Source organism: Lissotriton vulgaris, chromosome 2_1, assembly GCF_964263255.1.
Source record: "Lissotriton vulgaris chromosome 2_1, aLisVul1.2, whole genome shotgun sequence".
In the NCBI taxonomy this organism is placed as follows: domain Eukaryota; kingdom Metazoa; phylum Chordata; class Amphibia; order Caudata; family Salamandridae; genus Lissotriton; species Lissotriton vulgaris.
This window is the reverse complement of record NC_141687.1, coordinates 179,198,763-179,487,120: the sequence shown is the minus strand read 5'-3', so window position 1 is coordinate 179,487,120 and position 288,358 is coordinate 179,198,763. Positions and strand designations below refer to the sequence as shown.

The 288,358-nt window shown below is 46.9% G+C and overlaps 2 protein-coding genes across 4 annotated transcripts; one reads left to right on the top strand and one right to left on the bottom strand.

Moving 5' to 3' along the window:
* Positions 1–56,447: 56,447 nt before the first annotated feature.
* On the bottom strand, positions 56,448–58,794 carry DNAJC30 (DnaJ heat shock protein family (Hsp40) member C30). Its single transcript, XM_086954691.1, has one exon. The coding sequence runs from the start codon at positions 58,207–58,209 to the stop codon at positions 56,929–56,931; it is 1,281 nt and encodes a 426-aa protein (XP_086810817.1). The 5' UTR covers positions 58,210–58,794; the 3' UTR covers positions 56,448–56,928.
* BUD23 (BUD23 rRNA methyltransferase and ribosome maturation factor) lies at positions 58,493–184,266 on the top strand. 3 transcript variants are annotated; one of them, XM_086954692.1, is made up of 12 exons: positions 58,493–58,977; positions 59,296–59,333; positions 142,351–142,446; positions 144,486–144,568; positions 145,209–145,305; positions 148,134–148,230; positions 148,315–148,365; positions 149,510–149,595; positions 163,244–163,289; positions 163,395–163,456; positions 165,073–165,162; positions 183,704–184,266. In XM_086954692.1, the coding sequence occupies exons 1-12, from the start codon at positions 58,939–58,941 to the stop codon at positions 183,756–183,758; spliced, it is 840 nt and encodes a 279-aa protein (XP_086810818.1). In that variant the 5' UTR covers positions 58,493–58,938; the 3' UTR covers positions 183,759–184,266. The 3 variants fall into 3 exon arrangements, with proteins under 3 accessions (XP_086810818.1, XP_086810819.1, XP_086810820.1); XM_086954693.1 differs by having other exon boundaries at positions 58,887–58,977; positions 59,296–59,351; positions 142,304–142,446; XM_086954694.1 differs by having other exon boundaries at positions 58,889–58,977; positions 59,296–59,351; positions 142,273–142,446.
* The last annotated feature ends 104,092 nt before the right edge of the window (positions 184,267–288,358 follow it).

Sequence of the window (288,358 nt, the reverse complement as noted above, 5' to 3'; positions counted from 1 at the left end):
GGACAACTGATCTACCAGTCTGCAGTGGGATCCTGGGGGGACCTCCAGGGTGGCACAAAGAGTGCTGCAAACCCTGGGGTACCTCTCTAACTTACATGCCCTGGGAACTAGGGTACCGTATATTAGGAGTTTACAGGTAAGTTATATATTTCCAATTGTGGTACAGTCAGTTCAACATACACTTTAGGCTCTGGGCACTCTGACCGAAGTCTGATTAGCAGATCTCAGTGCACTTTGAGTAGACAAACCAGCAGCATCAGTGGAAAACCTGGGGGTGACCATACAAAAAGAGACATCTCCTTACAATAACTCACACCATAATACATCCTCAAAAGAGATTAATGAAAATATGTAAACCTCTGATTGACTACTTCCTCAAATTGGAAAACAAATGCATTCAGGGTACAGATTACAGGTTTCCGATAGGGACTTCTAAGAGCAGATCCCTTACCATAGACTATTCCCCATGTGTCACATTGGATTGGGAACATTTTGAACATTACCTTTCTGTGTCAATAGGTGGCGTTGATGGGCTCTGCATTGGTGCTGATTTGGCTCGTTGTTGTCCATATCGGAAGTAACATTGTGATGCCTCTATAGGTGCCACCGGGGCAAGCTGACATCAGATCCTTTCTTTTTGTGCCGACAGCACAGATCTGGAGCACAACCTCGATCATTTTTTTAATGCTTTTTTCCAGCTTTTTGTCAATTCTCTTTTTGAATTTTGCTCCCAGTGTTCCAGGCAGGGGTAGATTGCACTCTGATTTTTAGCTAATGTGTAGCAGACTTATTTCAGTTTCCTGAAGGCTAGTGGACCCATTCCACCAGTATTCAAAACAAACAGGAGCTTAGAGGGTAAAGCTAGTCAATAGGTCGCCCTCCACTCAAAATGCAACTAGTACAAAAAGACCTAGACTTTATAGGCACTTGTAAATGTATCTTTGTTTGGGGTATACCATTTGTTGCAATATCTTTGCAAACCTTACTCCCCTTCCACTAATTAATGGGGTAGTTAGTATATCCTAAGATTGTGCCTCCTTTGAACAATCGCCAGGTTCCCAATAAATAAAAATCAGTTGTGGGACAACACATACACTTTAGTGTCAAATTGTGATGTGCAAAAACGAAAACTAGTGTGTGAGAGCAAGATGGCACCTCACGGGCGCACCACCAACGGGAACCTGGCAGGTACTCACCAGGATAGCCCTGTTCTCATCATTGGCACCATCGAGCTCGAAAAAGAAAAGTGTCCAGAAACTCAAAGAGAAGAGTTTGTGAAAAGATGCAGTGAAAACAGACAAAGAAGTGACCAATAAAGTGTCAAACAACATGTAAAAACACACACACCAACACAGATATGCAATTTTTATTCTGTCTCTTGTGTCGGGTATGGGGTTAAAAATAGAAAGAGAAAGTAGTTGCGGTTATCAGCTGTCCAACCAATACTACTTTACTTGCCATTCCACCAGTGCCAAGGCGGCTACTACTGCATTGGCACATGGGGTACCTGTCCTGGAAATCTGCCAAGAAGCTACTTGGGAATCCCTTCACAAACCTTTACAAAGCAATACTGCTTGTACAGTCCAGTCTGCCAAAATGGGCATTTTGCCCGTGTGATCCTCCAGGATTTTTTGGTTTGAGCCAGTTTGTAGACCCCTCCGGGGAGTTATTTCTTGGGTATCTATTCTGTGTTGAGGAATCTATAGTTGGAAGTCTCTACTAGAAGAGCAAGTTGCTTACATTTTATAAGTGTCTTTTCTGGTAGAGACTCTATCCACAGATTTCTCACCGAACCTCCCATCCTTCCCGCTCTGTGAACTGTGCTCTTCATCTTTAGACCCCATCACATACTGCAGACTGGTCAAAACATTTTTTTTTTTTAGATAGCGCTGCTTTTTTGGCACCGAAATATTCATGAAAGAAATTGATGACAGTGCGCTGGGGTGGCAGTTGTATGGGCTCCTCGAAGTCATTTCCGGTGCAGAGGACACAACACAGAACCGTTCAATGACACCTACCGCTGCTCAGAGGTACTGCTCAAGAATTTCCGCATCCAGTCTGACGCTTGGGGAATATTCTAAGGTAGGAATCTGCAGTTAGAAAGTCTGCACCACAAAAGGTGTTACCTAAGGTAAGTTACTTGTTCATTACTGATGCTTACTTGAGCATCTACCAAAAGTAGGCATAGAGAGGGAATGTCTAATCACTCTTGAAACTACATCTTCAGTGCTTCGCTGCTCTAGTTCCCTGATATCAGGTACATACTATACATTGACAAGACAATACTGACACATTGCTCTCCAAGGCATATGCAGTGTCCTCGCCACTCTATTATTAGATTGTAATAGGTGGAATTGGGGTGGGAATCAGTTTGGGTGTTAGAGGGAGTTAGAATGTTATGAAGTTTCAACATAGAGCAGGTAGCTCTTTTCTCTGCTTACATAAATAGTAAGGAGTGCTGGTCTCGCGGGACTGATACAAGATTTAGCCAATTAATATATACTCAATAGGTGTACAGCTGTATGCTTTTGAAAATGATACAATACAAAGATTTTGAAGCAAATATCCACAAAAGAAATCTCAGGGCACATCACCAAAAATATTGATATCTTTACTCAACGCATCTCCAAAATGAATACAATTAAGCCAAAGGCAGGCCGTATATTGATACAAGGCTTTGTTTCCACTGTCAGCAAAGATATGTATAACACAGACCATAGAAATCGTTTGTGGCTTCTGAGCAACAATTATATAATTTGGGATTTATTTGATGTTGCCTCCGATTTCATTCTCATCTTCTCGGTGAATGCAGAAAATAAAGTTTCCGGTTTCCCTCAATTGCATCAAATATGATAATAATCAAAATCCTGTTAGTAGCTGAGATGTAAATTTGAGAGTTTAAATGTCTCCTGAATTATAGATATAGAAATACGTTTTTCTAAAATCCGAAAACAAATCAATTTTCTGATAGTGAGGACAGGCCTCCTAGGGCTTTTCTCTTCTTCTGCAGGGGAAAGGACCATTTTTTTCTTATTCTTAACTTTTCTCCAAGCAGAGCAGGCAGTAAGGTAGTCATCAGAGCAAAGACCACAGCAGAGCCTTTTTCTTCCTTCCACATTGCAGGACATGCCAGCAGCCGGGTGCTCCTAACCCTCTCCATCTGGGAAGAATTCTCTCACAAAATATTTCTGTAGGAAAAATATGCAGCAATGCTTTTTCCTTCCTTCCACATTACGAGAAGGTTCTCGTTCACCCTCTATGCAGGCTGAGGTGAAGGAAGAAGAGGTAGAAATTTGCTCCCAAAATGTTCCTGCAGGAAAATGTTGCATTTACCTTTTGTTGCTGTAAATTTCATCCACTGAAACTTTTTCAAAGATGATAAACCTCGCAACTGCAACAAGTTGCAAAATTTACCAATTCAGCAAATGAAATTAGAAATCTGTACAAGCTTAGTGTAATTTCACCAGTTGTTTTTCTTTTTTTTGCTGCACACACGAACATGATTTCCTAGAACAGTCTGAATGAGAAGTGGTATCAAACTGAGGGGGAGGGAGTGTATGGTAAACTGTTTTTAGGAAGATCTTATGCAGATCTGTCAAAAAAGATCTCTCACACTTTCTCTAAAACAATAAAGGTTAAAGTAAAGTTATAGTTAGGTGAACATGTCAATTAAAACATACTGTTTTAAATTAACAAAATCACTGAAATACACAAGTTATAGTTATCTCAAGTAACTATGATGCACGTCATTAATTATGTAATTTCTGATGTTGCAGCTGTGCCATCAATGATGTCTTAGATCATGTCATGAGTGATGTAATATATGGGTTAATTAGCATGGCGTAGCGAGGGTTAAAAAAACCTTTTAAAAACTTATGTTTGGTGGTGCCCCTTCCTCTTCTAGAGGCGCCACAAGCATGCAAATTTCCTATTTTAAAATGCCGGATGGAATTATGGGGTGTTTCTTCCTGGCCCCTGCTGCTCATTTATTACTCTTTTTTTAATTTATTTTGGGTTTTCTGGTGCACAATACTTTTTTTGTGTTGCGGGGGGGGTGTGGGGGATTTGGTAGTGGGTGGGGAGGGATTAGGGGTCCTGAATCCCACCTACTTCCCTGACAGCACCCATCACGGGTGCCAGCAATTCTTTCTAAAAAGAATATATATGTGGTGGGTGCACGTCCCTGAGCCTTTAGAACCCCAAAGATCCCATCCCCAGGGGCCTTTCTTTTTCATTTAGGGGTGCGTGGTCTCCTCACCGTGCCACAATGGGCACCCGGCACATTAAGTGACTGCCCTGATGGCCATTCTTTTTACCCACAACACACTATGTAGGGGCAACAGGGGTAGATCTAGGGTTCCACCAGCCCTCCCGGATGTCCACATCGAACCATCCTGGGTGCTTAGGGAGATGGCACTGCTCCCGTTCAATGTAAGCAGCTGTTTTTGCTTGCTACCACTGGAACAATCTGTGCTTCCCTGACCGCAAGAGTGGGTAGGCAAACACATGGTTGTGCAAACCCGTCGGGAGCATTTTTAAAGCTCCCGCCGGGTGTGGGCAGAGAAGACTTCCCGGGTCTTTTCTCTCCGCTACAAACCAATATAGATGTAGCACAACTACCACCCCCACCCCCAGCCCCTCCCCCCAAACAGAAAATGGAATGCCCAGCAAAAGGGAGGGAGACCTGATTATCATAGTCATGTAAGCCCCTACACCCGATTTTATACACTGTTCCAATAAACTACAGCTCCCCGACTTTTAATGTGGGGAAGATCCCCTCAGAAGTATCCTCGTCACACTCGAGTGGGAATACTACTACAAGCATCCCAAAGCAAGCATCAACATTGTTAGTGATACCATATGTCCTTTGTGGCTCAATGAGCACCAGGCATGCTTAGCAATGACCATCTGACAAACAATTACTAACACACCTATCTGGCTCAGAAGGTGATCCAAAATTAGCCTCTCCTTAGTTCAATCAAGCATAACAATAAAGTAAGAAACCTAGGGTAGTTCTGCTTAAACACTGCAAGTAACCTAGAGTTAGCTTCCAGTCGCTTACTATTCTTTCCATCTCCAATGCAGACCTCCTATGGCCCAGTGACCAGCAAGCTTGATGCACTGAATCTTTTGTGCCATGCCTGACCCATTTGTTGCAGCTGCTATCTGCTTTATCTTGCCAATGCCCATTTCCACCTTTACCTCCTTGTCTGCCTATTCCTTTTTAAGTCTGGCTTGACAGCACAGTTGTCGTCCGATCTCGTGTGATCAACATAAAAGAGCTTTCGGGAGTACTAAAGAGAGATGGGCTTAATTTTCGCCAACATGTAGGTTTCCTTGAGTACAAAACTTGAATTGCGACAAGTGAGTTTTTCATTACATTTATTTCAAATTCTTCCATTTTAATTGTGTGCGCGTGTTCCTCCTAACCTGGATCCCTTCTAATGGAGGGGTTTAGTGTTGATTGGGATGGTAAAATTTCGAAGCACTGATGTTTCCCTAGAGACGTCCCAGAATAAGAAGGGAATCCAATTGAGGGAAGTGGCTTTAACGAGTTAACCACAGTTAAGTTAATATACTCCTAGAGCATGGAACGAAAATAAGTTCTATACTTGTGTGGGTATTATAGTGCGTCATTGAAGAAACACTGGGAAAACATTTTTCACACTTGTTGAGAGGAAGATGCGATTGGCATGACTGTACTAAGGCTTTGTTCAGGGGCCTGGGTGGATATGTCAACTGCTGATTTTCTTAAATTACCATGTTTGTGTGAATTATACTTGTGTCTTACAGATTGATGAACCTTGAATTGAACAAGGCGGGCACACACGGCAGTCTCCGTGAGTCCTGTTTTTGGTACAATCCTTCGGTAGGGGGCACGCCTTAGCATGCGTGCAACCACTGAAGTGACGGTATATATGGTCCTGACGAATGCTGAGCATTCATAGCACGCAAAAGCAGAAACATGTTGACCACTTGATTATTTAACCTTAGATAGGAATCATTGGTTCAAACTAACTCAACCTCTGACTTTCCTACCTTCACTTGTTTTTACTGTGAAGTTGGCTGTCTCTCTATTAAAATACTTTTAGGGAACAGTTAAATCTCGTTTAATTGCACTTTTACCTTCACTTTGGTTTTTCTGCAGGGCACATATTTCTTGGCCCTTTTTTCTGACGGAACCCAATGATGAAACGGGTCACCACTGTTTGGTGACTGATGGTTCTTTTTAGTCACCGGGTGGCTGTGTCTATATATAGATATAGCATATATACACATCACATTGGGTGCACATATACACACTTTGTTCTAGCTCATCCTTTACTATTGGGATTCACGATTTTCTTTACCTCTAGTAAGTACTCTTGACTTGCCTCACGGGTTGCACCACTTGACTAGAGGGGTTGTGCCTCACTTGTTGTTGCTCTTCCGTTGTCGAATCCGGTTTCCTTGAGTACAACATTTGAATAGGCAGACATTGTGTGCTTTAATAAACACTTTAAAAAGTGCTTGTATTTCACTTTTTGCCGTGTTGGAAATCCTATTCATAATACAGCAAGACTGAGTTGGTTATGGTGGCAAGCCAACGATCAAGACTACATGCCTGATCTGTTTATTATGAACAGTTAGGAAAAGGGCAGTAGGCATGACATATTTATTATGGAAAGCATAAATTAAAGTTAATAGGCATTTACGGGTCGATTGTTTCTAGTGTGTATTAAAAGATGCATTGAGGTTTTTATTTACATGCAATCACAGATTACAGCTGTAGGCAAAGGCGTCGGTGGTGGTTACCCTCCCTGACGAACCTTGGAGATAGAATATTCCTTGTTAGGCCTTCTCAGCAGAGATAGTATTTTGCTTTGATGACTGCAATTTTGTACACATTTGTAATCTTATCACTTTATACCTGATGTCTGCCTTGAGGGAAGTTTACGTTAAATACAACAGGCCTGAGTTGGTTACAATGGCAAGCCAATGATTAAGACTATAGGCCTTATTGAGTCAATGGGAAAATTATGTGCAATGCCACATATCTGATCGACTTTTTATGTCATGACAAGCTAACTGGGATACACCTGTGATCTGGGAGTGGTACAGAAACCTGAGAACCATGAGCAGCATTGCCAGAACCCTACATTTCAAGTGTTGCTCTCTACTGAAGAAGAGCAATCATCCTGAAGCACATTTCTAGAGATATACAGTACAGGCTGCACCAACAATGGTGAAAACTAAAGACTTTCAACTGAAGTGAGTGTTATCAAGCACTGCATTTAACACAATGTGTTTGGGCAAACTGGGTCTTGCATGCCAGGCAGTGTACTCTCTACTCCCCTTGCTTTCATTTTTTTAAGCAAATAGGCCTTTACCAGTGAATTCTGATCATACTATTACAGGCTGTAGCCAGGTATTTTGTTATATGAACTCTCAGATTACCAAAGTAGGCACGGGGATTTAGATTGGAACGCTGCTGCCAAAACCCTAGGTTCAGAAGATGTATACGGTCATAATCCTTGCTACAGCTTTTGAGAGGGATTGCATATTGTTTTTCCAACAGTAATTTTGCACAGATTTGTAAAAAAAAAAAATGTAACTGCATAGATGGCTGTCTGCTTATGCGCACTTCAGTAGACCAGTGTTCCAAGCCACTGCTATAGGTCTAATTAGTCCATAAGGAAAAGTTATGTCAGATTCAATAGGTTTGATGCCATGTTGAGCCAGCACAGTCATGGGTTGTTTATTTTTCTATCCTCTCATCTTCTTGGTGCTCGCTTGTCCCCCACCATGCCACCACTTAGGCTGAGACATTCCCTAGCCCTTACTGTATCCTATGGCACAACCTGTTTGACTATTATTATGTTTTTTTCTGTGCCCCGTACCTTCACACCCTTCCACCACCACTGCTTCACATCCCTTATTTGAAAAGCCTGAAGTCACTGCTTCTCCATACAAAACGCCACTTCTAGGTTAGAAGGAGGATCTATTAGTGCTCCACTCCAGTAAACTGGACTACCTTGCCTTTAAACTCTGTGTGTACCGACGAGCAAACTCCAATAGTTAGTTGCACATCTGTGGCAAGATTAACAATCCACACCACCAAAGGACTACTTGAACGATCCCTTTCCATATGCACCTTAGACTTTCTCATTTCATGGCACAATTTAGGAAAGCCTATATAAACTGAAAAGTACTCGTGTTTGTATGCTATCTCAAATTTAATTTGAGATAGCATACAAACACGAGTACTTTTCAGATAATATATGGTCAGATGGAGTTTTGCCACAGGTAGTGCGGGTAGGGTCTAATGACGTCAATCACTAGTTTATATTCATTTCTAGTAACATCAGAGGGTGGCTCCTCTTTCCCACCCAGCACACAGTTCACCAAACCAGGAGACAAACAGTCCATTCGAAAAACATTTATTAAATAGGTGTGCACTACACAACCCACTTTTTGAATCTAACAATTCAGGAAAGGCCTCAAACCCGCACCGTCACAATCTTGCTACTGTGTAATCCTCCCTTTTCTTACTTTCCTTGCATCCCCCACTCTGATACAGTTTTTCTTCTTTAGTTTGTACACATTTATTGTCAATGATTCTCATCGTAAATATACTTGTATAACGATCTTGCCCCACATGCAGGCTCAGAATCCTTTTGGTATATATAGCACTGTGCTGCCCAGTGAGAATAGTTTCTGCTACATAAAACCTTCCCCTTTACATTAATATTTACTTCCTCATTTTCTGTCTCTGTGTTTTTCTGCACTTTCCTTTTTTCATTCTCTTCCCCGTCCTGTGAAGTCTTATGGTGATTAGAAACTACACCCCCTGAAGAAGGGCACAAGTAAAGGCAGGTTTTGGCTATTTTCTATGGAGACTACTAACATTTTTCACTGCTCCCTACAAGCAGAATTGTATTTTGAAACCCTGCTGTACCATTTCAGCCGATTGGTTCCTTCCCAATCCATAGCTAAATACATGACCACAAGAGAAGTTCAGCAGGGACCTCAAGTCCAAGATGCCACAGGGGTTGAGAGTTGAGGAGGTCTGGACCAAAATCAGTGGTGCACTACTGTGTGAAAATGAATGGAATTATTGAGAATGTGCAAGTGTGAGACAGTACTCACAAAGGGTCAAACACATCTGGTAAGGTTGTACTACAAGGTATGGGTGTCACAACACAAGATCGAGACAGCATACCAAGTTTTGAGACACACACTAAAGGAGTGAGGCACTAAGAGACCAGCACCAAATAAACAAGATTATGCTCCAAAACTTAAGATGATTTCCAATAGCGAGGTTGGAGATAGCCGCAGGGATCTCTGCTTGATTGGCATGTTACCATTGTGGCCAAAGGGGGCATTGCCTGCAAATGGAGTTCCATTGCCTTACCAACTTTCTTTAAATGATGCACTGGGATGGACTTGTTCACGAACATGGAGGAACTGATCTACGCTGAAAGGTGTTGCCAATAGAAACATACCAAGATATGGGGCATATGGTCAGAATACTATGGGCTGAGCTCTATGGGTCAGCTAAACTAATTTGAACATCTGTAACGGAGACATGTACTGGTGATCTTCGTAAATAAAGTTCTAAGTTCTGATTTGTTTGCATACTTGGAAAAAACAATACATTTATTTGTCATATAAAGATGATTTACACTAAATGAGTGACCTGCTTGAAAAAGTGAAACTCACATTCTAAGTAACAGTGTGCTCCAAGGTGTGAGGCTTGAATCTAATGAGTCAGTAGGAATCACACCCCTGCTGGGTTTGCAACAAATGAGTGAATATGTGCTGCATCAAGTGAGTTATAAAAACCAACTATGTGTGACAGGTCTGCTGGGTTCAAATATAACACTTGGGTTACACTTGAAAGGGAACAAGTTGACAACACAATTCATGTGGATCCACTCTGGTTGCCGAAGGGCTCTGCTTTTGTACTACCAGATTTCTGTGTGGGAGGATACTAGGATCACCATAGAACATTCCCCACAACCACCCTCCGCTCCCAAGTTTAGTGTGGCTGAAGACTTTTGCCATCTTGAAAATGGCCAAAGTTGGTAGGATTCGTCCAGTGAACAACTGGTTTAGACGTTCCCAGGTGTCATTCTCCCCTACCAGCCAGTACCAGACAGAAATGTGACACCTCCAGAAATCCACTTCAGAACACTATCTGGACCTATCGAAGGCCTTCGACACCGTCTGCCACCACACCCTACGCACACGCCTCTACAACGCAGGTATCCGCGACAAAGCCCTGGACTGGATCACCTCCTTCCTCACTGACAGAACCCAAAGAGTCAGTCTCCCTCCATTCCGATCCAAAGTCACTGAGATCACCTGCGACGTACCCCAAGGTTCATCCCTCATCCCGGCCCTTTTCAACATGTACATGACACCACTCGCCGACATCGTCCGATCACACGACCTCAACATGGTCTCAAACAGCGCCGACACCCAGCTGATCCGCTCCCTCATCAAAGACCCCGCCACCACCAAAACCAACTTCCACAAAGGAATGAAGGCTGTTGCCGAATGGATGAAGAACAGTTGCCTGAAACTGAACTCTGACAAGACAGAGGTCCTCATCCTCGGCTCCACCCCCTCAACTTGGGACAACACCTGGTGGCCAACCTCGCTGGGAGCTGCGCTGACACCCACTGACCATGCACGTAACCTGGGGTCCATCCTGGATTCAGCACTGTCAATGAACCAGCAAGTCAACGCCGTCTCCTCCTCCTGCCTCAACACCCTCTGCATGCTTCGCAAGATCTACAGGTGAATCCCCACCGGAACCAGAAAGACCGTCACCCAGGCCGTCGCCACCAGCAGGCTGGACTACGGCAAAGCCCTCTATGCAGGAATCACAGTCAAACTCCAGAAAAGAGAATCATCTTCAATCTCCTCACCCATGTCCACAAAGCACTCCACATCGCCGGAGCAGCATACCTCAAAAACCGATTCACCTTCTTAACCCCCCACCCCCACTGCCAGCTTCGCTCCGCGGACCTCGCCCTCGCCACCATTCCACACATCCACCGAATGACCACCGGCGGCAGATCCTTCTCTCACCTCACGGCCAAGACATGGAACACCCTCCCCATCCACCTGCGCCAGACCCAGGACTTGCTGACCTTCAGAAGACTTCTCAAGACCTGGCTGTTCGAGCAGTAGCACCTGCAGACCCTCATGGGTGAGTAGTTCCCTCTACAATGATTGATTGATTAGAAGGGGAATGGACCTGCTGTCTGCAACCTGAGAGGAGCACCGAAGGACTGGACCAGCTCCCACTTGTACACAGGACAAGCAAGTGGACTCCAGGGGTCAGTTGGCTCACCTCTGGTGTGGCTACAGGGAAGCAATAGGCTGCCAGAGGCCGTTTCCTGAAAATAAAAGCAATCCAGATCAACAATAGTGTATCTGGGAAAATTATCTGTGACAGTGAGTACACGGTGTGCATGTTCAAAACAAAATCAACATATTAAAAGACAAGCATTTGCAATGCAATAGGTCTCGCATTTGCGAGAGTTTGAGCTATAGACATTGTGAATGACAACGCCTTTTATTTTTGTGTTTTGAAAACTTGCAAACGGTGTGTAATTACGCACTTCGTACTTATAGAAGCACAGCTGGCAGTAAAAGAGGCGTAGTTACTGCCAGCCTTGCTTCTCATAAGCAAGAATTATAAACACCACTTGCACGTTTTCAAAACACAAATAAAAAGCATTGTCATTTACAATGCCAATAGCTCAAACTCTCACAAATGCGAGATCTATTGCATTGCAAATGCTTGTCAATCCTGGCTTTAATTTAATGGTCAGTAAAAACAAATTGGCTAAATGAGTACGGTATTTTCCTCTTTGAAATATAAGTTTCAAATAACAAATAGAAATCACTTAAAAAGTATTTGGGAGCTGACCAAATTATTATTAAATTAAGTATTTGGGAGATGTCTAAAGTATTATTAAATAATTGTTAAACCAGAGCGATAATTGCCATGTAAAAAAATGTATAGCCTGGGTTTTACACACATTTATTCAACTATCAGTTCTTGGCCCTCCCAAAACAGCAACATGTGAACAAATTACCAGTATGTTTTTTCTGAGAATGGCAAATTTAACCCCCAGCATGGTTTCATTCACACATTCAGGGATGTGGTACTGCGGCGTCCACATACATCTCTCTCTAAATGTAAACATACTCCTTACACTGCATTGTGAATGGACCCCACCATGCTGAAGCTCCTCCTGCCCAACCATTGAGAGTCAAGACTTTTACAGCTCATTCAGGTCTGGATGAGTGAAAGTTGGACATCCTATCTCGCTGATCGAGGTGCCCCACCTAGCAGCTCCAAATTTTCGTGTCCTACGAGTTGCAAAATGTGGGGCATTTGGTGCCATGTATCAGGAATAAAGACTGAATAGTGGGACGACTCTGCAGAGAACGAGATGGCTGGCCACCCTTGCAGCAAGGCAGGTTGAGAATGTGCGTGGTACAGAGATGTGTGTGTAATCTCTGATCTCAGATTGGAATAATCATAATATATCTTGAGTGGGTTAGCATCCCTGCTGAAGACACTGTAGGTCACAGGTTTGCATTTGCAATTGTGGAAATTGTTCGGTGGGGTAAAATATTTTATTGTGGAGATAGTTATGTAATATGCAGGTCCCAATTGCCAGTTCAAGTGAAGTGCCCAGCTGCATACAGCACAAACTCGTACAATTAATTATTTCCAGGTTTAGCACTTGGTTTTTCGTTCTTCTATGGTTAATATGAGTTCCATTGAGTTTGGTAGTATTGGTGCATACGGGTGCAGGAACAGGTATCGTTTAGCATATGGCTTTAGTTGCCTATTGCAACCACTAACGTGCTCAATATAGGGTCATAGTATTTCGCGGCGGTTTACTCTGTGGTGTTGGCTCTACATTATGGATTTGGTAATATGAAAAAGTATTTCATTACTGCAAAAATAACCAGCTTAGATCTGTCAGCAGTAGAAGTTGCTCCTTATGTCTGGGCGTGGTTTCACACTTGAGACTCGTGCTCTCCAGAGGTGCACTCACCAACCTCTTCCCACTGAAAGTGGCTCTCCCTAGGTAACTCCCCTCCGAGATCTTAAAGTACAAGGCAGGCAAGTTAGCATTGCTCATCATTTATTTTTCAACTTAGGCAATCTGTACAGGAGCACGAGCTGATTTGATGGGGTTGGTCCCTAACGCACTTTTGGCATAAGAATAGTTGCCAGGTCCTTCTTAATCGAGATGGCTTTCTTTTTTGCCAGCACTGCCAGAAACATCATATTGCACTCGATGGAAAGACAACACTGTAAACGCATCAAAGCAAAGTGATACCACGCAGCCACAAACACGCACGTGCCTGCTCGAAACCCACATATACCTCACACATAGACTTTGCCAGTTAAGCTCTAAAATTTTGTAGCATTGGAGAAGAACATTTCTACATTTTTTAGAAGCCAAATGTAAGCAAAATGAGGGTCGAATCAGCCTCGAGTAGATAATTTGCGATGGGGCCACACTTCGTCATAAGAAAGGCATTATTTCGCAGTTCATGCACACTGCGGGTGCATAACTGCTGTTAAACAAGGAGCGGCTGAGCCGACGGGGGGAGGGAAAGTGAAAGCACGCGATGCGCGCACTTTGCCGCCGGTTTCTCTGCCGAAAGGAGTTGGCACGCGCGGACAGGAGATGTGCACGCGCGCGGAGTGCACATCTCCTATCCACGCATGCCAACTCCTGTGTCCCTTCGGAAGAGAAAGCAGCAACTATAGGTCTCGCCAAGGCGAGCAGCGCATGCGCTGCTTTTTGCCAGCCTGAGAATAGTAGGTAAGCCCTAACAAACCTAGCCAGGTATTATGCTTCATCCTTAGGCTTCCTCCTTCATCAAAAATTATTATAATGGTGGGTGGATTTATGCTTTGTGTGTCTTCTTACGAAGGGGCAATCCGTGAAAGTATAGGATAGTACTAATATACTACAACGGTGATGGTTAAACTATCTTAAGGAGGATAATAGAGCTATTACTCCAGCATCGTTGTGGTCCTTTCTTCCTGGAAATACCCAGCTGAACAGTAGCAACTGGACCTGGATTGTACCCCGCTATTGGTCTCCGCTTGACACCCTGTGAGTCTCTACGGTGTTGGGGGCATTAGATGTGTACTCTTGTAGTAGGCTGGGACTTAAAAAACTAAGAGGCATATTTACAAGGAGTTAACGCCCCCAGGACGTCACTTTTTCCAATATTCTAGTGGCGTTAACTTCTTCACCTTATTTACAAGACAGCATTATCCCACTTAATGTAGCTTAACGCCACCTTGTAAATAATGCACCTATTCACGCAGCACTTAGCGTGAAAGGGGGGTACAATGGGTGTTGCAGTAGGTGTTCCACCGCAAAACATTGCTTTTTGACGCTGCCCCATATTTACAAGGTATGGGTCAGCGCCAAAAATACAGCCAAGGAATACCTAGTCTTACGCATGCGATAGGAGAAATATTTTCTCTCTCCTCATCTGTTGCTCTTTCGACGTTTGCTGCAATCTGCAGCACACATAGAGCAAATCCCCTGTGCAGGAAGGTGTCCCTTTCTGCACATAAACAATTGCCCCTGCAGCGCATACACCCTAGTAAAATCGTGCTAGGGTGCTTGCGCTGGCGCTAGGCAGCTTTTTTAGCATCAGCGCTAGGGGTAATGCAAAGGTGCGCAGCATTCTTGTGAATATGTTGCATCCCTGTATTTTGAAACTGTCAGAGCGCAGCGTTATCAATTATGGTGCAATACAGCGCTCTGCCAGTTTCTTGTAAATATGGCTCTAAGTCGGAAGGTAAAGTCTTTGCCCAGAACGAAACTGGAAGGTGTACTCATTAGAAATAAAAAGCCTCACTGTTGTCGATGAGGAAAGGGGTGGCTCATGAAGATCCCTGCCATTGTCTGTGTCAGGAGGGTAGCTTTATCTAAGATGAAGACCTTGCTGCTGTTTGTGTACTATTTGCTGGCCCTACCAAGAAGAACCCCGAGGATGATCTTTAACCAGCTCTGTGCGATATTATTAGATCTGGTGTGGGCCTCAGGGAGACATAGGGTGGCACTACTTTTATCCCTCCAACATCACGTGAGGATTTTACATACACAAAATCCTGATTGGCCTTCGACAAGACCCACTCATAGTCCTTTCTGACACTTGGAAGGATTAAGTTCCCAACAATAGGGAGGCCATCATTGCTCTGCTTAGTCAACCAAGGGCATATACATTGCACCTCAATGATATCAGCTGATCTCGGAGGATGTTGGCAATTAAATTCAAAAATAATCTTTGTCCTTCCAATCTCACTTCACTTCACGTCTATTTTTATCAGTTTGCCTACCTCTAAACCTCCATGAACCTACAGTCACTAAACTATCTAAATTCTCTCTACCTCACCTCAAGTCTAGCTAAACAGTAGAGTTTACCACTGGCGGTCCTCGTCATGCCAGGCCGGCATTAAGTAACAAGCAACAAGCTCAAGAAAGTCCATACAACCGACATGCAGGTGCAGCCCATGAAACTGGCCCGGGCCTGAGCTCTACTTGGCAAGGGGGACGCCAGCACTATAGTTTTCTTGTCTGCTGCAAAAGCACCATCATGAAAGATGAGAGGACTATAGACCGCTAATGTCCCCGGACGCAGACTCCAAGCAGGCTCTCTCGGACTCCACCTGGTTAGGCGACCTAATAGCAGGCCCTGTTGTGTGAGAAGAGCTCAATGTTTGCACACCGGTCCGGAGGTGCAAATATATCTCTTGATAAGCAATGTCCTCCCATTCCCAGGTTGACTAATTAACGTTTGATTTGTTTCAAGAAAAAAGTAGAAGAATTGCATAATTACTGGGTGTTTTTAACACTGCGCCCAAGTAGTTTCTTGTAACTTGTGATACACTGTCAGTGCTGGCTTTACAGCCAATGGTTCATGGGCTTGTCGTTTTGCGTTTAGTACTGCAAGTTTGGACACTGAAAAAAACCTGAAATCACTAAGTGATGTTGGCTAAAAAAACAACAGTATCTAAGGCAGAGGTCTTCAAACTTTTTGATGCCGAGACCCCCTTGTAAAACCTTTTTAGGCGTAAGGACCCCCTTCCGACAAACGTTTCTACAAACTGGTACTCCTCATCATCAACTTTTGACAACCATAAATGCGCCTGTTAGACCTCATCACATCCCTCCATCATTCATCCACCCACACTTTCACACATCCATCCATCCTTTCATCCTTCCATCCATACATCCATCCTTCATCCATCCACCCTTTCATCCTTCCATCCATACATCCATCATTCATCCATCCACCCTTTCATCCATCCATTTACACTTCATTCATCCACCCATCTTTTTACACATCCATCCATCCATCATTCATCCATCCACCCGTTCATCCATCCTTCATCCGTCCACCCTTTCATTCTTCCATCCAAACATCTATCCTTCACCAATCTATCCTTCATCCATCCACCCTTTCATCCTTCCATCCATACATCCATCATTCATTCATTCATCCACCCTTTCATTCATCCACCCTTTCATTCATCCACCCACCCATCATTCATCCACCCACCTTTTCTGTGCCTCTCTCATGGGGGGGGTCAGAATATCTCTGCGTCGTCTTCCTTCTTCTTTCCCGCTCATGGGAGGGCATCTCTGTGCCTCCCTGCTGGGGGCAGGAGACGTGTCATGGGACCACAGCTCCAGGTGCGCAACATCCATTGAACACAAAGGGCTACACTACAGCCACTCCTCCCCCCCACCCCCTAGCTCGTGTATGTGAGCCCGGCTGTTACAGCTTCAGGGACACACACAGTCACACCCAAGTAGTTGACAGGTCTTTAAAATACCTTTTTCTTGTTAATGAGGCGTTGATGTTTTTCACACCTGGTGTGAATTAGGCCTCCGCCGTGAGCACCCTCAGCCCAATGCAAGGAACTGCACTCTGCAGCATTTGCGACCCCCTTCCCAGGACTCCACGACCCCCTTGGGGGTCGCGACCCACAGATTGAAGACCGCTGATCTAAGGTGTAACGCCAACATCTCAGATGAGTTTTAAAATTGTACAAAGATGTCAAGTCCATTTCAGAGACGAATTCATTGCTTCATATGCAAAATCACAAGTGCACTTGGTTCACAAACTTTTTGACACAGCCCTCTTTCATTCATAATGCACCGAAACAAGCACTTACATTGCCAGTCAGTTGCTTTTTTGTTTTTTTTTACAGTCATGGTTGACACAAAGCTTCACTAATTCGCAACATGTACAGGAAACAGCAGTGCAAGCCCCCCCCCCCCCCACGCCCCCATGAAAATCGGTACAAGACAGGTGGGCAACAGAGAACAGAGCACGGAACAGGTACAGTGGTACAAGCTTCTATCTCTCACACAACAGGCACATCTTGGGCAGCAGCATTAGAGGCTTCCCACAGTGACGAGTCAGCTCAAAATTGGAAGGTAACTAAACAAACGTCCTTGCCTAACTGAGAGCAGAAGTAGCACAAGCTTCCATGACTTGCAGAACAACCACACATCAGTGGCATCTAAGCTGTACATACCAATTTCTGTAGCAAGGGCTTAATTGGGCGAGACAACACTCGTGTTTGGTGAAGGTCAATCTTGAGGTGCGTCAAGAGAGCTCTCTAAAGGACTCATAATACTTGATACAGGTCAAACCCCGTGGCTGTTTCAGTACAGAAGGTTTCTTTAGTGGACCAGCAGTACATTTTACAGCTCAAAATATATACATAACATTAGAGCTCTGTGAATCTCTTTTGACCTCATAGAAGAAAAAAATGGAGGGGCACTGCAAGAGCTCTACGGATAGCTTAAAACAGGGATAGTAATGCACACAGGTATACTGTGAGGCATGTGTGCATGTTTTATTACTTGGTGGCCGGCGCTTACTAAAAGTAAGAATAGAGCTGCTTCTCAGGAAGACACTTGGACAGCAGACGATGGCAGGTCAGGATAGAGGCACGCTTGAAGACATGTTAGTATACCGCAGTCTTAGGGCCTCCGTGCATGTCAAACCAGATGAATATATAAGTACTGGCATACTCAGTCAGAGGATTCCCCAAATGAAGAGAACACCTCTGATAAACCGGTATCTGTGTCTTCAAAACAACACCAAGCAATCAAGATGAATTGAGGGTGTGAGGTCAAAGAGCCAGGTCTTGAGGTCCTTCCTGAATTGAAGCAGTGAAGGTGAATGCCTGAGATGTAGAGGAAGAGAGTTCCTGGTCTTCGCAGCGAGGTAGGAGAAGGATCTTCCTCCAGCCGAGGTCTTGCGGATCCGATGGATAGTGCCCAGGGCCAGTTGGGCGCAGCAAATATTTCTGGTAGGTGTGTAGGAGAGGCAGTGGTTGAGGTATGCAGTTCCGGTGCTGTGGAAGGGATTTATAGGCGTGAATGAGGAGCTTGAAGGGGATTCTTTTGTTGATGGAGAGCCAGTGAAGGTCTAATCACACACCATAATTCTGTCAATCATACAGATACAAGAACCAGCGATGGCTGTATTTCTTAAACTGCTAAATAACATTAACGCACTTACTAAGATTAGGAGATGTGCGTACGATATCAAACACTGTATATCACACTCCCAGCTATAAAGTTCTGACAAAAGACAATTCAGTCCAAAAAATATCACTCAATCCTTATCGATAAAAGAATTCAAGACTGTCTCAACATAGCCTATGCAGCCCCTTCCCAAAGGCCATGAAGCCCACACCTACATAATGTGTTATGATTCATTGCATCAAGCCATGGAGGAGATAGAAGGCTCCGTATGCACAGAACGGCCCTCCAATGTGATGCTCGACTGCACTATAAAAGATTAAACCCATTCTCGTGGTTGCCTTAGGATGTGACAGACTCATGGGCACATCTATTTTGAAACGGTTTTCTAATACGAAGAGTAAGAACTAGTACTTCTGAGTTTTTAACCATGTCGAAGTGGGGACGCTAATACATTTCATGTGCCCACCTACATACATTTTTTGCCCTACGACATTTCAAGTTGATAAACATTGACTCTATAGATAACACTAGATGTAACTGGGAGGGAGTCATGATACTGTAGTTGAACACCTTTATTTTCTGTAATATGCCTACTGCACGCTACTGGAAACATCAACATCTTCAAGAGTGGTGGTACCGGTAGACAGCACTAGGAAGAAGCATACAACATGTGAGTGAGGGCTCAAGCAACTTTGGATAGGGGCCAGTTTGGCTTTCTGTTCTGACTTCGCTTATTGGCCAGGCTTGAGCTGTATCTTTTGGACTTAATGTTTCACATTTGCGCTGCCGAATTCTTCTCACAAATGTACTGATTAAAACAACAATGCAGTGTGCCATAATGAGTCGCTGTCCACCAGACAGATGCCTTGCTGATAAAGCATGCCCTGTGCCAGACTGTGGAGTTAATTCAACGGAGCGTTGCATGACTATTTTATCGTTAAAATGGAGCAAATAAAAGTGCGGGTGATTCAGAAACCGCTAGAGCTCGAGTTGATTATTTAGTCTTAGAGTTCACACACAAGGCGCTATGTTTACTTCTGCAGCCGTTTCTACTCCTGGACTGCACACTGCAATATAGAGCAGATCTGAGAAACGTGTCTACAACAGGGCAATGGCTCCCTCTTGTGGTGAACTTTAAAACTTCAGGCGGCCTCAGAGGAGAACATGTCCGAGTTCACCGAAAAACAGCGTGACGTGAGGCTCCCTCAAAAGGGTAACCACAATATTACACGACGCAGAGCTTCTTTAAAATGGGAAATTCGTTATTGGAATGTGCACGGTGCCCTAAGCAAGTCATCTTCGTTATAGGAACTGAATTAGCGTTGGGTGCAGGAAACTCAGCACACCACTGAATTATTTCAAGGCGCAAGAATCGAGTCGCCTGGACGACAGGTACAAAAGACTACGTCAGTATGGGATGATTAGAGTAGCTGTTGGGTGGAAAAGTAACTGGCCCTGTTTCTGCTGATATTACAAACGTTCTATATTTACTGGCATTCTTAGCAGCGGGAGAGAAGGCTTATAGATCAGGCATAGCAGCAGGACATCAGAAAGCTGAAGGTAAAGCGGTTGGGGAGCACCTGCTGGTTTAATAATGATTGAAGGGTATCAGGTACATGAAACCTCTTAAGCACAGGTATTCTACTTTAGGGGATGTAGTGATGCTAAAGCTATTGATATTATGGGAAGGCAACAACAGGTTATCCTTGAAAATACTGCCAGCAAAACTGCCAATGTTGTGTTTATTTATTTATTTTGAAAGTTTTATATAGCGCGAACAAGACCCTTGTGGGTATCAGATCGCTTTACAAGGTAAGTGTCTTAGATACATAGGTACAAGATAAATAACATAAAGTTCAATGCTAGTCAATGATAGTGTAAACACCCTATCGTAGATACATAAGTATATGGTGCAAAACAAAACGTTCCATGAAGAACTTTTCTCTAGGCTCCAGATATTGCAAAATTCCGCCGAAAGAATGGCTCTGAATAAGCCCAGACGTACCCCGTCCCGTCCCCTGCTGCAGTCCCTGCACTGGCTGCCCATTAGGAAGAGAGCAATCTTAAAACTTCTTATCTTGGTGTTCACATATTGCATCACAAATGCCATAGGTGTCACATTTGCGAAAGTTATAACTATTGGCATTGTAAATGACAAAGCTATTAATTTCGCTATTTTCAAAACCAACACATAAATAAAAAATGTGTCATTTACTATACCAATAGCTCAAACTTTCCTAAAGCGAGACCTATTGCATTGCAAATGCTTGTTCTATATTCTGGCTGTAAGGGCACGTTTTACATTTTTGTCTTGTCAGCTCTGGTTTCTTCTCAAACGGTAGCAGATGTTAGAGTGCTAGATATTTATGCCATGCATTTTTACTTTTGTTGGGTTCATTTTACAATATCAAGATATACCAAAAATGCCTCTACTTCATGAAGATCCCCGTCTTTGCTCCACAACCTAAGTTCTGTTTGGTCAGATGTCTCAGTGCGTACACCTATCAGGTTAGAGGACATCGGATTCACAACTGCCGATAGCTTTGCTCAAACCATTTAAGCCTGTGTCTTCTACTATTCTTAGTCAGTGGGTAAAAAATATAATAGTCATGTCCAAGGTAGACACATTGTTTCAGTCACCAAGGGGTGCACTTCTAAGGATTTTGGGCCAGGGCAAGGTTGGAGGGCATTCTGAGATCTGCAGATTGGTCAAGGGTATCTACATTAAAAACATCCTATTGCAAACAAGCAGCTTTGGCAATTGTGCAAAAGATATGAACCTAAATAACAGAGCCTTCTGTCTTGGAATAAATTTGCAGATTCTGAAAGATAATATTGGAGAGTCCTGATTTTATAAAATACAAAGGAGGTGAAGAGTATCCCACCTCTGATACTGGTTAGCTGATAAAAGTATTTCTGTTTGGTTATTTCTAGTGGCAATCTTGACTAGCCAAGCAACCGGTTCAAGCATCTAATCATGGTCTTGCTTGACAAAGGGAAGATAATTACCGAAGGAAAGGAGAAGTGCTTTGGCAGCCTCTTGGTTTTTGTTGAAGTTTATGATTTTTTTCATTTCTTTCATAGAGCTCATCTCCATAACCTGGCACTGACCTTAACTTTCACATATACATTATTCTAACTCTATTCCTTTCTTTAGCCTTAACCCTTTACTTCTAAACCATTAGTTCTAACGTGGCTGGAACTAAATACGGCTCACAGCTCTCAGCACATTGACCACGCCCAAGCTGTCAGCAACAGCAGCACGGGACACAGACGCCTCCGAGAATCTCACTGTTTCGCAATATCTATTTTATGTGGTTGCGCCCCAATATCGGGGTGAATTTCTGCAAATGTAGGCCCAGGATTCAAGCACTTTGCACCTTGGCGCTTAGGCACTCCGGACTCCACGGGCTGCACTCTGAGGTCCGGCGCCTGCCGTTGGCTAGAAGGTCTAACAGACCGAATTGCCCAGTAACCCACCCCCTGTTAAAAGGTGGCAGGTGCGCGGGGCCCGCTCGAGCATTCTGCTGGGGATCCTCTGGACTGCAGGTGACTGGGTGCCCCTGGATGGCAGGTGTTTGCAATCAGGTATGAGGTGCTGGGGTGTATGGCCACTTCGTGGATGCTGGCTTGTTTTGTTTTTATCTTCACCTTTTGAAATCTTAAACTGTTAACTCTTTGTTTCTGCTGCTAACTATGTTCGTGTCTCTGCCTTGCTTTCGGATTTCTGACTTGATTCCATATTTTGTAGGGACTGATCGGCTAATTCATGAACTACATTACTAGTACACTTTCTACAACTAAATTCTTCATTCCTACTGACCAGCAATTAACAGGAGAACAAAACCCCACAAAAAATCTACAAGCCTGTTCAAGATGACAAAATGTAAGTAAAGTATGAATATGAAACCTGCTTAGCAACCCTCATAGCCTCTTGCGTCTAAACCTCACACAAATCAATGTGTTTATAGACAGGCTGGATAACTCAGAACTCTTTTCCCCAATTCAACAGTGGCAGACACAATGACAGCCACGCCACTTTGTTCAACACACTCTCATGCTCAACTACCGATCAATCAAGATTAATATCCGGATCAGGCATAGACTTGGAAGCAGATACCTCAGCGTTAACACCTTTTACCCAGAAAACTATAACAGATTGTTTTAACAACTCCCTCTCAAATGCGGCAGTTGTCGCTCCAGAGGCTTTAGCAGCTACAGCGACTGCAGACTATCCTGATTTATAATGTATTAAATATGGGATTAATTAATGCGATATCCAATTTGTCAAATCTCCGTCATGGAACTATAATAGCTGAAATTAACCCAATGTTACAAGTCACCAATATTCAAGACAATATTTTAGCTGATCTCAGTGGATTGGATTTCATATATAGATGAGAATTTGGAAACCAATGATCCAAAGGTGATTTCTCAAGAACTGACCAGTTCGCATGATAACTTATCATTGCTCTCGAAACTTGACAGTCCCAATGATTTAACTCAAACGTGGCCAGTTGTTCCTCTGGAACCAGGGTCTCCCAGACAGTTCGAACAGAAATCATCATCTAAATTTGACTTGGAACTTACCCCAGTCCCCCTCTTACCCAGTACTTGCTGCGATGGGCACTATTAGCTCCACATTATCTCAAATGTCTGATATTCTTTCCACCCAATCCCAACCTATCGTGGAGCAAGTACCCACCCTACAAAATATTAGCCAGGTTGTGCAGTTTTTGGGCAACAAATCTAAACCTTTATCGAAAATTGAGAACTCATTCTCTAAACAGGAAGCTAATCATTCTTCTATATCGACAACATTATCAATTCTTTACAACTGCTACAGTTAAAAATCACTTCAGAATTGTACAAGATTCAAGTACGGAAAATAGTACGCAAACCACTACTTCTAGCTGTACTATTGTAGCCTCTCAAAATGTTAAAAGGGTACACTTTCCGGCTAAGGCTAAAACAACCCTGACTGATAATTCTTGTACCAAAAGTTCACCCACTACAAATAATGGAAATGGTACCAATACTATAATCTTTACCTGAATGCAATACAAGTACAGGGGATGGTAATAATGGATTTCAACAGTATATAAATACAAAGCGGTGGAAGCAACTGAAAAAGCTCAATAAAAATGTTAGAGCTACAAATACTAATTGCAACAAAATCAGCTTAATTCATGTATCCAATCTCTCGAATACCTCCCCTAAGCTTTACCCGATTTTAAAGTAAGTGAATAATACTGTACCAACTAATTCTGGGCGGGCGCAATGTGTAATCTAAAAACCCAACATAGGGTGGCATCCCTTATGATCCACTGCTACATAATCAAACTCCTCGGGCCCAGGTTTCTCACAGCTAAGAATTGGGAAGAGGGCTCCCACCAAAGGGTTCATCTACCGGTCTTGCCCTTGCAAACTCTGGTAAAAATCCTCATGGTTCTCTGGCAGTGCCCTTTATAAAGAATTAAATGGTACATTCATAACAGATCGGCCTGCTAAATGCACATTTCAGTTCACAAAAGCTTCCAGAAACATTGGATTATACCTTTCTTCACTACTCCAACTTTTATTGTTGCTCTCATTTCAAATATTGCCTCGTGATGAGTAATCGCAACTTGTAGGTGACAACACCGAGTGAGAAATATTAAGAATACAAACATAAGCAGAATATCATTATTGGTTTTTAGGTTTTCATGAATAGCAATTTGAAATGGAACACAGCTCTTTCCTCCAAACTAAAAAATCTGCAGCATCAAGAGTTTGAAACAAATAGTCTATTTCTTTTGTTAACTGATGTTTCTCTGTTGGATTGGACTACTGAATGGGAAACTCTGCTAAATCATAAACTAAGACTTATCTCAGTTCGTTCAATGGCACGGCAAGCTGCATGGCTGTAAAGCATCTCAAGAAAAGAGCAGGGTGTACAACAGCAATCCAGGAGGGACAGATCCAAATCAGACTTTAGGACTACCATTGACTATGTAATTTTTTCCATCTAGATTTAGAGTGTTTAAATTTATGGTAGGAAGCTGTCTCAAACATATGGCATGGATCCAGACCTATACTGGATCTCCATGACATACTGCTTTATCTAGATGACGACTTAAATGCAAGGCTTCCTCTGCAAGTCAACATAACCATGCAAGATGGAGTGTGCCCTCTGCCAAGGCATGCGCAAAATGTTATCCTGATATGAGCACATGCACTTCTCCTGTATCCCCACCGCCAAGAGTTTAACAATCGGGCAACTAAAAACCAGCCTGCTAGAAGCATTCTATTAAGAGGACCACCCGAGCACACCATGAAACCTATGCATGGCTCCTCCTATTTCCAAATGACCATGTTTCTACCTCGGAAGCATGGGTCTTAAAAGGGTAACCACTTTTAAGTCACTAGTGGTCATTGCTTCAAAAAATGTGTCTACACCACATTATGAACAAATAAATACTATTCTAATGAAGCTTTGTCAAGCAAGGGTCCTTGCGTAAGCAGAGCAAGAAGCACAGTTAACATGTTCATCTCCCTTCTAACAAAAGAAAACAAGCATCAACAAGGTTTCCATAATCGCTACCTGCGGTCTACTAACTGCTGGGGTTCTAATGTATACACCGTCCCGAACAGTACACCGCGTGAACCTCACTGAAAGGAAGAGAGTGGGTGCATGCTAAAAGTGGTAGAGGTTTTGAGAGAAATGAGGATCCTAAATATTGCCTATTAATGATGGGTGTTGACCACTGGAGCAAAATCAGTTCGCAGTAGCCTCCAAACCCAGCACATTAAACACAAAATCGTACTGAGGAAACAATGAACAGCTCTATCTTTAGATTACTGCAACATGAACTTACGTCAAATGGCCTTTAAAGGACTATAGGCTTCGTTGCGATGCTTTAATGTAACAAAATAGTTTTCTCCTGCAGTCCTTTGAACACCTCTCACCCAAGTCCAATTGCTGAAACAAAACTACATTCTTCTGCAATATACCATATTTCTCCATGGCTTTTATCATGACGATGCTGTTTGCAGCAGGCTCGTGGGCTGTAATCTAGTGCATCAGAATATGTCAGTCAGTCAGTCAGAATACTTTATTTCGATAAATTAATATCATAAAAAGACAATAGTACTATACAAAGCATACGTAAAATACATTACATTAGTTATATATAGTAAAAGCAGAATATTAAACCTGTTAAAAATCTTTGAATAAAATTCATTGGATAAAATCATGATAAAAAGGATAAAAAGCGTCAATCAATTATAGTTTCCCAGAATACTATTATTCATAGTGCAAGCATTATACAGAATTACGTCCAAATTAATTTAAGAGCAAACAGTAATTTTCCTATTCCTAGTCCTAACAGCACCCACTAAAAAACTAGCAACATGGAAAATGATCCTGGGGGTCTGTAGTAATTGCAATTACAAAAGAGCTGGCTTAACCTGCAAAAACCCAGCCTCCTTTAAAATTGGGACCAAGAATTTCACCCTTAATTCCGTGTAGTGACCACAGAACATCAAAAGGTGCATTGTGTTCTGGGTGGAAAAGTTGTCACATGAACACAGCGTTGCATTTTCAGGGTTACTCCAGTTGGGAAAATAACGAAGGTTCAAATGAATCATGTTAAAAGGGAATTGCGTTAAAAGAAACCTGTGGTATGGGCGGTTCACTACATTAAGATAAATTTCAGGTCCTGGTTGGCTGGATCTAATGAGGTTAGTTCTCACGGTGTTTTTTTTTAGTTCCAGTTCTTCTCTCTCCAGGCTTAGCATTTGTCCCATTGCACCCTTAATTAGTGCAATGTCCTTTGATGTTATTGACTCTGGTGAGGAAAAAAGCTCCGATCTCCCTAGTTTAAGAAAACTGTTTTTAATATAGGTCAGCCACTGAATCTTGTTGATGTTATCTAAATGGAGACAATCTTTCAGGATAATATGATTCAGTGGGATTTCCTGATTTAGCCAGGTCTTCATCCAACATATTAGAGGAGCCATTCTTATCATGTCTGAAATAAAGCCTACCCAAAGTTCAGAATGAATAGTATAGGAGGGAGTAGACTGTGGCACTGAGAGGACAGATCTCAAAAAAAAATTTCAGTAATCTGTTGACAATCCGGGGCACTATAGCCCCATATTGAGCTACCGTATGTGGCCACTGCTAGGCATTTCGCTTTATAGATCTTCGTTAATGCTACTATAGGCCTAGCCCCCATTTTTTTAGTAAAACCCTGGAGTGCAGAGGTGGTTCTTGCGAGGGAAATGTTTCTGTTTTTTAACTGCGGTCCCCAGTTCCCTCTCTCATCAAAAGTAATCCCCAGGTAAGGGAATGTGGGCACTCTAAAAAGTTCTTCTTCGCCGCAAAAAAAAGTTTTAGAATGCTTCTTCCTAGAGCACCTCCCCATAATCATAATCTGAGACTTCTTTGCGTTTATTTTAAGGTCCAGGAAACCCATAAAATTCCCGAAGACGTCCAGGAGCCGTTGTAGTCCAACCCCGGTCCGTGAAAGGACAGCGTCGTCCGCGTAGAGGAGAACTGGAATGCCAAGTTCCCCTATACACGGAATGTCAAGGGTGGCCTCCTTTAGTACAGGTTCTAGGGCATTAATGTATATCGTAAAAAAAGGGGAGCCAGGATACACCCTTGCCTGACCCCCCTTTCCATATTAAAATGGCTAGAACAGAGCCCCTCCGTGGTGACCCTGACGGAAGCTAGTCAGCCAGAATGTAGATCCGCCAGAAGGTTAACTAAGGCCCTATCGAGTCCCATGTTGAGTAAAATTTTCCACAGCTTTGACCGGTTTACAAGGTCAAAAGCCGATGAGAGGTCCATGAACCCCAGGTACATGGACCCCTCCTTGGCCTTGGTATATTTGTCCAGTAACAATTGTAAATTAAGACATTGGTCCAAAGTACTCCTTTTCGGTCTATACCCATATTGCACATTTGACAGGACCCCTCTATCATTCACCCATTCATTTAATTTAAACAAGATAACCCGTCCCAGAATCTTGACAGAGGAGTCAATTAGGGAAATTGGTCTGTAACAGGAGGAGTCCTGCCTGTCTCCCTTCTTGAAAACTGGAATGATGATAGATTTTTTCCAGGAGGCCGGTATGTTATTTTGGTTTAAAACATTAACAACATTACACAAAATCTTCGCCCAGAATTTTGGCGCACATGTGAAGACATCTGCGGGGACCCCGTCAGGACCAGAAGCCTTGTTTTTTAGGGTCAGTTCAATCGCTCTTTCCACTTCTAAGACCTCAAAAGTTACAATAGAGCTCTCGGGTCTTAGAGGGATATCGTCCATTTGTGTTTCATTGCTTGGGTCAGAGTATATTTTACCAAAGTGTTTTATCCAGCCCTCATCTGGGATGTTAGCCTCAAGGGGGGAATTCTCTTCGCCCGAGAATAACGGTTGATTTACGATTTTCCAAAACTGCCCACTATTTTTTAGGATATCTGGTGCAAGTAATTGTGCCCAGGCCTCATCTTTCAGCTCTTTCTTCCTATCTAGGATAGCTTTCTTGTAGGCAGATCTTAGGCTGGCTATTTGAGCTCGATCTTTAGGGGTGGCCTTCAAGGCCTTAAGTAGATCACCATGTGCCCTAGAGCATCTTTTGTTAAACAATCTCTTGCCATGATGTATCTTCTGTCTTGAACTGACAAGTAAACTTTGGTTGATTTGTCTACAGATGTTATCAAAAGCAATAACCACATGTGTGTTTAGAGCCTGTTTCTCTAGGCATACGGCCACCTCGTCCTCAACTTTATCCAGTACTTCTTGCAAAAAAGATTCAGGGACTATATTTGCCCATTTTAGCCTGCGTCCTTGGTCTTTAACCATCAAATTTAGGCCACCCTTATGTGTCACCGTTTTCATGGTTAATAAGTCCGCAGACATTATTTCTATTAACACCGGATTGTGGTCACTGAAGACCGAAACCTCAGTTTTATACATTAAAACTTTACACAACAAAAAAGGACATAAAGATATAATCAATGATAGTACCATCATGTATTCCTTTAAATGTGGGGGACCTACCTCCACCTTCCCCACAACCCGACTCGTAAAGGTTCCATCTAGCCAGGAAGTTTTCAAGGGCCTCCCCCCGTTTAGAGTGTTCGAAGTGCGTGGGTGAAGAATATGGGGGACCTTCTTCTTCTAGACTGACACACGATAGGTTGCAGGGATGAATGTTAAAGTCCCCAAGGAATCAACCACCACGGCCATTCAGCCATTGATTGATCTTATCTACGACCTCTCAAACTCCCATACTAGATTACTAGTGTTACGTGATTTTAACCTCTGGCCTTCTGGCCCTCAAGATCTGGCATATAGAGAACTTTGCCAAGCATGTAGCAACATACAACTTGCACAGTTGGTCTCAGCACCTACCCACGTTAAAGGGCATACTCTAGACCTTGTATTTGCCGACAAAGATCTAGTCGTAGTGGGAGAGGTCATGGAGCAATGCTGGACTGATCATGCACTAGTTCCACTGTCTATCTCTCTGCCTGGTTCACTAAGGATAGGCGACCCAGGTGCCACTAAGATTAGTAGGCAATGGTCTCATCTTCTGAAACTTCCAACTAGACCCATCCTGCTGCCCAGCCCATTTACGGTGAAGGACGGGGTGGATGAAAGCTATCAGGTCCTTTGCCAGCAGATTGTGACATCGCTGGACCAATTGGCTCCTTTAAGGAAAGTGAGGGACAGACCCAGAAGAACTAATGCCTGGTTCACTGAGGAACTTGGACAGCACAAACTTTGCTGTAAACAGGCGGAACGACTTTGGAGGAGAGACTATAGGGAGGCAGATAAGGTAGCATATAAAGCAACCTTGCAGGAATATAAGATTCAGCTGAAGAAGGCTAAGGCTCAATTTTTGGCAGACACGTTGGCCAAGGCCCCTAACAAATCGCAGGCATTGTTTAAAGTGGTCAACAACCTAGCCAATCCATCTTGTACTGCTCCGGCTATCCCCGTCTCCCAGAAATTGTGTGACGCTGTGGCCTCTGCGTTTGAGGAGAAGATTAAGAAAATCCTGAGTGGACTTCAGATCTCTGGTCAGCCTACATCTTTTCTGCCCGTCCTCGCAGAACCTCCGCCCGCGGAGACCCAGCTGTCCTGTTTCCCTAGTCCTTCCCTGGAGGAATTCTGCCTTCTGGCGAACAGTGTGTCTTCAGGATCACCACTTGATCCTATACCCCACAAGATCTGGAAGGCATTTCAAACTGAGCTGTTTCCACCGCTCCACGCCATTTGCTGCCAGTCACTGAGCACAGCAGTAGTTCCAGATAGCTGGAAGAGGGAAATTGTTACTCCATTGCTGAAGAAGGCCTCCTTGGACCCTTCAAGCCCGGCCAATTACAGGCCTATTTTGCTTCTGCCTTTTATAATAAAGGTTGTGGAGAAGTGGGTCACGAAAACACTAACCAGCTTTCTGGAAAAGAACTCCTGCCTGGATACTTCACAGTTCGGCTTTAGGCCAGCTCACAGCACGGAGGTTGCTTTGGTCACCGTGTTGGACGATCTACGAGCGCGGGTCGACACGGGCAGGTCAGCATTTTTAGTGTTGCTTGACATGTCGGCCGCGTTCGACACAGTGGACCATGCAGTACTACTGGACCGTCTCCGGAGCACAGGAGTAACTGGCCTGGCCTTGAGATGGATAACATCTTATCTCAGTGACAGACAGCAGGCAGTGGCATTACCACCTTTTCGCTCTGCCATGCAGCAAGTGAGTCAGGGTGTCCCCCAGGGGTCGGCGATCAGCCCGATCCTGTTTAATCTGTACTTGCGACCTCTGGTTGCCCTGATAAAGTCATTCGGCATATCTGTCATCAATTATGCCGATGACACTCAATTGATTTTTTTCATTTGAGGGTACCAGGGCAATATCGAGAGACACCTTCCACTGCTGCATGGCGGCCACAGCAGAGTGGCTGCGAGCCAACTCGCTTCAATTTAATGGATCCAAAACGGAGGTTCTCCATTGCTCCTTAGACCGTACCCCTCGTCCGCTTCCGGACGATTTTTGGCCTACATCTATTCCAGGTACAGTAGAGGCTGCTGAGTCGGCCTGCAATTTGGGAGTTTTGTTTGAATCCAATCTGCAGCTTGAGGCCTCTGTGAACAGAACCGTAGCGGGCTGTATGGGCGTACTTCGTGCCCTACGCAAGATCCTACCGCTTCTCCCCAAGGAGGCAAGGGCAGAGGTAGTGCGCAGTTCTATTCTTAGTCGATTAGATTACTGCAACGCACTACTTCTGGGAGCACCAAAAACCTTGATTCTAAAGCTTCAGAGGATCCAAAATATAGCGGCGAAATTGGCCCTATCCCGTCCTCGATCTGCCTCTTCCTCTGGCGCATTAGCAGACCTTCATTGGTTACCCATCCAAGAGAGAATCTCCTTCAAGGCGCTCTGTCTCGTCTTTAAGGCCTTGCACGGACAGGGGCCGATACCGCTCCAAAACCTTTTTTCCTGGTATCGCGCTGCCAGACCCCTAAGATCCTCCTCCGCGTTTCTGGTGACGGTCCCCAGGATCAACAGAGTGAGGATGGGTGGGCGTGCTTTTAGCTTTACGGCCGCCACTCTCTGGAACACCCTTCCGTTGACACTGAGGGGTAGACAAGATTTTATCCCTTTTAAAAAGGATCTTAAGACCTTTTTGTTCCCTAGAGCAATGTAATTGGTAGCATGCCCGAAGGACAGACGCAGTCTCAGCGCCAGGATACCCTTTGGGTGGCAGCCGCGCTTAACAAGCAATTAAAATAAATAAATAAATATTATTTCAAAAGTATTCATATTTACGCTATAGACTGTTAAAAATTTCTCCAGTAAATCCAGATTATAACTGGTGCACTCATGGGCGCTTGAGTTATAATAGTTAATGAATAAACTTTTAGGCTTATCAGGAGTGGATAGTTCCACAATTAAACAATTCTCGCAACCTGAATTACATTGAGTTGGTGTACCCTTTAGGTCAAGTTTAAATAAACTTAGTAAGCCTCCCATGGCTGTACCTGCAAAGCTGCTAATTGCTGGGAAGCAAAAGTGTCTGTAACCATCTAAAGAGAAACTGTTTACCTGGTCCCATGTCTCTTGAAGTGCTATAATGTCACAAGTTTAAAAAAAATTAATCCAACAATCATTCCCTGCTTTCGCCTTAATTCCAGCAATATTCCAAGTCACAATTCTAAAAGTAGGATGTGGTGGCTGTACGTTAGTCCTTGATTCATTTGACTGTCAATCATTTTCCTCCAATGATGATAGGGGGGTATAACGATTGGACAACGGAAGGGCTTGATCAAATTGGTTATATGGCCTAGCTAACCTGTAACAATATGGTTCCAGTCAATTTGATGATTGACATGTATTTTGCGGAGGAGAAACAAAGCCACGCCTTGGTAGGGAAACGGGGAACTTGGTCTGATCAAAATGTGGAGGCGGTGTATTATTGATATGATTATAGAAAAAACCAAGGGGGCGTGCACATACGATGTTGTCCGCAACAGGTAAGGAAGCTGCTCGAAGTAAAACTGTGGCAACATGCTGTGGGTGCTTAAAATTAACAATAATACAGTCCCCCCTGTTGTTCTTCCTAGAATTTCCTATCCAACTAACTCTTCGGGTAGAGATTATGTCATTAGAAAAGGCAAGTGGAAAACCACAATTCCTACTCAACCACCTCAGGTACATTAGTTAATACAACTGTATAAGGAACACACTCTGGGGGGAGGTTAACTGATGCTCTTCTCTTAGCCACGCTCCTCCATTCATTATTCCCCCCAACTATGGTGGGTTGGTTACTAGAAATCGTAGGGGGGAGGTTGAATTGCGGGTGCTACGAGTGCCAACCTTGGGGGTCTTATGTGTTTTAGTCAAGGTTAGATGAGAGTTAAAAAGACCACCCAATCTAGATACTTCTGGTGTTACCTGATCTAATTTTGCCACAAGAGGTTTGATCATGAGTTCTAGCTTAGATTCAATAATGCTGGCCAAGAGGTCAATATGGTCAGGGTGCAGATTAGTCATCTCTACCTTATTTAAGGTCTCATTTACGCCCCCTGAGCTGATCGGTAAAGTCCCAGCCTTTTTTGATTTCCTAATCCCCCCCCGCTTTACTGGTGCCTTCCTGCAAGCCCTTACTACTCTTCGTACAGGCGAGGATGACGGTGAATGTATCGGGACGGTTGTAATGAGATATCCGGGGATTTATTCTGCACTTCCTGCCTCTGTTCTGGGAGTGTTTCGTTATCACTAATTAAATCCAGGCCTTCATTACAGCTACGATATAATACAGGGATAACTAGTGGGACATGCAAACTTGTCGGTGAAGCCGGTGGACTTACCCAGTTTAATGAGAGACGCCTTTCTTTATTGATTTTACTAACTACCTTGACCAAATAATTGTCCATTGTACTCGTCACAAGGGGAGCTTTAGCTGATCTAAGTTTAGACATTTTTATATACCTAGAAGACAGTTACAAACACAAAGTTTTTAGAGGCACCGTTACTATTGCAGCAAGCGAGCTTTACCAAAGGTGGCTACAACTACAATTACACCTGTAAGGGTCCACAGTACGTAACAGGATAAGTCTCACGATTTTGGGGTGTCCAGGGGCAATAAGAGCCAAAGTCCGTGGCCCAGCCCAGCCTCGGTCTGCCACGGACCGCCACAGACGGCCCGCCCTTGTCCCGGGCTTCTACCGGCGCGTCCCGCGGGACGAGGGACAGACGGTGCCTTTATGCGCCTCCTGGCGCTACACTGAGGCGTCACTGCTGCTGGTCACGGGGTGGGAGGGACCCGGCGGAGCCAAGCCCGGCCGGTGGAGTAGGGTGAACAAAGCCCGGCCCTCTGCTGTTGGTGCTGCAGAACGGCGGAGCCAAGCCCGGCCCACGGTGTCAGGTACAGCACTGGAAGCACTTCCCCATCAGATATGAACGTAGGGGTCAAGCATAGGATCTTACATTCTTAGTTGAATAGAAATCTGTTGTCCTGGGGTTTACAAAGTATTTTATCTTTCATACAAAGAAGCTTTAGGTCTGATCCACAATCACAATTGAGGAGGAAGACTGGCTTCATTTGTACAGAAAAGGAGCAAACTTGAACCGATCATTGGCAAACCAATCCAGAAAGTGTACATCGTACTAAGAAATAATCCATGCCCAATGAAGATGCAAATTGGGTCATGCCTAACGCTAACCAAAAGAAGACTTCATATGCCAGCTGGGGATGCCAACTACCATCTGTGTGTCGCAGGCTAGATTCTGCAGAGCACAGGGGCTACTGAGAGCTCTCCAAATGTTAAAACTTTACTGCACTGTTTCACAGATCCTTGGTCAGTCAGAAAAACTAAAATGAGTTCAGGCCTATCGCCTACTTACACAAATAGAGTTTGTGCCTCTATGGACCCTTGAATGGATTTGAATTATGAGAAGTGGATAGAGCCGACGTAAACCGAATCCTGCATACAAAGTATTGTAAACAGAACATCAGGGCAGGATTGATTCCAGGGCCCTGCACATTCACCAGGAAAAAAAATAAATGGCATAGTAATGTTGTTCGAGTAAGTATCTCTGGGGCAATAGCTGGAACTTCAAACTAAACAAATGCAGAGGTTGATCTGTCCACTCTAGAAGTGAAGCATAGTTCCTCGAAAAGCTTGGGGGTTAGAGCAAGAGTGTTGCATCATTCCATGTCCTAGTAAGCCCATATGCTCAAGGGACAAATGTTAGTGCTTGGTCACGTAGAGTGACGAGCGCTATAAACCATCCCAGTAGATGTCAATCGCAGAGTTTTCCTGATGCTATCGCTATTCCTGGGACCTCAAACACGGCAGAGGCAGTCTTTAAGTTAGGAGAGGATACTGCCCTGCTGATATTATTTAAAACGCTCATTGTGAGGCAGAATACAGCAATATAATTTCCACAATGACATGTAGTGATAGGCTTTCTTTTAAGAAAAATAATTCAACTTTTGTAATCACAAGTTAATGAGGGAATCATGGAACCAGGACTTGCATTTGTATTTTTTTTTATGCACATATTCATCAGACATCTCTGCTACACTAGTGCAGTAATAAAAGCAACCAGTGGAAAAGCCTAAGAGATTACATTTCAGAACATGGTTTTACCTTCCCTATGAAGCGCAGACGCTTTTACAACACCGAAATAGCAGTGGCAGAAGTGCGAGGAACCGTTTACAGGTAGTATGTCTATTAGAGAACCCAAAAGATTCATGGGAAATAAAGTGAGATCTCAAAAGGGACTATTTCAGTTACAGAAATATACAATAGTATCTTTTGAGAAGAAAAAAAACATACATTCCAATACAGAATATGCTGAGATTCTGATGTCAGAGACCCAATCCTGTACTACACGCGTGCCAAGTAAGTATCCATCGTCTTTCGAACTTTTAAATACCAAAGGGTGGCAGAATTAAATACGACGCACCTACCGTCCAATGCCGCACAGTTGAAGGCATGAAAAGAAACTGTCTAACGAGCTACTACTACAATGCGTGAAATCTACAAGAAATAATCACATTTTTGAGAAATAGACCCAAAACTTCGTTTGACATACCGGGTGCCTAGAAAGAAAATATTATATCCGAACACAACAGCAATAATTCCAACATACTGCACCTAGTAAAACAAGCATTGACAATGCCAAATAGTTCACGCATTTGGGCCCTAACGGCTTTGCCAATTTTTCTAGCCATGCTGTACACCATCCACAAGGATGTGAAGCATGGCTAAAACACCCTAAAAGCTGAAACGGTAAATAAAAATTTACAAAAATTAGTAGTACTGTTTTCTCAAAGGATGTGGTTGGGGAAGCATTATTACAGGTGTGGCGGGAGGGAAATATCATGGAGGGCGTGGAAGGTAGGAAGCAACTTTTAGGGTTTAAAAGGCAAGAAGCAACACATAGTGAGGGATGGAAGCAGCACAGAATGGGGTTGGGAGAAGAAACAGGAGAGATAGCAACGTGAAATAGGCTGTGGAGAACCAAACAGGTGATAAAAGCAGTGTGGGTGGAGAAGTACACGAAGGCAAGTGCTACAGTGAATGGTCGGGGAGAACCACATACGCAACAAATAGCAACGCAAAGGGAGAGAAGTAGATAAAGGGAGACAACTGGAATACACATGTCCTTTAACGTGTTGCCGAACCAAAAAGTAAAATGTAGTGCTTGAAAAGCAAGCAGTGGAAAGAGGTTTGTAAAACATCCATGTCCCAGGGAATGGACAAAAGTCCACACAAGCTAACAAAAAAATCAAGTTACTGAGAGAGACAGTAATATAATTAGGGCTCCAGGTTTTATGGTATTTATTTTTTTGCATTTCCGTCTGTATTTATCCATATTTATTTTTTGGCCATTTTATCTGTATTTATCCATATTTATTTCAGGTTTTGCGTTTAAATGTAGTTGAAAAACTGTACACACTTGTAAATACTAGCATTATACCATATATGTATGTTGACATATGCAGTTTTAATTTCCCATGCTGTCCATATTCTCAGCTGCTGGCCTATAATTCATCAAAGACAGCATGGAGAGTCACTTAAAAGGAGCAACATTTCTGTGTTTATCCACTTTTAAAAAAAAATGCAGGGGCGTGGCTAAGATGGCGACCTAGGAAGACATTCTCCTCTGAGGCTCCCCCATGCAGATCCCCTCGCCTGCTTTCTCAGGCGCAGAACTCCCCATTGCTGCCCGACAGAGCCCGGGATCCCAGCTGTGACATCGAGCCTGCCTCTGGGAGCAATTCTGAGCCTCCGGGAAAGCCTGTGCAGGTCAGCAGCCGGCGGCCGGGAAATGGCGCTCTGAGGACCCTGGTGACTCATGGGCTGTGCTCTAGACCGTAGGGGCAAGTTCCGAACACCGGCGGCCCAGCGTACCGGTGAACACCCCTGGGGCACCGGAGTGCGGCCCTCGTCTGGGGCCTGAGTCGTGCGGGGGCTCCGGAGATCGGCTGGTCCCCCTGGGGGCGGGGGGGGACAGTGACGCGCACGGAGGCATCAAAATCGAGGTCCGCGGCGGGGCGGCCTAGTCCAACGAGGGCGCGGGCCGTTCCCCCAGCGGCCTATCACACCCCCAAGAGCCGGCGGGAACATCAGAGCACCCCCAACAGGAAGAGCTCGGAGGGAGACTGAGCGGCACAGGCGCAGGGCCTCCGGTCGAGCCCAGAGTCGTGTGAGAGCTCCGGGGGCCTGCTGAAATCCCCCGCAGTTCACGAGAGTCGGGACTGCGGCAGCGCAAAAATGGAGGCCTGGCACGGGCCGCCCCCTTGCACCCCAACACGCATTCGGGTGGCTGCAAGCCCCAGCTGAGGAGGACCCTGGAGGAGCTCTGAAAGACAAGCCCAGAGACGGTGACCAGAGCGGAGGACAGGGACCGGGCACCAAAACGCATGGACAGGCCCTGGTGCTGCAACGTCTATAAGTACCCTCGGAAGGGGGAACAGCTTCGGCCCTGCTACCTTCACCCCCCCACAGATGCAAGATGCCCCCCTCCATCTAGGGAGCTGCAAAGTTGCTCAGTTGCTGTCCAGGGCACTAATTAAGGGACACCATCCGAGCCCCGACCTCCCCCAACATAAGAGGGCCTAGACCACATTCACAGAGACCTCAATGAACATCACAGGCAGGGTGGAGTGGCCCAAGGAGGGAGACACTGTGCAGCGTTGCGCCATCGGTCGGCACCGCGATCACCGGGGACTGGGTGCCTCTCCAACCTGAAACGCCCTCGCGTTAAGGTGCTTCTAGGGTCCTGCTGTGAGGACACAAATCCGGGGGTATTCTTCCCCACTCTTCCCTCCGGCCAAGTGACTGCTCAGGAGCTTGCAGGCGGCAGCTCCAGCTTGACGCCCCACCACACCCGGTCCTGACGCAGGGGCCGACACAGGCGATCCCCAATTTCCGGGAGAGGATTCACTCAAGAAGACGGCAACTAGACATGGCCAGTGCGGGGAGAAGAGTTGGGCGCACGCTCACTGACATGCTCACTAAAGGTCCACCACCAAGTGAGAGAAAGGGGACACCTCACCATCTGCCTCAAAGCAACTCACTGTCCAGGAAGACGACGGGGTACCCATAACTAAATCCTTCCTAGAATCCTTATTCAACTCTCTGCGCGAGGACTTCCAATCCTTGAAGCACGATGTGGCCAGGGAGTTTCGCGAGGTACGCAGAGAAGTGGATGGTCTGGGGGAAAGGGTGGCGGCTGTTGAAGAATCAGACCAGACGGGGCGCGGAGAAGTGGAACAACTTCAGCAAGAACTTCTCCGCCTACGAGATCAACAGGTAGACCTGCAAGCACACACAGAGGATCTTGAAAATAGGTCCAGTCACAACAACATTCGGGTCCGGGCGTACCATCCACCGCAGAAGTATCAAGGCTACTTGCAGGAAATGTTCCGGGACATATTGGGGGAAATCGGCGGACTTGGACATTCGCATAGACAGAGAGCACAGAGTGGGTCTGGCACGACGCGCGCCTGGACCCCCGCCCCCCCCCCCCCCCCGTCCGCCGGACATACTGGCCTTCCGCCCAGATTTCCCCTTGAAGAAAAGAATGAAGCGGGCGGCACGTCAGAAACAGCCTCTCAACTACCAAGGGCGCCCAGTGGCTTTATTTCAGGACCACTCAGCCATCACGCTTCAAAAACGGAAGGCATTTAAAGTCGTCACGACATTCCTGCGGGAGAAAGGGGTCCCCTGCTCCTGGGGTCACCCCTTCCGTCTGATTTTCAAGTGGAACGGGACTCTGCACCAACTGAGATCATTACAGGACACCTGCTCCCTGCTGGGCATCGAGCAAGAGGAGGGCTCTACTCCGCCGGGTCCCCCACAGCAGCTATCGCGGAGTGGGTGGCAAAGAGTCAGCCGCAGATGCCCACCCAAATCGGATTTGAAACAAGATCCTGTCACTATTGCCCAGGAACAGGCCCTGGCCATCCAGGAGGTTTCGAAGGACACCACCTCCTCCGACTAATCTCTTCAAGTGTTGGGGGTTCATTAGCAATATAGCGAAGCTACCTTGGGGGGAGGGTGGGGGTTCAGGCGGGGGGGCCCAGCAGGTCGCCACTGATACACGTTCCTCTTCCGAACTTCACCACGGGCATGAGTAACTTGGCCTGGGACTATGACACCAAGCAGGGGGAAGCTAGTTGGGGTTAGGGAGGGGGACGGGGGGGGGGTGGGGGAGGGAGGGTTTGGGTACTTAACTTCTGTTGGGAGTTAGGGGACAAGTTTGGGGGGGTTAGGGAGGGGAGGGGAGGGGTGGGGGTGGGGGTGGGTGGGCGAATGGCAGGGTCAGGGTGCACGAGTTGGGTGCGCTGCAGGGGTGGGTGGGAACCAGTGTGCCAAAAGGGGCTGAGTCCCATGGGCAAGGCACAGCGCGACAGGAGGTACTTAGGCAGCTCACAGAGTATCCCCCTCTACAGTGACATCTGCAGCCAAGCTGAAAATCCTTACATTGAACACGAAAGGGCTCAATAACCCTATTAAGCGGCGTGCTGTCCTGTCATACTTAGAAAACTCAGGAGTCGCGATATGCTTACTCCAAGAGACCCACTTACTCGCCAAGGACTGGCACAGGATGAGGTCCTGCGCATTCCCCCACCGGTTTTTCTCCTCCGCACACGAAGAGAAGGCAAGGGTTACGATTGATTGCCAAACACTTTCAAGGTGGGAGACAAGGTTGGGGAGATTAAAGGCAGGCTGCTGGCTCACAATATCACAGTAGGGGGCATGACCATGACGGTGGGATCCCTCTATGCTCTGAACACGGGTCAGGAACCTTTTATTAAGAATGCCCTGTCAGAGGCCTTACCCTCACCTGATCCTCTCATACTTCTAGGGGGAGACTTCAACCTGGTGATGAATAACGAGAAAGACAGATCGGGTCACCGCTCTGGCAGTACAGGCGCCTTCTCGGAAACAAGGAAAGTATGGCTAGCGCAGAGAGGGCTACGGGACATGTGGTGCATTAAACACCCCGATACCTCGCACTACACTTTTTATACACATACGCCCGATTAGACCACTTCATAGGCTCCACTGCGTTGGAGACCCGGGTAGAGGAGGTGGATATTACCCCAGCAGCCATCTCGGATCACGACACCGTGCAAATAACACTCAGGGTCCTACACACAAAGAGACCACCCAGTCGGTGGAGGCTGGGGGAAACCCTCCTGCAGCGTAAAGAGGTGGTTCACCAACTCCGCAAATGCAACACAGACTATCTAGAGCTCAATGACCGGCCAAATACGCAGACGGCAGCTGTGTGGGGGGCGCTGAAGGCTGTGGTGAGGGGCGAATTGATCGTTATGTCGGCGGCGGAGGTTAAAGATCGCAAGACCAAACGAGAATCCTTATCGATTAAGGTGGGGGAATTGGAACGAGTGCACAGCCGCACGGGTGCCCCTAGAGTTTGGAAACAGTTAAAAGCCGCCATGGCTCAACTGGCAAGTTTGGACACGGACCAGGCCGAGTACGCCGCTCTCAGATTACGTCACACATACTATGTGGGGGGCAACAAAACGGGATGTCTCCTTGCGAGCGTGCTTCAGGCCAAAGTCCAGCGCTCCAAACTATCAACCGTACGCAATGAAGACGGGGAGGAAATCCACGACGAGGCACCAATAGCGGGTGCATTTAGGGACTTCTATGCTTCTCTTAACAGGGCCGATCCCACGCCAGGAGAGGGAGCAGACACTTAGCTGCGCTGCGCAGCGCAGCCGTCACAGCCCTGAGCTCTGCGACTGCATGGTCCTTAGATGCCCCATCAGAATAGAGGAGGTGATTAGCACCATCTCCCGCCTCAAGCCCCTGAAATCACCGGGTCCGGATGGTTTCTCCTCCGGCTTCTACAAACTATTCTGCCCGATACTCGCTCCGGTTCTCACTAAACTTTTCATCCCTTTCCAGGGTCCTGGCTCCATTCCAGCCGATATGCTGGAGGCGGACATCATAGTGCTGCCCAAGCCGGGCAAGGATCCCTCCCAGTGCTCCGCTTACCGCCCGATCTCCCTACTTAATCTAGACCTCAAACTTTTCACTGGAATATTAGCCACCAGACTTGGCCCTTGTCTCCCGGGGAATATAAAGCCAGATCAGTCGGGCTTTATCCCCGGCAGACAATGTAGCGATAATACCAAGCGTGTCTTACACTTAATTGACAAAGCCCACTTCCAACAATCAGACTTCGCTCTCCTGGACATCGATTCTGAAAAAGCGCTTGACCGTGTGGACTGGGGCTTTCTAGAAAAGGTTTTATTACACTTCGGGGTTGGGGGGGGAACGCTTTAGGGCGTGGGTTGCAAGCTGCTACCATCACCCACAGGCGCGGATACGTATCATTGGACTAAGCTCACGTCCCTTCGAAATCCAACGGGGCAGCAGACAGGGGTGTCCTCTGTCACCCCTCCTATTCGCGCTGTACATCGAGCCGCTAGCACAGAGGGTGCGCGACAATCCGAACATCCAAGGCATCATCTTTGGCGGAGAGCCCCATCCAATCGGCCTCTCTGCCGATGACATTTTGGCGGCGCTCAACAAGCCTAGTCGCCCGGTGCCCGCCTTTCTAGAGGAGGTGGAAACCTTCGGTGAGGTGTTGGGCCTCAAAATGAACAAGGGGAAGTCAATGACACTACCGTTGGGTAAAAATGCCCTCAAGCACCATGGTTCACTCCCATATGGAGGGGCCTTAATAGTTCAACAACAGCTTCCCTACTTGGGTATCAACGTCACCCCCTCTACAGAACAAAGGGTGGCCCTAAATTACACCAAAGTCGTTCAGCAGCTCCACAGCGGTCTTAGACTATGGCGGCAACAACCTCTGTCACTGCTAGGGAGGATTGCGGCGGCGAAATGGTCAGCACTCCCCAAGATATTATATGTCTTCCAAACTATTCCCATATTACCCTCGACGGGAACTGTCAAGGCGTTGCAGGAGGCGATTCAGCATTTTATCTGGGCAGGGAAGTGACCGCGTATGTGTAGACAGCTAGCTTTTTGCGGGATGGACGAGGGCGGCCTGGGGATCCCCAACATGTATCAATACGTTCAGGCGACGCAGCTTTGTTACCTGGTGGAATGGTACAGACCCGAATCAGAGAAGAGATGGCTATTCCAAGACAGGGCCATGGCCCAGACCTCCTTATGGAAAATACCGTTCCTCCGCCGTTCTCAGACCACGTTACCTACAGAAATCACCCATAACATGCACGTTACTCTGAGTGTGGGACTCGGTAGCTACGAGGCGGGATCTCACATTGTTCTCGTCTCCATTAACCCCTCTAATGGACAATCCAGACTTCCCGCCGGGCACTGACCCCCATATGTTTTTGCATTGGCGAGGCTCCACATGTAGATCAGTGGGCCATCTCTTTGACCTAGAAGGCCTTTTACCATTTTCTTCCCTGTCACAATTTTACGGCATCCGTTCGCCTCGGTTCTACCAATATTTCCAACTCCGGCACTGGCTTACGCAGCCGGAGATCCATTCCTTTGTTGGGAGGAAGAGGAGGGGCTTCGAGAAGTGGCTTGTTACAAAGGATTCGGATCGTGGTTTGATTACAGACATTTATAAGATGCTTTTTCCTCCCGCCGAGGAACACCGCTCAGCCGGTCAGAGGCGCTGGGAAGTGGAAGTGGGGAGAACTTTCACGAACCGGGAGTGGCAGTCAATTTACTACATGGCCCACCACACAACTAGGAACACAATGGGTAGGGAGACAGCTGTGAAAATCGCCACATATTGGTACTTGACCCCAGCCAGACTACACAGAAGCAACCCATCTAGGGACTCGACCTGCTGGAGGGGATGTGGCGAGCTGGGCACTGTAAAACACCTCCTATGGGACTGTCCCGAGGTTAAAGCCTACTGGACGTCGGTCCTCAACAACATAGATACATCCCTGGACACGGAAATCCCGCGGTTCCTGGCCTATACCATTCTGGGGCTCCCGAACACAATTACTTTCCCGCTGAAATCCATTAGGGGGCGGCAAATGGGCCTGGGGATCCAGGCAGCCTCCCAACATATTCTGTCCCTTTGGAGGTCCAACATGCGGCCCACGCACACAGACTGGTTGCATAAACTTTGGTTTACACTGGGGATGGAACATATCCAAGCCACACTCACACAGACCACAGCTACATGTCATACCACCTGGCAACCACTGTTTGCACTCCTATCACAAGAATTCAACAAAATCACCTGCCCAAGATACCTCCGCCTCTTACGCCTGACCGAGCCGGATCATGCCACCACGGAGTCCGAGCCGGAGGCTCAGTGAGTACCCAATAATTTTTCTCCTTCCAGCTCAATCTAATCAGCACACTGGTGCGGTAGGGGCGTGGGGGGGCTGTAGGATGGTAGGGGGGGGGGTTTGTTGGTTCCACTTTTTTTTTTTAGCTTGGACTCCTGGAAGTTCCTTATCTAGGCCCTTGCGTTATTACGGCACGCTCCCAGAACATCGGTGGTGCTTGATAGCCCTCGCGGGGCAAATGCATTTTATGCAAAGGGGTTACTTCAACCTGCTGCTTGCACAGACACTATTTGGCAATGTACTGTCTTTGTCTCGTGTTCTTTCGTTGAAATCAATAAAGCAAATTTAAACCAAAAAATAAATAAATGCAGACAGAACACACATTGTTTTCTGTCTGTATTTATGTGTAAAAAATCCGTGAAAACATGGAGCCTTAAATATAATCTACGCTAAGCAATGGCCAGCTCTAAATCCACTGTAAGTCGACATAGGTATTTTCACCGACATGCAACTTGGGCTGTCTGGTAGGCGTCACGTAAAACAAAAGCCACGTATAACAAAAAAGGCCATTTATTTTAGGACACATGGTAGCCAGGAGGAGGTGCTTTCTAATGTATAACTTGCAAACTTCACAATCAGCAGCTATTGCTTTGAATCCTAGCTCCTTTGGGTGAGCAAATTGTGTGATCCAGCAGACATCATGAAATATGCCAGCACTTTGATTACCCAAACTGATAAACATCAGAATACCTAGCAGTGACTCGTGGAGAGAGTGTTTAACACCACACATCGGCTGCAGCAATTTTGATACCTGGCTCATGTGCTTGGTTTTGCAAACTAGCCGGGCTGATGAGAGGTGTTACCTCGAAACCGGTCCGGTCCTTGGATGCTTGATTCCGTTCTGGGAAGGACATGGCTTTTGTAGTTCGGACTGGACTGTTCCCATGGGGCAACAGGGTCAGAGCTGATTTGCATATCGCCATTGTCTAACCCAGGGTGGTGTGGAGTGCAAAAAAACGATGGATTTGGGCCCAGATCTTTTGACTGGGGGAGTGTGTGACATTGATCCACATTCGGTCCATCACTTGTTGTTTTTGCAGTTGCCGCCCTAAGTGCGCTGGGGATGCCCAGACGTGGGTCCCAGGCACTCCACACCACTTGGAGTCAAGCTAGCCGGGCTGATGAGAGGTGTTACCTCGAAACCGGTCCGGTCCTCGGATGCTTGATTCCGTTCTGGGAAGGACATGGCTTTTGTAGTTCGGACTGGACTGTTCCCATGGGGCAACAGGGTCAGAGCTGATTTGCATATCGCCATTGTCTAACCCAGGGTGGTGTGGAGTGCAAAAAAACGATGGATTTGGGCCCAGATCTTTTGACTGGGGGAGTGTGTGACATTGATCCACATTCGGTCCATCACTTGTTGTTTTTGCAGTTGGTTTTGCAAGCCATCACTATAGTAAACAAAACAAAAATGTTAAGACTGAGATAGGAGAGGGAATATTATTTTATCAATTATTAATTTATTCATCCATTTGATTGAGTTTAATGATTTCCGTCCCCAGTCAGCAAGCTTGCGCTCCAACATAAATGTCCTTCAATATTACGCTGTTGTATACTTCCACTTTATTTGTAAATGGATGTTTATAACAGAATATTTCATGCCTCTCTCCTGCTTAAATGATTAGCTTAAAACATGCACACCCTGTGGAAAAAATGTAAATAATCGAAGTTTTGCCAAACAAGGTATTTATGTGTCAGAGGATGCCCTTGCCAGCAAGGTGGTCGCCACAGTTCACAACACCACACGTGTTAAAAAACAACTGCCCGTTTCCCAGCAGCAGAGCAGAAATACTTGCCATTCTTGCTGCAGACCTATTATATGTGCTGAGCCGGTCCTGCATGGGGAGAAGTGACCAGGTTCCGCCACGTCAGGACAGCCGGATACTATGAAAAACACCAGTAACCTGATGGATTTAGATGCTGTGCAAAAATAAACAAGAGCAAGATGGAGCACAGGGATGAGGGGGTAAGCAACAAGCAGGGCAATAAACAAACTGAGAAAGATGGGAACGAGGGGAAAAAGGAAATAGGTATCAACTATAGAAGAAAGCGAGATACACACGTGGAGACCTCAGAAAAATACATGGACTCTGGTACAGAGCTTAATCAAAAATTAAAGGAAAACCGAGATCCTGGACTTTTGATCGCAAATTATTACTTGACTCTGACTATATAAATACATTGGCTTTATGGGTGAAAGAATTTTTTGATATTAATAGAGGTACAGCATCAATGCAGATTGTCTGGGATACGCTCAAATCAGGGATAAGGGGAGAGACTCTTTCATATACAATTAAAAAACAGAAAATTATGCGTGAAAAGAATGAGAAGCTGTTTCAGAAAGTATTATTTTGGGAGAAAGAATTAATCACAGCAATAATACATCAACGACCAACCGGGGATATAGAATCAAGGTTGGCAATTAGTAAATCTATCTGTTATGAATTTTTTGCAGAAAAGTCAGCAAAACTGATGGCAACTTATAGAACTCAGATATATGAGATAGGGGAAAATACAGGGAAAATCTTGGCAAATAGAATCAGACAAAAAGAAGTATATAATACCATTCAGGATGAAACAGGGCAAGTTTATTACAAACAAGAGGAAATTTTGGAAGTTTTTCGTAAGTTTTATTGTAAACTATATACACAAGAGGACGATAACTACTCATCTGATATGTGTCTGAATTTTGCCATGGGAAATTTTCTGCCATCCCTCTCTCATGACCAAAAATCAGTGTTAGATGCCGCGATTACATGGGAAGAAATTGAATGCGCCATAAAGTCATTAGCAATGGGCAAAGCAACCGGTCCGGATCTTATTCCGCTTGAGTTTTATAGGTCCTTTAGCAAACATATAAAGAATGATATGCTGCTTGTATTCTTGGAGGCACAGAAAGGTTTACCCCCAGACTCGTGGGCTGAATCAATAATTATGACGTTCTTAAAAAAGGACAAGGATCCACTTAACCCAGCCTCCTACAGGCCAATATCTTTGATTAATACTGACAGTAAAGTTTATTCAAAAATACTCGCCACAAGACTGTCAAGAATTATACCAACAATTGTTTCTCGTTGGCAGCATGGCTTTATTCCCAATAGAGACACGGCGGACCATGTACGCAGAATTATAGCAATGATGGACTGGTCAGAAGCCTCTAACATACCAATAGGAATCACTCTCCTAGATGCTGAAAAAGCATTTGATAGAGTAGCATGGCCCTATCTATGGGACGTGTTATCTATGAAAGGCTTTGGGCCAGGAACAATAAATGCATTTAAGACATTATATAAAAATCCAGTTTCAGTAATAAAAATAGGTCATAGTAAATCTGCATTATTTCCCATCCAAAGAGGAACACGCCAAGGATGCCCGTCTTCTCCTCTTCTTTTTGCTATATATATAGATATTTTTCTTAACCAGTTAAATAGGGATGAAAGTATAGTTCCAGTACAGCTAGGAGGTACAATATATAGAGCCCTTGCATATGCTGATGATTTAGTAGTGGTTACTAAAGATACTGAAAGAACGTTTTCGAGGATTGAAGAACTAGCGGGCATATTCGGATCTTTTTCCGGGTATAAATTAAATTTATCTAAAACACAAATTTTGTTTACAGGATCAAACCCACCTCCTATTACAAATATAGTTACAGAAGCAGTTTACTTAGGCATTAGATTAACTATACCTATTTCTAAGATACCTAGTATCAATTACATTCCGATTCTTAAAAAGGCTAAATCAACTTTGGAAAGAATAAACCATTTACATTTATCTCTTCATGGTAGAAACAATGTTTTAAAGATGCTTATATTGCCGAAATTTATTTACTTATTTAGAACAATCCCCTTGGAATTTCCTTTAAGTTTTTTTCAAGAAATCGAAAGAACCGCAATAAGATTCTTGTGGGGCTATAAAGGCATTAGAAGAGCATATAAGAAGCTGATTATACCGAAAGATAGGGGGGGATGGGCCGCACCTCAGTTTCTATTTTATTATTTAGCTGCCGCACTTCAATACATGTTTCCCTTAATTGCGGGCAATAAAATACCTATTATTTGGGCACAATATCCAAATATCTATGAAATGGTAGTAGGTACTGATGCGAACTATCATCTGCTAAAATTCATTGAGCCAAGCTATTATAAAAAAACAAAATTTAAGATATTGCTGGCAGCATATAAAGCTTGGCGAATTATTAAAAAAGTGGTGGGAATTAGAAAAATTACTAGATATACGCCACTAAATTCAAGTCACTGTTTTCCCACTATATTTAGAGACCAGGTGATGAAAAAATGGAACGATAAGGGGATCACCGCTCTTTCTGATCTATATAATAATTCTGAAACTTTATTTTCTTTCAGTGAACTACAAAGTAACTTTAAAATTCCTTCTTGTGATTTTTTCAAATTTTTACAGATTCATAGTTTTTTAAATTCACCTTCCAATATAGAAAGACAAGATTTAACTCCAATCTTACTTATAGATACTCTAAATAATAAAAGAAGAATTGGGTCCTATTATAATACTTTAATGACTTACCTTGAGGATGACCTTAATAAATTGAGGGACAAATGGGAAGACAAGTTAGGTACAAAGGATGTATTCTTGGAAGAATCAATCAAAATGGCCACCTCAATTTTATTTTCAGGGCGTAATCGCACTCAACATTACATGATCTTGTGTGATTTATATTACACGCCGGCAAAAGTTTTGAAATGGGGGAGCATTACTGGAATTAAATGCAATCGCTGTAATTTAAGAGGGGCCGATACTCTACATATGTTTTTCTCGTGTGTAAAACTTAATGGATTAATTTGTGATGTTCAGAAATTTATAGAACACATTCTTTGTAAAAATATTGTCTTGTCACCTGAACTTATATTATTTGGTGTCTCTAAAGAGTCAAAAGATTTGGAACAAACGAACTTATTATTTATTATGATGGCTGAATTCCGTGCATGCATATCTCAGGACTGGATTAGTATAGATTCACCATCTTTCTATACATGGAAGGGACGTCTCCTTGTTAGATATAAACTTGAATCAGCAATATATGCTACCAAGGGGAAAAAAAAGAAACAACTTGGGTTAAAAATATGGGCACCAATTCAGAAATGGATCGATGAAGTAATGATATAATGAACTTTCTATACTGGTTACTCATGTATTATCTGTTTTTTTGATATTCTGAATGGTGTTGCTTTTTCCTCTTTTGAATTTTCTGTATTACATATATCTTGGTATGATCTCAGGAAGGAATTATGTTATAGTCTGTTTAAGCTTGAAACTCAAATATCAATAAAAATATATATAAAAAAAAAAAAATTAAAGGAAAAATAAAAAGGCTATGGGTGGAGCAGCAGGGCGAAATAGTATCTGAATCGCAGAAGGGCACAGAATTTGGTTGAATCAATCTGTGCTTTGTCTACGCTGAACAGCAATGAATGGAAGTGACGTTGGGGCACCACTAGCCAATTTAGAAGGTTTTATAAAAAGAGACCACAAATTGAGAGTTGATCGTTGTGTATACCCTATCTGGAGTGCATGAGCAAATCTCTGCGGAGAAAACGCCACACGCGATGTTAAGATTTCACCTTTTATTGTTCAGCAAGCAGCTGCAGGTTAATTCATGGCTTTTCCAGCGCAGTTTGGCAAACTTGTCATACGCGTTTCTGGAAGAATCCCTTCATCACTGACTCGGCATCTGGTGAAATGCTTCTGCACACATTAACTCGCACGGTTCCATTAAATAGTCACGCCCATCCAGGCTTTATTCTCATTGCATGCTGGTTAATACAGTCCTGGTATTACACCATAGTGGTATCGCAGCATTTTCCTCCAATATTAAAATCCATCGGGTCGCTGGTAAGTTCATGGTTATCATGCCGCTTTTCTTACGCTTTACGAAACAGGCAACATCACTCCTCTGCTGCAGTTGAAGTTCAAAGCGCGAGGACCTGCTGGCCGCAGTGGGGCGTTTTCGTGACCCGAGCGAGGCCACTTAATAATCCAAATGTAACTGCTCTCCAGAGGAGTGATGTTGGTCTGTTAGCCATTAATGCGTTGCGTACGATGCTCAGGGAGTCTTAAGGGATTTACATAAACAAAGACATTGTTGCAAGTGCTGGGAACTACAAAAGAAAGGGCAATATGAAATCAGCACTGACAAAGCCTATTGGTCGTAGAGAAGTGTGGCTAAATGGTTAGAGCCGCAGACCCTGATGCAGGAGTCTGGCCGGGACCAGGGTTCAATTCCCGCCTCGGCGGGTCTCGGGCTCAATTTCCTCGGACCTGATAATTCTCGCCTCTGTGCCTGTTCTGATCATGAGCCCCACTCTGCACCTCTGGGCAATAGCTTGCTTAATCTCTACAACGGCCCCAACAACGCTGAGGATGCCTTACTTCACCTTGGGGGTGCCCAGGAGTGGGCTCCTCACAGGGAAAGGCCAGGAAGGGTTCCTCGGCGGTATTCGTACAAGCGATGAGATGCCTACGGGTAGCCGTGCGCTATATAAGTGTGTAATTATCCTTTTATTTATTATTATTGGTCTGGCGTTGCTGCCAGCCTTCTGGCTTTGTCAATACTTGTTTTGTCATGGGTTTTGCAACATATTGTTGGTGCAGCTGAGGAAAAAACTAAATAAAACCATGCTTTTAAGTTCAAAAAGCACATATTGCCATAGTGGTCCCTAGCGCTATTATTCGGTGTGCCAATGAGCTACTTGTGAAAGAGCAGTGACTTCACTCATAGTAAAGTTAGCTTAATGGCTGAAGCGGGCTGACCCGTTGACCAATACTGCAGGAAAATGTGAATGGCAAAACTACATACCAATGTATGAAAAGGGCTAGTTTAAAGCACCTATAGGCAATTAGATTACAGAAATAGTTTTGGGAAAAAATCTAAAGGCTTTGAAGAACGCCTCACTTAAAAGTATATATATTACCACAGATTTTACCTGTGGATTCGTGTTCAGTGAGAAATGGGTGACTAAGGACAGTCTCTCTCTTTTAAGCAATACAAAAGATGAAAACCAGAAGAAATGTAAGCACGTTTTGGACTTTTGTTTTGTGAAGCATCAAGCCTGCAACGAAGTTTGCTTTTTTCTGTGAGAAGGCCTATTACTACCTGCGCATGGGCACTAGCCTGGCAGTTACACTCATTCCTAGATTTTATGTGCCCAAGTTACCAAGTCACAGAGAGCATTATGCACTCTTAGCCCACTAAAGCAAAACTTGAGTTTTTCTTTTCTTAATGGGCTGCATTTTATTCGTTTATGGCGGGTGTTAACCCATTTGGGACGAATATACATTTATAAGTCAGTACCAAAAACTCTGTATCAGTTGTCTTAGTTGTAGCATTCTGATGCCAATAAACTACTGATATTTCGACCATACTACTGATAAGACTGTAATAAAACAACTTCAAGCTGTCAAAGCCACACAACAGAAAGTTCAATACACAAGAGAAAGTACAATGCACAGTATCAGAACAAAATCTAGTGGCACAAGGTTTTACTTTCTACACAGAAAAGGAGTTTGGCGATGTGATGACGGGAGAAGTGAGATCAAACACATAGCTCTTGCTCACTTTATTAACAGCCAGCAAGTTATAAATTCGTGATGAACCAATCACTGGCAATGTGCAACAGAGAATTCGAAGTGTAAGTAAATCTGCACAAGATAACAGGAATTAATTTAATCTAGAATGTGTGGTGCACACCGCTATAATGCTGTAGTTGTTGTGATAATGCTATTGCTGGGTTGCAGCCACCAAGATAGCTCAGAGTGGAAAGCTTTCTGCTGCGACCTATAGTTCATCAGTTAAAATCCCTAAAAGACCAACCAGCTCATTAAATGAGGAGGGTACTGGCCTGGCATACTCAATATACTCCCAGCAGAAGGAAATAGAGAGTAACGGATACACAACGGTGTGCACAAGCTTCAAACTACATTACCTTCTAGTATGTCCAACTAAGTTGTTCGTGGAGTTTTGTTGAACAAAATGGTTAGTAACTAGTTCATACTCTGACCATGCTACTAGGTGACCAATAGAACTATTATACTGGTCCGTTACCAGAGACCATACTCACGCTTTCTTCTCATTCGTGCTGCCAGTATGACTCATGGAACAATTACTTACTATTCATAATAACGCACTTTGTAAAAGTTTTTGGCATACCTGCCTAATTAATACAACTATCAATTGGAAAAACAGGGACCTACATATTCTTCTGTAATAAACAAGAGCTTGAATACCCATTGAAGTTGACTCAGAAATACTGTACATAGAACGTCTTCGTAATACAAGTGTGGATTCGACCACAGGTGAACTTTCATTGTGTCTGGAGATTAGGGATACCCTGAGAGGTTATTAATCCACTACTCATACCAAATTGTTTCTTCTTGGATAACTTGAGAATGAACGCCTAACCTGTTCACCTTCCCCCCCCCCCTCCCCCCCCCCCCCCCCCCACAGACGTCCTCTGAGATGCTCGGAAAACAAAGCAACCCTTTTGTTGCATCCATTTTTTAGCAGCTTTTGTCAGTGTTCGCTCTACAATCTATTCTCCGAACAGTTTTTATTAACCCAGATCTTCAGGCAAATACAATGGGACGTGTGTGCCAGAAAATAGAAGCCACACAGGCTGAGAGGCCTAATAAGAATAAAGTCAGCAGTACTGCCTTGAGACATGTACCTTTTAACAATAGGTGAGAAAAGGAAACCTTTCACTAAACAAGACATGATCGTTTTCTGTAACGTGTTGCCAATAAGAGAAGACAACGTACTCCTCGAGACACCACCCACATGGTCTTTACCTTTGATCACAATCTTATTCTACAGAAGATATGACACTTTGCATACATTAACGCAACTCAGCATAACACAAGGGGGCATTTGTTCAGGAGTGCCAAAGCGCTACTTGCTTTTCAGGAAAACTAATTACTATAAAAGTAAGTTCCATTTAGATTAGATGCAGCCTAATAACATCCAAAAATATGGCAAAGATCCGATCTTCTTGGACCTACGCTGAACACCACTGGAGAATGAGAAGTCAGTTCCTACATTAAAAGAAGAAACCACTTCAAGCGTCTTTATACAAGTAATAACCAAAAGGAGCGCCGGCTGAGAAATGAATTATCTAGGTGAACAGTGCTTATAAAGGTAAGTTACCAGTTTTTTTTAAAGGCAGAGGAAGCAAACAACTAAGGGAAGCAACTCATTCACAAAAACACTAACGAAACTGGTATTTGGCCATAAGCAAGAAGAGCGTGTGGCCAGTAGGCCACCTGCATAGAAAGCGGCTGTGGTTGCTGTTCCTGTACAAGCAGCACTTACTAAGTGAACCATGGAGTGATCTCTATTTCCATCAGACATCACACACGCAGCTGCACATTGTACCTTGTAAACTACACCTAAATCAGAATATCTCACAATGCCTATTAAATGGACCAATATATGGTGAAATTGCTCACCTCAATAGTTCTTACGCTGTCACAACCGATGAAATATCACTTGACAGCTAACACGAAAACCGTGAGATCATAATTAGTCCATAAAAACAACACACGTGCTGATCCACAGCAAAAGATCGGCTGTTAAATGTCATAAGACGTTGCAGACAGCACCTACGACAAGGGAGGGGGGTCAGGGCTGGCAAATACAACCATATACACCCAGTCAAATACCCACACTAAACAGGTATAGCGGACTAGAGATGGTCGACTGACTCTATAATCCAGGTGACGCCAAATTGTGGTGACCTTAAATGTACCGATGGAAGGCGCCGCCTCAAATGGGCCAAGGTGAACTCGGACCAACTTTACGACAAGATTCACAAATCCTGTGCTACAGAGTTATCACTGTGCGTGTCCTCTGTATCTCTCCCCCCAGACATCCTCCTTGCATTCGATGGTATTGTATTAAAAGTAGGCGACATGCTAACCGTACCATCATCGGGCCCTGCTTGTAGGGATCCCAAATGGTTTGATCACTCCTGCTCAAAGGCAGGTCGTGACCTAAAGGCGGCTCTGAAACTAAAACCTAGGGACCCCATACTAATCAGGGCATCACGACTGCCTTATAAAAAGGCCTTGGCAAAGCGCAAGGGAGAAGTGAGGGATAACATCTGGCAAGATCTGTTAGACCCCATTACTCTCAGTAATAGTGAAAAATTCTGGGGTATTATTAACAAGCCTCTATTTGATACGGTAGGTGATACCTCAGTTGGTACGAATATCACTGAAGAGGAGTGGGTATCCCATTTCAGCCTTATTTTTGACAATAATAATTCACAGTCAGAATTACTAATAGTGAAGTCGAAAAAGGCATTATGGGGCTATCAAGCAATAAAGCACCAGGCCCCGATGGCATGCCCCCTGACGTATTTAAATCAATGGTATCTCTCTGGGCGCCAGTCCTTCCTGCTGTGCTTAACGCAGCTGCAGAACATGGCTGTCCCAGATCTTGGGGGACATCGACGATTGTACCAGTATTCAAGAAAGGGGACCGAAACAGCACTTCCTGTTATAGACCGATATCCCTAATTGACTCTGTGGTCTAGGTAGTGGGTGGAGTGATTTTGAATAAATTAACAGCCTGGGTGGAAGAACATGGGGTAATCTCCAAAATTCAATATGGCTTTCGGACGGGTCACTCCACAATAGCGCAGTGCCTCAACCTATACATGGTTCTAGGTAAATACACCCTAGCGCGACAGGGCACCATTCACATGGCGTTCATGGACCTCTCTTCAGCTTTCGACTGCGTCAACCGGGGAAAGCTCTGGGAGGCCATGGGCGCAATGGGGGTGGAGCCTAATCTGGTTAACCTCCTGGTGGACCTGCATCAGGATACTAGGGCCAACGTGAGGTATTCACAGGACCTTATGGTGTCCAGGGATTTTAAATTCCTCAGGGGTGTTAGACAGGGCTGTATTTTGGCCCCCTTTCTTTTTAATGTATACATTAATGACCTGGAGGAGTTTTTATTAAATACTGGTGCTGATTACCCCTATGTTGGTCGTAAGGGTCTGTCTGTCCTATTATATGCGGACGACGCCGTTTTGCTGGCCAGGACCGCAAGAGGTCTTCAAACCCTACTAGATGCTTTTCACAGCTTTATGAAAGCCCACGACTTATCTATTAACAACACCAAATCTTTTGTAATGCAGGTAGGGCAGCGTAATAAGAAGCAGTTTTCATTTCGGGTTAACTATGAGAAGGTCCCCATAACAAGAACCTTCTCATATCTGGGCGTCCTGTTCGACGACCAGTTAAAATGGGACCAATCACTTCAGAGAAAAAAGGGGGGAGTTAACCCGGGCTAACGCTGCTATTTTTTATTTTGCAAGGAAAATGGGCAAACGTCCTATTGCTGCACTGTTAAAGATCTATCAGGCAAAGAGTGTAGCAATAGGAAGCTATGGTAGCGAACTCTGGGGGTATGTGGCAGCTAACGACATTGTGGTGGCAGAGAATAATTTCTTGAAACAACTGATGGGGGTCCAGAGGGGGACTTTCAACCTGATAGTGCATGAAGAAACTGGCACTCCGTTTATAAGTGATACTTTAGCACTACGCCCACTAATTTGCTGGTTAAAATGCTGTCTAAATAAAGACTTTATTTTAAACCACCTACTCCTGAGAGAGGCTTTATCCCTGGATAATATGGTTAAAATACCATGGCTGAAATATTTGAAAGATTGTTTCTTTGGTATGGGGCGTCCAGAAATCTTTTTAAATCCTGACTCTATTAGGATCGCTGATGTAGAGTTTGTGAGGAAAAATTTTTCCCTCTCACAACGCATGCATCGCGAAGAGGTAGAACTAAACAAACCTAGTGTTCGGAAACATGCTATCTCGAAGACCACATCTTCCATGGAGCCTTATTTATCTTGGCCGATGTCGGGTTTCGATCGGCACCTGCTAACTAGGTTCCGACTGGACTATTTCCATCACATGTTAACCGTTCCAAAGAGTTCTCACCGAGGCCAAGTGCTACCCCCCTGCGGCTGCGACAATGAGTCTCCACAGGATTAGGTGCACTTTATTTATCTGCCCCTTTTACGATTTACCTCGGAGGTTTTACCTAAAGCCCCTTCTAAAAAAACGGAACTTCACTCAGGTTAGACCAGCACTGTATTACCTGCAATTGTTAAACCCCAAAAGTACCTTATTTGTAATCGGCTTTCTAAAATCTGCCCAAAAACTTAGAAATAGTATGGAGGGTTAATCACTTAGTACTGTTATTACTGTCATTATTAGTATATTCGCTTAATTGTGATTGCTGATTTTTAACATGTGTTTTTATACGTGGTTTGAACCTTTATTATATGTATAACAAGTTTTATTCCGTTATTTATTAACTATCTTGTGCTTTTATGGTTGTTTCTGCTGATACATACGACCAGACGTTTTACGGCATGAGAGCACTTTCAACAACCAAACATCCAACTAACAGGCTCACGCATACATTGCTCAAATTAATTCATATTTACTAATTCTTTTTTGTTCCGGAGTACTGTGCTACTCGCAGAAAAGTGCTTTGACACCTTGAATGGGCTATTAAGCGCAATATAATTACAATACAATGTATTCTGTTGGGATTTTGGTACTTTTTTGAGAGTGTATTGTTTGGGGGGCGACACCTTGAGTTACAGCAAAACAAAAAGATGAACAGTATGCTGAACATTGTCAAACATTCAACCCCCAATCACAGATCCGAGTTATGGTTCACACTGAATACTTTTAATGCATCTTGACTCTACTCTTATGATCCTACTCATTTCCTTTGTTTTTGTTATGCCTATACACTTTTGTTGTAATGCGCTCTACTCTACTCATATTGTTCGACCTGTGCTTTGTATCTTATCGTTTTGTTTATTCTTTTTTTTGGATCTGTTATACCTATACACATTTATTGTAAAGAGCTCTGATACCCCTAAGGGTCTTGTTCGCGCTATATAAAACTTTCAAATAAATAAATGACAAAGTAAAATGAAGGAACCTGGGATAAAGACTTTTGTCAACTCAGTCTTAACCTCCACCACCTTTGCCCAACCTGACACTTCCCCCATCGGAACCCTAGAAAGCACTCTACCCAACCCCTCTATCAATGCCTAATACAGAACTATGGACACTACTGCATTGCACCTCGTTCCAGTGTCGTAGATGTCCGAAGTCAGTGAGGCTACTAAGTCTGATGTTTGAGGTTGGGGTGATTTTACCTTACCCTGACATCAGTGCCATACACTCAACTGTCATACAGAGCTACAATGTATAACCCTAAATATATACAAACCGAATCACAAACTACTTTTTCTAAAAATCAGTCAACTTTCCTCCCACAAAATAAAACCTGTCAGAATGGTTCACCTTCGAAGGAAGTAACGCTTGAAGGGGAACAACGCCCGTGCCTGTGTATTTTAGCATTTTCGGGAAACACAGTAATCTATTAAAATCGTAATCCACATAATACATACGGCACGTAAATGTTTAGGCGGATAGCAAACCTAAAGATCCACAGCACGATCCATGAAGTAGCTTTTAATACATATGTACCAGGTAGCCTTTTGATGCAGAAGACCTTAACATATTTCACAAATATATAACGCAGTCAGCTCTTTGCAGTCCGTGCCACCTATTAGAAATCATCACAGTACGGACATAAAAGTTGAATGATAACAGTCTAGGTGGGACAATAGTATAAAGTGCCTGATGTGCATCCTTAAGTTAGAGGCGAGTTCGGGTGACAGGTAGGACAGACTAGGTTCCTCCACCACTCAGGCGTGAGAAAACGAGACCAAGTCTGTATTTAAACAGCATTTACAACAATGGAAGCCCAGAGTCTCTTTGCGTTGTGGGGGCGCCAAACTGACGATGGCCAGTTAGCAAACACCAGTGATATAACAGAGCAGTTGGTAAGGCACAATCGACATAGGATATTAAAAAAAAAGTGTCAGGCGGGCAGCTCGGCCATAGTTAATCTCCAAAGTCCCAGTATTTCATGTTTTCATTTCGCTGAGAAGAAAATAAAGGTCGCTGAACAGATGAGCATCAATACCGCAAGCTCCGAGATTCTTTTCACATGCCACCGCTCACCGACGCCCTTTTTTTGCCGTTGTAGCTCCTCGCGTTTCATTTTCATGTGCCGCTCCCGTTCAAGCTGCTCGCCATAGTGGGCTCGATAAAACTCGTCGAAGTCGAAGATTGGCTTGGTGGGAGTGAGGCGGGACGAGGACGTGCTCTCTGTCCTCTTGGGCGTTAGAGATCCATCCACCTTCCCCTTTGGTTTCTCCGCCGCACGCACATCCTCTTTGCTTAGGATTCCTCGGTCGTACTTCTTGCGCAGGGTGACGCTGCCCAGTATAAGATAGGCCTCGCTAATCTCGGCGAAGCGCTGCGCTGCCGCCTCGTCGCCATTGTTGCGGTCCGGGTGGTAGCGGAACGACTGGCGGTAGTAGGCTGTCTTGATCTGGGACTGAGTGGCTGAGCCGGTGACACCAAGGATATCGTAGTAGGCGGTCGGGCTGCGGAAGAGCGGTGGCTTCGGGGAGCCATTGTTCCTTCCAGCTCCGTTAGTCGTTGAGTAGACCCTGGTGAAAGAGTTCTGGTGGCCGACAACCGTGAGCCGCCCGCTGGTGCTTGCTGAAAGCCCGTAACTCATGAAGGGCGCAATGGTACACTCCCTGAAAGCAACTGTGAGGAACCCGTGGTGTGTTGGGTGGACAGCAGCGCCCACAACCGTCTCTGTGGAGTCGCTTTTCACGCTGTTCATTCTGGCTGTGCTGAAGCTTGGAAGTGAGGATGACAAAGGCCAGTGATCGGTTGAGGCCGCACGACTAAGAAGTTGCAAATAGAGTACTCTCAGAGCATCTTGTTTACCAATGACTCCCTCCTGCCCTTTCCAATGTTTTGGGCCACTTCCCCCTACTTTAAGGCTCAGTGCCACTTGCTGGTGCTTACGGGCCGCTCCCTCAATCCATTCTTCCATACATCCTGTTGCCTGCCCTAATGACTTCACATCCCGACTAGATGAAGAGTAATCTTTTTCCAGGTTGGCGACCCTAGACTGCAGCTCTTGAAATTCTGTTAGCAACCCCAATAAAAGATTCTCCTCCTGCCCTACCTCTTTGGCCACTGACAGGTCTTTGCATAAGACTCCGCCCCAGTTCCCGGGCGGCACCTTCTTCAACCCTAAAACTCCCCTGTGGTGTTCCCGGGGCCCCTTCACGCAGACAACTTGATTCCAAGGCGCCGGGACCCACAACAACCTCCGGCCGACCTCCGCCATTATTCTCCAGCGGCCGGCATGCAGCACCGGCCACACCCACCAATCACAGAGCGAGTAACAAACCGGAAACACACGAGCTCCAGCTGTAGCCAATCATGATGAAGTAGGAAACAAATCTCACGCCGCGCTAGCCAACCATAATGGAAAACGCTAGACAGTATTCTGAAAAATCACTCTAAGTGAAAGAAACGTCAACAGCACAGCTGATACGAAGACTTTTTAAACAACGCTTCCGCCATAGAGAAGGACTGGAAGATGACGTCACCCAGTGTGACAGAGTTCTTTCTCTTTCTGCTCTTTTTCATGTTGCTATGCGATATAGCACAAAGGTGGCCCGAGGGCATTACATTACATAGACGTCAGAACATATTACACAATTTTACGGGGGATGATTCATATTTTGTCCAGAATGGCCGGATACTGTGCCAAGTTTGGAGCCTGTTTCCCTAGTGCCAAGTTCAGAAGTTCCAACCATAGGACACATCTCCGCATCGTTTTGGGGCGACCGCATTTTAAAAAATAGACACAGGGACGTACCACGTATCAGTGGGGTTGTGGCCATAACCGTGATCTCTGGACCACTGAACCCCACTTCCTGTATGGAGGAAGCCTTAACAGAAAGCGCTCCTTAGTCTTTCCTTTATGTCTAAGTGGGGGTCGCGATTTGATGACACAGAACACGTGGGAGTGTAACAGGAGGCTGGAGCTGGACTGCAAGACAGCAACACCATGGCAAAAAGACCAGAGCAAAGGGGGCCACCCGAGTTTGTGAGTAGAAAAGGGAGCCGGGAGAGAACGAGGGTGGCGTGTGGGGATGGAGGAGAGTAGAGTCTGGGGGTAGAGGAGACGGGAAGGATTCTTCGACACATGACCTGAGGTTGATAAGTGGGGAGAGTTCTGCTGCGAGAAGTTATTGGATCGGATATTTGGTTGAGGGGCGAAGATACATATAACTACAGGATATTAAAGTAGCCTCTTGGCCAGCCTGTTATATTATTAGAAAAACAACACTTTTCAGATGAAATTTACTTATATTTTATTTGGAATTGGTGTCTGAATCTTACTCGTTGTTTTCTTCTTTCCTAGTTTTACAACGAGACAGAAGCTCGTAAATACACCCAAAAGTAAGTGACTGGATGGAGGTGCTGCATTGGTTAAGACTGGGGATGATGGAGTCTGTGGGGTCGGAGTGACAAGCTGTGACTGAGCGCCCGAAGGTGGAGTTGTTCTTTGGCTTCCAGGAGAAAAGGGTGACCGTGTTTCGACTGGAGAGTATACAATGAAAGTTGTGTCATTTGGAGTGATCAGGGGAAATTTGGTGTAGTGTTAAGAAGTGGTGACGGTTGGGTAGAGACGTGAACTCCTAGAAGTGGTAATACAAAGCGAGTAAAGCTTTAAGAGGGAAGTCTCTAATTGGCAATACGGGGAGGTGCTGTGAGAAGAGACTGCATGGTACGATGAAACAGATTTGCCTCGGAAAGTGTCTTTTTGGAGGGTGGTGCTATTGTGAGTCGGATCTCAACTGAATGTGACATGTTTAGACAGATCTTGGCTATATCCTTACAATTCTCTACCACAGTTTAATAGTTTTGTTTGTCCAATTATTAGTATGGGGTTAAATGTTTCAATATGCAAAGTGCTTTTGGCTAAAAAGAAAGAGTTGGCTGGGGGTCCCAGAAGACAAGGACCTGGATGCCGTAATGCTCTGTTTGTGAAGTGGAAGCAGATAGAGTGGCGATTGATTGGGGGCGCAAGGCGAGGCACAGAACAGCCTGATGCAGTACTGACTGGTTAAGGGATCAAACATTGAACTCTAAATTTGTAACTTGATATCCATAAAAGATAACTGTTTTAATACTCCTTCCATCAAATGTTGGCACACAATTAAGCCCACGCCTGACCTCTATTAGTGTACACTTCAAATAAGCTTGTTATGTTAAATGTATTTCTTTAGCACACAATCAGGGAGGACTATAGCACTGATAGCTCCTGGTGCTACACTTTTTAGGTCTCGCCTAGCGTATTGCGTAGCAATCGCTCTGCGAGAGATATAGAGAGCTGCTCCACGAAAGTTTACCAAGGGGCTTTTCAATGCGGATTATCGACAGTGCATGTGCGCGCGCTCGCCATTTGCTTTCCCGCCGCCCCCCCATCACTTGAAAGGAAGCCGCACGCACACCACCATTTGTGCCTCGCATCACTTCAACCCCCCCCTCCCCACCCCCCACAATCAGACTTCAAAGTAATGCCTCCCCGCCCCAGCAAGGCAGAGAGCTTGTTTGGTCCATTTCACGGCCGAAGCAACTAAACGCTGACATCTTCTTCTTCTTTCCTGTTTATTCTCTGTGCGTGCCCGTCTAGTTTTCTATTTGTATTCCGGTGTTTGTAGAACTTGGTTTAGAATGCAAAGCACATCTAAATCACAACTGTCTTGGTTTGTTTACTCATTCTGTTTATGAACTCACTTTACCATCATCCTACCCCGCTACGTCTTTTTTTGCAGCTGTCTGCTTTTTCTTGCAGATTTACACCTCAAAAGCTCCTTTTTTTTTTTTTTCCTTGCTCTGTTTTTTTTCTCTTGCAGTTTTAGTCCCGAACTCCTACCACGCTCCGTATTTCCTGGCTCTGTTTTTTTTTCTTGCACTTTTATTCCCCGATCTCCCACCATCACTCCTACCCCACACATGGACCTCCCTGTGACTCTTCCGCCCCCATCTCTGTCCGCTCAGCGGGTCACCCAAAACCATTCCAACTCCTCTTCCCCGATCTCCCACCATCACTTATACCCAGCTCTGTGTTTTCTTGCAATTTTATGTAGCACAAACTCGACCGGGAGGCATTGGAGCACTTTACACGAGGACCACTTACATTACACAAGGACTTATTCTGCAGCTCTGGCCGTTATGCCTTATCTAACCTCTCCTTTTTCGCTTTACCCTCCTTCGCAACCTTTGCTCTTCTCTCGCCTCTATTACTCTCCAACCTTTTAATAAAGCTTACAGCAGAGAGTATTCAACGCCCAGTATGTAAAATTTGAGAGTAAAACGATTTTAACTCTTTTCTTCTCTACGTCTTTTTCCTAACCTCTTCTCTGTGGCCTCTCCGCGCTATCTCTCTTCTCCCTCAGCCTCACCACCCTCACTCTTTCCACCCTCACTCTTCTCCCCCTTTTCCATCTCAGTTGTAGCCACTTTGCTCTCTCTTTCGCCATCTTTCATATATTCCCTTTCTTTCCGTGTTCCTGTCAATCTCCTCGTCTTTCCACCCAATACCATTTAAATCCCTCTTACCCGATCTCCCACCATCACTCCTACCCCGCTCTATCTTTTCTTGCTCTGCTCCGTCTTGTTTCCGGTCCAGGGAAGGCATGGCTTGGCAGTTCGGGCTGGACTGTTCCCATGAGGCACAGGGTCAGACTGATTTGCATATGGCCATGTCTGAACTGGGGTGGTGTGGAGTGCAAAAAACGACGGATTTAGGCCCAGATCTCTGTACTGGGGTGAATGTATGACATTGTTCTGCATTCTGTCCATCACCTGTGGTTTTTAGGTCGAGGACCGAGAAGGCTGCGCTTGCGCAGTCTCCGGGAGGAGAGTTAATGTTCTTTAGTACGATGTTTGACCCCGCCTCCCTGCCCCGTCTCTCCTCCATTGGTTGGCTTCCTAAACGGAGGCCAGCCATTGGAGGAGAGATGTGTCACTCAGATTTAGCCCCATCTTTTTCGGATTTGGGGGCGTAAGTTTTGCTGTTCTTTAGCTCGTGATGTCGTCCGTCACTCAGGACAGCAAAACACGCCCGAATCCCAAAAATTTCGGAAGCTTGAGGCCGCCAATTTGCTGCTGGTAAGGTTGAGGTAGGCTGCTCTCGCTTTCCTCGTTCACGCCGTCTTTCATACACCGCCTTGGGTCGTCTTTAAATTAAGAGCCGGTTTAAACAAGTTCCTTAAACAATCTGAATCAGTTTGCATTTATTTGCTTTCTTGGTGTTTGTGTCATACTTCTCACGCTGTCCTCTACTATGTGGCATGTTTTCCTCTCAACCCCGTTTCGGGGATCCGGACAGTCTAAGATGGTCGGCAGCGTAGCGGTTTTGTCCTCTTTTCCTTTCTATACCCCTGGTTCTCAGGCGCGCGGTGCTCACGTCTACCTGTGCTGAGTCGCCGGGCAAAAATCAGGAAGCGGCAGTGGCGGGCGGAAGCAATAGCCTCACATATGTCCCCCCCCACCCAAGAAGCGGCGGGGCGTCCTCTGCCCCCGGGGGGAGGCGTGGGATCAAGTCCGGCCATGGCCTCTCCACCGCCGGGAGGAGGTGGAGGGAAGATCCGAACACGGAGATATCACATCAGCGCCAAGCCGTACAGCAAGAGTCAGCAGCAGGTACTGGCACCATGAGCGGGTGCATGGGGGTACTGGTGCCGGCTGGCTAGTCCTGCGCAGTTGTTCAAGATCCTCATTTCCAGGGATGAGCCCCTCGGAGATTGCCCCTATTGAGGCGGCCAGGGGCTCCTGCGTTCCGTGCAGCAGCTGCACATGTGCGCTTCCTCGTCGTGGCGCTGACAGCAGCGCGGCTCCCGCTCTCCACAGCTGGATCTCCCAGCCCTCCGCTTTATTGAAGGGGAAGTGCTCGCAGCACCCAGCCTATCCCTCTCCGGAGTGGGAAGTTCAATTCTGCGCTTGCCGCTCTCAGTGTAGACCGAACTGTGCACGTGTCTAAAATGTTCTCATTGGCGGGCTTTAAATCGTCTGTTTTAAGATGCTGATTAATCACGAAGGCGGTAAACTGACATTTAAGTTCCCGTTTATTGACAAACGCGACGACCAATTCCTGCGAAAGCTAGCTTTATATTACACCCCCGGCTCCGCCACACTGTGAATTCTGGGTATGTTGATCAGTTTCCTCCCGGACTATTAAGATTAGGTTTCCACATGAATGGGCTACCTGCTCATCTACAATATTAACTACTGTGTGGCAAACCCCGTGTGCGCCATGTGTCCTGGCATCTCCATGTGTGCTATGTTGCGCCCTGTGCCTCCCACCATCCCCCATGTGTGCCCCGATACCGTGTGCACCCAGTGCCTCCCGCAACCCTATACAACCCGTGTGCGTCCAGTGCCTCCCGCCAACCCCTGTGTGCGCCATGTAGCCTGCCGTCCCCCGTGTGCGCCCCGGCCTGCCGTCCACCATGTGCGCCGTGCCTACCGCCAACCCTGTGTGAACTTTCACATCCCTGCATGCCATGCGTCCCGCCACCTCCCTGCGCCCTGTATCGTGATCACCCTTTGAAAACTGTAATATAAACGTGTTGTGTTCCCTAGCTCAGTGTGTTAATGTGCCAACGGCCAGGAAATGGGTATTCGTGACTCACTGGTCACAAGTTGTAATACAATAGTTTAGTGAGACCATTTGCATAAGGCGATGATTTGTGTGACGGCGGGTAAGTTGGGTGTGAGGTGCGCTCTTCGGTATGTCTGGCTGCAGGTGTCTTTTCCCGCCCTTCCCTGCTTCACTCTTCTTCTTTCTTGTCTCTTCCCCCCTCCCTTTCTTTCTCCCTGCCGGGCTCTAACTATATGTCTCACTCCGACTGTATTCCCGTTCCCGCCCTTTCTCTCCTTCCCTCTTCCTCTCTGAATTTCTGCTGTCTCTCCTTCTCCCTCTGCCCTTCTATCTCTTTCTCGGTGCCGGGCCCTAACTATGAAAAAATGGCCGCGGTACAAGATCAGGGTTCGACAGGATCTGGCCACCAATGACCCACTCACCGGTAAGGAGGACCGCACCAGGGTCCAGGCTCACGCGCACCACTGACATACTGCGGCAACGCTCCTCCTTTCAGCATTTACAATGTTATCATTTCAAACGTGCCCAGCCCCATCGTTGCAGTTACAATAGACAACTCTTTAAAGGAAAGTTGTAAGACGCGTGAAATCTTCTCATGAAACAACGGTTTATTTCTTGCCGGGTTATGATATTTTGAATTATCCAATTATTGAAGCGAATGAATATGTATTTAATGGGAAAAATCTTTTGTTCAGAATCTTTGGGTATATATCGGGGAGCCCTCTTTCGCTCTCGAGCTTTTTTCTCTCTCTCTTTGCGCCTTATTTCTCTGCCCCCCACACTCTCTCTCCCCCTAGTTTCTTCTCCCCCCCCCCTAGTTTCCTCTCTCCCGCATTTCTCTCATTCCCTCCCTCTTTCTCCCCCGCTCCCCTCCTCTTTCTCTCGCACGCTCTCTTAATTTCCCTCTCTCTGCCACCTCTTCCTTCCTCTCTCCTTTCTATGTCCCCTTCGCTCCCCTCCCCTGTTTCCATCTGTGTCAGAGGCTGGGGAGCAGGTCCTTTGGAGAGCTCTCTAGAGGGGTGTTTCCTACGGGAGTAGGTGAGAGGTTTCTCTAGTGAAGCGGCCAAGTTCCAACAGAGAGGTGGCGCTGTGCAGCGGCATCCCCCAGCCACAGTGTGTGTTTGTGTGTGTGGGGGAGGGGGCGTCCTTTGTGCTCGGTCCCGCGTCATCCCGAGGGACCTGCAAGGATCAAGGGACAGAAAACGTCTTGAGAGAATAGCACGCCCCCTCAGCCTTGGGTATGTCTATAGAATGGTCACCGGGCCTGGTTCTTCTTAACACCTCCCCGCCTTACTACCATTATGTATGTGAGACACGCGTGTGGCCATGTGAGTGTGACCCTGTGTTTCACTCAGTATATGTTTGTGTCGGGTGTTGCAATGGGTATGTGTGTGCCACTAAGGAGGCATGTGTGTGAATGAGTCTGTATGTGGCTGGGGTATGTGTGCGCCAATGTATCGGGATGTGTTTGTATGAGTGTAAATGTGGGTACGTGTGTTGGTGTATGTGTATATGTGTAAGTATTGATGCAGGTGTGCATGCGTGAATAAGTATGAGTGTGTGTTTCTGTGACTATGCGTGAGTGTATGGGTTTCTGTGTGTTAGTATGTATTAATATGTGTAGGAAGGTACCTCCTCACTATGGTTGCCCCCAACTTTTTGCCCTGTGTTTTAGCTGGTTTCTGACATAGTCGACCTGGGACCCTGCCAATCAGGACCCCAGGCCTACTGCTCTCTCTGTAAAATGGATTCCATGTACCTTAGGTACATTACCAATTGGTACTGGGCCACCTTATCAGACCCTGTAACTCAGGGCATAGGTGTACCCAGGGCCTACCAGGGGCTGAAGCATGTATTCTGCCACCCCTGGCTGGCCTCCTAAATCTGACACAACTGGCTGCATGACAGCTGGGGCAAAGTCGTGTAATCACCCTTTGCTGTAGATATAGTATACCTATATCTAACCCTAAAAATGGACACACAGATTCCTATCAGTCACTCCTATGGCAGGCCTTAACAATCCTGAAGGCAGAGTGCGTGGAATCGTGTGAAATGGTGCTCTGGCATGAGCTGAGCCCGTTTGCAGCTTGCGGAACCAAGTCCTAATAGCTGTTCCATGATAACGCATACCATATACTCTTAAGTGCATTATAATCCTCGCGGTTAAATGCTATCTCTGGTATTGCTTTATCAAAACATGTCGAGTAAGGTGTCATACGAATTGGAATACTAACCCCTCGCCAATTCTGGCGACGGGGTTAGCATTCCACCCTTCTAGAGGGACACGACATGTATGTAACTGTGAACCCCGGTTAAAGTTAAACGAAGCCTCAGCTCCACAAAATGGATGCTGCCACCACAGACACGAGTCTTACCTCCTGCTGCTGGGAGTCCTTCCAGCGAGGAGAGCTTGGACAAAGGGTTTCCTGTCCGGGGCGGTGCTAGCACCATCCCAGACAGGGTTTTGTGTATCCTGGGTAGGCAGGGCTTTACAGGAAGGTGACTGCTGAGTGGCACCCCGGTGCTCACTACGCATAGGCCGGTCAGAACCAGTTCCAGGGGCACACCAGCCCCTGGCCTGGGGAAAGTCCGGCATGGGAGAGGGGTGTAACCACCCCCCTCCTAGTCCCACCCATAGGCAGGACCTAGTCCCCGGGTCAGCCCCTTTTCTTAGTATAAAGATAGGAGCGGGCCCCCTGTTCAAATTAGATCATCTATGGAATCAAGACACGACTTTCTGCGAAAGGACTTCAAGATTTCTTCTTCAAGATTCTCCCTTGTGACTAAGGAGTAGTCACCCTGCATCCGCAGGCACCATCTTAAGAACACTGCGGTCTGCTGCAAGTCCTTCCTCAGGAATCCGACGACACAGCTCGACGAGACCCGGCTTCCCTGGCACCTCTGACCTCTACTCACCTCTACAGCCAAGCTGAGAACCGTGAGTGTGACGAGACCTCGAGGGACCGACGATCGCCAAGACTGCACGACTTCTTCACAACAAGCCCGCCGAGTGTCCCTCCGGTGAGTGCTTTGGGGTCCGAGAAGCCCCGACCCTGAGCAGCTCCAGCACCGAAGTTCAGCCTCCCAGCATCTCCACGATCTGAGTGGGGCCCTTCTGCTTTTTGCTGCTCACCGCGTTGTTTGGCTACTAGCCCGCTGGCTTGTGGCCTTCTGAACGACGCCCGACGACATCACTGCTGCTGGTCTGGTTGCTCCAGACTGGCCCTTGCTTCCTTCTTCAAGAGAAGCACCCCGGACCCTCCTGGTCCACTCCAGACGCCATTTTGAGTCCACCGCGTGGGCTTGAATTTGCCAAGGCTTTGTTGCACAAGCGTCAGGCATCCACAAGCGTCAGGCATCCACAAGCGTCAGGCATCCACAAGCGTCGGGCATGCACAAGCGTCGGGCATGCACAAGCGTCGGGCATGCACAAGCGTCGGGCATGCACAAGCGTCGGGCATGCACACGCGTCGGGCACCCACAAGCATCAGACACCCACAAGCATCAGACACCCACGAGCATCAGACACCCACGAGCATCAGACACCCACGAGCATCAGACACCCACGAGCATCAGACACCCACGAGCATCAGACACCCACGAGCGTCGGGCATCCACGAGCGTCCGGCATCAGCCATCCACGAGCGTCAGGCATCAGCCATCCACGAGCGTCAGGCATCAGCCATCCACGAGCGTCAGGCATCAGCCATCCACGAGCGTCAGGCATCAGCCATCCACGAGCGTCAGGCATCAGCCATCCACGAGCGTCAGGCATCAGCCATCCACGAGCGTCAGGCATCAGCCATCCACGAGCGTCAGGCATCAGCCATCCACGAGCGTCAGGCATCAGCCATCCACGAGCGTCAGGCATCAGCCATCCACGAGCGTCAGGCATCAGCCATCCACAAGCGTCAGGCATCAGCCATCCACAAGCGTCAGGCATCAGCCATCCACAAGCGTCAGGCATCAGCCATCCACAAGCGTCAGGCATCAGCCATCCACAAGCGTCAGGCATCCACAAGCATCCACACAAGCGTCAGGCATCCACGAGCATCAGGCATCCACGAGCATCAGGCATCCACGAGCATCAGGCATCCACGAGCATCAGGCATCCACGAGCATCAGGCATCCACGAGCATCAGGCATCCACGAGCATCAGACACCCACAAGCGTCAGGCACCCACAAGCATCCACACAAGCGTCAGACATCCACAAGTGACAGGCATCCTCAGGCATCCACAAGTGTCGGGCACCCACAAGCGTCAGGCATCCACAAGTGTCGGGCACCCACAAGTGTCGGGCACCCACGAGCGTCAGGCATCCACGAGCGTCAGGCGTCCACGAGCGTCAGGCGTCCAGGAGCGTCAGGCGTCCAGGAGCGTCAGGCGTCCAGGAGCGTCAGGCGTCCAGGAGCGTCAGGCGTCCAGGAGCGTCAGGCGTCCAGGAGCATCAGGCGTCCAGGAGCATCAGGCGTCCAGGAGCATCAGGCGTCCAGGAGCATCAGACGTCCACAAGCGTCAGGCGTCCACAAGCGTCAGGTGTCCACAAGCTTCAAGCATTCACAAACATCAGACATGCACAAGCTTCAAGCATTCACAAACATCAGACATGCACAAGCTTCAAGCATTCACAAACATCAGACATGCGCAAGCTTCAAGCATTCACAAACATCAGGCATCCACAAGCGTCAGGCATCAGACAACCAGGAGCATCAGACAACCAGGAGCATCAGACAACCAGGAGCATCAGACAACCATAAGCATCAGACAACCAGGAGCATCAGACATCCAGGAGCATCAGACATCCAGGAGCATCAGACATCCAGGAGCATCAGACATCCAGGAGCATCAGGCGTCCAGGAGCATCAGGCGTCCACAAGCTTCAAGCATTCTCAAACATCAGACATCCACAAGCGTCAGACATCCACAAGCATCAGGCATCAGACAACCAGGAGCATCAGACAACCAGGAGCATCAGACAACCAGGAGCATCAGACAACCAGGAGCATCAGACAACCAGGAGCATCAGGCGTCCACAAGCGTCAGGCGTCCACAAGCGTCAGGCGCGCAGAAGCGTCAGGCGCGCAGAAGCGTCAGGCGCGCAGAAGCGTCAGGCGTGCACAAGCGTCAGGCGTGCACAAGCGTCAGGCGTGCACAAGCGTCAGGCGTGCACAAGCGTCAGGCGTGCACAAGCGTCATGCGTGCACAAGCGTCAGGCATCAGACGTCCAGGAGCATCAGACGTCCAGGAGCATCAGGCGTCCAGGAGCATCAGGCGTCCAGGAGCATCAGGCGTCCAGGAGCGTCAGGCGTCCAGGAGCGTCAGGCGTCCAGGAGCGTCAAGCATTCACAAACATCGGACATCCACAAGCGTCAGGCATCAGACAACCAGGAGCATCAGGCGTCCAGGAGCATCAGGCGTCCAGGAGCATCAGGCGTCCAGGAGCGTCAGGCGTCCAGGAGCGTCAGGCGTCCAGGAGCGTCAGGCGTCCAGGAGCGTCAGGCGTCCAGGAGCGTCAGGCGTCCAGGAGCGTCAGGCGTCCAGGAGCGTCAGACAACCAGGAGCGTCAGGCATCCAGGAGCATCAGACAACCAGGAGCATCAGACATCCAGGAGCATCAGACATCCAGGAGCATCAGACATCCAGGAGCATCAGACATCCAGGAGCATCAGGCGTCCAGGAGCATCAGGCGTCCACAAGCTTCAAGCATTCTCAAACATCAGACATCCACAAGCGTCAGACATCCACAAGCATCAGGCATCAGACAACCAGGAGCATCAGACAACCAGGAGCATCAGACAACCAGGAGCATCAGACAACCAGGAGCATCAGACAACCAGGAGCATCAGGCGTCCACAAGCGTCAGGCGTCCACAAGCGTCAGGCGCGCAGAAGCGTCAGGCGCGCAGAAGCGTCAGGCGCGCAGAAGCGTCAGGCGTGCACAAGCGTCAGGCGTGCACAAGCGTCAGGCGTGCACAAGCGTCAGGCGTGCACAAGCGTCAGGCGTGCACAAGCGTCATGCGTGCACAAGCGTCAGGCATCAGACGTCCAGGAGCATCAGACGTCCAGGAGCATCAGGCGTCCAGGAGCATCAGGCGTCCAGGAGCATCAGGCGTCCAGGAGCGTCAGGCGTCCAGGAGCGTCAGGCGTCCAGGAGCGTCAAGCATTCACAAACATCGGACATCCACAAGCGTCAGGCATCAGACAACCAGGAGCATCAGGCGTCCAGGAGCATCAGGCGTCCAGGAGCATCAGGCGTCCAGGAGCGTCAGGCGTCCAGGAGCGTCAGGCGTCCAGGAGCGTCAGGCGTCCAGGAGCGTCAGGCGTCCAGGAGCGTCAGGCGTCCAGGAGCGTCAGGCGTCCAGGAGCGTCAGACAACCAGGAGCGTCAGGCATCCAGGAGCATCAGGCGTCCACAAGCTTCAAGCATTCTCAAACATCAGACATGCACAAGCGTCAGACATCAGACAACCAGGAGCATCAGACAACCAGGAGCATCAGACAACCAGGAGCATCAGACAACCAGGAGCATCAGACAACCAGGAGCATCAGACAACCAGGAGCATCAGACAACCAGGAGCGTCAGACAACCAGGAGCGTCAGGCGTCCACGAGCGTCAGGCGTCCACGAGCGTCAGGCGTCCACGAGCGTCAGGCGTCCACGAGCGTCAGGCGTCCACGAGCGTCAGGCGTCCACGAGCGTCAGGCGTCCACAAGCGTCAGGCGTCCACAAGCGTCCGACATGCACAAGCATCAGGCATCAGACAACCAGGAGCATCCGACAACCAGGAGCATCCGACAACCAGGAGCATCCGACAACCAGGAGCATCCGACAACCAGGAGCATCCGACAACCAGGAGCATCCGACAACCAGGAGCATCAGACAACCAGGAGCATCAGGCGTCCACAAGCGTCAAGCGTCGGGCGTCCACAAGCGTCGGGCGTGCACAAGCGTCGGGCGTGCACAAGCGTCGGGCGTGCACAAGCGTCGGGCGTGCACAAGCGTCGGGCGTGCACAAGCGCCGGGCATCCACAAGCGCCGGGCATCCACAAGCATCAGACATAACAGCTCTTCTGCCAGGCCTTCCTTCCCTGTCCATTCTCGTCTCTGAGCCCACAGCAGAAGGCGTGCAGTGTGTTTTATTTATTTTATTGTCCATTTCAAACTGACTTTGTTGGTCAAAAAAGGATAAATGTCTAACTCGCCCCGACTGGAATCAGACCCCAGATACTTCTTGTTGCACGCAGAACTATGTGGTGTAGTTAACTTGCTTAGGTGCCTTCACTTCATGGCTGGATAGAAAAAAAACTGTAAGGAGGCAGTCAAAACAATGAGCACACTGGTAGTCCGGCTTCTCAGCACTCACTGTGCCTGCCCGCTCAGAAAGCACAAAACTGTCTGATAAGACGCTTTGCCTATGTGCAGGAACTAAGATCTGAACTCAGGTTTTGTGCCTTTGAAGCCAGAGGCCACATGTCCGCCTCGTTTTGTTTGGTTACAGTGATAAACATCTGCAAATTCATTTATGTTAGTAGCATTCAGAGGTAACTGTTGCTTGAAAGCTAGAATTTAAAAAATAAACTTGATTCTACCCTCTTCTATACTTGGAATGCAAATGTATTTTTTAATTAAAAAAATAAATAAGCTCCAACCATTGAGCTCACACAGAGTTTTCTCTACAAGCCTACATGAACTGTAAGAATTACTAATAAGAGCCTAATGTTTTCTACAGTAAATACTTAAAATTACTAAATTTACATAGACGGAAATAGTATGTAAACTTTGAGTGACAGATGTAGAATATTGGAAACTGAGCACAAGGGTTAGAAACCTATTTCACACCACAGAATGTTTTCGCATAGAAGAGCGTTTTCTCGTCCACTGTTTTCTAGTTCCCTCCATTCAGTAGCATTCAATCAATCAAGATTTATAAAGCGCTGCTAATCACCTAATAGGGTATCCAGGCACTTGCAGGTCCCGGAGGGTTACTCGACCAGCCATGTCTCGACACCCATTCAGAATATCGGAAGTGAGGTGGTGGTCTGGAGGTGTATGGGGAAGCTGTTCTAGGTCTTTGCTGAGAGGTGGGAGAAGGAGCGTCCTCCACTTCTGCTTCGGTAGATACAGGGAGTATGGAAAAGTGAAAGGGAGGTGGAGCGCAGTCTTCTCGATGGTTGGTGGAAGTTCAGGCGGTGGTTAATGTATGCTGGTTCTTGGTTGTGTAGAGTCTTGTGTGTGGGGGTCAGCGGCTTGAATTGGCATTAATTCTGTTTAGGTGAGTCGGTGAAGTTGCCTGATGTAGGGTGTGATGTGGGTTTGTTGGGGAAAGCTGAGGTTGTCCGTCTGCAGCTTTCTGTACGGTCTTAAGTCTCTGTCGGATGTGTCTAGTGATTCCTACGTAGAGGGCTTTGCTGTGGTCCAGTCAGCCGGTGATGAGGGCCTTTGTCATGTGTGTAGGGGTAACCACTTCAAAATCTTAAGCAGCACGCGCAGAGCGAGGAGCAGGCGGAGGAGATGGTGTTGAACTGTGATTTCATGGTGAGCTTGTTCTCCATGATGATTTAGAGTGATGATTTAGAGGTTTCTGGTGTAGTAGAAGGGAGTGAGTGTGGGTCCTAGGTGTGGTTGCCTCTTTCAGTAGTCATTCCATGTGTTGCTGCTGTTGCCAAAGATCAGTACTTCCATCTTGCCGATGTTCAGCTGCAGGCAGTTAGTTGTTCTTCATCCATTTGACATGCATCTGTGGAAGTTGGTTCTGGTGGTGATTGGGGCATCCGTGAGTTAGTTGGGTATTGTTTGTGTAGTAAATTATGTTGAGACTGAAGGACTTGGCCAACAGAGTCAGTGCGTTGAAGAGCGTGGGGCTGAGGGATGTCACCACATGTGATCTCCTTGGGTTCAGAGGTGAAAGGTGGGAGGTGGGTTCTTCCGGACAGGAAGGATGGGATCCATGTGAGTGCATCTCCCCTGGATGCCGATGTAGTGGAGTCTTTTGATCAGCTTGTGGTAGGATATAGTGTCAAAGGCTGCAGAGAGGTCGAGGAGGATCAAAGCTGCTGTTTCTCCTCGGTCGAGGAGGGCTTGTATGTTATCAGTGCTACGATCAGGGTGGTTTGGGTGCTGTGATTGCTGGGGAAGCCGGAATGGGAGGCTTGAGTAGCTGGTTCTGCTCCAGGTGTGTCATGCGTTGATTGATAATGATCTTTTCCAGTATCTTTGCTGGGAATAGAGCAGGAAGATTGGCGGTAGGGTTTTAGTTTGCTGGGGTCAGCAGAGGGTTTTTTGAGTAGTGGTCTGACATTGGCATGTTTCAATGCATCGTGAAATAATAAAGTGGTGATGGAGGTGTTGAGTAGGGGTGTGAGTTCCTGGCCTACCCTTTGGTGTCCGAGGGTGAAGGTATGATGCAGGCATGGGTCTGTGGAAACTCCAGAGAGGATTAATTTCATAGTAGAGGTGGTGTCTTGGGTGGAGATGATGTTTCAGTTGGTCATTGTGTGGTTCGTGTCTACTATGTTGTTGACATATCTGTTGAGGAAGTCCTTAGGTGTGGGTTGGGGTTAGAAGTTTCTGTATATGGTTGCAATCTTGTGGAAGAAGTCGGCGAGGTTGTCGCACAGCTCCTGTGAGGGTATTATGTTGTTTTGACTGGTGTTGGTAGAGGATGAGGGAGGTCTTGAAGGCTGCCCTGTCAGAGGTGTCCTTGCTGGCGTGCCATCTCCTCTCCAACTGTTTGCTGTCCCGTTTTTTAGGTCGAGCAGACCTACTCTCAATGCGTGAGCATTGAGAGTGTCTGCTTCAGACCTTATGTGGCCCGTATTTAGGAATGTAGACACGACTCAGACGCGCGCTTTTGCAGTCTCAGTTTTGACCGCGGGAGCGCGCGTCTGAGCCGCGCTTGCGCAGATCAACTCACAGCCCCTGCTCACACACAGACACAGCCAGCCCCCACCCCTCTGCATGCACGCACACACACAGAAGCGCGCGCACACACACACGCTGCCGCCCCCCACCCTCCCTCCCCCCTGCATACACACAGACACGCAAGCACGGAGCCCCACTCACCGGGACTTCTACTCCGCAGGACTCCGGGCTGCTCACTCCGACGTCAACGGGCACAGGGACACCGGCACTCCGCTCCTTGGCTTCCCGGGCGGACGCCGGCTGCACGCAGGGCTCTCCTCTCTCTGCACCGGAGCCATGCGTGCGCCAGCCACTGCAGCCTGGCTCCTGGGAAGCTCCGGTCGCGTGTCCGGCCCTGCCCCCGTCCCAACAAAGGTTGCCTGGCTTCCTGTTGAAGCCCGGCTGCGGCGGTGAGTTTGCTTGTTCATGAAAGGCAGCTTTTTCTCCAGCTGTAATACCATTTGTTTCTTTGTAGATTATGTAATTTCACTCTGTGCCAGTTATTAGATTAAGTGTTTAGGTAAGGTCAAGACCAGTGGAATTATTATTTAACCACAAAATACTGTTATAAATTTTCTTACGGCACATCTCTGTGTTCCTCTTTGCTTTCCACAGCTACAAAGCTCAATTAGCAAGTGTTAGCTGGAAACAGATGACAGGCGCCACTGGGGCACAAGGCAGACAGCGCCATCCTCCTTGATGGTACCATTGTCAGCTGGAGACAAAGCTGCCTTTCGTGAAAAAGTACGTCGTGCCACAGAATTCACTTTAGACGATTCAATCTAAATTGAAAAATGCACGCGCTCTATATATTTTGAAAAAATTTCCCGGTAATGTTTGTTTAAGTGGTTTTGTTCTTAAACAAACATTACCGGGTTGTTGTTTCAAAATATATAGAGCGCGTGCATTTTTTTCAAATTATATTGCATCGTCTAAAGTGAATTCTGTGGCACGACGTACTTTTTCACGCAAGTCAGCCTTGTCTCCAGCTGACACATGGTTTCGTTCTTAGTCAAACATTACCGGCTTGTTTCAAAATATAGAGAGCTCGTGCATTTTAGATTGCATCTTATAAAGTGAATTCTGTGGCATGACTTACTTTTTCACGAAAGGCAGCTTTGTTGGTCTCCAGCTGACACATGGTTTCGTTGTTAAACAAACATTACCGTCTTTTTATTGATAAATAAATTGAGCGCATGGATTTGGCAAATGAGAATAGTGTGATATTTTCCCAAAGTCATCCTCCACAAGGAATACCATTTGTATCTTTGTAGATTATCAGGTAATATCCCTCTGTGCCAGTTGTTATCAGATTAAGTATTTAGGTAAGGTCAAAGCAGGTGTGATTGTTTTTTTTTTTTGGGTCAACAAAATACTATTCTACATTTTATTAATGCACATTTCTGTGTCGGTCTTTGCTTTCCACAGCTACAACGCTCAATTAGCAAGTGTTCGCAGGAAACCAACAACAGGCGCCTCTGGGGCACAAGGCAGACAGAGCCATCCTCCTTCAGTACCCCCTCCCTTCTCCCATGGCAGCGCGTGAATTCTGCTTCTCCAGCTCCTTCCTCTCTGCTCTAAACAGACAACAGGCGCCGCTCGGTCTGGCTCACCAACTCTAACACTAAATCAACCACTCTCAATAAATAAATAACTAACTATTCCGATCTCTCTCAATAACTAACTAGCTCTCACGCTCAGTTGGGATAAATAAATAACTCTCCCACTCACTATCACTAAATAACTCTGCCACTCTCTATCACATACTGACTCACCCACTCTCTCACTAACTAAATAACTCACTAACTCTCGCTAATAAACTCTTACTAACAAACTCTCTCACTAACAATAACAAAATATGTCTCTAAAACACTGTCTCAATAACTAACTCTCACACTCTATCACACTAGCGAACTCTAATGCTCTCTCACTAACTGAATCAGTCGCTCATTCTCACTAACAAACTATCAAAAACCACTACCACCACCACCACGTCCACTACCACCACCACGTCCACTACCACCACCACGTCCACTACCACCACCACGTCCACTACCACGTCCACCACAACTACGACGTCCACCATATCCACCACCACTATGTCCACCACATCCTCCACCAAAACACCCACCACACCCTCCACTACCACCAGCACGTCCACTACCACCAGCACGTCCACTACCACCACCACGTCCACCACCACTACGACGTCCACCACCGTATCCACCACCACATCCACCACCACATCCACCACCACCATGTCCACCATGTCCACAACCACCACCTCCACCGCCTCCAACATGTCCACAACCACCACCACCACCACATCCACCACCACCACCACGAGGCCACTACCATGGCCACCAACACCACGTCCACATCCACCTCCACCAACACCACATCCACTACCACGTCCACCACCAACACCACATCCACTACCATCACCACCACGTTCACTATCACGTCCACCAACACCACATCCACTACCACGTCCACTACCAACACCACATCCACTACCAACACCACATCCACTACCATCACCACCACGTTCACTATCCCGTCCACCACCATGTCCACCACCACCACCACCGCATCCAAGTCCACCACCGCATCCAAATCCACCACCGCGTCCAAATCCACCACCGCGTCCACCTTAATTATTAAAAAAATAAAAGCCATTGTTATTTGTAATATCAATACATCTAAGTCACGTAAATACAACACATGTTGCGTTACAAATGCTATATGTGTCACATTTGTTAAAGTTAAGTATTGGCATTGTAAATGACAAAGCGAATAATTTAGCTATTTTCAAAACCAAAACATAAATAATAAATGTGTCATTTACAATACCAATAGCTCAAACTTTCCTAATGCGAGACCTATTGCATTGCAAATGCTTGTCTGTTCTGAGTTGTTGGGTGTAGAGATTACCTTTTTGGAGGATTTTCTCTGGATGTTGCTCTTGATTGGGGCGATGCTGGTTGCACAATTGGTGGTCCCTGGCATTGACGTTTTTCACTCCTGTTCTAGGTTGGTGGCGGTAGCAGGGTCGGAGGTGTTGAGGGCGTTTGCCCAGCTGGTCTCTGAGATTTTGTTCCACCTCTGGTGGAGGATGTTGGTCATCTTGGTGGTGGTGGTGGTGCTGGGGCTGGAGATGCTAAGTGGATGATTGAGTGATCGGGCCATGTGAGTTCTATGACCTGACTGTATTTGACATGGTTGCTGGAGGTAAAAATTAGGTCCACCATGTGTCCTGCAATGTGTGTAGGGTTGTGGATGATCTGGGTCAGTCCGAGGCTACTTATACTGTTGAGGAGGTGTTAGGTGTTTGTTTTTGTAGTCGATGTGAAAATTTAGGTCGCCGAGGAAGATGTAGTCCTTGGAGTCTAAGACCCTAGGTGGCAATGCAGTCTGCAATGTTGTTGCAGAAGCTGGATTGTGGCCCAAAGGGTGGGTATGCGAGGGTGCCTCTGATGGTGGAGCTGTGGTGTTGTCGGTGGTACGCTATATAGTCTCTTTATGGATGATGGCTGTTCCTCCTCCCGGCTTGTTGGTGCAGTCCTGGTGAGTGATTTTACATCCGCCAGGGATTGCTGTAGCAGTGTCTGGGGTGGATGTGGGGTTGAGTAAGGCCTCAGTGAAGAAGAGTGTCAGGTGTGAGGGTGGCGATGAGGTCCCATAATTCAGTGGAATGCTTGCATAGTGAGCGTTTGTTGAGAAGAGCGCATGCGAGTTGATGTCTTTCTTTAGGTGTTGTGTTTGGGGTGGTGCTGGTCAGTGGGCTGGTGTGTGTGAAGTGGCAGTGGGTGCAGGTGAAACATCCTATTGTGGAGCATGGGTCGGTGCAGTGGCAGTATTTGTTGCGTTGTCTGTGGTTGTGGGTGTAGAGCTTATCGATGGTGTATCTTTAGGGGACGGGAGGGTCAGGTGTCGTGGCTGTGGGCTCAGTCCAGGCACCGATGGGCTTGCCTTTGGCACGTCCACTGTGCGGTCATTGTGTGGCCTTCATTAAGTAGGTCCTGGGGTGGGCGGGGCTTCTGTTAGCAGAAAGAACGGTGAGTGGGGAGACTTGGTCGGGAAAACCTGTGCAACTGCAGTGTCACTGGATCAGTCTGGAATTAGCAGGACCCGGAGGCCACAGGCAAGTGACAAGCTAGGTGTCCAGGTGCCTATTCCTTTAGAAACATGTGTCTGAATTGTGGGACTTAAGGAGCCATATTGCCAAACAAATTCTTGGATCTGAATAAAGAAATTACAATGATTCGGGTCCGTTTCTCCCATACAGATCAGGCTTGGCATAAGTTTGACCCTGACCAATTCAGCCAGTCTCCAATGGACTCCCAGCCCAACAGATCCGAAGACCTAGCGCTTCTTACCTGTGACTACGATAACTGGATTAGCTCTACAGTTCATGCTTTAGCTCGGTGGTTCCCAAACTGTGCGCCGTAACGAGGTGACAGGTGCGCCGCGGGCACGATGAGGGAAATTGCATGCTAGCCAGTAATGGGCAGTGAGGGAGTGGGTATCATAGGCTCAACTAGAGCCAAATTTCGGGGGCGGGGGGTGCTGAATCTTTAAGCAACAGGCAGAGTGGAGCTGCAGGGGCTCTTTGAAGGGGTAAAACAGCAGCAATGCCTCATTAACATGGAAATGGTCTTTTAAAGACCTGTGAAGTGCTCGGGTGCGGCTTTGTGTCCCCGGGAAGCTGTCTCAGCTCGGGCTGACACACATACGAGAGGGGCCGGTGGGGGAAGGGGGCTGAAGCCCTTGGAGTACAATGGGTGTTGCGTGCCTGGTGGGTATGTGTTGTGATAGCCCACTAGCTCGTTTTGGGACGGTGGGGTCACTGGGTCACACTGTGACTGACTGAGTGTGGTGCCGCTGTCGTCAAATTACTTTCTGTGCCAGCAGCGTCATCAAAGTCAGCAGAGCCTCTGTGATAATCTGCTGACTGCATAAATATGACTGCTATTTGTGACATAAGACTAATAAACCATTAACCCAGAGAGGTTCACCCCGGTTTGCGCGCAGCTTATCAGTGTTCGAATGGAGTTCACTTTTTAAATATTACAGTTTTGTTCACAATGCGCTGTACTTGTTTGTGTTAAGTGTTATTTACTCGGTCCTATAACTATTTCCCTAGTCTTCATTGCTTGATATTGTGCGCGAGAAAGTGTCACTCATAGTCACTTAAATGTCACTCATAATTAAACTGAAATTATGAACATGTCACACATAGAAATCTGAAACCTTGGCAGCTATGGTCGAGCGTTGTGTTGGGCAGGCAAACTGATGTACACATTCAACATTGTTCTGCGACATGGTGATAGTGGCAGCACATTATAAAGCACGGGGGCTGGGGTTACCACGGACACCAGAGGCCTTTTCGTACAAATGGAGGGGTTTAACCAGTGTTTTAAGTGGGATCCAGAGGGGGGCTGTGGGTGTGGGGGGAGTCTCTTAAAGGGGCGTGGTAAAAAAATGGTGGGAGCTACAGCCAACTGCCGATTAGATCAAGGGAGCCACAGGGCAAAAAAGTTTGGGAACCACTGCTTTAGCTCCTGCCAAGACAAGCAACCATGGTAGAACTAAACCCTCTGCCCCATGGTTCTCAGCTAGACTGGGAAATCAAAAACGTGTCTGCAGTAAACAAGATATACTACGGAGGAAAAACTATAGTCAGACAGAAAAAATTATAAGATATGTATTGCAGTGTATAAATCCATGCTAAGGGAGGAAAACCCAGTACTTTACTCAGAAATAGAATCATCTGGAATCATCTGAAAACGCCATGAAAACTGGTTTTAACAGTAAAAAAGCTCTCAAATGTCGCATCCAACGACATACAGGAAAGTAGCATATCATTTTGTAATTATTTGGCCATATTCTTCCAAAATAAAGTGGAACTTATTTTAAACAAGTTCGTTGCATCGTCCACTCTCTTAGTGAAGGAAGACAGGTTGACCCCCCCAGCCCCAATTCTGTGCTAGCCACCATTATAGAGTTCACCCCCTTCAACAACTAACAGGTGATAAAACTGATCAATGCTACTAAATCCAGTTCACCCTGTCATCTATGTCCCATGGCTATCATGCATCTGGTCTCTTAGGACATTGCTAGCAACCTCGCCTTAATTCTCAACAAAGTGATTACCACTGGACAATTCCCTATGTTCTGGAAAGTCAATACTGCCTTTATTAAAGAAGCCCAGCTTGGATCCCAAGAACCCTAACAGTTATCACCCTATTTCTAGGTTCCCTTTTTCCTATGAAAAGTATTGAAAAGGCCTTGAATAACCTACAGGCCAGTTCCATTCAACAACACTCACTCCTAGACCTCACTCCGTTTGGTTTCAGCAACTGTCATAGCACCGAAACCGTGCTGATAATGGATACTAAGGAGATCCGATGCATTCTGGATATTGGAGGGCATGCCGGTCTTATACTCTTAGACTTTATCTGCGACATTTGATAGGTCAATCATGCACTCTTTGAATTTAAAAGTATTTATTGAGCGCACGATTACCTGGCGGTTTCTTGGCGCTAGGGGATGCAACCCTGGGGAGCAGGCAAAAAGGGTGCTAGGGCGAAAAAGCCTGTGAGAAAAGAAAAGTTTTGAGCGCCCTTCGGAACTCAGGGTATATCACTGCTGACCTGATGGTAAGAGGAAGGGAGTTCCAAAAGGTAGGAGCGAGGACAGAGAACTTTGTGCCCCCCGATTTGGTCTTCTTGAACCGGGGTACTGAAAGAAGAGATTGGGAGGAGGAACGCAGTTCTCTGCTGGGGGTGTAGGCTAGGATTTTAGAATTAATAAAAGCTGGAGCCTTCCCAGCACGGGCCTGGAAGGTCATGCATCCCATCTTAAAAAGGGCGCGTTCTCTAATGGGAAGCCAGGGAAGGGCTCTGAGTAGAGGGGTGACGTGATGTGACTTGGGAAGACCATAAATCAAACGAGCTGCTTGGTTTTGAACTAGTTGGAGACGCCGAAGGGCAAAGGCAGGAACACCATTGTACAGACTGTTGCCATAGTCCAGGTGTGAAAGGACCATGGCCATGAGAATAAGTTTCAGAGCTGCAAAGGAAAAAAATCGGGAAATCTTTCAGGTAGTGCGCAGAGTAAAGAAACAGGAAGAAACAACAGTGCTAATCTGGGAGTGTAGAGTGAGATGTTGATTGAGTGTTATCCCTAGTGTTTGAACTGAAGGGGACGGTGATGGGGAGGGGCCCAGGGAAGGGGGCCAGAAGAAGGGAGTCCAGGGGTTGGAGCTGCCACCGGTAAGAACCAACTCGGTTTTTATCAGGGTTGAGTTTAAGGTGGTTACAGTTCATCCAATCCCTGATAAAAACCATGACTGATTGAAAATTGTGAATGGAGTGTGAGGAATCGGAGAGATTGAAGATAAGTTGGAGGTCGTCGGCGTAGTTGAATACCGTGACCTCCATCTTCTGTAAAGCAAAAATGAGGGGAAAGATGTATAAATTGAACAAAAGAGGGGAAAGGGAGGAGCCTTGAGGGACGCCACACTGCACCTTGCGTGAGGGGGCAGAGAAATCGGCCAGATGGACGGCCTGTGTGCGATCCCTCAGAAAGGAGGTAATCCAGGCCAAAGCGGGCCCCCTGATGCCCGCCGCCTCGACACTGGTGAGAAGAATGGTATAGTCCACCGTGTCGAAGGCGGCGGACATATCAGGAAGGATGAGGGCCTGGGGCTGGTTGACATCCATCCCCTCTCTGAGCGTGTCCAGGACCGAGATGACAACTTTTTCGGTAGAGTGTAGCGGGCGAAAACCCGCCTGGCACGGTGCTAGGCAGCCACTGTCCTCAATAAAAGAGCTGAGGACTTTGGTGACGTGGCGCTCTAGGACTTTGCCCAGAAATGGGAGGAGGAAAATAGGGCGGTAGTTGGTAAGGGAGGATGGATCGGCACCAGGCTTCTTGAGGATGGGGATGTTGATGACCGATTTATGAGAAGCAGGGACAACACCCTGCTTAGGGGAGTCGTTGAGGAACGTGAGGGCGGTAGGGGGCACGCCAAGAAAATCTCTTAAGATGTGAGCTGGACAGATGTCAGAGGGGGATCCTGACTTCACTTGAGAGAGCAAAGAGAGGAAAGTTTCCCTCGTCAAGGGGACCATCTGATCTAATTGAGAGACATTGGGCAGTGGATGGGGATCAGAGAAAGCTGAGGAAGGCGGGGGTATATTAGCCTTAATAACCGTAATTTTCTCAATAAAAAAATCACTGAGAGAATCGGAAGGATTGGTAGGGGGAGGGTTTGAGGGTAACTCTATCTGAGGAGGCCAACTCGTGGACTCTGGCAAAGATTTCCCTCGGTTGGTTTTCGGCCGAGAGAATTTTGCCAGAAAAATAGCTGGTCTTGGCATTAAGGATGGCTTTTTATATTCGTTAAGGATGGAGGTGTACTGAGATTTTAGCATCAAGCTCGCCTCTAGGGGCGTTTGGGACCTTTTGGACCTTTGTGACAAGGGCCTCGAAATTGTGGAACACCCTTCCGCTGCATTTTAAGTGAATGGCTGACCTCCATGTCTTTTCGTAATGCACTGAAGACATGGCTTTTCATTAATTAATTTATCTGTCCTATCTCTGTAACACAGTAATTGAATGGTTGGTGGTATTGCACTCTGAATAATCAAATTGGGTAATCACTTTTTTCGATATGTGTGCTGCACTAGATTGGTGCCTGCCTACACCTAAACACTGTATATAGCCAAGGATCATCAGATCACAAGGACTCTAGTGCGCATCAACTCAAGTACAAGTATTTCAAATTTTCATATGCCTTGTGTTTTAATTCAACCATATATTTTGACTTGTTTCATTTTAAATTCAAATGAACATGATGCAATTCATTACAATATATACATATAAACAACGTGCAGTTAATGCCATTGACAATACATTTTTTTACTCAAAATTTTTAAACACAACACAGTTTTAGTCCACAACCCAATGCATTTCGGGGTTTTAAACCCCTTCGTCAGGGGCCTATAAAAGAAAAGAAGAAAAGGAAAAAGAAGCCTAATTAGTTTCGATGCTAAAGTCAGTGTTGCTGGTTGTTCAACTGTTAGGGATTTAATTCTTACCGAACTGACTGGTTGGTCTATGGGTCATTGGTGGTTAAAAATTTCTTTTGTTGGTTCTGAAAAACATTTTTAATTCTACCATGAAATTTCTAAGCTAAACAGCTTGTAGGAGACAATGTATGATAATATAGGTCACCGTGTTACCTTTATGTCTGGATAACAAGGACTACCGCCTGCGGAAAGTTATATAAGAAATTGGGGATTAGGACACTGTCCATTTGTTACTGTCAACAACAAACCAACAATGCTTGGCATGGGTTGAAACAATGCTCACCTGTTGACCATGAGCGTTAGCGTTGTGACGCTGAAAAGAAAAAATAATACCAAGTTGAATATCGAGGTTATCAGAGCCCTCTATCTTTTAACGTGTATTTAGGTAATTACAGTATGCGAGTTAACCCCAGAGTCGAAAATTACCTGCGAGCCTTGTGTTGTTTTCAACAGGATCTCGCTAAAAAGTCCGCGTTTTTTTTTCAATTCTATGTAGAAAGGTGAAGAAAACCAATGACCATTTTAGTATTTGATGATAGTAACGCAACTATCTTCGTAAAACAATCTTCTTAAAAAATAAGCTTACCGGGAACCTGGAACGAGATCGCAATGTACCGGCGTCAGTCTCCGCGTTGCTTGTAAACAAGCTTTAGTGCGTTATTTATGTCGGTGTACCGAACCCGATGCCACCACAAAGGGCGGACTGCAGAAACCAAAAATAGAAGTCGGACTATGTCTCCTAATTGCGAGACACCCTGTTGCAAGACCTAAAGGACGGACTTAGATTGGCATGTATGAACCTAATACGGGAAAAATATCGACTAAATTAGAATTTATGCACATTGTCGCCATCTTGAAAAGCGGCGCATTGTACGATGTTAGACTATTATATTAGTGTGACTGCAAGCCATCCTATAAGCTCAAATTGCGATAGAGTCAATGTTTTGTGTTTTCCACATAACTAAAATAATAAGAAAAGGAAACGAAGTAAATAGGTGCATGAAAGATATCGAAAGTGAACAGTGTACATTTCTTAATTTCATGGCAAAATTTAAAGAGTGTAGACTAAATATAATGAATACAATGCTGTACATGAATTCACAACAACAGAAATTTTACAATCAGTTCATTCTGTGGGAACATAAGTATTTATGATTGGTTATCCTTTGTGTATGTGAATGTGCGAATATGCAACATTAAATTCTCCAGTGTCTGATATCGTTAGACGAACAAAAAACCATGGGTGATCAAATACTGACTATACCTTATATTCAGAGGAAGCATACCATATCAAGTTTGTCATTGAGCCCATCTGGAACTATTGTCTGTAATCAAGGACATTTTATAGAGTACACTATATGTTCTGCATTGCAGTTTGCTGAATGCCTAAGCCCTATTTGTTCACCTGTTTTCGGGTAAAGTAAAATTAATTCCAAGGTCGGAATTACTGCAAAAGAAGACAAAAGCTTCAAAGCAGAGAATGGTATTTGTATCTAAATACTCAACATCAACAAGAGAAATCAAAAAGACGATCCTTAAAAGATGGGATATCCTACAAATGGAAAGCGATTTTAACCATCTTTATGAGCAAAAACCACTTTTCGCATATTCAAGATAAAGAAATATCAAAGAACTACTGAATAGGCCAGATGACATGATTCTAGAAACACCGAGCCCAAAAGGAACAACTAAATGCTATAACTGCAAGAACTGCAATAATGTAATTACTGGTAACAAAATATCGCACCCGAAAACAGGTGAACAAATAGGGCTTAGGCATTCAGCAAACTGCAATGCAGAACATATAGTGTACTCTATAAAATGTCCTTGTGGACTGTTATACGTCGGCAAAACTGACAGGAAAATGAAAACACGCTTGGCCGAACATAAAAGTAGAATTCGCAACAAAAACATAACTTCACCACTAGCCAGGCATTGGATTGAAAAAAACCACACTATAGCACAAGTCCGCTTTCAAATTATAGAGCAAATCCCACAGCGCCTAGGGTTGGACAATGCCAAAATCCTACTTAGACGAGAAATTTACTGGATTCGTAGATTACAGACAATAGTTCCAGATGGGCTCAATGACAAACTTGATATGGTATGCTTCCTCTGAATATAAGGTATAGTCAGTATTTGATCACCCATGGTTTTTTGTTCGTCTAACGATATCAGACACTGGAGAATTTAATGTTGCATATTCGCACATTCACATACACAAAGGATAACCAATCATAAATACTTATGTTCCCACAGAATGAACTGATTGTAAAATTTCTGTTGTTGTGAATTCATGTACAGCATTGTATTCATTATATTTAGTCTACACTCTTTAAATTTTGCCATGAAATTAAGAAATGTACACTGTTCACTTTCGATATCTTTCATGCACCTATTTACTTCGTTTCCTTTTCTTATTATTTAGTTATGTGGAAAACACAAAACATTGACTCTATCGCAATTTGAGCTTATAGGATGGCTTGCAGTCACACTAATATAATAGTCTAACATTGTACAATGCGCCGCTTTTCAAGATGGCGACAATGTGCATAAATTCTAATTTAGTCGATATTTTTCCCGTATTAGGTTCATACATGCCAATCTAAGTCCGTCCTTTAGGTCTTGCAACAGGGTGTCTCGCAATTAGGAGACATAGTCCGACTTCTATTTTTGGTTTCTGCAGTCCGCCCTTTGTGGTGGCATCGGGTTCGGTACACCGACATAAATAACGCACTAAAGCTTGTTTACAAGCAACGCGGAGACTGACGCCGGTACATTGCGATCTCGTTCCAGGTTCCCGGTAAGCTTATTTTTGAAGAAGATTGTTTTACGAAGATAGTTGCGTTACTATCATCAAATACTAAAACGGTCATTGGTTTTCTTCACCTTTCTACATAGAATTGAAAAAAAACGCGGACTTTTTAGCGAGATCCTGTTGAAAACAACACAAGGCTCGCAGGTAATTTTCGACTCTGGGGTTAACTCGCATACTGTAATTACCTAAATACACGTTAAAAGATAGAGGGCTCTGATGACCTCGATATTCAACTTGGTATTATTTTTTCTTGATAGATTTTTTCAGCGTCACAACGCTAACGCTCATGGTCAACAGGTGAGCATTGTTTCAACCCATGCCAAGCATTGTTGGTTTGTTGTTGACAGTAACAAATGGACAGTGTCCTAATCCCCAATTTCTTATATAACTTTCCGCAGGCGGTAGTCCTTGTTATCCAGACATAAAGGTAACACGGTGACCTATATTATCATACATTGTCTCCTACAAGCTGTTTAGCTTAGAAATTTCATGGTAGAATTAAAAATGTTTTTCAGAACCAACAAAAGAAATTTTTAACCACCAATGACCCATAGACCAACCAGTCAGTTCGGTAAGAATTAAATCCCTAACAGTTGAACAACCAGCAACACTGACTTTAGCATCGAAACTAATTAGGCTTCTTTTTCCTTTTCTTCTTTTCTTTTATAGGCCCCTGACGAAGGGGTTTAAAACCCCGAAATGCATTGGGTTGTGGACTAAAACTGTGTTGTGTTTAAAAATTTTGAGTAAAAAAATGTATTGTCAATGGCATTAACTGCACGTTGTTTATATGTATATATTGTAATGAATTGCATCATGTTCATTTGAATTTAAAATGAAACAAGTCAAAATATATGGTTGAATTAAAACACAAGGCATATGAAAATTTGAAATACTTGTACTTGAGTTGATGCGCACTAGAGTCCTTGTGATCTGATGATCCTTGGCTATATACTATCTCTGTAACACAGCATCGCCTAGACACCTCTGGGCATTTGTTTGCGCTTTATAACAGTATGTAACAACATTGTGCAAAAGACACATTTGGGGTAGATTCCAGGAAACACTTTATAGAGAGGGACACATTGTCCGACAGACACTCGCATAAAGATGCTGATAAGGCTCCTAATTTTATCTGCTCTGGATCCATACCCCTTTCTCCTCCTCTCTTGGTCTGATTATGCTCTCAACTAACACGTTTTCACTCTGGCTCCTTCAGTCCCACACTTACTGCTGCCACTCTTCTTTGATGGTGCATTGTTCACCCATGTGATGTGACTGGTAAGACAGAGTTTATAACCTGGCTAATCTCCTTGTAATTTAGTTTACTGTGGATATAGAAGACCTCTGATGCTAACACTGTGTGTTTGAGTGTTGGCATGCAGCCCTGCCAATGATTTGGTTGAGGGTTATGCGATGAGCAGTGCTGCTTTCTTTAATATGCACAGTCTCTTGTTGCAGGGATTCTGCTCAGGAACAGAACAATGCAGAACTATCATAGACCATCCATATGTGGGGACTGAGTCATTATACTATAAGCCTGAGTCCGACTAGCTATAGTGCCTCACTTGCTCTTCTAACCTTACCAGAGAAACAAGTGAATTGGCACCCCAGAACACACCACTCTGGACCCTCTCAGGGATTGAAGTAATAGGAAACACCCTTTTGCTTTCTCACTCGTACCCATCCACAATTAAATAAACAAAAGCGACACAAAGGAAGTTTGGAATATTTATTCAACCTTTCGTGTCCTAAAACACAGTATTTGTGCCGCAGTTGGAAAACAAATGCTTAAAAGAAATACTGTTCGCATAGTCAAACTATATATCGTAAAAAAGCCTGTTCCTGTTAATTAGACAGAATATCTCAAACCCCTCTCCCTTCTACTGAAGCAAAAGTATTCTATATAAAATATTTCTAGGATTAGTGGCAGACCCCCTGACTTAGCATTCATATATACATATATGTTCAACATCTCAGCTGACGTAGCAGTCTTGTCTCAGAACCTTTGCTCAAAGTGTGTACTTAAACTCCTGTGCTCAGTTATGACTAGACATGCGTGATCATAACCAGCAGCTATTATGTCTAGCTGCTAGTGCCTGACCAGAGAGAATAATAAGGGGCATTGTTTGTGACCTTGTCTGTGGTGTTCAGACTAAAACCCAGGAAAAGAACAGAACTCAAAAACATATGCATGGTCTGTGTGAAAGTACAGTGTGGCATAAACGCAAGCATGTTTATATAGTAACATGTGCAAAAGAAAGTGTGGCCTACAACGTGCACAATTCGGCTAACATAGGGAAAACTACAATGGGCCATGCAAGAAACACACAACACACAACACTCTCTGCAATTGGCTTGACCTCTGAAAGATACTTTGAGAGTGCCGGTGTGATACCGGTAGCTTCCATGATACTTGTTGGAGACCCCTGTGCTAGGATAAGTAATTTGAATCTATTACCATAACCAAATGCAGAGTTTATAGCCATAAATATCAATTTCAAAGAAACCTCCTTTACAAATGCACATTTATGTGAATGAAAGCATCGCGTCACCGTTCATAAACCGGCTCCAAACCTATACTGGGATTCTGCTAGTATTTAATTAAGTTCTACTTATTTTAACAGTAGAATCAATTAGGAATATTGAGTGATAACAGGTTAGATCTTCCTTATTTCCCTTTTAAAAATATTGGGTTCATTAAGACTTAGACCATAAAGAATTTATTTAAGTGGAATGTGCAGCATTAAGAACATTAGTAATCAAATGAGCCCTTAACCCAAAGTTATGCTTAAAAAGATCCATGATCACCCAGGCAGGGCCCGGTGCCTTTCCACTTGGGCTTTCATTATTAGCTTTTGAAACACCAGAAAGTCTAAAATATAACAATATCTAAGTGAGAAATAACCGAGCTACTGTGCTAGCAGCAATTAGGTCAGCTCAGCACTTCTTGCTAATTTGTGCTGAATGCATTTTGAGATGCGTTTTTCTAAGCTCCTCTCCATAAATTAACATTTCGGTTTAGTGGTTGACCCTCTAAGGGCTAAATGAAAATTTCGATTGGCGTTGCTATAAGATTTATCTAATTTCGTTTTTATTACGTGGCTGCCACAGTAAACAAACTATACTGGAAATGGTCTTACATGTTGGTTTTAGGCAGCCAATACAGTTATTGAATCCAGAATATTTTTTAGGTCATCTGTTGTTAATTGCCACAATTAGTCAAAACCTGATTGTTACATATGTTGTTCAATAATATACCATTTATGTATAACTAGCTTACGCGTTGCTGCGATCTCAGAAGAAAGGAAATTTAAGGAAACTTGTTATAACATTCAATTTACATTGTGTCATTTTTATTGCAACTTATTCAGTTTAATATAGAAAACATTTTAAAGTGTTGTTTTAATTCTGTTTATTTATTCGAGTGCTTGTGGATACGCAGTATTTTTAGGCCGAGGACTCAGTCGCACTGCGTAAGCAGTGGGCCGAGCTCCGAAGCTTTAATGTTTCTAAGAGGGGCTTGGAACTCGCCCCTCTCCTCCAAGAGGAGAGAAAGTAAACCACGCACCTGAATCGGAAAATGTCGGCGCTTTGCTGAAGCCATTTCAGCCCAACCGCCGCCGGAAGAACTGCCTGCGTTCTCCTCTCTACACTGCTGGGCGTGCGGTGAGGAGCCACGCCATTTCTGCCGTCTCGCCGTCATCCCCCACTCACCCCCCTCGGAGGGAAGCTGCTAAAGCGGGGCTGTTTAACTGAGTCATCTCGGGCGGCCAGGGCGCTAATTATCTGCTCCTCTCGTCGCCTCCTCACCCCCCCCCCCCCACCCCTCTCCTCTCACCCTCTCAGCTGCTACTGGCCTTCGGCCAGGCAGCTATCAAACTGACGTCAATAAGAAGCACCGTTAACACTGTGGCCAGACTGATCAAAGGACAACTTCAAACACTTGCCTTTATTCCTTCGCCCACAGAGCTTTGCATGCCGGGAGATCTGAGCTCTCACTTGCGTTGCGGGTATTTGAACTACAAGTCCCAGACTGCAACCTGCTTTTGAGAAAATACTAGGACTTCTTATTGGCTCGCACTCGAGACGACAGTGCCTGGCAACTGTGCCGAGAGAACCCACAACCACTGTCTAAACGACAGCGAGTCACTTATAACGACAGAAGAAAAATGCTGGAGTACAGTCTCCGGGCATAAGAGACAGTCCTGGCCGCTCAAGTCCCTAAGAAGACGCAGTGGGTTGTCGTACCTGTTGCATACGTAGGAGCGCAGCATCCATTGGGTTCACCCCAGCCGTAAATGTGTAAATTACCGGTTCCGTGACGGAGACAATGCAACAAAAACATCTTGCTGCCTTAGTGTTAGGTGACTCCCAATAACTCGACACTTAAGGGAACAGTCACTGGCGGTGGGTTTCACGACATTGGTAAAAGGCCTAATTTACAAATCTCCTAATTTTCATTTGTCGAAAAAACATGTGTGACGCCTGGTTCTTTGTAAAGTGATCTAATGCCCTTGGGCCTGGCTCGTGCTATAAAACAAATGTTAAAAAAGAAACGTTCATGTAACGGGAATTGCCCACAGTAATGCGTTTAAAGCCAGTGTTTATGTTATTGCTGTTAGGGTACTCGGGAGGGACTTTTACGACGGGGCAAAATATTTTTCATAAACAAAAAAAAAAAACTGGCGAACGCCATCATTGTGATTCCTAGCGCTCTTTACGTACGGGGGCTTTATTCTGTTAGTGCGCTAGGGTATATGGCCCTCCGTTTTCCAGGTTGGCCACCATCTCCTTTCTAACTCATCCATCAAATATGGCGATCCCGCCGTCACTTTCTTTGTTTACTTTCACTCAAGTGCATGTACCACATGCGTTGCTTTTAACCATATGGCAGACAGCAGACGGCAGCGCCCCCCCAGCGCCCCCCCAGTAACCCACCGAGCTAATGAAGGTTAGTGGAGTGACGCTGCCCCTCTTTATCACATTGTAAAGTTGTATCTGGTCTCATTGAAGCCGGGGCTTCTACAGTACAGTGTGAAAATTAACCTACTGACGTCACCAAAGACAAAGGATGGTAGGTGAGAAGTCGGGATCACCGCAGGTGGGGGGTTTCTACTCCAACCCACAGGGTCAGCGGACAGAAGGGAACAAAGGACATTGGCACTGCACCAGGCTAAACATGGTGCAGATACAACAAAGAGGGAAAGCGTGACGGATTGAGATTCTTAAGTTATTAACCTGATCAGGCTACTAGCTTAGTCAGTAAGATTGAGGGGGTGCGAGCTTCAGGTTTTGGCACAGGCATATTATATTCTAGGACAAGCAGGGCACATGAGAGGGGCTTAAGGGGTAGTGAAAAGAGAGAATACAGCTTGATAGGGGTACTGAGTAAGGGAAAACACAAAATGTTGTAAACTAGCCAAAATTGTTTAAGACTCTCGAAACAGAGGGATAGTGTGTGTGTGTTTTTTGCCTGCGTGCATGTGAAATCCGAGAGACGCATCACCACACCTGACCGAAAGCACCTATACCCCACTATTTACTTGCAAATACATTTATTAGGGGGGTGAAACACTCCAAACAACCCCCTGAAGCTACGCCCCTGAACCTGATTACATAAGACTGACTTGAGTACTCCATTGTTTTCTTTTATCTCTGTTACTATTAGGGTTAGGGGCCAACCATATGTAAGTCAATATTGGATTATATTTATATATATATATATATATATATATATATATACACATATACACACACACACACACACCCCGACCTCTGATTGGATCTTATTAGTTAGGTTGGCAGCCAGCTGGGGGCTCCTATGGCACTCCCAGGTAGGGAGACTGCCCTAGAGAGCAAACGTGATTTAAATGCTTTAATTAAGCTGGACCATGGACATGCCTGTTGAATAATCAGTCAAATGAAGTAAAAATTATGTTCCTTTATTAACAGCACGGCAAACCTCTTCCTGCATCGGAGTCCAGCATAAACTCTTCTCCAGATGCAAAACCTAACCGTTTCACCAGCATGTGGAATGTAGAACTCCATCAAAGAAAAACATGTCGCATGCAACCATTACTACATTTCTTAACCCCTTGCATGCTGATGACGGCCCCCATCCGTCATGCACTACGGCGCTCGTGTGCTGACGGCTGGGGGCCGTCATAAACCTGCCCACTCGCGATTTTGCCGCACAGGCGCAGAATCGCGGCAGCATGCAAAGGGTTAAAGAAATAAGAATGTAACAATGTCCCTGGCAGGTTCCATTGCAAAGAACTCAGGCTCTGTGTGGGTTTAAATGCAATAGGTCATGCATTTGCGAGCGATTAAGCTATTGGCATTGTAAATGACAATGCCATTTATTTATGATTTAAAAAAAAAATGTCATGAGCAATGCCAATAGCTCTACCTTTAATAATGCCAAGATCTTTGCACTGTAAATGCTTGTTTGTTTTTTCATCTGGTGCGTAGATGAAAAAATCAGGTTTTCCGACGCGTGAGCTGGCCACATTCAGTTGTCCATGTGAGAAGCACGGATTCTCTAAATCTAGTCCACACACTTGCAGCGATTGTCCTTGTGCTTTGTTGATGGTCATTGCAAAAGCGAGTCACGACGTAAACGTTCAGTATTGGAAAGATTGAGGGCCCTGGGGGGCCGATATTTAAGAGCAATGTGAGCCTTACAGGGGGTAAGGACAAATCCTGGGCACTCTGGTAGGCACCGCAGTGCGTGGTTATGTTCAATAAAGTTCTAGATTCAATGTTGAACAAAAAGTTTTGAGATTTATTTCAACAAATCTTTTTCATAGTGATAATTTGTTTTCACAGTTCAATATTTCCGTCATCATATTATGGTCATATGATCAATAATGTAAGGTATCAGCGTTTCTGTAGAATTGTACATTCAGTCTTCCGGGTTTACGGACACCGTCACGGAGTTTCTTTGGACTACACCGGTTAGAATGTATCTCACCTTAAGATAATCGATTCCCCCTGAAGAAGTGCACCTTTGCACGAAATGCATCGGGGATTATTTTGAATGTACAATTCTACAGAAACGCTGATACCTTACATTATTGATCATATGACCATAATATGATGACGGAAATATTGAACTGTGAAAACAAATTATCACTATGAAAAAGATTTGTTGAAATAAATCTCAAAACTTTTTGTTCAACATTGAATCTAGAACTTTATTGAACATAACCACGCACTGCGGTGCCTACCAGAGTGCCCAGGATTTGTCCTTACCCCCTGTAAGGCTCACATTGCTCTCATATTAAACGCACCTTTTGGACCTAGAAGGTGACTTCCTGCGCACCTATTTAACAGAATACCTACTGTAGGAAGGTGGATATCTGACTATGGTTACCCCCAAACTTTTTGCCTGGTGTTTAGCTGGTTTTTGACTTAGTTGGCCTGGGATCCTGCTATTCAGGGCCCCAGGCTGATTGCTCTCTCCTTAAAATGGACTCCATGTACCTTAGGTGCATAACACAATTGGAATTGGTTCACCTTATAGGCCCCTGTAACAGTGTACCATAGGTACCCAGGGCATAGGTGTAGCCAAGGCCTGCCAGGGGCTGCAGCATGTATTGTGCCACCCCTGGCCTGGCCTCCATATTTGACACAACTGGCTGATCACTCAGCTGGGGTAAGTTGGTGTAATCACCTCTTACTTAGGTACAGTATGTCTGTGCCTAACCCTAAACTGGACACATATGTTCCTATCAGCCACTCCTATGGAAGGCCTCATCAATGCTGGAGGCAGAGTGCTTGGAAATATGTGAGATGGTGCTCTAGCATGAGCTGAGCCTGTCTGCAGCTGTCGGGAACCACTCCCTAAGCTGTTCCGGGATATTGCCATACCATATACTCTTAAGTGCATTATAATCCTCGCGGTTAAATGCTATCTTTGGTTTGGCTTTATCAAAACATGTCGAGTAAGGTGTCATACGAATTGGAATACTATCCCCTCGCCAGTTCTGGCGACGGGGATAGCATTCCACCCTTCTAGAGGGACACGACATGTGTGTAGCCTTAACCCTGGTTAAAGTTAAACAGAGCCTCAGCATCACAAAATGGATGCTGCCACCACAGACACATGTCTGACCTCCTGCTGCTGGGAGTCCTTCCAGCGAGGAGGGCCTGGACAAAGGGTTTCCTGCCTGGGGAGGTGCGAGCACCACCCCAGACAGGGTTTTGTGTATTGGGTAGGACAGGGCTGAATAGATTCAGACATGCCCGGGGCACACAAGGTGTCCCCGTGCATAGGCCAGTCCAAACCGGTTCTGGGGCCTTCCAGCCCCAGTCCTGGCGCGGAGCTGGACAAAGGAAAGGGGGTGTAACCACCCCCCTTCCTGGTTCCTCCCAGAGGAGGGACCTAGTAGGTGATCCACCCCCTAGATTGGAATAAGAGGGGGAGCAGTGCCATTGCACAGCAGATCATCCCGAAATCAACTTAAACTAAGAAGAAGACTGGACTTCGACATTCTGCTGCACAGAAGACTGAAGAAGAATCTCCCTTGTGGCCAAGGAGTGACCACCCTGTGAACACAGGTACCAACCAGCAACTCGACGTCTGCTTTGCCGCCGCCTCCCGCCGGAGCCCGAGCCCAGAGCCCGACAAGAACCAGATTCCCAGACCTCTCAGAGCCCGATCCACAGTCCCTGCAAAGAAGGGACCCGTGGAGGCACCGAGTGACGTGGGACCGGACCTCTTGGAAGACACTCGTAAAGCTGACTGCGCAGCTTCTGAGGCATCCTCGACGTTGTGCTTTGGGGACTGAGAACCCCCACCACCGAGCAGCCCTTGCACCGAAGATCAGCCCCCCAGCATCTCCACGATCTGCGTGGGGCCCTTTTGCACTGTGCCACTCGACGCGCCATCCCGGCCACTAGCCACGCGGCCAGCGGCCATCTTGGCGACGAACCCGAAGATTTAAACAGCAGGTCTGGTTGCTCCAGACCTACCCAAGCTCCTGTGAAAAGGAGCACCCGCTCTGACCTTGCTGGTCCGAGTGAACAGCATCTTTCGACTTCTGCGTGGCTTGCATTTGCCAAGGCCTGTTTGCTCCGATCAGGTCGCCGACACCGCCAACAGCGAGAAGCCTACGTGGGACAGCTCGTGACCGACTCCTGGACGTCCTCGACCCCGGGTATCCACGTGGCTGCAGAAAGAAGCTACCCGACAACGCCTGTTTGCACCCGACATCACCTGGTTCCACTCTGGTTCCACGGCAGTCACTGGCTAGTGACTTTGAACACTGTCCCCTCTGCTTTCAGGTCTTCACATTTACAGATCCACCCTTGGATCCACCGGAACTCTTCTCATCGAGCCGCCTGCAGCATCTCCTGCTCCAAGCACCATCGACCAGCGTGACGAAACCCGACACATCTTCGACCCTGTGCACCCGCTTCCTGTGGGTGAGGTAACTCAGCTCCGCCGGTGCTCCTGCACTGGTACACATCCCAAGGGCCTGTGTTTTAAGTTTCAGCTCCGTAGGTCACTCGGAAGGTTCCTAACTTTCTAACTTTGTGCTTTTTACGCACCATAGACTTTGTATTGAGAAGTGCGTGCACTTTGAACACTGCACCCGAGTCCCGTGGGCCTTTCCCGACTTAGTTATTTCCAGTCTCGAATAGCTCCAGCGATTCCCAAGGCCCTAGGCCTCTTCACTTTCCTCCTGGTATCTCTTATACCACTTATTTAGTATATGGTTTAGGTGGCCCCTAGGGCTCATCCATATTGTGCAACTTTTGTGTATTTTAAACTGTCTTGTGATTTTACGCTTGTGCTTCTGTGCTCATAAAGAGTCCAGGGGATTTTATAGTTAATAAATCAATATATATTTTCAATATATATCTGTGTGGTGTCCCTTTCATTTGGTATTCAAGGGGGTTGTGTATGGTATAACAGCTGGCTTCACATGCCTTTCAGAGTTTAGCCTAAGACTGCTTTGTCCACGTTACCACTAGGATAACTGGTCTACAAGGTTGAATTACAACCATCATCATAAGGGTTGCTTGGCATGGTACAAAGTGATCACTAGAACTAGTGAGCATTATATACCAGGCCAACTTCTCACATTGGTGAGCAGCGGATTGGGATCTGAGCTTGCTGTTGTTTTACCATTACAATCTTTGAGATTATCATTTGAAAGATCATACAGGTACCTGCTAGGTACATATAAAACAAGACTAGTATACTTAAGTTCTACTGAACTTAGTTGTTGTAGAGCAAAGGGAGTAGCACACCCTAGCTACAACTACTAGATAGGTTTAGTAGGAAAACACCAGTGTAGGTAGATTGCAACACATCCACCCACACTAGAGCAATGTCTGGAACAGAGGGGTCCAGTGGACTTACTCCTGTTGAGAGTGACCCTCCAAGGGCACCATCCCAGTTTGCTATTTTTCCCTTTAAGGAATTAAGACAGCTTTGTGTCTTAAGGGGTCTGAAGACAGGGCCTACCCCTACTACAGACCACCTAAGAGAGCTCTTGGATCAGTCTGAGGCTCTAAAGACCTCTAAAGCAAACCCCACAGGGAATGCTGAAGGAGGCCATCCTTCAGAGGATGACACTGTAGACACCCCTACCCCTATCATCCTAGTAGATGAGGAAGCCTCCACCACTGGAGCTCCTCAGGTAGATGAAGAGGAAGAAGAAGAAGAGGAGGAGGAGGTGGAAAGCAGTGAGTCAGATGATGACAGAGATAGTCAGGTGCTGGTCAGTAGACTGAACCAGGCTAACTTAAGTCAACTTGGGAATGAATCAGGTAACAACCCATTCAGACCCCCAGGTGGACTTAACCAGGGCCATAGGAGGAGAAGGCATCACTCAGGTGAATCCAACACCTCCCATGTCTCTAGAGGCTCTCATGGTCACTCCAGAAAGGAGATGACTAGCCCTCAGAGAAGGGAACATGAGGCCAAGATGAGAGAGGCTGAGCTTAGGATCCAGAGGCAAGAACTAGAGGTTGCCCTGGCCAAGGAGAAACTTGCTAGAGCAAGACAGCCTAGAGAGAGTGGATTAGGATCCACTGGTGGCAGCACTATCCAGAAGGATAAAGACAGGTCTTTTGATACAAGAAACCTGAGTAAGATTGTGCCCCCCTACAAAGCTGGGGATGATATCCACAAATGGATGACTGCACTTGAGAGAGCCTGCATGGTACAGCAGATTCCTCAGGAGCAGTGGGCAGCAATCTTGTGGCTCTCCTTTGAAGGTAGAGGCAGAGACAGACTCCTCACAGTTAGTGATGAGGATTCTAGAAACTACATGGTCCTGAAGAGTGCTCTGATTGATGGGTTAGGCTTAACCACTGAACAGTACAGGTTAATGTTCAGAGATACCCAGAAGACACAGACTCAGGACTGGTCTGAATTTGTTGAGTGTGCCACTAAGGCTCTGGAGGGCTGGTTGCTGGGAAGTAAGGTTACTGACTATACAGGATTGTATAATTTAATTATGAGAGAGCAAATCTTAAGTAATTGTCAAAATCAGCTTCTACATCAGCACCTGGTTGACTCTGATCTGACCTCCCCACAAGAATTGGGTAGGAGGGCAGACAAATGGGTCAGAACCAGGATCAGGCCTAAGAACCAGGGTGGTGACCAAAAGAAAGAGACTACCAAGCCTCAAGAGAAGGGTGGGGATAAAAGTAAGGAAAAGACTTCCCCAGGGCCCCAAAACTCCAAGAATGGGGGTGGGTCCCAAGACACTTCTGCATCCCAGAAAAAGCCTTATTGTCATACCTGTAAACAGGTGGGGCATTACAAAACAGATAGCTGTTGTCCCAAGAATGGCAATAAGGAGAATATACCTCCAGGTAAGGCTCCAACACCTCCTGTCACTGTTAGCAGTGGTCCCCCAGGTGGTGGGAGCACCCCCAAGAATTTGGGTGGGTTTACTTTTGGAGGACAGGTGGACTCTGGCCTATCCAGGTCCCCTAACTCAGATACTCTTGTCTATGAGACTGGCATGGGGTTTGCCAATTTCGCAGCTTGCCCAAACACTTTGAGCAAGTATAGACAGGAGCCCCTCATCAATGGTTTGAAAGTTGAGGCCTTCAGAGACACAGGGGCTAGCATCACCATGGTGGCTGAATGTCTAGTCCCCTCAAGGCAACTTTTACCTGATGCCAGATATCAGGTGACAAACATTGATGGCATAGAAACCAATCATCCCATGGCAGTAGTCAATCTTAGCTGGGGAGGTGTCACTGGCCCAAAGAGAGTGGCAGTGTCAGCAAACTTGCCTGTAGATTGCCTACTGGGTAATGATTTGGAAATCTCAGCCTGGGCTGAGGTTGAACAGCAAACCCATTCTAGAATGGTACATCTCCATGGAAAGGTTAGTGGGGCTGTAATGGCTACAGCCCCAATTCAAGATGTCCTTCCTGAAAAGGTTGGGAGGGCTGAGCAAACCTCAGCCCCATCTTTAGATAACTTCCCTCCTGGAAAGAGTAGCAGGGCTGTACTAGTAACAGCCCATACCCAAACTGAGTCTCCTCCTGAAAAGGTTGGTGGGTCTGTGATGGCCACAGCCCAAACTCAAACCGATACCTGGGTAGTGAAGCCTGAAATGATGGATCACTCCACCCAAACAGAGAGCATTGAGGAGGAAGAGAAATCTCCCTCCCACCAGACTTTAGGAAAGGATCAGCCTCCTCAGGGAACTGATCTTACCCCTGATGAAGGAACTGTCCCAGAGGTTGTTAGGCCTGGCCTGACAGAGCCTCTGATGGCAGTGGACCCTTCTCAGGAGGGACCCAGTCTGGAGCAGGTAACCTGCCCCTCTCTACCTTGCCTTACTCAGCCCAGGGCTGCAGAGGACAAGAAGGACAGTGAGACCCAAAGGGCCCCCTGTCAAATAAAGCACCCCCATCAGCAGATTAGGGGCACCGAAACTAGTAGCCCTAGTGAGGTGCAAGCTTTAAAAACTCCTGAGGGATCCCCCTTAAATGTAGTTAGGGACCTCCCCCAGATGGATATTGTTGGGCACAGCCAAACCTGGGACCCTAAGGGCCCAAACCTGACCTGTCCCTCCAGTAAGCCAAACAGAGGGACCCAGCCTCCAGCTTTAGGTAGCCAGAGGTTGACCCTGAGAGCACAGTGCAACTCAGTCAGAGAAAGAAAGGCACACATGGTGGAGAGTGATTGGAGGAAGCTGAGCCCTACAGAGGAAGCTCACTTCAGTACTCCATCTCAACACCAGCCTTTGACTTTGCAAAGACACACCACAGGTAGAGATTCCCTATGGTGGAGACCCTCCGATACCCTTAGGGTGAGGGATTGCTTAGTGGACCATGAGACAGGGGGTTACCAAGCCAGAGCTGGTACTTCCTTATATGGCCACTTAGGCAATATAGGCTTACCTGGTCAAGGATAGCCTTATCTCCTTTCGTTTGGGGGGGGGTTATGTAGGAAGGTGGATATCTGACTATGGTTACCCCCAAACTTTTTGCCTGGTGTTTAGCTGGTTTTTGACTTAGTTGGCCTGGGATCCTGCTATTCAGGGCCCCAGGCTGATTGCTCTCTCCTTAAAATGGACTCCATGTACCTTAGGTGCATAACACAATTGGAATTGGTTCACCTTATAGGCCCCTGTAACAGTGTACCATAGGTACCCAGGGCATAGGTGTAGCCAAGGCCTGCCAGGGGCTGCAGCATGTATTGTGCCACCCCTGGCCTGGCCTCCATATTTGACACAACTGGCTGATCACTCAGCTGGGGTAAGTTGGTGTAATCACCTCTTACTTAGGTACAGTATGTCTGTGCCTAACCCTAAACTGGACACATATGTTCCTATCAGCCACTCCTATGGAAGGCCTCATCAATGCTGGAGGCAGAGTGCTTGGAAATATGTGAGATGGTGCTCTAGCATGAGCTGAGCCTGTCTGCAGCTGTCGGGAACCACTCCCTAAGCTGTTCCGGGATATTGCCATACCATATACTCTTAAGTGCATTATAATCCTCGCGGTTAAATGCTATCTTTGGTTTGGCTTTATCAAAACATGTCGAGTAAGGTGTCATACGAATTGGAATACTATCCCCTCGCCAGTTCTGGCGACGGGGATAGCATTCCACCCTTCTAGAGGGACACGACATGTGTGTAGCCTTAACCCTGGTTAAAGTTAAACAGAGCCTCAGCATCACAAAATGGATGCTGCCACCACAGACACATGTCTGACCTCCTGCTGCTGGGAGTCCTTCCAGCGAGGAGGGCCTGGACAAAGGGTTTCCTGCCTGGGGAGGTGCGAGCACCACCCCAGACAGGGTTTTGTGTATTGGGTAGGACAGGGCTGAATAGATTCAGACATGCCCGGGGCACACAAGGTGTCCCCGTGCATAGGCCAGTCCAAACCGGTTCTGGGGCCTTCCAGCCCCAGTCCTGGCGCGGAGCTGGACAAAGGAAAGGGGGTGTAACCACCCCCCTTCCTGGTTCCTCCCAGAGGAGGGACCTAGTAGGTGATCCACCCCCTAGATTGGAATAAGAGGGGGAGCAGTGCCATTGCACAGCAGATCATCCCGAAATCAACTTAAACTAAGAAGAAGACTGGACTTCGACATTCTGCTGCACAGAAGACTGAAGAAGAATCTCCCTTGTGGCCAAGGAGTGACCACCCTGTGAACACAGGTACCAACCAGCAACTCGACGTCTGCTTTGCCGCCGCCTCCCGCCGGAGCCCGAGCCCAGAGCCCGACAAGAACCAGATTCCCAGACCTCTCAGAGCCCGATCCACAGTCCCTGCAAAGAAGGGACCCGTGGAGGCACCGAGTGACGTGGGACCGGACCTCTTGGAAGACACTCGTAAAGCTGACTGCGCAGCTTCTGAGGCATCCTCGACGTTGTGCTTTGGGGACTGAGAACCCCCACCACCGAGCAGCCCTTGCACCGAAGATCAGCCCCCCAGCATCTCCACGATCTGCGTGGGGCCCTTTTGCACTGTGCCACTCGACGCGCCATCCCGGCCACTAGCCACGCGGCCAGCGGCCATCTTGGCGACGAACCCGAAGATTTAAACAGCAGGTCTGGTTGCTCCAGACCTACCCAAGCTCCTGTGAAAAGGAGCACCCGCTCTGACCTTGCTGGTCCGAGTGAACAGCATCTTTCGACTTCTGCGTGGCTTGCATTTGCCAAGGCCTGTTTGCTCCGATCAGGTCGCCGACACCGCCAACAGCGAGAAGCCTACGTGGGACAGCTCGTGACCGACTCCTGGACGTCCTCGACCCCGGGTATCCACGTGGCTGCAGAAAGAAGCTACCCGACAACGCCTGTTTGCACCCGACATCACCTGGTTCCACTCTGGTTCCACGGCAGTCACTGGCTAGTGACTTTGAACACTGTCCCCTCTGCTTTCAGGTCTTCACATTTACAGATCCACCCTTGGATCCACCGGAACTCTTCTCATCGAGCCGCCTGCAGCATCTCCTGCTCCAAGCACCATCGACCAGCGTGACGAAACCCGACACATCTTCGACCCTGTGCACCCGCTTCCTGTGGGTGAGGTAACTCAGCTCCGCCGGTGCTCCTGCACTGGTACACATCCCAAGGGCCTGTGTTTTAAGTTTCAGCTCCGTAGGTCACTCGGAAGGTTCCTAACTTTCTAACTTTGTGCTTTTTACGCACCATAGACTTTGTATTGAGAAGTGCGTGCACTTTGAACACTGCACCCGAGTCCCGTGGGCCTTTCCCGACTTAGTTATTTCCAGTCTCGAATAGCTCCAGCGATTCCCAAGGCCCTAGGCCTCTTCACTTTCCTCCTGGTATCTCTTATACCACTTATTTAGTATATGGTTTAGGTGGCCCCTAGGGCTCATCCATATTGTGCAACTTTTGTGTATTTTAAACTGTCTTGTGATTTTACGCTTGTGCTTCTGTGCTCATAAAGAGTCCAGGGGATTTTATAGTTAATAAATCAATATATATTTTCAATATATATCTGTGTGGTGTCCCTTTCATTTGGTATTCAAGGGGGTTGTGTATGGTATAACAGCTGGCTTCACATGCCTTTCAGAGTTTAGCCTAAGACTGCTTTGTCCACGTTACCACTAGGATAACTGGTCTACAAGGTTGAATTACAACCATCATCATAAGGGTTGCTTGGCATGGTACAAAGTGATCACTAGAACTAGTGAGCATTATATACCAGGCCAACTTCTCACACCTACCTTACCTGGTTTAATCTTATTCACCTTGGAGTGCAGCGGCTTTTCTACATTGTGGGCCGATATTTAACACATTTTATTTTGCCAGAAACCTTCGCAGGAGTGTACTTAACAACTTACCAAAGTTTCATGGCGATCGGATGAATTGTGTAGTAATGCATACAGGACAAACAGACATAATTTCGTTTTTATATATATATAGATACCTTCTGATTATGAACAAACCACTTTCAACAACTAAACTTAATAGCTGATGTGTTACTTCATGACCAGAGGAACCATTAGGAATGCTTAATTCTCAGGTTGGAGACTGGGCTCGTAATCCCAGACCCACAGCATATAGTAGATACTTTGGCAGTCCATTACAAGAAGGTATAAACGCCCATGGCCACAGCCACAGTAGAAGAAAATCTAGCCTTCCTAAAAGACATACAGATGAAATCACTGACCCAAGATGCAGCTCAAGCTCTGGAAGCAGATCTGACTCCGGAAGAGCTCACGCTAGCAGTAGGCACATTACATACGGGAAAAGCCCTAGGACCCAATTGTATATCTGTAGAATTCTACAAGAAAGCAGCAACTCAGCTCATACTGCATCTGCTTAATATGTACAAAGATAGTTTGGAGAAGGGGCAGTTGCCCATGGATCAGCGCCTAGCGACAATAGTTGTAATACATAAGCCGGGCAAGTCACTGCAGGAATGCATGTCTTACAGACTGATTTCCTTGATAAATGCGGAAGCCAAAATACTCGCTAAAGCTCTGGCCATACGGCTACAGCCATACCTCATAACACTAATCCACCCGGACTAATCCGGATTTATGCTGAACCGCAACACGGCGCTTAATCTATGGAGATTACATAAGATCACAGCGCACATGGCACCTGGGATTCGGCCCAAGGTTCTGCACGTAGGTGCAGCTGCTGTACACAAAACCCCTGGCGCAGGTTGTGGTAAATTGGTGCATTTTGGCGGACTTCCCTCTGGGCAGAGGGACGAGGTAGGGTTGTGCCCTGTCACCGCTCCTCTTTGCATTGGTACTGGAACCTCTGGTGGCATGGATACGACCGGATCCGGTCATCCGTGGTTTGAAATGGGCTATGGGATGGGAAGATCGCATTTCGCTGTATGCGGATGATGTACTATTGTACCTGGTGTCCCTGGCACGTTCTATTAATTGCCTATTGGATATATGCGCGGCATATGGGCGGGTCTCCGGCTATACCATAAATTGGGCAAAATCGCTCCTCTATGCACTCATGGTCTCCTGCCAAGACTCCAGCGAGACTCAGAAATACAGATTGCAGCCAGTGGCTTCAAATATCTAGGGATATATCGAACACACCAGAACACGCAGTTTGTTGCAGAGAATTATGATCATTCGTGGTCTGATGCCATATACAGACTCTAATATATTTACCTACAGGATTTATCCATATAGGCAACCATCCAGTGCTTTTATAGGAGAGACTAAAAATCTATAAGTCTTGAAAAAGATGGCATACGAATAAATAAAAGCCATCGAAAAGCGTTGACGCTCACTGTGGCACAATCCAACCACCCAACTCACCCCAAGAACAAAAAAGAAAAAAAGTCCATTCTTGGATCGAGTTTAAACAAGGGTTATGATGTGCATTTCCCAATGACAAATTGTGGATGTCTTTGTGTGTCTCTCTCCTCTTGTTTTTCTTTTTACATATAGAAAAGGTTTTTTTAATTTGTTGAATTACAGTACAAGTATTTGTTTATGTATATGAACTGTGAATGAGTTTTTGTAATCAATGCAAAGGGTCTTTTTTTATGAAAGAATAATGTTTTTAATATGTTTTTATTGTGTGTTTGAATAAAATGTGCATATTTTATATATAAAATTGTTTTTGTTTATGCTTTTGCTTAGTGAAGCGTTGTGTCCAAGACCAATATTTGGGCAAACGTAGTCAGTTACTCACCCAAGGGAAATTGTTCACTCTACTGTTTACAAGTACCCCATTCCCCTGGGTCAAAAGGGGTCTCTCTCCTTTTTCTATATATATCGAACACACCAGAACGCGCAGTTTGTTGTAGAAAACCTCATGCAGCCCCTGGCGCAATTCCGCCGTGATGTCACATACTGGCGATCATAGCCGCTCACGCTGCTAGGAAGGGCAGCCCTCTTTAAGATGATGGCACTCCCCAGATTCCTATACGTACTGCAGAATATGCCATTCCTGGTTTCCCCCAACTATTTTGCAGCAATAAACGCTGAAGTGCCTGATCTCTTATGGGGCGGGAGGTCTGCCCTTATAGCGTGCATAAACTAGTGAGGGGCTGGTATGATGGTGGCACCGCCCTCCCCAATATAAAAATATATTGCTGGGCGTCGCAACTGACGGTAATAAATCAATAGCCTCACACACCTCAAGAAGAAACAGCGTTCCGCATGTACAGGCACCTTCTAGAAGCCGAGGGGATAATGGGGGCACTATACAATAAATCTAGGAAGACTGCTCTCACAGGTCCAACTGGACACACCGTTTGATTCTGGTTTGAGGCACAACGAACGATGGTCTGGGAGGGGGTCGTAAAGCAGGCCACACCACTATGGGAAACCGGCAATTAGGCAATTTGCAAAATACCAAGGGATTTAGACAGTGGGATCTGATTGGTATCTCAAAGGTGGGAGATCTCTGGAAAAAAGGTGAGGTTGTCCCCTTTGCCCAGTTACAGAGCACTTCTGGACTGGCGCAGACGGAATCTTGCAGAACATGCAAATTAGGCACGCTCTCAGGGGAGTAATTATACCTGGCACACAACTTCCAGAAGTCTCGCCGCTAGAGGACAGACTTCTGACAGACCATTTGAGTAAAAACGCCATTTACCAAACATACTGAAAAATAATAATCAGCTGGACCCCACGGCAGCCTTTAAGGAGCGATGGGAGACTGAATTGGGAGAACTGGACGAAACAGATTGGCAGGAGGCAATCGTGTCCCCAAAAGAGGTAACAATACCTTCCAAACTAAAATTGATACAACTGAAAATTCTTCATCGCACTTACTATACGTGCACACATTTGCATAAATTGGGCAATACGGACACACCACTATGCCTGAGACTGTGTGGCGCATCAGGGACATTCTTCCACATGCTCTGGCACTGCCCGGAAATTACACCTTATTGGATGGCAGTTATGCGCACAATTTCGCGGGTTACGGGAGCTACGGTTCCGCCGGTACCAATGAGATGTATACTTAACATTTGGGAGCCTAAGGACCTAAATCATGGAGCTCAAGACTGGGCGACACTGGGTATCGTACCGGCAATGCGGTATATAACTCATTATCAGATGTCAGCGATTAGTGGACCAAGGCTTGGGTATTGTGCTGCGTAATGTAACCCTGTACAGATATATGCTTAATACACAAGAGGAAACGTTGTGGACCAATGTAGAAGTTGAACAATTCATGTATAATATCTTGACACACCATGCATACACCATTGAATTTTACTGTAATATACCGTTTGTAGTTAATTGAAAAATGCAGATAAACATGTTTTTAAAAAATAATAAAATTAATTCTTAATTAACAAATGTTGTTAGGAGTAGTTATGTAGTGGGGGAAGGTGAAATTCCAGTAGAATGCATACTGTTAAAACATATTTTGGTACATTTCATGATGGCTTTCGAATCTATCAGGCAGGCAGGCATGAGGCATATGGAAAAGTATTGTCTAATCCACTTACAAAGCAACTCATTTGGATTGACAATGGCATGTTCGCCTGGAATTCTCTATAGCAAGTTATCCCTGCTGTTAGCAGATAGGGCAGTTGCCAAGTTATCCCAACGACAGCCTATTGGGTGTTTTCAGGGTCCACTGTTCCTTCTGTAGTGTGTCACTTTCAACTTCTGCGCATTGTAGTAAATACTGTTTTTTTACCATTCAGATCATGGGCACTCACAAACCTTTTCAGAGGGACAAAAAAGTTTGGTCTCTGGTTTTGACCGAGGGCCACACAGACCAGCAGGGGGTGGTTGGGCGGGGGGTGGTTGTAATTGAAGCAAAGCATGTACATCTACTTAGCTGAATTGAACAATCCCGACCATCCACGTGACCAAATTGTGTGATCCTGGACTATTGTTTTATTTTATTTTCTCTCCTTTTCCTTAATTTCCACATATATATGGACCTTGAAATACATGACTTCAGAATGCACAAAAACGTTTCTTGTGTTTCATTTAATAAACTATGACGTTGTTCATGTTTGTTAGTTTACTGTTGCCATAGTTTCCACAGTGGTGGGGAAGCACAAATGTTTTTAAATTCATATTCGCAAACTATCACCTTTTAAAAATAAAATACTTCTCAATGCACTGATAGAATGTGATCTTCTTAGGTGAAAGATTCTGCATGTTAATAAAATACACTTTTGAAATTTTGAAGAGACTATCTTGTTTTTACATGCTTGCTGCAAGATGTCTTTATAAATGAAGATGTTCCTAAAGTTAAGCAGTACAGGACTCCTTAATTGGGTAGAGGAGTTGGCCTAACGACTAGGGCGGTCAACCTCAATTCTGGGGATCCGTGTGCGAGTCTCGGCAAGGATGCGCAACATCCAGTGATTCTGGGCAAATCACGTAATCTACCCGGCCTAACAAAAATGAATGTGTCCTCGTGTAACGCAACTGGTGCTCGTGTAAAGGGCTATATAAAAATCAGTAAAAAATAAATAATTAATGCTTCTCTTTAATTGAAGTTAACATTTAAATAAATTCTTTCCCGTTTATTTAATTTTTTTTTAATGTTGGTGGTCTGTCGAGTATACAGCAGCCCAGTGTATGATGTTGACCAGATGGCCGCACGTAAGGGTCAGGAGGGCCTTGTGGCCCCCAGGCCGTACTTTGAGTACCACTGTTTTAGATAGAGGTAGGGGTATTGGAGCTTTCCATAACATTGCTATGGCTCTCTGTGCCTCTGCTATAGCTTCACGTCCCACATCAGGTGTATGAAGCCTGCTTGTGACTCATGGTATCTAGGCCAGTTGCTCTGTGCTCCTGGTTATGTTTTGTTAACCTTGCTGGGGGCCTAAACCCTATGCAGAACATTTAATTGAATGTATTTGAATCAGGCATTGCATGACACTATGAGGGCAGGCTATTCTTTATTTTTCAATTTCCTACACATCTCTGTCTTTGTCCCAAAGGAAATTTTGAGATGTTTGTGTGTTCCAGAAGTGCCTTATTGAACCAGCTGACCAGCCTCATGCAATCCCCCATGGCGTGTTGTGTTTGCACCAAAACATGTCTTTATGGATTGCTGTCTGTTTTCCCCCAATTTTCATAAAGAGCCTCTAGCAACCTTCTTCATTTACAATTTTCTCTTGGGGCTTATGAACCCTCCCTGAATTAATTTGGCTTGTCTTGTATCCCACTCTCTCTGATTGTAGCATTGTGTTCATTATAAAGAATCCCCTCTCTGCTTGTGTGTGCAAAGCAAGGTATCACTAGGCCGTAGATTGTGACATGTGTTGTTTCTAACCCTTCTTGAAGAAGCCAAGTGCCACCTGTACGAAGCAGGATACCCCTCATGGGCCAGGAATATAAAGGTGAAAACATTTGGTTCAACAGCCCTTCTTGAATTTGCAGTGGCCTCATACCAGTTTCCTGCAGATGATGCCCAGAAAATCAGCGGGCCACACGTAACTGATTAGCTATATATTACAGTTCAAAGTCAGAGGTGCCTAACCCACCCCTTTCAGCCTGGAGCTTTAGCTTTGATAGTGTTACAGGATTCTCCTATGGTAGGGGAAGCCATCCAGCCTTGAATGCTGCTGCGTAGGATAGCCTTGACATTAACTGATCTGTATCTGTAATATAGAACTCAAATGGTTTTTTAGCTCCTGCAGGGCTCCCCTAATCTCCTGCTCAGTAATAGGTCCTATTTTTTCCATATTTAAAGGTGTGTTCTAGTGGTAAGGCCAGTTCTCTCATGAAGACTGTGTCTCCGTGGAATTGCCCAGTGGGCCTTAAAACATTCTACAGTAGTATTTGTCGAAAGCGGTGTTAATGTCAACTTTCAAGGTTGTTGCATAGTGCTTTCTGTTCTAGGTGTACTAGAGAGGCTTCTATGGCTTAGACTTTTTTTCGAGTCTCAACTGTTGTGTGCATGAAGTGACGCCTAGTGGCTGCTTTGAAAGTCTCCTAATCCATCATTATCAATAAAATATCTCTCAATTACTATTGTGACTTTAACAGCTGGGTCCTTAAGTGTGGCACTTTGCATCAGCCATGTGGGTATAGGAGGAGGCACTCTAGATAAGTGAATGCCCATTATCATTGAGCTGTGGTCCTTAGGAACTTAGATTAAGCATGTGGTCTGTTCTTGCTTGCATGTCATAAGATGGAGAGTTATAAAAGTACTCCCTGACACCTGGAGTTCTGCCACACTGGGCATCTGTTAGTGTCCAGTGATTCACCCACTGCACCAGCGCTTTCCCAGCACAAGCCCAGAGGTAGAATCTCCATCATATTCAACAATAACATTAGCTGTACAACCTACACAGACACCCCCATTAGCTACAATGAACACCTCGCATTCAAGATATGAATCATAGCTACCTTCTCCCTGTGGACGGAACCATCGTATACAACCAACCAGGATCCTCCATAAATGTTACCAGTGACATCTTGGACTTCATCACACTTCTCATCATCACCAAAACTTTCATCTTCCTCAGAGACCTTAACTTTCCCCTGGAAGAACACACTGAACTAAACACTATGGCCCTTCTAGAAAACCTTGTAACCATGGCCTTACCCAGCATATTACCGAACCCACCCACTCACCGGATACCTATTGGATCCAATTTTCTCCTCCTTCAGCAACATCACAGTCGACAAGCCAGCAACTGTGACCTGGAGAGACCAATCTCTTGTCAGTTTCAGTATATACACCGCGTACCACCACTGACTTACCAGAACCACCGGCCGCAGCTAGAAAAGCTTCCCAGAAGAGGAGTGGGCTTCTGCTGTTTCCCTGCACTGGCCCAAGTACTCCGGCAAGTTGCCAAAAGCCATCAAGAACCTAAATAGCCACATCACTGTGTGCGCCGGCACCATGGCTCACCTCAAGAACAACCCAATGGCAGAGCCCAGCCACAGGCCAGCTGGTACACAGATGAACTGAGACTGATGAAATGCACTGCAAGGAACTGGAGTGCAAATACAGAACAAGTAAAAAAAAAACACAAAGACCTCTTCAAATCAGCCCTAAGACGGTACCATCAGCAGATATGAAACACCAAGCTCGAAGCTCTTGCAGGTTGCATTGACACTGGCACTAAAAGCAGCAAATACTACTTCACCAGCTTCAAAGCCTCCTGCTGCCTCTTGCAACATCACCCCCTCACAAGACCTTTGTAACAAGCTCTCGTGATTCTTCTGTATCAAAATCAACTCCATATATGTCAACTTTAACCCTCAATCAGACCATGACCTCATAACTCGACTTCACATCACTGCCGAAGAATCAACCTTGACCTTGTGGCTCATCGTCACAACTGCAGAAATTGCTGATACCATGAATATCATCCACTCTGGGCTTCACTTGACTCTTGCCCCCTCCACTTATTCACCGAAGGACTCAGATCAGCAAAGCACGAACTCCTGATGTTTCCATTGAATCCGTCACATTTCTGGACTCCTGGAAACATGTAACCCTCATACTCCTGCTCAAGAAACTATCTGCTGAGACAGTCACGTTTTCAAGCATTGGAACCATCTTCCTCCTACAATAACCGGTAAAGCTCTTAGAGAAACTAATCAACCAACAGCTCACAGACTACCTCAGCATCCTCGATCTCCTTGATGCCACGCAGTCTGGATTCAGGCCCATCCACAGTATAGAAACCACACTCCTCACTCCCCAGACGGCATCCGCTTGATACTTGGAGGAGACATTGCTTCCCTCATTCTCCTGGACCTCATTGCAGCATTTGACACGGTCTCACACCCCATCTTCATCAGGGGTCTGCATGAGATTGGCATCCAAGAACCCGCTGCTGCTGGATCAGCTCCTTTTTAAGGGACAGAGCCAAAACTCCCAGTCTTGGCACCTTACTTCTCAGAAGCCCGCAAACTCATCTGTGGAGCGCCTCCAGTTTCATCGCTCAGCCCCACCCTCTTCAATGCATACATGATCATTCTGGCAAACTTCATCTACTCATACAGCATCTGCATCCTCTCCATCAAACACTCAGCTCTAATTTTCCCCTGCATATAAAGCCCCAAACACAACCCCCTCCAAGTCGCTACTGGTTGAAACCCAACTGTCCGAAGCTCAGCACCAACAAGACAGAAGTAGTGATCTTCTGCAAGAACACCTTACCATGGGACTCCAAATGGTAGCCGGTCACACTCTGACCCACACCCAGAACCTGGATCACCAAGCAACTCACTGGAAGACTACATACCATTGAGAACTCCGCAGCAGGCTCATCCTCCACATCCCACACAGAATTCACATCACCCTCAACTCCGTGAGCTCCACCGGTTCCCGACACACAAACGTGCTCATTTGAATCGCCTCACCCACCTATTCTAGACAGCACAAAACATAGGCATAACCTACCTGAGCAGTTGCATCTCCTTCACCAACCACCCAGGCACCACTGCAGGACTCCTACTCACACACATCCCATGGATAAACTGAATCCGATCAGGAGCAAAAAGCTTTATCCTATTTCAACCCTAAAGTGTGGAACTGCCTCCCACTTCAGCTCAAAGCCTCATTCTCTCTTCTTGAATTCTACAAGAAGCTGAAGAGCCGGCTTTACAATTAACCATATCCTAGGCAAGACCAGGCACACACACCTGCTCAGTGCAAAGATACGCGTGGAAGAGGTGTGGTGCAGCGGCCAGGGCACCTGATTCCGGACCCTGGGGTTCATGGTTCGATCCCCGGTGCCGGCGGTAGGTTAGCTCAGCACCATGTGACTCTGAGCAATAGCTCGCTTAATCTTCCCGAGGACCCCCAGCAACGGGATACCTCTCCGGAGGTAGCTGTGCGCTTTACAAATGCTGGTATTTCATTTCATTTAATTTTTCTTGCAGTTGATGGTGCGTTTTGCAAATAACACATAACATAACATTGTGGATGGTAGGAGTACTACGGATTGGTGAATGTGACCGGTCTCTATTGACATCTAATGCACAATTATAATCCCTCCCCAACACCCAAGCAAGATGAGTCAAATCGGCCAACTTCAGCAACAGTGTAGTTAAACAAGCATTTGCAATGCAATAGGTCTCGCATTGGCAAAAGTTTGAGCTATTGACATTGTAAATGACAAACCTTTTATCTATGTGTTGGTTTTGAAACAGATGAATGGTATTGTTATTTACAATGCGAATAGCTTAAACTCTCACATTGTAAATGACAGTGCCTTTTATTTATGTTTTTAAAAAAGAAACCTAAATAAAATGCAATGTCATTTATAATACCAACAGCCTAATGGTTTGTGCCACAGTGGGTCAGTGACCGACTGTCCTCTTTCACAGACCTATCCTGTGGTACTGTTCACTGGATGCCAAGGGTTTGTGCCACAGTGGGTTAGTGCATACTGTCCTGATTGTTGCTGTGTGTTTTTCTTTTTTTTCTTCCCGTCTCTTCTGTGTCTGTATGCCCCAGTCTGCCTCTACCGCCGATTCAGAATAATATTGTTTGTCTGCCTTTCTATCTTCCTGCCTTGTTATAGGTAGCAAGCGCTATATAAATGGAATTTACAAGTACCCTTCCCCAGTCATCCTTTGCTTGCATTGCTCCTGAACTAAAGCCAGAAGAATGAATTTTGGAGCACCAGGCAAAATGATATTTTGCTCTTTGGTGGTTTCCGTCTCCCTAACGAAATGGCCACTGTGATGTGATTATTTTACCATGGCCCCTTCATGCGGCCTTTTGTGGTGACACAATTAAGCAGCTGACAGCAATGGGCCTCATGTAGCCACTGTTTGCCATGTGATAAACTCATTAGTTATTTGGAAAAGGATATTATTTATGGCGGTCAGGAGTGGAATTTGATTGTCGTCCATCAGGAGGTCGTAAAAGGGCTCTACGGCAAACGTGTACACAGTGTGAACAGTTAAACTGTGGAACACGATTTGTGCAAAGAGAAAACGTGCAAACTGTCGGTGATTGTGACTCGCAGTCTCACGAGTTCACAGAGTAAAACAAGTGCACACACACACAGTCGCAAACGTACACAAAATACACCACACCACACGAATGGAGCGCAAAGGAATGTAAAAAGCAGCACACATATGGAGACAAGTACACAACTACAGGCAGACAGTCACAGAGTAATAAGGACAAACCAATATGGACAGGCTGATAGCTATAGAGGAACATTTTTAATTAAACATCACACAGACAAGTATAGGAAAACATCTAGACATGCACACAAAAATACTTCAGCATGTATTTAATAAAAAAGGGAAGATAGAAACACGCAGTCTTGTTTGAGGACAGACGTTCACAGAGACATACATGCGCACAGACAAACATGCACACCTATCTGCAGACTGCCTCGTGGATGAGGAGATATGCAAATGAAACATAATGGTAATGCAGAGAACACAAGACATACCGACACGTACACACAGATGCAAAGAGCCACACATGCAGGTTTGCAGATAAACAATGGGGGGAGGAGTCAGCATGCAGACACAGAGGCAGGGGGCTGCTTTAAACAAAACCTAGACAAAGAGAGCTGGAGAAATGCTTACTCAAACACGCACGACAAGCACAAAACAGTCAAGTTTGTAGGTCCTGCACTGCTCTGTGGTTTTTGGTCACGCTGATGATACCTTGTGGGGCTACAGGCAGAAACGCCGCGAAAACAGCCAACATATCAGCAGGCATATTAGTTGTAAGAAAAAGTTGGGGTGAAGGAGAGGGACTGCAGAGACATGCAGTGAATAAGAGTGCATGTCAAAAATTAAAACATGAAGGAGGAAGGTGGTAAAGACATCGAAGCATGGTGGGGGTGTTGAGTTAAATCACTGGGGTGGGAGGAGGGTGCTAAGCGCAGCTTATTCAGAAACTTCCACAGAGAAAATAAACACAAACAGAGGCTGATTAGCGAGGTCTCGAATGCAACAGAGCCTGTGCACATAAAAGTGGCAAATAATCCATTTGACAATTAAGACTGAAGTCGCTGTGGACATTTTGCCTGGCTCGATTATGTCTGCGGTTTCCTGAAGCGACACTGTACGCAAGCACAGTTTAGTGCATGTTGATACTTTTGTTCATTATATGCTAAACAATTGAAGTTAAACAAATGACATAAAAGAAAACTTAACAAGAATGGAGTAGTATGTGCTTGCAAAGAGAAGAAGCACATTGTGGCGGATATGTTCAACAGTTAAATAATTAGGATAAAAAAAAGATTTACAGGGTGTTGGAGCAGCAGTGACCTGTGGGAGATGGTGGGGGACGGCATGGGGAGTTGGGTGATTTACACGAAACGTAAAGCGCTGAACCTGCCATGTTGATAAAAGGCACGAGGCGGCACACTCGCAAACAGAAGTGCTCATTGTAAATAAAACATTACAGTAACAGAAGCAAAATTGGGGGCTGTAAGAGCACGTGATATAAGGTGATTTAAGCCAAACATGTAGCGTGTCGTATGCACCTACAAACAGAAGTACTTGTAAATAATAAGTTACAGAAGCAAAATTGGGGAAAAACCATGAAAACAAACCAAAACAAGTATTGTGTATTTTTTAAAAATTGCTATTCTATAGAGATCTATGTTGCTGGTGACATCGCCGAAAGAAGCTTTTAGGGGCGAGGGAGTGGATCCCTTTGAAGCACGGCCTTGCTGCTGTGAAGAAGTGTGAACAGCAAGGATGTAATTAGGAGGGGGGAAGAGAAGTGAGGCTGTGCACGCTGGGGAAGCAACAGATGGCTTTGATGTGGATGCGCGAGGCAGGCGGATGGAAAGCGCGTGCAGCAGGGGGCGGAGCGGATCGAAGTGAATGTGTTGGTGGCAATGATGCGAGGCAGGCGGATGGAAGCGCGTGCACGGACACATGCACTCGTCGAAATCCGTCGCCTGGTTTAGCTTTCCTGATCCAACCCTATAATTCTCTACATATTCATTCCTTGCGGAATGGAATAGTCGAGACCTAAAAAGGCAATTTGACAAATTAGGATGCCTAAATGCTTCCAAGTATTAATGAGGTTTTTTTTATTTTGCTCTTCAGTAAGGCATACCTTTCCTTTAGGTCATGTGCTACGGAGTCCGCAGCAAATGGGACTCCAGTCTTACTGCCCCAATATAGCATGAGTGATAAGTATGGACTATTTTTGCCAGCCATCTTCATTATATTTACGTTTTTGGTGTGGAGGAAGGAGGGAGCAACTCTGTCCCTGAGCAGACTTCTTCACTGCCCCTCAACGGTTTTCATGACCGCCCGCCTGCCCCAGCAGTTTGATCTGCCCCTAGAGTGGGTATGAGGAGTCATGAGTTGTCTGGGTGTTGTCTACATTATAGGGATGCTTGTTGTTAGAAAATCTCCACCCCTCCATTTTATTTCAATTTTTGTTGCCCTTTCTCGCCAACTAAACCTATGCTGCACTGTTTGACCCTGTCTAGACTTAAAGCCTGCAGTGTGCAAGTTATATAGTCATCTGCCTCCAGAAGACTGTGGTGTACTACATATGTTCCATTTGATATGTCGTCCCTCAGAGCCAATTCGTTATTGTCAGTGGGTGGGGCCATCATACCCATTGGGCGGTTTCAGGGCCTGTGATCACTCAGCCACTACTGCTAGCAGAGGGTGTATGTTTCCCCCCAGTGCAGTCTGGACGGGTCAACGATTATTTGGTGAGTGCTCAGTATGGCTGGCTGCTTCCCCTAGAGGCTTCTCAAAAGAGCAAGTCAGCCGTGGTAAACAGTGGGTTTGGGCTCTGTTTCGGCTGATGAACTCCAGCCGGTCCCATTTAGATTAAATTTCTGCCATTAGAGAGAGGCAGGCGCAGGGTGGATTGCTCACTGATTCCACACTAATTGCATCAGTCTGTCCAGCCCCCACCTTATCATTATAGGGACGGCCTCCACTCCCTCTGAATTTGCGTTGTAGTGATTCCTTCTCACCCTCTGAGGCGGAAGCCGGAGGTTCTCTCGCCCTATTCTTTAAACTGCATTGCTAGCAGATATACGCTCGTAGGAAAAAAGCATTTTAAACTTGTTGAATTTGATTTGTGCATTTACTCGCGCTTGATTTTAATAAGCGGTAGAATCACTAATCGTCTCCTCCTACCTCCCTCCACCACCTGGGCCACTCTCAGCTGAGTGTTGACGCTGAGAGTTGGTCCCGGGGAGGCGAGGGTGTAATAGCGGCCATATTGAAGGTAGGCCCGCCCTGACGCGCTCTAGCTGCCTACTTAAGGGGGCTTGGTTGCTCGCGCGCTGAAATTCCTTCTCACCCTCTGAGGCGGAAGCCGGAGGTTCTCTCGCCCTATTCTTTAAACTGCATTGCTAGCAGTTATACGCTCGTAGGAAAAAAGCATTTTAAACTTGTTGAATTTGATTTGTGCATTTACTCGCGCTTCATTTTAATAAGTGGTAGAATCACTAATCGTCTCCTCCTACCTCCCTCCACCACCTGGGCCACTCTCAGCTGAGTGTTGACGCTGAGAGTTGGTCCCGGGGAGGCGAGGGTGTAATAGCGGCCATATTGAAGGTAGGCCCGCCCTGACGCGCTCTAGCTGTCTACTTAAGGGGAAGGGCTTCTCCGCGTAGCGGACGCGTTTGCGGACGCCCGCCGGAGTCACGCCAGAGTCCAGCCCGTCTGCGCCCGTCCGCGCTGAGGACGCGCTGGACAGCTGGACGTCTGGCCAAGCTGCCTCCAATCTCCCTTGTCTAAGGTATACCTCTAAGAGGCTACTCGCTCTTATACCCCCGAGTCGCCTATGCTCGCACACCTACTCCCCTGAGGACCTCCTTCGCCCACTTACCTGTAGTTGCAGGACTCTCAATATGGACAGTCACATCCTTTCCCATCCTAGACCTCGACCCAAAACGTTTAAGAACAATTTAGCCAATTTTCCCGAGACTGAAAGGGGTATCCTTCTGAATGCCCGCTCTCTCATCAAAAATAATATTACATTCAGAGAATTTGTTTCCCTTAGAAAGCCCTCTATGGTTTTCATCACTGAAACTTGGGCCAAAGATTTCTCTGGTCCGGATCTCATTGATGCAGTACCCGAAGGCTATTATTTGTCCCGCTTTGATAGACCGGGTCGTGTGGGTGGAGGACTCGCCATCCTTTGCAAGGACCATCTCCACTGCCACACGGTCGCTATCACGGACCAGAAAGACAGTTTTCAGGCCCTCTCTTTTTCTATAAAAGGAGGCCACCGAACCCCCCTAAATGGAATTCTGGTTTACCGTCCCCCGCTCAAATTTTGTACAACAGTTGTTCCAGGTCCTTGAACCCTTTTTTGGCCGAAAAGATTTCACCGTATTAGGCGATTTTAACTTTCATCTAGAGAAACTCGATAACAAAGATACCATCTCGTTCTTGGACACCATGTCAGCATGTGGTTTTGAGCAGATGGTCAAGGGCTCTACTCACCAAGCGGGTCACACACTTGATGGCATCTTCACTAATGACACAAGGCTTTCGGTTGAGGAATCCATCCCTCTGTCTTGGTCTGACCACATGGCAGTTCCATTTCTTCTTAAATATCCTACCTTTCCTTTGCCTCCTAACATTCCGAGCAAACAGGAACTCCGTAGAAACTACAAGGCCATTTCGAATAGCTCCCTCTCCAAGTGGGCACCTAAATGGTGCCCCCCTCTGGAGGAAAGTGCCTCCTTAGCTGCTACGCAGTTTGACCAAACTATGTCAGAAGCTTTAGACGAGTTTGCTCCCCTACAATATTGCCGTTGTACCAGAAAAAAGCCTTCTGCTCCTTGGTTCTCTGAACACCTGAGACTTCTCAGACAGGAGGTCAGGAGACAGGAACGGCGCTGGCATACAGGTTGGAACCTCAAGGATAAGGATGCCCATAGGATCTTGCTCAGAAAATACAAGGTCGAAGTCATTAGAACCAAACAAGAATATTTCACCACCCTCCCCACCTCCTTATCCTCCTCTAAGGAGCTTTTTAAGGTGGTAGACTCATTCATAACCCTTCAATCCCCTGACCCCGTAATAGCGTCCCAAGAGCTCTGCAACAATATCACCTCTTTCTTTCAGACCAAAATATCCGATATACATTCAGCTCTGGAACGTCAAAAATCACTCATGAACGGGCCCCCCTCCCCAGGGCCTAATGACGTTGTCCCGACAGCATCATCCTTCAGGAGTACCTTAGACTCTTTTCCCCCTCTTGTGACTCTCTTGACTACCTACCTAACAAAACCAAGTCTGGCTCTCCTCTTGATGAATGTCCCCTAAGGATCCTCAAATAATGCAGAGCAACCTTTCTGCCGCCTCTGGTCGACATTATGAACAGAGCCATGAGAGACGGGGTCTTTCCCACGCAATGGAAAAGAGCGGTGGTAAGACCCCTCCTGAAGAAAGCTACCCTGGACCCATCAGTTCTAAAAAACTTCCGACCAATCTCCCTTCTCCCTGCCCCAGCAAAGATGCTAGAGGCGCACCTTAATTTCCATCTTACCGCCTTTATCGAAAGTTCGGACTGTCCCGATCTCTCCCAACATGGTTTCAGGAGGGATCACAGCACTGAGTCTGCCCTCACCATAGTGTTGGATAACATACGCACACGGGTGGATGAGGCCCAGACCACCCTCCTGATCCTTCTAGATCTGACTGCGGCTTTCGATACCCTTTCCCCCTCAATGCTAACAACTCGTCTGAGGGAGATTGGGGTACAGGGTGCAGCCCTGGATCTCCTCACGTCCTTTCTCTTCCATCGAGAACAAAGAGTGAAGCTGGGGGACTATATATCTCCATCCCTTCCTGTGCAATGTGGGGTCCCTCAGGGGTCGGCTTTAAGTCCGACCCTCTTTAATATCTACGTGACCCCACTTGCCAGGCTGATCAGATCTTACGGGATGGAGATAATTTCCTATGCTGACGACACCCAGATCCTGGTCTCTCTCTCCCATGCTAGCGCCCCTACTGCCTCCAATTTTAGATCTTGCATGGAGGCAGTCGGCAAATGGATGATAACAAACTCGCTTAAATTAAATGGAGAGAAGACAGAGGTGATGGTGTTCGGAGGGAAAGAGGAAATTTGGTCGCCTAGCTGGTGGCCAGAGTCATTGGGAGACTGCCCCACCCCCACCATCTCTGCTAAGAATCTGGGGGTCATGATTGACCCCGCCCTGGATATGAGCAAGCAGATTAGTCGTACCATCTCCACCTGCTGGGGCATTATTCACATCCTGAGAAGAATTAGGAATTACCTTTCCCTCCAGGCCAGGAAACAACTAGCAGTTGCTTTAATAGGCTCTAGGATTGACTACTGTAATGCCTTGTACGCGGGCCTAAAAAAGGGCCTACTGCAACGCCTACAGGTAGTCCAAAATGCCGCTGCCAGGTTTGTCCTGGACCTCCCTAAGCGCTCCTCAGCCACAGCAGCTAGAAAGCTGCTACACTGGCTCCCCATAGAGGCCCGGATCCATTTTAAGATATTGTGCCTTACATACAAGGCTCTGGCCAGAAACAGCCCTTCTGGTCTAGGCTCCATCCTGTCCTGCTATCTCCCTACCAGAAACCTTCGATCTTCCGGGAGACTTCTGTTAACGACCCCTCGTTTCAGGAGAGCGAAATGGGGTGGTAAGGCCTTCTCCACCTTGGCCCCTACTTGGTGGAATGCTCTTCCTCTGGAAATAAGATCTCTGCCCACCCTTCAGGCTTTTAAAAAGGCTCTGAAAACTCACCTTTTTATGCAAGCGTACATGTAGCATAGCATCATTCTTCTTTTTTGACATCTTTCTGTTAGGCGCCTTGATACCTGCGGGTCATTGTCTGCGCATTATAAATTTTATTCAATCATTCATTCATTCATTCATTCATTCATTCATTCATTCATTCATTCATTCATTCGTTGCATTAAGATTGTGTCCTGGAGCAAGCCAGTACCAGCCTGACCGGGTCCCAGCCATGCTCACAGTCTACTCCCATGCTCAAATCTAATTAGTAGGCAGACGGTGGGTGGATAGAAACGGATTACTTGGGCAATGGCAGGATGGTCTCAGAAAGTGCTGGTTATGCTGCATCTTGATCTGCCTGGGCCTCTAAACACACAAATACATTAAGCCACTAATCACCTGGTCAAGATGAAGTTCAAATCTGTTTATTTATTGAAAGTTTTATAGAGCGCGAACCAGACCCTTGCGGATATCAGAGCGCTTTACAAGCAGTGAAAAATTAAACACAATACAAAGTACCAATGTATATCAGACAGTGAGAATTATACAACATAATACAGGATACAAAATATATATGTACATAGTGTGCATAAATATAACAAACGAGAGAGGTAGATCAACACTGGATCCTATGTTGTGCAAAGTAGAAGACAGAGAAAGGTGCGGGCCGAGAGAGTCTAAGCGTCATGTACATTGTTTGTTTGAATCAATATATGTCATGTCCTTCAGTGAAGTTCATGTGAATTTTTCCATGAGAATCGCCTTTACTTCCTTTTTGAACAGTGGTAAGTGTGGTTTCTGGGGGTAGTTCGTTCCAAATCCTGGGAGCCATCCCTGAGAAGGAGCATTTGTAAGTTTTCGCCTTATTAAATCTGTGTGGTTTCAGTAATAGGCTTTCTGCACTTCTTGTGGATCTCTTGCCTCCAGAGATAGATAGTTTTCGAGAGAGATAACTGGGTGCTTTATGGTGAATGGCTTTGTGGGTCATGCATGCTATTTTTAGGTGAATTCTGGCTTCCCATGGTAGCCAGTTCAAAGCTTTTAGGTCAGGGGAGATGTGGGACCTTTTTTTCGAGCCCGTGATGAGCCTGGCTGCTGCTTTGATGGTGGCTCTTAGTGGTGCTGTTGTAGCTTTGGGGAGACCACAAAGAGAGACACTTCCGTATTCGATCCTGGGGATAACTAGAGCTTGAACTGCCGTCTTGAGGTAATTTTTTTCGTAGGAAGGGTTTAAGTTTCCTTAAAATATTAATTTGGAAATGTGCTCCTTTTGTTGCGTTGGCAATGTGTTTTTGTATGTTGAGATTGCCATCAAGGGTTATACCCAGATATTTAGCTGAGTCGATGATTGTAGGTTGCACGTTGAATGCAGTGAGGTGTTTGATCCAATCCTGAAGGAGGGGAATTTTGGAGGGTGGAGCTATAAGTAGGAATTCAGTTTTGAGTGCGTTGAGCTTGAGATGGTTTTCAGCTAGCCATGTTTGGGTGTTCAACAGCGTTTGGTTAAGTAGTTTGACATCGAGGGGAGGAGCTACGCGGGCATCCAAGATGGTCGCGTGAGCAGAGAGCTCCCGAGACCCGCGCCGCCCTTCTTTATCTATCCTACAATTATCCTGATCATTTCGACGGGCTTTTGAAGTGCTACTCTCACTGATGCTGACGATCCTTTTTTGGTCGAAATCGGACCTCGGGGACCATTTTTCTGTCGTCTTCAACTTTCTGGCCTGCCCACGGACGCAACCGGGGTCTCGGCTGCCTACTATGGCCGAGCTGTAATGCAACAACAACGGCTGCCTGGCATCTGGCCCACCGGTGGTGTACCACTTTCACTTTCAGTTTCCGGCCTCATTGTCTCTGTCTCCTCCTACTCTGTCTTCGCCTGCTGCCCTCACGGTGCACACTTTCCATCCTTGGGCTGGCAAGGAGGCCTGCGGTGTTCCCTCTTCGACCTACACTTCGGAGTTTCTGGATCTTTCTCCGTCCCACTGCCCCTTTTGGGTTCTCGGCCGCCACTGATTACAACATGGCGACAAAACCTGAGGCCGAAAAACGCAGGAAGACTGTAACCCGGGGGGGGGGTCGATCCAGTCCAATATGATCGAACGCTACACCCAGCCGAGAGGCTCCCCCGGTGTCACCAGCGTGGGCGCTGAAGGTCCTCAAACAGACATGTCGTCTTCATCTGAAGTATCGCTCCAAGACCTATTGGCTGCCATTTCTGGACTTAAGGCCGATATGAGTCAGCAATACGAAGCCATCGTGTCCAAGATAGACACGGTGGCTGTGGATGTTACTCTTATTCGGGCAGATCTAGCCAAAACGAACGAGAGGGTGAAGGCACTAGACCTGAAGGCGTCGAGCCTGGTGACGGACATGGCGGGGGCGCAATCTGAGATTGGGAATCTGCGTTCCTCGCATGATCTGCTGCTTAAACGTATGGAGGACTACGACAACAGGGCCAGGCGGAACAACATACGCCTAGTTGGAGTGCCGGAAAGTGATGGTGCTGCCTCGATCGATTTATTGGTCGAAGAACTTATCGTTGCTAAACTTGCTCCGGTTGGACTCAGTAAGTTCTTTGCCGTAGAGCGCGCCTATCGTTTTCCAGGAGGACAAGTGAAACCAGGAGGCCAGCCGAGGCCTATCATTGCAAGGCTATTTCACTATCGAGATAGAGACGCTATCCTGCAGGCCGCCCGTAAACACGGCCCGTTGAAATATGACAATAACTCTATCTCCATCTATCCTGATTTCACTCCCCAAGTGCAACGACAACGATCTGGGTTTCTCGGAGTGAAGCGTCGCCTGAGAGACCGGGGACTGAAGTACGCCATGTTGTTTCCAGCCCGACTGCGGATTGAGTTTAGAGAACGTGCCTACTTTTTTGATCAGCCGGAGCGTGCTGCCGACTGGTTGGACTCGTTGCCGACAGATGACTCTGAGAGCGGTGGCCCTGGTGGTAGGGAAGGTGGTGCAACGGCCCAGGAGTAATATGGGCCACCGGAGGTCCGGATTGAGACTACGTACTGTACAGAGTAAATTAACTGTGTGCTCTATGTTTATGCCCGTGGCGGTGCGGGAACGGGTGTTTCTCCCTTCCTCCTCGGGGGGTTATTTGTGTAGATCAGATGGGGCGACAGGCACACTGCAGTTGGGGGTGGCTTTTTAGTCAGCAGGAGTGCAGGGAGGGAGGTGTTGTAACGGGTTTCTGTTTGGGGGCTGGTTCCTGGGGACTTGGTTGTGTTTCGTTTTGTTTGTTATGTTTTATTTTTCATGGTATTTCACTGATTGCAATTATTCCGAACTTGGGGTTGTGGAGGGGGGTTAGGGTGGATTGCCTTTGCCGCAATGGGGGGGGGTGAAATGCGGGTTCTTTCTTGGAACGTCAACGGGTTGGGTGACAGGATCAAACGGGGCATTGTGTTACAATTTTTGAGGCGCCATGCCCCTGATGTTGTGTTCCTTCAGGAGACCCACTTAATCGGAAATGCTTGTAAGGCCCTTGACCGCCGGGGTTACCGCCTGGTCGCACATGCTGGTTTCACCTCTGGGTCCCGGGGTGTGGGTATCATGGTGAAGTCCTCCCTAGCTCTTGCTATTGACGAGGTTATCCTTGACGACCGCGGGCGGTATGCTGCTGTCTCCGGGAGGTCGGAGGGTAAACAGATTGTGCTGGTTGTTGCTTATATTCCCCCGGGGCTGCAGGCTACCACCTATGCTGATCTCGGCAGGACTCTTCTTGGCCTTCCTGATGGATTGTTAATCTTGGGCGGGGACTTCAACTCTGTTATGTCTGGTGAATGTGATCGGCTTCCCCCTAGAGTCCTGCTTCCGTCCCAGATGTGGCTCAATGAGATGGCTGATACTTTTGGCCTGGTGGATGTTTGGCGCTCGCTACACCCTACACTCCTGCAGTATACTTTTCACTCGGGTGCGCATGGCAGCCTCTCCCGTATTGATTATTTCTTTGTTAGCTTCCACTCTGTCCACTGTCCGGGAGGTACGACATCTTCCCCGGGGTATCTCGGACCATTCCCCCTTGATGATAAAAATTTCTGTGGGTGGTCTACTTGGTAACAGGATCCCCCCCGGTCCCTTCCTGGCATTTCCGAAGCCCCCGGCTCCGCTCAGATTTGGTGAAGGCAATTGATTGTTACTTTGATGAGAATGTGGGCTCGGTCACCTCCCCTACTGTTCTTTGGGAGGCCTTCAAGACGGTTATCAGGGGTTCCGCTCTATCACTCATTGCTGCTGAGCGTAGGGTAAAGAGGGAGGCTGTTCTGGCTCTTGAAACCGAGATCACTGCGCTTGAAAGTGAGTTGGGTGGGGATGACACGCCTGCATTGTTGCACACTTTGGAACTAAAACAAGCTGACTACAAAGCTTGTGTCACTGATGCTGCTAAGTTGATGCGAGCGAATCAACTAGGCCGACTGTATGATGTGGGTGACAAAGCTAGCAAGCTCCTGGCATGGCTGGATAAGGCTGAATGAGCGAGTCGTGTTGTGCCTGTCATTGTTCGCGAATCCGATGAGAGTGTCTCCGACCCTGGTGAAATTGTTGATTGCTTTGTGGACCACTTCCGGACGGTTTATACGCCTGTTAGTGATCGAGATGAGGCTGATTCTAGGCTGCTACTGCGAGATATAGCCCTGCCTACCGTTTCGGATGAAGATGGTCTTGTCCTGGAGGCCCCTTTTACCGTTGATGAGATTGCCCTTGCTATCCGATCTTTACGCTCGGGAAAGGCGATGGGCCCAAATGGGTTGCCCATTGAACTTTACAAACTTTGTCCGGACAAGATGGCCGCCCATCTGCGCAACATGTTTCTCGAGGCGGTTGAGGCTGGAAGCCTCCCCCTCGAGCAGCGCCTAGCTACCATAGTGGTCATTTATAAGGATGGCAAGCCTCGTGACCGCTGCACCTCCTACCGCCCCATCTCCCTGCTAAACGCGGAACCCAAAATCCTGGCCAAGGTTCTGGCCAATCGGTTGCTGAAGGTGATTTGCGACTTGATCCATCCGGATCAATCCGGTTTCATCCCGCATAGGAACACGGCCCTTAACCTGCGTAGGCTCCACAGTGTTCTCGCGAGGGCTCCAATTCTCGCCGAGCCGGCAGTGGTCGCCTCCTTAGACGCCACTATGGCTTTCGACACTATCGAATGGCCCTATCTCTGGGCGGCTCTCGCTAAGTTTGGCTTTGGTCCTAACTTCATCGCATGGGTCAGGCTCCTTTACGAATGACCATTGGCTCAGGTTGTGGTAAATGGTAGATGCTCTGACCCCTTCCCCTTAGGCCGTGGCACTCGTCAGGGCTGTTCGCTCTCCCCGCTTCTATTCGCATTGGCGCTTGAGCCCCTTGCTGCGTGGCTTCGGTGGGAACCCTCTATCAAGGGGATCCGATGGTCTCCAGATCTTGAGGATCGTGTCTCCTTGTACGCGGATGACATCCTTCTTTATCTTACTTCCCCTCAAAAGTCGCTTAACGTCCTCTTCGACGTTCTTACGTCCTTTGGTAAGAACTCGGGATTAGTCATCAACTGGACCAAGTCCTGTGTTTACGTTATAGCCGGGGCGCTGCCACCTCTGCCTCGCAGGTTTCCCATATTGGTAGCGACTGACGGCTTCAAGTATTTGGGGATCTATGTCTCTATGGTCTCTTTGGTCCGCTATGAGCGGAACTTGTATGCTCCGCTCCGCAGACTCAAGCAGGACGTGCGACGGTGGCGTGAATTGCCCCTATCCCCATTGGGCTGAGCAGCACTCTTTAAAATGATGTCGCTCCCCCGGTTTCTTTACGCCCTGCAGAATTTTTTCGATCCTGTCCCTGCTCGCTACTTCCGTGAGGTTGAGAGTTTACAGCGACAACTGATTTGGGATGGTCGGGCCCGTATTGCCTTGTCCAAGCTAACCCTCTCATGGTATGATGGTGGTATTGCGTTGCCGGATATTAGACGCTATTACTGGGCCTCACACCTGAGCGCTATCAACCATGCGACGTACGCTTCGGAACCTGCTCCCGCCTTTGCTTTGGATAGACTATTATTGCCCGGTGGCAACTTTAATAGGGCTCTGTACTCAAAGTTGCCCTTTCGACTCCTTACAGGCCCGACGAAGTGTGCAGTGCAGGCATGGAGAGAGGCTACTGTGGCCACGGGCTGGGGTGGTCGGCTGACGCGTATGACGCCATTGTATGACTCGGATCGTTTGGGTAATTTGTGGAAGACGAAGGGATTTGAGAAGTGGGACATGATTGGGATCAGTAAGGTGGAGGATCTGTGGGCACGGGGCGCTGTGAAATCCTTTGAGGTATTGAAATTGGAATACCGGCTCGATGATAGGGAGCACTTCCGATATATGCAGGTTCGACATGCCCTGTCCTCCGTCTTTCCCTTTGGTACCGATATCCCGCAGTCCTCCCCTTTGGAGGATCGTGTTTTAGACGGCCATGTCCCCGATAGCACTATTTCCCTAATATACAAAAAGCTTGTCAACAACAGGGCTGACCAACTTAAACTTCGTGCTTCCTGGACGGCTGATGGACTAGAACTCGATGACGAGGACTGGCAGTCAGCTGTATCCTTCCCTAGGGAGGTGGCTATCCCGGCTCGGCTTCGTTTTGTCCAGCTGAAGATCCTCCACCGTGTGTATCTGACCGGAATGCGTCTGGTACGAATGGGTTTGGTTTCGGATGGACGGTGCAGGCGTGGATGTGGTATGGATGGTACCTTCCTTCATGTTCTGTGGGAATGCCCGATGATTGCAGCCTTTTGGTCTAGAGTGCATGATGTTATGGGTCGTGTCACCGGGATCCCCCTCCTTCCCGAAGCACGACGTTGCCTGCTCAATGTGTGGGAACCGTCGGATTGCAATGCTGCCCAGACGCTTTGGGTTACTCTGGGCAACATGGTCGCAAAGAGAGATATAGCGCAGCTCTGGGGCTCCCCTAGATTACCATTGCTCAGTGCCTGGAAAGAGAACATGGACTGGTTCATGTTCCGAGAAAAAACTGTGTATGAGGCGCGGGGGCGTCCCAAGAAATGGTCCAGGGTCTGGGCTCAGTGGAATTCGTACCGCGGAGACATTTGCTCCCCTCCACTAGATTATGAGGTTCCTCTCCCCTCTTCTCCATGATTGACGTTCCTTTTCCAATTTCCTGTATAGCCTCTGCTTTCTCCCTCGTGCTCGCCCCCCCTCGCCATATGTGCTCCCTTATTTATTAGCTTTCTTTCCCCCCTTTCCCCCCCTTCAGCGACCCTTGCCATTATGATACCATGTGTTTGTGTGTTGTTGTTCTTTTCGACAAAATCATAAAATGAAACCTTTCCTATCCTATTTGATATGGTGCTATGTTCCATCCGACAATGTAGTCTCGAGAGATTGCTTTAACAACGATCTGTCTCCAAATTTACTTTTCAACCATCCGTTTATGTCATAGCGGCCGGCCCTGCGGGGTTGTAGGCAGACGCTGTGTACTGTGCATTCATAAATAAAGGTTTAAAAAAAAAAAAAAAGTAGTTTGACATCTTCCGGAGTATGAATCTTCAAATAGAGTTGTGTATCATCTGCGTACATGTGAAATTGGACGTTGGATGCTTGCTGCAAGATAGTAAGAGGTTCCATTAATAGATTGAATAGTGTAAGTGATAGTGCGGACCCTTGAGGGACTCCAAGAGTTACTGGTACAGGTTTGGAGAAGGAGTTATTGACCTTGAATTTTTGGGTCCGGTTTTAAAGAAAAGAGGTAAACCAATTGAGCACTGAACCTGATAGACCCATTCTGAGGTTCAGCAGTTCTATCAAGTTCTCATGTTTGACCGTATCGAAGGCAGAGGAGAGATCTAACAGGATGAGTAGGCATGATCCATTCTGGTTGAGTATTTGTAACGCATCGTCGATGTGAGTCATGGCTGTTTCGGTGCTATGCCCTGCTCTAAAGCCAGATTGGTGATTGTCCAGGAGGTCGAAGAGATCAATGTGTTTAGTCAATTGTTGGAGAACGCATTTTTCCATGAGTTTGGCTAGGATAGGGCTGTTCGAAATAGGGCGATAGTTGTTAAGGTCCATCGGGTCAGCTGTGGGTTTTGTAGAATGGGTATGACTGACCAATTTTGAGGATGTCAGGGATGCTGTCTTGATGCAGGGAGCTATTGATGATCCTGGTCCAAAGCGGCAGAATCAGAGGGGTTAGGTCTTTAACTGCGTTAGCAGGGAGAGGATCGATGGAATGATTGGCCGGCTTGAGGGTGCTAAGGATCTTGCCTACCGCTTCTTCAGTGTATGAGTCAAAGGAGGACCAGATAGCCTCATTTTTTAGTTGAAGTTTTACCGATGTTTGTTGTGGCGGAGTTGGGAGAGAGGGAGTTGTGAGAGAGGGAGGGATTGTTGTAAGAGGCGAAGTCTGAAGGACTGTGAGGTCATTGAGAAGATCCCTCTTGATGTTTTCTGTTTTTATGTTAAAGAAAGCAGAGAATGTTTTCTTCCTCCTACTATAGATTTTTATTTATTTTTTATTGTTTATAGTCCTTTCACCAGAAGCGCCTGCAACTCTCAGGAGATGGCGCAATCGATCTGTCCATACTAGTCACTACATTCGCCCAGAGTCCTGACTCCATGCAGGATCTTCACCTCTGTTGGTGCCTGGGTATAATCATTGGAATTTATAGGCGGTTCCCAAGGAACTGCACCAAATTGAGGAGTCAGACCATATAGCCAGTGGACGGCACATTTCTGAGCTCTGTTCTAGCCGCCATACCCTTACAGCCGCCATAGCCCAATCTTCAACTTTTGGAGGTGTGGGGTCCCTCCACTTCTTACTGATTTCTCTTCTAGCAGTTCATATCTGATATAAAAGCAGCCCACTCTGCGGTCGCCTCAGAAGGTTGCTTGTTATCTCATCAACTCAAAAAAGAACGAGAGATGCATTTAAACGAATCACCACAGCAAGAATATCTTTCAAAGAAAGTTCTATTCCTCCCCAGTAGACATTTAACCTGGGACATTGAAAAAAAAAATATGTACGTTCTTTTCTTCCACACGACCACACCTATTACACTTGGGAGGCGGATGGGGGGGGGGCAAACAAGGGGCACCTTGTTTGGAGAGGAGCCTTCCAGGAGACGGACCTCAAAACGGTTTGGGATAGCTCCCTGAGGCTCTTGTATTCCACCGTCAAACCAGCCAACTTGAAGAGGAATCATTTTTTCACCATTAACCAACTCTACTGTACACCATTCAAAATCGCAAAGTTATAGATTTCCTATGGGGAAGAGTTACAGGGGCATGCCTATTACTTCGCGGGACTACAATGGCAAATTGAATCGGGTTATGATAGCTAAACAGACACAACCTTACTTTGTAATCTGTAATTACGCCCTGCTTATGCCTTTAAAGCAAAACATAATCTATTAAAGTGGAGCTACCTTTGGTGTTAAAATTAGAAATTTAGCTCCCCCACATTGCAAAAACTCAGAGAGGCTTGGGAGGGGGATGTTGACTCGCTAGATGAGGAGGACTGGATGGAGGTTCCGGCCTTCCCGCGGGGGCAGCCATAGTGGTACGCCTACATCTTATCCCATTCAAATATCTCCACCGGGTCTACTTCACAAGGGTCCGGCTGTGGAGGGCGGGTATGGTGGCTTACCCTGTATGCCTTGGATGTGAACAAGAGGAAGGGACCCTAATACATACAGCCTGGCATTACCACTGTTCTGGAGATGGGTGATGTCCTGCTTTTCAGAGGTGCTGGGCTGGGATCTGCCCCGGTCATCAAAGTTAGTGTTGCTACATGTCATGGAGGGGATTGGGGGCAAAATATATAAACGCCATCTTATGTTATTGGGGTTCACATTGGCAAAAAGAGATATCGCCAAGGCGCCAGCGCCACCCTTGGTGACTGTGTGGAAGAGGGGCCTGGACTTTTGTATGGCCTTAGAGCTCCCTATCTTCACCGCAAGAGGGCGCCCATAGAAACACTTTAAGATATGGAAGCGGTGGGGGGGTTATTGGGGGCTGTTGCTGGAGCCGGTTGCTGAGGGGGGTTCCCCTTCATATAGATTGATGCTGCCCTGTTGGTGCCAAGGGTATAGGACTTGTGTATATATGAGGGAGTGGGTGCCGGTGGTGTGGGGCAGTGTCGACTTCCAATTGGGGCTAGGAGGTTGTAAGTGCAACTAGGGTGGGGGGTACGTTGGGAGGGTTTTTTTTCTTCTTCTTTAAAAAAGGTAATTTTCATCTGTACCACTTTTCTACATCCTTGATCCATTTTTTTTTTCTTCCTAAAAAGTCAGTCATGATGTTGTATATTGATTGTGCAGAGGCCTCTGGGTTACAGAGCCCTGCTATATACGTATCATTTGATAAAAAAAGCTTGTTTTAAAAAAAAAAAAGTAGGAATTTAGCAATTTCTGCTCCGTCAGTTCACAGTTGCACTTCATAACTTCCACTTGGCAGCAGTTTGTCGGAGAGAAGCACCTTGTGTGCTACAGACCGCCCCATTTGCTTGCTCTTATGTAATAACATCCACACTACACCAGCATTGAGTTGGCGAACATATAATAATTCCCCTAAACTACTTTTAAAATCACCAGCTAAATGATGGTAGGACTCCTCCAAATCTATTTGGTACAGCAAGAGGGAGAGAGTTCATAATTCTAGGAAAGCTTTTAAAATTCACAACATTTGGAGGTAAACATTTACCAATATAACATTTATAATAAAAATAATCCATTCCTCTTAAGTCTCATTTCATTGACTAGCATGCGTAGATTTGAAAGGTGTTCCTGGAACGGGAAGGGATATAGAGCCATTTAAACATATGGTGGTTGTTGACCAAATCTTTTGTAATAATACGATATTAATTTGCCAAATATAATTTAACCATTGATATTGTTTATATTTGTACGAACACCAGCTATGTCCCTGGAAACAATTCAGATGTTACTTTTGATATTAGTCATGGATTAGAAATTGAAGTTTGTGACGGGCCATGCATCACTAGTTGATTGTCTTGTCTCCTATTATTTGCCTAATTATATTTGTCATTTACAGCCAGTAAATCCAATTCCTTGAGAGATTCAAGAGGCATAACTCTATTCAACAATAAACAGGATGCGTCTGGGTGTAGTGTAGCTCCAGTGTCATATGTAGTGTGTGCAAAGTTTGGTTTCAGAGATGGGAGTTTTAAAAATAGCCCAGTGGAACTGAACTGAACAATGCATTTAGAATTGACTCCTTTTTAGGTCGAGCACACCTACCCTCAATGCGTGAGCATTGAAGGTGTCTGCTTCAGACCTATTGTGGCCCGTATTTAGGAATGTGGACAGCTACCAGACGCGCGCTTTGACGAGGTCAGATTTCACCTCGGGAGCGAGCGTCTGGTAGCTGCGCATGCGCGGTGCAAAGCCCTTGCTCACACACAGGCACAGGCAGCCCCCACCCCTCTGCATGCACGCACGCACACACACACAGGCGCTCGCATGCACACGCAGGCATACGGCACACATACAGGCACACATACAGGCACACTATCCCCTACCTCGCATTCTCTCTCAATCACACACAGTCACGCATGCGCACACACATTCCCTCGCGCACACACGCACACATGCCCGCACACACTCCCACCCCCCCCCCCCAGGCATACACACAGGCACGCACGCACTTCACATCAGCCCTGGGCCCCACTCACCAACTGCGCTCTTCCGGCGGGGCTCCTCACGGCGCGTCTCCTCATCTAAATCGGGGCTCCCTCAGGTCAGAGGAGCCCCGCAACAGGCGCCACACTCCTCCTTCTCCCCGGCCCCCTCCTGGGGACCCGGGCTACACCGGACGGCAGGGCGCTCCATGCGCCAGCAGCTCGCGGACCTCGGGAGGCGGGACTTACGGTCGGCCGCGAGCGGATTGGCCGGCCGGCCAAGAGCTTCCGGGTCGCCGCGGGCAGCGCGGCGGCACTCGCGATGCAATGCAAACATGATTGAAAATAAAAGATGTAATGGCTGTATTGCAAAATGTTTATTAAATTCAAAGTATGGGGCAGGGAAATGATTTTAAGACCCAGGCGTGGATTGTGTAACAGAGGAAATAATGATGCAGTGCAATGGCAATGAAAAAAGAGAATAGTGAAAATCATAAGACCATGTTACAAAAGTGCACACATGAGCCAACTCATGATTGGCGGTTAAGCGTTCACAGCTAAATCTGTAACTCAACAGAAAGGACAATGCGCACTGAAACAATGCTTAAGATGAAGCATTGTCAGTCCTCAAAACTTACGAACACAATTTCTTTTCTAGGATGTCTATTTACGATGGCAAGATTCTTTGAGTGCTTTTTTGTCCTGGGCTGTAAGTGCTGCATCTGCTTTCATTCAGTTTCAGGGGAGTGAGAGGTTGCCATCCGATGCCGCGGAATGGAACACTAGCTAGGTTTCTCATGGTACCCATCCAACTACATTCCTGGTAATGAACACAATCTTTGAATGTGACAGACCGTGACAAAGCGAGCACAAAATATCCATTCTTGGATTCTGGTGACCAGTGGTCTAAGTATCACCTAGCTTGTGTTTCCAGACATGGGGTAGGTTAGTTCACGAACCTACCTACACGAGGATCTGCACTATATCATCCCTCGCAAACTGTTAAACTATACCTGTGATGGACACCTTTGCTTCCCTGTTATCCTCTTGTTATACAGAGTCTGCAGCAGACTTTTAACTCGGAAACCCAACCACTCAACTCAATGGCTGGTTTGAGGAGCATGACTTAGCTGTTTCTCACATTACTGTGAGGCTGCACTCATCTTTTAAACCCCTTGAAGGTCAGTCAAGTCGCGATGGAAACTTCAGTGCTTGGATCTCACTACCAGAGTCCTACTAGCCTTCCACCAAGAACGTAAATAAACATCTCTTACATATGTAAAAAAAAAAAAGTAATATGAGAAAAATAAAAAGTGATGAATGGAATGCTTTATTTAACCACAGTCACAAGTAATATATACCAGGACACATTCCAGCCCATATATTGTTTTCCCTCTGCTCACTGTGCTACTACAGGGACCAAACGTATACAAAACAGTCCAGGCTGCGCCCAAAAAGATATAGTCCAGCCCCAACTGTTAGTCCAGACCCAATGTATGGAGTAACGGTTTGAGACTGGTTTCAGCATTGATGGCCTAACTAATGAAGTGGAGCTCCAGGCCTATCGCATTGCAAGCTATGAGACTATATGGGGTATATCTTGCTTATATGTGGACTCTGAGAAACCTTATAATGAGGGAAAGTTTAGCTTAAGCTCACAAAGACAGGGTTTTTTGGAATACATTAGGGCAATGAAATCACAAATTAAAATAAAAGGTACAACTGCCAAATTGATACATTATAAAGTAACCATTCTTTTTAAACAAAATTATCAGAAGGGAAAAATAATTTAAGGGCCTAATGCAGTTTCACACATACTCTAACAGAAGGAGAAATGTAGGTCCTCCCCGATCCTCAGCACAGGAGTGGCTCTTTAAGCCAACCTTGGCCTTACTCAGAAAAGATGATTGACAAAAGGGATTAGGCAAAGGGCTATTAAGAATTTGGGTGGTTGGTAGGTACTAATGGTATACCAAGAGGGACAGAGAAATACCCTACCACCATTGATATCAATTAAACACACAAAATTAACCTGCGTTGTCATATAAGCTCTTACCATTATTCACACTGCAAATAACGCTGTAAGAAAAAGCAAACCTTGCATGGCAGCCTTCATTAGGTTTGCCATAAGTTCCCCCTAGTGCCCGAGAGGAAGCAACAGGGACAAAACTTGTAATGCAAGCAGCTGTTTAGCCTCCTTCTGCTTTAATTAACAATGCCTGATTGGTCTGTAGTGGGGTTTAATTGGGCATGTCTGGATTAATTAAGCTGATTAAAAGCATGAATGGCTCTCCTCTAACATACTTGTAGAAGAGTTAACTATGTCAAGGTGCACCGCAGCAAGAGACACCGGGCCAGATGTATGGCCATTCCATTTTGCGAGTTGCAATTTGCTATGATTTGCGATTCACAAAATGGAATGTACAACAGTGTCTCAGTCACTGTTTCCAATTCCTAATGAGGTCGCAAATTACCTCCCTCGTCAATATTCATGAGGCAGGTCGCAATTTGGGAATGGTCAGCACTCGCAAGGATGGTGGCCTGCTGCGGGTCAGCAGACCACCATGTCTGTGACTGCCTTTCAAAAAAGCAGCTTTTTTTTGGTTTTTTTTTAAATGCAGCTCGTTTTCCTTAAAGGAAAATGGGATGCATTTAAAAAAGAAAAATGAAACTTTGTGTTTCATTTTTAGGTCGAGCAGACCTACCCTCAATGCGTGAGCATTGAAGGTGTCTGCTTCAGACCTATTGTGGCCCGTATTTAGGAATGTGGACAGCTACCAGATGCGTGCTTTGACGAGGTCAGATTTCACCTCGGGAGCGAGCGTCTGGTAGCTGCGCATGCGCGGTGCAAAGCCCTTGCTCACACACAGACACAGGCAGCCCCCACCCCTCTGCATGCATGCACGCACGCACGCACCCACACACAGGCGCGCGCATGCACACGCAGGCATACGGCACACATACAGGCACACATACAGGCACACTATCCCCTACCTCGCATTCTCTCTCAATCACACACAGTCACGCATGCGCACACACATTCCCCCCCTCCCCCCCCCTCGTCCCCCCCCTCCCCCAGGTATACACACAGGCACGCACGCACTTCACATCAGCCCTGGGCCCCACTCACCAACTGCGCTCTTCCGGCGGGGCTCCTCACGGCGCGTCTCCTCGTCTAAATCGGGGCTCCCTCAGGTCAGAGGAGCCCCGCAACAGGCGCCACGCTCCTCCTTCTCCCCGGCCCCCTCCTGGGGACCCGGGCTACACCGGACGGCAGGGCGCTCCATGCGCCGGCAGCTCGCGGACCTCGGGAGGCGGGACTTCGGTCGGCCGCGAGCGGATTGGCCGGCCGGCCAAGAGCTTCCGGGTCGCCGCGGGCAGCGCGGCGGCACTCTCGCGGCAGGACAAAGCAGGCAGGACAATGGTAGTGGGGCAAGCACTCCGCAGCCAGCCTCACTAGAACAAGGGAGCGGATGAGGAGAACACCTAATCTGAATCTGGCCAACACTGTAACACACACGGAGACCGGAAGCCTGACCCACGAGAACCTAATAACACGCAGGGATTGCAAATATCCACTCAAGCGCAACTCCATGGGGGAACGTTTTGTTACAAGGAAATGTTGAGCCAAGAACGCCGGAGAGTAATGATTATGTATAATACGTGCAAAAAGTGCAAAATATGACGTGAACAATAAGCAGTATATACGTGTATCGACTGTCTTGAAAAAAACTAAATCTGGTTGGAAAAAAAAAAGTGAATCGGTTACTTACACATCTGCCATTAACTAGATTTCCAAGGTAAGGAGCAAAATTTTGGTTTCTACTATAGGTGCTGTTAATACTGTAGCCTTTTCTGCTGTAATCTTTGGGAATTCTAGTTGTGCTATGGTTTGCCTCTAGACATGTTGATCCCTCGCAGACTGTGCTGACTCTGCCCCTCCTGATTATGAAACTCACCAGCGCAGTCACCACGCAGTCTCATCTCTCTGTCTTACGATGTCTGCCCTGCCACCATTTACTTCTGACCCTCACCCCTCCTCACCCTCACACACCCTCACACCCTCACCCTCACACCCCCCTCACCCTCCTGCACCCTCACCCTCCTGCACCCTCCCGCACCCTCACCCTCTCGCACCCTCACCCTCCCGCACCCCGTCACACCCCCGCACCCCGTCACACCCCCGCACCCCGTCACACCCCTGCACCCCGTCACACCCCCACACACCGTCACACCCCCACACACCGTCACACCCCCTTACCGTCACACCCCGTCACACCCCCTCACCCCGTCACACCCCCTCACCCCGTCACACCCCGCACCCAGTCACACCCCTGCACCCCGTCACACCCCCGCACCCACCCCTCACCCACACCTGCCATTATAAATTACAATAACTTTTATTTAAGTATTAATTATTGGAAAAAAATTAAAAGCCATTATTATTTGTAATAATAAACTACACGTAAGTCACGTAAATACAACACATATTGCATTACAAATGCTATAGGTGTCACATTTGCGAAAGTTATAACTATTGGCATTGTAAATGACAAAGCTATTAATTTCGCTATTTTCAAAAACAAAACCTAAATAAAAAAATTGTCATTTACAATACCAATAGCTCAAACTTTCCTAATGCGAGACCTATTGCATTGCAAATGCTTGTTTACACTGTTACCAAAGTTCCCAGTTTACCAGGATTCCTAAAAGTGAATACTACTCCATTCTTCTTGTGTTGTCTTAGCCAAGTAACCAATTCAGGTAACATATCTCTTGCGATATTAATATCTTCAAGATGAACTCTACAACCCTTAAATGAGTTCTAAGCGACCCGTCTGTCTTATTTAAAAGCTGAGGAAAATGTTCCTTCATATCAGAGTTAATGGTAGTTACATCTTTTAATATAATCAAATATGGCATTGCCAGTGGTGGTAGGTACACACTATCACAAGAATCTTTTGTGTATCTGGCTTAATCAGAACATTTTCAATTTAAAATCTTGTATAATATTTTGTGCCTTCATTAAACTGTTCCAAAGATGCAGTAACTTTGTGCTTCCCCATTCCCAAACTAAGAAACTGATTAGACATTTAAGTGGGTGGCCAAGAGACTGGCCTCAGCTCAATCTTCCTGGCCTTGCAGGAAAGATAATTGCTTTTAGTAAGGTGCGACTCTCGAGGCGGTGCCCCAGATGCCAGGGGCTGTTAAGTATTGTAACCCGCTTGATGTGGATCCAGTGGGAGGGGGGAGGGGTGGGAGAATGTAACATTTCCCAACAAAAAAAGCAGTGAACCTCTGGGTGAACGGGCGAGACAACCAAGTTTCGGGATGGACGGTGCCTGTAAGAAGCAAGGTACTTACTGGTTTGCATTAGGTAGGCCTCTGAGGCTGGTATTGATTTTGTTCAAAATGGTATTCCGTTACAACATCTACACTATTTGAAGTGGACGGTCAGATAGCTTTTTTTTTTAACGTTGGTATTGGATTGCCCCAATATGAATCTCCTACTTGGCAACACGGCCCACGCCTCCATTGGAATTGCAAGTCCCCAATTCACAAGCAACCCACCCTTGTTTCTAATACTGCAATTGGAATAGTGTTAAAATGTCATCCTACTTCATTCACTGGCCCATCAAAACAACCTGAGGAATAGACTGCCTTTTTGATCCGTTTTGGGATAGCACTGTAGATTCTTCGTGGCCTGAAAATGGTGTGCCGTTTCATCAGTTTGAGGTGGTATGCATACAGGCGCAATTTTCTTTGGCTTTTTCTCTTCTAAAAGGCATAGAATAAAGGTTGCATGTCTTGTCATAACATAATTTTAATGTTTTAATTTAAATATTTGTATAAAATAGGTTGAGCTTATTGTTTCTGCACAGTCATTGTGAAATACCCATAATAGAGCACAAGTGTTAAATAAAAGTACTATTTTCTTACTAGTTACCATCATGTTGCTACTCTTCGAATCCTGCACTATCAGTTTATGGCTCATTATTTTCAGACGTATAGTTCAGTTTATTTAATTTACCTGACTGTCTTGTCAGGGCTGGAAATGAGGTGTCCTATATAGGTTATCTAGTAGCCATTGCCATTTAAAATTCACGAGCAGCTGCAATCATTGTGTTCACCCTTGTGACTGTCATGGCTGCCTGTTCTTGATTTCTTTGTGATTTTTAAGGTATTTATGAGTTGTAGACTTAATGCAATTATTTCATTGGAATCAATGTGTAAATGATGTGCACTACTCTAATGTCATCGGGAAAGTGTATGATCTCACTTTCACATATTGTATAATTTTCATGAAATGACAAGTTCCAATTGCTATAACTTTAGGCATGGAGATGTTAATGCAAGTATGACTTCACCTCTGAGGGAGGCAAAAACAAACATGACTTCCCATATACAGAGGCCAACGGGGAAGTCTTAATACCTGGATATGTTGACATTTTATTTCACAGGTGTGCCCTCCTGTAGTTTGCGGATAATATTGCATGTGTGCAGAAATATAGCCTTACAGCTCTAGTGGACAAAACCCAGAAGCACCCATACGTTTAGTCCCCAGTGAGGCTCATTTGTGTCGTATTGCTTGATGGCTATTCAAGCTACTTTGCAGTGACTGCTTGTATAGCTTAAGGTTACAGTGACTATAAGCACCGTAAACCATTACTACTCACCGAAGCTGACTATCTTAAAGGTGCCTGAGACCCTTCAATTAATAAAGATGACTAAAGGTAATTTAGTGAAGGAACTTGGAGACTACTAATGTTTTATATTTGATTTAGGGCTGAAAAGGAGAGATTACGAGGTAAATGAAGTGCTGCAATAATGGCGCTAAATTTTCATTTTTGTGCCGCAAAATGTGCAAATTTATGCCAAAATATATCTAGGGGGGGGTGGGGGGGGGGGTTCTGTATAATGTACATTTGTAATGTAATGGATTATTTATAGAGCGCACAGTGACCAAAAGTGGTATTCTGGAGCTAAAACCACTATGTAAGGTGCAGCAGATGAATAAGCTGAGAATCGGGCCGCTAATGGGGAAATAACTAGGTCTTCAGTACCTTCCTGAATTTTTGTAAGTCAGATTGAGATCGTAAGGAAGCAGGAAGTTTATTCCATAACCGGCCCGGGTTGACCATAAAGGTGAGTCCTCCTTGTCTGACTTTTTTGTATCTGAGCTCTTGGACATAGTTACCAGTAGTAGAACAAAGGTTTCTGCTGGGGGTGTATTTTTTTAGTTTGTTTTGGAGAGGTTTTGGCACTTTGTTTTGTAGTGCCTTGTGAACAATACAGAGAGATTTAAAGATTATGCTCGGCTTGATAGGTAGCCACTGAAGGTCCTTCAAGGCATCTGTGGCAGATGAATGTCGAGGTCTGTTCAATGTCAGTTTAGCGGTGATGGTCTGAATACGTTCTAACTTTTTTAGCAGGTAATTAGGGGCTCATGGCAATAGGACGTTGCAGTAGTACAACCTACTTAATATTACCCCTCTGGAGATCAGTGATCTGGCCGGTAGATCAAGCAGAGGGTATAGCTTCCTAATAGCCCGGAGCAAAACAAGTCCCGGTAAGTCTGTTCACTTGATTTTCCAAGGATAATCCTTGGTTGGTGATCACAACCACATTCCGCACCGCCACAGGATTGCCCTTAGGTTTTTCCATGGGTAACAGCCAGAGGTTCGGTGATAAGGACACCTGGATTTTTTTGGAGGAGCAGCAAAGGAGTTTGGTTTTATTTCCATTCATTTTCAATGAATTTAAATTCATTCAGTCAAAGATGTCAATTATGCATGCCTGGAAGTTTGCAATGATATCTTCCTGGTTATTATTCCGTGACAAAATCAATTGGTTGTCATCTGCATATCTAATTAATTTAATGTTGTAGGTTTTTAGGTTTTGACTGGCAGGCGAAAACCTAATGAGTATAGTAGGGGAGACAGGAACGGCCCCCGTCTTCCATTTGCTAGCTCCATAAATGGAGGCTAGCCATTGGAAGACGGGCCTGTCCGTCAATGCTGGACCAGATTCGGGGGCGTTCCCGAGAATTTTTGGCTTTTGGCTACGTCACGCTACGTCAGCCGAAAGCCAAAAGTTCTCGGGAACGCCCCCGAACCTGGGTCTGCATTGAGCCGACACCCGCCTTCCTGCCGAAGGAAGCAGCCGTCCGTCTACAGCTAGGGCCGCGCTGGCATTGGCCCAGCCGGCCGAGCCTCGGCCATGTCATCGGGAGGAGGAGGAGTGGAGAGCAGGAAGCAGCCTGCGTTGTCTGTCCCGAGGCTCCCGAGCGAAGGAGGAGCCCCGGGGAAAGAGCAAGTCCCGCCTCGGCCCCGGAACGAAGTCCAGGTGAGTGCTTTGTTTGTTTACCCTCCGTGCTGGAGCTAGGGGAGGCTCCCTCCTGCTACCCGTGTGTCCGTTCCCGCCCTCGGAGCCCCCCCTCCCGCTCTCCGTGAGCGACCCTGCCTAGCTGCCCCCCCACGCCAGCGTACGCCACCTCCCGGACTGAATGAGCAGGATGCCCATGTCTACACTCGCTACCCTGCGAAACCCGCTACCCTGCACGACTGCTCGTCGCCCCAGGGAGCGAAGGACCGAGTCCGCTGACCGTGGGAACAACGCCTGCTCAAGCAGCGAAGATCGCGCCCACCGGTTCATCTGCTGCTGCCTTAAATCCTGCTGACCTGAGATGTGGTGAATAAATGCACACGGAGGTGTGGGGCGGCGACCCAGGACACACTCGGCTGAAACTCCGGTGCCCAGAATCACAACCAATCTTGAGATATTGTGCTGTAGGCAGACGCCGAGTAAACCCAAAGGCGTGGCCCTGAGACACTGCAGGGCAGGGCGGACAGTGAGCGCCAATCGAGGTCCGGTGCGACGGTGGAAGAGCTTGGAATACTTCGCGGCACAATCCAGAACGAATTGGTAAAACAATCAAAGGTAGCATCATTTATCCATGTCCAGACTACAAAGTTTGAATTCTCTTTTATAATATGTGCAGTTTTTGCTAGCATTCAATCAATTCAACCCTGTAAGGGATGGAGTGATAAGAGGTGAAATAGCCATTGGTAAACTCTGGCGAGTTATGGAACAATATGGTCTAAATTTAAACTTTTTGAGAAAACTCACACCAGTTGCTTCCTTGCTAAATTATGTATTCAAGTAGTGTGTGTGTGAAGTCTGTCTGAAGCACGGTCACAATATCGTAGAGGTGGGACAGAGATTATTGATCGTTTCTCATCAGCTGCTTCGTTAACGCCACGGCAGCAAAGGTATTCCACTGACACACAAAAAAGTAACGCAATTCCCATGACCAGCATTTTACAATTACTGCTATCGTCCCCCAGTGGCTCATTTGCCGGGGAAAAATAGACTAGGTGGCTTCCTAATTCGTAACCTGTGGTCCGGCGACCAGCTTTCACGAAGTCTGCTACTGTTTAGAAAAATACATATTACATTAATAATGAGCATACACATAAAATCCTACATGTATTTTTTTTAAATGCTAGGAAAATGTAGAATTTGAATGTGGAGGCTAAATATTAAGTTGGTTCCTTAAGCTTAAACGAAAAGAAAGTTCATTAGTAATAAGAAAGACAAAATGATATGCTAGAGTCTGGCATGCTGCTTTGTCTTTTAAACCAGATTTGGAAAATCTGCGACCTAAACAGTACAATATTAATGTAGAGGTTGTGTGTTTTGTTTGAGAGCTAAATAAATGTTTAATAATTAGTGTATTTGTTTGACGTATATTTATTTCTTCAGCTGTTTATTTTTGGAGCTCGAGGTCATAGAATTTGCTTAGCCCGTGGTAGCTGGTTTCTAATAGAGAAATAATAAGGTTCCACAGAAGCCACATTTTTAAGAACCACTCTAATTGATGCTAGAGGTGGAGAAGCCAACAAATTAACAGGGAGAGCAGAGCCATAGCTGTGTCAAGGGTCTGGCTTAGCCCGTGCACCAGCCAAGCCGTGAAAAAGTTTGGCATGTAAATCGTGCAACATACAACACATAAAAATATGATATCTCTTCAAAATTCAAAAAGGTGTAATCATTCATGGAATTGCCCTAGATAATGCCATTGGTAACTAAACAGGCAAATCAGTTGTCATATGCCACCTAAATGTGACCTATATTCTTATACAAGGAGTCACATTGTGGTCTATTAAATTGAACTCAAAGATGTTTTTTGTACAACACATACTCTGAACTCTGTATTTCAAGATGATCTCATGCAATAATTAAGTGTAAGCTGGCACAGTGAAATAAACTATTTTGCGTATGATCACACAATTTCATCAACTGGGGATGCAACTATTGATCCCAGGTTTTCTGAATTCACATTATGCAATTCAGCCAATTGCGTATCTCCTTCTCCTGTTTACATCACAGGTTAATGCTGTGTCTTTAATTCTTGAAGTATGAGGTTAAGGCACGAGTGGCAGGCAGAAGCCAAACAAAAGCTGAACTCCAAGAGGACCATGCAGTAAGCAAGGCCTCTGGCTTGAGCCTTCAGTGGAATTGAGGCTCACCCCTTCCAGGACTTTGACGTTTCGTGTCCACCATCTTTACCTTCACCTCTGCATTCCTCCCATGCTGTGCTTATAGGGAAGGTGCTGAACTCAGTGCTTCGCATTATGTGGCTATCTCAGCTGCTGGCATAGCCACGGTCCCCCATAAAGGCTTTTTAACAAGCTAAAACTTCTGGAGAGCGATGTGGACCACTCCAGTGTCGCACTGTATTTGAGAATGTGAAAACGTCTGTCTTTGGCTACTACATCCTGCCTTGGCTTTCTAGCAGGGTATGTGTATAAATGCCCAGTATTGACATTTGAAAGTATACTTCAGGGGTGCGTGTATGCATGTGCAGCAGGGTATGTGTGTGCTTTGAAATCTGGGTATCTTTGTCTTCAAGGTGAGTGTGTGTGTGTGTGTCAGCCTACTGGGAGTATGTACCTGTCTAAAGGGGATCTGTGTGTCTGTACATGCGAACGTCTGTGCATGATAGAGTTTCTGCATTAGTGTGTCTGCACTGTGTTGTGCTTCTGTAGGGAGGGCTGTGTGGTACTGTGCAGGGGTGGGTGCATCTGTGTAGTGTGGTTGTCTCTGTGTAATTGGGTTGTCTGTATTTCCAGTGGTTAAGCAATAGGCGAAGACAAAATGTACCATTGGTAAAGAATTAGGAAGACAGCATGGAGAATTTCCAGGTTTGAGCTAATAAGACAGAATCAACAATATTTTGGTGTATAGACTGAGTAACAACTGGTGAAAGAGGTAATGAATGTCAGTGCTGGAAGCGAAATTAGTGCACACCCATAAGGCCTAGTACCACATTCAAAATAAAACCCGTTTTTTTATGGACTCTGCTTGTGCCTCTGTGTGCCCCTGTTGCCTGTTTGTGCCTCTATGTGCCCCTGTTGCCTGCTTGTGCCTCCTTGTGCCCCTGTTGCCTGCTTGTGCCTCCGTGTGCCCCTGTTGCCTGCTTGTGCTGTGTGGGTGTGTGTGGAGGGCTCTGTGTGGCTGTGTGTGTGGGAAGCTTTGTGTGGCTGTGTGTGTGGGGGGCTTTGTGTGGCTGTGTTTGTGGGGGGCTCTGTGTGGCTGTGTGTGTGGGGGGCTCTGTGTGGGTGTGTGTGTGGGGGGGGGCTCTGTGTGTGTCATTTGCGGGAGATAAAGCTAGTGGCATTGTAAATGACAATGCCATTTATTTATGTTAAAAAAAAAAGAATAAAAATAATGTCAAGAGCAATGCCAATAGCTCTAACTTTACAATGCAATGGTTTTGCCTTTGTTAAATGCTTGTTATGAGTGAGATCAGGGGTTTAATGTAAACATTACGTAGGATAGGGCTAAGGGAAGAGGCCTGGGGGACACCGTGTGTTGTCTTTCTGAATTTGGAACTCACAACTTAGGTTAGTGGGATAAATATAGCCGGCTAGCAGAAAATTTAGACTAGTACCTATTTTCTCCTGCATGCTCCATAATCTTCTGTTATTGAATTACATTTCCTTACCTACAGAATCGGGTAAGGTGATACATGAATGGTTGAATTTAATGTTGTGAGTTGAATTTGCTGGTGATGCTTTAGGAAGTGGGTTGTGATGTCTCTTGACATCCAAATGCTGCCACCTGATGTTTAGGCGAATGATTGCCTGAATTGTTCTGTAGGTATGTGTGAGAATTCATGATTGCACTCTGTGATGCATTTAGGTCCATGTATTGATGAAGCTGATGGATATAGTTTAACTGTAATGTTATGCTAACCGTTCATGATTCTTTGTTTTGTAGCTCCCGTATGATTGAAATCCAGTCCCAGATGTCAGAAAGAGCAGTAGAGCTGCTATGCTTGCCAGAGGACCAAGCCTGTTACCTGTTGGATGTGGGGTGCGTTCTGTCACACTGCCTATTTTGGTGAAGTTGCATTATCATCTGTCCCACACAATTGTCCACACCTATTACAAGAATGGGCTTTTGTTAAATAGTTTTCCTCATTTCCAGCCCTGACAAGACAGTCAGGTGAGAACATTCTGTCATATATCCTGGTTGAATTACAAGAATGGGCTTTTGTTAAATAGTTTAGGTAGATGCATGTTGTAGTTTAATAATCCCCTTGTGTGGTGCTGGATGTGCACCCCTGCCCTGAGTGCCTCAACTGTAATGATGTCTGGATCCTTGATGCTGATTGTCTGTTGTCATGGGCTGGGTGTATATGTGCCTGTGATTGGTACAATGCATGGCCGATTCTGGGTTTCAGTTTGGGAGACCCATTGCTAAAGGAGAAACATGAGGTAGTAGAGGAATGCCCCCAGACGGATTTGTGGATTGCTGCATTCCTGTAAGCCGGGTGAGACACCCTGGAGGAAAGGAGAGCCAGGCCCTTCAGTACACTTCAAAGGGTGCCCTTTCATTCAGAGAGAGGTCACTGAGAAGGGAAGCTTGGGCGTATCTCAGGAAGGAGGCTGATAAGATAATCCTAAATAGTATGTCAGATGCCCTGGAGTAACCATTTGATACATATATCACTGTGGCTGACATTCAGGTGGGAATCGCTAGTCTCTACCATGGTCTGTGTTGTAGGGCCCCCAGATTTGAAGTCACTTCTGCTGTTTTAGACGGCTTTCTCGAGGAAGGGCAAAGGAGAGGGTACTTCAAAAGAAGCAGACCCCTAACATAAACTTCAAAGACTTGGACTCAAATCACATTTTGTTTCTGGAAATGAACTATAATGAAGGGAGCTTGAGGCCCCCAAGAATGTCCACTGTCTAGCAGCAAATCAGGCTGTCCGAGACAGAGAAGCTTTGCAAGACTTCTGCCTGTGACTAGGAGTGGGGGCCAGGGCCTGTCAGTCTCCCTGAGGGAGTATTACCCAGGGACTCCAAGTCCTCCTGAGCCTGGAGTACCACAGCCTGCTTGCTTGCCAAGACCAGTATGCCCTGTTAGGAAGAGGAGAGTGTAAGAGGGAGCGAGGTCCAATGGGGGATCCTGACAATTGGATGCTGTATCCAGGAGTGAGGTGAAAGCTGCTGCTCCCATTGGGTCATTGTCTGTGTGCAGGTTTGAAGTTGGCGACCCAGTATGTCCGGAGGGCTGCAGTAAAGAGTGCTGCTGTGCTGTGCCGATCGGGCCATAGCCCATTTACTGAGTGAGTTTGTGACCTCATATGCCAGGTGGGGCTAATGAAACCCGTCAAGGAGAGTGGTCTGGTCGAGACTGTGGTTGTGAGGAGGAGGTTGTTGTATTAACCCAAGCAGATCCAAGCCCAAACTGAGGACCTTCACCAGGAACATTTTAAACCCCCCCCAACCATTGGGGAGGGTCCTATAAAACGTACCAGCATCAAGGAGCCCCCAGACCCTGCCTCTGCTCAACTGCAAACCTGAGAAACTATAGGACACCTGACATTGCCCCTCCAGAGCCTCATGTCCGCATGCTGCCTATATCCTTGAAATGCTCGACCCGCGCTACTAGTGAGAGTCAAGTGATGAAGGGGTACTTTGCCCAGTGGCTTAGGATCGATAGTCGCTCTGGCCCCAGGACATCAGGAGTAATAGGCCTCAACCCTTACAGTTAGACCCAGTAGCTCCTGCTTGCCATGTGGCCCTCTGAATAGGGTTCTGACAATGCTAAAGCTATTGCTCCACAAGAAGTCATGGTCTTTGGAGGAGTTTATTGTGTGGGTGTCTTGCAAGGTGGCACTAATTGCAGAAGTTGCGGTTTGCACCACCTTGTCATATAATGATGTAGAAGCTCAGACAAAGGAACATGTGATTCATAGGTAGGACTAGGGGAATGGGGAGATGTCCACTTAATTTATGGAGTAGTTGCAGAGCTTAATTTTGTGATTGGGGCAGAGGGCCATCTAGACTGTTGTCTAAACCAAGGTGAAAGCAATGTAAATGACTGGAGACTCTTTCTTTTTCAAGGTGTGGTTCGGGACTGAGTGGTGATTACATCTCGGAACAGGGATATCATTGGGTAGGCATAGACATCAGTCCTGCCATGTTAGGTAAGTGCATCCCATGGGCCCACGGAGGGAGGAAGTACTTTGTATGTGCTGTAACCCTGTACAAGGAAATATGACTTTGGAATAATCTCTGCCTTTGACTTAATTCAAGGTATCACACCTAGGCCTATTTTACCTTGGAACTGTGATCTGAATTTTGCATGCTACGTGTGAGTAAAATACTGACAGACTGGGAGATCCTAGGAATTGTTTTTAGTCACTTGTGTGCTAACCTTTATTTTCATTCATGACGGGTTTTCATTTATCTACCAGAGCTTTGTTCATTTTTTTTATTGTGATTAGATACAGTGTGTGTTACATTACACCTACTACTGCTTGTATGTATGTGGCTGCTTGTTGGTGGGTTTGGAGTTATCCGTGGCAGGTGGTGCTACCCTATTAGGGGCATGGTGCTTTACCCGTGGCACAACTCATTTACACTATTTTAGGTCTAAATGATAGTGTGGGCAATAGAAGTTTGGGTTATTAGGGCCTCCTCTGTAGATTTTATTCACTGAGACACATGTATCCCGTTGTTAGTGAATGACCGATGCTGTGGTGTGAGGTGTACACCTCAATTTTTAGATACTGCTGGATTTCATTCCTCAGTCAGTGACCTGTCTGATTTGTCTGCCTTGTATAGATGTTGCTGTGGATCGAGAGGTGGAAGGAGATGTCTTACTTGGAGACATGGGGCAAGGTATTCCCTTCCGGCCAGGCACGTTCGACGGGTGCATCAGGTGGGCTTAATTTCTTACGCGGATTTAGTTCCTTTCAGAGATGTTTGTTTGTTGGCGTTCAACTGTAGGGTTACATAGCATGCAAAAGCCTTCAGAAAGACTATCTGATCTGAAAAGGGCTGTGTTGGGTATAGATTGGGTACTTAGCAGCTCCTCTAATCATGTTTTCCTATCTTGCCGCTTCCACCAGACTTTCCCGCTCTTGCTGAGCCTACCCACTGCCACCCACAGCGCTCCTCCCACACTCCAAGCCCCTACTTAATGGGGGTTGCAGAGCGGCAGCGAAGCAGACTCTGACAACAGGTCTGCTGCTGGCGCACCAAAGGCAATCGCATCTGCACAGCACCAGAAACCCTGGTCCAATCACCTACTGCAGCCACACCGCCGACTTACTCCACCTGCTCAATCAACCCTTTACACAGCCACAAATGCTGCTGCTGAGCCACACCTCAGTCCATGGTGGGGACCCCCTTTGACTGCTCTCATTTCCACTACACCTGCCTCCACACACCCGCTCCCACTGCACACACACCCCACCCCTCTCAGCAAGTCGGAAATCAAGACCCTCACTTACACAGCACTAGGCCCCCACCCTCACAACAACACTCACTCGCATGCATTCTCCTCAACACACCCTCACTCTGCAAGCAGTCCACTGAGATTTGGGACCACATCGACTCCCATGCACCAGACCCCCTCTTCCTCACCCAAAACTGACTCAACCCCTTATCAACGCTGAGCATCGCCCTAGCCATCCCTACTGGATACAAAATCCTGCACCAGTACTGACCCCATAAACCAGGAAGAGGAGGAGGAAGAGGACTTACCATCATCCACAGAGATAACAACAAGTGTACCTCTTACACTGACCCAGAAGCCAATTTTATGGAACACATGCAGCTTCATACGGACAGTACAAACCCTATTAAAGACACCCTTGCCTACTGGCCCCCAGGACCTCGGACCCACTTCAGCAACCTCCACACTCACCTCACTGCACCCTCTCACAATGGGCACCAAAGACTTGATACTTCTAAGCGATTTCAACTTTCATTTTGACGACCCTTACGGACTCCAATTTCATGGACTTGCTCGAAAGTCTACAGAACATTGGCCTCTCCCAGCTCGTACAAGGCCCTTCCCACATCGCCGGACACACCCTGGAGCCCTTCTTCACCTCAAGTGACAAGGTTAAAGTCAGCCACACCTCTCCACTACAATGGATAGATCTCTCCATTGTCCACTTGCATATAACAGGGCCACTAATCATCCCAATGGAGTTTAGCAGTACCCTAAACCGCTGCTGGAATAAAGCTACAGAAACGGAATGGCTCAACGCCCTCCAACTAAACTAACCAAAGCTCACCAACGACCTTATCAATACAAACAACTTCAACAACTGGATCACCACCTGTGCCAACACCCTGGCTCCTCTGAAAAACACCAAACCCAAAAGATCCAACAAACAAGTTAGCTGGTACAACGCTGTCCACAGAGAATCTAAGAGTTTGTAAATGACTCAAAAAGAAATGGTGGACCACCTTAAGAAGAAACACCCACAAGGCCGCACTTAGACACTATCAACAAGTAAAGAGACCAAGAACAAGGACTGCAAGGAAATTTTCGCCATCGTCCAGGAATTCACCAACCCAGCAGCCCAAGCAATCACCCCCTACACAAGAACTCTGCAACAACCTCTCAAACTTCTTCCCGCTTCTTTCAACATGTGAATTTCTCCTCTGGCAAATATAATCAGATCCCATTGAATGAACATCAACTCCTACGCCGAGGTTACTACGCCGTTGCCACCAAGACAAACTTCAGGCAATGCATGACCCGTGTGGTCAATTAGATGAAAGAAAACTGAATGAAGCTCATCACCAACAAAACTGAAGTGCTGATCTTTGTGAATAAGAGCTCACCTTGGGACTCCACCTGGTAGCCCGCAAATATTAGACTCAAAACCCACCCCAACAGGCCATGCTAGGAAATTAGGCCTCATCCTAGACACCAACCTCACCATGAAGTCCTAGGTGAAAGCCATCACCTCCTTATGCTTTCACATCCTCTGCATCCTACGTAAAAGCTTCAAGTGACCCCCAATGGACACCAGACCTACCCTCACGCAGGCCCTACTGAACAAGCAGGCATCCCACCCATGGTCTTCAAACCATCCAAAACGCTGCCACCAGTCTCGTCCTCGACCTCCCTCGCCGAACCCACACCACTCCTCATAGTGCTGCCCTGGCTTTATATCCAGAAGTACTGCTCGTTCAAACTTCTCACACACATTAAAGTCACTACACAACACGGGACCCGCATACCTCAATCACTTTCTTCACTTCCACCAACCTTCCACACAACATCGCTCAGCATCACTCTCACTCACGCTCACACACTCTGAATCCACAAAAGCAGAATAGGAGGTCGATCAATCGCCTACCAAGTAGCCAAATCCTAGCACTTTCTCCCCACCCCCCGCCCCATGCATGAAGGCCTCCTCCTCACTGCTTGAATTCTGCAGGAAGCTGAAGGCCTGGCTATTCAATTAGCATTCTTGTGGGACCATCAAGACTGCCTCTATTCAGGCCCAGCCTCACCACACACCTACACTCACATCCTCAGTACCTGGGTACTTACAGGTGACAAGCAGTGTTCTGCAAATCCACCTTGCATTATATTACATTGTTGGATCAAGATGGTAAATACATTTGTGGGCTCTGTATGTCCTAGAGTGTATTGCACCAGTCCTGCAAATTCTGGTACTTCAATCATTGTTGGTACTTCCTAACGTAATTTAAAGTACTTTCTGCATCCTTATTTGGCAGCATTTCAGCTCTTCAGTGGCTTTGCAATGCAGACAAAAAGACACACAGCCCCCCAAGGCGACTTTATTGCTTCTTCTCATCCCTCTATTCCGCACTGGTAGGTGACATTTGAGAAAATTGAAATGGCCATACCGTTGCTATCCTTGGTTGTTTGTAACTTTTTCCATTTGTTCTTTTCTAGAGTAGGGGATCTCGAGCCGTGTTGCAGCTTTACCCAGAGAACTCAGAACAGGTTGGCTCTCAAATTGTGCCTTGAACACATTCAGAGTTTAAGTGTGAATTGGACATGGTGCATCTGGCCGATCTGTTGGCATTTTGCATGCTTACTACCAGGTAGTGGGTGACTGATCTGCCATTGTTTTTTTTAACTGAATGATTTCGCTCGATTTCTGTGTTAGTAGTTGGAGTTCCCAAAACTATGCAATGGGCAGCTAATAAAACCAATGGACTTTCTAGCAGTCTGACTTTGGTTGGTTAATCTGTTAGCTGTTTAGTGTGTTTATGATTTATCTGTTAGAACGTTGATGCATTAGGAGCTGGGCATTGATTTGCTGAGGAATCTTTTAGTGTTTAGTGCCTGTAGAGATGGTGGTAGTGGGTAGTGGTTTGTAGGAAATTGATTTGTTACCATTTACTGTCTCGTGATTGATCTATTAGTGTGGCGTATATCTCAAACCGATCACTGGGTATTTTGTCAGGGTGGTTGACAGCTTTCAGGCTCTAGACCAAGCAGTGGGTAGTTAATGTATCTGCTTGCAATTGCTGGCTACGGAGCCATTCAGAAGGTGGGATCAAGTGTGTGTTTGCACTTGGTTATAATTAGGGCTCCTGGTTTTATGGTATTTATTTTATTAACATTTCCGTCTGTGTTTATTCATATTTATTTTTTGGTCCACTTATTGGTATTTATCCATATTTATTTTATGTTTTTAGAATAAATGGAGGCGTAAAATGTTATATTTCACATTCATTTAACTCTTAGATGTGCACTCATACTTGAAAGCCTGCCGCTTTTTAGCAAATTAAACAGCCACATATAACATAAAACTACACAAATAGGCGCATAGCAGGTTAATACTACAAATATATGTTAACTTATGCCTGTATTTGAGGAAATCTGATCTTGTTTTACACCTCCATGTCTGTCTATCGGATCAATTTTTATTTGCCTGGAATTCACATTAGACAGCATGGAGAGTCTTTCACAAAAAGCACAATTTTCGGTATTTTTCTGCTTTTAAACATAAATACAGACAAGAAACACATTGTTTTCTGTCTGTATTTAGCTGTAAAAATCAGTTAAAACTGAAAACTGGGAGCCTTAGTTATAATTCTTCATGTTTCACATTACTCCTTCACCCCTTTCTCTCTTTCAGCTTGAGCTGATAACTGCACAAGCCATGAAGGCAGGTTTTACTGGAGGGATGGTTGTAGATTACCCAAATAGCGCCAAAGCCAAAAAGTGAGTATAATCTCGTGAAAAGTAAGGTGTTTTGTCCTGAATGGCTTAACTGACCTTTGCCTTCACCTGCTTTTCCTTGATGCTATGATGTTGCAGTTAGCTGTTTTATGGTGTTATTGGTGACCTGTAACCATGCATCTCCTTTTGTAATTTTTTCATAAGCATATGATCTGTTGGTCATCGCGGCATCTCCTCTCACACTACAGCGCGCTTCCATTCTCTAAGAGCCCTAACTCTGTGACTAGTCTGTGTCTTCTCACTGATCTCTCTATTCACATCTCCTCGATCTTATGATCATTGTTCTTTCTGAATCAGTACATGCCCATCTACAGATGCCTGTTTCTCTTTGCCGCTACACCCTGGAAAATCTTTGCTGTGGTCGCCACCTACAGATTCTTTCTTTGCCCCTGTGGAATCAGGAGGCAAAGCTGTGTTCTCTGGAGCGGAAGAGGACACAAGTTTTTCTTTGAAAATTCAAAAGACACTGAAGGTCAGAGGATTATTTAAACAGATTGCAAACGAACATCAAAGGTGGAGCATTCAGACACAGAAAAAAAAAACAACATCAAAGTTTTTCGAGAAAAGTGACTTTACCATTTACATTGGGGAATGGTCAAGGGATATAGAGATAACAAATTTGCGCAGAAGGACAACCACAATGTGTGCAACCTTTGCCTTCAAAGAGATCACAAAGAGAAAGGGTGCACCACATGTCCCAAGTTCATGCTGAAGACCCTCAAAGCAAGAGAGAAGCAAAGGTATACAAGTACACCATGGCACAGTCTCGGCGCCAGCAAGGGTAACTCAAACAGTTGGGGTTGTCGAACGACCATGAAACCCACAAGAACAAAGACATGGCATAAGGGGATGGCTCTGATGACAAAGAATTTGTTGAGGCTGAGAATTAAAGAACACAGAAAAGGACGCCTCTCCAAGAGACACTAGGTAACAATAAGGGCGCACCACAGCTGAGGTGAACTCTTTGGACTTGAGCAAGCTAGATTATCCTTAATACCAAAAACGTCGGCGGAACCAGCTTCAACATTAAAAGGTGATCAAGAGCACCGGAAGGATAATGAAAGCACAACATGACAGGAAGGCTTTGCCACAGAAAAGAAAGCCTGAGATTGCTGATGTTTACCAAAAGCCTCTTGACCAGGAAAGAAAGAATCAGTATCTCTAAACCAAAATGGAGAACCTGAGGAAAAGAAAGACTGAGTTTGACAGATTTATGAAGTCTTACTGAATCCCACTGAGGCCATCGAAGGAAGAGGTCAGTAGGCTGGGCCTTACTCAGTTAGAACTTCCTGCTACACCACAACCGCAGAGGTTGAGAAAGAATGTTTTGAGTACAAAGAAGATGAGACACAAGGAGGCTTAGTGGAGCAAGAACCTTCAGATGGAGAAGAAACAACAGAAGACTGGTGGGAACTTTACACCAACCAACCTGAAGAGGAGGGTCGACTTATACCCACCCAGACCTTCAACCCCTGATATTGCAGTCCAGATTGCCCTAATAAAGAGCAAAAACAACAGTTGATGGACAGATTGCGGAACAATGTCATACATTCACCCCAGTACCGAGATCTAGGCCTAAATCCATCGTTTTTTTGCACTCCACACCAACCCAGTTCAGACATGGCCATATGCAAATCAGCCTTGACCCTGTGCCTCATGGGAACAGTCCAGCCCGAACTGCCAAGCCATGTCTTCCCTAGACCGGAATCAAGCATCCTAGGACTGGTTTCTGGCTATCAGCTGTCATCAGCCAGGATAGCTTGACTCCAGTTGTGTGAAGAGCACAGGACTCACGTCTGAGAATACCCGTCCCACTCGGGGTGACAAATGCAAAAATAACAGTTGATGGACAGAATGAAGAACAATGTCATACATTCACCCCAGTACAGAGATCTAGGCCTAAATCCATAGTTTTTTTGCACTCCACACCACCCCAGTTCATATGCAAATAATAAAGAGGCCAGCTGACCTTGTTGTGTCCACCTCGAAGAGTATTATGTCATGTTTCCTGCTGGAATTATTCACTAGCTGAAAAAGGGAACCAATTCCTACCCAAGCTGTCTTGTACCAGGGTCAGGAGGCCTACATGGAATAATCTCCAGCAAATGCCGGCACACCAAGGGTAGTAAAGAAATACAGGCACTCTACCCGAGACCCGTCTTATATCAAGGGCATAGTGGTTACGGATTCCCTGATGGTCATAATGGCACGGAAGAGGGCAACTACAGTGACTGCCACGGTGTCCATCCTGATGAGTGTAGCAAGCAAGTGGGCATGGAGTGATGCCACCAAGTGTATTGTTGCTGTTGCAGTAAGGCTCCCATTTAGAACATACCTTTCGAGGCCGACCCAAAGAAAAAGAAACTCGAGAGGATTGGGAACTTACAGCAAATTACATTGCATTGCAGCAGCAATCTTCCAACCCAAGTGACCAGTAGGAGAAAGATTGGAAGGCAGATGGATATTAAACCTAATCCAGCATGGGTTCAAACAATTATAAAACAGACCCCCAACAATAGGAACATGACTAAAGATATGCAGCAAAGACAATTGTGCCTATGACAAGAAGTCAACAACTTCTTAATCAATAGAGAAATATAGCAAGTACCGCCTAAGGAAAAGAATCAAGGAGTTTATTTGGTTTATTTCCTTGCACTAAAGCCAGATGAGACACTCAGACCCACATTAAGCCTTAAAGCACTGAATAGAATTATAAAGGTACAAAAAGTTCCAGATGATGACAATGTGTCTGGTCCTCCCACTATTCCAGAAAGGAGACTATATGTCTATTATCAGTTCAGTTCACAAACTTTATTCAGATAGGCAATGTATCCATTAAAGTGCGACAGTAATTAAAAATAACAATAAGAATTAACAATATGTAGTAGCAGAGATTACAGTTGTATGGAGAGAGTAGCATGAAAATGTTTTGATGGCAAGTTAAAACAATACAGTCATTATAAATAAATCACTAATGCATAAAACCAATCCATTCGATAATTCAGAATTGTCTATGCATTATTAAAAACTCAGTCCATGAACATTGACTTATGCGCCCTAATGGCAATTCTCAGGAATGTACTTAAGCGAAAAACAACTCTTCAACTTCCAGGGCAAGCATGCTTGAATAGGCATTAGCCAAACAAATAGGCCTGCTCTTAATGAAGAACTGGAAAAGAAGCCACTTGCTATATTTCATGTAAAATTTGCAGAAAAACAAAAAGTGCTGGGTTGATTGACCACTCGCCCCGTCATACGGGCAGGGTAGTGAGTCAAGTAGGATGATAGCCCAATGGAAAACACAATGCAAACTTCACTATCCCAGCCCTCAGGCGAAATAAAAGGCTCCTTTCCCATTGACTCATAGGCAGGGTGAGATCATTCAGCAGGGGGTAGCAATTGCGTTCATAAGCCATATAACTGGAAACAGAGGATTTCTTTGATTCCAGCGCAGTTCTTCCAGTGCTATATGACAAATAAAGTGCACTTCTAAGTTCTTTTTTATTTACGTTCCGGGCTTCACTGGGGTTTAAGAAAATGGAACTCTTGTTGATGCTACATAAGCTCTGGTACACTCCAGAGAGCCATGGAATGGCTAGCCCCTTCTCACACTTCAAACAATCTTTTATGATACCTTGTGTTAGGGTAGCTGCCTGGTTCTTCCACACTGAAAGCCAAAAAATAGCTGGACGTGCATTTATAAAGTCCGATATGTAATTTAAGTTTAGTTCTTTCTGGCAAATGTATTGTGAGGTCGAGATTGGGACACTCCACAACTTCCTGCTAAATGCAAGAACTGTCTGCGGTGCCCCAAATCTCAGCCCCATACGTAGCCACAGGGACACACTGTAATTAAAATAGCTAGGATTTCGCCTGTATTCTTTGGGCGGGGGAAACTAAAAATGGAGTTAACAGTCTTTGAGTCAAATGCTCAGTCCAGGAGCCGTTCGCAGCAAAGGCAACTCCTAAGTAGGGTAATTTACAGGTGCTTACCAATCTTTGGTTGCTAACAACAATAGAACCGAGCTGACGCTTCCTGGGGCCGCTGGACATTAAAAATTATTTTTTAAAATTTACGCACAGATCCAAGCTATCCATATAACTAATAAAAGACTGTACTAGGATACGCCGAGGTGCGGCAAATAAGGACCGCATCATCTACATAAAGTAGTACAGGGAGGGGTTTCCCGTGGATCATGGGAACATCTTGGGTCACGGGTACCAGTGACTTATTCAAACCATTAATGTAAATAATAAAGAGAAGAGGGGCCAGGACACATCCCTGTCTGACCCCCCCCTTCCAACCCTAATGGCTCCCGATACCTCGCCACCGCTACCTATCCTCACCTGTGCCTGGGGGTCTTTGCGAAGATGTACCAGAAAATGAACCAATGGCTCATCCAGGCCATAAGCCAGTAGGATAGCCTACAGCTTTGGCCTATTCACAAGGTCAAAAGCTGATAGGTCCATAAAGACCATGTAAATAGGGGAGTTCCGGGCAATGGAGTACTTTCCAATTACAAGGGTTAGATTAAGGCATTGTTCGGTAGTACCAACCTTGCTACGGAATCCTAGCTGGCAGGGCTCTAAAATGTTACATTCCTCAGACCATTCCAGGATCTTATTGTATAAGACCCTGCCCAAAAGTTTGAGGGTATTGTCTATCAGTGAGATCGGCCTGTAATTACTGAGCTGTGACCGATCCCCTTTGTTAAATATTGGGACAATTATGCTCTTAGCCCAAGTGCTAGGTAGCGGGACGTGCTTTAAATTCAGGAAGACATTCAAAAGGAGTGGGGCCAAGAAATCCGGGTTCCATTTTATCAGAACTATTGGTAGCCCATCTGGGTCCTGGGCCTTATTCCCAATACTTTGATGAATGGCTTCTTCAACTTCTAGCAAAGTTACCTGGATACCAGTGAATGGGCCAAATTTGGGCTGGTTTGTCATGTGGGCTGCTGAATTCATATCTGTGCATAGATTGCCGCCTAGTGTTGGGTCCGGATGATTGCACATTGTTGTCCTGGAAGAGTCTTCAAAGTATCACGAGAAAGGTGGCTCCTCCCCTGGACTACAGCGCGCATGAGCATCGACTCCATCCCCAGATTGTTTTTTTCCGCCATTGGGTTCGGATGTGTTTCGGTTCCCTCTGTCGGAATCGATAGTTGTTTAAGTTTCTTTACTTGGGACCAAAAGGTCTTTAGGACTCGCGTCGGTATTGTTTATCGGTCGGGTTGGTTTTATTCATCGGCTCCGATCAACTGCTGCCCTTCCGCGTGCTGTCGGCGCGGACGGGCCTACACGACGCTCCAGACTACTTCAACATGGAACGAAGTCCATTTAGGAGGTGCCCAGTGTGTGCCTCAAAGTATCCGCACATCGACGTGCACCCAGTGTGCAACAAGTGCTTGTCGCCGGACCACGACGAGGCCAGGTGTATGGCCTGCTCCAAGTTCCGGTCGAAGAAGACTCTCAAGCTACGTCGGGCCGCAAGACTGCAGGCCCAGAGTTCGGCACCCCCACCAGCAAACATCTTTGAAGAGGATGTTGACGACGACACCATCCTAAATGTTTCGGACTCTAACCCGGCGTCTGAGGGCGAGGAAGACTACGACGCGGGAGACGAAGAGTTCGAGGAAGTCGTCGAGGAGGTAGGGGACGACGACGGGGCCATTGCCACCGTAGAGGATAGCTCGGAAGAGGAGCATCCTCGTACTGACTGGGGCCACACACCATCATAAGGCCCAGGTCGAGGGATCTCCTTCGGGCCTTACCCAAGACCTCAACGCTCGTCCCACGGCCCCGCCTCCTGGCCCGGCCACGGACATTACTGATGCGCCACTCCTGGTCCAGAAACCGAAAGTGAAGCCATCGGGGTCAACACCATCTATATCGAAACCGAAAGTGCAAGTTGCACTGGTTGGATCGAAGGCGCCGTAGGCCTCGGCGTCGAAGAAATCCAAGATGGCCGTCGAGCTCAAGAGCCACGCCAAAATGGCCGATCCGAAGAACCCGGTGTCGAAGCCAAAGGCGAAGACGCCTGACGCGGCGGCGTCGGCGCCGAAGCTGGTCGACGCCAAGAAGGTCGATGACCAAAAGAAGGCCCCAAAGAAGCGTCAGGACGACCCCAAGTCTCTGGCTGCACCGATCCCGGTCGACAAGGCAAAGGGAGGTGCTGCGTCAGCTCCGAAGACTGCGGCCTTGGTCGCCGACCCGAATCCGGACTCGGAGGACTCGCTCGAGCCGGTCCGGCCCTCCCCCTCACTCACCAAGAAGGTTACGGAGTCCCTTCAGCGTATTCGGGAGGAGGCCGGGGCGCTCGTGCCGAAGGACACTGTGCCAAACAAGCCTCCACAGAAGCCGTCGAAGGCGCAGACGCTGATTCACTTCACGCTGCCGCCAAAAACGGCGCCAAAGGCTTTTGCTCCGAAATACGGGGCCGGGGTGCCCTTAAAGCTGGTTTCTACGCCGAAGGCTTCATTGGTGGTGCCAAAGCCACGGCACCAACCACTAGCGGACGAGGAGCGTCGAGAGGTCATCATCGACGCCAACACAGGCAAGCTCTCTCTCCTTAAAAGAAAGATCACCCCGGAGCCTGTGCTGGAGCATTTCCACATCCCCCTTAAAAAGAAGTTGGACTCTGCAGGTGCATCTGCCCCTATGGAGCCTGCATCCCCACAAGGTCTGGAGCTCTCACCCACTCACTCTAACACTGGGGAGGGTGATGGAGACGATGAGGATGAGTATACTTATCCAGCATACTCTGACCCGGAGGATGTCAATGAGCCATGGTCTGCCGGGGGCGACCCTGAGGACCCTCAGTCAGGACACGAGCCGCAGCTTTTTGCTGCAAAAACTTCTCCAACAGAGGACTCTGCAGCCTTCAACGCTTTAATTAAAAGAGCTGCAGCCAATCATGATGTCGACCTCCATGCTGACCCAGTGGATGTCGATTTTCTCTTTGACACTTTCTCGGTGGCAGAAAAGACTGTCAAGACATTGCCAATGCTCAAGGGAGTGCTAAAGCATGCGCCGGAGGTTTTCAAGGAGCCCACCCGGGCAAAAGTCATCAATCCTCGAATTGACAAAAAATACAAGGCAGCACCCACTGATCCAAGGTACATCAAGGGACAATTGCCACTGGTCTCTTTGGTTGTCTCAAACGCACGTAAACGTGCCAACTCACAGACCACGGGTGCTGCTCCTCCCCCAGACAAAGAATCAAAGGTCTTTGAAGCTTCAGGGAAACGTATTGCTGCACAGGCAGCTAATATGTGGCGCATATCCAACACGCAGGCGCTACTTGCACGCTACGATAGGGCACACTATGACACCCTAGAAACCCTTCTACAGCACTTACCTGATCAGTACAAGGAGGGAGCTGAAATGTTGATTCAGGAGGGGAAGCTTATCACCAATGCTTCAATTAAATGCGCTCTGGACGTGGCTGATACCGCCTCGAGAGCAATAAACACTAGTGTTCTACTGCGTAGACATGCATGGCTTAGAATATCAGGCTTTAAACCAGACATTCAGACTACCATCCTAAACCAAACAGTTAATCCAGACCACCTGTTTGGCCCAGAAGTGGATGCCACCCTTGAAAAAATGAAAAAAGACACTGGCACTGCTAAATCTATGGGTGCCCTACAGTCCCAGCAGTTTCGGGGTGGTTCCTTTCGCCGCTCCAATAACAGAGGCACCTCAAGGGGTCAAGCGTCACAATCCACGCAATTCTATAAAAGTAACACCCAGTCCTCATATACCAGCAAGGGTAGAGGTGGTTACCGGGGCAACAACGTCAAAGGCAGAGGACGTGGAAATAATAGCTCCAGGTCCTCCACTGCCAGCAAACAGTGACGCCTTGTCACTGCCCCCCGACCACACAACACCAGTCGGGGGAGACTCCAGCAGTTCCTGCCCGCGTGGAAGTCCATCACCACGGACAGGTGGGTCAAATCTCTTATCCAATACGGTTATTGTCTGGAACTCACTTCCACTCCACCAAACATACCTCCAAGAAACCGTCCTATGTCCGGCGAGCACTTGCACTTGTTGCAGCAAGAAGTCCAAGTCATGCTGCAAAAAGGGGCAATAGAGCTCGTTCCACTGCAGGAAAGGGGAACAGGGGTTTACTCTCTGTACTTTCTAATTCCAAAAAAGGACGGATCCCTCAGGCCCATCCTAGACCTCAGACCCCTCAACTGGTACATTCTGTCAGAACACTTCCATATGCTCACGTTGCAGCAGGTTCTCCCACTGCTTCGGCAAGGGGACTTCCTGGCTACTCTAGATCTCAAGGATGCATACTTTCACATTCCCCTGCATCCTTCCCACAGGAAATATCTAAGGTCCACCATTCAAAACCAGCACTACCAGTTCAAGGTTCTGCCTTTTGGGGTCACCACAGCTCCCAGGGTATTCACGAAGTGCCTGGCGACGGTGGCGGCGCATCTAAGACGTCAGAACATCCACGTCTACCCCTATCTGGACGACTGGCTCATTCAGGCAAAGTCGGAACAGCAGTGCGCCGACCACGTGTCCCACACCATTCACCTCCTGCACGATCTGGGGTTCTCACTGAATTACCCAAAATCCCATCTCCAGCCCGCCCACATACGGCAGTATCTGGGTGCGACAATCAACACTCTGGCGGCCACTGCGCAGCCAAATTCAGTGAGAGTCGCCAGTATTCAGTCGCTGATCCAAAGATTCAGACCTCAACACTCGCTTCCAGCGAAAGTGTTCATGCAGTTGATAGGCATGATGGCCTCCTGCATCTCCATTGTCCCGCACGCGAGACTACATATGCGTCCGCTTCAGTAGTGCTTGGCACGTCAGTGGACTCAGGCTCACGGGCAACTAACAGACCTAGTGTTGGTGAGCGGTCGGGCATACAACTCTCTGCATTGGTGGAATCCACAAAACCTTTGCAAGGGCCGACCGTTCCAGGAGCCTGTGCCACAGATTATCCTGACGACGGACGCCTCTCTCCAGGGATGGGGAGCGCATGTACTCCAATACACAGTGCAGGGACTATGGACACTACAGCAAAGGAAGATGCACATCAATATACTGGAACTGATGGCAATCTTCATTGGCTTAAAGGCATTCAAAGTACATCTGTGCAACAAGGTCGTGTTGATCCGGACGGACAACATGACGGCCATGTACTACATTCAGAAACAGGGGGGCACACACTCTCCGCAGCTGTCTCATCTGGCTCAGAGCATGTGGAAGTGGGCCATTCAGAGGAACATTTTCCTGATGGCGGAACATCTCCCAGGCAAGGACAATCAGATGGCGGACCTGCTCAGCAGGCACAGCCACCAAATGCACGAGTGGGAGATACACCCATCAGTACTCCAACCGTACTTCCAAAGGTGGAGTCATCCAGAGATAGACCTGTTCGCCACAAGGGAGAACGCAAAATGCCAAAGCTTCGCCGCCAGGTTCCCACACCCGCAATCGCAGGGCAATGCGATATGGATGAACTGGTCAGGCAGATTTGCGTACGCTTTTCCCCCAGCACCTCTGATACCGCTGGTGGCACGCAAGCTCAGGCAGCACTCGATGACTCTCATCCTGGTTGCTCCAACGTGGGCTCGCCAACCATGGTACACCACGTTTCTGGAACTTTCCGTGGTACCGCATCAAAGGCTTCATCTCACACCCAGCCTTCTGACGCAGAGCCATGGCGACATTCAGCACCCAGATCCGCAACAGCTCAACCTGGCGATCTGGCTCCTGAGGTCCTAGAGTTTGGCTACCTCAATCTTCCTCCAGATTGCATGGACATCATTCGGGAGGCAAGAAAGCCCACTACTAGAGCATGTTATGCGTCTAAATGGAAGCGGTTTGTCATTTATGGTGAAAACCACAACATTAACCCACTAGATGCTTCCATTCAGAACATCATCTGTTACCTGTTCCATCTGTACCAGTGCAATTTGGCATATACTTTCATCCGCATTCACCTGTCTGCGATGGCCGCATACCTCCAGAATAGACAACACCTTTCACTTTTCAAAGTGCCTGCTATCAAAGCTTTTCTGGAAGGACTCAAAAGGGTCATTCCACCACGGACACCACCAGCTCCAGAATGGAACCTCAATGTGGTTCTTACAAGGCTGATGGGTCCTCCTTTTGAGCCACTACACTCTTGCGAGCTTCAGTTCTTGACTTGGAAGGTGGCTTTCTTAGTAGCAATTACATCGCTACGGAGGGTTAGTGAGTTGCAGGCCCTCACCATCCAAGAGCCTTTTTTCCAAGTTCATGCTAACAGGGTAGTGCTCCGCACTAACCCTAAATTTCTACCCAAGGTTGTGTCTCAGTTCCACATAAACCAAACAATCGAGTTGCCGGTGTTTTTTCAAAATCCTAAGTCGCTGGCGGAGCGGATGCTCCACACCCTTGACGTTAAAAGGGCCCTAATGTATTACATTGACAGGACCAAGGATTTTAGAAAGACTAAGCAACTTTTCGTTGCCTTTGCATCACACCACAAAGGTAACGCTATTTCCAAGGCTGGTATTGCTAGGTGGATCGTGAAATGTATTCAGATCTGTTATGCAAAAGCGAAACGCACTCTTACAATTCCACCAAGAGCCCACTCCACCAGAAAGTTGGGGGCCTCTTTGGCCTTCCTTGGAAGCATTCCCTTAGAGGATATATGTAGAGCAGCCACATGGTCTACCACACATACATTTACTAAACATTACTGTGTAGACGTGCTCTCTAAACAGCAGGCAGCTGTAGGTCAGGCTGTTCTCAGGACACTTTTCCAAACTGCTGCAGCTGGCACGGGCGGCCGCCAATAATGTAGGGACTGCTATGTATTCTATGCACAGATATGAATTCAGCAGCCCACATGCCTCGAACTGCAAATGCTACTTACCAGTATGCATCTGTTCTTGGCATGTAGGGCTGCTGACATTCAATCGCCCGCCCTCCGGGGAGGCGCCTGTAGCAGCTGCAGTATTCATATATATGCTCATAGCATGGTCATCACTCACATAGTTCACTCCATCTCGGGCACAATGGCTAAAAACAATCTGGGGATGGAGTCGATGCCCATGCGCACTGTAGTCCAGGGGAGGAGCCACCTATCTCGTGATACTTCGAAGGCTCTTCCAGGACAACAATGTGCAATCATCCGGACCCAACACTAGGCGGCGATCTATGCACAGATATGAATGTCAGCAGCTCTACATGCCAAGAACAGATGCATACTGGTAAGTAGCATTTGCAATACATTTTTCATTACCCATTTTTACTTAACAAAGTCTACACAGCCTGTGTCCAAGGGAACAGTGACATAAGTTCTCGTGATTTCGTACGGTTTGAAAGTGCTTAAAGAGATATTGTGTATACATTTATGACCGGAATTGAGAACTCACAATTGTAGATGTCTTCAATTGAGAATTGACCGCATAAGCTTGAAAGTATCCAGGTACTGCAGGTTTAGTGCTTAGCAGCAGCATCTCTGCCTCGTTACATTTGGGCCTCGATGGATTTTCTTAATAATGATTTAAACTTGGTCAGCATCATCCAAGAATTGAAGAAAGGTCATGGGTGCAGCTGGCTAGAAAAAAAACAAATTGGCAAATTCGGCATAACTGAATATATGTAAATGTAATGTAAACGTAATTACTATACATGCCACATGATGCCCTCTGTTGGTTACATTTCCTCTGCACAAGAATTAAATTAACTCTGGGCAAGTTTTGGTTCGATTTGGAGAACCTTACATGATTTTAATGGGATTTGGTACTCCATGAAGTCTGGGCTACCCCAACAGGAAAAATGAGGAAGACTCCGACCCTTTCTAGTTTGACATAGGAAATACTCTGATTAAGAACCGTAATGCATGCAACTCAAGGACTCATCCACAATTAGAGATCTGCTACCTCCCCACCTCTCTTTTTTTCTTTTTCTAAAGATACTAGTTTTAAACCTGAATCCAACATGAATATATACCTCAGGAGAAAACTATCACCAGCTAAAAATCCTCCACTATGAAACTTTCTATTTTTAGGCATGAAGGGCTAAGGAGAAAGATTGGTTTAAACTGCCTCTGTTTATGGGTCTTTAAGAGTGATGCCAAATGCTTTAAGGATGGCTTTCTTACATTAAGCATATTTGTCTTCTCAAGTAGACATCTTAGAGAGCTGGGTTCTGCTGTCTAGTCTCCAAAAATAAGCAAAAACATGAGATCGGAGTAAAGAGGTGCTCAGTCTGCTTACTCATGCACATGTGGGGATGTGATAAAGCCAGGCCAAGTCTGATTTTGCCTTCTACTTCAACTGACTTAAAATAAAACTTCAAGGTCTGAAGTAGAGCGTGCGGTTAATGTATTGATCAGTCTAGTAGACTGGCTTGAAATGAATGACGCACATCTGATCACTGCCCAGTAGTGGATAGCTTATCAGCATTTCATAGCTGGCATCCAATTTCAGGGGTAGACTGACCTTGTCACAACTCCAACAGGTTAGAAACTTGGGTTTCAAAGTATACTCCACAGGTGTAACACAGCACCGTAAGCCTGATTATACTTAAGCTTTTAAGGAAAATCATCTCTTATATTACTTTTGAGGCACGCATGAAAATCATCTCTTATATTACTTTTGAGGCACGCATCGCAATTACATAGTTCACTATTACCTCCCACCTTTGTGAGTTTAATTTCTTCGATTGCCTTAATTGCCAATCTCTGTTTTATGAAAGTTATCTGAACAAGCTCACTTGGTTCTGATGTAGGTTTGGTTGTAATTTTTCCTTTCTGTGGGGACATAGAGGCAAAGAACGGTTTACTTCCTCATATGGGAAACATCCCCACTTGCATCTGAGGTGAACACTTCCTGTCCCACTTGCTGTTTATTTGATCCTGTAGCTTTATGTGAAAAAGTACCAGGAACGGATCTGAACTGGTGGGTATAGTTTTCCAAGTCGGATACAATAGACCATACAATATTAGCTAAACTCTTAACTAAGTGGACCTGCTTTCTCAGCATCAGTCCAGGTCTCTCAAGGATTTTTTATTTGTTTGTTACATTTTGATTCAATATCTGTGTGGAGCAGTACATCCATTTAGTGCTCGCTTTGGCCTTTCAAGCTCTAAGAGCTCACAGTTTGTAATCTATTAAGCCCATGTGTTTACGATATCCCCTTTTTCAGGTTCGATTTCTCAGCCACTTTTACTTTATTTCTCAAGTTCCTGTCTAGCTGTCATAAAAAGCAGAAGGCCAATATTTTTACACTGAGTACCCAGACTTAATTTGTAGTGTATTGGGCAAAAACCTTAGGCCATACAAGCCCTGAACAGATAGGCAGTTCACTATGAATGTCCCTGTTTCTCTAAATCCACCTTGAACTATGGAGCACTACTGTGGAGGACTTGGAAGTCAGTAATTTTATTTTCAGCCCTTTTAGCTAATATTTATTTTTTATAACCTATGATTCAGGTCATGTTCTCACCTTTCTGCATTGCAATATTTGAAATAGAGAAATTATTTGAAACTTTTTTTATTGTGGAAAATACATGGATCACTTTGTTACATAGCATCAACCATTTCTTGCCGACGTTCCCTCTGCCAAGTTTTGTTGAGCTTAATCTCTTCTCTCTTCACAGATTCTTCCTTTGCCTCTTTGCTGGGACTTCTGGTGTTTTACCAAAGGTGCGATTGATTCTGCGATTTAAAACGTGTGATTTTCTTTGGGAACTAGTGTGTTGGTTGTGTGATGAGTAAAATCATTTTAAATATGTTTCTTTTCTCTTTCAGGGCTTAGGTGCAGAGTGCAGTGAAAAGCAAGATTCATCTCATGCTACATTTACCAATCAAAGGTATTCAATCTGCGCTGGACTGTGGCTCAAAAAGAGATTTTTAGTGGTCTGTAGGATTTTTCTCATAGCCACAATGGCCAATTTAGGGCTTAAGTTTAGGAAGTGTGGTATTTTACTTCTACAGGTTAACTGCAACTTTTACAGCTTGCGGTCTTTGTGTGTGTGTGTTTTTTCCCCCTCTTATAGATTTACCGTACCACCTCTCCAAACCCCTCACCCGTGGTCCATAAACGTGACCCACTTTGGCCTTTTGTGAACTCTCACCAGGCCCCTTTCTCACATCTTATGGCCTAATGTGGTACCTCCACAAACACCCTTTCTGTCATGCTGTTAGTTCCTATGTTCACCATAGAAAACAGTCTCCCACATCTCGTTGGTTATTAAGACTGTGACATAATATTCTCTGGCAACTCTTCTCGACCTAGAGCAGCTCTTCTAAATGTGGTCAGTCATGACTGTTTCGACACAGTGCCCCTTCTGCCTCTTCATATGAGCTATCCTCTGTGCACTGGGTGCCTCCTTGCTACTTCCTGTCGTTGTATATGGCTTATGCACATTGTCCCTCTTTAGCCACTTCTAGTGTATTCTGCTAGTTGCTACAGACACTGCAGTTTCCTTTGGTTGGCTTCTGTTGTCTGTTTCCTGTATTTCACTCCTCCTTTTTGTCATGTCATATACGGATTAAACATAGATTCCTTTGTATTGCCGCTTGTGGTCTGTCCCATGAGTGACTACATAAGATCCAAACTGCATGCTTTGTGAGCTATCGCCTGTTCTTAGAATTATGTTGTACCAATGCTTGTAGTGTAGCTTGCCCCTCTCACAACAGACCTCCACTATACCTTGACTAAGAGCCCCTCTTCTCCCTAGTAGCCTGCTAGACAAGGTACACCGCTTTCTTGTTATCTGTACAAGGAGGACCCCCCTACTTCTTTAGCCCCCCCTTCTCTGTCTTGCTTGCAGTGTCTTCTTGTAGTTCTGTAGAATTCATTTTACTTGCTCATACCTTTCCTAATTTTCCCTTTGTTTAGGTGTCTTTAGATGTAGAGAGCACCAGTGTATCTTTTTTTAATGTCTCTTCCCTTATGGCTATCCTGGTTGACCGTGTTCCCTTATAGCCCAGGGAAGAGAAAGAGTAACAGAGGACGATTGTCCTGGATACCACAAGCTATTGGTTTCCTTGTTTTCCTGCCTCTGACATTTCAATGGATGAAGGGGACTCGGGGGACCTTCTAAGTCAAAATGGATATTAGTTTTTCTAACTGTTCCATTCCTTGTCCCTCATTATACCTAATGTGCCACATTAAACCATTCATTAATTTTTCCCCCTGCATTCCTTTCGCTGCTAAAAGTGCCTTTCCTCTCTTTCTACTGCATGAAATGTACCTTTCTATACATAGACATTCTTCTCTTTGTCCTCGATGTGCCTTCCTCCCCATTAACACCTCTGGCTTTTCCTTAATAGTTATGCTTTCTTCCCTCTCTTTAATCTTGACATTCACCCGTTTGTTTTTTGGTCATTCTTCAACTGCACCACCCACATGTCCTTCAATGACTACTGGAGTCAGTGCATGAGCATTTAAGATGACTGACTTGTTTTCTCTCTGGCTATACAGGATTCGCTTCCGAGATGCAAAGGGGAAATCGGCGAAGAAGAGCAAAGACTGGATCCTGGAAAAGAAAGAACGGCGCAGGCGACAGGGAAAGTAAGTGCCTACTCTGTGCATGTACAGAACTGTTTTTTGTTTTATTTAATTCACATAATTTATGCTATCTCCTTTCTGTGTTAAATATTCTTGAATTTTGAAATGTACAAAGAATATGGTACAATGTCATTAAAGTGAATTTAGAATAAAGTGACTAAACATTGCAATCCTTTTTGAGTGGTCTTGCCATGTATTATCACATAGGGGACACATTGGAATTGGGGACAAAGTGGAGTCTGACGCAATCCTCATAACTAGATGATCTGTTTCCTAATATCGGTTCCAGAGAAGAAGGGCGGCAGAGCATTGAGACTTACTTGGAGCTGCTCTACTCATAGGATGTTTTACAGTCCATCATCTATGTATTGGAACAGTTTTTGACAGCACTCGCCATTCAAGTACAGACACTTAAATCTGGCATTATAAAGCGATATTGCTTTTGCCATATATTGTGCCTCAAACACGTTGTTATTGCAGATCTGGCAGGGTGTTGCTAAAGAAGGCCTCTTGGATTACACATTGCGCTGAGCTGCTAGATCCCCTGCTCCTGCAATGAAACCCTGCTACACCTCATAAAATCCTATGCAACACACAGTTATTCACACTCTCCTGGATCCTGCAGATTCTTGTTATGTGAGGAGGAATGACCTGCAAAATAACATTGTTGCTGCACTTTACAACGCTGTGCTTCCAGTGCGGCTCTTAGGGTAAAATCACGACTGGGCACTACTGAGCTGTAGTGGACCAGGTATGCCTGACCGTAGAACCTAGAGCTGCCAATGAAGTAGTCAACAGAGATATCAAGCGTAGCCATAGAGGAGCAGTGGCTAACAGATGGCATTACAGAACTTGATGAGGAGGACCACTGGGGGTTACAGGAAGGCAGTGAGAAGAAAAGAGACAGTTCATCTCCTCACATCTACTACAGAGAGGATTAGACAATCAATGATGCAACACAGGGTTGTTAACGGAGGAGCATCTGCTACTTGGCAGTCCGTGTGAAGTAGAGAGACACTGCATCTTTTCACAATAACTACAGAGGGGTCAAGTGATACTGAATGAACCTCACTCTGGAGATGCTGACTGGTGCAGAGCAGCACGTAAGCTGGGGTCGGAGTATGGGCTGAGGAGCAGCAGGCTAGGCAATGCAGAGAGACTTGGTTGATAGTTGAATGTTGGGCTCAGCTGCTTTGTTGGAGGGGAGGCACTGTGTACATAGACATGACTTGCTGTGAAGGTTAGCTGTAAGTGTGGTTAAATCCAGTTCTCCTTTGGATATCAGTCCTCTGAGGATTTTGGATGCTCTCTCCAATCAGCCTGCTATCTGTCCCTTATTTAATCTATTGGTTAACACAGGAAAAATTCCAGCAACTTAGAAGGTGGCACAGGTCATGCCAATTCCCCCCACCCCCACCCCCCCCAAAAGGCAATTTGCCCTATCCAACCTTTCCAACTACAGTCTAGTCTTGTTGCTAACCTCTGTTGAGCTAGCACTTGGAAAGGATACTAAATAAACAACTCAGAGTTCCTAGAGGTCAACAAGATCCTGGACCCATCTCATTCTGGGTTCAGACCATCACACTGTAATGAGACCGCTCTAATAGCGGTCAATAACCCTATCAGATGCTTAGTAGACACTAACGTACCATCCATACTGATGCTGCTAGACTTGTCCGTAGCATTTGATACTGTTTTATTCTAGGTCACTCAGCCTACTGCAGGAGATTAGTGTATACAGGACTGCTCTACACTGGCTCTGCATTTTTCTGTCCAGTAGAACCCAAACAATAACTTTGGATTAATTCAAGTCTCGCACTTTGTGGTTGGACAAGGGGGTACCCCAGGGCTCTTGCTTAGCCCATCAATGTTTAACATATAAGTTGCACCTCTCGCCAAGACCACCAAAGCATTTGGCTTTGAAATTATATTGTATGCGGACGATACACAGCTTTTAATCTCTGTTGATAAAGAGCTGACGAAAGCAAAAGACAACTTCTCTGCTGAAATGACAGCAATTGCTGCCTTGATCACGGAGAATTGTCTCGAGCTGAACACCTTTAAAACTGAGATTTTACTGTATGGCAAATCTCAACAGTTATGAACCTCCGAACATGAGGAGGACAATATTGCCCTTACCCACAGAAGTACACCCTAAGCAACGTACATCCTTCTCTTCCACCCCTAAGAGAGCCAATATTTGCTTGTGTGCCTACTCCTTCGCCTGAAAGCAGACCACCCCAGACAGTGTACACATCCCCAAGTGTCTGTATGGTTTTCTTACCATGTCCCACCTCTGTACCTAGTTGATCTATCATTCCATACATGCATGGTTTCCTGCCACCTCCCACTCACCTTCAAACAGTCCCAAATCTGTCATATATCTCAGAATAGTATAAGGCCACCCTGCCCTCCCCATACCCTAATGTAATGCCATAAACCAAAAAATACTACTGTCCAAAACCTAGACTCGTCCGATATCCTGCAGCAACCACACTCTCATGCTTGGCATTCTGCTATACCTACAACACTACTGTCCCATAGCTGGCATCTTGTAAACCATCACCCCACCCCGAAATCACAAAAGCCCTAAATCTGGAGGCCAAATTTCTGCTAGATGCCCTGCAAAGGGAGAGCCTGTTAGCAGAATTAAGTGTTATTTTCTTTTGCTATTTGTTTGGTTTAACTTGTTTTTCTGTAGCACTTCTTAACACTGTTTTGCTGTCTTTCAGCACTGCAAATAAGCTAGGTGATTTAGTCACACTGGAAGTCTGGGCTGCTCTTCCTGGGATTTAAACTTGTGAACTTCAGATAATTTACAATCTAGCATTGTTTGGGCTACAGCGAAGGGTTTTCTGAAGTAGCGGTAAAACGGGAGCAATTTCAGGGTGTTTGATTGGGAACACCTGCAGTTCTCCAGGGAACTGCTCAGAAAGAGACCTCGAGGTGCAAGGATCCCATATTTTCCAAAATCAAATCTTGTACATCCAAAATTTCCGAGCAAATTTAGGATTTTATTGTAAATTAGCTGTAAAACCAAATGTACATTTTCCGAAGGTGAAAGGCTTTTTACTACCTGAATGTTTGTTTTTTATTGTAGGAATTGCATTTTTGGTTGATAATACACTTAAACTAAATTGCGGTACACAAAATGAATTGCACATAATTCTCAATAAGTACATGTTTAAAAACTGGTGCATAAATAGTTTTTCCACTTTGTGCCAAATTCTGGGGTCTTCGGTATCTCAGAGATGGAGGCCACTTTGGTGATTAGTAAAGGAAAAGACTCTGGGCCTTCTTTAAAAAATTCTGAAGTTCTAATAGCATTCCAGAGTTCCTATTCATGCCCCCAAACAAAGACTTGTTCATGTTCCTGCGTATTTGTATAGTGTAGTATTACCCAATTACCTGGCTCATTGTGCAGTCTACAGTTGTGATTTGTCCACTAGAGGTTCTCCACTAAGGGATTTTGTTTCTGCGACACATTGGCATGAGTGGCTTCCTTGGAAAGTGGGTTAGCCTTACAGAGGGGTTTCATAAAGATGGCAGAGGTAGTGCAGTGGAAGCAACCCCCGTGAATGTCAAGTGTTTCAGGACGGTGTTTCGCAGAGGGCGCTCTGGTGTTTAGGCCCTCCTCCTAACACGTCAGCTATAACAGTATTGTTGCACAAAAACAATGGGCCTTAGCCATCCCCAATTACATAACTACCCTTTCTAACACAATGTTTGTGGATTTTCTGTTACACATCTGTGGTGTATTATTTGTGATCTGAGTTCTGAAGGAAACATGCCTCCTTGTTTCTCTGTTTTCTTGCAGTAGGAACTTGTCTGTCCTGATCTTTTACTTTTTTTGTTGTGAACGCCACTTCCCCCTGTTGTCTGATGCTTCCCTACTCAAGGTTGTAAGAGTCCTCCGCACTACACATTCCTGTACTCATGTCTCCCCTCCTTTGTTTTCCTTGTTCTATCAATCACCTCTGAAGTGCTATTTTTCCACCAGTCATCTCAGAGGTTCTTTTCCCGAGCCCTTCTGTTCTGTAATTTCCTGTGTGAGACCAGTAAACACATAATAAGGTTTCACAGACCAAGGCACATCTCGGCAGCCTAATGCAGAATGGCTCTGCATCAGGTGAGTTTGAGCTGTCTGAGACAGCTGATGGATAGCTCTGCTTTCTGCACTAAGTGGTATATTTGCCAACATGTCAAGGGATTGATCTGCCAAAAGTGAGGGGGCTGCTCAGCTGTCTTTTGAAAGTCAAGGATAGCTGTGATTAGAATGTTCAGTGAGACTGTGACCGGTGAAAAACTGATGTCTGTACTGATAGAGTTATCCTTTGCTCCACCTATTACTCAATCGGTGGCAGCTGTATATGTGGTTTTTTGCAACCGGCTCTGGACAAGTGGCAGTCTGTTCCTTGCCTTGGTGCAGTTGTGCTCTCAGAAGTCTTTGGTGGACTTTAAAGACAGCTGCACCTTTTCATGAATTAGTGTAGTTATCTCCCAGTCCAGGCTGGCCTCTTTATATGTAGATCCAATAGTTGCATGCAGAGTTGAAAGGCATGTGGGTTAAAGGAGCACTATCCACTCATTTGCCTAGAGTTTGGACATTTTAAAGAAGAGGGCCACCATGGTTTGACACATGATGGAATATCTTTGAATTGAATTGTTAGCCAGGCTGCATGCTGCACCCACCGATCCTAGAGCAATAGAGTCTAGGTACACAAGCCTAGATCTTAGGTTGCTGATATGACTTCTTTAAAGAGTCAGTAGTTGTCTATGCCTAAATAGAGTTGTGCACGCAATGGAACAGATTAGGGACGTGATAGAAGGTGCATTATTTATTCTTAGATAACTCACGAAAAGAGATACCAAACGTAGCAGGTGTCTACCAGTCACCAGTACGTGGATCACAACCCCATCCCGGCAAACAGTCATACATGCACAGATAACTTATGTGTCTGGCTTTTATCCACTTGCCAATAATCTCCAAAACATCAGTCTTTTGAGCCTGTGTTCTGATCCAGTTGAAGAGATATGAGTGGAAGGTTAGGCTGCCCAGGGTGACCAGGAATAGGAAGGGGATGTTTTTTTATGAAGAAAGAAGTGCAAGAGTAAATTGTTCAGGCTGATATGATTTGTATGGAGCTATGTCTTATCCTCTCAGTTGGGTATAACTGACAGTTCGAGGCATGTGGGCTGCTGAATTCATATCTGTGCATAGATCGCCGCCTAGTGTTGGGTCCGGATGATTGCACATTGTTGTCCTAGAAGAGTCTTCGAAGTATCACGAGATAGGTGGCTCCTCCCCTGGACTACAGTGCGCATGGGCATCGACTCCATCCCCAGATTGTTTTTTTCCGCCATTGGGTTCGGATGTCTTTGGTTCCCTCTTGTCGGAATCGATAAAGAAGGAACATTAAACTTTCATTGAGACCAAAAGGTCTTTAGTCTTACGTCGGTATTGTCTTGCGTTCGGCTTAACAACTTTTCCTCGGCTCCAAGACGAGCTCTGTACTTCCGCGTGCTTTCGGCGCGGAGGGCCTTGTCGACGCTCCAGACTCATCGACCATCCATCAGGGACCCAAGTCCATTCAAAAGATGTCCGGTGTGTAACTCGAAGTACCCACACATCGACGTCCACCCGGTGTGCAACAAGTGCCTGTCGCCGGACCACGATGAGGCCAAGTGGATTCCGGTCCAAGAAGACACTCAAGCTCCGTCGAGCTGCGCGCCTGGAGGCCCAGCAATCTGCACCGGCGCCTATGGACATTTTCGATGCTGGGGAGGTCGAGGATGAAGATATCCAGGACGTCTCAGAATCTAACCCCACGTCGGATGTCGAGGAAGACTACGACGCTGAGGCCGAAGCTTTCGAAAGCGAAGAAGTCGTCGAGGAGGTAGGAGACGACGACGGGGCCCTAGGGGCCATGGAGGATTGCTCAGACGAGGAGCTTCCTCAGACTGACACTGGGGCCGTGCCAATCGATAAGGCCCAGGTCGAGGGATCGCCTTCGGGCCTTACCCAAGACCTTGATGTGAGTTCCTCGGCCCCGCCTGCAGGCCCGGCCACGAACATTGGTACCGAGTCACTCCCGGTGAAACTGAAACCGAAAGTGAAATCTACGGTCTCGACGCCAGATACTGCGCAGGGGCAGATATCGAAACCGAAAGTGCGCATCGCATTCGTCGGATCAAAGACTTCGGAGGCCTCGGCGCCGGAGAAACCTAAGATGGCCGGCGTGCCGAAGGGCCAAGTCAAGATGGCCGAGCCGAAGGCTACTGCGTCGAAGACTAAGGTGAAGGGGTTGGACCCAGTCGCATCGGCGCCGAAGACGATCGACGCCGTCAAGGGTCGGGTCGACCACAAGAAGGCTGTCGACGACCCCAAAGAGTCTATTGCAGACCCGAAGAAGCGGCCCGATGACCCGAAGGTCCTCTCTACCCCGCTTCCACACGACAGGGCCGAGGGGGCTGCGCCGAGTGTGTCGACTCCGAAAGTGGCCTTGAAGGACTCCACTCCGAAACCGTCCTCAAAGGACTCCGTCGAACCGGCACGTCCATCTGCCGCGTTCACGAAGAAGGTCACAGAGTCCCTGCAGCGCATAAGGGACGGCACCGCGGCGGTCGAGCCGAAGGACCTGGAGAAACCGGCAAAGGCGTCCACGCCGATCCTCTTTACCTTGCCGCCTAAGACGGCTCCGAAGGCTTTCGCTGCTAAACCGGGGGCCGGCGTGCCCGAGAAGGTATCTTCGACGCCGAAGGCATCGCTGGTGGTCCATGGCCCGCGGCCTCGACAACTTTCAGAGGAGGAGCGTCAAGAACATTTCATAGGCGCCGAAACGGGCAGGCTTTCCCTTCTGAAGAGGAAAATCACCCCAGAACCCCATTTGGAGTCTTACAAAATCCCCCTAAAGAGGAAAATGGACTCTGCTGGTACCCCAGCCTTGGTGGAACACATTTCACCACAAGCTCACGAGGTCTCGCCCACTTACTCCGACGTGGACACTGGTGAGGGCGATGACGAGGATGAATATAGCTATCCAGTCTACACAGACCCAGAGGATGTAACAGAGCCCTGGTCTGCCGGTGGTGAGCCTGGGGATCCACATTCGGGACAAGACCCTCAGCTCTTCTCTGCTAAAACTTCTCCTACTGAAGACTCTGCTGCTTTCAATGCCCTCATTGAGCGGGCAGCAGCCAATCACAATGTCCAGCTGCATGCTGACCCTGTGGACGTAGATTTCCTCTTTGACACCTTTTCTGTGTCTGAAAAGACTGTGAAAACTCTGCCAATGCTGAAAGGCGTTTTGAAGCATGCTGCTGAGGTCTTCAAAGAACCCACCAGGGCTAGAGTCATCAACCCGAGGATTGACAAAAAGTACAAAGCGGCGCCTACTGATCCAACTTACATTAAAGGACAGTTGCCTCTGGACTCCCTGGTCGTCTCGAATGCCCGGAAGAGGGCCAACTCTCAGACTAGGGGTGATGCTCCTCCCCCAGACAAAGAGTCCAAGGTCTTTAAGGCTTCAGGGAAGAGGGTAGCAGCGCAGGCAGCTAACATATGGCGCATCTCAAACAAACAAGCGCTCCTGGCGCGTTATGACAGGGCGCACTACGAAATACCCTAGAGACCCTTTTGCAAAACCTGCCTGATCAATATAAGGAAGGGGCTGAGATGCTAATCCAGGAGGGGAAGCTGATCTCCAACGCTTCCATAAAGTGCGCTCTGGACGCGGCTGACACCGCTGCACGCGCCATTAACACCAGTGTTATGCTTCGGAGACATGCCTGGCTGAGAATATCTGGTTTCAAGCCAGACATCCAGACCACCATCTTGAACCAAACAGTCAACCCAGATCACCTGTTTGGCCCGGAGGTTGACACCACCCTAGAAAAAATGAAAAAGGACACTGACACTGCAAAATCCATGGGTGCCTTGCAGTCCCAGCAGTTTCGGGGTGGGTCCTTTCGTCGCTCCAATACCAGAGGCACCTCAAGGGGTTAGCTTTCGCAGTCCGCGCAGTTCTACAAGGGCAACACCCAGACTACTTATGCCAACAAGAGTCGGGGTGGATACCGCGGCAACAGCGCCAAAGGCAGGGGACGTGGCAACAACAGCTCCAGGTCCTCTACCGCCAACAAACAGGGACGCATTGTCACTGCCCCCCGACCACACAACACCAGTCGGGGGGAGACTCCAGCAGTTCCTGCCCGTGTGTAAGTCCATCACCACGGACAGGTGGGTCAGAAAGCTTATCCAATTTGGTTATTGTCTGGAGTTAACATCCACTCCCCCCAACATACCCCCAAGGCACCGTCCTATGTCGGGCGAGCACTTGCACTTATTGCAGCAGGAGGTCAACGTCATGCTGCAAAACGGGGCAATAGAGCTCGTGCCCATGCAGGAAAGAGGCACAGGAGTCTACTCCCTGTACTTCCTGATTCCAAAGAAGGACGGGTCCCTCAGGCCCCTAAACTTCTACATCCTGTCGGAGCATTTCCACATGCTAACACTGCAGCAAGTGCTCCCGCTGCTCCAACAGGGGGACTTTCTTGCAACTTTAGACCTAAAGGATGCGTACTTTCACATTCCACTACATCCTTCACACAGAAAATACCTCAGGTTCACCATCCAAAACCAGCACTACCAATTCAGGGTTTTGCCTTTTGGGGTCACCACGGCACCCAGGGTGTTTACAAAGTGCCTGGCGACGGTGGCGGCACATCTGAGACGTCAAAACATCCACGTCTACCCCTATCTGGACGACTGGCTCATCCAAGCGAAGTCAGCCCAGCAGTGTGCCGACCACGTGTCCCACACCATTCACCTCCTGCACGATCTGGGATTCTCACTGAATTACCCAAAATCCCACCTCCAGCCCGCCCACATACGGCAGTATCTGGGTGCGACCATAGACACTCTGGCGGCCACAGCACAGCCGAATTCAGTGAGAGTCAGCAGCATTCAATCGCTGATCCAAAAATTCAGACCTCAACACTCGCTTCCAGCGAGAGTGTTCATGCAGTTGATAGGCATGATGGCCTCCTGCATCTCCAATGTCCCGCACGCGAGACTACATATGCGTCCGCTTCAGGAGTGCTTGGCACGTCAGTGGGCTCAGGCTCACAACCAGTTGAAAGACCTAGTGTTGGTGAGCGGTCGGGCATACAACTCTCTGCATTGGTGGAATCCACGAAACCTTTGCAATGGCCGACCGTTCCAGGAGCCTGTACCACAGATTATCCTGACGACGGACGCTTCTCTCCAGGGATGGGGAGCGCATGTACTCCAATACACTGTGCAGGGACTATGGACGCAACAACAAGGTAAGATGCACATCAATGTTCTGGAACTGATGGCAATCTTCATGGCATTGAAAGGATTCAAGGTACATCTGTGCAACAAGGTCGTGTTGATCCGGACGGACAACATGACGGCAATGTACTACATTCAAAAGCAGGGAGGAACACACTCTCCGCAGCTGTCTCATCTGGCTCGGAGCATGTGGAAGTGGGCCATTCAGAGGAACATCTTCCTCATGGCAGAGCATCTCCCGGGCAAGGACAATCAGATGGCGGACCTGCTCAGCAGGCACAGCCACCAGATGCACGAGTGGGAGATACATCCATCAGTACTCCAGCCGTACTTCCAAAGGTGGGGTCATCCAGAGATAGACCTGTTCGCCACAAAGGAGAACGCAAAATGCCAAAGCTTCGCCGCCAGGTTCCCACACCCACAGTCGCAGGGCAATGCGATATGGATGAACTGGTCAGGCAAATTTGCGTACGCTTTTCCCCCAGCGCCTCTGATACTGCTGGTGGCACGCAAGCTCAGGCAGCACTCGATGACTCTCATCCTGGTTGCTCCAACGTGGGCTCGCCAACCATGGTACTCCACGTTTCTAGAACTGTCCGTGGTACCGCATCAGAGGCTACATCTCACACCCAGCCTTCTGACGCAGAGCCATGGCGGCATTCAGCACCCAGATCCGCAAAAGCTCAACCTGGTGATCTGGCTCCTGAAGTCCTAGAGTTTGGCTACCTGCACTTACCTTCCGACTGTATGGACATCATTCGGGAGGCGAGGAAGCCCACCACTAGAGCATGCTATGCGGCAAAATGGAAGCGGTTTGTCATTTATTGTGCAGACCACAACATTAACCCGCTAGATGCTTCTATTCAGAACATCATCTGTTACCTTTTCCATCTGTACAAGTGTAATCTGGCCTATGCTTCCATTCGCATTCATCTGTCTGCAATGGCCGCTAATTTCCAAAATAGGCAGCACCTCTCCCTCTTCAGGGTGCCTGCCATTAAGGCTTTTCTGGAAGGGCTCAAACGAGTCATTCCTCCACGGACTCCACCAGCTCCTGAGTGGAACCTCAATGTGGTCCTTACCAGGCTGATGGGTCCTCCCTTTGAACCACTGCATTCCTGCGAGATTCAGTTCTTGACGTGGAAAGTGGCTTTCCTCATAGCAATTACATCGCTACGGAGGGTTAGTGAATTACAAGCCCTAACTATCCAAGAGCCATTTATTCAAATTCATTCCAACAGGGTAGTGCTTCACACTAACCCTAAATTTCTTCCCAAGGTTGTGTCTCAATTTCATATCAACCAAACAATCGAATTACCTGTTTTCTTTCAAAATCCTGAGGCACTGGCGGAGCGGATGCTCCATACCCTTGACGTAAAAAGGGCCCTAATGTATTACATCGATAGGACCAAGGATTTTAGGAAAACTAAGCAACTCTTTGTCGCCTTTGCACCACACCACAAAGGTAACCCTATTTCCAAGGCTGGTATTGCTAGGTGGATCGTTAAATGTATCCAGATCTGCTATATAAAAGCAAAACGCATTCTTACCATTCCGCCAAGAGCCCACTCCACCAGAAAGTTGGGGGCCTCTATGGCATTCCTTGGAAACATTCCTTTAGAAGACATATGTAGAGCAGCCACATGGTCTGCCACACACACATTTACTAAGCATTACTGTGTTGATGTGCACTCCAAACAGCAGGCAGCTGTAGGGCAGGCTGTTCTCAAAACACTTTTCCAAACTGCTGCAGCTGGCACGGGCAGCCGCCGCTAATGGAGGGACTGCTATGTATTCTATGCACAGATTTGAATTCAGCAGCCCAAATGCCTCGAACCGAATATGCTACTTACCAGTATGCATCTGTTCTTGGCATGTAGGGCTGCTGACATTCATATCGCCCGCCCTCCTCCCCGGCGCCTGTAGCAGCTGCAGTATTCACATATACTCATAGCATGGTCATCATTCACTGAGTTTCACTCCATCTTGGCCACAATGGCTAAAAACAATCTGGGGATGGAGTCGATGCCCATGCGCACTGTAGTCCAGGGGAGGAGCCACCTATCTCGTGATACTTCGAAGACTCTTCCAGGACAACAATGTGCAATCATCCGGACCCAACACTAGGCGGCGATCTATGCACAGATATGAATGTCAGCAGCCCTACATGCCAAGAACAGATGCATACTGGTAAGTAGCATATTTGTTGATGTAGATGTTAGAGGAGAGGCTAGCATAGTACTGAGCTGACAGAATATGGGGTGTACAAGTTTTGGCTACGAGGGAGGGTGAAATGCATAAGAAAAGCGATAGGTAGAGGGATGTTATGCCATATGTTATGCAAAGTTAATAAGAGATCCTATATTATAATAGTAGAGGTAGTGCAGTTTTACAATGTTATAGCATTGGTAGGTATGATGTGGTGTCCTATGTTATTTGAGGGGTTAAAGTGCGTTACTCTGCATTATGTGCATAGTGATACAGCATGGAGTGCTGTGGCATATATCCTGTTTGGTGGGATGTAATTGTATATTGTACAGGGGCTGGTATTGTAAGCTGCTATACTTTGGTATGTGATTGGATGTCATCATGATGTTGCAGGCTATTGTACGGCACAGAGTGGCATTGGTGTGGTGTCTAATGATATGGCAAATGGGAAGGCAGAGAATGCATTGGCTTTGTAAGATCTCTGGATATATGTATACGCACAGGTTCTGCTAATTACTTGACCTCTTGACACTTTGTATAAACAACAGTCTAGAGTTGGGGCGTTTGTTAAAAACTTGCCGTCGACGCAAGCAGTTGCTCAAGAGGGAGGAAAGGGAAAAAAACTAAGGCAAGCGAGTTGTCGACGCAGGAAAGGAAGGTGCCTCCGACAATCCACGCTGAACAAAGCGCGCTTGAGGATGAACGGAAGAAACAAAGGCTCGAGTCTGATATGGCAGCTCATCTCCTGACGAAGGAGTTCAACGAATCCCCGAAGAAGTTTCCCAGTCCATCAAGACCTTCAGGACCCGCAGAGGACGAGCAGGCTGACCTAGAGGTCCCCTCAACCTCAGAACAACATTAGGAAGAACGGAAGGCGTTCTCAGAGTTCAAGGATCACAAGGCTGCAACGCTTGAGGAACACGTACAGATCGACGACACATGGCATGACCACAACGCCAATCTCCCAAGGAGAGCGTGGAGTAGCTACCCATCAAAGCCTTCACCCCTGTACAATACCTAAAGGGCTAGCCAACGCATATGGTGTCCAATTTGAAAAAGAAAAAAGAACACTCTTGCTACCTGCTGGAAACCCTGATGTCCTCCCAGAAAGCAAATCTTTATCTGCCCATGCTCCCCAGCTTCCTTCATCAAGAAACCGAAGCTTTCAGAGATCCAGCCACTGCAAGAGCAATATCCCACTTGTGAACATCGATGGGTGCGAAGGACACAGGCAGCAGACAGATTTGTATGGGCGCCATACTCGGGAGCGACGCCTGGCTAAGGGTCTCCAGCTTCAAACCGGAGTAACAGGCTTCATGACCAATATGCTTTTCACAGATGAGGCCCTTTTCGGGCAAGTAGTGCACGAAGCACTGCACCAATTAAAGAACAATAAAGACCCTGCAAAGGCAGTGGGGCCACTGCAGTTCAAAGAGTCCTTTAGAAAAGGAGGTGCGACTGCCAGAAAACCAACAGACAGGGTGGGGTGGTCTTCTCGATCCCAGTCTTCAGGTAGGTCTTATTAAATGACGAAATCTAAGACATTGAAGCACTTTTCAAGTTTTCCACGCCTGTCTAAGTTATCCCACGTGGCGCTGGAGTATCGCCACTTTAGACTTCACTTCATGTTGGAATCTGTGCTAGGTTCTGCTCCATCCCTCCCAGAGCCAACCAGAGCCAGAGCGACCCCTGCCCAACCCACGTAGTTTTGACGATATGCATCTCATATTTGGGTGGGCCGACCTCTCTGGAGCGCTTTCAGACCCTAAAGGGGCGGGAGTGGCCCTACTTGTTCATTGTCAGCGGATTCGGCCTCCGCGCCAGTCGAGCCCCTTCAATCTGGTGATGAATCTGGAACAGCTCCGCCAGCAAGATGGCAACCTTCCCTGCACCAGCTTCAGTACTGTCCGCCCGATGCCAAGCGGCGGTGCAGGGCCCATTGTTCTACCCAACTCCGACATGTAGCCGGATGTGCATCACCCAACGCAGATTCCGGTGCCGACCAGGACATTGCCCTCAGGGTTTGAACCAGTGCCTTTTTTTTTGACAGGCCTGTAGAGGGTGCCTCCCCCGCGCAGCCGATTCAGGCGCTGAAGCGGGTTGCAGGACAACCGCCGTGACCCCACGGGCACCGCCCACTGACACAGGCCACACCCCCTCCCTCTGACTTAAAAGAATGTGCTGCTTCCGGAAGCGCAGCGGGCGCGCCGGCGGTGCGCCGAAGGCGCGCCAAAGGCAAGCCCGTCTGCGCCCGTCCGCGACCAGACGGGACCAGGGGCCACAACCCCTGCCCCCCACTTCATCCAGGCTAGGCCATACAGCTCGGCGGCCATCCAGAATATAAGGAATATTTCTGCTACACAATGCCCACATTCCTACCTCCCAGCTGAACTCCCCACTCGCTGCCCCGGCTGTAAACACCCTTTCGATACCACGGTGTCGCCAGCCACGACGCAGGAATATCATATGTATGTGCTAAACTGCCGATCCCTTCCGCGGCACAGCACTCAAATTGCTTTATTATTAGAGGAGCACAACCCAGACGCCATCTTCCTGACGGAGACGTGGCTCACGTCTCATTCAGAGCCAGATATAGTCTCAGCCCTACCCCCCGGATTTCAAATCCACAGACTAGACCGGACGAAGGGGAGAGGTGGAGGCCTGGCCATCATCCTAAAAGACAAGTACTGCTGCCGTACGACTATTGAAGCTATTCCCGAGTGCGAGAGTCTAGCATTCAGCATAGACTTCTCTGCGAACAGCTCCTTCTCTGGCACCCTGATATACCGCCCCCCAGAACCAGCTAAGCTGTTTCACAGATCTCTCCCAGATATTATAGCCAACCGAATTCTCACCTCTGCCAACTACACGGTTCTAGGAGATCTTAACCTCCATTTCAACTCCCCCACAGATCTCACCGCCAGGGAACTAATAGATGACCTTGCAGCCCTACAGTTGACCCAGCTGGTTACAGCCCCCACCCATGAAAAGGGTAACCTCCTTGACCCGATATTCAGTAACTGCACTGAGTTAATGGTGGGGCAACCCACCTGTCTTCCATGGTCGGACCACTTTCTAGTCCCACTTACCTGGCTTTCCGGCAAGTCCCCCTTACCCACTCCCCAACCCGTAACCAAGCGAAACTGGAAAAAACTTCCTATAGAGCCTTGGATAACAGATCTAGAACGCTCTCGCCCACCATCCTGTACAGACCCCAACCAAGCAAACAAAAACTACGAGGGTTGGATCAGGGAATCACTGGACACGATCCTCCCTCTACGGAAATCTATACCTAAGAGGCTGTACAAATCCGCACCCTGGTTCTCAGACACCTTGAGAGACCAAAAACGCCTCTGCAGGAAAAAAGAGAGAGCTTGGCGACTTGATTCTCTCCCTGAAAAAAAAATCCCAATATAAAGAAGCAATCAAGGCCTATAGAAATGGTGTTAGGGCGGCCCAGGCCTCCTATTTTGCAGACAAAATTATGGCAGCCAATTCAAAACCTAAGGAAATTTTCCACCTAGTAAAAAAAATGTATCAAAGTGAACACTGCCCCCCCCCTAACAAAAACGCTAGAACAATGTAACGAACTAGCAGACTTTTTTCACAACAAAGTCACTCAGATATACTCCTCCTTCCCGACAGCAGCCAACAACTTAGGCACACCCAATCATACTCTTCCGACCCCCCCCCCCTTCCCCAGACCAGCCAATTTTGGAACGTTTCCCCCCACTAGACCTGGACACCCTTCACCAACTGGCACGTCAAGTTAAATCCGGCTCCCCCCGTGACCCTGCCCCACCGGAGATACTGCTACAGGCAAGCCAAGTCACCCTCCCCGTGGTGCTGGATCTACTTAACTCCTCCATCTCCTCCTGCACAGTACCCACTGGATGGAAGAGAGCTATGGTTCGGGCACACTCAACCCAGAAGACCACTCCAGCTACCGCCCAATCTCACTACTTCCCTGGGTAAGTAAGGTTCTGGAGAAGTACATAAATACCCAGCTAGTACAATTCCTGGAAAGCAACTTGCTTCTGGACCCAACCCAGACAGGATTCAGGCCCAAGCACTGCACTGAAACTGCCCTGCAATGATCCTCCTGGATCTAAGTGCGGCCTTTGACACGGTCAGCTATGCCACCTTGCTGAACCGTCTATGCAACATTGGTGTCACAGGCGATGCTTTAAGGTGGTTCGATTCATTCCTGAACAACAGATCCTTTCAGATCTTTGATTGGGGATACAATATCAGTCAGAAAATCCCTGAACTGCGGGGTACCGCAGGGCTCCTCATTGAGCCCTGCGTTGTTCAATGTATATATGAAACCACTGGCTGGGATGGTCGAACCATACGGTATAAAAATTGTATCGTATGCTGACGACACCCAACTAGTGGTCTCACCGGCTCAAGAGGGTACCAGACATACCTCGGAAGGCCTGATGAAATGCCTAGAGGATGTCAAGGAGTGGATGACATGCTCCTCCTTAAAACTTATCGGAGACAAGACTGAGCTCATGCTCCTGGGCTCAGTTTCACCAGTGTCTTTCACCTCCCTATGGCCTTCGTGCCTAGGTACCCCCCCCCCCCCACCCCCAAGGATAACGTAAAAAGCCTAGGAGTATGGCTTGACAAAAACCTATCCTTCTCCACTCAGGCCACCAAACTATCCGCCACATGTTTTGGCCTGCTTAGAACACTAAGGAAAGTTCTTCCCCTTCTACCTATGGAAGCCAAACAAGTGGCAGTACAGGGCCTGATTCAGTCCCGGCTAGACTCGAACAATGCCCTGTATGTTGGAGCCCCAGAGATGACCCTGCGAAAGCTACAGGTGGTGCAGAATTGTGCAGCCCGCACCCTGCTACAGATCCCTCGGACCCAGTCAGCCAAACCCGCATTGAACAGCTTACACTGGCTTCCAGTGAGACAGCGAGTGGCATTTAAGGCATTGTGTATTGCCCACCGGGCCTTCTGGAAGTCAGGTCCAGCTATCATTGACAATTTAGTCACTCAATACCACCCAAAGAGAAACCTTCGATCTGCGGAAGCCTTTCTGGCCGTGGTACCCAGAGTAAGGAGAGCCAGGACCGGAGGAAAGATGTTCTCCACCGAATCCTAATTCTCTCCGTTACTCCCAGTTCTGTATTCATGCTTCAGCGCTTGGACGCCCACCGGGCAGCAACCGCGCTATATAAATAACAATACAATACAATACAGTATCGCCACTTTAGACTTCACTTCATGTTGGAATCTGTGCTAGGTTCTGCTCCATCCCTCCCAGAGCCAGCCAGAGCGACCCCTGCCCAACCCACGGAGTTTTGACGATATGCATCTCATATTTGGGTGGGCCGAACCCTCTGGAGCGCTTTCAGACCCTAAAGGGGTGGGAGTGGCCCTACTTGTTCATTGTCAGCGGATTCGGCCTCCGCGCCAGTCGAGCCCCTTCAATCTGGTGATGAATCTGGAACAGCTCCGCCAGCAAGATGGCAACCTTCCCTGCACCAGCTTCAGTACTGTCCTCCCGATGCCAAGCGGCGGTGCAGGGCCCATTGTTCTACCCAACTCCGACATGTAGCCGGATGTGCATCACCCAACGCAGATTCCGGTGCCGACCAGGACATTGCCCTCAGGGTTTGAACCAGTGCCTTTTTTTTTGACAGGCCTGTAGAGGGTGATGATTTGGAGGGGTCTGAGGACCCTTCTACTTCCCATCACCCCCGGGATGATACAGTGGACAACTGGTATGAGGAACAGGCGGATACCAGTGTGCTGGGCACCTCAAAAGACACTTGCCTGATCTGTCCTCCCACCGTGGCTACGGAGGAGGGTGCCTCATATACTATGGTGGTACGGAGGGCAGCTGAGGTCCTGGACCCTCAGCTGCCCTCAGTGGCAGTTAAGAGGAACCTCTTGACAGAAGTGCTTCAGTCGGGAGTCGCCCCTTCATAACCGTTATTCCCATTCAATGTAGCGCTTACAGATATCCTCCTTAGGGCCTGGTCCAAGCCCTGCACCTGGGGACCTGTGCAAAGCACAATTGTCCGCTGCCATCGTCAAGCTCCCAGGGACCCTGCTTTCAGCACCCCACCCAAAGAGCTTCGGGGTCCAAGCCTCTGCTTCCAGATTTAACCGCGATGCAGCGAAGTTGACCATGAGATGTGGGCTTGACATGACAGACTTGCTGGGCAGAGCTTGTGGAGTCCCTGTACTGGACATCTGTCAGGCAGCAGCATGGGCGTCCTTGCACATGTTCGCCAAGCATTTTTGCGTGGCTGGTAGAGCCCATGGTGACAAGCACTTTCCTCCCTCGGTCTTGCAGGTCTTTTTGGTCTAACCTGTTTGCAGACCCATCTCTGGGGAGGTATTGCTTTGGTATCTATTCTAAGGTAAGGAACCAGTAGCTAGAAGTCTCCATCAGATGAACAAGTTACTTACCTTTGGTATTACCTTATCTGGTAGAGACTCTTATTTAGTTGCATATTCCTTACCAACCCTTCCATCTTTCCCTCTCAATGAACTGAGTTATTAGGGTCACCCTTCTGAGGGCCTTAGTAATTCACACCAGTATGTTTGCGTTCTAAGTTGCTCCGTATTTCTGGTGTTGAAAGTCACAAAAAGAAAGTGGCGTCAGCACACTGGAGTAGCACCTATATAGGCAACGCGTCCATCACATACAGCATGGATGTTCCTGAGCTGAATTAGGCCACCTACTGGCTTGCAGGGGGAGTGCTTGAAAATTTCCGGATCCAGTCTGATGCCTATGAAATATTCTACGGTAAGGAATCTGTAGTTAGAGTTTCTACCAGACCAGGTGTTACCGAAGGTAAGTAACTTGTTCTTTAATTCTTAGCTGTTCCACACTGATATATGATACACATTTATGCTATGCTCTTCATTTAAATAATGACAAATTAAAAGATTTAAAAATTGGGATGTTAAAGCCTAATTTGACCCAGTACTTTGTATTTTGGTGACATTGGTCTCGTCCCTTACCTTACTGTTTTTGTACTGTCATTGCAGGGAAGTCCGTGCAGATACAAAGTTTAGTGGACGGAAGAGAAGGCCACACTTCTGAGAATCCCCTACAAACTGCTGCCTTTTTCTTCAAAAGCTTGTTGCAGTGTTCTCACCAGCTGCAGATGCTGTTTGCCATGGACATTCTGTTTGCAGCTGGCTTAGTTTGCCAACGTGATTTCATATGGCAATTGAAGGAGAAGGTCAAGGCCAAATTGATGCCAGGCATGAGGAATGAATATGGTTTTTCTCACTGAGCAGGAGGAATATCCATGTGATCTATCCAGAATTAGTTCCTCTATTTTCCTGAGGATCATTGCTTCCCTTGGCACTCCGAGGAACTGCTGCCGCCTTGATATTGGTGCATGTGTGCATTGTGCAATTCAGGGAGGAGTCCTTGTGCCAGTATGTATGTATGTATGGATCTCTGTATCAAATATTGAACCCAGAAGCAGATCCACAATAATAAACCGGTCGCAGTGCTTCATCAATAACATGATTTTTAAACAAGACCATCCAGACACATCAATGTGTTAAATAAAGTCAAGACAATATGTACCTACCAGTTACCAGCATTGTTTCCCCACATGTTTTTAGGGTTCATATATGTTTATAGGGGTTATAATATTCTGTTGCCAAAACCATGAACATTCCATTCTAGGTGTCATCTGTCTGACCCTCTGGCTGCAAGTTGGCGTCCTAGTATCAAAGCTTATCGAGCATTGGTATAGCCAATAGGTCTCACCTTTGGGATCTTATAAGTGGTTAGTGATGCAGCATATTATCCTAGGTGCTGTGCCGCCATGGATTGAAGCATTGTCAGGCTTATCTGCATTTATTTTGCATCTGAGAAGGCAAAAAAGTTTGTGTCGAGGGAATTGGGGTCTTCGGCTACATAGATGGGTAAGAGAGGTTGAGAGGCAGGGGTTATAGCCCTAGGCTTTAGCATGGAAATTACCACAAGAATTTTTATTTTTTTTGCTTGAATGCCCTGAAAGGAAAGTTTAACATTATCGTTGAGACCCAAAACAACAATAATTCACTGTGTTTATCACACTAGCACTTTGGGAGGGGGGTGGGGTAGATATCAGTTCACCTGATTAAAGTGAAAATGTGGTTCTATGCAACTCAAGTTGCAGTGTTGCTTCCAACAAGCCCTACGGCTTTACACCTGCACGGAGACTAAGAAACTACCAAAGAGCAATACTGTGGAATTAAGGCTTGGTCCCCTCAAAACCACAGGGAATCGTTTCATTTAGTTCATTAAAGCTTTCGTTCAAAACCTGCAAAGACCCACGGAAACTCCACTGTACACCTTCATGAATGTTGCCTAAAAAAGCCATTGAGGTTGCCTTTTTACATGTAGAATGCAACGTTGTAGGAGCAGGAAGCTGCCTTTTGTCTTTGGAATAGCAGGTCTGAATGCACTTGACTAGCAAGCGAGCAACTCCTGCTTTTGAAATAGCCGTCCCTTTGTGTGGTTTAAAGAAGGCCACAAAGAGCAGTTGTGTTTTGTGAAATTATTTCGTTCTATCAGTGGAGCACATGCAGGCTCTTTACATCTAGTGTATGTAGTGCTTGCTCTGCTACTGAGCTTGGATGTGGGAAAAAACAGGCAGTTCTGTGGTCTGGTTAAGGTGGAAGGAGTTTTGGATTAGTCCTAAGGACTACCTTGTCAGCGTGAACCTTGAAAAAAGATTCCTCTAAAGTGAGTGCTTGAATCTCGGTTGCGTGGTTAAGTGAGGTAATGGCGACAGAAGCCCACCTTCCACAATAGAAATTGTAGAGAGGGAGAATGAAGGGGCTGTGGACTGTGAGTGTGGAAACCTGGAGCTGACGCTCGGGCATTTTATGTTTCCAGCTGTTGTGAACAGATCTATGTCAGGAAGCCCCTAGCCACCGAAAATAATGGCACAGGACTTTTGGAAGGAGTTCCCACTCGTGGATTGTTGCTGCTTCCTGCTGAGGAGGGCTGCAAAGATCCTCATCCACTCCCGGCAGATACTCCGCCTGGAGATGAACCTTGTGAATTGCCCAGTGTCAACAATCCAGCGCTAACTTTGACAGCTGGGACTAGTGAATGCGCCCCTGTTTCTGAAGGTAGTACATGGCAGTCATGTTGTCTGTCTTGATCAGGACTGTTTTGTAGTGAATCTTGCAGAAGAGTGCTTTGAGTGCCAACTAGACTGCCAGTACCTCCAGGTAGTTTGTGATATGTCTGTTGGAGGGAAGTCCACTAGCCCTGAACAGCCATGTCCTGTAGATGCTCGCCTTAGCCTGTGAGAGAGGCGTCTGTGGTAATGGCCACTTGTGGAACAGGATCCAGAAAAGGCATGTCCTGCAGCAAATTTGTGCTGTTCTACAACTGCAGAGAGTAATGGGTGTTGGCCTTTACCAACACTAGACCTTCCCATTGACCTTCTACATGTGACCACTGTTTTGATATGCACTTGTGTTGTGGACGCATGTGTAGCCAGGCTTTCGGTACTACGACGATGCAAGAAGCCATCATGCCATTGAGGCTTATGAGTGTATGTACTGTTAGGTGGCAATTTAGGCTGAAAAATAGGCAGCAGGGACTCAAAAGTCATGACTCGAACAAGACTGGGATAAGCTTTATTGGTATTTGAGTTTAAGATTTCCCCCAAAAAGGGTTGAATCCGTGCCAGCTATAGATGAGATTTTCCCACATTGATGGTGAAGCCCAGATTAGGAAGTAGCTTTAAAGTGTGCTGCATGTGAGCTAGTCAGTGGTGTTTGCTTGAGCTCTTTTTCAGCCAGTCATCGAGGTAAAGGAAGACATTGATGCTGCTCCTGTGTATATGAGCCTTGACCACAGCAGACGTGATGAAAACCCTTGGCGCAGTGGTAATCCCAAAGGGTAGTACCTTGAATTGGTAGTGTTGGCCACTTACCACAAATCTGAGGTAACACTGATGTGCTGGGAGGATCGGGTTGTGAAAATAGGCATCCTTCAAAGGGTGGTCAGAAGCCGCCTTACCTCAGGACTGGATATGACTTCCTGTAGCATGACCGTCTGGAAATGGTACAATCAGATGTATCTTTTGAGTGACTAGAGGTCTAGAAGGGGCCTGAGAGACCCATCCTTTTGGGGAATTAAAAAAAATAGGGAGTTACCCCCTGTGCTACGTTGGTGGGAAGGCACTGGCTCTATCACGCCTTCGTGCAAAAGGGCATTTACTTTGTCAGAGATTCCTCCGCACACCTTGCATAAAGCCTTTACCTGCATGATTTGTTTACATTTGCAGGGGTTTCACGTTAATCATGTGGCCATGTGCCTACACAAGTAGCACTCAGAACAAAACTATGTTTTATGTGTTGTCTTCTATTTTAAACCAGTATTGTGAACATAATCAATGTCTTGGGCATAGTAGGAGCTTGGTTTATTTATTTCTTAAAGGAAAATATGCCTCGTACTTTATCCGGTTAAACAAGTGTCTTTAGCACGTTCTTTACAGAAACACGTGTCAGTAACATGCTTCAAAGTCACGTTTCTGTAACCGTCACTCCAGAGAAGCTATAAAAGGTGCGCTTCTCATTTTACCGGTGCTTGGCTTTAAAGCACTGCAAGGAGTCTTCATACGCGTGAACCAAGGAGATGTCATCTAGAAGAGAGGATTCAGGAGCCGGCTCCAACTTTTCTACTTCCTCCATTAAAGTATTTCTAAAGCAGGCCTGCAACAGAAGACATCGCCCCGCAGCTAACAGAACATCCTTGGAGACGGAGCAGACTGTTCAGTTAAGTGAACCTTTTATTTGAAGAAGTGTTTCACGTTACAAACGGCTTCCGTTTTGACATTGAATATTTGTGTGATATTACACTTGGCATTTGAAAGGTCAAAGACATAACTCAGTAAGTGAAACTGAGTTTGTAGATTGTTACACTTTGCTAACGGCTTTAGTAAAACACTGTGCTTGGGTGTGACTTGAGGCTTGACATTTAAAGGTAAAAAAACATTTCCTGCTAAATGTGCTTCTTTTATTATAATGTGCTTTGATTTCTGTATGTTCAATTTTGCAATTAAAAAGGGTCACATTTAATTCTCAAAAAGACAGTTCAAGAATTAAGGAACATAGTGCATTATTAATTCTCGGCTGTATGAAAACTCAATGAAGAATTGATATTCAAGCAGTAGATTTAGGAGATAAGAAAAGAAGAAACAGTTGCCCTGATTTGACATTTGAGAACTCGTGTGTGTATAGTTAATAATCCTTATCTGATAGAGACTACTAGCCGCAGATTCCTTAACGTAGAATTATCCCCAGGCGTGAGACTGGATCTGGAAAACTTTTCTGCCACAGCATCCCTGAACGCCCGGGGGACGGCACCACGTGACTCCACCCTGACGTCATCCGCGCCAGTGACGTCAGCGAGGATACATAAGTCCCACCCTGCGAGCCTATGTCAGTTTTTTCTCTTTCCGCGAGCAACACGGATCCGGATTATTGCCCTGTTCCAGTTGCTAGGAGATAGCTGTGTCTTTTCTTCTCTTGTTTTGTCTCTCCAAATCCCCTTCCCTCTTGGAACACCTGCCAGAGACTCCTGTGAACTTCACTAGTCTTAAGAGGTGTTCTGGGCAGTCAAGGAATTAAGCAACGTTCCTGCAGGCACTCTGGTATTCAGGTGTGTGGTCTCAAGCTAACAAAAAACCAAGCCACAAAAACACAGGGCTGCCTGAGCGATGGATATCACTACAGGAAATACCATGGGAGATGAAACCCATGACTAGACCCCTTCCTTGCTAGAGCTTACTAGAGCTCTGGTTAATTTACAACAAGAAGTAACTTCGTTAAAGCAGGAAAACCAGTTTTTACAAAGCAAATTGAATCGTTATAAGCCACGTACCAATCCGTGGGAAAACCCAGGTGCTAAACAAAAGACTTCAATTGTACAACCTCCACGTTTTCATTTTTCCAATCAGGCTTCAGCAACTTCATCATCAGGAATCCAACTGGTAAATGTAACCGTGAGCACACCAGTGCCAATCCCCTTAGCACCCCCAGGGCGCCTTTTTGGAGACCATGCTAAATATAGCATTTTTATAAATTAATGTCAATTACATTTTCTTTGCTGTCCTTCAGCTTTTCCCACAGATGCAGCCAAGGTAGCATTTGTTTTATCTTATCTGGGTGGAGTGGCTGCCACATGGTCCATTCCATATATAGAAAGAGATGACCCGTTACTTCATGATTTTGACCTGTTCAGAGAAGCAATGAGAAAACTGTTCGCTCTGCACCAATTTGTGCATGCGAGCGATAACGAGCTTCTAAATTTACGCCAGGGCAATAAAGACTTACTCTCATATATTACTAGCTTCAACAGGCTAATAGCTGAAACAGAATTCCTGAATTCAAAAGAACCTCCTTAATCTATCGGGGGATTTGTGATGACTTAAAAGATGTCCTCACCCAAATTGTGGATCCCCCTAGTAACTGTAATGAATTTATGGATTTGGTAGTTCGTTTGGATAGTCGCCTAGGAGAACGCAAGGGAGAAAAGAACTGTGGTGAAAATAGCAGAATATAGCCTTATAGCCCGCCCTAGCGGGCTATACCGGCTATTAAAGGCCAGCTGAATCGTTAAAGACCCGAACCGAAGGCAGAATGTTCTAACAAATTACAAGGGGTTCTCGAAGCTCGAGGGGATATTAATCCCCTTGAGCTTCGAGAAGCCTTTGCAGAACATTGGAATGTTGCTCTGCGAACCTTTACCGGCCCGTAGAAGCAGGGAGCACTCCATTGTCTGCAATGGAGCTCCCAACATTCCAATGTTCTAATAGTCATAATAAAACAGGAAAAGAAAGAATCTGCTCATACTAATCCAGATAGCGTTGAACCCATACAAATTAGTAGCATTAGGGGACCTCTATCAACAGCAGAAAAAGATTGACAACGTTGTTAAAATTATGTCTATATTTTGGCAAATCAGGGCACTTTGCTTGTGATTGTTCTGCATGACCCAACATTCCAAAGAAGGCAGTTGGGCTCGTAGAAACCTCTGGTGATGACAATGCACATGCACCATTAGAAAACTCTTGGGGCCAGTAAGAAGCAAGTCTCCTTACCCAGGACAATAACCAAGGTGGCCTCTTCCTTTTCTTTAGCAAATGACATTAGTTCTTCTCCATGACATTTAACCCTAATTGTAACATTGATTTGGTCTCCCCAGATTCATAAAGTTTTGCACATTTTGCTTGATTCTAGGGCCGACAGGTAATTTTCTGGATACCACACTCGCCAAGACTTTGAATATTGCAATAGTGAGTAAAAGCACTCCAGAACCTGTTAGAGCCATGGATGGTTCTGAATTATTATCTTCTGGTTTAATCCTACATCAAACCACCCCTTTGACCCTGGTTTGTTCAAATGGTCATACCGAGCAAACCATATTAGATTTGATTGATACCCCAGTTTTTGGTGCCATCTGGGGGATTCCTTGGCTCCAACTTCACAATCCTAAAATTGATTAGGTTAAGAGACTGTTCTCTTGGATTCTACACATTGTTGAAGAACATTTTATCCTGATCAAAAAATGCTTGTGACCCCTCTACATTGTACTACGACCATTCCTGCAGGAAAGTCCTTTGCCTGTATGTTTCCTGATATTCATAATGACTTTCAGGATGTTTTTTCTGAAGGGCAAGCAACTCGGTTACTACCTCACAGGTTATATGACTGCCGTATTGATTTAATTCCCGGGGCAGTTCTACCCTGCAGTCGAGTGAATGCTTCGTCTGAAAACAAGACCAATTAAATGCGAGAGTATATAGATGATCTTTTAGCTAAAGTCTTCATACGACATTCCACTTCTCCTGTCAGCTCTCCTTTATTATTTGTCCCAAAAAGAATCCGGAATTACGAGTGTGTATTGATTACTGCGTAATAAAGTGACAATTGAAAACAGATACCCACTCCCCTTGATACCTGTACTTTTAGACCAAATACGAAACTCCACTATACTCACCAAACTTGATCTCCGCTGTGCTTACCATCTCATACGGGTCAAGGTAGGGTGACGGTGGCAGAGTCCCGATCCACTTTTGCTCGCCAGAGGTATTACAACTGTGCCTTGCGCTGTGTCTGAATTGCTGTGTGAAGAGAATTGCCCGCATTTTAACCATTGTTGATTTAAAAACGATGTTGTTCTGTTGATTGAAAACGTACTTTAATTTGTGAAATTTACACTTTTTAAAAAACATTAAATTCTCTGGGTCAGCACTCATTTTAAAACGCCATACTTGCTGTGTTTGCGCTACCTGTGCCACCTTTCTCCCAGTCCTGACTCAATAGGGAGAGAAATAATATGTCTGGTCAGCAAAGGAAGCCTGTGCTTGTCTATCACTCCTGCCTGCCCCGGTCCGACGCGGTAGTCGGTACCGTTGCGCGGAGGGCGGGTCAGGGAGAGCCAAGCACTTCCTGTGGGGGCATTTCCTAAGCGGTTAGCTCTCTAGTGCCTGCTTTTCTCTGGGCTATTTAGGCGGAGCCTTTTCACCTGCAAGCTGCGGTAGGGTGACGGTGGCTGAGTCCCCGATCCGCTTTTGCTCGCCAGAGGTATTACAACTGTGCCTTGCGCTGTGCCTGAATTGCCGTCTGAAGGGAATCGCCTGCATTTTAACCATTGTTTATTTAAAAACGATGTTGTTCTGTTGATTGAAAACGGACTTTTATTTGTGAAATTTACACTTTTTAAAAAACATTAAATTCTCTGGGTCAGCACTCATTTAAAAACGCCATACTTGCTGTGTTTGCTCTACCTGTGCCACCTTTCTCCCAGTCCTAACTCAATAGGGGGAGGAATAATATTTCTGGTCAGCAAAGGAAGCCTGTGCTCGTCTTTCAGTCCTGCCCGCCCCGGTCCGACACGGTAGCCAGTACCGTTGCGCGAAGGGCGGGTCAGGGAGAGCCATGCACTTCCTGTGGGGGCATTTCCTGAGCGGTTAGCGCTCTAATGCCTGCTTTTCTCTGGGCTATTTAGGCAGAGCCTTTTCACCTGCAAGCTGCGGTAGGGTGACGGTGGCAGAGTCCCCGATCCGCTTTTGCTCGCAGAGGTATTACAACTGTGCCTTGCGCTGTGCCTGAATTGCCGTGTGAAGAGAATCTCGCTCCTTCCTTTTCCTGCCAAAGTCATCGAGAAGATCGTCAACAGACAGCTTGCCACCTTCCTCGAGACGAACGGATCCCTCGACCCCTCGCAGTCCGGTTTCAGAGCCAACCACAGCACCGAGACCGCCCTCATCGCAGCAACCGACGACATCCGAGCCCTGCTCGACACCGGGGAAACAGCAGCACTCATCCTCCTGGAGCTCTGCAGCGTTCGACACTGTCTGCCACCGCACCCTAATACAGCGCCTCAGCAACATCGGCATCCAAGAGAAGGCACTGGAGTGGATCGTCTCGTTCCTCGCCGGAAGAACACAGAGAGTCTGCCTCCCCCCGTTTCAATCAGAGGCCACTGAAGTCATCTGCGGTGTTCCGCAAGGATCATCACTCAGCCCCACCCTCTTCAACGTCTACATGAGACCTCTTGCCGCCATCGCACGCCAACACAACCTCAACCTCATCTCCTACGCCGACGACACACAGCTGATCCTCTCCCTCACCAAAGACCCCGACACCGCCAGAACCAGCCTACACAAAGGGATGGAAGACATCGCCGAGTGGATGAAGAACAGCCGCCTGAAACTGAACTCAGACAAGACGGAAGTCCTCATCCTGGGACCATAGCCCTCCGCCTGGGACGACTCCTGGTGGCCCCCATCCCTGGGCACCGCTCCCGAGCCAACAGACCACGCACGCAACCTGGGCTTCATCCTGGATTCCTCCCTCTCGATGACCAGACAAGTCAACGCCGTCTCCTCATCATGCTTTCACACCCTACGCATGCTACGCAAGATCTTCCAATGGATCCCAACCGAAACCAGGAAGACGGTCACCCAGGCCCTCGTCACCAGCCGACTGGACTACGGAAACGCCCTCTACGCCGGAACCACAGCCAAGCTGCAGAAAAGACTCCAACGCATCCAGAACGCCTCCGCCCGACTCATCCTGAATTTCCCTCGATGCAGCCACATCTCCGGCCTCCTGAGGGACCTGCACTAGCTCCCCGTCAACAAGAGGATCACGTTCAGTCTCCTCACCCACGCACACAAGTCTCTCCAAGACCTGGGCCCCAAGTACCTCAACGACCGCCTGACCTTCTACACGCCCACCCGCCAGCTACGGTCCACTAGCCTCGCCCTCGCCGCCGTACCACGCATCCGAAGAACCACCGCCGGAGGCAGATCCTTCTCCTACCTGGCAGCCAAGACATGGAACTCCCTCCCCATCCACCTTCGGCTGACCCAGGACCACCTCGCCTTCAGGAGACAACTCAAGACTTGGCTGTTCGAGCAGTAGCGGACCCCCTCCCCCAAGCGCCTTGAGACCCTTCCGGGTGAGTAGCGCGCTATACAAATGTCATGATTGATTGATTGCATTTTACCCATTGTTGATTTAAAAACGATGTTGTTCTGTTGATTGAAAACGGACTTTTATTTGTGAAATTTACACTTTTTAAAAAACATTAAATTCTCTGGGTCAGCACTCATTTAAAAACGGCATACTTGCTGTGTTTGCGCTACCTGTGCCACCTTTCTCCCAGTCCTGACTCAATAGGGTGAGGAATAATATTTCTGGTCAGCAAAGGAAGCCTGTGCTCGTCTTTCACTCCTGCCCGCCCCCGTCCGACGCGGTAGCCAGTACAGTTGCGCGGAGGGCGGGTCAGGGAGAGCCAGGCACTTCCTGTGGGGGGCATTTCATGAGCGGTTAGCGCTCTAGTGCCTGCTTTTCTCTAGGCTATTTAGGCGGAGCCTTTTCACCTGCAAGCTGCGGTAGGGTGACGGTGGCAGAGTCCCCGATCCGCTTTTGCTCGCCAGAGGTATTACAACTGTGCCTTGCGCTGTGCCTGAATTGCTGTGTGAAGAGAATTGCCTGCATTTTAACCATTGTTGATTTAAAAACAATGTTGTTCTGTTGATTGAAAACGGACTTTTATTTGTGAAATTTACACTTTTTAAAAAACATTAAATTCTCTGGGTCAGCACTCATTTAAAAACGCCATACTTGCTGTGTTTGCTCTACCTGTGCCACCTTTCTCCCAGTCCTGACTCAATAGTTGGAGGAATCATATTTCTGGTCAGCAAATGAAGCCTGTGCTCGTCTTTCAGTCCTGCCCGCCCCGGTCCGACGCGGTAGCCAGTACCGTTGAGCGGAGGGCGGGTCAGGGAGAGCCAGGCACTTCCTGTGGGGGCATTTCCTGAGCGGTTAGCGCTCTAGTGCCTGCTTTTCTCTGGGCTATTTAGCCCTCGCCCCCTCCCGAGCGCGCAGCGGTCGCAGCTATGCCGAAGAGTAGCCAAAGAGTGGCCCGTCTGCGCCCGTCCGCGACTGGACGGGGCTAGGGGCTATACACTCTGATTGATTTATGATGGAACCCTTGGAGGACACCAGAATCAGATACACATCTCAAGCACTACTCTGCTTACAACCTAAAGGATCAGGGGGCTGTATGCGTGACCAATGGCCATGTCCGGAAGGTCCTTTCTCATGTTTTTAGTGCAGATTTCAGGCATCTCACACCACCATTTGCATTGGAGATGTGGTTAGTAGAAAGCCAGAGCCCAAGGGACTGAAAAGCCTTCTTCTTAATGTTCGCTCATTTCAAAAACACCATCTTGAGATGTGGGACCTTATTAATACTACCAACCCTGAAATATGTTTTTTAACAGAAACATGGCTAAAGCCACACACCACTCCGGCCATAACACTTGGAATCCCTGTAGGATATAAAATCTTAAAGCTCGACCGCCCGATAAAAATCGGAGGCGGAATAGCCATAATATACAAAGAATGTTTAAAAGTCTCCTTAATTGAGCAGAGTAGTTGCCCATTGATGGAAGTGATGATATTTAAGATAACATCAGGCTCTAAGGAAAACTGGAAAGGCGCTCTGATGTATCGTCCTCCTGGGCCCAATACTGGTTTCTCCCTCTCTCTAACCGAGCTAATAGCACAACATCTTAAAGCCAAAGAAAACTTTCTCCTACTAGGGGACTTTAATGTTCGTGCTGATATCTCCGACCACCCAGACACCCTGTCCCTGCTATCGGACCTTGCCCAGCTAGGATTTCAGTTGCAGAATAATGGGTCCACCCATACAGGAGGACACACTCTAGACCTAATTTTTTCTAACGGACCTACTATATGTAGTCACCCACCGACCCGAGTCAACTGGTCAGACCATTGCCTAATTGCATTTACCCTCCCCGGCTTAGCCAAACCTGCTAAACAACCCCCTGCTCCCCCCATATGGCGCAGACAATGGCAAAGGGTCACCTCAGATGAGATCCAGAAAGTATGGAAAGAACCACACATAATAGCTACAGATGATGTAGAATCATTATTTAATGTGTACATGGCCCCCCTTGCTGACATTGTGAGAGCATACAGGTTTTTGTGAGAGCATACGGGTTTACTCCAGTGTCGTATGCCGACGACACCCAGCTCTTGTTTCCCTTCCAGACTCTTACCCCGAAAATTAAGAACTCCTTTGCCGAGGGCATGAGAGCGGTATCCACCTGGATGGCTTCCAACTGCCTCCAGTGTAATGTCGGCAAGACAGAAGTCATGCTCTTCGGGAAAGCCAATCTCCTATGGTCACCGGATTGGTGGCCCTTAGAGCTAGGACCCGTCCCTTGCCCAAAGCAATCAGTGAAAAATCTGGGAGTAAGACTGGATCAAGACCTGGTTCTAAAAGAACATGTAAACTTAGTGACAGGATCCTGTTTCCGGACAATCGGTCTCCTAAGAAGGGGTTTTCCCTTCTTATCAGACGTTTATAGAAAGACCCTTGTCCAGGCCCTTGTAATAAGTCGATTGGACTATTGCAATGGTCTTTTCATCTCCGCAAATGAATACGTGCTCAACCGTCTTCAAGTGGCCCAAAACACTGCGGCCAGGCTGGTCCTCAATGCCCCCTCGAGAACACCATCTAGACCCCTACTGGAACAGCTCCATTGGTTGCCCATACGTCAGCGAATCAACTTTAAGTTTTGCTGCATTATACATAAGAGCCTTTATGGATCAGGCCCCCAATACCTGACTCAGAAATTCCAAATCCATATACCGGAACGTCTCTTGCGTTCAAGCAATCAATCCTTACTAAAAATTCCCCCCATTAAGAAGGCCAGGCAGGGCGGCCGAGTACTTTTATACATACCTCCATCTGGAATAAAGTCCCTATCGGTATGAGACAAAATGCTAATCTTCTATCATTCCGGAAAGCACTCAAGACATCTCTTCTGTGAGACATAGCTCCCTATTTACACCCACTAAAGGCACCGAATCTGGCACCATCAGCGAATAAAGCGCAGAGATACCCCTTCGGGGGTCGAGTCCAGCGCTATATAAGCAAATAAATAAATAAAGGAGGGTGATGAGTGGAAGACGGCATTCCGTACAAAATTTGGTCTTTTTGAGTACACAGTCATGCCCTTTGGACTACGCAAGGCTCCTGCAGCATTTCACTTTTTTATCAATGAAGTGCTGCAAGACCTCCTGGACATCTGTGTAGTGGTCTATATAGATGATATTCTCATCTATTCCTCTTCTGAAGAAGAGCATGTAACACACATTAGAGCAGTCTTACAAAGATTAAGAGATCACCGTCTTTTTGTCAAAGGATAAAAATGTGTTTTCCATTCTAATAACATCGAATTCTTAGGTTATGTAATCACAGCACATGGTATCTCCATGGATCAGTCTAAGGTACAAGCCAGTGTCAGTAAAAGAAGTCCAATGCTTTCTGGGCTGTGCACATTTTTGCCGACGCTTTATACCCCAGTTCTCTATGGTAGTTTCTCCAATCACTAGTTTTTTGAAAAAAGGGGTTCCCTTTCAGTGGACATATGCAGCAGATAAAGCCTTTGTGCAGCTCAAAAAAGCTTTTACTGAAGCCCCTATATTACATCATCACTATCCTTTTTTTGTTGAATCTGACGCATCCACTGTGGCAGTCGGAGGTTTTCCATCACAATGAGATCCGGAATCTGGTAGGTTGGATCCAGTGGCCTATTTCTCAAAGAAACTCTTACCTGCTGAACAGAATTATACAGTGGCAGAGTGAGAATAATTGGCCATCAAGCTCGCCTTCCAAGAATGGTGTCCTCACTTATTAGGTGCTAAACATACTGTTACTATTTACACCGATCACAGAAATCTGCAGTTTTATCAAAATGTAAAAGCATTAACACCACAGCAACTCTGTTGGCTTCTTTTCTTTAATGAATTTGATTTCAGTATAACATATAGACCAGGTAGTCAGCAACAGAAATCTGACACTTTGTCCAGAATGGGATATCCTCCTCCAGAATCAAATAGTGAGCAAAGTAAACCAATTATTCCGATTGAGAAACTAGTGGCCATATGTCTACCTCAAGAGTTTCTATACTAGTTACAGGCTTCCCAGTCCACTGAACCCATACCTCCCAAAGTCACTGAGAAAGGGGACTTATGGTATTATGAAAACAGCTTGTATGTTCCTACTCAAGAATTATGTGAAATCCATACTGCAATGGAATCCTGATGCAGTACAAGCAGGTCATCCAGGAGTAAAAAAGACTTTAGCGTTATGAAAAAGGCAGTTTTAGTTGCCCACTCTAGTGTCTGACGTCAACAACTACATCCAAACTTGTTCTACTTGTCTTCAATCCAAGTCATCTCATTCGGCACCAGCTGGATTGCTCACTCATGCCTATTCCACCTTCACCTTGGCATACCGTGAGTATGGGTTTTTGTCACCGACCTCCCATTGTCCAATGGATATTCCATTATTTGGGTGGTAGTGGATAACCTAACTAAAATGGCACATCTTATTCCACTAAAAACTATGCTATCAGCAAAAGACTTTAGTGAGTTGTTCTTACAACACATAGTAAAACTACATGGACTTCCTAACGCAATTGTTTCTGATAGAGTCCTCAATTCACCTCCAAGTTTTGGCAAAGTTGTTGTTCCTTAATCGGGATTGACGTCCTTCTGTCCTCCGCTTATCATCCCCAAACTGATGGACAGACAGAACGTCTGAATCAGACACTAGAACAAATCCTCCGCTATTTTATTTCCACATGGCAAACAGAATGGGATAAACGCCTTGCCTCTTGTAGAATTTGTTTATAACAATACTGAGCATACTGCTACTGGGGTTGCTCCATTCTTTTGCCTTTTGGGTTACCATCCTAGAATGCTTCCCATTATTGATCCTTTAGAAACAGAACATCACCAAAAATTACAAGAAATACAAAAAACTGTTCAGCATCACATAGAACACCAGCAACTACAAATGAAAACACAGACTGATAAACATAGGAAAAGTGCTCCAAGTTATGCAATAGGAGATCAAGTCTGGTTATCCTCAAACAATCTGCGTTTTAAAGGATCCTGTAAATTTCAATCTAGGTATATTGTGCCCTTCCCAATTACCAAAACACCAGTAACAGTGGACTTTCTCTGCCCACGATTTTCCTATCCACCCAGTTTTTCACGTATCCCTAATAAAACCATATTCAGGAAACACTTGAGCAGGTCCTCCTCCTCCACCCGTGAAAGTAGATGGACAATGGGAATATGAAGTGGCAAAAATTCTAGATTCAAAATGTATATGTGGGGCACTTTACTATCTCATAGCTTGTAGAGGGTATGGACCAGAGGAGGATTCATGGGAACCGGCTTCCACTGTGCATGCTCCTCAGTTGACGCGGAGATTCCATTTAGTAAATCCTTCTAAGCCACGTTCCCTTGCAGGACTCTTGAGGGCGAGGACTGTCGGAGATTAATCTCCGCACACCTTGCATAAAGCCTTAACCTGCATGGTTTTGTTTACATTCACAGGGGTATCGCATTAATCATGTGGCCATATGCCTATACAAGTAGCACTCAGAACAAAACTATGTTTTATGTGTTGTCTTCTATTTTAAACCAGTATTGTGAACATAATCAATGTCTTGGGCATAGTATGAGATTGCTTTATTTATTTCCTAAAGGAAAATATGCCTCGTACTTTATCCGGTTAAACAAGTGTCTTTAGCACGTTCTTTACTGAAACACGTGTCAGTAACATGCTTCAAAGTCACGTTTCTGTAACCGTCACTCCAGAGAAGCTATAAAAGGTGCGCTTCTCATTTTACCGGTGCTTGGCTTTAAAGCACTGCAAGGAGTCTTCATACGCGTGAACCAAGGAGATGTCATCTAGAAGAGAGGATTCAGGAGCCGGCTCCAACTTTTCTACTTCCTCCATTAAAGTATTTCTAAAGCAGGCCTGCAACAGAAGACATCGCCCCGCAGCTAACAGAACATCCTTGGAGACGGAGCAGACTGTTCAGTTAAGTGAACCTTTTATTTGAAGAAGTGTTTCACGTTACAAACGGCTTCCGGTTTGACATTGAATATTTGTGTGATATTACACTTGGCATTTGAAAGGTCAAAGACATAACTCAGTAAGTGAAACTGAGTTTGTAGATTGTTACACTTTGCTAACAGCTTTAGTAAAACACTGTGCTTGGGTGTGACTTGAGGCTTGACATTTAAAGGTAAAAAAACATTTCCTGCTAAATGTGCTTCTTTTATTGTAATGTGCTTCGATTTCTGTATGTTCAATTTTGCAATTAAAAAGGGTCACATTTAATTCTCAAAAAGACAGTTCAAGAATTAAGGAACATAGTGCATTATTAATTCTCGGCTGTATGAAAACTCAATGAAGAATTGATATTCAAGCAGTAGATTTAGGAGATAAGAAAAGAAGAAACAGTTGCCCTGATTTGACATTTGAGAACTCGTGTGTGTATAGTTAATAATCCTTATCTGATAGAGACTACTAGCCGCAGATTCCTTAAAGTAGAATTATCCCCAGGCGTGAGACTGGATCTGGAAAACTTTTCTGCCACAGCATCCCTGAACGCCTGGGGGACGGCACCACGTGACTCCACCCTGACGTCATCCGCGCCAGTGACGTCAGCGAGGATACATAAGTCCCACCCTGCGAGCCTATGTCAGTTTTTTCTCTTTCCGCGAGCAACACGGATCCGGATTACTGCCTTGGCCTGTTTTCAGGCCTTCCATTCTCTTTTTATGCTTTGGCGTCTAGTGGAACATTGTGCAAATGCCTTCGGGCTTCAAGACGTGTACCTCCTGTGCACGTTCCATGTCGGAGACGGACCCTAACCCGATTTGCATGTGGTGCCTGGGTGAGCAACACGACTCGGAAAGTTGTGACGCCTGCCAACACCTTAAGCCTAAATCATGGCAGGAGCGACAGATGAAGTTGCTGTCAGTGCGCTTGTCCAGGTCGGTGCCATCCCAGCGTCCGTTCCCTACCTCAAAAGCAAGGAACCGCCTATTTTGTATGCGGAATCGCCCTCCACCACGGCCCTTTGGGCGTAGCTCACCGGCTGGTAGGTCTTTCAGTATGTCTCCAAGGCCTTGTCCTCCTTCCGCGGTGGGTGCCGGCTCCCCCCGGGACAGGTGCCCCTGCCTTTCGCCTCCCTACCTGCTGTTTCCCGGTGCTGAGGCGACTAGGGCCCAAATGACAGCCTAGGCAGCGGCACTGCAGTCTTCTTTGGCCCTCCCTCAACCTCCTTTGATGTCTGCGGAACCCTTGCCTTGCACGGGGACTTCCACAGTGTCGCCGACCGCTTCTGCGCCGAAGGTTTCGGCTTCAGGTCGTAGGAGTGTGGCGCCATCGAGGTGTAGTACCTCTGGGCTCCCCTTGTCTGTGCCTAGCGTCCCTGCCTCGCCGCAAATCCCTACCGGGTTCCCTGTGGTGTTGTAGGCGATTGCCGGGATTCTCTGAGCAGGCAGCTGCCTCACCAGAGGTCGAGCCGGCGCCGCCTCGGCACCGGGAGCCTTCCTCCCCAGCTCTGGTGGAGTTGCTTGTGGAGGACGATGCCTTTGTCCCCTTTCCTAGTCCCTCTCGGTCCTCGGCGGGGGCGGATGCCACGTCCGAGGTTGAGCCAGCCCAGTTTCGGAGCCGTGCCTTTGCCGGTTCGGTGTCGGCCACGCCCCATTCTCCTGGATAGCACGTATGTATTGTATTTGATGCTTGTTAAGCGCGGCTGTCACCCAGAAGGGTATCCTGGCGCTGAGACCATATCCAATCATCAGATAGAATAGACTACATTGCTCTAGGGAACAGGTGGGTTTTAGGATCCCTCTTAAATGAAGACAGATCATGGCTACTCCTCAAAGCCAGGGGTAAAGTATTCCACAATGTGGCGGCCGTGAAGCTGAAAGCGCGGCTGCCCATCCTCACTCTGTTTATCCTGGGAATCTTCACCAGGAACCCAGAAGAAGATCTCAAGGGTCTGGCGGCTTGATACCAGGAAAATAGGTTTTGAAGTGGTATCGGTCCTATTCCGTGCAGAGCCCTAAACACCAGACAGAGAGCTTTAAAAGCGATCCTCTGCTGGACCGGCAGCCAATGAAGGTCAGCTAGAGCTGTAGATGAGGAAGCGGACCGTGGTCGAGATAAAGCCAGTTTAGCGGCCATATTCTGAATCCTTTGCAACTTTAGGATCAGAGTCTTGGGAGCTCCCAGAAGTAGTGCGTTGCAGTAGTCTAACCTACTGAGGATGGAACTACGCACTACCTCGGCTCTGGCTTCTCGAGGAAAAATTGGCAGGATTTTACGAAGGGCGCGAAGCAGGCCCATACATGTCGCTGTCGTCCTATTTACATCAGCATCAAGCTGTAAACTGGGTTCAAACAGAACTCCTAAATTACGAGCCGATTCTGCAGCTTCCACCGAGCCCGGAATAGAGATTGGCCAGAAATCATCCGGTAATGCACGTGGAAGACGGTCTAAAGAGCAGTGGAGCACCTCCGTTTTTGATCCATTAAATTGGTGGTGGTAAAAGCGTGGTGGCAGGAGTCGGCCCGCCGCCACGGGGGCCCATTCCAGCACCGGTTGATGCTGATCAGGTGCCGATGGCCGACTCCACAGAGCCGCGTCGGGTCCTGGATTCGTCTCCTGAGATCCCTTCTTCTTCTGGGGTCCTGCCTGCTGGTGTGTTCCTCTCCGGTCTTCCACTGAAGGCTCTTTGCCAGCTCCACGGCCTAAATCCTCGAACCCTTCTTTCAGTGGCTCACAACTGGCTTCACCAACATCTCCGCCCTTCCCTGGGGTCCCTCAGGTTCCCCATTCCTCAGTGGATCCTCCTATATGCCGGGGCTGGCTGCTTCCTCCTGGACTTGGGGATGGGCGGCTCAGTATGCAACTGTCGCCCACGGAGGAATTGCTTTCACCTCCGCTGCACCCTACTGAGGCCAGTGTAGCCTTTGTTCGGGCTATTTCCACGGCTGCTGGTATTCTGAGGATGGATGAACCTGTCACTCAATTTCCCACAGACAACCTCTTGGAGATTCTCCACCAGGGTTCTGGTGGACGGGAGTTGTTCCTTCCCTTTGAAGCAGCACTCCATAATTCTCTTATAGGGGCTTTAGGGGGGGCCCTGCCACAGGCGATCCGGTGCCTCAGGCACAACTGCACTGTCCTCTTCCTGCTCCACATGACCCGGTCTGTCCTTCTTTTCACCCTTCTATTCAAGGAGCTCTACTGTGCAATGCCTTTCCGTGTTTGCCTGCGGTGTTGTTCCCTCCATCTGAAGAACCGGGTTTTAGAACCCAGAGGTGCCAGGGGCACGCCCAAAGCCTTCGGGTTAGAATACAGAGACACAGGATACTTCTTGGTGGCGTCAAAGATAGAGTTTATTGGCTGCAGCCGGAAACAGAAGTCCATGAAGTACAACACAGTGTATATTCGTAGGAGTCTGCTCAAATTCGTAGGGCAAGTCATCCTCTTTTATGCCGAAAATCACATTCTGGACAAACACCCACTATTTACAACTTGTCCAATCATAGGTATTATTACGAAAGGTATCGCATGACGACAAACCCACTTTTCAGTTGTCCCGCCCACCATTAATTATACAGACAAGCCCAACATTCCTTCTTACACAAGACGGACAAACCCATAATAAAAGGACCGCAACCCATATCATAAAGAGGCCATAAAAGAAGAAACAGAAACAGATTAGGAGTAAGATAAGGGGTGTATATGTATAATAAGCTTTACAATGTCCTGTCCTCTGATCCTCAATCTTGATCAGCTATCAGGCAAGGAACTGGCTTAGCAAGGTCAGCTTCAGGCAACGAGGTCAGTTCACTCGGTTCATCCAAAAGTCAACACAAACTCAAGCTTACGTGTACTAAGGACTCGTTCGGCCGCAGTCATCGGCCTATGTGAGGGCAACCACAAAATGGCTGCCATGCACAAAATGGAACCCATGGTTCAGAACGAAATCTCCAAATACATAGTGAATCCGTCGGTCTAACATGACGAAATCACTCGTACTAGCCAAACTCACTAGTCACTGTTCGCTACTATCAAATTCGTAACAAAACTATGACATTTATAAAACAGGTTCAGAATTCACGGAACCTCAGGCCCTCCTTTTGCCCTTACATAGGCAATCACTCAGTCTGTGTCTGAATCAATATCAATATTCATCAGATCATCAAGATGCTGCTGGAGCATCATCCTATTACTCACTACTTCTCTCGAGACAGGTCTCCTTACACACGTAGTAGCACAAAGACCACATATGGCAGGACCACACTGTATACAAAGACAACACGAGAAAAGAATCGCTAAAGCCATCCCAATGATCATCAGAATCTTCCATCCCCAAGTGGATAACAGTCCCAAAAACCATCCGGTCAACGACCAATCTCCTTTGTCCACATGTATAGACTCGGAGATCTTATGTAGCTTGGAAATGGCTTGGTATACTGTAGGAGCATTATCTGGTATAAAAATGCAGCAACTCGATTGGATCAATTTACATACCCCACCTCGATCTGCAAGTATGACATCTAAAACCATACGATTCTGTAATGTCATAAGGCGATCCGCTTGAAGCTCAGCGGTCAAATTACTAAGGGCACCGGCGGTTTCATTTATGGTGGACTCAACCACTCTCGTTAATTGCCGTATGTTTCTACTATTAGCCATAGGTCCCCAAAACGGTAGGAAACCCTTGAGAAAGTCTCCCACTTCTTGTCCCGTGGTATCTTCCTGATCGAAGACACCCCTAATAACTCTCGTTCTGTGGTAATCTGCAGCAGCAGTATACGTAGGAGGTAACAAATATGCAACATAACAGGTTCTCGAAACAATCAGGGGGCAACCATGTGTATGCTCTGTCATAGCAAACAAAATATGTGCCTTAGCTGCTAAAAACGGTGGGGAAGTCTGGGACGCAAAGACATACATCTGAGTACAAACACTCTTCCCTAACTGAGCTCTCGGATTCTTGCCATTACCTTGCAAACAAAAATGACCACGATGGGGTACGATCCAAATCGGAGATTACCTTTTTCGTCTCTGCTTTTCACTCAGACTAACAGTATATCCAGTCATGTTCCATCCGATATAAGCTAACTCCTCATCCTTAGGAATAGTCTCATATGTATCAATATCTCTGATCATATCCGTTATTCCCTTCACTAAGGCACTATTACTCGAGTTATCTTTCATGGAACGCAGGGGATAGACTTCGTTGGCATAAATAAACATCGTCTGATATGCCCATACAGACCCATTGTAACTAAATGGCAGAACCAAATAGGGAATACCTGTATCTGTAGTATGTGGCATAAGACCACACACCCAACAATTAGTGGTGTTCACTACTAACTGGTGTTGATGCAGAAGCTGAACAAAGGAATTATTAGTAAACTCTGACCTCCTAACCAGTTCATGTTCAGGTAAACTATGGAAAGAATGCAAAGAAGTAGTAGTAGTAGGAAGAGACATAGGTTGGGAGGTGGGTACAGATGTCAATTGGGTAGCAAAAACAATCCAACCCCCAAAAGACAACGTCATGCTTAAAAACACTAGAAGACACGTTATTAAGAAACATTTGCTACAAATCAATTTACACAATTTCATCTTAAAGTTCATTCCTGTAACAACTCTCTCAATCTCAAAAAACTCCATTCTCTAACCGTGCTGTTCGCGGCAGTTGGTTTTCTTCGCTCAGGTGTGCATCTGTAAGTCCAGGGAACGCCCTAGAACAAACCAGAACCGTCGACCTTGCGTCTACATGGTTTGCCACGCCAAGTCTGGATACCGCGACCCTACAGCTGAACCACAATGGCGGTTCGAAAAATAAAAATAAACAAAACAGCTTCTTGGATGAGAGAGTGCAGTTTTCAAAAACAGAAAGGAATTAGTTTTTTATTAGTCCATTGTTTCTTGGTCGCAAATTATAGCGGCCTTTACCAGGCATCGTGTGATCTCAGAACAACAATTCAGGCTCAGTGGTGTCCAATTTCAAAGGCGGAGGCACAGCTGCTTGCAATATATCGTCGTCCTCTCGCTCAGACCTTGTCCATACCAAATGTGCGTCACTAAACGGCATACATTTCGGCACTCTTTCTGTCTCCGAATCACCAATACCTTCACGGATCCACTGGTCGTACGGCAGAGGTAAAGGTACCCTCTTACAATGTAAGCTGTGGATCCAATTCTTCTTGCCGTGGACTCTTACTGCTGTTCGTGTTGATAAAAGTACTTGATATGGGCCAGTCCAACGAGGCTGAACGTTCTTGGCCCGCTGAAAGTTGCGCACTAGGACCCAGTCTCCAGGATTAATAGTGTGACCTGGATCTTCAGATGCTTGTGGGAGATTATCATGAACCTGTTGATGTAGGACATGCAATTTAGCCATCAGGTCATACAAGTAATCAACCAACACAGGATATTCGATATCGCTAAACTTCGTTGGTCTTGGCACTCCCCACACATTTGCCGGGCGACCAAACACAATCTCATATGGACTAAGTCCTATTCGAGAATGCACTGTAGTTCTAGTTGACAAAAGTGCCAACGGCAACGCATCGGGCAATTGGAGACCAGAACTCGCCTGAATCTTGGCTAACTTAAGATTCAGGGTGCCATTATAGCACTCGACTAAACCAGCTGATGGGGGTGATTTGCAGCATGGAATTTCTGCCTTATGCCCAAACCCTCACACACTCTCTTCATGACCTGGCCCACAAACTCACTTCCGTTGTCACTCCACACCATCCTTGACAAACCAAACCTAGGGAAAAATTCCTTGAGCAAAACTTTAGCTGTGGATAGGGCAGTGTTATCTTTTAGGGGGTAAGCTTCTACCCATCTTGAAAAGGCACAAACAACCACAAGGACGTATTTCAGATTGTTACATCTCTCCATGTGGATAAAATCCAATTGCAGCACCTTCAACGGGTACGTTGGTGGTGCAAAATGACCAGCTGGAGTTCCCTTGCCAGGATTATGCATCAGACAAACCATGCAATTCTTGACCAGATTCTCTGCACACTTAGGAATTCCACCATTCTCCCATACTGGAGCCAACAACTTACAAATCCCTTTCGCACTGATGTGAGCCATTCCATGTGCCATCGTAACCACTGGAAGCACATACGCATCAGGCAACAACCATCGCTGGTGTTCTGACAACTCAATCCAACAACCAGTCGAGTCCAACATTCCTGTACTCTCTCTACACACACTCAATTCTTTCTCAATAGCTTCAGCCTGAATCAATTTCACACTCTCTATTGTATTTTCACACATTCCTCTATCGGGAACCCATCTCGCTGGACCTGCAACATACATTCGACTCATCACATCTTTCGCCGTTTCTCTCGCAACTTCATCCGCAAACGCATTACCACGACCAACATCATCTGTAACCTTTCTTATGTGCACTGCATTTCACGATCGCGACTTGCGTCTGCAATGTAAGTGACTCAAGAAGTTCATTCACCAACTGTCCATGCTGAATCTTCGTACCATGGGAAGTAAGGAATCCACGTTCCTTCCACAAACGCCCAAAGCTATGGGCAACACCAAATGCATATTGACTATCGGTATACACAGTCACTCTCTTTCCTTTCGACAACACACATGCTCTTGTCAGTGCAATCAGCTTTGCTGCTTGAGCTGAATTCTGTGGATTACGTGAAGCTTAAACAATCGTATGCAAAGTCGTAACCGCATACGCTGCAGTCGTATCGCCATTCGGAAGCTTAAAGCATGAACCATCCACCCATAAGGTACAATCAGAATTCGAAAGAGGAGTATCTTTCAAATCAATTCTACCCTTTGTTTCTTCCTCTGTCCTGAGAAAGCAATCATGCTGCTCTTGAACATCTGTCTCTACAGAAATCGGCAACAACGTAGCTGGATTCAACGTGTTGCATCGCTTTATGTGCACATGACTCGCCAAAAGCGTCAACTCATAACCTGACAACCGTGCAATAGTCAAATGCTGAGTCTTCGTTCTATTCAATAAAGTATCCACTGCATGTGGAACCATCACAACCAACATATTATCCATCACCAAACCAGCGGACTGTCGAATAGAAACAGCCGCTGCCGCTGTAGCTCTCAAGCAACTCGGCAACGCTCTGGCTACCGGATCCAAAGTCGATGAGAAATACGCACATGGACGCTGCTTATCACCAAACTGTTGTGTCAAAACTGACAGTGCACAACCCTCTCTCTCGTGAACATAGAGTGTAAAAGGCTTACTGTAGTCGGGATTACCCAACACCGGAGCAGAACACAATGCATCACGTAATTCAGAAAAACTCTTCTGACATTCGTCAGACCAAGGAAAGGATTCGGAGTATCCTTAAGAGTAAGTGCCAACAGAGGTTTCGCAAGTAACGAAAAGTTCGGAATCCATTGTCTACAGTACGAGGTGATACCCAAGAAAGCACGCACTTCTCTCTGTGTGGTTGGCACAGTCATTTGCGCAGTCGCTTGAATTCGTTCTGGGGTTAACCTTCTTCCCTCCTTCGATAAGAGATGAACTAAGTAGGTCACTTCTTGTCGACAATATTGCAACTTCGAAGGCGACACTTTATGATGAAGGTCAGACAAATGTCGCAATAAAGAAAGAGTAGCTTCTTTACAAGTTTCCTCATCACCAGCAGCAACTAACAGGTCGTCCACATACTGGATAAGAGCAACACCAGCAGGCAAGACAATCGTATCAAGCTGTGTTTTCAAAGCCTGACTATAGATGGAGGGACTTTCACAATAACCTTGAGGAGCGCGTTTAAACCGGAAACTCCGGCCTCCTAAAGAGAAGCCAAAAATATTTCTACTCTCCTCGGCAATTGGGATACTGAAGAAAGCATTCTTCAGCTCTATAACCAAAAACCAGGCAGCTGAAGCAGGAATCCTAGTCAGCAAAGCAGTGATGTCCGGAACAACAGGAAACTGTGGCACAACAATCTTATTAACCTCTCGAAGGTCAATCACAAACCTATACACAGGCGGCTGAGAAGAGTCAGTACGCTTCGGGACAGGCAATACAGGACTGTTACACACATTACCTCTCATTTCTTCAATCGCACCTTTTTCAATCAGATCATAGATGATCGCTAAAAGCGCTCTTTCACCATCGCTAGAAATCCTATATTGGGGAATACGTGGCAATTTAGCATTCGCTTTAAGCGTCACAACATAAGGTGGAATCTCCAAAAGACCCACGTCATTAGGACCAGTAGCCCAAAGAGTATCAGGGAGAGAACGCAATTCCAGTGGAAGCCAATCTTTAGACAAATACATCGGAGAGATCACTTTCTTACCCAATGTAACCTGCACTCCCGAAGGAGAACAATGCAATGTTGCATGCAATCTCTTCAACAAATCCAAACCCAACAAATTCTCACCACAACCTGTCGTTAAAATAAGAGGTGCTTCCAATTCACAAGGCCCGATAGAAATTGACAAGGGACTAGAAACTGGATTACGAACTGGGGCGCCAGAGAATCCTACTGAAACATTTGTTATGCCAGACAAATGTGCGCCAGGGAGTTTAGAGTGCATGATAGAACTCTTCGCTGCACCAGTATCCAAAAGAAAAGGCTCTACCACACCCGATGTAACTACTGCAACATAAGGTCCACTCTGGTCTACTGGAACTGACACTACTCCCTCTCTTTGTCCATGGCTGTCCTAGCAATCATTACAGTCAGCTTTCTCACTCTCAACATAGTAATCATCAGTATAGTATTGAGTTGACTGACCAGACGCAACATTCTGTTGATAAAAGTAATTCATAGAATTCTGTGGGGGAAAGGAACGTCCATTCTGAGGGAACACACCACGTCCTCTACCTCTAGGTACTTGCTGAACACCTCGACCTCGCACAACAGACACACCCTTCGCACGCTGTAGCAAAATCGGTCAACTATTCTTGAAGTGGCCTTTTTCCTTACAGTACGCACACTGATTAGGGCCTACCAGAATACGCTGCTGAAAAGACTTGGGCTTCTGCAACAATCTCTGAAACTGCTGAGGTTGCTGAAACTCACGCTGATTAAAGCGAGGCGGATACGTCTGTTGCAAAATAACCTTCATCTTTAATTCTTTAGTCTTTTTCTCTACTTTATCTTTCTCATCTTTATCTCTATTCTCGTAATATTGTGCAGTAGCCAATATATGGGCCGAAGAAGAAATGGCCCATGAGCTCTCAGAGTCCTTCAACTTATTATACAACTCGGGAAGCAAATTATGAACAAATTTATCCACAAACAACCTTTGGCCACCTTCCGTACTCATATCTTGACCACTATGATCAATAAACGTCTCCTCAAACCTAGTGAAGAAATCAGACACACTTTCGTCCTTATGCTTGCATGCTGCTAACTTATCCCAATTCACTAGCATAGCAGGCATCAAAGTCTTCATAAAAGTAATAATCCTACCAAGAAGTTCCACAACTAAAGGCTCAGGTTTAGCCCCTCCATCTTGACGACCATCTGCGGCAGTAATATTAACCCATGTATCTCCTAATTCCATTGCATGATCCTCGTGACGGATCTTCGCCCACAAAGGATGAGGGACAACATTCCCCAACAACATATCTATGTCAGCTAAATTCATCACACACACATCAACTGTCTGGGACAACTCCTTATAATATCCTGCAGGATTCTTACGAGGGTCAGGTAGAGTCTGCTTAAGAGCCAGAACCTCAGCGCTCTCTTCCATGGGACATGTACCCAGACACGCTGAAAATGAGCTGGTACACCCAAGATACCCTGATTAGGATTAGCCACAACTTCCTCTTTCCATACCGGAGGAACTTCTCTCATGGGATACTGCTTCACTTTTCTCCTAACAGAAGAATCAGGTTCAAACAACGGCTGAGAAGGAAGTCTACACCTGAACGCAAGAAGCGTCTCTACCGCTTCTTAAACATCAGGACCCACTATCATCCCTTTATCAAAATCGGACTGAACATTCAATATCTTCGACGGAATAGGACCCATTTCAATATCATCCCACTCTTCACGAAGAAAAGTACACATAACATCAAAAACATACCTTTGCTTCGGCGGTTCCCACTGTAGAAAAACATCCATAAACGCTTGCAAATCATACCTGAAAGCATTCAAAACCCATCTACGAGCAAGGAGATCAAGCACTGCTCGCTCCTCCGAAACTCGGGAGCTGACTACGCGTTTGTGTCCTCACCGAAACTGGAGTCCTATTAAGTGACCTAAAAAGAGTAGACAAAAGGCTAGTGACAGTTTCAACTATTCCTTGTCGAGTAGAAGGAGAAGAAGTCGACACGGGAACTGGAGATAAAGTATTCTGAGAGAAAGAAGACATAGGGTCAGTAGAAAAAGAAGTCAAAGGCAAAGGAATAGAAGGCAATAGGAGTCTGAGGCAAAGGAGTGAAAGGCAAAGCCGGCGGCCCTAGAGAAGGCTGCGCCGGAGAACCAACTGTGGAAGAGCCGGTGGCTGAACAACAGCAGGAGGCACAACAACTGGAAGTTGCGCAACTGGGTGTTGCGGAGGTGCCGTAGCACTCTGCATATAAGGGGGCGGTGAACTCAACAAATGCGACATCAGAGGATCCTTTTCAGAGTCCTTTGTCACATTCGAGACAGGAGATGGCAAAGCCGGATAACACTTATCAATAGCCATGCAACGCTGTCTTTCTGACACCTCAATCTCACGATCTTCTTCATCTTCTTTGAACTGCCTAGCAGCTTGCATTATCAACATCTTCCTACCTTTCCTATCTCTTTTAGCTTGCTTAATTTCTCTTTGTTTGGCTTCCTTACGCCAGAGGCGTAAAGAGTCAACCATCGCCGGCCGGGCTTTCTTCTTAAATAGCTTAACTTCCAAATTATCTAAGATATCTGATTCGAAACTACCATGATGTGGCCATTTTAGGACACCATCTTTCCTTGTATAGCCGACTCATACTTCGTTATATGTAATGGGACCCACTCCATGTTTAGAATAGAGCTCATAAGTCGGAGTTACAACCGGAGGTATCGGACACGAGTCCTCCAATCGGGAATCCCTGTTACAACCACGACAAAACAAATTCCTAATTTTGCTAAGACCAGGCATCTTCGCTCACTAATGTAGTTTCAAACTTCAAGGGGTTATCAAAAATGATAGTCTCGTAAATATACGAGTCCCTCGGCTTTGGTAATTGCAAGTACCAAATCAAAGACCCAAAGGAAAACCCAAAACAAAGGACTGGGAGCGACCCACTTATACTTAACTAAGGTATCAGTCACGCCACCAGAAGACCCGTCTATCGTCTCGCCATACAAATCATCAAAAGGGTCCAAGACAGGGCGACAGTCAGGGCAGCAGTCCTTCGTAGCCGTCGGAAAGCGGGAAGCCAGCAGCAAAAACCTTCAGTCCACGTTCGACATACCGGGGTCGATGAAGTGGGGGCCCTCTTCCAGAATTTCCTTACGAAGCTCCTCAGGATCTTCAGGCTTGGACTGGTACCGCTGAAGTTGCCCCACGTGGGGCGCCAACTAAAGAACCGGGTTTTAGAGCCCAGCGGCGCCAGGGGCACGCCCAAAGTCTTCGGGTTCACCTGTCTTAGAATACAGAGACACGGGATACTTCTTGGTGGCGTCAAAGATCGAGTTTATTGGCTGCAGCCGGAAACAGAAGTCCACGAAGTACAACACAGCGTATATTCGTAGGAGACTGCTCAAATTCGTAGGGGGAGTCATCCTCTTTTATGCCGAAAATCACATTATAGACAAACACCCACTATTTACAACTTGTTCAATCATATGTATTATTACGAAAGGTATCGCATGACGACAACCCCACTTTTTCAGTTGTCCCGCCCACCATTAATTATACAGACAAGCCCAACATTCCTTCTTACACAATCCGGACAAACCCATAATAAAAGGACCACAGCCCATATCATAAAGAGGCCATGAAAGAAGAAACAGAAACAGATAAGGAGCAAGATAAGGGGTGTATGTGTATAATAAACTTTACAATGTCCTGTGCTCTGATCCTCAATCTTGATCAGCTATCAGGCAAGGAACTGGCTTAGCAAGGTCAGCTTTAGGCAACGAGGTCAGTTCACTCGGTTCATCCAAAAGTCAACACAAACTCAAGCTTACGTGTACTAAGGACTCGTTCGGCCGCAGTCATCGGCCTATGTGAGGGCAACAACAAAATGGCTGCCATGCACAAAATGGAACCAATGGTTCAGAACGAAATCTCCAAATACATAGTGAATCCGTTGGTCTAACATGACGAAATCACTCGTACTAGCCGAAATCACTAGTTACGGTTCGCTACTATCAAATTCGTACCAAAACTATGACATTTATAAAACAGGTTCAGAATTCACGGAACCTCACGTCTCGGGAGGTCCAGTGGTAAGATTCATGGGGACGTAATGTCTTTGCTTCTTCCAGCGCTGCCTTGAGGGCGCTTAACACTTTGTGTGTGCTGACCAGGGCTACTCTGGCCTGTGGGATTCTGTGGAGTTTCTGCTTTCTCATGTCTCTCATGAGGGGGCCTGTGCTGATCTACGGGGCCATGTGTTGGATGGTAGAGAGTTGGCCGCATTTATTCTTCGTGCGTCTTTGGATGTAGCTGATGCTGTTGGCCATGCCATGGCCACTTCTGTGGCTCTCCGTCGCCATGCTTGGCTCTGCGATGCTGTTTTCCCTGAAAATATTAGAGAGCGCCTGGTTGACCTCCCTTTTGACGGGGTCCTATTGTTTAAAGCTCATGCAGACTCTGCCATTCAGCGTCTTCTTGCGGGGCTCCGTCCTCCTCCTCCTCAGGTTGGTTTTCTGATCCTCCGGGGCTTGGTGGGAGACTGTTTCCCACTTGCTCCTGATATTTGGGTTTTGGAGGGCTGTTACACTTTCTGTGAGGGATACTGTGCCCTCTGGGTCTTTTGTTGGTCCCGCTCTTCAGTTGGTTGCTGGTTCAGCCCCCTGTTTTGGTACAAAGGTTTTTTTCTGGCTGACTACTAAGCCTTCTGTGGTTTCTGCCGCAGGTCTATGATTTTGTCCTCTGATGCGGGATTGTTTTTTCCCTAAGAGTGGTTCCCATGCTTTCATGGGACGTGCCCTACCCTATGTGGGGTATATGTAACTATTGTATAGCTCTCTCTTATGTGGGGAGGGCGTTGACCTCCCCCCCGCGGGTACATCACCCTTCCTGGTGTTGCTGTATTACAATGGTGTGGTCTTTGGACCTTACTGGGGCGTGGCTGGCCATCTACGGCGTTGTGCCGCGGTGTTGCCCGTTGCCTGTCGTTTGGTCTGGGCCTGTGTGGTGTTTCTGAAGGCATAGTTTCCTGTGTTGACGGCCTGGTCCGTTCTTCTTGTTACTCCTATCATCTTCTTGCTGCTCTCACTACTTAGTGGATCGGTTCTGTCCAGGGCGGTCCCTTTTAGGGGTCGTTCGGGACGGTTTACTAGCTTTGCCCTTATTCTGAGCCTGACGTGGTCTGGGCATTTAGTTTCATGGTTTTGTCAGCAACTGGCTGTCCCCGCCTGCTCTTCTGTTCTGTGGCCGGCGACCTTGGCTTGGGCCCTGGAGCTCCTGCTTTGGTCCTGTGGACCATTGTGAATTTCCGTTCTTATTCTGCCTGTTTACTGCAGAGGCGTCGTTCAGTCTTGTCTTTGGCTTCAAGCTGTGATGGGCTCGGCTGCCCTCTTCACTGGGTATTCCTGGTGGAGGGCTTGGCCATGCTTCTGCTACTTCTCCTTGGATTCTGTAGGTTCTTCTTCTTCCTCTGCGTTGTCTGTACCTTGGGGCTTCCTGTGGAGGTCCCAGGTACGTTCCCGGGGCTTAAGGCGATCTGGCCTCCTTAGTATTATCCTGCTTCTCCTGTTGTTGAAGGCTGGGTTGCCTCTGTTGTTATGACACATCCTGGTTTCCTCCACAATGCTGCGGTTCCTTTCAGCTCAGGGCCTGTGTCTCATTCCCTGTTGCGGTGGACGGGGCTATTTTTCCCTGTCTCCGTGGCTGATCCTCTGTTGGGGGTCTTGTGCTCGTCTGAGCTGTAGAGGTCCTCTTTCAGACCCTTCTCCCCTTTAGGTATGGATAGGGTATCTATTCTATGTTAAGGAATCTGCGCTAGTAGTCTCTATCAGATGTAACGATGTATCTGGTAGAGACGATTCTTGCCGCAGATTCCTTTACGACCTGCCCTCCCTCCCCATTTCTGCGAGGATCCTTCTCGGCCTACTGCACTCGCCTGCTTCAGGGTGGTGGTCTTCTGCGGTGCTTTTCTCTTACTCCCTCCCTAGGGGGATGTTTGCCTTGTTGTTGTTGCTCCATTCCTACCTTTCTGGGGGGCGAATGTTTAGGTACCTCTGCGCCCATACATTTGTTCTTCAAGGTAGAATTCGTAGTGTTGCTTGCACTTCTGACTTCTACAGTCCTTGGGGTGGAGGTCCCCTGGATGGGTCTCACACACTGGTGTGGTTGAGGGATGACCTGTCACTGCTCTTTCATTCTGGCTTTGTACCCTTCTTGGTTCCGGGCGATGGTTGCAGACTTCTTTGTCTGCTGAGACGGCTGTTATGTTGGTTACAGATGTGCTTACAGTAACTGCGCTCTGTTCTTTCATTCCATGACTTGGTGCCTGGCACAATTCTGGATGGTGCTGTTCCTCACCATTTGTTTCTTTCCCTTCTGTATAGCTGGGTTTTCGCACACTGTTCCAGTATTCTCACAGTTTTGTTTGTGATGGCTCCGCGTTGTGGCGCGGAAAGTTCTCCAAAGAAAACTGACCTAGGTGCGCCGGGGTGGGACTTATGTATCCTCACTGATGTCACCGGCAAGAACGATGTCAGGGCGGAGTCACGTGGTGCCGTCCCCCGGTGCGCAGGGATGCTGTGGCAGAAAAAATTTCCGGATCCAGTCTCACGCCTGGGGATAATTTTATGTTAAGGAATCTACTACTAGAATCGTCTCTACCAGATACATCATTACTGAAGGTAAGTAACTCGTACTTCATTTTCTATTTTTTTTTTTTTTAAGACCAACGGTCCCAAACTTTATTTAGTTTCACAGATAAGTCAGTAATCATTCATACAATGTCATAACAATGAAGTACTACTACAAACGGTACTCAGCAAATAGCACATATTGACATGTCAGTTATACATGAGTGAAAATAAACAGTAGCCAGTGGAGATGCATTAGTCCGCAAGTGACGGTGCCAGGAAATGTCTCATGCTGAAGTGCTCGCAGCTCGTAGCACTGCAAAAAGGGCCAGCGTGGTCACGAAAGCCAACAGTCATTGTTTTAAGTTGTGTTCCCTGATTAGTACAGTAGCGGGTAGAGGCAGGATCATACCCTCCGTTGTCATATGGGTCGCTGGGTGTCCGCCTCCTGTTCATGGATGCATCCAGCCGGCATTATGTGAAACGTAAACGGGGAGGGGGAATCGAGCATTATCAGGAGTACAGTATGAACAGTCTCTGTGTCAACCAAAAGGTATAACTGGGTAGTAAAAGAAGAGGGGGAGGGAGAAACATTTCAACAACTGTTGGACTAGTATTTGCGTGTGTAGTAGTGTATCTAGAACCCTAGCTGTGTGTGGTGCATCCTGTGTGGGTCGCGCAGGGGCGGGGACATTTGGGGATGCGGTGTCGCTGTGGCTGTAAGGCGGGGGGAGGGGGGGCGAAAGGCGGGGCGGGGAGCGGTAGGGGACATCTCCGTTGTGTAAGGTCTCAGCTGTCGGGGGAAGAGGCGGGGGGGTTGGGGGGAAGGGGATGGGCGGGGCGGGGGAACGGGGGGGGGGAGCCCGCGCCAAGTTTGGACCGCAATCAACTGGGCCCCCTCTATTCCATGTCGGGACGGTACTCTATACCGGCCTGGGCGCACGCTCGATGGTATGCGATCAGGGCAGCATCCCAGTCTTGGGCGATCGGGTACTTCCATAGAAGTAACTCGTACTTCATGTCTCTCCTTGTTTAGAAAGACTTCTGTCATTTTATCTTGTGCAAGGTGGTGGGAACCATTATCTCACATACAGTGAGTATGCAAATGCTTTGAACAACGTGCTTTTTACTGGTTCTGAAGTACGTGTTGACTCCAAAGGAATACATGAGACCAGGCACAAAGGTGATTTGAACTTTTGGCTTTATTAGTGTAAAATATAAGGGGAACACAAGTAAACACATGTATATGTTTTAGATTTAACATATTTTCCATTTGTTATTTAGTTACAGACAACAGTTGCCCAGCATAAGAAACCCGGCCAGTCCAGGTGCTAGGAGATAGCTGTGTCTTTTCTTCTGTTGTTTTGTCTCTCCAAACCCCCTTACCTCTTGGAACACCTGCCAGAGACTCCTGTTAACTTCACTAGTCTTGAGAGGTGTTCTGGGCATTCAGGAAATTAAGCATCGCTCTTCCAGATAACCTGGTATTCAGGTGAGGAGGTGTTGGTGTTGAGGGGAAAGGGGGTGCTTGCTGGGTGGGATTTCTGGTGGTCTGGCAGTGAGCTCTAGGCAGTAACTGTGTTCCACAATTGATATGATTCACTGGTCTGAAGTGAGTGATGTTTTGCCATTGTGGCAGGAACCTCTGCAGTCACCCCCAACAGGTTTTGTCTGCCGGGGGTAAGTGGGAGGTGGTAGCTAGGGGGCGGGAAAGGGGGTGGTAATTAGGGGGAGGGACGGATAGGGAGTCACTGTTTAGGAGGTGCAGCTGTCTTAGTGGGATGATGACTGTAGGGCTCCCATCACTTTGGCCGTATCTGTGTCTTTGTTTTGATTTTCTCTATCATCTAATCAATAGTGGGCTGAATAGATGTTCTCCATCAAATGGCAGGTTGATCAAGGGATGTTGAACTTCTGGTTTTAAGCAGCGACACGAAGGCTAGCATGTCTTTGGATAAGAATGCTGGAGTTCATTTACCTAGCTGCGGTGTCTGCTGCATTAAGGGCAGAAGTATTAGATATGGTCTGCCCTTCCGACACAATCTCCTGAGCCTGTTGCTTATACTGATCTAGTAGGTGCTCCATAAGCTCCCCTCATTTCATCCCATTCGGCGCCATAATACCTTGCCAATAGCCCTACAGAATTGCCAATGTGCCAATGAGTCGCTGACTGAACTACAACCCTTTTCCTTGCCGCACACAGTTTTTTGCTTTTTGTATCTGGGGAGCAGGGCATTTTCAGTGCCCTGCGCCTTTGCTCTTTTACAGGAAGCATCTACCTTCAGTGAGTTGGTGGTAGTTGTCCTATATGTTATGGTGGGTCAGAGGGTGAAGGTCCGTACTTCTGGTTGACTTTTGTTGTGACAATTCTGGCCATCACCGGGTCTTTAAACATCTTCTGCGTTGTCTTAAGCATACCATTAAGCAATGGCCTACTGTGTATGAGAGTGTTTCTAATAGGAAATCCTCTTCCTCGGGTATGGAGTGCAAATCCACTTTGTGAAATGTAGCTGCTGCCTGGAGAACCTCTGTAGGAAAGTAGGATCTGCTTTCATGGTTACCCCCACTTTTTGCTGGTGTCATTATGTTTTTCTGACTGGGATCCTAATAATCAGGACCCCAGTTTCTGTGCTTCTCACCTAAATTGGACCATAATGAGTACCTGGGTATCCTCCAGATTGGCTATTGGTGTACCCTTGTAAGACCCTAGTACATGGTACTGAGGTACCCAGGGCATAGGTACCCCAAGGGCCTCCCATGGGCTGAAGCTTGTATTATGCCACCCATGGGAAACTACTCAAATTGTGACTACAGGCCTGACATTGCAGCCTGTGTAAGCTGGTGCTAGCACCACTTACGACAGATATATGTTTTCTTATTTCTGATGGACTACACTTAAAACCTATAAATCACCCCTAAGGCAGGCATTTCTGTCCTGAAGGAAGGGTGCTTGGTTATAAGTGTGAAGGTGCCCCTGCGTGAGCAATTCACCCCTACAAACCTTGGGGTCCATTCGCCAGGGTTGTAAGTACATCAGCCATTAGGATACATAGAGTGGCCATGCGTCACTATGTGATTGCTAACTCTACACTGGTTGTAACTAACCGTGGTATTAAACACGTTGAAATCATACCCCAACCCCGTAAAGGGTGTTGGAGTTATGATTCCATGTACCGTAGGGCTCCTCTGGGAAGCTCTTAGTGCTCCCTGTACCAGTGTTCCATTCCCAGACAGGAAACTATGGCTGCTGCCGATCAGAGGCATGATTCTGCCCTCCGGAGCCAAACTCAAGCAGGGGAAGACAGGGCAATAGGTTTCCTGTCACAGGGAAGACAGTACTCAGTGTATTGGGCCAGGGTGGTGGCACTTGCCACCGCCACTAGACTGCTTTGAAGGGCACATTTAGTGCCAGTTCAGTGAGCCATTGGCTCCCACTCTGGTGCGAAACTGGACAAAGGAGATTGGAGTATCCTCCCCACTGTCCATCCCCTCATGTGGGAGTGACCCCAGAATTGTCCCAACACTTTCTTTAGAGCACTTATTGGCTTACCTGTGGGTGGTTCCTTAGATTTGTCGTGGGACAAGATTCAGATCCAAAACCCCTTCATCTTCAACTGTCTGGGCACTTTGGACTTCGCTTTGGGAACTGAGACTGCAACTGGGAAGACTCCTGCTGCTCCTGGTCTTGTCGTCCTGCCAGTCTTCTGGATTGTCTGTACCTGTGCACCATACAGGTTCTTTTACTGGCCTGTGGACACCAAAGACAACCAAAGGAATCTCTCTTGGAGCAAAGGAGTCACCCCCCCTGCGCCTGAACGCATTGCAACATAGCAGACCGGTCTGCTGTTCTTGAGCTCCCACGGACTCCAAAAGGTTCTACAACACAGGTGGTGGTTCTGCAACTCCCTCGAGGCCTGCACTGTCTTCACAGCAAGTTTGAAGCCAGTATCCCTCGTCAGAACCGTTGAAGCAGTACTCCTGTGCACAACATCGACTTGCCGTTGCCAAGGCTTGTTTTATCTCTTCCCCAGACAGAGATCTTTGGGCTCCAAGAAGTGCCAGCCTCAAACATCTCTTGCTACCAACATATTTGTCCTCACAGCATCCTCTGCCCCTTAGGCCTTCATCATTGGTGAGCTGCTCAAGGTCCCCTTGCAACTCCTGTGCTTCCGACCTGTGGGTCCTCTTGAGGGTCTTCTTTGGCTCCATTGGACTCTCCTGCTTGCTTGGGCCTGCTTTGATTTACCTGCTCATGATGAGTCCCTTGGACCTTGCTGGTCCCGACATTGCACAGTTTTCGTCTACTAAGTTTGTTGTCGTTGCCAAGACTTGTTGGTGCACCCGCCCGGGGGACACATACCCCCTGGCTCTAGACATCTGACGTGGGACAGCTCATGAACGGCTCCAGGTCTTCCACAGCATCATCTGGTCCACACAGCTGCAGCTCCAAGGTCACTGTCAACTTTCCTGCATCTTCTGACATCGGTGGGCATTCGTCATCCGTGGCTCCTGGTCACCCCTGAGTAGCATAGACTCTGTCCCCTCTGCTTGCAGGTACTTCTCTTCCTAAATCCACCTTTGGGTTCCACCAGACTCTTTCACCTTCTTCACCAGTGGCATCTTCACTGAAGACCTCCATTGTGGTATACAGTGGTTTCTGACGTTACTTCGCACCTATGCACCCTGCTTCCCTGGTGTAAGTATCCTGGTTCCCGGGGTATCCACGGGTAGGGTGACTCTCCAATCTACCACTGGGTTTCTTCAGGATCCTCTGGGAAGAGTGTATCTTCTTAAAAACTGCCACAGTGACTTACAATTGACTTGTATTGAGCATGCAGTCGTGTTCCTACTCTGGACACGGCCACCGTGGGGTTTCTGGGTACTTTCCATGGGAATTTCCTTGGGTCCCCATCTCTTCTATGTCCTCTGGGTCCAGTCTCGACTTAGGTTGTGGTTCACATTCCACTTCATTAGTATATGGTTTGGGTTCCCCCTGGAGATCACTGTATATTTGTGCTACTTACGTGTTCAATTACTAAAGTATTGTGTGTATTGTGATTATAGCTCCAGTTTGAAACTATTGCAATGTGTTTATAATAAGTACATATTTTTATAACTACAATGTGTGCTTTTTTTTCTCCTGACCTACACTATATGATTAGTACTGGTAAAACAAGCTGCTTTACACTCCTTCTGGACTAAGCCTGAAGGCTGCTCTCCACAGCTACCACTTAGAGAGCTTTCTAAGGTTGTCTAAGACCACTAAATTCACCATAAGGGTTGTCTGGATTAGTGCAGTGTGTTACACTTACATAAGTGAGCACCATATGCTAAGCCAGCCTCCTACAACCTCATAATACAATGTGGTGTCATCAGGAGGAGATGAATTGGCAGGGTTCCAGTCGGCGTTCCTTGGGCAAGGAGGGATCACCTTCTAATCATCTCATGGGTCCTCCTGTGGTTCTCGAGTGTACGGGGCCTCATATAAATCTTGTTGTGGCGGGGGATTCCCTCCCCATAAGATGAATGAGAATACCCTTGAGGTGAAGGGAGCTGTTGTGTTGGGGGAGGAGAAGGAGGAGGTCTTGGAGGAAGAGAAGAGTGGTTAGATCTCGGGGGTAGTGGGCTAGTACTCCTATCATGTCTCTTCTTCAGCTTTGGTGGCCCCAACATTAACTGCTTCTCAAATGTGAGTTGCTTCTTGCGAGGGAGAGTCTACTGCACTTGAGGTAGAGGCTTAGCAATAATTGTGCTTGTGTGGGGATGGATAAAAAGGAATTGCTTCAGAGAGTCCAGTTCCTCCTGAAGGACCTGGAGCTCCTGGCTATTGGAGGCTGCTTTGGATGGGCAACTAGACTTTGATGTCTCTTTTGGTGTCAAAGTCGCTTTGAACATCAATGCTTGTTTTGGCTCCAAAGTTGTTTTCTATGTTGACAATTGTTTCGGCTCCAAAAAATGTCCTTAGATGCTGATGCTAACCCACTGGTGAGCGTTGAAGATGTTGTCGAGAGAGGCTTACTCAGGTGCGGTTGACTCGATGCTGGAGTGAAAACCGAAGTTGGCTCCAAAGCCTTATATCAGTGCTAGCCATGGTGGGAATGCAGTGGTGGACCAGGAGGCTGTAACTCTGAATCAGGGCTGGAAGCCCTGGCCCCAGAGGCTGCGGTGAGTGCCCTGTTGCGATGTGTACTCAGTGTGTGCATGCTCTGGTGTTCAGCCGGTGTCTACTGAGGATCTGGGTCCTCAGAGTCCGATAATGACTCAGGTTCTGAGCTGAAAGCTGTTACTTGTCGGTTGTTGACATCCTCATCGACCTGCTTCCGCTTGACGTCCTCCTTGAAGATCTCGGGGGTCCAATAGTCTCGCTGATGTTCCATTACGCACTTTGCGAACCAACGATCAGGAGTGGTCTTCTTCAACCGAAACGCGAGGCAGGAGGCCTCGTAATGATCCGGGGACAGGCACAAATTGCAGACTGTGTGTTGGTCTGCCCATGAGTACTTCAAATAGCACTGTGGACAGAGTCTGAACTATGTTTTTCCATCACGCTGAGAACATTCTTGAACGTGGGACTCGTGGATAAGACCCCACATGGGTGATAAGATCACCTTTGATGCAGATGCAAAGCAGTTGCCCACGACATGGAGAACAAGCTTTGCATTGGCCAATAGGTCGTGCCTTTGGGACCTTATAAGTGTTTAGCCATGCAACACTTGATGTTGCTGCACCAAGGATATTGTGCTGGATAACTAAACACTTATAAAGTCCCAAAGGCGAGACCTATTGGCAATGCCATTGCTTGTTTTTTTTTATGATGTAGCAACATTGACTAACAGTTTTTGTTTATCACTGTTACTACAACAAAGCAAAGAATAACCTGATTTAGGATCTGGGGTTCACAGTGAAAGCCATCCCTAACAAATACATAGGTGACCGCATACTGCACAAACTAAGTATAACCAGTCAACTACAATTTACATCAGGGTGAAAGGCCAGCGCGGTGGGCATGCTTGTGAGTGTTTAGGCCATGGTAGAGTCTTTCATATGTCTGAAGTGCTTGGCCCTAGCAGCCCTCCAGAGGCACAGGGCTGAGGTGTGTGTGTGGCAGAGGCTAAACCTTCAGCAGCTCCTGCAGGAATCAAAAGGCTTCTTTCAAAGCAACTCCACGGCTCGCTTTGTGGCAGGTTTGTGTTTTTCATCACTTGGAGATGAGAGGACAGGAGCTGAGCTGAGAAGCTCACTGGGCCTCCCTGGGGCTGATTTATGAGGTTTCACTCGACCTAGCCAGAGACAGAAGAGCCCTGGGGTGTTTACCTTGGAGGGAGAGCGGCTGCAGGTGACTTAAGAGCAGGGGTGAGAGCGAGTCTTGTTCAAGAGGGCGTGCATCAAAGGTTGTCAAAGAAGAGCTGTCAGAGGAATGTCAAGAGGGTGCTGTGGTAATATGGGAGAGGCCAAGAGGAGCTTGAAGTATCCAGGGGGTGGGGGTAAAGGTTTGTGTTGTCAATGCTGTAGGTCTGGGCCTCCCTGTCTACTTTCCCAATAAGCAGCCATGGAAATGCATTTCCAAGAACCTGGAAACAATTCCTGATAGGAGAGCAGCATGTAATTGCCGCCTAATTGTTCTCGAAGGGTTATCACCTCCAGGCTAAATGAAGGCCATTTGTTTGGAGTTGTCTTGCCACCTGTCTAGTAACTGCAAGTGACTTTTCAGGGCCGGCCTCCGAAATGACCGGTAAGTCCAGGGTAGAACGTTTCAAATATCAGGGCAGTTGCCGCACGTGCCTCTGAAAGCGCAGCAGGGTTAGAACAAAGTTATCTACGGCGCAGTGTTTCTCAAATGCGGCACGCTCATCCGCATTCACCACAGACCTGTAACTCGAAAAGCCGGGGGAGAGGTGCTTAAGAAATGTTGGTCGTATCATGCATGCAAGCTATTGCCTACAAAAGAGACGTGGCCAGCCTTTCCGGTATTTCATTGGTACATGCATATTGGAAATTCGGCTGTTTTCATACAGGCTAGACCAATCTTTTGTCTAGTTCCGGTTTCTCAGTGCTTGGCTAGATGGAAGGCCAGGCAACCCTCATTCCTACGGAAGTTCAAAGATGCTCAGAGGCAGCAGCGCACATGCCTATTGTCTGCAGGCCATTTGCTTGTTGTGTGGTCTCCTGCTGTCAAGCTCCAGAGCCCCATCAATCCGGCTCCCTGTTCATGGTTCACATTATGTGACATCGATATTCAAAATAAAGAAAAGAAAAACACATTTTCCAGGCGCTATTTTAAAATCTATTTCCTAATGTATCGGTGTAAAGATTCAGTGGAATTGTACGCCCATATGTGAACAGATGACGCTATACGAGTGTGCAAAATAAAATGAGAAACGAGCGAGAGGAAAGACAGATAGCAAGATGTCACAAAGCGCAAAGTAATTCGAGGGGCAGAGGCAGGGAGCAAGTGGGAGGAATTACAGACGGCGTTGAAGGCTGGTGGTTCGCGCGAGCACGATCGCGTGAATGCAAGGCTGTAGCCAGCCAGCAGGCACTTTGGAAACTTATCTACTAAAGTCTCTCAGAGCAGCGCATGCGCGCTGACTCAGCGAGACCTAAAAAAAAATGAGTGGTGATGCGAGTGGTGCGCACGTGCATCACCGCAAGTGCTACCTTGTCGGCCACCAGCTTGCTATGACATGCACGCTCTTGTGCGCCTAATAGCATGCTGGTGGTTGGCAAGGTAGCACTTTAAAAAGCAGCTACTAAATGTCTCGGCCAGACCAGCTCATGTGCTGAATCAGGCCGAGACCTAGAGACGGGTGCACAGATTGTTCGAAGGCAATGGGAAATGGAGAACCTGAGAGCCCACAAAGAGGGACGCCATGCGGCGTTGAGTCAGAGCACTGATGGAGAACGTCCGGGCCCGACAGCAGAAGAAAATAATATAACTATGGAGTTGTTGTCCATGCGCATCACCAGCTAAGGAAGGAGTCACTTTACCTTGTGACTTGAAAGATTTCTTCGAACAAAAACAAGTTGTACATGTTCGAGCCCAGCACTAGATGCTAGGAGTATGCACAATATGTGTATCAATAGCTACACATGCACCAACTTTTCCCCCAGGAGACTTTGGTCCCTGAAACCTGGAGGCAGAGCATTAACTATTTATTCTTTTATTAAAGAGATCTATCTTCGAGGCTTTCCAGAAGTTGAACAGATAATCCACGCCCTACGATACCGCTCCTGTGTCTCTGGTATGCTGTTGTCATCCATTGTATATTTTTTTATGCCTGGCAGGTAAGCTGCCACCAAGGAAATGTCCTTTGCTTCTCTGGATAGGGTATATGAGCAGGTGCTGCCTTGCTTCAGAATGTTGCGTCACATTTAGCACTGCCCTTTCTGTGACTTGTGGCTAAATGCTCCCGGGCAGTAAATAACCACCTGCAGTTCTAGCGCCTTGATGTGCAGCTTCTCTTCAGCGTCAAACCATAGTTCCACTCTTACAAAGGAGCAACCTTGACCTGAGGTGACTGTCAGAGGCAAAGGACCGATCCACCAGTTCAAGGCTGTCTTTATTATGTCTAACCCCTGAACCTCTTCCTGCCAATCCTGGATTATCTGACTCCACTGACTGGTGATGCAGTGCCTACTCCTTGAGCCTACACTGGTGGATGGTGCAGGTAAAATGAGGCTCTGCAGGGCAATACAATGGCTGTGAGCTGTATCATTGAAGAATATCTCTTTAGATGTGTCATGGTGCACTTGTTGCCCCGTACCTCCTGTTTCCGGTATGCCTGTTGGGTTGGTTACTGCGCTCATGCGGAGGTGAGTCTCTCACTTCCGGGGTTTCCTGGCAGTCAGCGGTCCAGCTCTCCTGGCCGGAACTCCTCATGTGGCCTTGCGATACAGGCTTACACCTTGCCCCTGACAGGAACAGGAATGACAATACAGGACAAAGTACCAGAAGCATACCAAGACCTGGCTGCAGTATTCAACAAGAAGGGACCCAACACACTTCCTTCTCATCGTTCGTTTGACTGCAGGATTGACCTGATTCCTGGCTCCACGCTTCCCTGTAGCCGGATATACTCCCTGACAAAAAAGGAGAATGAGCATCTCCGCTCCTACCTAGAGGAATACTTACAGAATGGGCTCATTCGCCATTCCAGATCCCCTGTATTCTATCCTCCTTTTTTTGTGGCTAAGAAGGAAGGGGAGCTGAGGACTTGTATAGACTTCAGGGCGATGAACGCCATCACCATAAAAAATAGGTATCCTCTGCCTCTAATTTCCAACTTATTCGGACCAGGTAAAAAATGCCTCTGTTTTTACCAAGCTGTATCTTAGTGGGGCTTACCATCTAGTCAGAGTCCAGAAGGGTGACAAATGTAAGACAGCATTCCGGACAAAATTCAGCATCTTCGAATACCAGGTCATGCCTTTCGGACTCTGCAACGCCCCTGCGGCGTTCTATTTTTTCATTGACGAGGCATTGAGAGAATACATCGACGTATTCTGCATAGTATATATCGATGATATACTGATTTATTCACAGACCATGGCAGACCACGTCCAACATGTACGCGCCGTCCTTCAGCAACTAGAGCGACATGGTTTGTACGTCAAGCTGGAGAAGAGTATCTTTCATACCACTTCTGTCGAATTCCTGGGGCACGTCATTACTCCAGCTGGTATCCAAATGGACAAAAAGAAAGTAGAGGCTATCTTACACTGGCCTTCTCCAACAACCGTAAAGCACGTCCATAGATTCCTGGGGTTCACTAATTACTACCGCCGCTTTATCACAGGTTTCTCTAGGATTGTCACTCCTATCACTCACTTGCTGCGCAAGGGGGTCCAATTCTGCTGGGGTACGGAAACTGAGCAAGCTTTTCAAGAGTTGAAAAGAAGATTCACCACAGCTCCCGTTCTGAGACACCCCGACTCTGAACAACCGTTTACCATGGAAGCCGATGCTTCGCAGGATGCTCTGGGAGGAATGTTATCGCAAAGGGACACTGAGACGGGTCTCCTGCACCCTGTAGCTTTTTACTCCAGGAACCTTCTACCAGCCGAACGCAACTACACCATTTCAGACCGAGAGCTCCTGGCCATCAAGACAGCGTTTGAAGAGTGACGCCACTACCTAAAAGACGCCAAACATCCGGTAATCATCTATACGAATCACAGAAACCTGCAGTTCCTTCGTTCGGCCCTGGGCTCTCACATCCAGACAATTGCGATGGACCCTGTTCTTCAACGAGTACGACTTCCGCATCACATACCGTCCAGGTAAAGAAAATGCCAAGGCTGATGCGCTATCCCGTCTTGAAGACACTGACGAATCTGGGTACGCCACTGAACCTTTGCCCATCATTCTCGAACAGTGTTTTCAGGGTGTTGTCCTATCGTCTGAGTTTCTCAACCATCTCCATGATGACATTGCACGGATTGATCCATCGTCCTTGGTCGAGTACCACAAAGATGTGATCACACAGAACGGGTTCATGTACAAAGACGATAAGTACTGTCTTCCTCTGGTATCCCACCAACAGCAGGCCTTGTATATGTGTCATGACCATAGTCTGTCCAGCCGTCCGGGATATCACAAGACCGTGGAACTATTACAAAGACATTTCTGGTGGCCCACTTTGGAGGACGACACCAGGGCCTATATCGCGCGTTGTGCCTTATGTGCCCAGGGAAAGAACCAGCCAAAGTCATCGAAAAGACCGTCAACAAACAGCTGGCCGCCTTCCTCGAGACGAATGGATCCCTCGACCCATCACAGTCCGGATTCCGCGCCAACCACAGCACCGAGACCGCCCTCATCGCCGCCACTGACGACATCCGAGCCCTGATGGACAACGGCGAAACAGCGGCCCTCATCCTCCTAGACCTCTCCGCGGCTTTCGACACGGTCTGCCACCGCACCCAAGTGCAACGCCTCAGCAACGTCGGAATCCAGGAGAAGGCACTGGAATGGATCGTCTCCTTCCTCGACGGAAGAACACAAAGAGTCCGCCTACCACCGTACAAGTCAGAGGCCACCGAAGTCATCTGCGGCGTCCCTCAAGGATCCTCGCTGAGCCCCACTCTCTTCAACGTCTACATGAGCCCCCTCGCGGCCATCGCACGCCAACACAACCTCAACATAATCTCCTACGCCGACGACACCCAGCTGATCCTCTCCCTGACCAACGACCCCGCCGCCGCCAGAGCCAACCTGCACGAAGGGATGAAAGAGGTAGCCGAGTGGATGACGACGAGCCGCCTGAAACTGAACTCAGATAAGACGGAGGTCCTCATCCTGGGCTCCTCGCCCTCCGCCTGGGACGACTCCTGGTGGCCCCCCGCCCTGGGCACCGCACCCAAACCGACGGACCACGCCCGCAACCTGGGTTTCATCCTGGACTCCTCCCTCTCCATGACCAGGCAAGTCAACGCCGTCTCCTCGTCATGCTTCAACATCCTGCGCATGCTTCGGAAGATCTTCTTCTGGTGGATCCCCACAGAGACCAGGAAGACCGTCACCCAGGCCCTCGTCACCAGCCGACTGGACTACGGCAACGCACTCTACGCCGGAACCACCGCCAAGATCCAGAAGAGACTCCAGCGCATCCAGAACGCCTCAGCCAGACTCATCCTCGACATCCCACGACACAGCCACATCTCCGGACACCTAAGAAACCTGCACTGGCTCCCGGTCAACAAGAGAATCACCTTCCGCATCCTTACCCACGCACACAAAGCTCTCCACGATCAAGGCCCGAGCTACCTCAACAACCGCGTCAACTTCTACGCTCCCAAACGCCACCTCCGATCTGCCAGCCACGCCCTCGCCGCCGTCCCACGCATCCGCAGAGCCACTACAGGAGGAAGGTCCTTCTCCTACCTGGCCGCCAAGACCTGGAACTCCCTCCCGGCCGACCTGCGCCTGACCCAAGACCACCTCTCCTTCAGGAAGAAGCTCAAGACCTGGCTGTTCGAGCAGTAGCGGCACTCCCCCCCCCCACCCCCCCCCCAAGCGCCTTGAGACCCTACGGGTAGGTAGTGCGCTCTATAAATGTCTTTGATTGATTGATTGAGTATGGGCCGTCCTTTGGGCTATTACATCCCATTCCTGTACCTCCTCGTCCCTGGCACACCATCTCCATGGATTTCGTAGTGGAATTACCAACCACCGCTTCAGGATACACAACTGTCCTTACCATAGTAGACCACCTCACAAAAATGGCCCATTTTGTACCACTGAAGAAACTTCCCTTGGCAGCCGAACTGGCAGTGGTTTTCATGCAGAACGAGGTTAGAGTGCATGGTATACCATCTGTGGTGATAACGGATCGGGGTTCGCAGTTCGTGTCTCGTTTCTGGAATGAGGTGTGCACAACCCTGAATATGGACGTACGTTTATCATCAGCATACCACCCTCAGACCAACAGTCAAGCCGAGAGAACGAACCACACCATGGAGCAGTACCTCCACTGCTTACTTCTATCGGCGGAAAAGGAATGGGCAGAAGTGTTGTGGATGGTGGAGTTCGCTTATAATAACAACAAGCATTCCGCCATCGGTATGTCTCCCTTCTACAGTGTCCAGGGAAAACATCCTAGAACTATGCCTTGGGAAGATCCACAGGACATTCCCTTGCCCACAGTACAGGAGTACCATGCCAGGCTCTGCACCCTATGGCAACATGCCCGGTTTGAACTAGCCAAGACCAAAGAGTACTACAAACATTACGCCGACATCCGCAGAAAGGAGGAGCACGCGTACAAAAAAGTTGTGGCTCTCCATTCGGAACCTTAACGTGCACGGCCCAAAGAAACTGCTGCCCCGTTTTGTGGGGCCTTATGTGATCGAGAAGGTGATCAACTGTGTGGTCATGAAGCTCTTGCTGCCTCCTCAGATGAAAGTGCATCCTGTCTTCCATGTCTCCCTTCTGCGTGCCGTTCACCCTGAGTGCAAGGAGTCTTCCCCTCTTTCTTCTGTCCTAAGGGATGATCACGTTTAGTACGAGGTCAGGGCTATACATAATTTCCGTCGTACTCGGGGCGGCTCTTTTACCTGGTAGACTAGAAGGGTTATGGTCCAGAGGAAAGATCCTGGGAACCCATGTCTCATGTGCGCCACGCTTCCCGGTTGGTTCGCGCCTTCCATGCCCGTCACCCGCTCTGTCCTCGTCCTGCCACCCCTGTGTGAGTCGGGTGGAGGTTCTGTTTTGGGAGAGGGTGCTGTCATGGTGCGCTTGTTGCCCCCTTACCTCCTGTTTCCAGTATGCCTGTTGGATTGGTTACTGCGCTAATGCGGAGGTGAGAGTCTCACTTCCGGGGTTTCCTGGCAGTCAGAGGTCCAGCTCCCCTGTCTGGAACCGCTAACCGTGTCACGAGTGCTTCAGGGGGAATCTGCCTTTTAGCAGCGCTTTCCTCCGGATCGGCGCTTTGGATTGATGCCAGTACGTCGCTTGCCTCGTATTAGCCTCCGAGGATTTCTGGAGCCGCGCAGCTGCTCTTTCCTGCTCTAGTTATTCGTCTCTTGCAACCCCCGCGCTGGAGTGTCTGTTCCAGCCACAGAGTCAGCGCAGTAGCGCTCGCCTGGTTGTTGTTCTTCGCCTGCAGCCCCCGCGCTGGAGCACTTGTTTTCCAGCCCCCGAGTCACCACAGGAGCGTTTGCCTTAGCCTGCTCGCTGTGAACCTTCCTCAGCTCTGTACGCCTGACCTGCTGGCCGCGGTTGGTGCACTGGAGCACGTCACTATCCTGCATTATAAGTAGCTCCTCCGCACTGGCGCGCTTGCCTACCTTTTTGTACTGTCTTTTAGTACTTGTACTCTTGCAATAGGGTTGCCTATGAGACTAGCTTTTTGCCTCTTGGAACGCATGGCAGAAGTACTTCATTTCCTTGCCTCAATGCGCTGGAACGCTATTTCCTGTTTTTTTAGTGACATTGCAATACATGCCAGAGCGCTTCTTGTTAGATATTCACCTTGATTGCGCAGAAGTGCTTATTCCTTTTCTTTTGTCGTGACATTGCCTTATGCGCTGGAGCGCTTATTCCTTTTCTTTTGTCGCGGCATTGCCTTATGCGCTGGAGCGCTTATTGTTTGATACGTACCTTGGATTGCGCAGGTGCGCTTATAAGTTTGACTAGGATGGCTACAGGCCTCAGATGTCCAGATATGAGGTAACCCTAAACTTCTGGATAAGTGTATGTCAGTGTCAGAAAGGTTTGTCTGGGCTGTGTGTAATGATCTTCTCTTGTCTCCCTGTCCAGCTGGTGTCCACGGTAACTCAATACTGAAGGACGTCTTCACTGGTCTCCTTGATGCCATCCTGTCCTTTTTTGGCTACCTTCCCCATTCCCATCTTAGTCCTAGTTTGTTATAGGTTCCAGATTGGGATGAGGTGGGCACGGAGGCGATAGCTCATATCATCTCTGCGAGATATCCCCGCAAGAACCAGGTAACATGTGGGGTCCCTGACAAGATGGGGTTGGGATGGACTGACTGGCTGCAAAACGTTGAAAGCTCAGTGTATTTATGAACTGATCCCTCAGCCCCCACAAGTAATGATTGGCCCAGCTGAAGTAATAATCACAGAAGTTGCAAGTGGCAGCTTTGTTTTTTCGCTTATTTATTTTATTTATTTATGATCTTATATAGCGCAGGACTCGACCCCCGTAGGGGTATCTCCGCGCTTGTGCTTCTACCAGATAAAGCCCAATCAAAATGTTTATGCTGTAATATAGCTGATCTTATCTTTTAGGATGTAGAGAATAGATGGGTCTTTAAGGACTTCCTAAAAGACAGAAGGTTAGTGGTTTGTTTCAGAGTGAGTTCCAGAGTATGGGTCCTTTATAAAAGAGGGCTCGACCTCCTTGTCTAGCTGTCTTGACTCTGGGAACCTCTAGTAGCTGCTGACTACTGGAACACAGAGAGCGTCCTGGGCGGTAGAGGTTGAATTTTTCGGTCAGATATTTGGGGCCAGTGCCAATCAAACACCTATGTATCGTGCAGCAGATTTTGATTTTGACACGTTGCCTAATCGGCAGCCAGTGGAGTTTGGTCAGAAGGGGACGTGATGGGGTCCTAGGTTGGGCATTGAGAATAAGTCTTGCCGCACTTTAGGGACGTTAGTGGAGTTCCCTTGCGGTAGATTAGAATGCGGGGCAGGACCTGGTTTGGACTTAGATGGGGCAATATTAGTAAGAGTTGGTGCCGCACTTGGTGCTGTTGGGGACACCATCTTTAGCGTGACTGGATCCTGCAGCGGCGCAGCTGCAGTAGCTGCTCCTTTTCCCAACTTGCCACATGTAGGGTCCTGGCTATTTCTAGTCTGATGTTTAATCAGAGTTTTAAGTGAGAAGAAGTTGTCAAGAGTCGACTGCTCAAGACTATTGACTCTAGCCTCCACCCTCTTAATTTGGTCTATGAGCGGTGTCAATGAGCGATTAAGCGCGTTGATAAATTGGTCCAGGCCATCTGGGACTTGGTTTGGGGATAGCTTATCATTAATATTGAATCCCTTTCCTGGGAGAGAGGCTCTCCCAGCCCGTCCAAGTGCTCTGGACTCTTACCATTACCTATTTTTTCACCCGTGGCCCTTGACCCTTGTTTCTTAAAGCGCTTGTACAGTATGGGGTGGCTGCCTTTACGTGTGCTCACAACTCTTTTCCTCTTGACGCGTTTCGAAGCACCCAGAAACACGTAAGGCACTGAAATGCCCACAGGGGGAGCAGGGTCTGGCAACGGGGAGTTTTGGCTAGTAACAGCAGAAAGTAAAGGTGAGATACACCCTCCCGCAGTCTCGTCGGTGGCAACACCTGGTGTTAACTGTACTACTAAGTTCTCTAACCTGTCAATACTTTCGCCTATTTCGGACAACCGGGAATGCTCAGGCACTTCTGCAATTAGTGGGGGTGGAACCATAACTGTGGGAGGTGACGGGACTTTGGCCGCAGAGCCAAGAGAGGATCGTCTGGCTGGTAAAAGATCCCCGGAGAGGCGACGTTCCGTCATCACAATCTCCTTCTCTATGACTGCCGCTACTCTAGTTATAAACCTGTCCATAGCGCCTATCATCGCAATAGACCCCTTGAAGCTGGGTCATCTGTGGTCACTGGTATTGGGCCGTCCTGTTAGGAGGAGGTTACACCTCCTCCCTCTAGCAGACCCTTTGTTATCCTTCCTGGGAGTACGTCACACTTCCTGGCAGGAAGCCAGCAGGCAGTCTCGGTCTGACAGCTGCTGTAGTTAATTCGCAACGGCTACCAGAATTGTTGGGCAAGAAAGTGGTGACTTTCTTAAATCCCCTTAATATTAAAAGTTACCTTAAAGCCCATTCCAGCAACAAGTTAGGTTTAATGTAAAAATGACACACACCAAACCAAGTACAACATACATATACAGGGGGGCATGGCCAACTGCCGGGCATGGAGGATGGGAGCTGAAAGAGCTCCGTTCCCTACCCTGACAATTAGCAGAATATCCTGCATCTAACTGGACCTACACAGCTGGTCACCCATCCTTCTGCAGCGGAACACTTCTAGACCTGGTGGCTGTGTTTTGGACGCAGTAAACCCGACGGAACCTGACCAATTTTGTGTTTATCCTGGCCGTCACCTGCACCGTGGAGCAACGAATGGTGGAGCCGCGTATGCTGGGAGGGCGTCCCGCTGGAAATTGCAACTCCTGCGGTGATTACAGCGGCTATGGGCGATATCGATGTGGGGACTGCGGACACTGCTCCTGGTTGGCGGTGAGGCGGGAGGCAACAGCAGCGAGCGATCGATTTTCTGACTTGCTGCGCAACAACAAAGGCCGCGGAAAAAAAGATGGTGGATGTGGACGGCCGAGAACCTGACCGGCGTGAGCGAGGGTGGAGGCGTGAGGCGCCCTGGTGAGTGTGGGAGCACTTGAAAAGGATATTGCCATTGCAGAGCGTGGGGGCTACGGGCGCCTTACCCCAAGCCTGATTGGGACACATACCGGCGATTACAAGGTGAACATGCAATTAGGCGTAGTACGTGTGCCTGTGTGGGGGCACCCTTGATCCTGCGCTAGACATCGCTGTTTCCCCGCTGACTACGGAAGGACACGCTCTACATGCAGTTACATTGCGATGTCCTGCTTACGCTGCCTTCGCCCTTTTGTATGTGTTAACCTTCGATGTGCAGAGCAACGCGCTGCTGCAAGGCCCACTTCTGCACATTTGCGCCCCTGCCCCCATGTTTGGCGACCACACGTACGGGCGATGGTGACGCTCTACACCTGCTGTCTGCCCTGACGGTAGAGGAGCGCCAAGGATCAGATTGAGAGTGCATTGTTACCACCACCGCTGGGACAGATCTAATGCTCGTTGGTGGTGCGGGGGCCGGCATTACTGACAGTGAACACGGGGAGTGCGAAGCCAGTGCATGCCTGGGAAAAAAGACCCATGACCTGCGGGACGCGTGTCTGCAGGCGTAGTTTGTGTGAGCCGAGGACCTGAGCCTGCCTGTGAATATAAAACTGCAAGGTGTGGTGCCCTGGTGGCCCCCCATGTGACCATCCTGGATCAGAGACAGACGGGCGGACGCCGTGGGACGCACCAAAAACAAACAAGAGGGTGCAGCCACTAATGGCGAAGTGCAGCTCACATTTGGCAGTGACCCCTCCAATGCTTCGGACAATGACGTGATACCTCCCACTGGAACGGATCCCCACGATGCTAAGCTGGACTTTATCTTGAAGGAAATACAGTACTCACGAACTCTGCTAGAGGCATGCATGGAAATGATGTCCACCAATATCGGCCTACTGCAGGCGGATCACAAAAAGCTTGCCGACAAGGTCAAATCGAATAAACTGGCACTGGACGATCACATACCCTAGCAGACCATGCACTCCACTCAACTTGAACAATTTCAACGTCAACTGAAGGGCTTGCGGGACAGAGTCGACGATGCAGAAGGGAGATCCCACCGCTATAACATCTGCATACTTTCTATACCGGAGGGGTCCAACCACACACAGTTTAAAGAAGACTGGCTGAGAGACCATTTGTCGCGTAAGAGGGCCTAAAATCCTTGTACAGTGTGGAGAGAGCGCACTGAGTGCCTCCCAGACCTCCTCAGCTGGGTGGACCACCCCGTCCGCAGATAGCACACATACTACATTACAAGGACCGCAACAAGATCCTACGGTCCGCCAGGGAGAATGCTCCCATATGTTCTGAGAACAGGACAATTTCTCTTTACCCGGATTTTACCCCGGCAGTCCAGAAAGCTAGAGCTACTTTTTTAGGAGTCAAGAAGAACCTACGGGCACGCAACTTGAATATGTATTAGACGTTGATTTAGACAGGTCTCACCCCCCATTACACGCTACAGAAAGCAAAAAACAAGCTGATGCACTTAAAGGGTGGACAGAGGGATGGGAACTCCATGACTCATGATGGGCAAAACATCCAGGGTACAGGGAATATTCCTTTTATTCACCACCACACAGACTACACACTCTGATAGATCGGTTCCTTTGTTCCGGTACCCTGATGGGGTCCATTACTTCTGTGCTCCATATAGTAAAAACCCTATCGGACCATAACCCGGTGGAATTAACTCTACAGTGGGGGAAGGTTCCAACTCCGATACCGACTTGGAAACTACAGCCCACGATGCTGGAAGATCCGGTCTTCTGCCATGCCCTCTTGGAGGCGATTGCCCATTATTTCTCGGAGAATGCGGGGTCTGCTAGTACTCGCCAGATGAAATGGGATGCCTTTAAAATGGTCATCAGGGGAATGGCAATTAGCACTAAGACAGGAGTTCGACTCGCTCTAATAGAACGGCTTACGGAGCTAGAGGGTAGCTTGGCTGCGCTGGAAGGGGAGGCCTTAGGGACAAATGAACAATTGACACAACTACGGGAGGCTAACATTCAGTACGCAGAACTACTTGAGGAGCTATGTGTTGTCGATTACCGGCTATACATACAGAAACAACACACACATGCTGACAGGTCAGGGCTGTTACTAGCACGGTTGGTTCGAAATGCCCCTTTACCCGTGCCCATATTGGAAATTCGGAACAGTATGGATGTTGTGATGAACATGCAATTAGACATCAATACCACGTTTAGGGACTGCTACGAGCACCTTTACGGTCCACTAGCTGGACTTACTGACACTGATTTTGAATACTTCTTCGACTGTTTATGCTTACCACAACTCATGCAACAACATGACGAATTAACGCGACCAATAACCGGGGCGGAAATCCGGCAGGCAATTAAGGCTTTGCCGCATAAATAAAAGCCCGGGGAATGATGGCCTACCAATTGAATTTTACATGGTATATGCCGACTTGCTGATTCCTCGTTTACAATGCATATATCACGAGTCGTTAGTAGAAGGTGGGCTCCCCGCTACTACACTGCAAGCGTTAGTGGTTTCTTTATTAAAGCCTGGGAGGGAGGGTTTGCTAATTTCGAGCTACAGACCTTTATCACTCCTTAATACGGACTATAAAATCCTGAGTAAGTTGTTGGCCACTCGCCATGGTCAGTTTATTCCCACACTAATAAACACTGATCAATGTGGGTTTGTACCTGGTAGGAACACAGCACTCAATATTAGAAAGCCTACACCAAGTCATGTTGGGCACACTTGACACAGGAACTAAGGAAGGTTGCATATCACTTGACCTGAGGCAGGCATTCTACTCCTTGTGTTGGGACTATATGTTCTATGCCCTTGCACGATTTGGTATACCTGATGAATATATAGCATGGGTGGGCTTACTATACACGAACCCCACCACGCGGGCGCATACGGGTCAGCATATTTCAAGACAATATAGGGTGGCTCGGGGAACCAGGCAGGGCTGCCCCTAGTCGCCGTCCTAGCACTAGAACCCCTCCTGCACAGACCCCATGCTTTTGCAAACCGTAAGGGTATAACGCGGGTTTGTGCATCTCGCACTGTCTCAGCATACGTAGATGATCTCATTCTTTATGTCAAAGACATGGACATATCCACACCCAATGCCCTCCCTCTTTGAGTCATTCTGGCTATTAATGCTGCCAAGTCGTATGCATATTTCTTTGATAGCTCTGCGAGGAGCGGTCACTTTACGTTCGGCCCCTGGACGTTCCAAATAGCGCCTGATACTTTTAAGTATCTCGGACTACAGATTTACTGCAATGCCACGGACCTCGTAGATGGCAACTTGACACGCACGATCGCTGCTCTCAAATCCAATTCTGGATTTCGCTGCCCCTATCGGTGGCGGGCAGAGTAGCCATCACAAAAATGGTACTGCTGCCTCAGCTACTTTATTATTCCACCAATCTACCTATACTTGTCCCCTCGAGGATCTTTAAAGTAATGAACTCTCTGGTAATAGACCTAATATGGGGCACTGGGCGCAGACGTATCAGCCTAGGGAAATTACAATTAACCACAAAACAAGGGGGGATGGGAGTGCTGGATTTGCGTGCGTATTGCTCCGCTAGCCAATTGCAGTGGCTAGCATATTGGCTTGCAGGACGTAATTTGCAAGAATTGGATATGACACTGCGGGACAGGGACAAGGGGGTCATCCACAGGCTCTTAGTGCCTCAGGCCCCCCTACCCACATCGATACCCCACTTATTAAAGTTAGCCATTACTTACTATTCCGCTACTGGGTGTCCCTATATGATGGGGACTGACCACTAACAGTGCTCTACAAGCATGGACTGGAGCGGTCGTCACCACAATGGGAGAGCCCTTTTCGGAGGGTGTATTAATGACATATGAAACATTTGTGCGCATACATGGTGCCCCAGATACTCTGAGAGAAATATGCTGTAATAGATATATTAGCCTAAAAAGGCGTAATGTTACTATCGATTGGGGGCTTGGATCACTGTAATGGGACACATGGGCTCCTTACAATATCCGTGGGCTATATTATGTAATTTAGCAGTATTGTACAGTACACCTAAGACAGACTATGAAACCGAGATGCGCACGAATTCAGATATAGAACTGTGAAAATGCTACTATAGATATTTATTACCGAGCGTGCGGGGAGGGGAGAGAAAGTTGAGCAAGTTTTTGTTACGTTGATATAAATGTAATGGGTCCTGATGGATTTGACTGATCATGATATGTTTTGCTGGACTCCTGAGGTGGGCGGAAACGCTGAGAATTATCTGTACTGGCTTGCAGCTAGAGACTCATTTACTGATTTCAGACTTCTATGCAATGACATACAAGGACTCTCACATATCTTCGGCACTATTAATGTGTATTCTTCCAAACTGGTTGTAAACATATGAAACTATGCCATGTACCAATGTGATTATGTATCGCTCTACAATGTCTGGCTGATTGTTGTGTAAAATCAATAAAAACAAATAAAAAAAATAAAACATAAATATACATGGGAGGTTAGCGATAGAAGTCAGGTGAGTGCAGGGAAGCAGAACTTTGAGTGTGCCAGTAAGCCTCCACTCTAGTGACAGAAAAAAAATCACTATAGATTCGCAAAATATGGTATGCAGCCACCACCTCTCTGTGTGTTAAACTCATGACAGAGGTAGTGGTCAGCCAATAAGGACACTCTTGGTGTCCCCCTCCAAGTCACAGGACATGCCCAGGATGATACGTTTGTCGAACGAACAGCCTAGACCTCTATCCACACGCTAGATTAGCATGACGTCTGATCTAAAATAAAAAAAACACATACATACTGTCTGCAACTCACGGCAGAGGACCAGGACTACTCCATGCAGGGGACATTCTGGTCCCAATAATGTGTGTGTTTTGGGAGCGATAGGGTTTAGGGGGCAGAGCTTTATTGATAGGGTAGAGAGCTGGGCAGGCCTGGTCTTAGGCAAGTCAAACTAAAGAGTACGAGTTTTCACATGGAGGCAGGCAATTTACATGCTCCTTAAAAAAAAATTAATCTGGCATTGCCCCGCTGGCTATAACATTCTGCCTGTCCTGTAGGATTGTGGGTTTTTCTCTTTCTCCTTTGGAGCTCAGGTTTTGCTTTGCTCCCTCAAGATAAATGTATGCATACCATTTAGGCCCATATTTATTGCTGCTTTACTCTGTAGGAGGTATTTACAACAAGGGGTGGTGAGGGACAGAGTCTCTGAATTAAGCAGAAAGCTCTCACCCAGTCAAGAGATCAGGGCTAGATCCAACACCGTTTTTTAGCTCACTGCACCATCCCAGTTTCAGAACCTGGCTGTATGCAAATTAGTCTGTTCCTGTCCCAGTGCATGATGGGAACAGGGCAAACCAAACTACAAAAGCCAATTCTTACACTGGGAAGGAAACAAGCTCCCGGGGACCGGTTTCTGGCATTACAGCCGTCTTCGGCCCGGTTTGCTTGAATCCTGATGGTGCAATGAGCAAGGGTCTCACATCTGAGAATACCCTTCCACGCTTAGGGTGGACAAAAATATTTACAACAAGGGGTGGTGAGGGACAGAGTCTCTGAATTAAGCAGAAAGCTCTCACCCAGTCAAGAGATCAGGGCTAGATCCAACACCGTTTTTTAGCTCACTGCACCATCCCAGTTTCAGAACCTGGCTGTATGCAAATTAGTCTGTTCCTGTCCCAGTGCATGATGGGAACAGGGCAAACCAAACTACAAAAGCCAATTCTTACACTGGGAAGGAAACAAGCTCCCGGGGACCGGTTTCTGGCATTACAGCCGTCTTCGGCCCGGTTTGCTTGAATCCTGATGGTGCAATGAGCAAGGGTCTCACATCTGAGAATACCCTTCCACGCTTAGGGTGGACAAAAATATTTACAACAAGGGGTGGTGAGGGACAGAGTCTCTGAATTAAGCAGAAAGCTCTCACCCAGTCAAGAGATCAGGGCTAGATCCAACACCGTTTTTTAGCTCACTGCACCATCCCAGTTTCAGAACCTGGCTGTATGCAAATTAGTCTGTTCCTGTCCCAGTGCATGATGGGAACAGGGCAAACCAAACTACAAAAGCCAATTCTTACACTGGGAAGGAAACAAGCTCCCGGGGACCGGTTTCTGGCATTACAGCCGTCTTCGGCCCGGTTTGCTTGAATCCTGATGGTGCAATGAGCAAGGGTCTCACATCTGAGAATACCCTTCCACGCTTAGGGTGGACAAAAATATTTACAACAAGGGGTGGTGAGGGACAGAGTCTCTGAATTAAGCAGAAAGCTCTCACCCAGTCAAGAGATCAGGGCTAGATCCAACACCGTTTTTTAGCTCACTGCACCATCCCAGTTTCAGAACCTGGCTGTATGCAAATTAGTCTGTTCCTGTCCCAGTGCATGATGGGAACAGGGCAAACCAAACTACAAAAGCCAATTCTTACACTGGGAAGGAAACAAGCTCCCGGGGACCGGTTTCTGGCATAACAGCCGTCTTCGGCCCGGTTTGCTTGAATCCTGATGGTGCAATGAGCAAGGGTCTCACATCTGAGAATACCCTTCCACGCTTAGGGTGGACAAAAATATTTACAACAAGGGGTGGTGAGGGACAGAGTCTCTGAATTAAGCAGAAAGCTCTCACCCAGTCAAGAGATCAGGGCTAGATCCAACACCGTTTTTTAGCTCACTGCACCATCCCAGTTTCAGAACCTGGCTGTATGCAAATTAGTCTGTTCCTGTCCCAGTGCATGATGGGAACAGGGCAAACCAAACTACAAAAGCCAATTCTTACACTGGGAAGGAAACAAGCTCCCGGGGACCGGTTTCTGGCATTACAGCCGTCTTCGGCCCGGTTTGCTTGAATCCTGATGGTGCAATGAGCAAGGGTCTCACATCTGAGAATACCCTTCCACGCTTAGGGTGGACAAAAATATTTACAACAATCTCTCTCTCTCACTGCTCCATCAGGATTCAAGCAAGCCGGGCCGAAGAGGCTGAAATGCCAGAAACCGGTCCCCGGTAGCTTGTCTCCTTTCTGGTAAAGAATTGGCTTGGTAGTTTAGTCTGCCCTGTTCCCATGATGCACTGGGCCAGGGACAGACTGATTTGCATATAGCCAGGTTCTGAGCTGGGATGGGGCAGTGAGATAAATAACGGTGATGGATCAAGCCCTGATCTTTGGACTGGGTAAGAGTGGTCTGCTCAATTCAGACACTCTGTTCATCACCACCCCCTTTTGTAAATCGATTTCGGCCACTATAGGTGTGGCAGGGTATACTCAGACATGAGTCCCTTTCTCACTGCTCCATCAGGATTCAAGCAAGCCGGGCCGAAGAGGCTGAAATGCCAGAAACCGGTCCCCGGTAGCTTGTCTCCTTTCTGGTAAAGAATTGGCTTGGTAGTTTAGTCTGCCCTGTTCCCATGATGCACTGGGCCAGGGACAGACTGATTTGCATATAGCCAGGTTCTGAGCTGGGATGGGGCAGTGAGATAAATAACGGTGATGGATCAAGCCCTGATCTTTGGACTGGGTAAGAGTGGTCTGCTCAATTCAGACACTCTGTTCATCACCACCCCCTTTTGTAAATCGATTTTGGCCACTATAGGTGTGGCAGGGTATACTCAGACATGAGTCCCTTTCTCACTGCTCCATCAGGATTCAAGCAAGCCGGGCCGAAGAGGCTGAAATGCCAGAAACCGGTCCCCGGTAGCTTGTCTCCTTTCTGGTAAAGAATTGGCTTGGTAGTTTAGTCTGCCCTGTTCCCATGATGCACTGGGCCAGGGACAGACTGATTTGCATATAGCCAGGTTCTGAGCTGGGATGGGGCAGTGAGATAAATAACGGTGATGGATCAAGCCCTGATCTTTGGACTGGGTAAGAGTGGTCTGCTCAATTCAGACACTCTGTTCATCACCACCCCCTTTTGTAAATCGATTTTGGCCACTATAGGTGTGGCAGGGTATACTCAGACATGAGTCCCTTTCTCACTGCTCCATCAGGATTCAAGCAAGCCGGGCCGAAGAGGCTGAAATGCCAGAAACCGGTCCCCGGTAGCTTGTCTCCTTTCTGGTAAAGAATTGGCTTGGTAGTTTAGTCTGCCCTGTTCCCATGATGCACTGGGCCAGGGACAGACTGATTTGCATATAGCCAGGTTCTGAGCTGGGATGGGGCAGTGAGATAAATAACGGTGATGGATCAAGCCCTGATCTTTGGACTGGGTAAGAGTGGTCTGCTCAATTCAGACACTCTGTTCATCACCACCCCCTTTTGTAAATCGATTTTGGCCACTATAGGTGTGGCAGGGTATACTCAGACATGAGTCCCTTTCTCACTGCTCCATCAGGATTCAAGCAAGCCGGGCCGAAGAGGCTGAAATGCCAGAAACCGGTCCCCGGTAGCTTGTCTCCTTTCTGGTAAAGAATTGGCTTGGTAGTTTAGTCTGCCCTGTTCCCATGATGCACTGGGCCAGGGACAGACTGATTTGCATATAGCCAGGTTCTGAGCTGGGATGGGGCAGTGAGATAAATAACGGTGATGGATCAAGCCCTGATCTTTGGACTGGGTAAGAGTGGTCTGCTCAATTCAGACACTCTGTTCATCACCACCCCCTTTTGTAAATCGATTTTGGCCACTATAGGTGTGGCAGGGTATACTCAGACATGAGTCCCTTTCTCACTGCTCCATCAGGATTCAAGCAAGCCGGGCCGAAGAGGCTGAAATGCCAGAAACCGGTCCCCGGTAGCTTGTCTCCTTTCTGGTAAAGAATTGGCTTGGTAGTTTAGTCTGCCCTGTTCCCATGATGCACTGGGCCAGGGACAGACTGATTTGCATATAGCCAGGTTCTGAGCTGGGATGGGGCAGTGAGATAAATAACGGTGATGGATCAAGCCCTGATCTTTGGACTGGGTAAGAGTGGTCTGCTCAATTCAGACACTCTGTTCATCACCACCCCCTTTTGTAAATCGATTTTGGCCACTATAGGTGTGGCAGGGTATACTCAGACATGAGTCCCTTTCTCACTGCTCCATCAGGATTCAAGCAAGCCGGGCCGAAGAGGCTGAAATGCCAGAAACCGGTCCCCGGTAGCTTGTCTCCTTTCTGGTAAAGAATTGGCTTGGTAGTTTAGTCTGCCCTGTTCCCATGATGCACTGGGCCAGGGACAGACTGATTTGCATATAGCCAGGTTCTGAGCTGGGATGGGGCAGTGAGATAAATAACGGTGATGGATCAAGCCCTGATCTTTGGACTGGGTAAGAGTGGTCTGCTCAATTCAGACACTCTGTTCATCACCACCCCCTTTTGTAAATCGATTTTGGCCACTATAGGTGTGGCAGGGTATACTCAGACATGAGCCCCTTTCTCACTGCTCCATCAGGATTCAAGCAAGCCGGGCCGAAGAGGCTGAAATGCCAGAAACCGGTCCCCGGTAGCTTGTCTCCTTTCTGGTAAAGAATTGGCTTGGTAGTTTAGTCTGCCCTGTTCCCATGATGCACTGGGCCAGGGACAGACTGATTTGCATATAGCCAGGTTCTGAGCTGGGATGGGGCAGTGAGATAAATAACGGTGATGGATCAAGCCCTGATCTTTGGACTGGGTAAGAGTGGTCTGCTCAATTCAGACACTCTGTTCATCACCACCCCCTTTTGTAAATCGATTTTGGCCACTATAGGTGTGGCAGGGTATACTCAGACATGAGTCCCTTTCTCACTGCTCCATCAGGATTCAAGCAAGCCGGGCCGAAGAGGCTGAAATGCCAGAAACCGGTCCCCGGTAGCTTGTCTCCTTTCTGGTAAAGAATTGGCTTGGTAGTTTAGTCTGCCCTGTTCCCATGATGCACTGGGCCAGGGACAGACTGATTTGCATATAGCCAGGTTCTGAGCTGGGATGGGGCAGTGAGATAAATAACGGTGATGGATCAAGCCCTGATCTTTGGACTGGGTAAGAGTGGTCTGCTCAATTCAGACACTCTGTTCATCACCACCCCCTTTTGTAAATCGATTTTGGCCACTATAGGTGTGGCAGGGTATACTCAGACATGAGCCCCTTTCTCACTGCTCCATCAGGATTCAAGCAAGCCGGGCCGAAGAGGCTGAAATGCCAGAAACCGGTCCCCGGTAGCTTGTCTCCTTTCTGGTAAAGAATTGGCTTGGTAGTTTAGTCTGCCCTGTTCCCATGATGCACTGGGCCAGGGACAGACTGATTTGCATATAGCCAGGTTCTGAGCTGGGATGGGGCAGTGAGATAAATAACGGTGATGGATCAAGCCCTGATCTTTGGACTGGGTAAGAGTGGTCTGCTCAATTCAGACACTCTGTTCATCACCACCCCCTTTTGTAAATCGATTTACTCTGTAGGAGGAGCAGATATTATTTTGTGCTGGGAATTTTTGTGCTTTAGCTACAACACTGGGAAACAACACACAATAGGACACTTCATTAATTGTCTAACTAGCCATGTGGTATATGTATTGATTTGTGTGTTCAACAAAATTTACGTTGGTAGCACAACACGTCAGCTAAAGACACGTATCCAAAAGCACCGCAGGGCATGCCCCAATAAAGAAACTGCGTATGCCCTAGTATCACTTGAATGCTATGCGGGTGTTGACGGATCCAGGCTTCGCTTCCATGGCATAGATGTCGCAATACCAAATGAAAGAAGGGGAGAGGGCAGGGAGCTGTCCCTTAGACAACTAGAAGCTAGCTGGATCTGTGATCTACGGTCTGCAAATGAGGGTCTGAATGTGGACGATGAAATGCATTATTTTCTTTAAAATACATGTCTACTCTCAGAGACTGCCAGATACATGGTGCTGTTACTCTATTACTGTATGTGCTGCTTCCGTTGTAATTTGCCATAAGACTGGAATCAACCATTACTGTATTTTCACTTATTGAAACAGACCAGTCTGGTTTTCGAGTGATCTTGTATCGAATGGGCACTGTAACCACATAGCTCCTACCCTGAGTACATTGCCTTGACCAAGTACACATTCTATTATTAATGGGCATTGTAACCGTATAGCTCATACCATGACTAAGCATACCTCTTGTGTCCATAACACATGGTAATTAATACTGCTCACTTCTTTTTTACAATCTAGGATGAGACTATCATCTGTAATCATCCCTCAAATGTTCTGGTTTGTTTCCTCCTCGATGTTTACATGAGGTTGAACACTGCTCACTGCTTTTTCCAGAATATCTTATGATGAGACTATTGATATTTGTATACCTTTTCAATGTAACTATTTAGCAATTTCTTGTGTCGGAACGTTTATCGTTCCAGAGCCAATTGATACATGTATAGATGTTGGAGTCCAATGCATAAGCAATTTAGCCAGATGCAGGAACTCCATGACTCTGTCCCCTTTATGACTAAATGCTTTCTCTTTTTTCTTTTATATCTTCACCTGAGGGGCTCATTGTATAGGCTGATGAACATTATGTGTTTCTTTCATAGACGGACGTAATATGGCATGCCATTCTCTTCGTAATACGGACGTTGGTAACTTTATTGACAACACTGTTTTCAACACAGAAGTAAATTAGGGATCTCTTTATTTCGAGACTGACTGTTAGTGGTCTAGATGTCGCACACATCGGACTGGACGTGCTTCAGTTTCCGGTTTTGAGACCACTGCAAAACCGGTTAGGGATAGATGTAAGGTAGTTGATGCTTGACCGTACAGTTCTTATGAAGCTGTAATGCTAATGAGTGCGCGGTTCGACGCCAAAGCACTTTTACTAATAAAAGCAGGGATGCCTCTACGTTCCATGCAGTGGGTTTTTGTTTTTAAATTGGATTCAACTTGTGTACTGGACAGGGTTATTTTTACTAGCGGGAACACAACTCTTGACATAAGATAGCTTTAAAAACTCAGATGGGCTCCCGTGGGTGGGAGGCCACCGGGTTTTGTCACATGCTGAGGTGCAGGGTCGAAGGATGAGGACCCCGGTCTTCTAAAAGTTGAGCTTTAGGCAGCTATCCTTCATCCAGGCTGCTACGTTTCTCATTCATTCCTGGAAGCAGAGTCTGGTGTCTTCTGGGTTCTTGGTGAGGGAGAGGATGAGCTGGGTGTCGTTGGCATAGGATACGATGCTGAGCCCGTGCTGTCTGACAATGGCGGCCATGTAGATGTTGAAGATCGTCAAGCGTTATGTTCTCACTAAATGAAAAACTCAAGGTGAAGATCAGACACCCACCTCCATTACAGATATGGCCGAGATACCCGCCACCCCCTCTCAACACAATCAATCCCCGAAAGGAGGGAAACCGGAAACAGTTCTTGAAGTTTTTGGAAGTGGGATGGAGTGACCATCCCGGCCGTATTTATTAAAACAAAATTAAAACATTAAACGTTTCATGTTATGTACAATTTCATTACCATATTACGATGTTTGGCTAACCTTAACAGATTCTCTAATACAGAGGTTCTCCTAGCCGAACTAGCATCCTACAAAACATTTCTTGACATATTGAAATTGTACAACCTAACGTTTAAGGGCCAACGGCAAGATCATAACCGGTGTCAAGATCCCTAACCAGACTTACCCCTCCCACTTGGGCTGGGCGACAGCACGGAGGCGTACCTCAAGTGCAACTATTCCCAATTTCCCTTGACTTGACGGGGGCACCTAAAGACTCGACGCCAGTTAAAGGTCGTTCGAATACTCGTGTGAGGTATCTAGAAGGTACCGTAGACCTTATCCCAACCCCACACTACTTACCGCATCTGCTGTCGCAGATGTCCCTGGCCCCGGGAAATTCCCCAGGAGGGGGCTGTAACCCCTCCTACAAAGGAAGGGGCCTTGACCGCCTTTCCTTTACTTCCGGCGACCCATCCTTAGAAGGGACCGCCTCCCCATTGAGGGGCCAATGGCCACCTCTCCCGAGCGCTCCCATCCGTGTTGGGTGACGCCCACTCATAGGGATCTACTAATTAGTGCTCACCGATCATGACCTTACCGCCTACCAAAATAAATACGACAGTGCAAATTAACCTACGAATACATTGGCCACTATGACCGAAAGAGCATGCATTAAAATTCAACATTAAACTGAATATCTTTAATGGCAAACCTACTCAAAAACAACCATTCTTTATTAACTCATCAACATGGCACTACAACTTGTATATGAAAACCGAAGCAAAAATTAATCAACTTTATTATACACAACTGGCTGTCTTCAGGGGCTGGTGGGTGGGTCAAAATTGGCTCTTCGTTCTGTCCCGAGCTCACGTGCAGCGAGGAGGTGCAGCTTCAGAGCACAAGAACAAGAGGATGTCTTCTGGTCTTGCGTCCCTTTTTATCCATCTTCAGGGCGGGCGTATACCCGCCCCTGCCTGCCCCGAGGGCGTGGCTGGCTGCGTCGGTGTCTAGGCCAGCCCACTCTAGGGCGGGAACGAGCGCGCCCCAGCTACGCCGCTTCGGGCATACCAGCTGAGGCGCGCCTCCCGCCCAAAAATGGCTTCCCGGGGGGATCGAGGCACTCGGCCATACGTTCGGGGGGACCGAGTTGGTCGCCCCTTTCCATATGGCCGAGATACCCGCCACCCCCTCTCAACACAATCAATCCCCGAAAGGAGGGAAACCGGAAACAGTTCTTGAAGTTTTTGGAAGTGGGATGGAGTGACCATCCCGGCCGTATTTATTAAAACAAAATTAAAACATTAAACGTTTCATGTTATGTACAATTTCATTACCATATTACGATGTTTGGCTAACCTTAACAGATTCTCTAATACAGAGGTTCTCCTAGCCGAACTAGCATCCTACAAAACATTTCTTGACATATTGAAATTGTACAACCTAACGTTTAAGGGCCAACGGCAAGATCATAACCGGTGTCAAGATCCCTAACCAGACTTACCCCTCCCACTTGGGCTGGGCGACAGCACGGAGGCGTACCTCAAGTGCAACTATTCCCAATTTCCCTTGACTTGACGGGGGCACCTAAAGACTCGACGCCAGTTAAAGGTCGTTCGAATACTCGTGTGAGGTATCTAGAAGGTACCGTAGACCTTATCCCAACCCCACACTACTTACCGCATCTGCCGTCGCAGATGTCCCTGGCCCCGGGAAATTCCCCAGGAGGGGGCTGTAACCCCTCCTACAAAGGAAGGGGCCTTGACCGCCTTTCCTTTACTTCCGGCGACCCATCCTTAGAAGGGACCGCCTCCCCATTGAGGGGCCAATGGCCACCTCTCCCGAGCGCTCCCATCCGTGTTGGGTGACGCCCACTCATAGGGATCTACTAATTAGTGCTCACCGATCATGACCTTACCGCCACAGGCCCGGATAGTTGACCGGCTATCCGGGCCCCCCACAAAACTCCTAGCTAAAGGTCATGTTCCAACGTTTTTAACCATGCTAAGAAGTCTCCTATGAGTAACTCATTTCCCACCCGAGACAAATGCACACCATCCCCTAGATACATACTGTCATCATTAATACAACCGTGCGAGATAGAATGCAATGTCCTGGAACGAAACAACCTACTCACTTTGTTATTAAGTTTTCTAACAGAATGGTTCAAAGCAGGGATCGAAACAGCCCCCCGCCACACTTTACGTGGGATCATATGAGACCACGCAATTATGCACCCCGGAACTTTCCTCGCCAACCAACTTACAGTGGAAAGCATTGCCTCCAGGAGAAGTCGTCTACCGGTGGTGACCAAATCATTGCCCCCTAAATGTACTATGACTATAGACGGCGGTGACCTCGTCCGCCCTAACAAACCCTCAAAGAATGCCTGAAACTGGTCAATACAGAGACCGCCCCTTCCGTAGAAGGACATTCTGTACCCGTATTCCCCAGCTACGTGAATCATGTCACCTGCTTCGAATACGTCAGCGGCACGCCTCACGTATGAGTGGCCCACGACCCACACCTCCTTTCTCACAGCCGGTGATGTCTGACCGCTGGCCTGGTGTTGGGTCGACTGCATAGTCCGCCCCGCCTCGAAGGCTTGCGTAACTGAAAACCAAACAAAAGACAAGAAGCGTGAGTACATTATTACAGCTTCACAACATGTGCAACCGCACATACCTCTTATAACAATTGGAGGACCAACGCCCCACTCGTTTTACTTGTTCCACATTAAGACCCCTGGCTGTAGCTTCAGTGGCAGCCCCTATCCGAAAGGAATGGGTCCCAAACTCACCCGGGTCCAAGCCCGCTGCGGTAATTGACATCGCGAGCACCCGCTGAAACTGAAACCTCGTCAGTGGGGTGGCGTCCGCGTGTCTCAACAATGTCCCCCCCCATGATGCCACCCTTTGTGCTAGGTAATCTTCTAAACACTTCACCGGACACATGGGAGACCCTGAAATCCTGCGAATGACTATGCAGTCACCCACCCCACCTTGATCGGTTTTTGACTTGACAAAGGATACAGTCATCGTCTCACCCCTGATCTGAACGTGTTCCCGGCACAAACCCCCCACCACATCCCGCTTGTTCCTTGCTACCAGCTCACTTATCCTCATTGCCCCGTGAAATGCAAGCGTAAAAGCAGCTCGGAACAAACAGGCCTCGAACTGAGACGAGCATGTGGCGGGGAGTGTGGCCAGCAACTGGGACAACCTATCCAGACCTATCGGGCGCCTCTCATCTACTTTGCGACCCTCAAGGCGTTGCCACCCACGCAGCGCTTTCTGTACCACAAAAGACGCTGTCGGGTCCTGGATATTATGCGCCCTGGCAACAAAGGAAATGGCAGCACGATGCCTCTGGGCTGTAGCCACCGACTTCCCAGCCTTACGCAAGGACATCAGAAAATGTACTACCCAATCCTCATGCCCCCAAAGCCCCCCTCTCTCAGTCCCCAAAAAGGCTAAATAAGCCCGAAACGCCCCTTCGTATGCCTTCCTCGTCCTTGGTGCTAGACTCTCTCCCACGAGGTAACGAAGTTCGGGGCACCGAGAGACCAGAGAGCTTCGGGAAAGGGTGCTGGCTCTGGGTCCGCTGATGGAAGGAAACCCAAGAAAGCCTGCATTTGAAAACGAGACAGTGCATCAGCAGCCTGATTCATCACCCCTGGGACATGTTTTGCTCTGAATACCACGTTCAGTTGCATACACAGTAAGACAATTTCTTTAAGCAGCCTTAAAATCATTTTGCAACGTGCTGCCTGACTATTGATGCATTCTACAACGGTCATATTGTCAGACCAAAATATGACAGAGTGATTTTTGAATCCATCTGGCCAGGTTCTGAGGGCCACCAAAATGGGAAACAGTTCAAGGAAAGCGATATTGCTCGTCAGCCCCTCTTCATGCCACCATGTTGGCCACCTTTGTGCCGACCATTTTGTGCCGAAGATGGCGCCGAAACCCATGCTTCCCGCTGAATCTGTCCATAGACCAAGCTCTTCAGAGGACAAGGCCGGTTTGTTCCAGACGACTCGACCATTGAAATCCGCCAAAAATGCTAACCAAATACGCATGTCTTGGCGGACCTCTGCCGATAATCTCGTGCGATGATGACCCTCTCTTAGGCCAACCATCGCCTGGGCAATTGAACGGGAGAAGGGGCGGGCCATCGGGATCACCCTTAGGGCAAAATTCAACTTCCCCACCAATTGCTGCAATTGATGCAGCGTAACTTTAGATGCAATAATACACATTTGCAGGGCTGCCCTGAATTTCGACACTTTGGCAGCTGGTAAACGAAAACAACCCTCACTAGAGTCCAACTCGATCCCGAGAAACTCGAGGCAAGTCGTGGGACCCACCGTTTTACCTGGTGCCAATGGCACGCCAAATTGATTCATTAAAACACAAAATTCAGTCAAGGCCCGGGCACATTCATCATCCCCAGCGGCCCCAAGGAACAGAAAGTCATCGAGGTAATGCATCACATTCCGAAAACCCGTTTTCTTCGTGTAAACCCATTGTAGAAAACTACTGAATTTCTCGAAATATGCACAAGATATAGAGCACCCCATCGGCATACACCTATCCATGTAATACGAACCTTGAAACATGAATCCCAAAAGACGTTGGTCTTCCGGGTATACCGGGAGCAAACGGAACGCTGACTCGATATCTGATTTCGCCATCAGCGTCCCGGGCCCCAGGCGATTCAAAATGGCTACGGCCTCATCGAATGATGCGTACCGCACCGAACATATCTCTGGATCAATTGCGTCGTTTACAGAAAGGCCATGAGGCGCTGATAAATTGTGAATCAATCGAAACTCACCTGGGTCCTTCTTGGGGACCACCCCTAAAGGAGAACAAACAAAATTCTGTACCGGGGGAACACTGAACGGGCCGGCAACCCGACCTCGGGTAACCTCTTTCCGGATCTTATCCTGTACTACAGTCGTATGCTGCAAGACGGAAAGTTGGTTCTTGCACGTCCCGATACCCTGAAAGTCCCCCACCGGGATGCGGAAACCGTATGAAAAACCGTTTCGTAGCACCCCAGCGGAAGTACGATCCGGGTATTCGCTGAGCCAGGGAATCATTGCCAGGGTATCAATCGGGGTTGGTAAAGGCGCCCCTCGGACTATATTAGACCTGTTTGGCGCCTCCTCTACCCCCATTTTCACCCGATTTGGCTCTGCACGAGGACTCAGGATGGGGTGCCCCACAACCACTACATTCGTGTTTGAATTTACAAGATCCCGGGGGCCTAGTACATTTACTTCTGTTGAAATTGAAACAGAAACCCCTTTTCCCTGTAATTCCGGCGGGTCTCGGATAATCGTCTGTACCCGTACCCGACCGAAAGGGCGTCCCCCCATTTTGGCGGGAGGACTCACCAACAGAACTCCCCACCAACGGCACTTTCAACATCCCCGACTCTTTCATTTTATTCCATGTCAAAGAATCGTAACAGTCCCAGGTTAAACTTTTGTTATGCTCCATCGCTTTCCTGAAAAGGTTGTCATAACAGAACCATTGGTTACCTTGGTGCGATGTCGAGTACCCCATAATCCGTGACTGATATACTGGAAATTCAGGGAGCAATTCAGGCCTACGTTCCCCCAAAATTGACGTAAAAATTCCCCAGGCGTTACCCCAGTTGCCAATATTCTCATTCACTTTAAAGGCGGCCATTTTTGCGCGCCAAACACTTGGGTGCATCAGATCCTTTTGGCCCTTAACAGTTTCCACCTCATAATGATCAACGAGCAAGGAGAAAATGTTTACGTATTCCCCCGCCCAAATCTTTTCCTTTATTGCCAAAGGAACATGTTGCCCCAACTTTTCTCTACGAGAGGGTGTTGACTCATCCCTTGCGATCGGCAATGGCCGCTTACCTGCACCGGACGCTGCCTCCGCCACTCGTGGCTTGTCTATCACCGCATCCGACGCGGGCACCTTGGCTGTATCACGCTTCACGCGCAACTGTTTAATGAGTGCTTGCGCTTCGGCAGCCGTGGCGCCCTCGCTGCTGTCCCCCAACCACGCCGCTAACTGTGCCGCCAACTCGGGAGGCATATCTTCAGTGGATGTCGGGGTGACTACTACGGGGATCGGATTCCCCTCCTTCGGTACCGGGGCCGGTACCGGGGCTGGCGCCTCGAGCGGGGAACAGGGAACCGGGACGTCTCCTCCGACCGGCCCCCTTCTCGGCCTCTTTGGCTTCCCTCCGGCCGGTGGACGCCCCGATCCCTCCTCACCGTCTCGCTCCGCCAACCGTTTCTTAATTTCGGACATGTCCTTCATGAGGGCCCGAACCAACTGGTCAGTCGACATTCTCTTCGCGCCTTTCTTGGGCATTTTTCCAAACGAAGTATCTAGAAGACAAAAAGAGGGATTAAAACGCTCAAAATTGGCTCTTCGTTCTGTCCCGAGCTCACGTGCAGCGAGGAGGTGCAGCTTCAGAGCACAAGAACAAGAGGATGTCTTCTGGTCTTGCGTCCCTTTTTATCCATCTTCAGGGCGGGCGTATACCCGCCCCTGCCTGCCCCGAGGGCGTGGCTGGCTGCGTCGGTGTCTAGGCCAGCCCACTCTAGGGCGGGAACGAGCGCGCCCCAGCTACGCCGCTTCGGGCATACCAGCTGAGGCGCGCCTCCCGCCCAAAAATGGCTTCCCGGGGGGATCGAGGCACTCGGCCATACGTTCGGGGGGACCGAGTTGGTCGCCCCTTTCCATTCTCTGAGTATTGTACCGGGCGCGATGGGTTTCACTTACTTGACAATCAATGAGGGTGACACAGTACACATTGCCCACAAATCACATTTATACACAGCAGCTGAAATGCGATATTCGAATGTTGAAAAAGTTTTGACAGCGGTCCAAATGGCGATTCTGAAAGAACGCTCGCCGGCGCAAGGAAAACACATTCTTATGGTCACGCCTCTACCTGCTTTAGAAGCGGTGACAAAGGCAAGTGTCCCAAACTCTAAAGCATTACGCCCCTGTTGGATTCAATGGGCTACTTCTTTGACATCCTCTGATGTCACGTTTATCTTTGATCCTCCTCTTCAGTCACAGACGTTTTTACAGTATGACATGTTCATCCTCCTCTTCTGTCGTTACTTCCTTTGGATGAATACAAATGTATCATCTATAACGATGGCTTGGCCCATCAGGCGGTAGGTTCCAAACACACTTATTCAGCGGCTTGCGCTATTGTGGCTGGTACAATTGTTAATGGAAAATTTAAGTCTTCCATAGTGCATACTCAGGCACTTGAGGACTGTGCCGCAAAATTGGTGGAGCTGCATGCTCTTGTTCTTGCTCTCGAGTTTGCTGATCCTAATGTGAATACTCTTATTGTACGTGATTCTTACTACTTTGTCCAGTCTTTTAATAACAACTTATTCTTTTGGTCACAAAATGTCTAGAGATACTTTAAAGGCAGCGCAATAAAGCATAAAATGCTTTGGGTTTGAGTGGAGGAACTTAAAAAATGTCTCCCACTGACACAGGTTGTCCATACTCTTGGTCATCAGCTTGTGGGAGCAGATGCTGTTGGTAATTCTTTGGCTGATAAAGCGGCCAATTCTGCAGTAGCCACATGTTCCGTAGCAGCAGTTACAAGGTCCATGACTAAGATTGAAAATGACATTTTGGCAGCTATTGCTTCAACAAAGGATGAAACTGCTCCTCCACAGGATTTCCCTTCGAAGTATTCTTATCATTTCCTCCTGAACAAGTTCCTTATGATACAATTCCTATGGTTGGGGATCGGCTGATTCCAAACAAAGACCGCAAACCTGCTTTGATCATTGCTGCACACTAGGGCATGGCTTCTGCCAATGCCGGAGTGTCGGCGGCAGTCTCTAATTTACCGCAATGTTACGGGTGGCATGGTTTATATAAACAGACCCGTAATTATGTACTTAACAAATGAAACCCTCTACGGTCACGCGCCCACCACAAACACAGCTGTGCATATCAAATCAGCCTTTTGGCTGTGTCTATCTTGATCACTGCGTTCCGTTTTCTTCTGATAATGCAGATAAACATATTTTGGTTGCAGTTGATTCATGCACTAGATTTGTTTGGGTTTGGCCACAAGGTATTGCTGATGCTCAAACTGTCACAAGAGATTTGCCTGCCTTTATCGGAACATTTGCATGCAGCACCTTCCATTCTGATCAAGGTCCAGCGTTTGCCTCTAAGGCGTACAAGGACACAATGCCAGCAATGGTGGTGCAGGTGCAGTTTTCATCTCCATAGTGGAGCGAATGAACCGTGATTTAAAGTAATCTTTGACAGCTAGGATCTTGGGTATTGGCAGGAACTGGCTGGCCCACTTCTATGGGGTTCAACATGCATTAAATAATCTCCCTAGAAGATCTCTGGGTTGGCAGACCCCATACGAAATGCTCTTTGGCATTAAAATGTTTGTGCAAGACCTTAATGGTCTAGACGTTGTGGCGGCTGCCACAACCTTCGGCGTAGATAATCATTCTACTTTGTTACAGGAACTACAAAAGACCCATGACAGCTATGCAACTGAACATTTACCCTCTTCCAAAGATGCAGCACTGCTGATTTCGGTTGTCGGCTGGCTTCCGAAAATTGGAGATCTGGTGCGAGAAAAGCTGGATAACAAAAAAGAAGTTGGTCCCACTTATCATGCACCCTTTCCATTACTTGCATTGACGGGTACTCGTACAGTCATTCTACTGCCTTTACCTGGTCAAAAAGATAACAGATACATCTCAGAGGACAATGTCAAGTTACACCGTCTGGCCGATTCTGAATATTATCACTCCTGCTGTTTTGTGAACCACTATTTCTTTGAATCCAGTAACTCCATCCACTTCCACTAATAACTGAGAATTCAATGACAAAATGCACACTATAGTTGACTGTTCACCTGTTCTGCCTTCTTCCTCTTCAAAAGTAAAAGTCAATTCTGCTTCCCCTACAGAGGAGTCAGATGTGGGGCTGCCGACTGCTAGGCAACAACAAGATGATTCGGCCATACCACCCCTATTAGATATGGAAATGGGTGGTTATTTTGGACATTACAGCTTTTCTTATGGCTCTTCCTCCTCCTCTTCCACCTTGGCAATTGGACCGACAAAATTGATTACTTCCGTTTCTTGGTTCCGAAAGAATTACATAGTACCTACTTGGACCTACATCTGGTTGGGACTTATCCTGATCTTCCTCTTCATGTCAATTGGGTTTGGGGCAGTGTTTTTCTTACTAAACAATGGTCATTACTTGCCAGAACGCCCGGCTGTGAACTTGATCGATGGAATTCTGGCCCCTCATACATCGTCCCATATCATGAAACATGATCAAACTCTTGTAAACATTTCAGTTTTCCCGGCTGCAGATGGCATCGTTTGGGATAAAGTTGCTTTTGAAATTCATGGCCCGAAGGAAGTCTTTACCAATTACCATACCATACGTGTTTTGCGTCTCCTCAGGAGATGTAGTGACACAGGGCATACATTCCGATGTTTGGGATGTGCAAGCTGTACATTCCTTGTTTTCTGATTTAAAATATTACGCTGCCTTTGATGCTGAAGATTTGTATTTTAATTCTGCCAACTATGCTGATTTATTCTGTTATCAACATTAATGGCATCATGATTTGCACAAAACAAATATGTTAAGATCTATTTTTAATTATACTCAATGGGAACATCGTCCAACTCCTATTTAGGGGAGTTCCAAAACCCTTCATCATAAGTTCACTTATTTTACCGATTATGACACATCCAATCCAGAATCCGATTTTCTTAAATTGCATTCCTCATCGCAGCCCAAATTTATTCTCACCCATAATAAATTGATCTATTCCTATTCTTTTAGAACTGAATTGCCCAAGCAGGGTTTTGAGCACTTGAAAGATACCATTAATTTAAAATCAATTTGTGGCACTAAAGCTTGGCTGGTTCAGGGTACTGAAGCTTTGCACCATGCCTGTCTGATTCCGACTGAAATTTGTTTTTGGAATGATACAGTACACCAAACCACTTGTTTTGGCTCGGCGACTGCTAAAAATTTGAGCATTCCAACAATCCATTCCTTAGCAGAATATGACGATTGGCAAACTCAAACTAATTATGCCATTGTTGTGTCACAACTTCAAGCTTTGTTTCGGAATGACACTTTTAATGTTCCAGAGATTGACCAATCCAGTTGGTTGGTCTGGCAAACAAGTTCAAATGTATGTCAATTTCATTTTTATAATGTAACACAAGGTTTTAAACAGACTCAACCAGATCCTCGTTTTTCAGTTTCACATACGGTCACCACATATTCAGTGGGTAAGTTATGCCAACAATGGTTAGAACATTCCACTTTGTCATCCGTAAAACAACACTTGTCACTTTTGTCGAGCAGCATTGATTTGGCTGATTTTATCTTAGGTCCTAGAGCTCCTGGCATTAAGAGATTTCTCTATGCAGTTTACAATAAAATTAGCAAAATTTCGCAGATGGAAGCATCCTTTCGTCTGCGTCAAATTGATCAGGCAAATTTGGAAAAAGTTCTTGCTGTGGTCGACAATGGCATCAGTACACTGTCTACACGCATTTATACTTTGGATAATATTGTTTCTTCTGTTATTGATATTGATCAGACTGATGTATCTGTGTTGTATCATGGTCAAGATCAATTATGATCTGTTATGCAGTTTGCATGGACGTTACAAACTCTCAAAATGGGAAAACTCACGTGGGATTACTTGAATGCTTCTGCTTTGTTTTTACCCTTTAATGTGGCAAATAAAAAGAGATTTATGTAACCGTGGGTGGAAAGCTCCGGTCCGCACGCAGAGTGTGCGGAGTTGTGCCTACTCGGCATTCAGCGGAGAATGTGGAGTAGGCACAACTTGGCACACTCCGCCGCGGAGCGGAGTTGCCCACCCACCACCTCCACCCCACCTACGAAGAATGACATAAAATATACATTATAGGTAAAAAAAAATAAACACTTACTTTGACTGCGGCGTCCCCGGGCTGCCGTCCTCCTCTTCCTTGGTTTCACGATGATCTGCCTTGCGAGAAATGCGCGCGCGCATGCGCAGATCATCGGGTAGCCGAGGAAGAGGAGGACGGCAGCCCAAGGACGCCGCAGTTAAGATAAGTGTTTACTTTTTTCTTTACCTTTAATGTATATTTAATGTAATTCTTCCTAGGGGGGTGGAGGCAGGCGGCGGAGCTGAATTTCCACGGAGTTGGTCCCCAAGTCTGTGGATTCCGCACAGTGCCGCACCGCCCAGGCTTAGATTTATTTCCATGAAAGATGCTACTTATATGCATTGCAGGTGCCTAGGACATCTAGCGAGATTCAATCCCTACTGAACACAAACCTCCCACTTCATTTTGGGGAGCTAATACATCAAATATTTAATGCGTCTGATACCAAAGGCCTTGCTCAATTTTTTCAAGAATGTGGGATCCAGCATGGTGACTTTGTTTCAGATGATATTTGGAGTAATATTGGATTTAATTCATTGCATCTTTTCTAGCGTTTTTGGAGGCTTACCTTTATTACTGGCGCTGGCTGGTGGATTTCTGATCCTTCTCCTCCTGCTATGCAATGGCTGCTCATCTTGTAGCACCACACAGACCAGGCCAATTGCAACTGAACCGTGATCAAATGTAATAAATTTGGGGATGCTTGCCATTGGCAACGCTTAGCATGAGTTATGGACTGACTTTTCGCTTTGCCTACTTCACTTGCATGCAGCCTGTGTTCTACTGTCTATGGTGTCCCTTCAATTGGGCTTTGGATTTTTGCATCTCCAATACCTCATGTTCAGACCCAGATTTTGACCAGTTAATGGGTCTCTTAGTGGCTCATGATCAGGCCTGTTCTGAGACTGTCCAGATGGTGCGTGCAGCTGCACTTGGTGTTTTGGCTGAATGGGATATCTGTGCAGCTGCGGAGAGTCTCCTACAACGGAGCTTCATCGAAAATCACGCAAGTTGTCCAGCTATGCTTTTGGAAGCATCAGATTACGTGGAGCATGTCTGTTCCTTTGACGTACTTAATTGGATGGCATCTCTTTTTTCTACTAACAATAGGGATGACCTTTTGAAGGGAATTGTTCACATACTTTTATGGATATTCCACCTCCATCTTAATCTTGTGTTCTTCAGAACGACTACATTTTAAACAACATGAATTTTTTTACACATTTTTTTCCAATCAGGTTTTTTAAAGTGCTTCTGAACTCTGCTTGGCTTTTGAACTCTGTTTTGGTATTTTGTCTATATATTACAACCTTACCAAGGGGAGGGTTTTATATGGCTGTTAGGGTCATTCTCGACATTGCTAAGTTAACATGAGCTCTGCTGCCATGATGCTTCTTTTGCGCATGTTATTACATGGTTTTATTTTGCTAGACTCTGTTTGTGCCTTTCAAATGAGAACTGTCTGCTTTCTACGTTCTCTACTTATTCCTGGAGTTTAGTCTGAACACGATTTGCAAGTTCGATAAACATGACCCTTGATATTCGGTTCTGCTCAGTCCCTAGCTCCTAAACAAAACTTGCTAAACATAGCTGCACTGCTGGAGACTCCTGCTTTGATATTACGGGGATACATGTTGTTCACTAACACTTGGAGAGAGATCTTTCCTTGGAGAAGAGCTATGCTGTAACTATGATGTAAACCTACCATCTAGGCTTTAAGGTATGGGGTCTGCTGACAAAGCTCAGAGATCTTCCTTTATATAATAAACTTCAACTTGCCAAGGGGAGGGTGGTTAGGTCTTAAAGTCCTTTTACCACTGACTGTATATAATGACAACCCCTTTTGTATTCTATGGTATTGTAACAGTGCTAACTGTATTAGGTTCATGCATTTTGCTGCTAGTATTGGCTCGTATACTGCATCATAGAGCACAATAGTTAAAATAAACATTTTGAACTATACAGTGACTCTGACAATCCTTTTTATGGACAAGTATGAGTGAGTGAGCGAAAGGGTATGCCTTGCTCCAGGGATTCCTGTGAGAGTTGGAAGGGTTATGTTCTGGGTTGTCCAATCATTTGTAGTTTAGTGATTGTAGGAGAACAAATGAGACACTATAGCTAGTCGGTTTGGGGATTTTGGGTACTAAGGTGGTAGGAAGGTACAACCCCTATACACCAAGGTCCTGTTTTCCTGTGCATAGTTCTGTGTATGTGCAGAATCCCCGCAACAACATAAAATTATAAGACTGACCATGGGACAATAATGACGGTATTTGTTGCTGGCGTTTCTCACGAAGAATACCTGAACAGTGCTTACTATAATACTTTGGTAAGCATTAAGCACTTAGAAACTACAAACGTCTTAGACCTTACTGTGGAATTAAACCACGGGCATGTGCTTGGGTAGGATTACAAACTGAATATATTTTGCCTGCAAGTCACTATACTCTATGGCTACCTATCTATTGCTGGACTCTCTGATTATCGAGCTCACACTATCTCTCAACCTTGTATTGCCCAAAAGACCTTTCGTATAATATTGAGATTAGTTTTTTAATTCAACAGTCTTTGGCACTTTTTTGTTTCCTTTTCATAACTCCTCACAACTGTTTCTTTTCCTCTCAAATATATTGGACACCCTAACTGCGTTGGAACTAGTTTTTAAATTTCTTATAGGAATAAGGAGCAATTTTTAAGTCAAACATTAATTGAATTTAAAGTCCTAGGACAAAACGTGTTGGCTGTACTAACTTGTGAAAAGAATTTAAGAAATAAAGAATCTTTAATGCAAAACAAAAAACCTGTGAATTAACTTTTTATTGAACACTGACATATCACCATATAAATGTGTATTGCCTCTCATCTTTCTGTCTAAAATGCAGCCACCACCTCTCTGTGTGTTAAACTCATGACATAGGCAGTGGTCTGTCCATGAGGGGACTCTTGGTGCCCCCTCCAAGTCACAAGACACACCCAAGACGTTACTATTGACGAACGAACAACCAAGACATCTATCCAAACTCTAGATTAGCATGACGTCTGAACAAAAATAAAAAAACACATACATTCAATCTATCACTTGCGGCAGAGGAACACGACTACTCTATGCAGGGAACATTCTGGTCCCAAGAATGTGTGTGTTTTGGGGGCAATGGGGTATAGGGGACAGAGCTTCATTGAAAGGGTAGAGAGCTGGGCAGGCCTGGTCTTCTGGAGTCAAACTAAAGAGTCCGAGTTTTCAAATGGAGACAGGCAATTTATCTGCTCCTTTAAAAAAATGATTTCATCCGGCATTGCCCCGTTGGCTATAACATTCTGCTTGTCCTGTAGGATTGTCTGTTTTTGTCTGTCTTTTCTCCTTTGGAGCTCAGGTTTTGCTTTGCTCCCTCAAGATAAATGTATGCATACAATTTAGGCCTATATTTATTACTGCTTTTCTCTGGAAAAGGAGAGATATTATTTTGTGCTGGGAAGTGACCTTTCGTAATGCCAAATCCACTTAGCACCATTCTACATAAAAGGATAGGATCAGTGTGTACACCCGTAGGTAAAAGCAGGCACAAACAAGTTTGCCCAGAAACTGATGTTTTGCATCTGCGCAGCAGTACACAACACACAACCAATGCTTCTGAACCTTTAGCAGTTATTTATGCATAGTAATGCATACCTGAAGGGTATACCATATCACCAGTACAAAATCTGTGCTGGAAAACGCACATGCATCTCTGTGTCGTGGAGAGGCAGTACATCATGCAAGGCAGCCTGTGCGCACAGGGGATGTTACCTGAAGCAGGCCAATCTTAGTAGATATGGCTTTGCACATTGGGTATCTTTTTTATTCTGTGCAGAAGATTTTGGTGTTATGTTGCATGAGGCGGCTGGTGACATTTGAAAGTGGTGAGCCGTAAAACAATTGTCGTACTTCACTGCGGCTAGCGAGCGAGCCTGAACCATCTATGGGGGAGTAGGGGTCTCCCCCTAGAAAATCTAAAAAAAAGAATGGGCGAATGGTGCATTTTCAAGCAAACCAGAAGTTGTGAAGAACAGCCCTGGAATGCTTTCTGCCCAGAACTCAGGATCCTTCCCACCTGGCAGTGCCCAAGGAAAGAAATTAAAACCTGCCTCTTCTAGGAGGCTTTTCTAGCCGTCTACAAAACTCACAGGATGCCTCCCATCCCATCCAAGGAAAAAGTCCCCGAAAAATGTTAAAGTGCCGCAAAGGAGCTCTGTGAACTGAGTAAAAAACAAGTGACCTGGGCCTGTTAGATTTTGCTCATCCTGTGTGTATGTAGGGGTTTTGGTTACACTTGAAATACATATAATCAAAATGGTGAATGGACACTTGTAACCATGTTACAAACAGATTTCATGGATCACCCTCATAAACGCTATGTTACTCGTGCGGTTTATATCGTTTTTCCACCCCACATATGCGTTATGGCATTATGCTTGGGTTTGTCCAAATTTGTGCTATATGCCAGCCTCAAGCCTGAGGCAATCTCTGGTGTTGCCTGGTAATGTCCTGAGATGAAAAGTGAGGGCCCCCAGTGAAATGGAAAAAATTCACTAAAACAAACTCTCACCTGGTTAAGTTTTTAATTGTCAGGTGCGCGTTTTCACAATTTAAAATCAAGGGGTATAATGGGAGATCATGTTAATGAATCTCTTTATATCACTTCAGAGAGAGTCAACATGTTTCTGTCCCATCTTGCCCAGCCGGGTCTGAGGGACATTCGTCAGGACAAAATACACAGATAGAAAAATGTTAACTAAAAGATGTTAATATTTACACACAATTCGTGTGATATATAGTGATTATGTAATCACTCTATATCCATATAGACTTGTTGCACCTGTAATAGAAGGAAACACAAAAAATACTGTGGGGGTACGGTATAGCACTCTTCAAATTTGCTTATTTAGCTCTCATTCGGTATACTCAATTAGAGATATATAGTGACATGCCTTATTGTTGCATTCATATGGATTGCAAATTATTGGGAAAGAGACAATCATGTTGTGGTATAGGGGAAGCTTCACTTTGGATTGACTTATGGGCTTATTTCTCTGATAATGGAAAAAAACTATCCATACATTGTGGCTCACTCTTTCATGCTCACTACGTTATTGTCCTATTAATATGTACTGTTCGCTGTAAGTTAATAACCGTGTAGTGATTACTGTGTCGCTACATCGTGTACGCTCTGAAGAGATCTCCTAATATCGTTCAGTGCCAGGTAATGATGTATTTCTAATTCACTGATTCAATACTGTTCAAATTAATGCGTAGTTGCACTATATCGTTAAGTCAGTGAAAGAGTCTAAAAACCATAAAGAAGTTCAATTACCTGCTATGGAAATGACCTTTATTTCACAGGAGTGTAGGGTTTTCTGTTCCTGAGCTAGAACATAAAGGTAAGTGGGAAAGCGCGTTTAAACCTTACCGTATTCTTCCTGGAAGGTCTAAGTTTTGAGTACACTGATGTTAATCTCACCCGCACTTGGAAATATTCCGGCTTTAGTGCTCGCTCTGCTCCCGGTTACGGGGATACGTTTCCGGCTTGTTTTTCAACATGTCGTCAGTGTTTGGAAATAGAACCAGGACTACGGGGCATTTGTAAAGTTTTGTATTAAAACTTCGTATTCCAGTATGTAGTCAATAATAGCGGTTCTTTCGTATTTTATAAAGAGAAACTCCATTATTATGTATTTATATCAGATACTTTTCAAAATCGAATTTTAGAGAAAAAATTATTTTATGATGCGGAATCAATTGTATAATAAAGTACATGATATTCCTTAATATTTTTCTTATGTCACAATGTTCTATAGTGTTTATCTTATATTGTAAGTGAGATTATTTAGACAGTAGTGTCCTAAGGGAGTAGAGCTAGAAACAGGACTATGGTCCGGTAATGTGGGATTTAGATGTACTCATCTAAATTAGGTTTTGTAACAGACACATATCTTACAATGAAGAAAACAAGTTCATATTTAGTAATAGAAATAAACGTATTTGTTCCGAATTTTGATATGTTGGAATTGTTAACGAATGTGGAATGAAGATCGATCAAAGCCAGATTCCTGACAAAGTTAGTGGGATATATGATATTTTTACAGTATACCCCTAATATCTCTAAAGTTTGCATGTAGGCAACATCAGCATCAATGTTCTTAGTGAGCTAGAGAGAGGATTATGGGTATGGAGTCTGGACATTCTAGTCTGAATTGAAATTTTTTAGTTGCGATGTTCTAAAGACAATTCTTTGTCTAAATGATGAGAGTGTATTTGAACTCATGCTTTTCTAGCATGTGCTGTTTTTTAATTGGTTTAGCATTATGAAGTTGTCATCCTCGTCTTGTATGGAACTGAGGAAAGAAAGTCTAACAATATAGGTCTCATGGTGTATTGTTAGAAAGTTTCATAAAAACAGCAAGGAGGACTGATGTATCAGATGTCAACTGTTGTGCTGGATGTAATTTAGATATATTATGTTGACTAATGGCTCTTATGCTGGTTATCATTCATTTTGTGCAACTCATCTTTTTTAGGCAAATTGATGCCAAGGTATATTGTCATTGAGTCCATTTTGATATGTGTTCAGTCTGTCGACCCACCTCTGCTCCTTTTCAAATAGTATTTTTTCAGCATTTGATGTTTTTTTTAATGGAGCATTTGTAGGACTGTCCATCTTAATTCTTCTGGTTTGTGGCTATGTTTAATGAAATGAGAACACAATTTGGTCGTGTTTTTTTCAGTTTGATGTTGCTTTTGTGTTCTCCAATCCTTTTTTTCACTTTTCTGCATGTCATACCAATGTATTTTTTATCACATGGGCACCATATCATGTATATAACATGAGTAGAATTACAGTTGGTATGTTGTTTTTGTGTCCAGTGTAGTGTGTCCGTTAACTGTAATGTTTTGGTCACCGTTGTCAGCTTGCATACTAGACAGGTCCCACACAGATAGTGGCCTACTATTGGGGTCATTTATATGGGCCATATATATCATAGTTCCGTTTTGCAAATTCTAAATAGCGATTTTTAAGGAATCGCTATTTAGAAATCGCAAAACGGTATGTATGAAAAAAATCGCATTTTTTTTGCGATTCCTTAATCTTACTTATTTACGAATTCGCAAGTTGCGAATTCGCAAATAAGGAATAATTTCCCATTCATTCCTATGGGCCAGGAGGCCCATAGGAATCATTGTGAAATGCATTTCATTTTGCGATTTGCAATTTGCTAATCGCAAAATGAGATTGATTTCAAGGGCGCAGGGGTGTCTCAAGGACACCCTGCTGCACCCCTGAAATCAGCATGTGTGTGCATATGGCGCACATACTTGCCCTATGGGCATGTTTGTGTGTCACATGCCACATTCAAAAATGCCAAATAGTGTATTTTAAAAAGAAATCGCAATGGTAAATTGCGATTTCTTAAGCTAAATTCGCTACAGTAAAATGCTTCATACATAGTATTTAAGGAATCGCAAAATTGTGATTCCTTAAATGCTATAGCAAAATAAGGAATCGCAAATATTTGCGATTCCTTAAGATGCGATTTTTTGATACATATCAATGAATGCAAAACAGCCTTTTGCGATTCGCAAAGACCGAAATTCGGCGAATTTCGGCCTTTGCGAATCAAAAAAGGCTTGATACACATGGCCCTATATTCCTTATCTCAGGTAATCTTTGGTTTTTTAGAGGTCTGGTATGTACTAAGATGTCTTTAAGATTCTGTGTTCTTTTATTAGCAAATCTTGGCTGTGGCCAGTTGAATTTTCCTGATGATAGTATCCTCCAATTTTTCTTGACCATCTTCTCCATTGCATACTTCCCTGGACAGTAAGTTGTCACGCATGTCATTAAGTCTGGGGTAGGTTGTTTCACATTAGTTTGTAAAAGGCATTCCCTAGGTTGGTGTTTTGCACTTTTACGACATTTCGCTATGCTCGTTGGGGTGCAGTCTCTGAGTGCCAGTTTTTCACTAAGTTCTTGTGATTGGATTGTGTAATCAATTGGCCTGCTGCAGTTTCTGTTGAGTCTCAAGAACTGACTGTACGGTAAATTGTCCTGTAATGGTTTTGGGTGGAAGCTCTTGAACGATAAGAGACTGTTCTTAGCAGCTGTTGGCTTGTGGAATGTTTTGGTTCCAATCTGTCCATTTACAATGAAGATTGTTAGGTCCAGAAAATCTATACTTGTGTTGTTGGAAGTAAAAGTGAATTTTAGCCATTTGTCTCTGTCGTTTAACCATGCAATGAATAGAGATAGATCTTTGTCCACTTTCCAAATCATTAGGATATCGTCTATATATCACTTCCAATAAAGTATATTGGAAACGAAAGGGTTGGTGTCAGTCAATACAAATTAACTCTCGAAGTTGCTGACATAGAGACCTGCCACCGATGGAGCAAATGCACTACCCATGGAAGTTCCATGGTTTTGTAAAAACAGAGTTCCACATTGTACTCAAAATTATTTTCTGTCAGAGCGAGTCTACAGCATTCAAGGACAAAGTGTCGTGGGGTCTTGTGTTTCCAGTCCAAGTTGAATAAAGTGTCTTTTAACATCTGAAGAGTTTCTTTCTAAGGCAAACTCGTATAAAGTGACTCCACGTCTAATCCTACGAGTGTCATGATCTTCGGGTCAAAATCCATTCCAGAGATTTGATTTAGGAGATCTCGCGTAACTTTCAAATATGTGGGTGTCTGTTGTACTAGCGGTTTTAGGAATTGGTCCGCAAACTGTGATAAAGGTTCTAAAACTGAACCAATTCCCGAAACTATCGGGCGTCCTGGTGGTGGGGATCTGTTTTTATGAGTCTTTGAAAGGGAGTAAAAGAATGGAATTTTGGGATTTTTTGTTGTTAAATACTCGGCTTCCTTCTTCGAGATCCAAGAATTGGTCTCTGCTTCATAAACCATCACTGCAATTGTATTTTGTAGCCTTGGAGTAGGGTCAGTCAGAATCCTGTTGTAAAATTTTGTGTCTGATAAGAGAGTGAGGCATTGTTGATTGTAACCTTCTTTATCTAATGTCACATCCTCTTACAAAGTGGCACCAGCCACAAGTCAGCGCACAACAATTCAATTAAAGTTACACCTACCTTGTCAGACACAGGGACACACTGAGGGGAAACATTCCATCTTGTAACTTTAAGGCATTCTCGCCTCACTCACCATCACCTTACTACCCTTATTTCACCAGGTACCCCGAGATTACAATCAGCAAAAAAGTGGGCAACTGACCCCCACCAAGAAATCATTGGTATTATACATGAATAAGCGCCCCGTTTTGGAAACTAGTTAGTTAAATCCAGATAAAAAATCCCCACACTGCTTTCAAACTTAGAGCTGGCTCTGCCTGCAGTTCTTGCAAATAGATTCCAGTGTTTTTCCTTTCTTGGCTACAGGTCTCCAATTTCTGAGGTCGCACGGAGTGCTGATGCCTGGAGGGGAGCTGTGTGTATGCTGCACAAGGAGTGCTGAGGCCTGGAGTGGAGCTGTATGCATGCTGCACAAGGATTGCTGAGGCCTGGAGGGGAGCTGTATGTAAGCTGCACAAGGGAGGGCCGAGGTCGATTCGTGGGTGGGTGGGTGTATGCAGCTGCACAGAAGCCCCCGGGTCTGTGGCAGGTAGACGGCCTGCAGGCTGCACTAGAAGGATGAGACCTGTGCAAGTGCAGGGTGGGGTGCAGGCTGCTCCCAGGAGGTCTGTGGGGTGCGATCGGCGGATGGCAGCTGTGCACAGGCTGCAGCACCGCCCAGAAATGCACCGTATTGGCACAATACATGTATTTAAATCCAACACATAACACCCTCTCTGTCATAAGGCAGTGCCGCACGCCTGCCAGCTTGGGGCTTTCAAGGGGTCTGGATAAGAGAAGAGGCAGGCCTTGCAGGAGAAGCAGGCGTGAGGTTACAGTGACTGTCCCTGCGCTGTGCCTGCACCAGTGGCATAACGAAACTTGAGGGGGCCCCCCTGCAACCTACATGGAGGGGGCCCCCCTCCCATCCTCCGTGCCAGTCTAGAGCTCTCAGGCCAGCGACTCGCCATACTGCGGGGGATGCGGGGCTATTGTTACACCACTGTAACTAATACAGCCGTTATAAGTAACACTGGATGGTGGAGTCAAAGGTTGGGCGTAGTCTGCCAGCAGGCTATCATAGGTGGTGGTTCATTCATTACAGGGTTCCTGCCATCAGTACGCCAGGGACGTTTGCCCAATTCTAGGTGGGTTTCCTGATGCAGACTCCTGTCATGATATACAACATCAGGCCCACTCATCGTTCAGTTTTGACAAAAGTGCATCCACTACTCCATGGGCGTCCGCAGGGGAGGGCAAGGGTGTGCGCTTGCCCCCCCCTGGATCGACGGTCCCATTCCTTTTGGTCCGTAATGTTCAAGATTATAGCAGGCTGTTCCCCTTCGAGAAGCCCCAGGAGTTTAAATGTTCTCTCACTTGGGGCCTCTCGCAGTTCTCTTTGAACTCTTGAGGCTGCAGCAGCCCCTCCCCGAGGACCTCGAGCAGACTGTGGACAGGCCCATTGTCATTATGTCTGCTGCTGATCATCACACAAAGAATGACAATGGGCCGACTGCATTAAACGTGCCTTGAAGGCGAGTGAGGAAGTTAAAATGTTGCCCCCCCCTGGAAGGCGAGTGCTGAAGTTAACATTTTCCCCCCCCCTGGAAACATTTCTGCGGACGCCCATGCACTACTCCTTTTCATTTCCGTTTTAAAACATTAGACAATGCGACAATGCAGTATTTCAAAAGCAGATGTAACTGCAAAGAGCAATTTTTGATAATACATTTTTATTAGTAGACAATAGCAATCTTAAGAGGCATTGCATAGCTTCATACACACCGTGACCCCAATTCCATCACAGTGTCTCTCTCAGTGAGTCAGTCTCTCTCTCTCAGTCAGTCAGTCAGTCAGTCTCTCTCTCTCTCTCTCTCTCTCTCTCTCTCTCTGTCATTCAGTCTCTCAGTCAGTCAGTCTCTCTCAGTCAGTCAGTCTGCCAGTCTCTCTCTCTTTCTGTCAGTCTGTCAGTCAGTCAGTCTCTCTCTCTCTCTCTGTCAGTCAGTCTCTCTCTCTCTGTCAGTTTCTCAGCCAGTCAGTCTCTCAGTCAGTCAGTCTTCAGTCTCTGAGTCAGTCAGTCTCTACTCTCTCTCCACTCTCTTTCTCTCCAATCTCTCTCTCAACTCTGTCAACTCTATCTCTACTCTCTCTCTCTCCACTGTCTCCACTGTCTCTCCACTGTCTCTCTCTCCACTTTCTCTCTCTCTATTCTCTCTCCACTCTCTCTCTACTGTCTCCCTCCACTCTCTCTCCACTCTCTATTCTCTCGCTCCACTGTCTCCCTCCACTCTATCCCCCCACTCTCCCTCCACTCTCTCTCCCTCCACCCTCTCTCTCCACTGTCTCTCTCTACTCTCTCCACACTCTCTCCACTCTCTCCCTCCACTCTCTTTCTACTCTCTCACCACTCTCTCTCCACTGTCTCTTTCTCTACTCTCTCTCTACTCTCTCTCTTTCCACTCTCTCTCTCACCACTCTCTCCACTCTCTCCCCACTGTCTCCCTACACTCTCTCTCTCCACTGTCTCTCTCCACCCTCTTTCTCTACTCTCTCTCTCTCTCCACTCTCTCTCTCCACTCTCTCTCAACTCTCTCTCTCACTCCACTCTCTCTCCCACTCTCTCTCACAAAGTAGTGTGTGTTGCCATGGGCGTACGCAGAGATATTTCCAAGGGGGGGGGGGGCACATTTTTAACTTCATCGCCATCCTCCTTGCACTCTTCTCCCCTCTGCCTTGCACCCTTCTCCCCCTTCCCCTTGCACCCTTCTCCCCCTCCACCTTGAACCCTTTTCTACCTTGCACCATTCTCCCCTCTGCTTTGCACCATTCTCCCCTCTGCCATGCACCCTTCTCCCCTCTGCCTTGTACTCTTCTCCCCTCCCCTTGCACTCTTCTCCCCTCTGCCTTGCACCCTTCTCCTCTCTACCTTGCACCCTTCTCCTCTCTACCTTGCACCCTTCTCCTCTCTACCTTGCATCCTTCTCTCATCTGCCTTGCACCCTTCTCCCCCTTCCCCTTGCACCCTTCTCCCCCTCTGCCATGCACCCTTCTCCCCTCTGCCTTGTACCCTTCTCCCCTCCCCTTGCAATCTTCTCTCCTTCTGCCTTGCACCCGTCTCCTCTCTACCTTGCACCCTTCTCTCCTCTGCCTTGCACCCTTCTCCCCTCCACCTTGTGCCCTTCTCCCCTCTGCCTTGCGCCCTTCTCCCCTCTGCCTTGTGCCCTGCTCCCCTCTGCCTTGCATCCTGCTCCCCTCTGCCTTGCACTCTGCTCCCCTTCTCCCCTCCGCCTTACACCCTTCTCCCCTCCGCTTTGCACTCTTCTCCTCTCTGCCTTACACCCTTCTCCCCTCTGCCTTGCACCCATCTTCTCTCTACCTTGCACCCATCTCCCCTCTGCCTTGCACCCATCTCCCCTCTGCCTTGCACCCTTCTCCCCTCTACCTTGCACCCTTCTCCCCTCTACCTTGCACCCTTCTCCTCGCTGCCTTGCACCCTTCTCCTCGCTGCCTTGCACCCTTCTCCCCTCTGTCTTGCACCCTTCTCCTCTCTGCCTTGCACCCTTCTCCCCTCTGTCTTGCACCCTTCTCCCCTCCGCTTTGCACCCTTCTCTCTGCCTTGCACCCTTCTCCCCTCTGCCTTGCACCCATCTCCCCTCTGCCTTGCACCCATCTTCCCTCTGCCTTGCACCCATCTTCCCTCTGCCTTGCACCCTTCTACCCTCTGCCTTGCACCCTTCTCCCCTCCACCTTGTATCCTTCTCCTCTCTGCCTTGCACCCATCTCCCCTCTGCCTTGCACCCATCTTCCCTCTGCCTTGCACCCTTCTACCCTCTGCCTTACACCCTTCTCCCCTCCACCTTGTATCCTTCTCCTCTCTGCCTTGCACCCTTCTTCCCTCTGCCTTGCACTCTTCTCCCCTCCGCCTTGCACCCTTCTCCCCTCTGCCTTGCAACCTTCTCCCCTCTGCCTTGAACCCTTCTCCCCTCCCCCTTGCACTCTTCTCCCCTCTGCCGTGCACCCTTCTCCTCTCTACCTTGCACCCTTCTCTCCTCTGTCTTGCACCATCTCCTCTCCACCTTGCACCCATCTCCTCTCCGCCTTGCACTCTTTTCCCCTCTGCCTTGCACCCTTCTCCTCTCTACCTTGCACCCTTTTCCCCTTTGCCTTGCACCCATCTCCTGTCCGCCGTGGATCTATGACAGAATTTCGACAGACAGAATTTCGACCTACACAAATATCGGCGTAATTATATCGATTGCAAGAATATCGACGCCCTATGTACAACATGGTAAGTACCAAAATATCGAAAAAATAATATCGATGTTAAAAATATCGTTGTCAAATATATCGTTTTTTTTGGGGTTTAAAATAACATGAAAAATACTGTAAATAATACTTATAAATTACTTAAACATATTGAAATATATTTAATAATGGTAAAAAAAATAATAATACATATTTAATAAAAAATAATAATATTAACAAATCATATATAATATATACTTACTTAACAATAATTACTATTCCCACTCCAGAGGGTGCAACAATAGGGAAAGTGTTGGATAGCGTAGGGGTTAAAATTACTATTCCCACTCCAGTGGGTGCAACAGTAGGGAAAACTGACCCTGTACCCAAAAAATATCCCTTTACCCAAGAACTGAAAACAGACCCTGAACCCTAAAAATACCCCTTTACCCAAAAACCCAAAACTGACCCTGAACCCTAAAAATACCCCTTTACCCAAAAACTGAAAACTGACCCTGAACCCAAAAATACCCCTTTACCCAAGAACTGAAAACTGACCCTGAACCCTAAAAATACCCCTTTACCCAAAAACTGAAAACTGACCCTGAACCCTAAAAATACCCCTTTACCCAAAAACTGAAAACTGACCCTGAACCCTAAAAATACCCCTTTACCCAAAAACTGAAAACTGACCCTGAACCCTAAAAATACTCCTTTACCCAAAATTAATTAATATTACAATTAAATTACTTCCCACCCTATTCCCCTATAAACCCACAACCCGCTCCAGTAGTAAAACATATAATTTAGTTAAAAATATACATAAATTATCAATTAATTATTCAATTATTCAATTAAAATAAATCATTGCCAATTAATATTTAATTGCAAAATAAATTAATCATTAAAAAATAATTATTTAATTACAAATAAATTACTTCCCACCCTATTCCCCTATAAACCCACAACCCGCTCCAGTAGTAAAACATATAATTTACTTAAAAATATACATAAATTATCAATTAATTAATCAATTAAAATAATTCATTGCCAAATAATATTTAATTGCAAAATAAATGAATCATTAAAAAATAATTATTTAATTACAAATAAATTACTTCCCACCCTATTCCCCTAAAAACCCACAACCCGCTCTGGTAGTAAAACATATAATTTACTTTTATATATTTTTTATTTATAAAAACATATTAAACACATATTATAACAATTAATTTAAATACTTAACTAAAATTTCTAACACATATTAGTAAATCGAAATTACTTACATCGATATATATGCTATCGATATAAGTAATTTCGATATTACTTACCTTAGGGTCGATAATCTGGACATCGATATTCTGGACATCGATATTCTGTCCCTTCGATATTTGCAACTCGATATAAGTGTAAGTCGAAATTAAAGATTCGATATTTTGACTGTGTACCGTCCGCCGTGCACCCTTCTCTCCTCTGCCTTGCACCCTTCTCCCCTCCGCCTTGCACCCTTCTCCCCTCCACCTTACACCCTTCTCCCCTTCTCCCCTCCACCTTGCAACCTTCTCCCCTCCGCCTTGCACCCTTCTCCCCTCCACTTTGCACCCTTCTCCCCTCCGCCTTGCACCCTTCTCCCCTCCCCCTTGCACCCTTCTTACAAGACCTGGAACCCATCTCCTCTGTGCCTTGCACCCTTCTCCTCTCTGCCTTGCACTCATCTCCTCTCTACCTTGCACTCTTCTCCCCTCTCCCTTGCACCCTTCTCGGCCCCCCCTTACGAACCCCCCTGCGGACGCCCACATGGTGCGTTCTAACAAGAGTGCTTACCTAAGGGCACAATTTTGCTGCCTCATCCCTTCTCATATGAGCTTTGCCCTTGAGAATGCTGACAGTCTGAGTCTGAGGGCCCCCACTCCCAAAGGGTACACCGACTCAAGAAATACTCCACCTTTCTCACCGTTTATATTCAGAGAAACAATATACTGATGTTATAGAGGCAAATTCACTAAAGAATAAAACTTTCCACACCACCCTCACCAGAAAGCTCGAAAATATCCAACCCAAAGATTTCCTATAGGAATCAAGCTATTGTTTAAAATACTTCACAGTGGAGAGCTGCAGCTAAAGGTGCGGTGTTACATGACAAACAAAGTTGTGAAATAGTACTACAATATTTGACAACATTGAGAAGATAGGATCTTGAAACCATTAATTCAAAACATAGTCTTGCAAGTGTGTGGGACAGCGTGTTACCCGTCTGCCCATTCTTCCTTAGGAAATGGCAACCAGTTCATGAATAACATGCATATTTGCATCCATACTCTTGTCATGAGTGTGGTATGTGCCTTCAAAACCTGTCGGAAGAACCCATCTCCATTTCCCCTCTCACAACTAGGTAGACCTGACCTCATGACTTGTTCTGCGTCCTAATTGCTCTGTGCTGCCTCCTGCTCGGGCCCCTACCCACCCCATCCTCTTTCCGGGCCTTGCTAGCTCTGACTGAAGAGAAACATTGCAACTTGTTACTTTGTTTATCTTCAGTCAGAGGGAGGGGGCGAGGGGCTCGGAGCAGGCTGCAGACAGCCTGCACCTGCTTTAGAGGGCAAGCCTCTCTCACAGCTTTCTGGAGTGCTGAGGGGCCCGGGCCCCCTTCATTTACTGAATAGTGTGTGGCCCCCCCGCACTGCGGGAGCTGCGGGGGTGTTTGTTACGCCCCTGGCCTGCACACCAGGGAAAATATAAACCGCCTGTACTGCCCCTGTTTACAGGCTGAGCTATTGTGTTTTTCTTATCAAGTTTGACAGGTGCCACTGGGCCGGGCAGAGGCCAGTGTGGTTACATACACATGCATTACAGCGCCTATATCATAAAATGTCTCTTCTAATGGTAAAGTGCAGGGTGCACACTTAAGAGCTGGCTTTAAAATAGGTCGTCTATCCTCACTGGCGTGAATAGTTTTATATATCACCTTTTCGCCTCTGTGTCTGCAGATATAAACGTCATCACCCCTTCCCCCTTCACACACATAACCTTCCCTTTCTGGTGGAAAAGCGCACAGACAGCCTCTTCTGGGAGCTAGCTGGATGCCCAGGGTGCAGAGGAATGCTAATGTATCACAGCTGCCCGTCTACCCCCTCGCCCAGCTCCTGTCCAGATAGTGAGAGACCGCTTGGTTCCAGCGCTCTGCCACCCACCAGAATCTAGCAGCGCTATATAAAACTTGTCGATAAAATAAACTGCCCACATACAAGTGATTGGGGACTACACTTAATGCGTGCATGTAGCGAGGGCGCCCCCCGATGACCTCAATAAACTCTGGTGTATTCCTTAGCAGGATGTGTATCATAAGAGGTATATAAAGCGATTTATGGTTCAAAGGCCCAGGGTTTCTGACTGAGAACTGCTTTGGACGACACCAGAACTCTCCTCCAGCCCTGACCTTTTCACTTCGCGCACACTAAGAATTAAACCTGTTTACTTCTCAGCATGTTGTTACCTCCTCTTGAGATGGATCGCAACAAATACTGGAATTTAACCCTCCCCGCAACGTGCCCTCCAAAACCCGGAAAGGGCTATTATGAGACTCGCTAGCTTAAATGAGCTTCGAAATGTCAGCCTCTCAGTCCATGATAAAAGTGATTTGCATTTGAGATTCAGGGCGTTTTTAAGTGCGGGTAAACCACTTCTGTATCTAGACTAACGCTCTGCTGTTCTATTTGCCATTAAACTGATGGATACTCCAATGTAAAGCAGTGTATTTCCGTTTGAATTTCTGCTGATATGAAATGCGTCAGGTTCATCAGTCTCAGCCCTTGAAACGCTCTTACGGGAATGGAGCCCCCCTTCCCACCCCCACTGGAGTTTAACAAGTGAGTAGCGAGTCCAATATCACGAAGCAGAGGCTATATATACAATATTTTAGTGCATGCTTCTCAGATGTTTTTTTTTTAAATATGTGAACACAAAACTAAAGAATGTTTTAGAGATAGCGCTCCCCCTCCCCCCACGAAACCACAGAGAACCCCTTCCATGCCGTTGTACGAGTCCACCCAGTACCCCTACAGACCCAGTCGCGCCTCGCAATACTGTTTGATATGTAACTGCAGGCTCTAGGACCTCCTCGGCTGAGGAGATAGGAGGAAGAGGAGAGACAGGATGGGGAGGAGCGTAAACAGGATAAGGCTAGTAAGAGCTGAGCAGGGAATGAGTGAAGACGTGTAGAATAAAGCCAGTGTATGAAACCTCATCACGAGTACGTGTCTTTGTACATAGACACTACGACGAGGTGGTCACGGCCCATGTGGAGTGGGTCTTATGACCTACAGAGTGGTGGAGACATTGCGTTTTTGTGGGCGAAGTCTGGCGTGGATCGGCGTGGGAGCCTGCTCCGACTGCATTCACTGCAGTGAAACGCAATCTGGGTGCTCACCCCAGTCGCGCCTGTATCGCCGTGGAATCTGGGGTTGTGAGAGCCCCCCCTCGGTGCTGTGACGGCGCTGAAGACTCGTGTGGCACCTGTGACTCCCCGCGATGTTGAAGTATCACAGAGGTCCTGTGGTGTTGTGTATGCGGTAGCGATCTGAGAGCCCACCTCAGTCGCCTGCTGCCGAGCCCCCCTTACCTGGGTGAGTGTTTCCCCCTGTGGCGCTGCCATCCTCCGTGACTGTCCGGTGGCTGGAGGAGCTGGTATTGAAGCCGATTGAGCCAAATCTTGCGGAGCCCGAGAGTTTGCGGCGGCCATTCTTGGGTCAGGCGCCTGCACCAATTGCCTGCGAGGAAGTCCAGGCAGCCATTTTAAAGTCAAGCACTAGAGGGAGCTGTCGCCATGTCTAACTCGCCTCATTGCCAAGTGAGTCCAGCGCGAGCCAATGCTGGTCAGATGTGGGTGTTTGGAGTGTTGTTTCTGCGTCCACCTGAACCACTGGTCCTTGAAAAGGAGGAGGTATGGGTCTTCGCTGGATGGAGTGGCTAGAAGATTTTGAAGACTTTATGAAAGGTTTACATGTGACGGACGCTGGTCAACAGTTGATTGCGTTAAGGAATTTAATAGGAAAGGACGTTAGCCAAATTATAAAGGAACTACCCGCAGCCGACGTAACATCTTATGCCAACGTGTGTGCAGCGCTGAACCAGAAATTTGTGCACAAAAGAAATATTGACTATGGGAGATACACTTTTAATGTCACCACTCAAGAAAAAGAGGAGCCCATGTGCGCTTTCATCACACGTCTTAGACGACTGGCATAGTACTGCGAGTTTGACTCGTTCTCGACGGAAGATGCTCTTCGTTTGAGGGTCATCGACGGCTGTCAGTCCGAATCACTGAGGCGGAAGCTGTTAAAAAAAAGTTACTCACTGGATGAAATTGAGGAGATGACAGGAGTGCATGATCAGGCTGACGAACATACCAAAAAGATGGAAGCCGGGAGACGTGAAAAGCGGGACCAAGCCGTCAGGATTCAATCTCGCAACACACGCAGGCATTCTCCGGCAAAATTGAGGGCATCTCGGTTCAAAACACAACAGCAACCTGTAACCCGACGACGTCACAGTTCCAGTCGAAACAACAGACGACGGGAGCGACAGCTCAAATGTTATCGCTGCGGCTATGATTTTCATCACACAGATCGATGCCCCGCCATGGGTCAAAAATGCAGGAAGTGTGGTGGGGAGAACCATTTTGAGAACGTGTGTGGAACCTAGGGGAAAGACAAACCAAGGGATCATGAAAGGTCCTCTCGACCGTCGAGCACGCGTCATCATGCTAAAGCAGTACGTGATCACAGAGACTCATCAACGGGATCATCCCGCTCTAGCTTCCAATCTCGTCGGAGCTACCGATCCCGTCGCACATCTTCCCCAGAATCAAGGTCACTGTCGCCCATCTCGCAAGACAGTGATGAGTATATATGTATGGTTGCTGACCCTGACCGACTAAAAAAAATCCTAGACTCAGCATTCAAATTGGCACGCTCTGGACGAAATTTGAGATGGACAGCGGTGCGTCCCTCAATTACATCCCAGTAGCGGAATATCAGAGGATGAAGTCACCATCGCAACTAAGCCCGGCTCATGTGAGAGTTTACACGTGGATGTCAAAAAAACCATACCTTGTTTGGGAAAGGTTTCGACGCACCTCACATATCTGGGTCGCACCATTCCTGCACACATTCATGTCATTAAAGGGCCTGAAGCTGACTGTCTTCTGAGTCTCCCCACTGCTGAACGGTTGAGATTAGTGGACATTCTGTACAAGGTGGATGACGAACTAGATGTGGTTCAAAAGTTTCCAAAGTTATTTGCCGGCCTGGGAAAGATGGCACGTTGTCAAGTACGACTACACATTAATGAGAAAATAAACCCAGTGGCCCAACATCACAGGCGGATTCCTTTTCATTTACAACAAGCAGTCGAACAGAAGATACAAGATCTGCTCCAAGCTGACATTATTGAACGGACAGATGGACCTACACCCTGGGTCTCTCCGGTGGTAGTTGTGCCAAAGAAGGGTGAGCCTGACAAAGTACGCTTTTGTGTTGACATGAGGGCACCCAACACTGCTATTGAGAGGGAAAGACACCCCGGACCACATATCAGTGATATGATCGCATCACTCAATGGAGCAAAAATATTTTCTAAACTGGATCTCAACAAGGGCTAACACCAACTAGAACTACATGAGCAGTCTCGTTACATAACAACCTTTTCAACACATATTGATCTCTTCAGATACAAGTGACTCAGTTTTGGTGTGTCCTCCGCTGCAGAAATCTTTCAAGAGGCCATTCGAAAAACGATCCATCACATCCCCAACGCCTTGAATTACAGTGATGATATTCTGGTGTATGGGTCCACGACACAAGATCATGACACAGCCCTCGAACGGGTCTGTCATGCGCTAATGGACGCCAATCTCACATTGAATAAAGCGAAGTGTGAATTCCATAATTCCACGCTAACGTTTTTTGGCCACATCTTCTCCCAGGCCCCAGGGATGAGACCTGATCCAGACAAAGTGGCTGCTTTAAATGATACTCCCAGCCCCTGTGACACCGGAGATGTTTGCTCGTTTTTAGGGAAGGCCAGTTATTGTGCCCTATACATCCAGGACTATGCAACCATCAGTCACCCCCTGAGACAACTAACAAAGCAAGGTCACCCGTTTCAATGGTTGGAGGGCTGTGAACAAGCATTTAACGACATAAAAGCAGCAGTAGAATCAGCGGACAACATGGCGTATTTTGATCCTAAGAAGAAAACAGAGATCACTGTTGACGCCAGTCCCGTAGGGCTAGGAGCCATTCTAGCTCAATATAACTCCGAAAGCGACCAACAGTATATAATTGCCTATGCCACCAGAAGCCTGACTGAGACGGAGAAGGCTTACTCGCAGACCGAGAAGGAAAGCTTGGCTGTTGTGTGGGCCTGTGAGCATTTCCACATTTTCGTATATGGAAAACATTTTACACTGATCACTGATCATCAGGCCCTCATCACCATTTTCGGCAACCCCAGAGCTAAAATGCCACAGAGAATAGAACGCTGGGGTCTTTGTCTCCAAGAGTACACATATACGATTGTGCATAAGCCTGGAAAAGCTGAAAATCCTGCTGACTACATGTCAAGACACCCTAAAGAGACAACAAAGTGTTGACCGTCCGTGGCAGAGGAATACATATGTTTTGTGGTCGATCAAGCCCGGTCACCAGCTGTCACGCTGGAGGCCATTCTGGACACCACTCTCAAAGATGCCACTCTGCAAGATGTGAAACGCCGTGTATGCCAAAATGACTAGAGGCATTTGGATACTAACTCTAACTAATTCAATTGACAGACAGGAGCTTGCTGCCTTCAAGCATGTTAAGGATGAACTGTCGGTCGCTACCAACGGTTTGCTAATACGAGACAATCGAATAGTCATTCCAAAACCTTGCAACAAGGCATCATCAATTTGGCACATGAAGGCCACTGAGGCATTGTGGCGACCAAAAGAGCACTGAGGGAGCGGGTCTGGCTCCCAGTATTAGACCAAATGGTGGAAAGCACATTAAAGGACTGTCCCCAATGTCAACTGGTCCGTCGATCTGATCCTCCCGCACCACTACAAATGTCCTGCTGCCGGAGGGTGTGTGGCAGCAGGTTGCAGTAGACTTCTTTGGGCCTTTCAAATCTGGACAATATCCTGGTCATCATGGATGAGTATTCTCGTTTTCCCATTGCCCAACTGTAACGACCGGATTTTCGGACCAGATAGAATCAGCTCATCAGAGCACCACCAACCCAGCCGGAACGCAACCACCTCCCTCCCCAGGACCCATCTATCCAGGCACCTGGGTACCTACCTGAGGATGGGGAATTAGCAATATACAAGCTCATATCATCAGAAACACCACTAAATCTATAGGGATTACTAGGAATACTCACTGATTACTAAGGACGTCCATACCCTACACCACACTCATACAATATAGTCTCGCGACCACATGGGCCCAGACTAATCTACCCTGGGGCAGTTCTGATTATTTACCATTACACACTGACTGCAACCAGTGCTCACTCAAGCCACGATCCTGTGGGTACAGGCATCAGTATCCCCCCTGATGCCCTCTCTATAATCTCCAAGCCACAATCTTGTGGGTATAGACACCAGTATCCCCCCTGGTGCTCTCTTACTTACATTACAAGCCACAATCCTGTGGGTATAAACACCAGTATCCCCCTGGTGCTCTCTTTAACGCCGCATCACAACGACGATCACTTTCCTATGAATACCTTCAGCTCTCTCTCTCTATGTTGGGAAGTTTCTCTCACTATTCACTAGAGGTACAATACTACGATATTATGAATCACACAATGATAGCCAAATTAGATGATGTACAACTTATCCTCCAGTTCAAGGGCTCCTCTCTCCCTAATTATTCAGTTACTACTTACCTGATCAGGGGTAGCATCTGTTCAAACAGTAGTACCTGACTAGAAGACAAGGTTACCTTTGCTGTATAAAAACAAGAGGTACACACTATATGCAAAAGTTATTCCCTGATGTAACGCTCCTCCTACCTTTTGATCCATCAGTTACCATACAGCATCTGGCTAGAAGAAAGGTTAGCTTTATCATAAGAATAACCCATGCACACTGGTTCACTAAGAACTGGGGTTCCTTTATTTATCAGAACAACAATAGCAATATAACACTATACTATAACACATAGCCTGAAAAGTAAAATGGGAATAGACACATACACAGATCTGCGGGGTCTCTGTAAAGCTTCATTACTATATCACATCCACATGTAACTAACAGGGACTGTAAATAGACTGCACACCGCTGAAAGAAAAAGGATTAGCAATACAATAGGGGGCTCTAGCCTAGGAAATAAAAGACAAGATTAAGGTGTAAGTGTAAAGCAAACTATATAACAGGAAGGATATCACCTTATTAGTATGAAGTCTTGCTCTAGCTGTCATCTGGGTTCCTCTCTCGTCTGTGCCTTAGCTCGTCTCAGATACACGCATCTGCGCTGATCACTCTGCACTGGATTCCTCTCCCCACGAACTCTCTCCACCTTCCAGCTTCAGCCTAATAGTTTCTGCCGCTCTGATAACCGTTCGCTCCACTAGCTTCTTCACTCTGTCTGATTATCTCAGTTCCAATGTCCAATTCACTCCAGCTGCTCCCACAGACTAATCCACGATATAACTTCAGTCTCTTCCAAAAGGCATCACTTCAGACTCCAGCTGATCACAACTCCTTCTGACAAGTGACTGCTTCTGACTGCTTCCTTCAGTTCCAAACATCATCTCACTTCTCTCTGTTCAAAACACCATCTGCTCACAACTGCTTCTGACTTCTCTCTCTGGTTCCAGCTCACTGACTGTCTGTCTGTCTTCTCTCTGTTCCAAGCATCTTCTTCTTTCTCTGTCTCCAACTGTCTCACTGACAAACTGACTAACTGACTTCTCTCTGTTCCAAGCATCGACTGTCTCTTCTCCTCTGCTCCAACTCCTTCTCCTTCTGCTTCTGCCTGACTCCGCCTCTGCACTTCACTAATACGGAATGCTCTCTCCTCATGGAAAGTTCCAGCCAGCAGCCTCCTCCCACCGATTCCATGTACCAGGCTCCTTGCTCTAGACGCTCCCACATTGACCAGCTGCTTGTTTCGTCTAGAGACCTGAGCCCAGAGACACTTCCTGATTAGATTCAGCTCTGGCCGGTTCTCTCCAGTTCGCAAAGGGCGAACAACACCTCATAACTAAAACATCACCTTTACCCTGCAAGCATCTCAGTCTGCAGGGACAGAAAGCAAAATGGAGTCTTTCTAGTTCTGGGCCTTGTAGGCCTGAGAAGGATGAAATAACACTTAGCTCTGTCAGAGTACATACACAAACCATACCAATATGTAATATAAAGTCAGGACTACAGGATCCACCCTCTACTATAGGTAGGATGATGAAAGGACACATAATTATGTCAAAGCCAATAGGCAATAGATGGATTAGAGTCAAGAATAAGGGATCTATCATCATATAAAGCAGCTATCCTCTAGTTTATGCTTCTTGGTCTGGAAAAAGGTCTTAAAAGGACCAACACAAGGCAAGAATAGAGATCCAGGATGGTAGCAAGCTTAAAGTCACCATCACTTAGAAATAGAGCCAAAAATATGGTCACAACACCAACTCATCACATCCACAAAAGCATCCAGCACAATACCGGTTTTGGATGAAGTGTTCGCCGCTTGGGGCATTCCCAAAATAGTGAAGACAGACAATGGGCCTCCATTCAACAGTCAAGATTTCACCGACTTTGCAAATCATCTTAATTTGAAGCATCGCAAAATTACACCACTGTGGCCTCAAGCGAACAGAATGGTGGAAAGATTTATGTCAACCTTAAAGAAAGCCATTCAACAGGCCGAGCTTTCGCGGAAGGACACTCAAATGGCTTTAAATGAAGTTCTGCGAGCATACAGGAACACGCCCCATTCCACTACTGGTAAGTGCCCTGCGACCCTAATGTTGGGCCGGCCGGTGCGCACCAGAATACCAATGATTGACTGGCAGGAAAGTGCAGTGTCTCAAGACTCAGATCTAGAGGACATAGCTGTGACTGACCGACTCAAAAAGGAAAAAATTATGTCCTATGCCGATCGCCGTCGGCGAGCGACAACTTCCCTGATTCAAGTAGGTGACTGGGTACTAGTAAAGCAAGAACAACAAAGGAAAACAGACTGTCGTTATCACGAAACTCCACTAGTAGTCACCAAACAAAAGGAACGATGATCACGGCTGAATCGGATGAGAAGAGAATCACCCGGAATGTAGCGCACTTTCAAATATATAGTCCTCAAGTGAAAGAATTGCTCACTTGTCCTCGAGGTGACGAAACACGACCCAGTGAAACTGAAATCAACGACAGGACATCGAGAGCGACTTCTGATGGAAGAGAGGCTGACGGTCCAGATGTTTCTACCCGTCCTCGCCGAATTATCAAGAGACCAAACTGTCTAATTGAGGAACTGTAGCTAAGTGATATTTTCTTGGATATGTGACACACTAAGTATTGTTCATTTCATTTGTTAAGGAAGGGGGAGATGTACTGTTTGATATGTAACTACAGGCTCTAGGACCTTCTCGGCTGAGGAGGTAGGAGGAAGAGGAGACACAGGATGAGGAGGGGCGCGTAAATAGGATAAGGCTAGTAAGAGCTGAACAGGGAATGAGTGAAGACGTGTAGAATAAAGCCAGTGTATGAAACCTCATCACGAGTCTGTGTCTTTGCACATAGACACTACAATGAGCACTAGGCTGCTCATTAGAAGAGCGGCATGGAACAACCCTCGCTCTACTAATAGGCAGCCTAGTGTGCGCATGTTCATGGCTGGTGGCAAAATGTTTAAGCCCTAAACAGAACATGCGCACTCTTGCTGTGCGCTCCGCCGACCACCTGTGATGTTATGGTGGATGCATGTCAATCACTTGCAGCTGTCCTGTAGTGCTGCCCCGCCCCCTTCTAAACCAACTGCCTCTGGGTCTGGCTGGGATACAGGGATTGCACTGTGTGAGTGAGAGTCTCGTCCGGGTTAGAGAGTGACGGCAACGCTGAGTGGGGCAACGCCCAAACGCCCGAATGGACGCACCATCTTAATATGTTAAATAACACTCACCTTTTGATAAGTGTCAGAGTTGTCAACCTGATATCATATTACAGCCAATCCCGGGTGATTTGTTATCTCTACAGCAGTTCACACTTCCTCACTATCCTAGCCCTTTGGAAAAAATCATCACCTCCTCTTCCGCTCAGTTGTATGCAAGGTAATCAAGGATAGATGGCGTTCTACGCTATACATGAACTGCTACCACATTTGCATATGAAATAAAAGAAAAGCTGAGGTTAGTTTCTTGCAGTAACTCAATCCTCCTACAATTACATCATGCCCCAATTAGTGTTGGACTCGCCGAGGTCAGAGCATACATGGTATTCTGAGTTATGAGTAGCACCAAAAGACACCATGCTTATTGTTTCACTGTCCTGGCTGTTTTCCGCGCTCCTGCTATATCCAGGGAGAGTAATGACTGACAGCCTCCTAAAACACTCTGCTGCACATAAGAATATCAAAGAGAGGAAATGATGAATCCACTCCTATATCTTTATTACTTGCATGATACTATAGCCTATTATTGATGGTGCAGTTGCATTACAGAGTTATTCTACTTCATTTATCAAACCTCACTATCCTAATAAACCTACTGATAATGAGGTTGAGGTGGATGCACCTAAAGTCAGATATGTGGAGGACACAGAACAAATAGATACTTCCGATGGGCATCCACAACCATAGATTGGTGCCTTACACCACCTTTTTGTGTCAGATTGCCCAGCATAACAGATTTTCACCCAAATTGTTTCAAAATAACAAGGTGACAGCACAATTCCCAAAGTCGGTCCATTTTCTTAATTACATTCACTGGCCAACACGTTTCACGATTTGATCACTTCTTCAGGGCAACATAAGATCACTAAAAACACAGATGCAAACAAATATATGTTTGTGTACCTACTATGTTACATGCATCAACCTTCCGCCACATTATTTTCCATTTTGATAGTTAAAATGTCAACTCCAAGTCCTTATTTAATTGCAAGACATATTAGACCGTTCTTGAATTTTATGCTGTTTCATGTATCCTCATTTTAGTGTTGAAGAAACAATCATTTCATTTTGCCATTCCGGCAATTGTCTTATTTTAACTAGTGATATTTTGATTTTAGTATTTAACCGCATAATTATTCTCAGAATTTCAGATCTCTTCAACACATCTGCTGAAGGTATGTAATTCCCCCATTTGTATCTTAAGTTTTAGTCATGCTGATAGAGGTCTTTACAACAGCAGCTCAAAAGTTCCGAAATACCTGCTATGCAACCCATGGTAATGTCATCTTATATACATCCCTAACTGCATCAACATTCCGGCACCCCTCAAGAAGGCCCCCGGCAAGCAACACTCCAAGAAAGCCAGCTTGTTCACTCCCGCCCTCCACAAGTCCAGACGCACCTGTAGGCGACTCAAGAAGAGATGGAGGAACAACAAAACCCTGGAAACCAACTCAAACTTCAAAACTGCTATCAACGCACACCACCTCCTCCTCCAAACCACGAAGAACACCCCCCCGAAGACAGAATCAATGCAAACGCACACAACCGCAAAGAACTCTTCGCCATCGCCAAGGAAGTCGCCAGGCCCAACAGCGAGACCACAGACGCCCCCCCCCTACCAAGACCTCTGCAACAAACCTGCACCTTCTTCCACCACAAGATCAGGCAGATCTACAGCAGCTTCGACACCCAAGACACCCTCACCATGCCTGACACCACCACATGCAATTACACCGCACCCCAACAGACCCTGCTCAACTGGACTCCTTCCACCACAGACGACACACTCAAGACCATGAAGAGCATCCACTCCGCAACCCCCTAGGGCCCTTGCCCGTATCACATCTTCAATAGAGTAGCCACATCCATCGCCCCAAGCTTCACTACATCATCAAGTACTCCATTGAGACCACCACCTTCCCCGATGACTGTAAACACGCCGAGATCAACTCCCTGGTGAAGACCCCTTCTGCCGACCCAACAGACCTCAAGAACTTCACACCCCTCTCCCTGCTCCCCTTCCCAGCCAAGGTCAACAAGAAGGCCATCAACACCTAACTCTACGAGTTCATGGAAGGGAACCACGTCCTGGACATCTCCCAATCTGGATTCCAAAGCAATCACAGCTCCAAGCCCTCACTCCTCGCCGCCACTGATGACATCTGATACCTCCTCGACCAAAAAAAACACAGCCCTCATCCTTCTGGACCTCTCTGCTGCCTTCAATATCATCTCCCACTGCACCCTAATCATGAGACTCCCCGAAGTCGGGATCCACGGCATGGCCCTGGACTGGATCCACTCCTCCCTTACCAGCCGAACACAGAGAGCCTACATTCATCTCAGAACTTACAGAGATCCGCTGCAGAGTGCCCCAAGGCTCCTTTCGGAGCCCCACCCTCTTCAACGTCTACATGGCTCCCCTTGCTGCCATCATCAGGATCCATGGACTCAACATTTTCTTGTACGCCGACAACACCCAGATGATCCTCTCCCTCACCAACGAACCCACAGCCGCCAGAATCAACTTCCACAGCAGGATGAAGGCTATTGCCACCTGGTTTTAAGAAAGCTGCTTCAAGCTCAACTTGGACAAGACCGTAAGTACTCATCCTGGGACCCACCCCCTCAGCTTCGGGCGACTCCTGGTGGCCTGCCGCACTGGGAACCCCTCCCCAGCAGACTCAACTACTACAACTGGCTCTCTGCCAGCGTCACCCAGAACCTCATCAGAAAACTACAGAACACTTTAAACTCCGTAGCCAGACTGGTCTTCAACATCCCCCTCTACAGCCCCATCACTGAAAACCTTCGAGAACTCCAGTGGTTTCCAGTCAACAAAAGAATCCCTTTAAAGTTCCTCACACATGCCAAAAAAGCTCTTCACGACATGGGCCCTGCATATCTGAACTACTGCCTCTCATTTCACGAACCCGCCAGATAACTTCGCTCCACCCAACTGGCCCTGGGCACCGTCCCACTGATGCACAAGACCAAAACTGGAGGAAGATCCTTCTCTCACCTTGCTGCAAAGACCTGTAACACACTGCCTCTCCACCTCAGGACCCAATTCATGAAGGATCTCAAGATCTGGGTCTTTGACTGAACCCCTGTGCCCAGATGGATCAGCAGTCCCCCCACCCTCCTCTCAGGGCCTTGAGACCCTCACGGGTGAGTAGCAATGCTATATACACCCCTGATTGATTGATTGATTGATAGCCATATTAACTTAATCTCTTTAATGATTACTGATTGAATGAACATATACATTATATCTTAAACCTAATCATTTAAATTAAAATACCCTTTATACCAAACCAAATGTATCTCTAGGTGTTGATAATCCCTCACAAATCCTGTTGAGTAAAGCATACACAAACATTAGTTCACAACAAATCTGTATGATACTATGATCTTTGCGAGGACAAACTTCAAGTACTATAATTTTAAATATTCTCTTCATTAGTGTTTAAGTATAGCTTTAGCTTACAAATTAGGTTTTTCTTCTCCCTCTTGTTTGGGAGTTTACTTAGTCACTTCATACATTATCATGTTGCTCTGAAGATACATTTAACCTATTAAGTATCTTTTCATTAAAAGGGATTTACTGTCTTTATTAACCCTCGTCCATAGTTGTCAAACTTAATGCCTCTGTCGTGGTGGATACATGCAAGCGTGTCGGACAATATAGTGACCCTTTAAATATGTGCTTCTTAAAATAGCCAATGCCACAATCATTTAGCATTCTTCGTCCCAATGATCCTGCACCCTCATCTAATAAAACTCTCATTAACTCTATGATGCCACCAAGATGGTCACTCTAGGTTTAAAGTATGTTTCAACATGAGTACCAATGTGGTTCTAACAAGTTCTGTTTCTTCAATATATCTTCATTTGTTACTCCTCTAATTCAAAGACTAGTATGTCACACAAAGACTGTGTCTATATTCTTCAGTGTGATTTTTTTATGTGACACACAATACAGATTTTTGCAAATAGAACATTTTAATCAGTTCAAAACTGCAGTTGTAGTGAGATTCAAACACTTGTACTTGATCGGTCACTAAACACTTATTTGCATTTTTTGTCTTTCACACCTGTGCCTCCGTCTTATGCTCTCGATAAATAAACCCTTCACTTCTCGATATCATCTTAATAGCAGTGAAAAGAAAGTTTAAGTCCATGTATGAACAGTTTGCCTATCTCTTCTTTAGTTAGAAACCTCCACATATTTCATTATACACATCTCTTGAAAAATTACCAAATTATTATTCACAATGATCTCAACATACCGCCGCCGAACACCTCCACTTCCAGATACACACCGCCCCCTAGACCACCCTCAGAGGCACCCTCATCTACAGACCCCCGGGACCACGCACCCAATTCAGCGAAGACATCGAGGACTTCATCAGCCTGCACGCCCTCCCCTCCACTGACTACATCCTCCTAGGGGACCTCAACTTCCACCTGGAGAACAACAGGGACAGCAACACCACCACCCTGCTGGACAACCTCGCCAACCTCGGACTCAAGCAACTGGTGAACACCCCCACCCACTATGCCGGCCACACGCTTGACCCAGTCTTCTCCTCCAGCAAATACATCTCCTTCAGCCACTCTATCGGACTTCATTGGACTGACCACAGCTGCATCCACTTCAGCTTCAGAAGAACCACGACCCACCACCACCCGCAACAGGGTCCTCGCAGGAGCTAGAACAAGATCACCGCCGACCAGCTCACCACCTCCCTCAGCCAGAACCCTCCCGCCAGCACAACGGACCCCAACGAAGCAGCCAGCAACCTCACACAGTGGATCACCAACTGCGCAGACACCTCGCACCACTGAAGACCCCTCCCAGCAGATCCGGCAGCAAGAAAGCCTCTTGGTTCACCGTCAAACTTAAGAACTCCAAGAAGAACTGCTGCACCCTTGAGAAAGCCTGGCGCAACGACCAGACCACAGACAACATGACTGTCCTCAAGCACGCCACCCGCAAACACCACCAGCTGATCCGCACCACCAAGAAGACAGCATTCAAAGAACGACTGAACAACAACGCCCACAACAGCAAGGAACTCTTCAGCATCGTCAAAGAGCTCTCCAACCCCAGCGCCGTAAACAACGACATCACTCCCTCGCAAGACCTCTGCCTCTCACTCGCCTCGTTCTTTCACCGCAAGATCGCCGATATACATAACGGCTTCGGCGCACAGACCACATACCCATCCTCCGTACCAATGCCCCCCACCACCACCCTCCGCGCCTGGACCCCGGTCAGCACCGAAGACACCACCCGCACGATGAACACCATCCACTCCGGATCACCAACCGACCCCTGCCCCCACCACGTCTTCAACAAGGCCGACTCCATCATCGCACCCCAACTCCGGGACATCATCAACACCTCCTTCAATACTGCCACCTTCCCGGAGAGCTGGAAGCACGCCGAGTTCAGCGCCCTCCTGAAGAAACCAACAGCGGACCCCACCGACCTCAAGAACTTCCGCCCCATCTCGCTCCTCCCTTTTACCGCCAAAGTCATCGAGAAGACCGTCAACAGACAGCTTGCCACCTCCCTCGAGACGAACGGATCCCTCGACCACTCGCAGTCCGGCTTCCGAGCCAACCACAGCACTGAGACCGCCCTCATCGCAGCCACTGATGACATCAGATCCCTGCTCGCCAACGGGGAAACAGCGGCCCTCATCCTCCTGGACCTCTCCGCAGCGTTCAACACTGTCTGCCACCGCACCCTAGTGCAGCGCCTCAGCAACATCGGAATCCAAGACAAGGCACTGGAGTGGATCATCTCGTTCCTCACCGGAAGAACCCAGAGAGTCCGCCTCCCCCCGTTCAGATCCGAGGCCACCGAAGTCATCTGCGGCATACCACAAGGATCTTCACTCAGCCCCACCCTCTTCAACGTCTAAATGAGCCCCCTCGCAGCCATCGCACACCAACACAACCTCAACATCATCTCCTATGCTGACGACACTCAGCTGATCCTCTCCCTCACCAACGACCCCGCCACCGCCAGAACCAGCCTACACGAAGGGATGAAAGACGTCGCCGAGTAGATGAAGAACAGCCGCCTGAAACTGAACTCAGACAAGACGGAAGTCCTCATCCTGGGATCATCGCCCTCCGCCTGAGACGACTCCTGGTGGCCCCCTGCCGTGGGCACCACTCCCAAGCCAACGGACCACGCACTTAACGTGGGCTTCAGCCTGGACTCCTCCCTCTCGATGACCAGACAAGTCAACGCCGTCTCATCATCGTGCTTCAACACCCTGCGCATGCTCCGAAAGATCTTCCGGTGGATCCCCACCGAAACCAGGAAGACGGTCACCCAGGCACTCGTCACCAGCCGACTGGACTACGGAAACACCCTCTACGCCGGAACCACAGCCAAACTTCAGAAAAGACTCCAACGCATCCAGACACCTCCGCACGACTCGTCCTGGACATCCCCCGACACAGCCACATCTCCGGCCACCTTAGATACCTGCACTGGCTCCCCGTCAGCAAGAGGATCACGTTCAGACTCCTC

What these genes read in the sequence shown, in the direction of transcription:
- BUD23 (XM_086954692.1), top strand. Translation starts at nt 58,939, where the DNA reads ATGGCAAAAAGACCAGAGCAAAGGGGGCCACCCGAGTTT. An exon ending in TGTTACCTGTTGGATGTGGG is followed by an intron (nt 142,447 to 144,485) that starts GTGCGTTCTGTC and finishes TTCTTTTTCAAG; the next exon opens with GTGTGGTTCGGGACTGAGTG. An exon ending in CATCAGTCCTGCCATGTTAG is followed by an intron (nt 144,569 to 145,208) that starts GTAAGTGCATCC and finishes TGCCTTGTATAG; the next exon opens with ATGTTGCTGTGGATCGAGAG.
- DNAJC30 (XM_086954691.1), bottom strand. Translation starts at nt 58,209, where the DNA reads ATGGCGGAGGTCGGCCGGAGGTTGTTGTGGGTCCCGGCGCCTTGGAAT.